At 50.3% G+C, this 241330-nt stretch overlaps 34 protein-coding genes, 2 long non-coding RNA genes and 3 other non-coding genes across 94 annotated transcripts; 18 read left to right on the forward strand and 21 right to left on the reverse strand.

Moving 5' to 3' along the window:
- Nucleotides 1–1815: 1815 nt before the first annotated feature.
- Nucleotides 1816–3999, forward strand: LOC147042058 (transforming growth factor beta-3 proprotein-like). The gene is made up of 7 exons (XM_085937430.1): nucleotides 1816–2298; nucleotides 2361–2524; nucleotides 2758–2887; nucleotides 2970–3077; nucleotides 3142–3304; nucleotides 3371–3524; nucleotides 3613–3999. Exons 1-7 carry the CDS (start codon nucleotides 1950–1952, stop codon nucleotides 3769–3771), a joined length of 1227 nt encoding a protein of 408 aa, XP_085793556.1. The 5' UTR covers nucleotides 1816–1949; the 3' UTR covers nucleotides 3772–3999.
- A 3133-nt stretch (nucleotides 4000–7132) lies between these two features.
- On the reverse strand, nucleotides 7133–13182 carry flvcr2b (FLVCR choline and putative heme transporter 2b). Of its 5 annotated transcripts, XR_015068861.1 has the most exons (11): nucleotides 12062–13179; nucleotides 11787–11928; nucleotides 11100–11240; nucleotides 10420–10487; nucleotides 9952–10055; nucleotides 9609–9719; nucleotides 9214–9319; nucleotides 9000–9111; nucleotides 8466–8521; nucleotides 7820–7957; nucleotides 7133–7383 (listed from the first exon to the last, which is right to left on the reverse strand). XR_015068861.1 is itself a non-coding variant. In XM_085937328.1 (10 exons), the coding sequence occupies exons 1-9, from the start codon at nucleotides 12644–12646 to the stop codon at nucleotides 7842–7844; spliced, it is 1485 nt and encodes a 494-aa protein (XP_085793454.1). In that variant the 5' UTR covers nucleotides 12647–13181; the 3' UTR covers nucleotides 7133–7383; nucleotides 7820–7841. The 5 variants fall into 5 exon arrangements, 4 of the variants coding, with proteins under 4 accessions (XP_085793454.1, XP_085793452.1, XP_085793455.1 ...); XM_085937328.1 differs by lacking the exon at nucleotides 8466–8521 and having other exon boundaries at nucleotides 12062–13181; XM_085937326.1 differs by lacking the exon at nucleotides 7820–7957 and having other exon boundaries at nucleotides 12062–13181.
- A 187-nt stretch (nucleotides 13183–13369) lies between these two features.
- Nucleotides 13370–17158, reverse strand: batf (basic leucine zipper transcription factor, ATF-like). The gene is made up of 5 exons (XM_085937332.1): nucleotides 17039–17158; nucleotides 16906–16971; nucleotides 15667–15946; nucleotides 15024–15128; nucleotides 13370–13924 (listed from the first exon to the last, which is right to left on the reverse strand). The coding sequence occupies exons 3-5, from the start codon at nucleotides 15727–15729 to the stop codon at nucleotides 13712–13714; spliced, it is 381 nt and encodes a 126-aa protein (XP_085793458.1). The 5' UTR covers nucleotides 15730–15946; nucleotides 16906–16971; nucleotides 17039–17158; the 3' UTR covers nucleotides 13370–13711.
- A 29-nt stretch (nucleotides 17159–17187) lies between these two features.
- Nucleotides 17188–21505, reverse strand: zc3h14 (zinc finger CCCH-type containing 14). Its single transcript, XM_085937325.1, has 17 exons — nucleotides 21355–21505; nucleotides 21051–21093; nucleotides 20554–20668; nucleotides 20422–20462; nucleotides 20199–20328; nucleotides 19818–20121; nucleotides 19590–19759; nucleotides 19418–19518; nucleotides 19189–19335; nucleotides 19055–19129; nucleotides 18855–18987; nucleotides 18568–18764; nucleotides 18349–18487; nucleotides 18131–18276; nucleotides 17972–18054; nucleotides 17804–17910; nucleotides 17188–17615 (listed from the first exon to the last, which is right to left on the reverse strand). The coding sequence occupies exons 1-17, from the start codon at nucleotides 21388–21390 to the stop codon at nucleotides 17612–17614; spliced, it is 1971 nt and encodes a 656-aa protein (XP_085793451.1). The 5' UTR covers nucleotides 21391–21505; the 3' UTR covers nucleotides 17188–17611.
- Nucleotides 21506–27375: 5870 nt separating this feature from the next.
- LOC147042062 (uncharacterized) lies at nucleotides 27376–50563 on the reverse strand. Of its 4 annotated transcripts, XM_085937062.1 has the most exons (6): nucleotides 50389–50563; nucleotides 49948–50061; nucleotides 49007–49087; nucleotides 31046–31246; nucleotides 30190–30404; nucleotides 27376–29350 (listed from the first exon to the last, which is right to left on the reverse strand). In XM_085937062.1, exons 3-6 carry the CDS (start codon nucleotides 49029–49031, stop codon nucleotides 29228–29230), a joined length of 564 nt encoding a protein of 187 aa, XP_085793188.1. In that variant the 5' UTR covers nucleotides 49032–49087; nucleotides 49948–50061; nucleotides 50389–50563; the 3' UTR covers nucleotides 27376–29227. The 4 variants fall into 4 exon arrangements, with proteins under 4 accessions (XP_085793188.1, XP_085793189.1, XP_085793187.1 ...); XM_085937063.1 differs by lacking the exon at nucleotides 50389–50563 and having other exon boundaries at nucleotides 27376–27623; nucleotides 49948–50103; XM_085937061.1 differs by lacking the exon at nucleotides 50389–50563 and having other exon boundaries at nucleotides 49948–50103.
- On the forward strand, nucleotides 44732–52632 carry ptk2bb (protein tyrosine kinase 2 beta, b). 3 transcript variants are annotated; one of them, XR_015068839.1, is made up of 31 exons: nucleotides 44732–44880; nucleotides 45671–45894; nucleotides 46164–46342; nucleotides 46403–46490; nucleotides 46573–46652; nucleotides 46719–46781; nucleotides 46854–46908; nucleotides 46974–47114; nucleotides 47194–47268; nucleotides 47342–47443; nucleotides 47518–47635; nucleotides 47721–47760; nucleotides 47823–47857; nucleotides 47934–47978; nucleotides 48056–48153; nucleotides 48221–48302; nucleotides 48366–48466; nucleotides 48532–48647; nucleotides 48729–48829; nucleotides 49212–49301; nucleotides 49375–49579; nucleotides 49654–49762; nucleotides 49827–49886; nucleotides 49962–50084; nucleotides 50875–51027; nucleotides 51220–51255; nucleotides 51330–51354; nucleotides 51432–51466; nucleotides 51543–51658; nucleotides 51754–51834; nucleotides 51902–52047. XR_015068839.1 is itself a non-coding variant. In XM_085937059.1 (31 exons), exons 2-31 carry the CDS (start codon nucleotides 45700–45702, stop codon nucleotides 52115–52117), a joined length of 2982 nt encoding a protein of 993 aa, XP_085793185.1. In that variant the 5' UTR covers nucleotides 44739–44880; nucleotides 45671–45699; the 3' UTR covers nucleotides 52118–52630. The 3 variants fall into 3 exon arrangements, 2 of the variants coding, with proteins under 2 accessions (XP_085793184.1, XP_085793185.1); XM_085937059.1 differs by having other exon boundaries at nucleotides 44739–44880; nucleotides 51543–51677; nucleotides 51902–52630; XM_085937058.1 differs by having other exon boundaries at nucleotides 44735–44880; nucleotides 50875–51255; nucleotides 51543–51677; nucleotides 51902–52632.
- On the reverse strand, nucleotides 52235–55327 carry chrna2b (cholinergic receptor, nicotinic, alpha 2b (neuronal)). Its single transcript, XM_085937060.1, has 6 exons — nucleotides 55252–55327; nucleotides 54510–54661; nucleotides 54390–54434; nucleotides 54203–54312; nucleotides 52755–53805; nucleotides 52235–52693 (listed from the first exon to the last, which is right to left on the reverse strand). The coding sequence occupies exons 1-6, from the start codon at nucleotides 55325–55327 to the stop codon at nucleotides 52568–52570; spliced, it is 1560 nt and encodes a 519-aa protein (XP_085793186.1). The 3' UTR covers nucleotides 52235–52567.
- trnal-uaa (transfer RNA leucine (anticodon UAA)) lies at nucleotides 54713–54795 on the forward strand. The gene has a single exon. It is a non-coding gene; the product is annotated as a tRNA-Leu (tRNA).
- Nucleotides 55328–55807: 480 nt separating the features above from the next.
- Nucleotides 55808–56951, reverse strand: LOC147042066 (uncharacterized). Its single transcript, XM_085938106.1, has 3 exons — nucleotides 56810–56951; nucleotides 56205–56644; nucleotides 55808–56104 (listed from the first exon to the last, which is right to left on the reverse strand). The coding sequence occupies exons 2-3, from the start codon at nucleotides 56636–56638 to the stop codon at nucleotides 55966–55968; spliced, it is 573 nt and encodes a 190-aa protein (XP_085794232.1). The 5' UTR covers nucleotides 56639–56644; nucleotides 56810–56951; the 3' UTR covers nucleotides 55808–55965.
- A 10252-nt stretch (nucleotides 56952–67203) lies between these two features.
- baalcb (BAALC binder of MAP3K1 and KLF4 b) lies at nucleotides 67204–68081 on the forward strand. Its single transcript, XM_085938312.1, has 3 exons — nucleotides 67204–67384; nucleotides 67618–67808; nucleotides 67872–68081. The coding sequence occupies exons 1-3, from the start codon at nucleotides 67204–67206 to the stop codon at nucleotides 68079–68081; spliced, it is 582 nt and encodes a 193-aa protein (XP_085794438.1).
- A 535-nt stretch (nucleotides 68082–68616) lies between these two features.
- nme6 (NME/NM23 nucleoside diphosphate kinase 6) lies at nucleotides 68617–70317 on the reverse strand. 2 transcript variants are annotated; one of them, XM_085937769.1, is made up of 6 exons: nucleotides 70050–70317; nucleotides 69825–69922; nucleotides 69642–69744; nucleotides 69536–69575; nucleotides 69274–69464; nucleotides 68617–68891 (listed from the first exon to the last, which is right to left on the reverse strand). In XM_085937769.1, exons 2-6 carry the CDS (start codon nucleotides 69915–69917, stop codon nucleotides 68734–68736), a joined length of 585 nt encoding a protein of 194 aa, XP_085793895.1. In that variant the 5' UTR covers nucleotides 69918–69922; nucleotides 70050–70317; the 3' UTR covers nucleotides 68617–68733. The 2 variants fall into 2 exon arrangements, with proteins under 2 accessions (XP_085793895.1, XP_085793896.1); XM_085937770.1 differs by having other exon boundaries at nucleotides 69274–69434; nucleotides 70050–70311.
- Nucleotides 70318–74325: 4008 nt separating this feature from the next.
- eif2b4 (eukaryotic translation initiation factor 2B, subunit 4 delta) lies at nucleotides 74326–77511 on the forward strand. Its single transcript, XM_085936964.1, has 13 exons — nucleotides 74326–74439; nucleotides 74816–74853; nucleotides 74942–75074; nucleotides 75146–75349; nucleotides 75426–75508; nucleotides 75813–75904; nucleotides 75972–76086; nucleotides 76162–76238; nucleotides 76304–76406; nucleotides 76481–76608; nucleotides 76679–76856; nucleotides 76955–77135; nucleotides 77223–77511. The coding sequence occupies exons 1-13, from the start codon at nucleotides 74418–74420 to the stop codon at nucleotides 77420–77422; spliced, it is 1554 nt and encodes a 517-aa protein (XP_085793090.1). The 5' UTR covers nucleotides 74326–74417; the 3' UTR covers nucleotides 77423–77511.
- On the reverse strand, nucleotides 76271–80807 carry atraid (all-trans retinoic acid-induced differentiation factor). Of its 2 annotated transcripts, none has more exons than XM_085936972.1 (8): nucleotides 79208–80807; nucleotides 78650–78780; nucleotides 78495–78563; nucleotides 78345–78416; nucleotides 78151–78272; nucleotides 77979–78079; nucleotides 76940–77891; nucleotides 76271–76840 (listed from the first exon to the last, which is right to left on the reverse strand). In XM_085936972.1, exons 1-7 carry the CDS (start codon nucleotides 79214–79216, stop codon nucleotides 77787–77789), a joined length of 609 nt encoding a protein of 202 aa, XP_085793098.1. In that variant the 5' UTR covers nucleotides 79217–80807; the 3' UTR covers nucleotides 76271–76840; nucleotides 76940–77786. The 2 variants fall into 2 exon arrangements, with proteins under 2 accessions (XP_085793098.1, XP_085793097.1); XM_085936971.1 differs by lacking the exon at nucleotides 79208–80807 and adding an exon at nucleotides 78954–79198.
- snx17 (sorting nexin 17) lies at nucleotides 79651–89665 on the forward strand. Its single transcript, XM_085936965.1, has 16 exons — nucleotides 79651–80193; nucleotides 80850–80924; nucleotides 81032–81149; nucleotides 81866–81930; nucleotides 82057–82167; nucleotides 82261–82351; nucleotides 82557–82644; nucleotides 82957–83026; nucleotides 83091–83183; nucleotides 83329–83532; nucleotides 83806–83934; nucleotides 84044–84121; nucleotides 84196–84270; nucleotides 84370–84411; nucleotides 84532–86189; nucleotides 89595–89665. The coding sequence occupies exons 1-15, from the start codon at nucleotides 80134–80136 to the stop codon at nucleotides 84649–84651; spliced, it is 1419 nt and encodes a 472-aa protein (XP_085793091.1). The 5' UTR covers nucleotides 79651–80133; the 3' UTR covers nucleotides 84652–86189; nucleotides 89595–89665.
- On the forward strand, nucleotides 86115–96748 carry LOC147042072 (E3 ubiquitin-protein ligase RNF19B). Of its 3 annotated transcripts, XM_085936962.1 has the most exons (15): nucleotides 86115–86189; nucleotides 89595–89665; nucleotides 89857–90004; nucleotides 90107–90172; nucleotides 91894–92176; nucleotides 93324–93466; nucleotides 93542–93721; nucleotides 94270–94754; nucleotides 94944–95176; nucleotides 95281–95428; nucleotides 95487–95649; nucleotides 95716–95830; nucleotides 95909–96028; nucleotides 96134–96317; nucleotides 96565–96748. In XM_085936962.1, exons 7-15 carry the CDS (start codon nucleotides 93563–93565, stop codon nucleotides 96734–96736), a joined length of 1779 nt encoding a protein of 592 aa, XP_085793088.1. In that variant the 5' UTR covers nucleotides 86115–86189; nucleotides 89595–89665; nucleotides 89857–90004; nucleotides 90107–90172; nucleotides 91894–92176; nucleotides 93324–93466; nucleotides 93542–93562; the 3' UTR covers nucleotides 96737–96748. The 3 variants fall into 3 exon arrangements, with proteins under 3 accessions (XP_085793088.1, XP_085793089.1, XP_085793087.1); XM_085936963.1 differs by lacking the exons at nucleotides 86115–86189; nucleotides 89595–89665 and adding an exon at nucleotides 96416–96466 and having other exon boundaries at nucleotides 89807–90004; nucleotides 96565–96711; XM_085936961.1 differs by lacking the exons at nucleotides 86115–86189; nucleotides 89595–89665 and having other exon boundaries at nucleotides 89807–90004.
- On the reverse strand, nucleotides 86303–91432 carry znf513a (zinc finger protein 513a). Its single transcript, XM_085936960.1, has 5 exons — nucleotides 90902–91432; nucleotides 90060–90193; nucleotides 89841–89975; nucleotides 88245–88979; nucleotides 86303–88105 (listed from the first exon to the last, which is right to left on the reverse strand). Exons 2-5 carry the CDS (start codon nucleotides 90097–90099, stop codon nucleotides 87177–87179), a joined length of 1839 nt encoding a protein of 612 aa, XP_085793086.1. The 5' UTR covers nucleotides 90100–90193; nucleotides 90902–91432; the 3' UTR covers nucleotides 86303–87176.
- Nucleotides 96749–98098: 1350 nt separating the features above from the next.
- On the forward strand, nucleotides 98099–106832 carry LOC147042074 (low density lipoprotein receptor adapter protein 1). Of its 6 annotated transcripts, XR_015068827.1 has the most exons (11): nucleotides 98099–98266; nucleotides 100323–100465; nucleotides 100772–100884; nucleotides 101727–101841; nucleotides 102010–102082; nucleotides 102154–102246; nucleotides 102305–102420; nucleotides 102505–102539; nucleotides 103420–103479; nucleotides 105158–105861; nucleotides 106386–106534. XR_015068827.1 is itself a non-coding variant. In XM_085936966.1 (10 exons), the coding sequence occupies exons 1-10, from the start codon at nucleotides 98182–98184 to the stop codon at nucleotides 106528–106530; spliced, it is 978 nt and encodes a 325-aa protein (XP_085793092.1). In that variant the 5' UTR covers nucleotides 98099–98181; the 3' UTR covers nucleotides 106531–106832. The 6 variants fall into 6 exon arrangements, 4 of the variants coding, with proteins under 4 accessions (XP_085793092.1, XP_085793093.1, XP_085793094.1 ...); XM_085936966.1 differs by lacking the exon at nucleotides 105158–105861 and having other exon boundaries at nucleotides 106386–106832; XM_085936967.1 differs by lacking the exon at nucleotides 106386–106534 and having other exon boundaries at nucleotides 105158–106339.
- A 313-nt stretch (nucleotides 106833–107145) lies between these two features.
- Nucleotides 107146–112156, forward strand: LOC147042075 (uncharacterized). Of its 3 annotated transcripts, none has more exons than XR_015068950.1 (6): nucleotides 107146–107642; nucleotides 109069–109272; nucleotides 109659–110085; nucleotides 110196–110378; nucleotides 110570–110809; nucleotides 111018–112156. It is a non-coding gene; the product is annotated as an uncharacterized LOC147042075 (long non-coding RNA). The 3 variants fall into 3 exon arrangements; XR_015068951.1 differs by having other exon boundaries at nucleotides 110304–110378; XR_015068952.1 differs by having other exon boundaries at nucleotides 109662–110085.
- Nucleotides 109037–111743, reverse strand: LOC147042076 (uncharacterized). 14 transcript variants are annotated; one of them, XR_015068944.1, is made up of 14 exons: nucleotides 111518–111743; nucleotides 111323–111461; nucleotides 111215–111240; nucleotides 110984–111124; nucleotides 110871–110923; nucleotides 110765–110797; nucleotides 110537–110577; nucleotides 110301–110365; nucleotides 110176–110217; nucleotides 109973–110051; nucleotides 109656–109866; nucleotides 109481–109568; nucleotides 109330–109407; nucleotides 109037–109253 (listed from the first exon to the last, which is right to left on the reverse strand). It is a non-coding gene; the product is annotated as an uncharacterized LOC147042076 (long non-coding RNA). The 14 variants fall into 14 exon arrangements; XR_015068943.1 differs by having other exon boundaries at nucleotides 110133–110217; XR_015068942.1 differs by having other exon boundaries at nucleotides 110133–110217; nucleotides 110301–110474.
- Nucleotides 112157–115782: 3626 nt separating the features above from the next.
- Nucleotides 115783–118288, reverse strand: blk (BLK proto-oncogene, Src family tyrosine kinase). 2 transcript variants are annotated; one of them, XM_085938037.1, is made up of 13 exons: nucleotides 118152–118288; nucleotides 117994–118075; nucleotides 117896–117926; nucleotides 117741–117834; nucleotides 117561–117659; nucleotides 117395–117498; nucleotides 117174–117323; nucleotides 116958–117110; nucleotides 116702–116881; nucleotides 116538–116614; nucleotides 116304–116454; nucleotides 116086–116217; nucleotides 115783–116019 (listed from the first exon to the last, which is right to left on the reverse strand). In XM_085938037.1, the coding sequence occupies exons 2-13, from the start codon at nucleotides 118072–118074 to the stop codon at nucleotides 115817–115819; spliced, it is 1455 nt and encodes a 484-aa protein (XP_085794163.1). In that variant the 5' UTR covers nucleotide 118075; nucleotides 118152–118288; the 3' UTR covers nucleotides 115783–115816. The 2 variants fall into 2 exon arrangements, with proteins under 2 accessions (XP_085794163.1, XP_085794161.1); XM_085938035.1 differs by having other exon boundaries at nucleotides 117395–117501.
- Nucleotides 118289–119292: 1004 nt separating this feature from the next.
- Nucleotides 119293–140330, reverse strand: rp1l1b (rp1 like 1b). Its single transcript, XM_085938032.1, has 7 exons — nucleotides 140216–140330; nucleotides 138684–139165; nucleotides 132404–132471; nucleotides 128536–128698; nucleotides 127447–127941; nucleotides 126248–126401; nucleotides 119293–126169 (listed from the first exon to the last, which is right to left on the reverse strand). Exons 5-7 carry the CDS (start codon nucleotides 127867–127869, stop codon nucleotides 119706–119708), a joined length of 7041 nt encoding a protein of 2346 aa, XP_085794158.1. The 5' UTR covers nucleotides 127870–127941; nucleotides 128536–128698; nucleotides 132404–132471; nucleotides 138684–139165; nucleotides 140216–140330; the 3' UTR covers nucleotides 119293–119705.
- On the reverse strand, nucleotides 133672–136938 carry sox7 (SRY-box transcription factor 7). Its single transcript, XM_085937464.1, has 2 exons — nucleotides 136579–136938; nucleotides 133672–135401 (listed from the first exon to the last, which is right to left on the reverse strand). Exons 1-2 carry the CDS (start codon nucleotides 136814–136816, stop codon nucleotides 134518–134520), a joined length of 1122 nt encoding a protein of 373 aa, XP_085793590.1. The 5' UTR covers nucleotides 136817–136938; the 3' UTR covers nucleotides 133672–134517.
- On the reverse strand, nucleotides 140003–151871 carry pinx1 (PIN2 (TERF1) interacting telomerase inhibitor 1). 2 transcript variants are annotated; one of them, XM_085938039.1, is made up of 8 exons: nucleotides 151800–151871; nucleotides 151218–151327; nucleotides 150958–151050; nucleotides 150741–150819; nucleotides 150397–150486; nucleotides 147307–147389; nucleotides 140700–141121; nucleotides 140003–140299 (listed from the first exon to the last, which is right to left on the reverse strand). In XM_085938039.1, the coding sequence occupies exons 1-8, from the start codon at nucleotides 151816–151818 to the stop codon at nucleotides 140218–140220; spliced, it is 978 nt and encodes a 325-aa protein (XP_085794165.1). In that variant the 5' UTR covers nucleotides 151819–151871; the 3' UTR covers nucleotides 140003–140217. The 2 variants fall into 2 exon arrangements, with proteins under 2 accessions (XP_085794165.1, XP_085794166.1); XM_085938040.1 differs by lacking the exons at nucleotides 140003–140299; nucleotides 140700–141121 and adding an exon at nucleotides 141148–142396.
- A 2080-nt stretch (nucleotides 151872–153951) lies between these two features.
- On the reverse strand, nucleotides 153952–156850 carry tdh (L-threonine dehydrogenase). Its single transcript, XM_085938038.1, has 9 exons — nucleotides 156571–156850; nucleotides 155916–156093; nucleotides 155696–155738; nucleotides 155562–155632; nucleotides 155333–155482; nucleotides 155084–155256; nucleotides 154915–155005; nucleotides 154579–154848; nucleotides 153952–154512 (listed from the first exon to the last, which is right to left on the reverse strand). Exons 1-9 carry the CDS (start codon nucleotides 156577–156579, stop codon nucleotides 154373–154375), a joined length of 1125 nt encoding a protein of 374 aa, XP_085794164.1. The 5' UTR covers nucleotides 156580–156850; the 3' UTR covers nucleotides 153952–154372.
- A 1347-nt stretch (nucleotides 156851–158197) lies between these two features.
- On the reverse strand, nucleotides 158198–162504 carry mtmr9 (myotubularin related protein 9). The gene is made up of 11 exons (XM_085938034.1): nucleotides 162422–162504; nucleotides 161913–162102; nucleotides 161736–161844; nucleotides 161548–161673; nucleotides 161236–161409; nucleotides 160952–161169; nucleotides 160643–160804; nucleotides 160437–160578; nucleotides 160145–160365; nucleotides 159922–160073; nucleotides 158198–159156 (listed from the first exon to the last, which is right to left on the reverse strand). Exons 2-11 carry the CDS (start codon nucleotides 162092–162094, stop codon nucleotides 158993–158995), a joined length of 1650 nt encoding a protein of 549 aa, XP_085794160.1. The 5' UTR covers nucleotides 162095–162102; nucleotides 162422–162504; the 3' UTR covers nucleotides 158198–158992.
- A 1307-nt stretch (nucleotides 162505–163811) lies between these two features.
- On the forward strand, nucleotides 163812–173430 carry xkr6b (XK related 6b). The gene is made up of 3 exons (XM_085938033.1): nucleotides 163812–164371; nucleotides 172171–172367; nucleotides 172460–173430. The coding sequence occupies exons 1-3, from the start codon at nucleotides 163812–163814 to the stop codon at nucleotides 173428–173430; spliced, it is 1728 nt and encodes a 575-aa protein (XP_085794159.1).
- A 2401-nt stretch (nucleotides 173431–175831) lies between these two features.
- ccm2 (CCM2 scaffold protein) lies at nucleotides 175832–179831 on the forward strand. 2 transcript variants are annotated; one of them, XM_085938270.1, is made up of 11 exons: nucleotides 175832–176227; nucleotides 177294–177470; nucleotides 177545–177628; nucleotides 177705–177888; nucleotides 177954–178090; nucleotides 178158–178293; nucleotides 178448–178505; nucleotides 178596–178731; nucleotides 178800–178938; nucleotides 179006–179345; nucleotides 179665–179831. In XM_085938270.1, the coding sequence occupies exons 1-10, from the start codon at nucleotides 176198–176200 to the stop codon at nucleotides 179302–179304; spliced, it is 1380 nt and encodes a 459-aa protein (XP_085794396.1). In that variant the 5' UTR covers nucleotides 175832–176197; the 3' UTR covers nucleotides 179305–179345; nucleotides 179665–179831. The 2 variants fall into 2 exon arrangements, with proteins under 2 accessions (XP_085794396.1, XP_085794395.1); XM_085938269.1 differs by having other exon boundaries at nucleotides 179006–179831.
- Nucleotides 179832–180362: 531 nt separating this feature from the next.
- Nucleotides 180363–181085, reverse strand: fam167ab (family with sequence similarity 167 member Ab). The gene is made up of 2 exons (XM_085938271.1): nucleotides 180698–181085; nucleotides 180363–180626 (listed from the first exon to the last, which is right to left on the reverse strand). The coding sequence occupies exons 1-2, from the start codon at nucleotides 180992–180994 to the stop codon at nucleotides 180363–180365; spliced, it is 561 nt and encodes a 186-aa protein (XP_085794397.1). The 5' UTR covers nucleotides 180995–181085.
- Nucleotides 181086–182124: 1039 nt separating this feature from the next.
- lca5 (lebercilin LCA5) lies at nucleotides 182125–185889 on the reverse strand. 3 transcript variants are annotated; one of them, XM_085938212.1, is made up of 8 exons: nucleotides 185545–185889; nucleotides 184536–184973; nucleotides 184248–184465; nucleotides 183875–184180; nucleotides 183683–183820; nucleotides 183363–183602; nucleotides 183141–183300; nucleotides 182125–183094 (listed from the first exon to the last, which is right to left on the reverse strand). In XM_085938212.1, exons 2-8 carry the CDS (start codon nucleotides 184882–184884, stop codon nucleotides 182421–182423), a joined length of 2085 nt encoding a protein of 694 aa, XP_085794338.1. In that variant the 5' UTR covers nucleotides 184885–184973; nucleotides 185545–185889; the 3' UTR covers nucleotides 182125–182420. The 3 variants fall into 3 exon arrangements, with proteins under 3 accessions (XP_085794338.1, XP_085794337.1, XP_085794339.1); XM_085938211.1 differs by having other exon boundaries at nucleotides 182126–183094; nucleotides 184536–184884; nucleotides 185545–185888; XM_085938213.1 differs by having other exon boundaries at nucleotides 182127–183079; nucleotides 184536–184884; nucleotides 185545–185886.
- On the forward strand, nucleotides 185273–188392 carry sh3bgrl2 (SH3 domain binding glutamate-rich protein like 2). 4 transcript variants are annotated; one of them, XM_085938217.1, is made up of 5 exons: nucleotides 185273–185524; nucleotides 185785–185895; nucleotides 187438–187623; nucleotides 187883–187963; nucleotides 188037–188392. In XM_085938217.1, the coding sequence occupies exons 2-5, from the start codon at nucleotides 185851–185853 to the stop codon at nucleotides 188046–188048; spliced, it is 324 nt and encodes a 107-aa protein (XP_085794343.1). In that variant the 5' UTR covers nucleotides 185273–185524; nucleotides 185785–185850; the 3' UTR covers nucleotides 188049–188392. The 4 variants fall into 4 exon arrangements, with proteins under 4 accessions (XP_085794343.1, XP_085794341.1, XP_085794340.1 ...); XM_085938215.1 differs by lacking the exon at nucleotides 185273–185524 and having other exon boundaries at nucleotides 185538–185895; nucleotides 188040–188392; XM_085938214.1 differs by lacking the exon at nucleotides 185273–185524 and having other exon boundaries at nucleotides 185542–185895.
- A 329-nt stretch (nucleotides 188393–188721) lies between these two features.
- On the forward strand, nucleotides 188722–194473 carry LOC147042088 (scavenger receptor cysteine-rich type 1 protein M130-like). Its single transcript, XM_085938096.1, has 17 exons — nucleotides 188722–188854; nucleotides 188926–189066; nucleotides 189183–189203; nucleotides 189282–189608; nucleotides 189671–189961; nucleotides 190021–190338; nucleotides 190400–190684; nucleotides 190752–191069; nucleotides 191145–191438; nucleotides 191508–191816; nucleotides 191870–192184; nucleotides 192264–192572; nucleotides 192732–193025; nucleotides 193102–193437; nucleotides 193494–193601; nucleotides 193666–193735; nucleotides 193806–194473. Exons 2-17 carry the CDS (start codon nucleotides 189024–189026, stop codon nucleotides 193966–193968), a joined length of 3801 nt encoding a protein of 1266 aa, XP_085794222.1. The 5' UTR covers nucleotides 188722–188854; nucleotides 188926–189023; the 3' UTR covers nucleotides 193969–194473.
- LOC147042089 (SH3 domain-binding glutamic acid-rich-like protein 3) lies at nucleotides 194332–194952 on the forward strand. Its single transcript, XM_085938097.1, has 3 exons — nucleotides 194332–194470; nucleotides 194535–194702; nucleotides 194778–194952. The coding sequence occupies exons 1-3, from the start codon at nucleotides 194426–194428 to the stop codon at nucleotides 194838–194840; spliced, it is 276 nt and encodes a 91-aa protein (XP_085794223.1). The 5' UTR covers nucleotides 194332–194425; the 3' UTR covers nucleotides 194841–194952.
- Nucleotides 194953–195332: 380 nt separating this feature from the next.
- On the forward strand, nucleotides 195333–197744 carry rps12 (ribosomal protein S12). Its single transcript, XM_085936893.1, has 6 exons — nucleotides 195333–195452; nucleotides 195579–195625; nucleotides 196153–196269; nucleotides 196371–196473; nucleotides 196747–196848; nucleotides 197658–197744. The coding sequence occupies exons 2-6, from the start codon at nucleotides 195612–195614 to the stop codon at nucleotides 197718–197720; spliced, it is 399 nt and encodes a 132-aa protein (XP_085793019.1). The 5' UTR covers nucleotides 195333–195452; nucleotides 195579–195611; the 3' UTR covers nucleotides 197721–197744.
- On the forward strand, nucleotides 196006–196077 carry LOC147042091 (small nucleolar RNA SNORD101). Its single transcript, XR_015069104.1, has one exon. It is a non-coding gene; the product is annotated as a small nucleolar RNA SNORD101 (small nucleolar RNA).
- Nucleotides 196580–196662, forward strand: LOC147042092 (small nucleolar RNA SNORD100). The gene has a single exon (XR_015069105.1). It is a non-coding gene; the product is annotated as a small nucleolar RNA SNORD100 (small nucleolar RNA).
- Nucleotides 197745–197899: 155 nt separating the features above from the next.
- On the forward strand, nucleotides 197900–235176 carry tbpl1 (TBP-like 1). Of its 12 annotated transcripts, XM_085936882.1 has the most exons (23): nucleotides 198414–198574; nucleotides 198911–199155; nucleotides 199229–199284; nucleotides 199456–199572; nucleotides 199931–200269; nucleotides 200334–200467; nucleotides 201789–201906; nucleotides 203771–203854; nucleotides 207446–207572; nucleotides 215033–215222; nucleotides 215422–215484; nucleotides 216100–216220; nucleotides 217244–217510; nucleotides 217718–217813; nucleotides 223035–223200; nucleotides 224088–224228; nucleotides 228064–228483; nucleotides 233227–233477; nucleotides 233664–233746; nucleotides 233838–233901; nucleotides 234108–234211; nucleotides 234394–234488; nucleotides 234556–235173. In XM_085936882.1, exons 18-23 carry the CDS (start codon nucleotides 233343–233345, stop codon nucleotides 234636–234638), a joined length of 564 nt encoding a protein of 187 aa, XP_085793008.1. In that variant the 5' UTR covers nucleotides 198414–198574; nucleotides 198911–199155; nucleotides 199229–199284; nucleotides 199456–199572; nucleotides 199931–200269; nucleotides 200334–200467; nucleotides 201789–201906; nucleotides 203771–203854; nucleotides 207446–207572; nucleotides 215033–215222; nucleotides 215422–215484; nucleotides 216100–216220; nucleotides 217244–217510; nucleotides 217718–217813; nucleotides 223035–223200; nucleotides 224088–224228; nucleotides 228064–228483; nucleotides 233227–233342; the 3' UTR covers nucleotides 234639–235173. The 12 variants fall into 12 exon arrangements, with proteins under 12 accessions (XP_085793011.1, XP_085793018.1, XP_085793008.1 ...); XM_085936885.1 differs by adding an exon at nucleotides 231768–231886 and having other exon boundaries at nucleotides 197900–198574; nucleotides 199229–200269; nucleotides 234556–235174; XM_085936884.1 differs by having other exon boundaries at nucleotides 199229–200269; nucleotides 228064–228160; nucleotides 228344–228483.
- On the reverse strand, nucleotides 198028–205952 carry eya4 (EYA transcriptional coactivator and phosphatase 4). 3 transcript variants are annotated; one of them, XM_085936875.1, is made up of 17 exons: nucleotides 205886–205952; nucleotides 205308–205432; nucleotides 204456–204539; nucleotides 203898–203975; nucleotides 203586–203652; nucleotides 203379–203518; nucleotides 203089–203315; nucleotides 202381–202564; nucleotides 201932–202068; nucleotides 201767–201850; nucleotides 200825–200914; nucleotides 200630–200688; nucleotides 200314–200474; nucleotides 200101–200215; nucleotides 199911–200032; nucleotides 199349–199449; nucleotides 198028–198518 (listed from the first exon to the last, which is right to left on the reverse strand). In XM_085936875.1, exons 2-17 carry the CDS (start codon nucleotides 205426–205428, stop codon nucleotides 198438–198440), a joined length of 1851 nt encoding a protein of 616 aa, XP_085793001.1. In that variant the 5' UTR covers nucleotides 205429–205432; nucleotides 205886–205952; the 3' UTR covers nucleotides 198028–198437. The 3 variants fall into 3 exon arrangements, 2 of the variants coding, with proteins under 2 accessions (XP_085793001.1, XP_085793000.1); XM_085936874.1 differs by lacking the exons at nucleotides 199349–199449; nucleotides 204456–204539 and adding an exon at nucleotides 199519–199619; XR_015068815.1 differs by lacking the exon at nucleotides 204456–204539 and having other exon boundaries at nucleotides 198413–198518; nucleotides 199349–199619.
- tcf21 (transcription factor 21) lies at nucleotides 224207–225507 on the reverse strand. Its single transcript, XM_085936878.1, has 2 exons — nucleotides 224996–225507; nucleotides 224207–224662 (listed from the first exon to the last, which is right to left on the reverse strand). Exons 1-2 carry the CDS (start codon nucleotides 225443–225445, stop codon nucleotides 224573–224575), a joined length of 540 nt encoding a protein of 179 aa, XP_085793004.1. The 5' UTR covers nucleotides 225446–225507; the 3' UTR covers nucleotides 224207–224572.
- slc2a12 (solute carrier family 2 member 12) lies at nucleotides 235155–238435 on the reverse strand. 2 transcript variants are annotated; one of them, XM_085936876.1, is made up of 6 exons: nucleotides 238289–238434; nucleotides 237733–237845; nucleotides 236123–237364; nucleotides 235908–236030; nucleotides 235527–235654; nucleotides 235155–235462 (listed from the first exon to the last, which is right to left on the reverse strand). In XM_085936876.1, exons 2-6 carry the CDS (start codon nucleotides 237821–237823, stop codon nucleotides 235271–235273), a joined length of 1776 nt encoding a protein of 591 aa, XP_085793002.1. In that variant the 5' UTR covers nucleotides 237824–237845; nucleotides 238289–238434; the 3' UTR covers nucleotides 235155–235270. The 2 variants fall into 2 exon arrangements, with proteins under 2 accessions (XP_085793002.1, XP_085793003.1); XM_085936877.1 differs by having other exon boundaries at nucleotides 235233–235462; nucleotides 235527–235659; nucleotides 238289–238435.
- Nucleotides 238436–241330: the final 2895 nt, after the last annotated feature.

The following is a 241330-nucleotide window of genomic DNA, read 5'->3' on the forward strand; positions in this document are numbered from 1 at the left end:
GGTGCAAACGAAAATCTCTCCTCCCTTAAAAGGACTGACACGATTGGACGGGATGGCGCCGCATAGGAAATGAACTCGACTTTTAGAATCAACTCCAAAGTCAGGTTTTCTCAACTGGGTGAAAGAGTGCTGACAAATTCAAAAGTGGGTGGCTTTACGGGGGGGGGGGGGGGGTCATGAATATTCATCTTTGTGAAGGTGCAGGCTATTGGCTGCAGGCCAGATACACACCTACACAAGCTTTGTTTATGCTAGACACACACACACAAAGCAGCCACACATGTTCGCTCAGGTCAAGCGGGGTCAACCCAGCACGCACGTCTTATTAGGCAGCTCCATCTGGGAGGGGTGAAAGGTGAGGGGCGGGGCCTCGCAGGTGAGCAGACGCCAGCGGTAGGGGCCGGCTACAATTTGGCCAAGCGCGACGGGACCTGGAAGGATAAAACTACAAAACAAACGAGTGTGTGTGTGTGTGTGTGTGTGTGTGTGTGGGCTTGTATTTATTGTCAAAACTCAATATGTGTGTTTTGTGCTGGATGAGAAAAACAAAAACTGAGAGGCTCTAAAATTTAGCAGTGCGAGTGTGTGTGTGTGTGTGTGTGTGTGTGTGTGTGTGTGTGTGTGTGTGTGTGTGTTAAGCAGCAAATCCCTAATCTGGCATAGACTTGCTTCCTGTCTAGACTCAACACGAGGACGCCAAGTCTAATCTGGCCAGCTGTACCGCGTGTGTTTGAGCGTGCAGACAATACATGTACTATATGTGTAATGTATGCAAGCACACACATCCATCAGATGGGCGCCGGATCAAAGGCCTCCGTGTTGCCGTCCAAATGGAGACAGCAGACACGTCCACCCGCCAGTGTCTGTTTCTAATTGGTCAACGTCCAATAAAGGTTTTTTTGTTTTTTTTGGGGGCCGTTTCAAAGTCGATTGTGGTTGCACATTTTACAGGAACACGTGAAATGAAGATGTCATTGTGATTCCCCAAAAACATTTGCCACTTGCAAAAGAGCTCCTATCGGCCGGGCCCAAACACGTATTGGGTAAAAGATCGATATTTTGCTCAGAAGACATTCCGCCATCCTCACCATGTCAATCATGAGCAAACGTTGCTATTGATTTTCCCGCAAACATGGCGGCCAATCCCCGTCACTCCATCCGAGTACAAAGCGGCGCCGGGGACAAATAAAGGGGCTTGCCATTCACGCGCGGGCCCAAGAACACGTCGTCCTCCAAAAGGACTGACCTCAGCAGAAAGTCTCCACGCGCAACCTGGGTGACGTCACACGCATGGCAGATCCATCACGTGACTGGCATCATCATCCTCACAGACGTGAGGGCTTCTCCTGTTTGCATTCCTACCCCCAAATGTGACTCATATTTCTTTTTGGTTTTGCTCATTGCATTTTGTGACTCACTCAGCAGCGAAGTCACCGGCGGGGGAAGTACTCGGGAGTAAACATGAACTTTCACCGTCTGGGATCACGTCTCGGGATCCCCAGACGCCGTCCGTCCACATGTTTCATTGGACACGTAAACTCAACTCAAAGCTGCCAATTTTTCCCTAGTCGGCCACAAGGTGGCGCCTGAGGCAGCTATTCCAGGGAAAAACATGCTAATAGTGCCTTAGGAATAACAAGAGAGTGACTAAAGGCCTCCAAATAGAAAAGCAAAAGCTTTTCTCACGTGTCTGAGTCACGTCGGTGGGGGCGGCGGTGCGGGGGTGGCCGGGCCCCTCCTCCACCGTCACGCCGCCGTTCGGACTGGCTGCAATAAAAAGCCCAAATCTCATCTCCCACCATGCAAACAGACTCCACTCCCAGCTCGTCAACGTTTGGAAAGTCGATGGGTCCAAAGAGACGCGGCTCGCTTTTTGGCCGAGGAGCTTTTTAGAGGGCTCGCCTCGGTAGGATCGGGGTCGGAACCTCGCCCCGGCCGGGCCGGGCAGGATGCACGCCTGCAGAGCGTTGCTGTGCGCCACCCTGCTGCTCCACTGCGCCTCGCTCAGTTCGCCGCTGTCCACCTGCGCGGCGGTGGACATGGACCACGTTAAGAGGAAACGGGTGGAGGCCATCCGCGGGCAGATCCTCAGCAAGCTGCGGCTGAGCTGCCCCCCGCGCGCACAGGGGCCCGCCAAGGTGCCCCAGCAGGTGCGGGCGCTCTACAACAGCACGCGCCAGCTGCTGGAGGAGCTGGGCCGCCACCGGCGCCACGTGTGCGGCGCCGACGGCACCGACGCCGAGTACTACGCCAAGGAGGTCTACAGGTTCAACGTGGTTCACGGGCCCACCGAGAGCAGTGAGTTGAAAATATAATAAAGGCCGCAAACAACTAACGTGGCCGCTCATCCTCTGTGGCAGACGACCTGTCCTACTGCCCCAAAGGCATCACGTCCAAGGTGTTCCGTTTCAACGTCTCGGCCATGGAAAGGAACGCCAGCGACCTCTTCAGGGCCGAGTTCCGAGCCTTGCGGGTTCCCAACGCCGGCGCCGGGCGCAACGAGCAGCGGATTGAGCTCTACCAGGTGCGTAAAGGTACTGTTAACCTCCGCCCACACGGCCGGCGAGTGCTCGCTTCTCATACTGGAAGTCCGCTTCTCGCGTGTCCCTGCCAAATATTTAAGATGCTAATCTAAGAAGTGCGCTCTGGTCTGCCGAGCGCATGTACGCAAGACGCTAACGACCGTGGCTAATAGCGACGGCATTTTGGCCGCCTTTGGCTTCTGAAACGGTGTGCCACGTTGTCTGGCTTTTGCAGATCGTGCGGCCAAACGAACACGTCAGGAAGCAGCGCTACATCGGCGCCAAAAACGTGCTGACCAAAGGCACGCCCGAATGGGTCTCCTTCGACGTGACCGACAGCGTGCGGGAGTGGCTGACGAGCAGCGGTCGGTCGGACGGTCGGGGTCACATTCACGTCGGGTCCGCTTTCTCGCCGAGACGCTGACCTTGACTTTAATTTGACGTCAGGGAGCAATCTGGGCTTGGAAATCAGCGTCCATTGCCCTTGCCACACCTTCGGCCCCAACGGCGACATCATGGACAACGACAACGAGGTTCTGGAGGTCAAGTTTAAAGGTACCCGCCCGAGCGCGCTCGTTCGGAACGCCGACGAGCCGCTGGACCTTTTTGTCCCACTAAGGAGTGGACGGCGAGGAGGAGCAGAGTCGCTTGGACCTCAGCCATCTGAAGAGGAGCAAGGAGCAGAACCTGCCTCACCTCATCCTCATGATGATCCCGCCTCACCGCCTGGACTCAAAGTCGCGCAGACGCAAGCGAGCGCTGGACACCGACTACTGCTTCTCGTAAGAACCGCTTTCGGATGCTGAGCGTTTGAACGGCCGCGTGCGTAAAGCTGGGTCGGCGCGCAGAAACGCCGAGGAGAGCTGCTGCGTCCGCCGGCTGCACATCGATTTCCGCCGCGACCTGGATTGGAAGTGGATCCACGAGCCCAGCGGTTACGACGCCAACTACTGCTCGGGGCCGTGCCCCTACCTGAGGAGCTCCGACACGGCGCACAGCTCGGTAAGAAAAAAGAAAACCCCGAGGAGATGCTTTCTGGACGTTTTAAGCCCACGTGTGCGTGCGCGTGCGTGTTTCTGCTGCTTCTAAGTTGCTGAGCTTGTACAACACTCTGAACCCGGAGGCGTCGGCTTCGCCGTGCTGCGTCCCCCAAGAACTGGAGCCCCTCACCATTCTCTACTACTCGGGACGGACCCCCAAAGTGGAGCAGCTCTCCAACATGATCGTCAAGTCTTGCAAATGTAGCTGAGGAGGCCCAAATGAGTCAAGTTCATCTCACATCTTCATTCTGACAAAGCTGTCGTGTCATGTCTTTCTTGTTTTCAAAAGTGCTGGCTTTGTTGATGATGAGAAAACAAGTCTTGTATTTTTGGATATTTTGGAAACCCAATAAATATGAAAGTAGTTCATTTTTTGTGATCCTAAAATTTTAGGTGAAGTCAAAAATGTAACAATTGAATGTCATTTTTGTTTCAACTTTGCCTTTTGTCTCCCCGGTATGCCCAACAATACAAATTGATTTACAAAATGAAAACATATTTGAGCCGGCGTACAATTGTCCTTCCCCGTCAGCGGCGATGAGAGATGAACTTTGACGCAGAGACAAAAGAGCCGAGTCAACAAGCGGCGCCTCAAACGCGGCGGCCCAGAGCAGCTTGGCCGCAACAAACGCCAAAGGAGTCAAAAGTGCCAAGTCAGCATTTACACTGGGAAATTTTAAAGGCAAAGAATTTGGAGCGACACCATTTGAGGGTCTGAAAGATGAGCAAGTTGAAATGTCATGTTTTCTGTCTTACAACAATGGCTAAGGTGCAGCTAACGCTAACTCAGCAAAAATCTCAAGCTGCTCTGCCTCTCCCGAATTGGACGGAAACAGTCCAGCCGACGCTTCTTTTGGCCGATTTGCTGTGAACTCTTTGACACCAAAGACGAACGGCACGACACGACACGTTAAGTTGCAAAACACCACGGGCGGCCCGGCCCGCTCGCTATTCCCTGAACGCAATAACAGATGCCCGAGCGAGGACTTTTGTAGCAATAAAATCATCAGGTCACATCGCAGCGGTTCTGTGGAAAGAGTACGATGGCAGGCGTGCTCGGCGCCTCCCGCGCGTTACGCACGCTTGCAATACATACAAATCCACTGGAATGGCGTTACTGGAAAAGGTGGGCTAACCCAAGGGGGAGCAAATATGTAAACGTATCACGACTGCAGTCGGCGGAGGAAGGAGCCAAGTTTGCATTGAGTTGGCAAGAAAAGAAAAGAGGACTAAGAGGACTGGGCCTGAAAAAAGATGGAAAATTGCAATTTTCAGAATAAAGTCCATGGGCTTTATGTTCAGTCGCAGCAGATGTGACAGCGCAGAGAATCTGGAGTGTGTTCAGGTATGTTGTCGGTTAGCTTCATACGCTAAAGCCATTAGCCATCGCGGCCACAAGTATATCAACAGATGTGCCTCGAGAACACATTTGGAAGAGCGCTTCCCCTCGAGCTGGAATGGCTTTCCGTCCTATTTATGGAAATAAGCGGCTCATAAAAATGTGATTCATGCGTCGTCTCGGGAGCGAACGAACGCACGGGAGGCCGTCCGCTTCCTCCCTGATGCGATGACTCAGATTACGATCAAAAAAGCAACAATCACCGCGAGCCACGATAGATATGAGAAAAATGTGATAACATCACAATCAGTACAGAAAAGGTGCCCGGGACTATGGTCAACATCTGGATCGTTTGGGAGAAACACCCTCGACTTTTTTTGTTTCGATTCAACTCTCAGAACTAAATTGTTGTGGGGAGGACAGAGGAGGAAAAAGCTAATTTGTTGGATTTGCGCAAAGCCGCCGGGCTCGGAATGCGCCGACGTGCCAAGCGCGGGAAGAAGACAAGCGTGCGAGGATTAGCAGTCAACACTTGCGGGAAGGGAAAGAGCACCATTTTGTGCATGACGGGAGACGCCGGCAATCACAACAACAACACACTCTGGACGGACGGCTAAAGACAACACGCAAAGCCCGGTTCCCCAAGATGACCCGCTTCAAACGAGTCGTCCACACACCGACCAGGCTGCCGAGCTCAGCACATTTGCGCTCCCGAGCCAACTTCAAACGACTGGTGGAAGAAAGCCGGGCCGGGCCGGGCAGCGATGACGACGACGCGTCACAGGAGAAGCCGTCGGAGCGTAAGAAGCCTTCATTTCCGCGCAAAGAGCGTTTGACAATATTAGCTTTAGCGTTTGACGTCACGGTGGCGCCGTGAAAAGGAAATCAAACGGATGAAAGGATTTGGAGGAGTTCATCTTGGAAGCGCGGCGGGCTTGCGGCGGCGAGCGCAAAAGGATCCGTTTCCCGCTTTTGGGAGATTGTAAAACGCCACTTGAATGATGAAGAGCCTGGGAGATGCGAAAGGAGGCTAACGGCGGTTAGCGTTTCCTCCCTCTTGCGATTGGAGCACCCACGCGTCCCGAGAGGCTCTTGAAAAATGTTTTGCGAGGCTACGGGAAAAAGCCCACAAAGGCCGTTTCAGCAAAAAGGGAAGCTCTTGCATCACTTTAAGAAACAAAAGGCTAATGGGCGTGCTCTTTCTCTTCCAGAACATGCTCAAGTCCAAAATGTCCGCCTAACACGTTGACAAGGGCCCGATCGACCGGATAAGTGCTATGGATTGGCAAACATTTGGGTCAATACTGCATCCCGGGCCACGTGAGCATCATCGCATTTGTGTCACCAACAAGTTCCATGAAACCTTTGAGGCGGTGCCAAAGCTGAGTGCTCAAGTGACTATTTGGAGGCCTGGCTGGAAATAGGAACGGCAAAGGTTCCCGCACATTTTCCAATCAAGAAATTCTCCAAAATTCATTTTCAAAACATCAGATTGATCTTTTTTTACATTTCCTTTTTCCTGCGTCTGCCATTCTGAACGTTTGGCGACATCCGGGCTGGCGTGGAATTTTACTGCAGTGGAACACAAAGTGCGGTTCACGCATCATCACGAAGCGCCGCGGGGGGTGGGGGTGCAAACACTACACCTCGGAAACGGCGGTGAAAGCGCCCAGTCACGCGGCGCTCCAATTAGCGCGACACGGCCACTGCTTACAGCGTGTCGGCGCAACACAAACACAGCAGGGGCCACTTTGGTTGGCTCATAAAGTGACCATTAAGGGCAGAAAAGAGTGCCAGGTCAACTCACAAATATATTTTCTTTCACCCCGCCATTCAAAAAATGTATTTCATGTCAAAGTCTTCATACAACAAGGAATTCATCAGAAAGGACAAATTGCCTGCGTCTTATTTATAACGACACTTTTTACAACAATGTACAATCGACGAATGGATTGAAAGGAACGCTCGTTGCATTGAAATGAGCATCTGAGCTTGCTGCAACAGCACCACATGATGGCGGAAAGGGAAACTACAATAAAATCATGTGGAGGGAGGGGGCTTGTTAAAAAGTAAACCTGAGTCTTGTGTAAATAGAGTAGAAATCTTCGGCAATCGTTTGCGTCGCATTCGTCTTGTTGACTAGCAAGAATGAAAGACATTTTCCATGAAGTCAGAAATAGTTACATTTTCAATACTGATAGCCAGCGGTAAATTTCTCAAGGTTCAAGTCATTGACGATTGTCAGAAGAATTTAATTTGTAGATATCAAAGCATGGAAATCAAGTTAGCTCAATCTGAATTCAACATGAATACTATATAAAAACAAAAGATTACAATTGTACATATCGCGCTGGTTTCTGATGTTAATTAATAATAATAAAAATTGTGCAGTTTTGTGCTTTCTTTCTTTCTTTTTTTAAAACTTTTCTTCTTGGAGGACAAGGTTTGTGGACATGCCTCCTCTCAGCCTGTCACATGGTCCCTGCAGGTAGAAACAGTACACATGCCAACTTAGAACCTAATGGCTAGTTTTTCATTTTCCTTCAAGGATTTAAGTGATGAGTTGTTTTTTTTCATCACGTTTGTAAATTAGTGCAAAACTAAGTTGTGCCAAAATTAGAGATATTAGATTAGAACATTTCAAATGCATTTTCCATCAAAGCAGCAGTGCGTCCATCAGTTTGATGAGAGAATCTCGTTCTCTGTCTCCCTCTTGTGGAGAAAAAGGGCAGTACAGGGGAAAACCGACAGTGAATGAACGACACTTGACTTGCAAATGACGTCATCACTTGAATGATGGTCAGGTCAGGTGAGGTGAGGTCAGCACTGCGACTTAAGAGGCAAAGCTGCCTTGCAGTTGAAAGCGAAAAAGAAGCGGCAACTGGGAAGCCGATGGATTGGCGTGGTGTGATCATTACCTTAGCGCGCCTGTGGGGGGCGCTATGATTTGATGAGATTTTTTTTGTTTACGGAACGCTTTATAGTGAAGGCGGCGTCTGCGCTGTGGAGATTTAGGGCGTGGCGCCGTAGTCCGGTCCCGACGTCATCGCCTCCGCCTAAAATCACAGCCGCCTGTCACTAGGCATTCGTTGGCCGCGCCGTATTTGTTTGATTGAAATTGCGACAAGTGAGACACATTGTTAAGATGGCGCGCCGAAGCTCTGTTAAATGAAATCAGTGGGGGGGATTTCACCTGACAGCAGCAGAAGACATCAAGCACACTGAATTAGATGCAAAGATTTGTTGTTGCTTCGAGAAATGTAAAATGAAGCCGACTGAGTATTGCAAGCACTTGAGTCAAAATGAGTATTGTTAATAAGTTGCCATCTGTTAGTACTCATGTCCCAAATAATTACTGGACCATTTCAAAGCGTCAAATTTCCAACACAAAACAGCTTTGAAATTTTAGAAGCAAGCCGACAGACAAAAGCCACATGCGAGGAGCAACGCTGACAAATGAGGAAAACAAGCACAATGCGTGACGCAATCATTTGAGGGAGGGAAGTACAAAAAAGCCAGACGTCGACAGGAAGACGATCCGATCCGTCTTTCTTTCGCACTTACTTCTGCTTTGGCCAACTCGTTGGCTTTTTGCCGCCGCAGATCCGACTTGATGAAGCCTGCCGGTCATTTGAGGCGACACAAAGGTGGACTTTAGTGGGAATGATGGAGACCCCCCCCGCCGACAACATGGCACTCTGAAGCAGCTGCAGCTGCTAGCTAGCTAGCTGGCAAAGTGCAAGATGCATTTGCAAACAATAGCCTCCTCCGAATGATTTCCAAACAGGAAGACATTTTCCAAGTCATTGACTTCAAAGGTTAAGTCAAGTCGATACAGTTCAATATGTCAAGAGCAATTTCAAGTATTTCCCAAGAAAACAACTATCATCGCATTGCAAAACTTGCAAAGTGCACAAATGATTAACCCCAATTTACACTCGGCAGCAAACGGAAACCTTTGAGACGTGACGGCGCACAGTCAAATGTTATTTTGCATCTTCTTAAAGTGATCAAATAAACATTTCTCAGTGGACAAGAAACTAAACAAACCCGGAGCACTCTTTCCGCGACGCAAGATGGAAGGAAAATCTTTCCTACCTGTCATGACGGTGCCCAGCAGGAGGAAGACGCACAGGAAGATGTTTCCCGGCAGCGTGCCAAATGTGTCGATGATTTTGCCCTGGCAGATGGTGAAGATGATGCCGAAAACCTGCGACGACACCTAAATCAAATGCTGACCAAAGACAAAAATGCCATTCTGGCTTCCGGCCGGCCCAGTTGCGATCCAACGAGAATCCAGAGAGTGTGCTACCTGCGCAGAGCAGTTGAGGAGCCCAGAGGAGGTTCCCTCCGATTCGGGATAGGTCAGCTCCACGGCGAACTCGAAGCCCAGCGGCAGGTAGCCGGTCATGAAGAAGCTGAAACGCATCATTTTACAAGCGTGTGAGAATAAAGTTCAATTCCTTCCAAGAATGTGCCGCGATAAGGTTATCGGGGGAAATTCCGCAAATTCCAGCTGGCGACCAAAACACAAGCACACGCTTGCCACCCCTCCCTCACCTACATTTTTTCTTTTGAAAAACACACGAGCGTCGGTCCGCCATTTTTCCTTTTCGGCGAGAGTGTAACAAAGGTCAGGGATGAGTGGCGGCTTTCGACGTTTACATTGTCGCTAACGGTCACAAATGATCACTTTGGAGACAGTACCCGAGAACTCCGGCAGTGATGAAGACCACCCAGAGGTGGCCCAGGCTGAGCGTGGCGGCGTACACGATCATCCCCACCAGAGACATCAAGTAAACGGCCAGGGTGGTCTGCCTGTAAAAGAGCACAAGACAGGCCTTTTTGGTGACCCCGGCGCCCGTCCAAAAAAAGCTCCGCTCCGCTCGGCGTCTTTCATCACACAATGGCAAGTGGAAATGTTTCCACATGTGCGGGACAATAGCCGGGAAAACAAACAACAACACGAGGGGTGCCGCTTTGGAGCCAACGGGGGAGCAACTTGAAAGCCACACCTGCATAAACAGAACCAAAGCCGCTGGCCACTCACTTGTAGGTCTTGGTGCGGTCCAACCACAGGCCGCAGATGAGGGAGCCCACCATGCCGGCGATGACGATGGTCAGGCCGATCCGGCCCGCGTTGACCTCTTCGCCCTGCGAGCAATGTGGCACACTTGACACAGCACACTGGAATGAGCTTTATTAAAAAAAATAATAATAATAATCGGATTGGACCGAGCTTCCGCTTCCTTCATTGACTGTGCAAATAGATGAAGATAAGGCCGCTTGCACGTGTTTGCCAGCAGGAAATGAGGAAGCCAGGCTCGGGTGGGATTTCACCTAACGCAAATTGAACGGCGTCTTCCAATATTTACTCGAGTTATCGTGCGATAGATTTTATGACCCGTATCACCTCCCAATGATGACACGTTCATTACAAATGGGGACGCAAATCCCATTCACTTTGGTTTACAGGCCAACCACTGGACTGGACTGGAGTGGAGTGGACTGGGCTCACCGGGTAGTGCTCGATGATCATGCGGTTCAGCAAGGTGCCGACGGCATAGAAGCAGCCCACGTTCAAGCCTGCAACGCAGAAAAGAAAGGGAAACGTTTCGGGGGCGGGGCTTATTGATCTTACACAGATGCTGAAAGTTTTATGGAACTAACAAACAAACAGGAATGTGAAGCTTTGAAAGCAGGCAGCCTTTGAAAGTTCTCCGCAGATGTTTTACTTGCACCCCCCCCTCTCAAAAGACGGAAAAACGAAAAAAAAAAAAAAACAGCTGTTCTATTTCAGGAATTGAACAATGGACTGCATTGATCTGATTTTACTCCAACAAAAGGAATCAAAAACGGCAGCCAGAGTGGACCTCGCTTGTTGGGCAGGAAAGTGTGTGCATGTGTGTGTGTTTGTGTGTGTGTGTGTGTGGGGGGGGGGGGGGTTAATAATAGTGACAGGAAAGGTGTCAAGTTCAAGCCCAGCGAAAGATTCTGCCGCGGCGGGGCGCCAACGCAGCCGCTCATGAAAGCGCTTTGCTTAATCATTGTCAGAATGTCAACAAACTTTGGACCCCTCCAATGCCAACATGCCCTTCATCCATCTGACAGATAAGTCCTTCTTTATGAGATTGGCAGATAAGATACAAAAGTTTCGGCCGGGGATGCCGTCAGAACGCAAATCCGGACCGTCGGTACCGTAGGTGATGATGAGGAGGATGAAGGGCTTGTTGCGCAGCAGCCGAAGAACGGAGGCGCTGTAGGAGTACTGCTCGGGCGGGATGCTTCGGGCCGTGGCCTGAGCCTGCGTCGGGGGCAGCTTGGGCTGTTCTTGGAACACTTGTTAGAGAGAAAGGAAAAGAAAATCAATACTGACATTAGGAAACAGAAAGAAACACACCAAAATAACACCACTGGATGGAATGAATCTTTTGGCTCTGTTAGTGATTAAAAAACAGCTAAAACATGACCAACATGACCGAAGGAAGCACAAAGCAAAAGCTGAGGAAGGAAGGAAGGAAGGAAGGAAGGAAGGAAGGAAGGAAGGAAGGAAGGAAGGAAGGAAGGAAGGAAGGAAGGAAGGAAGGAAAGGAAGGAAGAACCCAAACAAGACAAAAAGAGATGAATTTTCGCCAATGTCAACTTAGATTAAGGCCGCTTTCAAGGAAAGAGAGTTGAATCGGTGAGAATGAGGCAAGAATGGTGCCACTGTGGAGCAAAGGCCTCCGTCCCTCCCTCCCTCCCTCCCTCCCTCCGTGGCTTCCTCCCTCCACAAGGATCCGTTTGTGGCGCCGAATGCCAACGAGCATTGTGCCCACTTTGGCTGCACGTGACGTATTTCTTGCCATCCTCCGTATGTTCAACGAGGCCAAGTCGCACTCTTACCGACCACGACGAGGATGAAGAGGAAGGTGGCCACCCCGGCGGTGATGTAGAACATGATGCTGATGTGGTGGGTCAGCTCGTCCACGTTGTCCACATTGGGTACCAGGATGGGCGGCACCAGGAACCCGATGGCGATGCCCAGCTGAAATCGTTTTCAAAAAAACCTTTCTATTTAGTCTCCCCTACTCGGCACTCCTTTTACCTCTATAAACTCCTTTCGACATAGTTCCTAGGATGCCACAGAGCAAATAGGTGAGTCAAAGCAAACGGCTCACCTGGTTCCCAAAGACGCCGACGGAGCAGGCGGTGGACACCTCGTTGGATCCGAACCAGACGGACGCGATCCTGGACGGCATGCCTAGGATGAAGACCTGCGCCAGGGAGCAGCAGAACTGTCCCACGAAGGTGACGGCGAACAGGTGGGGCTGGACGCTGCCCACCTTGAACCACGTCCCGGCGCAGTTGAGCGCCGTGGCGGCCAGGGCCACCACCCGCAGACCTTTTTTGTCCAGCAGCCACGTCACCGGGAAGATGAAGGGGATGTAGGTCAGCATGTAGATCATGGACATCCAGTCGATGGTGAAGGCGTCCACATGGTAGAACTTCATGAAGATGTTGCTGATGATGCCGTACTGGATCCACTGGTACGAGTTGCACAGCGAGTAGGAGCTGAAGAGGAACACCATGATCCAGCGGCGCTTGTACAAGCGCGTCTCCCAAACTCTGTCCGCCGAGGTGGGCTGGTTGGAAGCGCTGAGGCGCACGAGAATTTCCGGGGATTCCGCCGACTCCTTGGCGTACTTGTTATCAGAGTCATGCCGCTCCTCGCCGGGCTTCTTCTCCTCTGGCTCCCCGCTCATGGCGAGCTCGTCGGCGTGTTCCTGAGTCGTTGTTGAATACGCGCAAAACAGCGCATAGGACGTTTCAATGGGGGGGAAAAAAATAAAGAAGAATTAGAAGCAACTTTTAATGAGGCAAGTCGACTCGAGTCTCGCGCCCAAGTTCCAAATGAATGGAGGACGTCGTCTTTGGATTCAGAGTCGGCTTGTAGCGCGTGCCAGTCGCCCAAAAAAAGGCGCCGGTTTCGATTCGAGACTCATTTAAGTGCTTGCTTGCGGCGGCGGCATTCAGTGTGACCCCCCCGCGCTGAAACACGACCGCCTCTTTCTTGGCTCTTCCTTCCCCGAGTGTCAACACGTGGAGCCAGCCTGACACCGTCCACGCGGCGCGCGAGAGAGAGAGAGACCCCACCGAGTCGGACCTGAAGCACTTTTGCGGGGCGTGTTCCTCCAACTAACCCGGGACAAGTCACGAGTGGTCCGCGTAACGAGAACCACGTGCGACATTGTACACTCCTTTTAAAGACATCCGGGCAATTTACGTTGACGCCTGCTGACCGGAAGTAAGAAAAAGTAAACGGTAACTCGCATCAAATAAAAAAGAAAAAAAAGAAAAAGAGTGGGTGCATTGAATACGTGAGGGCCCCCACCTAGAGGTTTCCCCGCGAACTGCACGTTTTTCAAAAAGTCACTGACACAAGGAAGGATAAAAGTAGGTCTTCTATTTTAGAAATAAAGCTAGAAAGAAGGACAGATGGATAGGTAGAACGTAGAAAGATTGGGAGGGACAGAATGCATTTCAACATTTAATAAATATCTCAGTTTGTCAAACTTTGGCTCGACTTTACATTCGCTTTGTCCAACAATCAAATTAGTCGGCAAAAAATAAATCTCCTGAGCTTTTGAGGTCTATCTACATCAAAACAAAAACAATGTAACAGACTTCATGACACCTCCTCCAAAAAAGAAAGCAATTTACAAATGAATCCACAGTGTCAACAAAAAGTGTTTGGCGGCGGGTCGGGTCTTACAATCAGAGCACACAAAATTCGGCACAAGAGTTCTGGAGACGTGATCCCATCCACGTCAGTGCTGGTAGTGGGGCACGGCGACGTGCTGGTGGTAGGCGGCGTGTTGCTGGTGGCGAGGCGGGTACGGGAGGCCCGGCGCGCTCGGGCTGAGGCCCGAGCACTGCGGCTCGTGGCTGCTCAGCACCGACGACAGGTACTTGGCCTCCTCCGTCAGCTCCTTCACTTCCTTCCTGAGCGCCGCGTTCTCTTTCTCCAGACTCTCGCTCTCCTGGGGGAAGGAACACAAAGCGCCAGGCCTCTTCACATACATTTGCCATAACCAGCACGTATTGAAGCTTCTCGTTCGGAGCCAACTGTCAATTTTTGTTCATTCTTTTCTTTCACGCGTGTCAAGTTGCGGGTAGAGCACGGACACACAGACGCTTCCTGTCGTCAGTGAAGAAGCGACACCTCTGACCACAATAACTGTCCTGATAAGAAAAGGAGCAAGTCTTTCATTGAGACACGCTATTTACAATCGTTTTACGACATGACATCACTTTTATTCTGCCTATTACTAAGTCACTAGCGGAATCAAAATGTCATTCGGCTGTGTGTGCCTTGTTTGTTTTTGAACCAGTCATCTGCGAGCAGGACCGAAAGGTTAAAAATGTCCCAACGTTGACACATTTCCCACAAGCCCATTTGCAAAACATCTCAGGTGACTTACTGATCAGCTTTGATCTCACGCAAGTAGAGCAAAAGTGCCCAAACCGGGTTGCAGAGTGGGAGAGAAATCTTCCGCCGAGGTGGGCGGCGGCTGAAAAGGTCGCCTTCACGCCAAAGACTTTTATCGCTCGTCGGCGCGAGCTGCGGGCAAACCCCTCCGGTGTCGTGCGTCACGCCACCCACCCCCGACGGTGGGCCGGCCGTCCGCCCGCCCGTCCGCCCGCCCGCGTGCGCCTTTACAAGAAGGGGCTGCCGTCTTCTTTCAAACAAAAACACCGCGGCTCTGACGGGAAATGACTACGCTGTCACTGAGAGGGAAAATACACCTTCCTGTTCATCAAGCCAGACCGCAGAGGGCAATATGTCACAAGTGAATTCGAGATGGAAACTGCATGTATCGTTGCTGTCCGCAAAAGAATAGTCGACTACCGTGCAATGGAGCGGAGACAACATGCTCAAGGACTGAGCAGAAGTCTTCTCACTCAGTTGCAGTTTGCAAGGGAGGTGCTGGATGCTGGTTAATGCCCACACGTGCTAATTTATTCGCACAAACACGGCGAGCGGCGTCCAAGCGTGCCGCGCGACAGAAGCCGTGACACATCGCCACATGGTCAGGTAGCGTTATGTAAAAAAAAAAAAAAAAAGTTGCCACTTCTCACCAGGTGGAGGCTGTCGGCCTTCTGCGTCTGCCTCATTCGGCTCTTCTGGGCCGCGATGCGGTTCTTCTCCCGCCGCATCACCTTCTTCACGTCGTCCGACGAGCTCTGCGCACAGACAAGGCATGCTAGCTAGCTCGTGGGGAAAGCTCATTTCAGCAAAGAGTTGCCCAGAGTGACTCAGAAAAATGAACCGTTGCGTTGCGGGGACGCGAAACTAGGTGTGACCCCGGCCGGGCCTAACTGAAAGCCCCGAGCGAGCGAGCGCCAGACCGACCCCACCCAAAGGCCTCCTCCCCCCCTTGCAAAGGTCCACTTTGTTGTAAATGAAACGCACCGCCCCTCGCCGTCCCTCTGGTTAGGATCCGTCCATCACTTGACCAATGAAAACATTTGGGAAACGACTTTGATTGAGTTTGTTGCAGTTCTCCATGTGATCCACAAGAAGCACGGAAAGGCCAAACTGGGTGACTCTGCGCCACTTTCACTCGCCACACAAAGTGTTCCCGACAACTCTCGTGTCATTCACACGTTTGCCTTTCATAAAGGTCAGTCGGACCGAGTCATCCTCACACGGGCAAAAATACTCATTTTAAAAAAGAAAAGGCGTTTCGGGATGGGGGGGGGCAAAGCAAAGGAAGCCTACCTGCCTGCCTCCAGGTGACGGCGACCTGTAGCTTGCGTCGTTGCTGTCCGAGCCCTGAGCCATGGCAGCAGCCTCACAAGGCCTCTCTCTCTCTCCCTCTCTCCTGGCTCCACTTCGCCTTCCGTGCTCGAGAGGGAGACAGAGTTTGCTGGCGTGCCCAACGCAATTTGCTTTGCCACTTAATGAGAGTCTTTCTTTTCTTGCCTGCTTTCTGTCACTCCTCCTCCTTTCACTCGCTCTCGCTCGCTCGCTCGCTCTCTCACCGGCTCTGATGTGGTTTCTGGTAAGGGGGGGGGGGGGTGAAGAGTTGGTGAAATGGTGAAAAGTACAGAAAAGCAACACACAAAGTTCCTCCTCCGCTCTGTGTGCTGTGAAAATCATCAGATTGGCGCGGCAGCTCCGAGATGCCCCTTCCTCTTTTTTTTTTTTTGCTTCTGGAAGAAACGGAACGGCCGAAAGCGTGCCGCAGCGACTGGTTTCGAGTTAAGGCCTCAAGGGGACCCAAACGGCATCCTACCACCGGTCTTGGATATCGTTTGGCGGTACTTTCCATCTCAAATCACTTTTCCCCGCCATTTTATGTCTACATTAACATTCTTTTTTTGGGGGGAAATACCTTCAACGACGGATCATGGCTGCTTGTTTTTCAAAGCGGCAACATGACATTGGTGTGACCAAAAGAAAATGAGGAGCAAAACAGCTTTGCTTGGCAGAGAGCGCAGCCCTCCTACACACAAACATGTCCGTCCCATTTTTTGAAGCACTTGGATGCACTGAGTGTTTTCCCAAGATAAGCAACAACAACAACAAAAAAGCAGAGTACCCAAACAGTGACGCAGTTAAAAAAAAAAAAAAGGATAAAGTAGACACTGTGCATCATAAAATCAAATAATAATCAAAGGCAACACAGAGCGGTTGAGAGTGTCACATCACACTGAAATTCAAGAGTGATCATTTTGAAAAGTCTCACAGGCGGGGAAAACCCCCTTGAAAAGGGGACCTTTAGAGAGAAACACACGTGTGGAACAAGTACGTCACAGAAAGCTGCTGAATAACAACCTCAAACATCATCAAGTCACTGCGTGAAAAGTCTCTCATCTATTTGGAAATCCGAATTTTGACATCGATAATGTAATGGTGACCTGAATATAATTTTGTCATTTGTTTTGGCGCCCTCTAGCGATATTATTATATTTATGAAACACAGCTCAGGATTTGACAAAACGATTTGGTTCTCACCCAACTAAGCATGACGTGGTCAAAAGTTCTCTCCTCGGCGAAGTGTCGCTTTGCTCGCCGACGTATCTGCAACAGAGCGAGAGACTGACTGGCAAGTCTTTGGCCTCCTTACTCGACAGGCGCTCGCGCTCACCTGTAAGCGTGTCGGCAGCGAGAAGAGCAGTCAGAGCATCCGTGGCCTGTCTTCGGCAAAATGTTTCAAGCCACATTTTTGCTTGTATTTCCACTGAAATGATGCGACGACAACTCGAACCATTCTTAAGGCAACATTTTTAATGATTTGAAAAAATACGAGCAGTTTGAACCATTTGTTTTTTCATCAGATGCTCGCCAAATGCGTAGAAACGACTCACTTGTTGTTCAAAAGCGGGAGCACACATCCAAAAATGAAACCAGGTGGCAGTATTCTTATTCCTACATGTGGAAATGGCATTAAAAAGAGGTCTTGAAGTTGAAATATACAAAATGCTCCTTTTTTCCACTCATTTATAAATCCAGGAACAAAGAAAATAACATAAGACAGCAGAGGTTGTGTTCATTGCCGTTCCCCCCACTTGAGATCAATAAAAAAAAAATAATAATTGCCTGGCAACCTAACAAAAAAGTATTTTGGAAAAAATGAATGCAACTACCAACGACAACAACGAAGGAATCCGACGGGTTGACGGGACATCGGTTGTCGGCTCAAAGTGGAGTCGAGACGTCATTAGCTGAGAGAAAGAAAAACACGAGTCACATTTAGTCAACGCTGTCGAGCGTCTCGGATGCACTTTCTTGCCGTCGGGCGGAATTTCCCCATGTGGCACAAAGGGGAAAAAAACGAAATCACGTTCAATTGTCAATTATCCAAATTGAGGTTTCCGCCCGACAGCCACGACGACATTGGACACGGAAGCACCTGCTCTGCGTCTTGGTCCACTTGAGGGCGTGTCTCGGAGGGACGGACGCGTCGGGGTGGAAGAAGGTGCAGCCGTCGCGGTTACACTGGCCGGCAAAGTGACACGGCTGCCGGGTGATAAAAACACTTTGTGAGGTGGCTGGCTGGCTAGCTCATAGCGGGCGTTACCTTGGGATGATAAAAAGGGCAGTCCATCTTCTTGCACTGCGGGAAGAAGCGGCACATGCTCACTGTTGGGGCTGGTGGCACCGCTGGGGGAGGAAAAAAAAAAAAAAGTTAGCGTGGGCAACACCACGTCAGGGGCGGCTCGCGGGGGTGGTAGAACACCTGGCCTGGCGGGCGGGGCGGCGGCGGCAGCCCCCCTGCGGCTCACGTGGGTGTAGGGGCAGTCGGCCTTGCTGCACCTGGCGTCGTATTTGCAGTTGGGATGGATGAAGAGGCATTTGTCGCCAAATTTGCACGAGGGGAACGTCCTGCGGGTGGGGGGGAATATAAATAAAGAGTGGCCACTCCACAGCATTGTGACGTTTGTGTTTCTGACTCACTTGCAAGTTCTGGTGGGGTGATGGTAGGGACACTCGTCTCCGCTCTTGCACACCGGCCAGAATTTGCAGCGCTCCGTCACTTTCGGCCTCTTTGAAGACGCCGAGTCGTCGTCAAACATCTCCACGTCCATCTCGTCTTCTGTCCGACGAGACGACGACGGGAGACAAAAAGGTGAATCGCCGCGGTCGCGGCGTCTCGCCGGGTCGTGCATGGCGTACCTAATGAAGTGTCCATTGACGGGCCCCCTTGCGGCCTTTGAAGGACGCAGACTTTAGACTTGGCGCCACGGGCGGATTTGGAAGGCGGCCTGACTTCGTCCAGCTCCATTTCGGACTCGACCAGGTCCCCCAGCGGGCTCGGGACGCCCTCCAGCGTCACGATGAACTTGGGGCTGGCGGAGTTTTCCTTCTCCTTGCTGGTGAACAAGTGGAAAGACTCACATCAAAGGTGTGACCCAATGGGAAGGCAAAAAAAAGAAGAGGCCATTGGATGATGGCGCACGCACCTGGCCTGCACGGTGCGCGGCAAAGCCGACTCGACCTTCTGCTTGCGCTCCGGCTGCCGACTCGCGCTGCCGTCCGCCGGCGGTCGACTCACGATGAAGGAGCGCGTGTCTGAGTGTTTGCCGTCGCCGCTGGCTGAGGAGAAAGCAGAAGCCAAATGAGGCGGTGTCAAACAAACTCTGGATGGAAAAGCAACACTCACCGTCGTCGGGTTTGTCTCCGTCGTTGCGCTGCGCCGCGTCCGCCGGAGCGTGCGAAGCCGCCGATCTAGCCGCGGCTGACGGCAAACCCGCGGTGAGCCATCGCACGTCACGCCGCACGAGTCGAGCGACATACCCAGAGTTCTGCCGGGCTGCTTTTCGGGCACGTACGACTGGCCCCCCCCGTGCAGGTGCTGCTGCGCCAGTTGGATCGCTGCCGTCATCTCCTCCTCTCTGGCCAGGCGGGCTCGAGGCGCCACGGGAACCGTCTGTCTCAGCGGCACTGCGGGGGGCGGCGCCACGGCAATGTAAACGTGAAGAAGAAGAAGAAGGGGGGGGGGGGGGGGGGGGTCGGGCGGACGTACGAGCTGGGAAGGATGTGGTCTTGTTGATGGAGTCCTGCGCCTCAGAGATGGCCTTCAGGATCAGATTCCTGTTGGCCTGCTTGGCCGGCGGGAGGGACGGCCTGAAAGCATACAACCAACGGGAAGAGACGTCAAGTGCCGAGAAAGGCAACCGAGAGGAAAGCAGACTGACTTGCGCTCCGGCTTGGACGGTAGCAACACCCGACTGGACGGGCCTCGGCCGCCGTAGCCGGCGTCTTCCTCCTCCTCGTCCGCGTCGTCGCTTTCCTCGTCCGAGTCGCGGTTGACTCGCACCACCGAGCTGACCACGGGCGCTTTGCGTTTCCGCGACGACGACTCTTCCTGAAGACGGCCGGGGGACACTTATTTCATTTCCTGAAATAGATTTGAATGGCCGTACCTTGCCGGAGTCGCCTCTGGAGGCTCTGCGGCCGCTCCTGCTTTCTTGATGCCTCCCGTGCGACGATCCTTCGGCGGAGCGAGCCGCGTTGCCGAGCTTGCTGTGGCCCGGCCTGTAGAGTTCCAAGGAAGGTCGAGCGGCGGCGCGAGATCCCCTGTGGGCGGCGGTCGCCTCCACGGGGTCCTCGCCGAAGTCGTCGTCCATCTCCGTCTTGATGTCGATGACCGCCTCGGACGGGAGGAGCTCCATGAGCGGCCTGACGGCCGACGTCAGGCGGGAGGAGCCCTTCTCCACGCTGCCCCTCCTGACGGGAAGTAAGAACGCCTCAAAATTGCTGTTCGAGGAGTCAGTTTAGGTACGTGCCTGTTTTTTTTTCCTCACCTGCTTTCGTGGGCGTAGCCGCGCGGTTCCGATCGATCGGAGCGGGAGTTGGACGAGCAATCGTCCGTCCTGGGCTCGGGGGCGCCGGCGACGAGCTGCTGCTGCTCCTCCTGTTCGACAAAGGCGGGCTCTGCAACGGGTGAAACCACATTGACCTCATTCAACTAATCGGGCTCGAGCAAACACGAAGCGGGGAAAGCAACCAAGAGTGAGTGCCACCTACCCACGGCGACGGTTCTTAACTTCTCCAGGACGCCGTGTAGCCTCAAATAAAGCAGGGGGGGGGGGGGGGGGGGGGCGTTAGTTCACCGCACAAGCCGCGCTGACAACCAAACAATCTCTGTCGTCATCATACCAGGCTGTGAACTTGATGGTGTTGTTTCCCAGGAAAAGCGACAGATCGTCCGCCATCTGCTGGGAGGTTTTCTTGTTGGCCACCATCACCATGATGTAGTCTGGAAGTTCCTCATCTGGAAAGGCGGAAGTCACCAAACGGCATCCCATGATCAACACAAATGCTTTTGTCATCTTAAGTCCTACTTTCTCTTCTTTTTTCCCCAAGTTTCCAATCCGTATTTAAACGATATGAATGCGCTCTTAAACATTGTGAGTGGTCTTGGAACGTCTTGGGGTTTGTGAGAGAGATCGTCACTCATCATGTGACGTAAAGAAAGACGCGCACTTACTCCGACGTCCAGGTTTTCAAAGGCTACCTTTTTTATCCTCCTCGAAAGGGATCGCAGCCCGACGACACTGACTCGTTTAAGCCTTGTCATGTCAATTTTGACCGCAATTACGACAAGGTTCGCCATAAGAACATCGTAAAGCGAGACTTTCCGCATTACGACTTACCTATGTATGCTCCGAGCTCTTGAAGCTTTCCTTTAATAGCAGCCTGCAAAGAGTAGCACAGCACAAGCATTAACAAAGCCAAGGCCAATTCTCCTTCTCCCATGAAACCACATTGGTGTTGGGAAAAAGCCTATAAACAAATAAGCCGAACGCCGTGTTGCCATTTTGCTGCTCGCTCGCTCGCTCGCTCGCTCGCCAGGCAACCAAAGCAATGCAACATGCTAACGGCATTTTAGCGAGCGCAATTATCTGCTTCTATTCGCAATTTTCACGTCAACTCATCTCGTGTGCTCATGCGACTCACTCTTATTTTCTTGCTGATTTCTGCCCCTATCTCCATAACTGAGCTTTCGACGGAAAGTGGACGTAGACGAGTTGAAAAGGGAGCAAAGTAGTAAGCAGCAAGCTACAACGGCTAAGCACCGGAATTGACGTCAAAAGAGAGTCACGTGATCAACGACGGAAGCCGGAACGAGCCAAACACTCGCACGAAGCAATGACGGGCTTACTTTGCTTTTAATCTTGAAATTGAAGGTAAAACATAGAAATGATCATTTTTAAGAATGATATATTTATTATTGTATTTTATGATGTGAAATGCACAGAAACTTGGAACGAGCATGTACTTCTCATACTAGCCACAAGATGGCAGAAAAAGCAAGGAAATACTCATTTGGGTTCATTCGATGGAATTGCTTGCTTCTGTAACTGATGATGATCTCATGCACCGTCTGGTAAACAATCAGCACGTTTGAGGAAGTAAATGCATCAGTCAAACGATCGGATGGATGTGTATTGAATGACACTGCATGTCAACTTCAAGAATAATTAGCTTCCCATGCTGTGTTAATACCCGTGCCGATGGGTTCCTGTTTTCTGTTTTGGAGCATTTCACTGGCAATGGAGGAAAGGATCTGGCTGGCTGGCTGGCTGGCTGGCTGTCTAGACAAACGTCTCACACCAACAAGTCTGCTTGTCTGTCTGTCTGTCTGTCTGTCTGTTTGCTTTGTTCACACACAGTTGGTGCTCCCCGAGGCGTCTCTTTGCTTTGGAATCGAGCGCCCGTGATGACGTCCTGCCCACCGCCATGGAAACGCCGATAACTTAAGAAAGCAGAAGTCAATTTCGCACTTTCACCTGTCTTGAGTAGGACTTGCCTGTCAGTGAACGTGCAGTAACATGTTTTTACCACTCAGCGGCAGTACAACTAACCGTGAACCACGAGTGACCTTTTGACCTGGTGGCCCTTAGAGGTCACATTATGGGAAACTGACAAACAGACAACATGTGCACAAAAGGCTGCAGGGCCCAATGTATTCAGTCACATGATCACATATACAAATCGTATCTACAAGCAGCACGTCCAAAAAAACGACTGAGTAGAATATTGTGCAGACGAGGTGGGCTTCATCGTGGCATTATGCAAATGGCTGTCAAATGAAGTGCAGATGAAAAGCTCTCCCTGAACGCATGGCAGGCAGGCAGGCACGCACACACACACTGGCTGTCAGAATTGTAAAGATCAGCTCAGAGTCTGCTGGTGTAAATCCTGCCCGACAGGACTGCTGAGATAGCTGCTGCGTCCACGGCAACGCTCGCCCGCCTCGCCTGCCCGCCCGCCCGCCCGCCCGCCTCTTTTCAGTCCACACGGCAACAAAGCTCAACGGCGTCCACCAATCAGCACGCTGCAAAGGTGACAGGCCGCGGCCAGGTCCTCCTTTGTCGCTATGGCGGCTGCCGCCTCTTATTTTTCCCCTTGTTTTGTATCTTCCATAATGAGGGAGACATCAAGCGGCCACTTTTGGTCTTGGATTGGCGACACGGTGGCTCCATCCAGACGTGTGCGTGAGACGGCGGTTTTATTGAATTTGCGCTTCGGGATTTGCATGAGTCTATTTGTCAGGCCGTCGGCACGCCAGCCGAGTAGACGACTTTGTGATGGTGACGTTTGTCAATAAAACATGTCTGCTTCCACACAAAGAACATATCGTACATAGTAACAGTAAGAACACCCTCAAATGCTAATGTTAGCTTAGGTATGGTCCACATTCTCCACTTGGCTGATTCTCTCCTCAAATTGCTCCCTTAGGTGGGGGGGGGGGGCTGACTTGATCACTACGGTGTCACACTTCAGGACCGATTGATCACGCGATGCTTGCCGTTGATAATAACGTGACTAAAGTCGACGTTTTTTGAGGCGAGACATGCCGTCACACTGGATTTATCGTGCGCGTGTCCTGGGGTGACCTCACTTGCCCGCCAGTGTGCGTGCGTGCTTGCGTGCGTGTTGCTAGCGAAGCTTGCCGGAGTCCATCTGGACCCTTCCACGCGTGCCAAAAAAACAATAGCCCCCGTCCTTTCTCTCGTCACCTCTCGTTAACAAAATTCTAATCATCACTCGAGCCCTCCGCTGCTCGTGGTCGCTTTTGTCTGACTCAAATTTGTCACCTCCACGCTGCCAAGAAGAACACGTTGACTCATGTTTTGGGACAAAGACAAGACAAAGGAAGGAGAGCATGCGTACTCAAATCACAGATAAACCTGCCATTTGTATTTTGACGCGCCATATTTTTCCGGCCTTGAATCGAAAATCAAAAAGCAGTAGGAAAGGAGTGAATCGTTCCAAAGGCGGCCGACACTCTGTGTTTACATTTCGATGCGAGTCAATGGGCAGTTATATGTTAAACAAACAGAAATGGGCGGGTTCAAAGGTCATTGTGCCGAAGCATTTGGCAGGTCCGGCGAGCGGTAAATTTAGCTGGCGAGACATCTCCTCACATGGCAGCGCAGCCGTTTTTCCCACGGCCGTCTGTCCTCGACAGTTGGCCGGACAGGTGTTTGTCTTTCGCCGCCCTCTCGCTTTCGCTCGTGACCTTGACCCCCCCTTAGCGCGTTAGCCGGTGCAACATTCAAGTGGCCGCTGTTTACATTGCTAACGGTGCTAGGAAGGAGGCCAGTGGCTTGTTTTTATTTCTCTTCCCTTTTGAGACTCGGCCGAACCGGCGGGAAAGGAGGTCAATGACAATTGGCCAACGGCATGACGCAAACGTGAAGTCAAATCGCTCGGAGGATTAGCAGACAAGTGCTCTGTAAGACAGCGTGCCTCCAAAGCTAAAGACAGATGGCATTTCAGCGCTCCCATCCCTGACGTGACCTTTCGCCTTGACCCCGAGGCACAAGTGCACCTTTTTTCCCAATGTGGCCTGGGTGGGAGCGCACGCCTGGAATCCGCGGAGCGTGGCTTTACTTGTGGCGTTAGGGCGTGCACACGGGCAGCTGCCGGTTATGACTTTACTTCTGGCATAGCGCCGGCCGCGCATAGTCCTACATGTGTGTGCGTTGATAAGCACGCACGGGATTCTTGCCAAGTAATGTGCTGCATGTGTGCGCGCGCGCGCCGCTTTTGTTGACACAGCTTGTGTAGCGCTTGTGCAACTTGTGGCCATCAGATTGGGTTTATCGCAACAAAGCAGCTAATCGCGCTAATGGCGAGCCGGAAAAGATACTGACCAAAAAAAAAAAATGCGATCCGTCATAAAATGATTGACACAGAGAACCGGTAGCGAGACTGCTATTGCTAACGATTGAAAAGCGACAACTCGATGGAGTTGTATTTTAAATCTCCCCATCTTTGCTGCTATCAAATAATGTGGCAAGCCAAGTGGGCGTCTCGGTCCGTTATTGCCCAATGCAGGCAAGCTATGGCTCCGCTAGCAACAAGAGATGCGATAAGAGCGCAGATAACCTCGCTTGGCACGCCGCTAAGCTATTTTGGGACGTGTGGGCTCGGGGAAAAACAGGATATCTACCCTTGTTTTTGACAAAGGCATAAAAAAAAACCCATTGTTTTCAATGCGGCAGCAACAAGTCGTCGTTTCGCAGCGAGAAGCGCCGAAGCGGCGTATCGTTATCTGCTTTTGTTACTTGAAAACAACTCTGAACAGTCATGCTAGCATTGATGCTAACGCTCGTGCTCTGCAACCACGACCGTGACCTCAGAAAGGCCTTTGTCACGTACGGAGAGGCAAAAGTGCGTCAGTAGCGTGTCGCCGGGGTAACAAAGGCCTTCGTGACGGAACGCTCGTTCCACTACCGGTCTGTCCGGTTCTGTTTTCTGCCGAACGCAAAAACAAGCTTATTTTTGGCGCAACGTCACGGGGGGGGAAATCACATGTCTTTAATTGCTCACCTGACAACGTACGCTTGAGTCACAATTTTGTTGGGACGGACGGGTGGAAAAATAGGATGGCCATAACATTACCAATAATAATAACATTATTCAACCGCTCTTTTTTGTCAGCGCAGCCCTCCAAAAAGTTTCCTCATCCTACTGCACTTGTTTGCGGACATCTGCTGCCATGTCCAAATATTGTTTTTGGCCGGCTGCTGGTCCAGAACAGAGCGCAGGGGCTATTTTTAGCACAACGGCTGCATTAACACGTAAAACAATGCGAGGGGGGGGGGGGGCGGCAAATGGCTGAGCGCACGACGGGTCAACGGGGGCGACAATAGTCATCGTGTAGGCTAAAGGGTCAACTCCAAAAGCTAGCTTGGAGGCTCATTCGCAGCTGCGGTCAGAGGTGGCCAAGATCATTCATGACTCGCTGAAATTGATTAGTAATACAAGGTACCGCCGTCCTGCTCTCATTTCTCACGTGGCCGTAAATGATACGTGCCGTCGCGTCCGGTCGGGTTAGGCGGGTTACTTATTTACGAGCCCGCGTCTCGTGACGATGACGACGAACCCGGTTCTACAGGCCGGGTCACGCGCGAAGCGGTGACATCAGTGTTTGGTGACGCAACACGGCGTGAGATTGAAATTAGGCTAATTGGCGCATGGCAGCGGTGAATGATGAGCTTTGTAAATCAAATGAAAGCAATCATGCATGTCAGTGCACATTCATTAGACAAATGCTAACAAGCAATCTGAATGTTCATTTGGGAAGATGCTAGCATGCGAACAGCTAGCATGTCTGTATTTGGTGGGGCGGCAAAAAGCTTTCGCCTCACTTCCTGCCAGGATGCACCTCCAGCATTATGTGCACAAAAGTGACGCTTGTCCTCCAAGAAATCGATTTTGGCCAAATGGAAAATCGACATAATAATGGCATCACTTGCCACGTCCCGCACGCCTGTCGGGTTGCACGCGACACAACGCCGAGCGCCAGCTACGTTGGACGACAAACACAAAAACAAAAAGTGGAGGAGTGGAGAAGATAGAGAGCGGGCGGCCTATCACGAGGGCGTCGCCCCCACGAGTGGAGGAGAACACACACGCCTTTGTTGAGGCGCTGTGTGAAAAAGCGCTGAGCCAAGCACAAGCTCGCTACTCCCCACCAGTTTTTTTTTTTTTTTCTTTTTCTCCCTCGGGACACACACACACACACACAAATGCATACTTGTGTGCATTTAGCAGTGATCTCAGGGGACAAGGCTTTCTCTTGTGCTCCAGGCAGACACTCACAGCGGCTCCATTGTGTGCGGGGCCCAATCGGACTTTGTGGATATGTTAGCGTTACGGGCCGTGACACCGTTTAAGTGAAAAGAAATATGGCTTGGAAATTGAACACGCAAGAGACCCTGGCAAATTTCAATGATGTGGCTGGACCCTGCTCGAAAAAAAATTCAGCGTGCGATGACAACTGTCAATCAAATACAAGCGACGCATCTTCCGTTTGAGCTACGACCGGGTCACAATCTTGTCCTATTTACGCAAGAGAAACAAAGGAGGCTCCAATCTGAGTTGTCCATAAAGTTTTAATGAGAAAAAAAAAACAGCAAAAAGTACCCACGGAACAAGAGAAGAAATGATGAGATTGTAAGATTTGGCAGAGCCAAGCTCTTATGTACAGCATATTGCACTAGAAAACAAAGAGCCCAGCGACCTCGCCCGCTTCGTCCCAAAGACAACAAACTGCTACATCTGGACCGGGCCTCGCAAAATGTCCGACAGTGCGAAATCATTGAGACCGCTTTGGAACGTCCCCCCCTCCCTCCCTCTTTTCCAAAAATGAAAAAAAAGAACACACTCGCACACAAACAAGCCAGAAAAATAAAAAAGAGGCTCCACTGTTCAGTTCATGTACGGACAGAGATCACATGGTCCCCCCCCCCTCCCCTTCAGTAAATTACATTCAAAAAAACCTTTTATGATACAGATTGTTTTTTCTTTCTTCTTCTTCTTCTCATCAGGAATGTCGCACATGCATTTTTTTTGTTTTCTCCATTTACATCAATTGAAAAAAAGCCCTTGAACTGAGTGACACAGTAGACTTATCCAAAATGTTTTCATATATTCAAAAAAACAAAAACATTGTAGAAAAAAAAAAAAAAAAAATCAGCATCAGATTGGCTTGGTTGGTTCTATTCAGGTTAGAAAAATTGAAAAAGCCTCAATAGAAATGGTGTCAAATTTGTATCCAACTTGTATAAAAGGAGGAGAAAAATAAAAACAAATCAGCACTCGACGACGGTTTGGATGCCGTCGGAATATGAAAAGAAGACACCCAAGGCTCCATTCAAAGATAAATAATACTGGGCACCGATGGTGACTCCTTCCTCCTCCTCCAGCGTCTTACAAAATCAGAGTAGGAAGTTCAGCACGGCAGTAGAAAAAAAAAAAAAAGATTACAACAACAGTTTGTTTGTCTGTCTGTCTGTCTGTACAGTGCGTGTTGACAGCAAAGAGTCCAAAAGTGTGGCGGGGGGGAAAAACAAAAAACGTGGCGCCGCGCCTCGTGGGTGGGGCGAGCCCGCACGCCAGGCTCGCAGTTGTGTTCCTCACAAGGCACGTTTTCGTACATTTTGATTGTCCGTTGAGTTGCCCTCGCTCGGCGCGCGCCAGGCACATGGCTTTCGTTCGAGGCGAGGGATCAAATTATTAGGAGATCATTACAAGTTGGACACAATAGTAGGAAAATGAGGTCATATTGCCACAACAAAAATGACAATTCAAGTTTTGATATCAGAAGAACAAAATGGTCAATTTGTACAGCCCTGTGAGGAATTTCTGAAAAGGGATGGGATGCCCGCTCGCCTCCCTCCCTCCACGACTGTACAACACGCCGAGCTAGCGCCTGTACGCTAGCAAGTGTACACCGGAAATAAATAAGGAAATAAATAAACAAAATAAATCGCGGGAGGTCGAGGAGAGAAAGCCCACACCGTGTTAAGCTAGGCTAACGGGAAAGATGGCGTCGAAAACAAATCGGCTCAGCGTTCGGTGTTTGCAGGAAACAAACGGCGAGGATCTCTGAGAACCAAACGCGGAGGTCTCAGAAATAAAAAAAATCTGAAGCATCAGACTGTCAAGTACTCCGTTGAAAAATGACAACAATCAACATAAATCATCAGTGTCAGCAAATTGTGGTGGGGCCAAAGCGGACTACACGTCTACCGATGCCATCGTTTTGCCCGATTGTCAGACGTTTCCGGAAGATCCACCAGAGCGCCGCCCGCAGGTCGGGCTCGGTACTGCCGTTTTGAACATCAGCCATCGGTTCGAGAGAATATTGCTCGACGCCTCGCTCGCTCGCTCGCTCCAAAGATTGTCCCGAGAAGTTTGGGAGGCGAAAGCTTCCCGGCGGTCGTGATTGTTGACCGCAGGCTCGCAAAACGTCCGCCGTCCTTCGTCACGTAACTTCAAGTAGGATGATGACACCATCAAATGAGCCGGCGGGCGCTCGGTTGTGGAAGAGTCCAAAAAAGGGAAGCCGAGGGCTTGGATGCCAGGAAGAAAGCCCAAAAACAAAAGCAACAAGTTTTCTTTCTTTCTCCTGGATGCGGCGGGGGAGGGACAATCGTAAGGCATTCCCGGCCGGGGCCGACCGTCCCAGTTCACGTCCGAGAACAAAATCGAAAGCTGTACAAAATAGGTCATCTGGCGAGTCGTATTTCCAAAATATCTCTTCAAACTCAATGGCTTCTTCTTGAACAAGAAAAACGGGGGCAATAGGAGGGGAGACACCCCCCACCCCCAGGAAAAAAAAAAATGCCATCAGCCTCCGTCCAGCGGTGACCAGAGTTTTTTTTTCTTCTCTATCGCTTCTTCATCAAACCAAAAAAAGCAAAAATCAGAAACCCGTGTTCCACCTTCCAGTGCCATCTCTAACAAGTCCGCTGCCTTGACAGTGGGGGGGAGAAAGATGCGGCGGCCGGGCCCGGGGGGGGCGGGGCCTTCATCTGTGCTCTCGGGGCACGAGACGCGGCGCCGCCGGCGGCCTGGGGAAGAAAAGGAAGCCAAACACGGCCATGGTGAGCCGCATCCAGGCGGGCAGGTTTTGCCTCTGTTGCCGCAGGAACTGCCAGGAAAAAACAAACAAACATTTTGGTCGCTCCTCAAGCTTTGGCTGTGAAAAAACAAATGAGGACGTGGCGCGTTTGCGTGCGTGCGTGCGTGCGTGCGGGAGGGAACCAGTCGCTCCGGTTTGTTGACGTGAGACGTGTAGACGTGAGTCTATGGCGCCGTTTCAAAGTAAAGGCGCTGAAACCGTTAGCATATTGCCAGGCTTTCTTCAGGCATTTCTTATTTTGGTTTTCGCTATTTGTAGCGGAGCAAAAAATCTTCGGGCGTCCCACTTAGGCTGCTCTCTCTCACTCATCTCCAAATGTTGCGCCCCGTTGCGTAAGCCAGCCAGCCGGCCGGCCGGCTGCTAATGTTGGCTTGCTAACATGAAGGGGCCGAGCTGCCGCCAGCCCGCCAAAAGCTAGTTGATGTCCAAGTGGCGCTGCCGATCGGAACACTAATTGACCTTAATTGAACTTTGCTGAGTTGATTTCAACAATCGTCTCCAAAATACCCGTTCTGGGCTAAATGGGGGGGATGTCCAAAGTTGGGCCCGGGAACCAATTGTGCCAAGTGATTAGCGCTACAGCGGGCGGGCGGGGCGGGACCACGGCCGGCACAAGCGAGCTATTGTCGTCAAGTTGTTGACGATGAGCGGGAAGTTATTTTTAGATGAGCGCAGAGAAACAATCGCGATTTGCTCTCTCTCAATCTTTGTCTTTCTTCCAACAAGCCCCCCCCCCACCACCACCTTTTGCGTAAGCACACCTTGTTGTCAAGTGGCTGAGCACAAAAGACGCTGGAGTCCTCCTCCAGACGCTGACTTTCTGAGTGTGTATCTGTAAAGTGGCTTACCACATCAATGTGATCCTGCTGGAACTTGTCTCCCATCTCCCGGAGTTTCTGTCCGATTTGCCTCTCCACGCTCAGCGCCTCTTGCTGGCCGGGCCTCTCTGCCATCCGGTCATCCTCCTCCCGCCGCCGCCGCCTCTCGTGTTCGGCGGCGGCGGCCGGCCTCGCTCCTCGGTCCTCCGGTTGCACGGCAAAGCGCCAGCGCAAGGCGGCGTCACCTAGCAGGAAAAGCATCGGGCCAAATGTTAAGGCGGAAAAGTCAAAGCGAGTTGTGCAAATGGTCGCTCATGGAACGGATTGAAGTCAATTGTTGTGTCTGCTTTTTAGAACAGGTTTGCGCAATGGAAGCATTTGACCTCACATAAGAAAAGAGCAGCAGGAAAAACAGCTCATTATACTCGCTTTCTTTCCCCGGGCGATGTCGCGGAGTTTACCCGTTGCCTCCAGCGTGTCTTTCTTGGTTGGGTCATGCCTCTCAGGGGGAATTTGGACTTTTTAGGGTTGTTGTTTTTTTTCCCCCCTTGCCATGTGCTGAATGCCTCACAAATGAGTGTGAAATTGGGACGCGGCCAAGGGTCCGGGTTTCGCCGACGGCCAGACGAGCCCAAACAATGGCGCTGGCGGCGTTACGCTGAGTCAACAAACAACACGCGCCGCCGCCGCCGCGGCTTGCCCGCCGGCGACTCAATTCTCGTCACGCTGATTTGATTAGGATGTCGTGAAACAAGAAGTTCAACTGGCGGAGTTATCGCCGGCCACGCCGAGCACGGCGCAAATTCTTAACTGCCGCACGGAAACAAAAAGAAAGCCAGACGAGGGGGAGTGAGCAGGCGAGTGAGTGCATAGGCCCCCTCCTTACCGTGCAAGCCGCACGCCAGCGCGCCGTTGTTGTTGTCGTGGGCGCCCGGCGCGAGCGGTAGGGCGAGCGAGACGGTGCTCTGGCCAGATTCCATCGGCGCGGCGTACTTGAGGTCCCTGAAGTGCGTTCCCCGAAGCTGCGAGGTGGGCCGCGGCGTGTCCTCCTCCTCATCGTCCATGGGACGCCTCAGCAGAAAAAGCCCTGCGGACAAAGCGGCAGGGGCAACTTTAATGGAATGCGCCACGGCCGTGTTCTTGGAAAGCCAGGCTACCGGTGGAATTTGTTTGGAAGAGAAACAAAAAAAGGAAACGAAAACGACCAGGCGCGTTATCAGTGGAAACATGGCCCTCTGGCAGTTGGAAAATGATCTCAGTGTGTCAACAATGAATGGAAATCAATCATGAGTCATCGTAAAGTCCCCCCGCTAAGAGGCTTATGTAAGCTAACGTTAACGCACAAACAAATGCGCATTCATATGTTGCTCCGCGTGGAGGAATCTATGGAAAGACCCGGCCGGCGTGGGCGGACGGCCACAAACGTTTCGTCGAGCCGTCGGCGCCGATTTTAGCGCTAGCCGAAGCATCCGCGCGAGCTAGCTCGGGCCGGCTGTTTTGCGCTCACGCGCCGGATACATTTGGATTTTCCTTTCGATATCGGAACGAGAATCGGTTTCCGATTGCTAAGTCGGATCAATAAAAGTGAAAGTCTTTAGGGGATGTCGCTTGATGAGGAAACAAGAAGTTAACTTCACACGTCATGAGTGGTAAAAGTGACTCCAGCATGCTTGGAAAAAAAAAAAAATAAATCGATGATTTCTGCACATACTGTATGACACAGCATCTCTTGCGACGCGCCCCAGAGCACAAGAGTGCACACCGACCGCAGATGCACAAGAAGAAGAAGAACAAGCCCCTTCCGCCTCGCGGTCGCTCGCTGGCAAGCGCACAAAAGACGACGGCGGGTGAAACCAAAAGGTGCAGCTCCAACGTGATTCATCACTCCATAAATGTTCAAGTGCTCTTTTCAATCTTGTTCAATTTGTCTTGATTTGCTACCGTTTGTTGCGTAAGTGCAGACAAATGGGGCTGGGTTGGGCTGGGCCGAGGCTGCTGAAAGCGGATACGCCGGGATTGGAAGTGCGACCGGGCGGGTGTGGGTGTCCTTTGACCTTATCCAGCCAAAAGAAGAATCAACAGCACCCAGAGATGAATGGTGATGCGTGCTCCTTCCACTTGAACACGCACATTGTGAGCATCCTCACAATTCACAAGCTTGGCCACCCCCAAGGGCATGAGGGCAGGCCTGCCTGCGAGCCTGCCTGCCTGCCGCCTGCGTGGCTGCCTGCCTGCCTGCCGCCTGCGTGGCTGCCTGCCCGCCCGCTTGCATGGCTGCCAGCCACCACAAAAGTGGAGCGGCGGCGAGTGTCTCCCTCTGCCGCTCCATCTGTGCGCTGGGCTCTTCTCCACGCGCGTTGCGGCAAAGAGCAACTTGCATGCATACAAACAACAACAACAACAACAACAACAACAACAACAACGCCGCCATGGATAACAGAACCGATTGGAGTCGGAAATGTGCGCAGCTGACCTGACCATGAATTCGCGTACCCGACCCAGGTCCCCCGGAAAGCCAGGATTGATTGGCGAGTCAACGCAAACGCTTACATTTTCCTGCTCTGATGAGTTTTATTGACAAACATATCTACGAAATGAATCATGCACGCTGAAACAATGAACGACTTCAATGCATGAAAAGAAGACAAATGTGTTCGACTACAGTGGTCAAGTTTGCGTCAAGTTTGCGTCAAGTGTCCTGACGTGACTTGAAGGCAACCAACGAACGGGCGAGCGAGCGAGCGCACTTGATAACTTTGAATGAGAAAAACAACAAGTTCACAGAACCGGATGACGTTTGGTGAGCATAACCTGAAGAAAATAACTCGAGTCTGTTATGGTCCATAAGAGCACATGCACGCGGTTCTTTGAAAAGCTCCAGTCAAGCCCTCACTGACAGTCCGGACCCCGCATTCTTTGCCCGGGCATGCCCAGCAACCAGCAAAATCAAGTGAAAAAAAAAAAAGGAATCCAACTCACCGCCAGTCAAAGCGATTCCCGTTATAATGGGTGGTAGGTATCTTGACAACGAGGCTCGTTGCTTTTGAGTTTTCTGAACAGACGCGCGTTAGTTGCCCTGCTCGCGTCCGGGCGGGCGGCTCGCTCGCTCGCTCGCTCGTGATGTGTTTGCTGAGAGGCGGCGCGCGGCTTGTGTTTTGCCTGAGTTTCCTGGAGACTCCGCCCGCCTCGCTTGGATAGCACACGCCTTCCACTTCAAGTGTGCGTGCGTGCGTGCGTGCGCGCGCGCTCCAGGCAATGTTTTCGAAAAACACATCATTACACGATCAGCACCATCACACTGCGTTGGTTTCCTGCCTTCTATTTTGAGCACCAAAAAGTCACTTTTGCAAAACGACGTATATTTTCATCGTTTTCAACTGTGTGACTGTTGCTGGAAAATGTAGGATTACCCAAATCACGCTCCTAATTCCCCTTAGCCCGCAGCATGAAGCATTAGTGGACGTTCATGATGTTTTTATCCATCAATTAATTGTTTGCATATTCAACGAAAATAGGTTCATTCATTTTGGTCAATTTAGGAAAAGTGTCAAAGCGGGCCAAGTTTGTATGCGTGTGCTGAAAAGAGAATAAAGGTTGGAAACGTAAGTTTGGAAGTACGGCCGGCGGTCGGTCGGTCAGTCGGTCGGTCAATCGGGTTTGCATGAGGTTGAAATCAAAACAAAGTGCGTGTCCCTTTAAGAGCCCTGTTCCTCCTTTAGCCGCCAAAAGCTGGTGACAGGGCTCGGACCAATTAGGTGCTTTGTTTTGGTCCCGCCCCCTGCTTGGTCCAACCCGACACGTGGAGGGGTTGAAAAACACACACAACCCCCCCCCCCCCCCCCCCCCCCCCCCCATCAGGCATGGGACTCACTCGCTCGCCCGCCGCTCAGCTGATTGCAAGCCGCTCGGTGATGGAGCGACGGCACGCGATGACTCTCCGCCTAACGCAATCAATCAAACAATCAATCAGACTAGCTAGCTAGCAAGCACACGATTCATAATATCAATAAAGAGTCATGTGCCCGCAGTGCGCCGGCGACTCTACGCGTCGTGACAGAGGAAGAAAGGTGAAAATGAAGCAAATGAAAATGTGTAAAGCCAACAGCAATAGCCCCCCCCCCCCCCCCATCTACTGTACCCTCCACCAAACTAGTGATAGACCACGCCCAAGTGATGTTTTCTGTCGCTTTCAATAGAGTTTGGTGCCGCCCGGGAAAAAAACTGACAACATTGTGTCAGCGATTGTGCATAATCCGCCATTAAATATGAATACAGGGCCCTCCCTCCCTCCCTCGCCGGCTCATTACGTTTGTTATTGTTACTTGGAAAGCAGCAGGCATGCAAATGAGCTCCAGCAACGCCTTTTCCCGCTATTGTTACATTTGCTAAACGAAGGAGTTCGTTTGGAGGATAATTACAGTATTTCTGCAAATAGAGCCGAAGCCATGTTTATTTACTCAAGTGCAGATGGGAGGGAGCGCTCCAATAAAACAGACACGCAGAGCCTCCGTTGCTGCCGTTTTGGTTTGCAACTGTATTCCAACGGGTTCCGCCGCCGTCCACTCTTTGCCTGCATGCCAATGAATCAACGCTTCCAGAGGCTGAGATGGTTTGAGAAAGGCGACCGAAAACAAAGCGGCGCCTTTATCTGGAGTTTGATGTTGTAATTGTGCACTCGGAAGCCCCTTTTCAATAGGTGGGGTCATTTGAAAAAGTCATTAGCGCCCGGCGCGCTTGTTTTGCCTCTCCGAGTTGCACTGGCGCTTATCAATAACTCATTAGCTCGGGCAATTTCAATTGTAGTTCATTACGGCATCCGCCAAGGACTCATCACTTAGAGGGAGGCGAGTTGCGGCAGGCCGTTAAGTTAAGCAAGGGCATTTGCAACGCAAATCACCTTCTTGTTTTTCTTGTCAAAGCTCCCCAATTTGCACTCTGGCGTTTGGGCCAAATCTGCTGTTTACCACTTTGCCATTTTGCTTTGTTTGTGGCGAGGGCGTTGTCAAAGCTCCAATTTGCACCTGCGTGGCAAATTTGGGATGGTTTGAGCCACGCTAAAAGCGCCAACGACGTGACCGTATTGAAAAGCTCCGTCTGTCAGCACCTCCTGATTTGAAGGCTCACTCAGGGTTCATCCAAAGGTAACACGTTTCAAGCCCGGAACACCACGCACACACATCTCTTGCAGTGTCGTGACACCACTTTTAACGCCCCGTGAAATAAATGAAATCCTATACGGAGAAGAAAGTTGTAAACAGAACACGTGTCGCGCTGACAGCTTGTCATAACGCCGACACCTGCGATCCGTCCGTCCGAGTCGGCCATTTGCACTTTTGTGTCTTTGTTGACCATGCGGGCCTTTGCCATTGTTTCATATTTTGACACCTAATTTGTCACGACGGTATTTAGCCTTCAATCTTCGCCCGGCCGGCTTTGTTTAATTATGCTACCGACACGCGTGTCGAAATACACACGCTCAGCACAAGCGAAACGGTTCCGAGGCTATTTTACGCTTTGGCCCAAAAGCGGCAAGACAGACGAGTTGCTTTTGGAGCGGGCGGACCAAACGTGCGTTTGGATGCTTTATGGCCAGCGTTCCCGTCCGCCGGAGGGTGGGGCGCTTGCTTCTTCCACCCAAGCGGGCCTTCCGGAAGACACAATGAGATTTCGGGCGTGTCGGATGCGATGACTCGCTTGCTTTGGCTTGAGACGGGAGCTTGAAATCGGGAGGAAAATGCTCTTGTTTTTGAGCACGGCGGGGGGGGAGCGGATGTTCTCGCCACGCAAACTGTCAAGTGTTCTCCAAAGTTGCTCGGCGTGCGCGCCGCGCCACGCCGTCTTTGCTTTTATACGCTCGCGCTTTAAAGCGCTGGCTTCTTTCCCGACGCCTCATTGGCCGCTCGCGTCGGCAGGTCGGTTGCCGTGTCGTTGAAAAAGAAGACGGAAGCGGCGGATGGAAATAGAGTCAGAGTTGCTCTTGTTTCTACGGTAACTGTGGACGGGGAGGTACCGGGAATAAAAGCACAGGCAAAACAAACCTCCCCTCCCTTCTCCGGTGGCAACAGCGCAGCAATTGGTTCTCGTTTCCTGCGAGGACAGGAAGGAAGGAAGGAAGGAAGGAAGGAAGGAAGGAAGGAAGGAAGGAAGGAAGGGTAGGCGAGGATAAATCGAAAAAAAAGAGAAAAAAAAAAAAAAACACGCGCCCGCATACACACACACACACACACACACACACACACACACACACACACACACACACACACACACACACAAGGTCCCCGAGTAGCCCGGGAGAGGTTGCATCAGAAAAGCAAGAGACAAACATGCACACTCGACTTGCATGTGCACAGAAACACACACACACAGCCCATCACATGCTCCACTTCACTTCTCCACCCCTTTACTTGTTGGCCTTCATCCTCACCCTCCTCCTCCTCCTCCTCAATCTCCCGCCAAAACATCTACAGAAGCAGAAGCTGCCTAGAAACCGGCAGGGGGAACCTCAGGCCCCGCCGCCATTGGCTGAGCTCCCTAGCAACGGCGTAGGCTCGCGCAGCCAGTCAGGCGCGTCGCGCGAGGCACACTGACCCAATGAGACAGATTATTCCGAGGCAGCGGGCAGGCACGGTGACCTGGTAACAGGCGCCGAGGAGGCGGGCGGGCACTAGAGGCAGACCGGCGCTCCCCCATTGGTCGGCGCTACCGCTAGCCGGCCCCCATTGGTCGCCGGCCGGCCGGTCGACTCCTCATTCATACATTTCCCCCCCCAACCCGCGTTTGGCGAGCCCCTTTAGATCCTTTGCCGCGGCCGCCCTGGCCTCAAGGAAAAGGCGGCTGCCCAAGGTCAGGGCGCAGGCGGCCGCCACGGGATTGGCTGAGGCGGGCGGGCGGGCGGGAGCGCCCTAGTAACAAGTCGGCGTCAACACGGGATTAAAGGCGGCCCGTCGACAGCTTGTTTGACAACACCGGCAAGCCAGTCCCATGAGCTTCTTATGCTCGCTCGCCTTCTTAATTCCGGGGGTCTTTGACTTTTGGGCCAGCGGGAGGATATTTCGGGGATCGCTAAGTTTGAGAGTTTTTCAAAATAGGATGGCGGTGACCCCACCCCACCCCGCCGGTGACCTCACGTCACAAAGAGCAGCGCTTCAACAAACAAATAGCTCAAAAGCACTCCCAGTTTCAATTTGCCATCAAAGGAAAGCAACGTGCACGAGAATCTCACTGTGCATTTTTACAAACGGTACGTTTGTTTAGGAACACGCCGACGTTCCAAATTGCTGGCTGCGGCAGGGTAGGGAATTCATGTCAATATCCCGCAGGATCGCCACAGATACTTAATGAGTTCAGCAGAAGAAATTCCAAGAGTTTAGCATACCGCCAAACGCTTGGTGGCCGCGGGGCGGCAAGAATATAGAGCCAGCCATTAGAAAAAAAAACAGGAGGGAGGGGAGGCACATTGAAAGTCAACAACCAGGCACATGCGTGCGCCAACCGCTGCGCAATGAAAAGCATTTCTGAAACCGAGCTAGTTGAATGTTTGGAATATGCAAGTTATTCTCTGCAAAATGACCCGTTCAACTTTTTGCTTTGGATCATCCGCGAAGCCGCTGCGCGTTTCATTGAGCCCGCGGGGATGAAACCAGGAAATAAAACATGAAGGCATTGTCTCCAGGAAAAAAAAAAAAAAAAAAAAAAAACGGCATGCATTTGGCATGTTGGGGCGCATCACGAGGACCGGCCGGCAGTGGGAGCAGAAATCATGAAAGATTTATGAATAGCCAGCAAAAATCTTTTCTTTTCTTTTCTTCCTTCGCTCGCAGGAGCGCATGCACACTTCCAGTTTGATTTCACGCCGTCTTTTATTCTCATGCAAATGAAGGAAGGTGCTGGCCAACAAAGAGATTAACAGACACTAAAAGTCCCTGAATGAACTCGAGAAATAAATCGGAAATGGTTTTGCTTTGGAAGCTGTGTTGTGGAAGATGCTAACTTAAGTAGCTCATTTGCCAACAAGCGGCCTAATGGAGCAGCTATCTCCAACTCCAACCATGATGCTGCTTACTGTTACCATCTGCTCGAGGGCTCTCTATCGGAAGCAAAAAGAGGACATGCCTGCTTTCCTTTGAAGCTTGCCGTCGTCGGCCTCCGACGGGGTGACGTTTTCTTGGACGGAGGGACGGGGCCACCTCTGAAGATCGGACCAGGACGGCCCAGAATCGCCATCCGAGCCACGGCGGCGGATTCCCGGGAAGAGAAAAGCGCCGATGTCAGCGGCACGTTGTAATTGATGCAGCTCGGTCACGTTGCCAATTGAACGCCCACCCCAAACCTTTTGGAACGTCATTTTGGGACCCTCGCGGCAGTGAATGTGTTCATTTGGGTGATCCTATTTTGTGCTTGCTTTAACACTAAGGTGCATGACTGAGCCGCAAATTCAATTTATCGTCTTTGCGTTGGCTACCTTCCCATCTTCCGACGGGGCTTTTTTTTTTCCGAGTCGCTCGTGCGCCGCGCCGCCGCGTGGCTAGCAGATGTTGGGGCGAGAGCAGGCGTACGCTACGTGTTAGCAGAGGTGGCTAATGGACATCCAGAGAATTTCAGGCTTGCGACCGGTGCGCCTTTGTTTTAGGCAGACGGCTTAGCGGGCACACTCGTGGCACCTGACGCCACATTCACATTCCTGCTGCTCTGTCAAGTGGACTGACTCCAGCAAGGCCGGCCGTGAATCATCCTGCCGCTCATTAGCATAAAGCAGAGCGAGTGATGACTTCACGGGCGCTGACGTCTTTTTGTTCTCCGAGACCAACCATCAAATATTTATGAAGAGGATTCCGAGACAGTTTTTTTTCTCTCTCGCTCTCTCTCATTGTAAAACGTCTGCCGCACCTAGTTAGGAATCCAATTAAGTGTCCAGGGGCCTCACAAGCCGGGTTGGCTGATGAAACGGTCTGCCGCCACTCATCAAACGGCGTGTGAAGCCAGAAGGCGGATGTGTGGTAAAAGTTACAAGCGCGTGGCCAGAGCCGAGCGGGAGTCCTCGTGGCGCTTAGAAGGGGAAATGGAAGATGAGCCACAGCAGCCGGCGCATCAGCCCCTGAATTGACTGGACCTTTGATTGCTTGTTAATAACGTTCTGCTTTACGATGTCATCGATAAATCTTTTTACGATGCCGACGTGATTGTTTTGGGTTGCGTGAGCGCATCAGAACTGCAAAAGCAGATTTTTTTTGGGACGACGCCCCGTTAGCGCGAGGTGAGCGGCATGCTAATTTGGGCCTTTAATTGCCAGTTGCGCTACGATCGCCCGGAGCCTATTAAAGTCATCGTTTGGCCGTCCCGTGCGCCCGCTTAAGTGGAACACAATTAGCCAAAGTACCCGGCCCAGTGTAACCAAAGCCGCCATGACATCATCATATCTTTCGGGGCGCTCACACGGGGATGAGCTCATTGCCTGCGTGGCCGATTTGAATTCAACTGCGTATGGCTTCCATTGGGACGCTAAATGTATGCAGCGCTTACATCAAAAGATACTTTTTAATTCACATTTCACAATTAAAAAGTAGTTCCTCTGAAGTTTTGCAAATCTAAAGGCAACTTGATGTGCGAGAATTCCGATATTATATATATATGTCTATATGTGATGCTCCACCACTTGTGTCCAAATATGTCAAATTAGGAAAAGCTTCCAAAACGGTGGCCATTGCTGCAAATTGGCAACCCGGCTTTAACCTTCACGCTTGGTTTTGCAGATCAAGGCCTGAATGAGAGCCCCTCACTCCTCATTGTTTGCGCAGACGGGCCCGCCCCTCCCCAAGACGTCATGTCAACAAGGCGTGAAAAGGGGTTACGTTACGCACGCCACCGCCGCTTAATTAGAACGCCGCGTTGGCTAAGTGGAGTCGTTGCCATCGCGCAAAGTGGGCGGGGCGAATTCGCTGGCATGGTGAACAAATAGACTTTGTGGGCCGTTTTATTCACTTCACCAGCTCTTTGTACGCGTGAGGGCAGGTGTCCATCCCCCATGCATAAAACATGACAATAGATGACATCATCCCTCGCTCCAACCAGGGATTACGGAGGAGGTCACATGCTTGGCACCACCTTTGACCTTCTTTGTCTGACTCTCCTGCACTTTGGTTTACAAAAAAAAAAACACCACTTTTTCAAATAAGAGCGGAAAAAGTGAGTCAAGTGTCAAGTTCTGATTTCGGGGTGTGAAAGGCTCCATTGATGGCATCAAAGAACATAGGCAAGTAGTCCCCCCTCTGAATGAATGACTGATTCTATTTTTAGGGTCCAGACTAGAGGTTAAGCCCACCACCGCCCATCCGGCCCAAAGGGGCTTTCTCCTCTTTCTGAAGAGGTTCTGCAGGTGTCCGGAAGGGGATTTTGGGCCGGGCTGGCTTGGCTGGTTGGCTGGCATGCTTTGAAGCCTCACTCCGCTTCAAGGGTCAATATTTGTGAGGAGAGGAATGCAGACTGGACAGAAATAGACACACAAAAGTCCCGCTTTCAGGTGCCACCGCCAAAAACATGACATGACAATGTGCACTCGGACACACTCACAAACACACGGCAACAACGAGATAAAGGGCCTCACGCTCCAGGGCCCGCCGCATTCCTGACGCACCGCGTCACAGGCCCCCGGAGGGGAACTCCGACCAAACCAGTCGGCCGATTTGGAGTGGAAAGGTTGCGCCGTGGCAACGCGACGCCACGGCAACGCTACGAGGAAGTAAGGCGGCGACAAATGATGGAGGGGAAGAGTGGGTCTGAAGGGGTCTGACTCAACGGCAATTTGCAAGCAACTGCTGCGCAGTTAATAAAAGAAACAATCGTGAGGTCGGCAACTGGAAGGTCACAGGCGCCGGCTGGCTGGCTCACCACAGCTCAATGGAAATGCCATCAATCAAAATAGATTCAAATGAATTCAGTAAAAATGAGAAGGATAACGATGCCACGTTAGCACTGAATATTTGGATTGTGTAGGAACTTTGGGGTTTCATTGTTTTTCTTTCTTTCTGCCCAGCCACAAGTGGCCACCTCAAACCTCTGCCACGCCACCTGACTTGCAGCCAATATGGCGCCTTCAATTAGGAACGCTCCAGGCCGAGCCGAGGGCAGAGTTGAGTCGATAGACATCATCGTCGCTTTCCCCGCCTCACCTGATGTGAGGAAGCCTCCGCTCGACGCCATCAATTATTCACGCGACTTTCGAGGTACTCCCGCTCCATCCGGAGGCAAGACCGTCAAGGTTGACAAATGCAGACAGTCAGGAAATGAAACAATAACTCAAACTACATTTCTTCCATTTCACTGAGATCCATAAAAAGTTGGAGGTGCGTGGAATAAATAGCTACAAAATGTCTGCCATTCGCTACCCCTAGCTCGTATCACATTGGATTGACTTGCGTGAGCGTTCTTCAAATCCAGGTCGAGCAAAACGACAAGGAAGGAAGGAAGGAAGGAAGGAAGAGCAAGTGTGGTTGATTTAGCAACTCTTTGAACAGCGTTTGCGCTCTTAAGCTGCCCTTAAATCCCCGACACGGATCCGTCAAACGTGAACGCTTTGTTCCGAAGACGCGCCTCTTAGCCCGACATTTTTCCCGCTGTTAGCTTAAAAAGCGGCCTAGCCGACGTTTTGTCCAATGCTGCTTAAAAAAAAAAAAAAAAAAGGCTTCTGGGTCAATTTCTTTGAATGGCTTCCAGTTTTTGAAAGTCAAGAGTCACAATGAATTGACTTAGTTCTGAAAAGATGAAAATTGGAAGGATCTATGTGGGCATGAGTTGGGAAGCATTCCAAACACAGCTGATTTGCCGTTTGTCATCCTTTCCACGACAAGGCAGACGTTTCGCTCTTTTTGCCCAGATACAGCCCGAGTACGAGTATGCGCCGTGCCTGCGCTCGTGTGGCGCGGCGGGTGGGGTGTGTGTGTGTGTGTGTGGGGGGGGGCAACTTGTTTACAGCTCTCGTTCGCACGGCGCCCTCTCGACGGCGAGAGAAAGACAGCGGCGGCGCAACTCCACGGGGCCAAAGTGCATCGGCGGATGGGATAAAAATACCGCCGGTGAGCGGCTTCAACGAGCATGGCGGGCTTTCCGCTGCCATCGGCCCGCTCTGCTTCTAAGTAGGTTAAACCCAATCTCCATAATATCAGAAGATATTACACCCAAAAAAAAAAAAAAAGGGTGGGGGGGGGGGGGGGGAGTCGTCTTACGTGACGAGCTCCGCAGGGTGACAAACTCATCCAGGGACTGGCGCCGCATCCCTGATTGGTCCCAGTGGGCCAAAGATTGCAGTGTGCATTGACATGCATTATGAAACACATGAACCGTGGCGGGAAAAGGCTCTTTTCAAACGGCCAACGAGGCCAGGCCAGCGGAGCGGAGCGAGCGCCCACACGTTGGAGCACCCACAACCGAGCACACGACACCCACATGACACCCACGCGTGCACGTTGAAAGAGGCTGGCAGCGTTGAGCACTGTTGTGAGCTGGGGAGGGGGGGGAGCTAAAAGAAAGAGAGAGAGAGAGGAGGCGGGGCAAGCGTACAAGAATGACATCATCTTCCCTGAAATGTCACCATTAGCTGACTACAGGGGTGACATCATCGCTCCTGCAATCCCCCCCCCCCTTGTTTCATCCGAGGTGGTCCGAATGCATGTTTGCGTGCTCGTCTTCTTTCTTACCTTGATGCCACAAATTTAGTTCTTACTCCCTTGAAAAGAAATTTGTAATGATGTTTTGCATTTGGGTGCAATGAAGCGCGTGCATGCTGGTTGTCATGTCTTGTCATCCAACAGGAGTGTCCACAAAAGCCCATACATGGCCCGCGCTACTTTCACGGGCCATACATGGCCGTTTCCAATGTCAACACACACCTAGTGTGAGTAAACGGTGAGTCACGCGTGTGCAAACACATTGTTGAAATCCAAAGCGCACTTTGTCAAGTGGAAGCGTATCATTCAAGTTGTTAAGCTTGACTGAGGTATTTTCCTGCTTCCTGATTTGTTGGAACATTACGGTGTTTAAATAAATGCAACGTTGAATTTTCTCGCTTGTCACTTTGACGGCGTGGCTACAATTTATGTTTGGAATGATTCACTCTCACTTGCGCGTGGGCCAGCAGCTGACAGTGGTAAAAAAGCAGCCAAGCGCGGCGGCCGTGTCATCAACGCTCGTTAATACGTGTCCAAACAACCCCCAGGGGGGAAGGCCTCTCTATCTGTGGACTATCTGACCTCTGACCACTCCATGCCACTTGAGGGTCAGACAAATGTTTGAACAGGGATCGACCTTCATTTTAAACTCGATTTGAGGAGCCGCTAAAAGTCCTAAATGGCCACGGCCCGCGCTGAAGCCGGCCGGCTTCTCTCAACTCCTCGTGTGATTTGAGGACACGCAAGGTGGAACGGCGAGGGGGGGGGGGGGGGGCTGACCGCTGAGGGGAAGGGAGGATGCGCAAGATGAAAGCATTCCAGGTCAACTATTTGCACTGGGAGCCTCAGGGCGGGGTCGGCGGTCATTTAGGTGGGCCGGCCGGAGCGAGCGTGGCTTTTCAAACACTTCATTCCCCCCCCCCCCCAAAAATAGTCGAGATATGTCCCACCCAAAATGTCTTGTGGCAATAGTTACACAGTCAGCAAAAATGGAGTCATACTGGGCTGGGGGAAGAAAGCTTCACACGAGTGACAATAACAAAGTGCCACTGCTTGACTTAGTCAGCGTAGGGGTCCCTCTTGTGGATGGAGAGTGAACTGCAACGCTACAGATCAGCCAATTTGCGTCAATATGATTCCCCCTTCCAAGTGGCTTTAAAAGACTTTCAAAAAAAAAAAAGAGGTAGCAGTGGCTATGTTTGCTCGCTGCTTGCGTCAGAAAGCAGCTAGCAAAGCAAAGCACAGCAGCCACCTGCTGTGGATTCCTGGCCTTCTTGGCCTGCGGAACCGCCGTGTTCTTCTACTGCTGCTGCTGCTCCTGCTGCTGTTGTTGTTGTTTTTGTTGTGCCCCAGACATGAACCCCTCACAGCTGTCGGCATTGCACCAGGCTCAGCCAAAAAGGACCCTCCCTCCCCTGGCATGAGGCTGCCCAAGGACAATTCAACATACGTGTGGAAAAACATCCCAACAAACTATGTATAGATGATAAAAGTAAATGTATAGGGGTGTAAAAAAATGCACTTTTTTACTCCAGGCTTTAATTTATAAATAGTTAAATGAGATGAAAAGATAACATGCAGCAAACGACATTTTTAGAGCGGACTTGTCCCAAACTACAATGCATTTCTGGCGTTGTGGCGCCCTCTGGCGTTCATAATAAATAATACACCCAAAACATTGCAATAATATAAAAACATCAAAACGAGAAGATTTTTCAATCGAAATAATAAACATCAAATCAGCAAAAAAAAAAAAGCAAGGTTTAATAGAGTTTTATGAGATGGGGGGGATAAAAATGATGTTTTGTTTCTACTTGTACACCTCTGAGACTCATCCACAACATTTGGGTTTTGGTTAAGCCATGTTAGAAATCATTTTGACACTACATAGCACATGTACTCTGCCGTTGTGCCGCAATAAGGAAGTAGTCCCACCTTCCTTTCCAAACACGCACGCACACGCACGCACACACACGAGACGAGACGGGACGGGACGCGAGCGAAAGACTCTCTCAAGGGAATGCTTGCTGTTACTTCTGGCGGCTTTAACATACACTGGCAGGTAAGACTCCACGTTTCTTCCTTTGCGTTTGCAACAACGCGCCTGGCTTATGTAAACACGCAGGTAGAGGAACCACAACAAGGAGGCCAAGATTTCCCTGGAAACTTGACCTTTGTGGTCACTCGTGAGCATGTTGCTCATTTGACACCCGTGGAAAGTGTCGCTGCCTGTGTACAAATGATTTACAAGTTGTAAAAAGCACTACGCTGGCTTGTCGTGAGCGAGAGAACTTTGCTCGGGAGCGCTGCAAGTCTGAGCAGGTGAGCACACGAGCCGCCGCATTCCAGCGCCGCCTCACTTGGCTTTTTAATGGCGGCTAAATCGACACAAGAGGCAGCGGCCTCGCTCGCTCGCATCGCAGGTAGTCGACAAATCCTTGTCAGAATCTTCTGATCCAAATCAGAATAAGGAGCTCAGGAAAGAGCTTGTTCCTCTCCAGCTGTGGAATTTCATTCATCCCAATGTGACACTGACAACCACTCCTGGAAAGGTTCAACAATTGCTTCTGCTCACTCAGTTTCGGGTGCTTTGTCTCCAACATCAACTGTGGTCGATCCATCCGTCCGGGCGATTGCGCAACACACCGCACCCTCTCGTTCCCTCGTCACGAGAACACGCACGCACGCACGCAAACACACCCCCGCGGCCCAGCTCGGGAATGCGTGGCCTCGGGCTAAGCAAACACAAGGCCGCGTGCGCTACGAGCCGGAGAGCAAAGAAAAGCAAAGCAAAGGCACGGCGCCAAGCCTTTCGGAATTTCTAAGCCACATTTGTATATCATCCGCTTCAGCGTGCTATGAGGCCCGCCCGACCGTGACCATGTACGAGGTGATGTCCGGCGACACTCTGTCCTGGAAGGCGCCCAGCCCGAGACAGAGCCAGGCCGACCAGCCCGCCAACTCGCCGCCGCCCGCCGGCGGGCTGGTCAAGATCCTCAAGGTGTGCTTCTGCACCCACAATACCCTGGGCAAGAACTTCAAGCTGGTCAAATGTGACAGCTCCTGGCAAATCAGGGTGAGTGGAGAGGAGGAGTGCAAGTTGATCTTGGCTCGCTAACCCCGTTCCAATGTTTCTTTGTGATGATTGTGAAATGCGTGAAAATCCATCAAGTGCACGGAGACGGAAAGGCGCACGTTAGCACAGCTTAGCAGCGCGGCTAACCAAGAAAGGGGAAACCCCCAGCGGCGTTAATGAATGACTAAATGTTGCCCTTTGACAAGAATTAATACGCCACCGCTGGCTGGCTTTGCGCAAAAAGAGGCTCAAAAGTGGATTTCTCGCAGGCGATTATCCGCTCCATCCTCATCAGCGGGCGTCTGGGTCCAAACGTGGAGCACGGCGCCTGCTACGGCCTTTTGCTCAAGCACCTGAAATCCGAGGAGCTCCACTGGCTGCATCCCGAGCTGACCGTGAGCCAGGTGGAGCAGCGCTACGAGAGCCACCACCTGGAGGCCGAGTGGAGGTGAGCCCCCGACCCGCCGGGAGGACCTTCTTCTTCATCTTCTGCCGATTTCCCGAGCAGGTATGACCTTCGCATCCGATACATCCCCGTCAACTTCCTGGAAAAGTTCAAAGATGACCGCTCGACGCTGGTGTACTTCTACCAGCAGGTCCTTGAAAAGCCCCAAATATTGGCTCCTTTTTTTTTTCTTTCTTTGGCCAATGTGAGCTATTTTGGTGGTTTGCGGGCAGGTCCGAAGCGATTACATGCAGTACCACGCCAGCAAGGTCAACGACAACATGGCGTTGCAGCTGGGCTGCTTGGAGATCAGGTGAGGGAGCCGCGCCGCGGTCAAAGTCACCTCGACGTCTCGTGAACCATTTGCCTTTGCTTTCAGGAGGTTTTATAAGGACATGAACGCAAAAGGACTGGAGAAGAAGTCCAACTTTGAGCTGCTCGAGTAAGTTGACCGACACGCCGCGCCGTCCATCGCGCCGGTGCTTTTAATTCTTTGCGTTTTGCCCACGTGAAGAAAAGAGGTGGGCTTGGACCTTTTCTTCCCTCCGACGCTGATTAACAGCATGAAGGTGAGCTCCCTTTGGGTTTCTCAACTTTGAGCCCAAGCTGAACGAAGCTTTGGAATTTTTCCCAGTCCAAGCAACTGCGCAAGCTGATCCAGCAGACGTTCCAGCAGTTCGCCACGCTCAAGGAGGACGACTGCATGGTCAAGTTCTTCGAGACGCTCAAGGAGTTTGCCAGTTACGACGAGGAGGTCTTCCCCTGCGAGCTGGTGGTGAGTGCTGCCGCGCCATTTCACGCGCAGTGACGGGCGGGGCGGGGCAGGGCTTCACACGGACGCCGTGCGTCCACAGCAAGGTTGGAGCCTGGCGGTGGAACTGGTCATCGGTGGGCGGGGCATCCGCCAACGCACGCAGAAGAACGCGGCGGTGAGCGCCACACACACTTTGAGCTTCACGTTGCGCCCGACCGATGTCTGACCTCTCCCAATGTCTCGGTCAGCCCGTCTTTCTGGCCGACTTCAAGCAGATCAAGAAGGTGCAATGTCTGCCTCAGAGCAACGGCAAGGCTCTCATCAATCTGGACGTGGAAGGCGCCAGACAAGTACGCCCCGGCCGCCGCCGTCTTCCCCCAAAATCACATTGTCTCCATCGTACGCTTCTGGTCGGCCCGCGCAGCACTTGACCATCAACGTGGCCAGCGTGCCCGTCGCCGAGAACATGATGGATCTCATCGACGGTTACTGGCGCTTGGAGAACGACTCGGAGGACTCCATCATTGACAGACAAAATCACGGTACGTCGTGTGCTCTGGCGCCACCCGGTGGCGTGTTGAGGTAAAAGTTCGGCTCAGCTGACGCGTTTTGTCTCCCGTTTGTCAGATTCCAGCACGAGGAGCTCCCTCCCCGAGATTCCAACTGGGTGAGTTCACTCGTGTCCACGGAAACTTGTAGCCAGCTTCAATTCTTTTGTTTTCTCTCCAGAAAAATGGACAGCGCCCCCACGCGGCACAGTATGGGTACGCTGACCTGCCGCTTCTCACCGTCTCACGTCTACAAAAAGTCATTTGCTCAATAATCACATTGCGCTTTCAGGCTCGGACATCTATTGCGAGATTCTGGACGAGCGGCCCAGATCAGGTGGCTTGCGTTGGTTATTTTGCGACGGCAGCCGTTTTGGAAAAAAAAAATAACAACGTCTTCCGTGATTTGTTAAGCCGTCAAGTACGGCATCGACCGCGACGACATCTCCCTCGGGCGACTCCTGGGCGAGGGCTTTTTCGGCGAAGTCTACGACGGCGTTTACGCGGCGGCGGTAAGGCTGTCGTCTACAACTTGATTTTCCTCACGCGCCGACTTAGCGGTTCTTGTATCCGTCTCAGAACGGCAAGCAGGTCAAAGTGGCCGTCAAGACGTGTAAAGACTGCTCGGCCGACGTCATGGAGAAGTTCATGAGCGAAGCGGGTAGGTCTCACCGACACCCATGAGTTGGGAAAAAAAAAAAGGAGACTTTTGCGGCTTTGGCAGTGATCATGAAGAACCTGGACCACCCTAACATCGTCAAGCTCATCGGCATCATCGAGGAGAACCCCGTGTGGATCGTCATGGAGCTTTACGAATACGGAGAGGTCGGTGGCGCTCAGCAGGCGGAAAGTCGAAATATTGCGGGCTGACGCGATCGACATGTCTCCAGCTCGGCAACTACCTGACGCAGAACCAGAAGCAGCTGAGCAACACCACCCTGGTGCTGTTCAGTCTGCAAATCTGCAAAGCGCTGGTCTACCTGGAAGGCGTCAACATGGTGCACAGGTCAGACGACGAGACGGCGTCCGAGCGACCCCCCCCCCCCCCCCCCCGGTTCGGCATTCACGAGTGAATTTTTTTTTCCAGAGACATCGCCGTTCGAAACGTGTTAGTCGCCAGTCCCGACTGCGTCAAGCTGGGAGATTTTGGACTCTCGCGCTACATCGAGGACGAAGAGTACTACAAAGGTTGGCTGTGCGCCGTTACGAAGTGAAAATAGTACCTTGGATAGATTTTGTGCAGAAGAAACTACGCAGTTCACATTTTCTGCCTGTTAAACTTTCATTCATTGCATCATTTTTGAAATGGGGCCATCAGACATATCCAAAAACAAAATACTGTGTAGAAAATAAAAACGGACTTACAATCATGTGGTCCGGGAGCAGACATCAGGAAAACGGTAGCGGAGGCCGACTTCCAGGGGGAAGCTTGTCATTCAAACAGCCCTTCAGAAAAAGGAATTGATATCATGAAAAAAAAATCATCATAAAATTGCTTCATTAAATCCAAAACGTAGCAGCGATTGCACAAAAACGCCGAGTGTCCAAAAACAACACGATGAAATTGCAGCATCGGTGACGCGATTGCCCATCAAGTGGATGGCGCCGGAATCCATCAACTTCCGACGCTTCACCTCAGCCAGCGACGTCTGGATGTTCGGTCAGTGGCGCCTCGACGCGTTCCTTTGAATTGAGGCCAGCTCGCATTCCGACGCCTCCCTCGCTTCGTCCAGCCGTGTGCATGTGGGAGATCCTGAGCCGAGGCCAGCAGCCTTTCTTCTGGCTGGAGAACCGAAACGTCATCAACCAGCTGGAGCAGGGCATCAGGCTGCCCAAGCCCGACGACTGCCCGCCGGCGCTCTACTCGCTCATGACGCGTTGCTGGTCCTACGACCCCAGAGAGAGGCCCAATTTCACCGAGCTGGTGATCAAGATCAGGTACGGACGGCTGGCTGGCTGGCTGGCTGGCTATCTTTTCCACCTTTATTTTTCAACTTGAATGTCTCTGGCAGGGACGTGCACAAGATGGAGAAGGAGCAGGAAGTGGAACGCAAGCGGGACCGAGCGCGCTCCACCAAATACTTTGACGCCAAGATCAACTTCAGCGAGCCACCTCCCAAGGTAGACGCTTCTGCGCGCTGGGAACCTCCAGAGACGGCGTGCGAGCTCATTCTTCTCATTGCAGCCGTCAAGAAAGAAATCGGGGCGTTTTGGGAACACGCTCAGCATCGGTTTGCACATTCAGGTGCTTATGGATGCGGCCGTTGAGTGGACTTAAAGAGCTGGAAGCAAATGTGCGTGCTTACGTGTGTGTCCGCAGTTGAACGAAGCTCTGTGCGCCAGCTCGCCAGACCTGGCCGGGCCGTGTGACTATCAGTCACCGGTGGACTCCATGAACACTCTGCCAATGCCCATCAGGTCTCCTCGACGTCGCAGCATGGGGGTAAAAAAAAAAATGACGTTAAAATCCAAACTGCGTGAAGTTGCCCCCCCCCCCCCCTTTAAAAAAAAAAGCACTCAACATCCAGTCAAAGTGTAACATTAAATTCAACCCCAACAACAAAGATGAACACAATCATGACATTTTGTACCAGCTATGATGACAAACAAATCATTACGTTTAAGTACGACAACGTCAATGTCGTCATTGGAAGTCGCAACAAACACTTTTTGGACTTTGTTCTGGTTTATTTCATTGCCTTGCCTTCAAATCTCGCCAAACATAATCACTTGACAGCTGCGCTTACCATTTTGTTGTTTATTTTGCATGCTGTCAATGGTCGTCTTCCACGAAGCAGCATTAGACAATTGTTCGTTCTTGTTTTGTGGTGGAAAATGTATTCACGGAACATTTATGTCGTTCCGAGTTAGCAACATCACACATTTCGTTTATCTTCGCGGGCAGTTTCTTCTTCGTCGGTGTCCCGGTCGCGACTTTTCTTCATTCAGGCACCACACCGCCCCAACAGGCCAATACGTAATAGTACAGTATACGAATGGCTTCAGTGTAAGTTTTTTAATCCTTGATGAGGTCAAATAACATTTAATAACATAAAATACAATTATCTTGACTTGATCGTAATACTCACACTCATTCTGGTGCAAAATAAGGAGGTCAAGTGACCTTTTTGGTCCTGCACGAGGTTATTATAGGAAACGGAATAAATATTCCATGGCATCGCTTTTGTGAATAAAAATAAAAAAAAATGGTGTAACTTCTCCGATTGTTGCAGGAGAACGACTTTCCCCTCGTGGAGCCCAACAGTCGTGAGGACGCCCAGCACCTTTGGCAGATGGAGCGCCAGCAAATGCGCCACACCTTACAGCGCCAGAAAGCGCAGATGGAGGCAGACAAAATGTGGCTGGAGAAAGAGGAGCGACTCCTGGTGGGGAACACAGCCTCGCTCGCGTTTGTCAACTCCCTCACCGTGTCCACCTGTCCGCCGCCAGACGGCGGGGTCCCCCTCGAGCGCCGAGGGCGCCCCGTTAGTCTTAAGATCCATGTGCCCCTCTTGAGCGTCCCAAAGAGAGGCTCCGTGTCGGTTTGCTATAAAATGAACCTGCCTGTTCTTTTACAGGACCCCGTGGGACCAGAAGAAGCCCCAGCACAAATGGTAGGCCTTGTCTTCATTTGAGATGGTTTTGATGTTGTCCTCATGAAGTGTATGTCCTTTTTTGTCCTTTGTAGCCAGATGAAGCACATGCTGAAAATGGTGAGTCAAGGAAAAAAGGATCACAACAAAGTATATTTGAATGAAATAGTAAATGAAAAGCATCTCGTGTTTTCCAGGCCCCCCGTCAAAGCCTCCTCGGCTCACGGCGCAGGTTATGACCATTTTTGGATGATCACGCCGAGCGCCGGCTTGACTTTCATTTTCTGATGATCTGTTTTCCAAATCAGCCGGCGCCCACCGCCGAGCTGGACCGCTCCGATGACAAGGTTTACCCGTGCGTGATGAACGTGGTGAAAGTCGTGGTGCAACTCAAGAACGACGTTGTCGACATGCAGCCTGAGCAGTACGTCACGCTTGTGCAGGTGACGCAAAGCGACGTCCCGTTTCAATTGGACGAACGGTGACGACTCACTTCCCCGTTGTGGTTGCTGCGTGCAGTCGGTGGGGATGGCCTTGAGAGAGCTGATCAGTAGCGTGGACGAGATCCTGCCCACTCTGCATGAGTCTGTGCGCACCGAGGTAGGTACCTCTCTCCTTTCCCTTCTCTCGAGCCGGTCGGATCTAACTTTACGTCGTCCCCGCCCAGATCGAGGGCACCCAGAAGCTGCTCAACAACGACATGGCCGAGCTGATCAGCAAAATGCGTCTGGCGCAGCAGAACGCCATCACCTCGCTGCGGGACGAGTGCCGCAAGCAGATGCTGGCGGCGGCCCACAACCTGGCAATGGACAGCAAGAACATGCTGGACGCCGTGGACCAGGCCCGGGTGCGGGCCAACCTGGCCAAGCCCGTCCAGCCCTGACTCAGCGCCGCAACCTTTAAATTATCTCATGTGTACATATGTCCCTTGTACATCCTGGCGTGCGTGTGCGTGTGCTCGTGTGTGTGTGTGTTGTCGTTCGACAAAACGGAGGCCTCTCCTCAGCAAATACATTTTCGGATTTTTAATAACAAGAGCCTCCTCAACGGTTCGATTTTAGATATAGTGTATAACATTACTTGGACGCCACCTAGGACACAACTGGAACGTTATCGATAAAATAGTCCAAGTAAAAAAAAAAAAAAAAAAAGCGGTGTCCCGACTAACTCTCACCTCTCGCTGTGACGGCAATAATAAATATATGAAACGTACTTGGAATGAGCCAATTTGACATTTGTTATAATAGGAAGAAAACATTCACCATAGCATCTAATATTGTACATGCTAGCGATGCTAATGTGTACGCTTGGGGAGTGGAAAAGAAGTCCAAGTCTAAATCATGCCCGCGAGCCAAGGAGGCAGGAAGAGGCCGACCGTGCCCAGCAGGCACACGATGATGAACATCCACAGGAAGATGCGGTCGATCACCATGGCGACGTATTTCCAGTCTTCTTTCACCTGGATACAAACAATGGTCGGAAGTGGACTTAAAGATCTGGAGCGCCGACGTTCTACTCACGCTGAAGTCGGCGTCCTCGGCCCTCAGGTGGTCGGCGACGTAGTGCACGCCTTCCAGGGCGTGGATGAGGCTGGGCGAGAGCGGGAAGTCGAGCGCGGGGGCTTCCTCTCGCCGCTTAACCGTGGCGGTCCGACCCGCCGGCGGCGGCCGCCTGGCGCTGGGCGTCTCGGGCCGCTGCGGCGACGGCGGGCGGAAGGAGACGTAGGACGCCAGAGTGCCCAACTCCAGATCCTCCAGCGAGCGCGAGGAAGCCTCTTTGCCCCACGTGGCCGAGGTGCTGACGCCGGGCCCGGGAGCCGGCCGGCCCCGGCGCCTCTCCATCAGCAGCCTGCGGCGCCTGGCGTTGGGCGCCGGCCTCCTCATGAACAGCCACCTGGGCACCAGGTCCAGAAAAACGGCGTGCACCCAGCGCGGCATCTTGTGCGTGTTGGGCGAGCGGTGGTGCACGTTGAGCACAAAGACGGTGATGACGATGGAGAGCGTGACGAAGATCATGGTGAAGAGCAGGTACTCGCCGATGAGCGGGATGACCAGCGAGGTGGACGGGATGATCTCGGTGATGAGCAGCAGGAAGACGGTGAGCGAGAGCAGCACCGAGATGCACAGCGTGATCTTCTCGCCGCAGTCGGACGGCAGGTAGAAGACCAGCACGGTCAGGCAGGAGATGAGCAGGCAGGGGATGATCAGGTTGATGGTGTAGAAGAGCGGCAGGCGGCGGATGATGAAGAAGTAGGTGATGTCCGGATAGATCTCGTGGCAGCAGTCGTACTTCTTGGTGTTGTAGGTGCCCACCGCGTTGACGATGGCCCACTCGCCGCTCTCCCAGTAGTTGTTGAGATCCACCGAGGTCTCCAGGCGCTCCAGGTCGATCTTGGCCTTGTCGTAGGTCCACGAGCCGAACTTCATCTTGCAGTTCTGCTGGTCGAACGGGAAGAAGGTGACGTCGATGCTGCACGAGCTCTTGTAGATGGCCGGGGGCACCCAGCGCACGGCCCCCGTGTGGAACAGGTGCGCCTTGGTCATGTGGGTCACCGCAAACTCGCCGTCGGCGCTGCCCACAAAAATGACGGCAAGCACACGTGAAACGGGAGCAATTGCAAATGTCGGAGAACACCGAGCGCTTTCATTCATTCATTCTACGTGCAGGAACATTCTTTTCATTTCCATCATCCTCTCTGAAATGAATGTCATATCTTAAAAGCGTCTCATTCATGAGCAGCGCTCTCGTGCCGTCTCGTTCGATCCTTTTTCAGAACTGCTCTTATCGGAGCTTGTAATGGGGATTTGTGGAGCTCCATTACGTATGACCGCTAGATGGCGTCAGAGTCAAGGCAGTTATTTTCAAGCATGCTCCACCGACGGTTACTCATGTTCATAATAACAATACTTACGACTACTTCGTCTAACTTCACCTTTTTTTTACAATCGAGTTATGTTTCTGTACTCACTTGTTATAGAGGACGATATCCGGGACCCATATGAGCTGTGACGGCACTCGGATGGAGGTCACGTTGTCATAATCTGACGGCTGCCAGCGAAGTTTGTAGTCATTCCACTCCTAGGGATGAAAAACAAAATTGAACTTGACATTTCTTTTGATGGTGATGACAAAGTGATGAAAATTTGCACCCCCACCTGCTTGAGCCAAACATTGGTCGTCATCATTTGGTTCTTCTCGTCCTGACAAAAAGGAAGTAAGGCTTCAGTAGAATTGCAGATACTTTTGTGAAGAAAAAAAAAAAAATGATGACTGACCACGTCGATGAGCTGAGCGATGGACAGTCCAAACTTGACGATGACCACGTCGGAGATGTTGGGAACGGGTCTGGACCACTTGTTGTAGCCGGCAAAGAGCCTCTTGAAGAGCTCGTCCTCGGCGTGGGAGTGCGTCTTGTCGTGGCACGCCACTGCCAGAAGAGAACTTTTTTTTTTGAAGGATGCATTTTCTTAAAACGTGTACCAGGATGGCCGAGTGGTTAAGGCGTTGGACTTAAGATCCAATGGACATTAGTCCTCGTGGGTTCGAACTCCACTCCTGGTAGTTGAGTTCCACAAAGAATGGTGTAGAAGACAGAGCATGCAGGACTTGCTTTCCCCTCATTAACTTTTAACACCACAGACATTTTGACAACCGAAATAAGAATAAAGAAAAGCTACAAACAAGACCACATATTGCACCCGAGTAGTCACGGCCGCGCTCTGACCTGAGCACGGATGCGTGCCCGGGGGGGCTTCCTGCAAATGTGCAAACGTGATTTCTCGCCCATGCTAATGGCCTGGCCGCGGGGCATTTAGCGGGTGGGCGGACAGGTGCGCTGGCAAACAAGCCATGATGTGAATTCCTAAGCGGCTGGCCCGCTTCCTCACCTCTCAAAGTTGATTTTATTGATTTGCTGAAAAGCGCCACAGCGTTTTGGGAAGGTGCCAGCATGGAGGAATTCTTTGGATTCTTTCCCTTCATCTCATTTGAAGCAAAGTCAAATGAAAAATGACGTACCTGCCTGACAGAAGAGCAGCGAGCAGAGCCAGTTGGCGGCGGCGAGGGCCGCGCACAGGCGCTTGCTTCGCTCCATGGCGGGCGGGCCAGCGATGTCACGGCGCTATCTCCGAGCCCGGCGTGGGTCATCTTGGCCGCCGCCAGACATCTCAGGCAACTTTGTCAAACGCAAGTGGTGCTCCTGCGCGCTTGCTTCATGAGTTCCAAGCACCCCTGAAAAAAAAGAGGGCTGAGCGGAGCGGACCGCACCGCCTGCACTTTTGGAGGAACGCATTCACACTGGGCTTGAATATCTGCTGCCTTCGTGGCCACACCCCCTCCCCTCCCCTCCTCTCTCTGTCTCTCTCTCTCTTTCCCGCACACTCCGTCCATCACATGATTCAGAGTTTGTTCTCAACATGTGGCGTGTATTTGGAAAGCAACCTTCAAATTGACTTTACAAGGGTTGAGCGCGCACAGCTATTGGAAAGTAAAAGTCGTTCCTGACGGACTCTTTCATCACACGGCAACACGAAGCGCCAGATGGCCGAGCGAGCTTCACCTGGCTCCGGAGGAGACTAACAGACCTGACACAGGAGATGGCTTTCATATGTTTTCTCTCCTAATCGCCGCAATAACGTATGGATGGAAAATACGCTTGCGCGCTTCGTCAGAATGGCGGTGGGGGAAAAAAAAAAAAAGTCTGTCTGTGGAACGACGGGGCAAGGGTGAGTCTTAAACGTGGCCTGGGGTGGTGTCCCTCAGCTGTTTGGCCAAGGAGGCGTGAAGGCCTCGCGACGAGCTCTCCAGTCTCCCGGCGATGTCCGTGGCCGCCCGCAGCATTTCCTGGAAGGCCTCAGACTCTTCTCGGATTCTGACCGGGAAATGCCAATGAAGAGTTAGCGGAGGAAGAATAAAAAAATGTGAAACTCGTTCACTCGGTCTGTGCTTTTTATTTATTTTTGCGTGCTTACTTCTGCATCCCCGCCAGGGTGTCCAGGAGCTCCCCTTGAAGCTGCTTGTCCAGGTCTTCCTCAGCCTTCTCCAGCACCTCACGGCAGCTCCGGTGGTCCTCCTGGGCGCCGGCGACGTCGGCCCGAATCACGTCCTCGTAGCTCTCGGCCCCCAGCTCCGCCCCGACGTACTGGACCAGGTTCTCCATCACCGCCCGGTTGGCGCGCTGGACGGCCTGCAGGAAGGCTACCTCCTCCCGGCGAGCCTTCAGGAGGCGGGCCGAAGCGCCCCGGGTGCCGAAGCGGACCGAGCACGTCTCCTCCGAGATGGGCTCGTCGGCGGCCGTCACGTACGCGTGGGAGCCCGAGCCGTGATGGCCGTCCCCGCTTTGGCAGGTTGACGGCGTTGCCATGGAAATCAAGGCCAGCAGAACGCCCGTCCACCAACGCCGCATGTTAAGCTAAAAAAAAGCAGATGTTAGCGGCTCAATAAAAACAGAAGGACACAAGTGAAGGACATCAATCATTTCCTCAGCCTGCTGTGTTTTTTATGAGCTGGCCTCGCGCAACGTGGCACCAAAAAATAAAAATTCTAATCAGTTCTCAACTCGTGTTTGAAAACTTACCAAATTGTGATCTGGCTTGTTGTCCTTTGGTTTTGGCGATTGGGGCCGAGAATGAAGGAGGTCCACGAGGAGCTTTTTCCTTCCGTTTGGCTCAAAGCAATGCGAGCTCACGCGCTGCCACGGAGGAGACCGGTGGGACTGAAGCATTTCCTTCTCTCCACTCGGCTGAAAGAAAAAGGGGAGGAAGAAAAGCAGGAAAAGCAGAGGAAAGGGGGGACTAATGGACTTCACATGTGTCTGCTGGGGGAAAAAGTTTTTGTGTGACTTTGTCCTTCTTTGAAGACATGACCAAGCGCAGCCACGGCATGGGTTCGAAATGGCGCCGTCTGGTTTGGACACGCGTGTGGGTGAAGGCGCCATCTGTGATTCATTTGTCACTGTCAGCGCTCGGCGAGCGCTTGAATGAATATTCTGTGGCAGAAATTGCGAATCACATCAATTGCATCCATTTTTTGTGACCTTCTCAAAATCAATAACTTTGGCTCATGTGTGCTCATGTCCTTGGCGGTAGCTTCCCAATCCTTTTGCTCTTTTTCAATCAAGCGGCTTTTGCCCTCAAACGGGCTTCGTCACTTGTTGCTTCTTCTGCAGACAAAGCAAGTTTCTTTTTTCAGTGCCTATTTGCCGCGCACTTAATGATTTGGTGACCTCGCCAAGACTTGCAAATGACACCTTAATGTCCTTTTTTAATCTCTTTTTTGCGATGGCCGTATTTTCATACGGAAATGACACACGAGCCGCTCGGGGCCACCTTTTGATCAATTGCAATTTGGACTAGTTTGTCTTTGTTCAAATTTGCCCGGGCGGCATTATTTTCATCTGGCGTCCGCATTCGTACAAATGAAAAGGCAATAAACGAAGGCGCTCGCATCTCGCCGACGCCACGGCCGTATATTGACGTCGGTGTAAAAAAGGAGGCAATATAAATAATGCATTTGAGCTGAAATGAAATGAGATGAGATTCCGGGGCCAAGGAAACAATCGGGGCTTGCTGGGAGAGCAAGGCGCCATCTGATTAGCGCGGCTCAGCGCGGTAAAGTGCATTTTAATGAAGCCCTTTTTGTCTTGACTGTACATTGGTACGCAATTCAATTAGGCATGTGCAAAAAATGAAAAATCCCACAGCCCGCCAATTGGCCGCACGTGGCTCTCGGCCACGCTGGCTTTGGAGACAATAAATCTTTACTGCTTTTGCTACGCTGCACGCTTGCAGCTGGGCTTCTCACATACACACACGGGGAGCATCTTCACGAACCGTTTGGCTTCAGGGAAAATAAAATGGCGTCGAGGGAATGCGCATCAAGAAACATGGCATGGACAGGAAGATGCAGCCGCATCAAAATGACTTGACAGCAAATTGCTACTCTAGTTGGGGGCCATTGCATAAAAAAAAAAAAATGCCTGGAGCCTTGGGTAAAGCTTAAAAAAGAGAAATGAGACGAGAAAAAAAAAACAAATCAGCTGCCTGCTTTCGTTCCCATGTCGGCTTTTTCGTTGCGCTACGAATAATTGTCGGCTCTTTTGCGCATTTGGGAGCTTTTTGCGACGACATTGACGGGACAAAGTAGGTCAGCCAAGGCAACTTTTGGACAAGCGCTGTCAAAAGAGAGACCCTCGACACACCTCCGCCCGGCCCGCGTATGCAATGTACTCTTTAAATATAGACGCTGAGGCGAGGCGGCGTGTCACCCTGACCTCAGCTCGTTTTGTAACACGAGAAGAACGTGTCGTCCCACTGTCACCGGCGGATGAGCTCCCAAACACATTTCAAAGAAACAACACGGACATTTGCAATTGTTCTCTCAGCAAAGCCCGAAGCCACGGCTGACAAAAGGAGCCACCTAATATCTATGCTGATTCGTCCCTCATTGAGATGCGGGGGTCGGATCTCGGAGGGAATTTTTCGGGCGGGAGCGTGACACAATAGGTTGGCTGCGTTGCTTCCTGGTGGCGGCCATTTCAATTTTGGACCAGCTTTTTCCCAGAGATATTATCCTGGCGTATTAGCTCCCACTGTCGTGTGAGGAAATCCCATTAGCCAGGCCGAGCGGCGAGAGAACTTGGAAGACGTTTGGCAGCGGCCGGCAGAAAAGGGGATGATTTAGCCTCCGCTTGTGCACGTTTTTTTGATTTCAACTTGTGTTTTTATTTGAATCCCGGGTGTCAACGGTTCCTCTGGACGCGGCCGTACGACCTCTCGCTAGGCTTCAATTTGCTGCCGGCTCTGCGCTGACCTCGTTGATCTTGCGCCATCTGATATTGAGCGCGGCGTTCCGCTCGGGTAAGGACGCAGCTGAGGCCCCCCCACCCCCCCGCGCCACATTTCCATTCCAACCCATCCGGGCTGGAACGGCTTGACTGGAAAATGCGTTTTTTTCTTTCCCCTCCCTTGATTGGATTTGAAACGTTGATACGAAGGCGGCCGCCGATGTATTGACACATTGAATTTTACGGGCAAACAATTTCCGAGAAGGATGGAGTCAAGCGACAACATCTCTTCGGGAGTCATCGACGGGCTAATTGCGTTTGGCTGATTGCTGTCACGCTCGCCATGATTATGATGATGGATTGAGTCCAAATACTTTTGTACTTCCTCTAAGTCGCTTTGAGTATTTTGTGCCATTTGGCCTTTAATGTGGAGTCTGCTGCTGCCAAAGTGAGCGATGGGTGATGGCCATGTCCTCGGGCTGGCTCATTTCCTGCCGCTCGCCTTACGTAATGAGCTCTGGGTTTTCTTTCACTCAGGTCCAGACGTCCAGAGTGGAGCCAAGAGCCTTGTCTGCTCTACAAGAATGCCCCCGGGCTTTCTTTTTTTTTTTCCGAACAAGACGGACAGCTCGGCAAAGTGTTTATCGGCCAGGCGTTTATCGGCGAGCCTCCTCGGGACTAGCGAGAACACGGAGCCGGGGCCCGAGGTGAAGGGCCTGGCGTCAATCGAGCGGCTTATCTGCGGGAAGGCACGTTGCCGTGGCCTTAAAAACACAGCGGAAGACTCGAGTCGATTGAATGGATACGCTATATTTTGTAAGAGATTTGTCGAGTATATTGCATCTGGCGCCGGCAGAGACAGAAAATCCCCAAATGAACTTTACAGACAGGAAGCAGGTCTGACGCAAAAGCTCCCCGGAGCTCGCTCGGCGCGTCCAATCAAGTAGCAACGTGGCTAATTTGGGACAAATTAACTTTTGGCTGCTTCCTGTTGCAAGCGCTGTATTTTCCAGACTCCTTTTGAAAGATAGTCAATACAATACAATGTACTTGTTTAGCCCCGCCCCCTTTTGTACGTATGTGGGTGATTTAGTGCCTCGTGAATTGGCTAACATAAAACGAGAAGGACAAGGTGCTAACTCACGTACGACAGACACGCCAGTCTTATTAGAGCCCAGCCCCTGCGGCGGGCGGGCGGGCGGCGGGCGGGCGACCCGCCGTAAACACCCGCCGCAGACCGACGTGCATATTTCAAAAGGTGACGGATGTGCGGCGCTGCCCTGCTTATCACCTCGGGTCGGGATTACGACTGCTGGAAATAATTCATCCCCGAGCCGCCTGTCCTCACGTCCGCGGGGGCATATTGAAGAGTTAAGCCAGCGGCGATGCACTATTTGTGTCGAAACGAAGTGCTATCATTCTGCTTTTTAATGATCAATTGATCGATTCCCATCCCAAGTTTTGACATGTCCAAATGTGCCGCACGAGCAGTTTGCCCACGGTTTCTTTGAAAACGCTGACCGCGGTTAGACTCGTCATAAAAAGCCACATTGCCATTTAAGCGCTTCTCTTAAAGGTTCAAAAGTGGCCCGAGTAAACGTTCATTTGGCCCAGACGTGAATCTCCGGCGAAGCAGCTGCTCGCCGCCATCGATCAGCGCGGGGGGACCCAACGTGACTTACGCTAGGGTAAGATCAAATGTGCTGATGATGGCATCGATTAGGCCCCGATCCATCAATCGGCCGGCGCAGGGGTAAAAATGCTCTCGTCGGCATATTTTCAAGCGGGTGGCCCTGTCATGATTTGCTTGCGCCTTCGTGGTTGGCCTGCGGACGTCTGTGATTCTTTTTTGGAAATCCATTTCCGACGCTCATCCCAAATACAAAGGCGCTCGTCTAGTCAGCCAGCCCAGATAAATGAAGAACCTTGACAAGCTGACAGCGGCCGCTCATCACGCGTGAGCGTGCAAAAGCTCATCTCGTTGCACGTCACATCAATTACGACGCCGTTGTTATTGCCATTATTAGCATTCGCTGAAAACGGACGTGAGTAAATCATCCCTCAGCCTTCGCTGTTGTATTGAAAGGGACTTGACTACATTTGTATTTGTAAATATCAAGCTAGAAAGGTTTTTTCAACTTGTGTGATTTGCGGAGCGTGTGGCGCCCGGCCTGCCCGGCCTGCCCGCCTGCCACGGCCGCTTTCCTCACCTGCAAGTGTGACAATCAATTTGAAGCAGCTGTCTTCATGTTGCGGCGCACTTGACGAATCGGAATAAATGAACGCAGTCCGAGGCGTCCCGCTCCCTCCCTCCCGACCGACCGGTCCCTGACCTGAAACGAGACAGACGCGTCTGATTGGATGACAGATGGAACCAAATCCGTTTTCTCAATGTTTGCTTTTTCACCACCCCAAAAAAATAAAATGAAAAAAATCTCCATGACATTATGGCATAAATGGAAGGCAACATGTAAAAAATATATGAGGAGGCGCGACTCGATGACAAGCACAGATGCGAAAGCAACAGTTTGGCCAAACGACATGGGGTCCTCCGGACGGCCGCCGGTGCGCCGTAGAGCACTTTACGACGGCGGCAGATGTTCCTTTGAAAGCACTACCGAGTTCCATCGGCCGAGAACCAGCGCTGAGCGCCATCTGCTTGGCGACAATCCATATGCTACAAAACACACATAGGAGTTCAATTCAAGAGATTACAAAGAAAACATTGAAATTCAATACAACATACTCAGCATAGATGGCATTTTTTTCAATCTATCGGTTTTGCTAGTCTGGAAATGTTTTTTCTCGACCAACCAATAAAGTGACAGAAAAATGCTGACATGATTGAATTTCAAATCTGCACTTCCATCAGCCACATCGACACGGAAGAGGCTGAAAAGAATAAAAAATCTGAATACAATTCTTGAGAAGAATGAAAAAATGAATTGAATGAGAAAATGTGTTTTTGTTGGATTCCATTCCAAACGCGGCGACTCCACAGCTTCAGTCTGAAAGTTTTGTGAACGAAATGCAGTTTTACATCAGGTCTCGGGCCATTGCGCGGCCACTGCAGACTTTCCACGCCATTTGCTTCATCTGTGCAAGAATGCAAATTGCACATTTTTCACATCTAGCGGCCCAGCACACCAAATTTTCAAAATTCCCAAATTTGTGCATCATTAGCCGATGCAATCGGGTCGTTATATTACGGCCTTTAGCGGCTAAGCAAGCATTTGTGACTCATTTGAAGCCAAACGCTCTGACAGCTCAACTGACTGCGTCGACATTCTCCCCAATGAGCGCACAATTATCTCACTTAAGCACTTGGGCTTCTCCTAAAACAAAAAAATGGGCTGTTGGCAGGCAGCGCCTTTGATGTTTGGCCCGCTGACGTCCACCGGGAGAGGCCCACTTTGCCAAAGTGACGGACGGCTGCCAAGTTTCAGCGAGCCCTCTCGGGACGGGAGCGCTTTGTAGTTTGGAGACGTCGAGTCAATCCGGAAGAAATGCCAGCGCAATGGCGGCGACCAGCCCCGACAGCTCGATGATTGTTTGATCACTTTGTCATACAATGTGTGATTTCATCTGCTGTTTTCAATCAGAAAAGCCAGACGAAGCCACAATGCGGCAAATCCGGCAGTCACACCCAAAAGAGCGAGCGAGCGAGCGAGCGAGGGATCTGGCAAACAAAGCCCAGCGTGTTTATCGGCCGGGCGCCTCGTCGGGATCGTTGGCCTTTTCAAAGCGGCTTTAGAAAGCGTCCGCCCGGGATTAGCGCCAGATCAAGTGGCAATAAGTCACGTTGCCCACGCGGGCGGAGGCGGACGTCGCTCGCTCGGAGACGTTGACATTTATCAAGATGATGCAGACGGCCTTCTGCTAAAGCTCAACTTGGCCAGCCAGCTCGCTTCAAACCGCTTATGATTGGAAAACCGAAACAAAAGCCAAAGAAACGTTGGACACTCCGGCGCTGCCTTGTGATAAGAGCGAGGAGTCGCTCGCTGGCTCGCTCAAGTTTTTGGAGTGTTGCTGGCAGGGCAGGGCAGGGCAGGGACTCACCTCACCACAAGCTCCAAAAAGAGGCCTCCAGTTGTTTAAGCCACGCCCACTTCAGCTTCACTGTCAAAAACAAAAAGAGTTGTGCATCTGAAACAGTTTTTTTCCCTCTCTTGCTTTAGGTGGACATGCATTCAATTAGCAGCGGATGCCCCCCCCCCCTTCTTCCGCTTTTTAATGGTACTTTTGCAAGCAGCGTGATTACTTTGATTGATGTCACGAAAGGAGGGTCAAACCATACGGCTGATTAACCAGCCAAGAAGAACAAAAAAATATATATATTATTATTATTCCTGCTCCATTAACGGCACTCTGAACTTTCACAGTGAGATGATGAGTCAGAAAGATAATGATGTTAGTGTCTGGCTTTTGCTTTCACAATTCACATGGAGACTTTCAGCACGTCAGCTTGCGAGAATGATTTTTTTGGTCATTGTCCAATTCATAATGGTCTTTCTGGTGTCGGTGTGATTTTCATCCTAAAGAATGACAATCATCTTACTGTCTGAAATGCTTCTTTTCAATTGCAGGCAGCCAAGCCGTGTTATAAATCGCAGGCAGGACACCAATCCGTCGTCATCCCTTGTAAATCTTCACAAGTGGAATTGGCCGCTTGTGGATGCGGCAACCTGTAGATCAAAAAGAAAGTTGTCATGTGTGGCAAATGTCAAGAAAAAAAAAAAAAAGATTCTTTGCACGCTTACAACCGACCAGCTTCAATCCCTCCATTTTCCTTTGATTGCATCACGCTCATTTTACCCACTCGTCTAATTGGAGCCCGAATCCTTCGTCCGTCGCTTTATAAAAAAAAGATACGATACAGCGGTAAAAACTTTGTGACATATCAGATAAGTGCATGGTGTGTCCTCTGTGGTTAACTGCCACACAATTACAAAGTTCTACAAAAAAAATAGATCAAATAAAATCGAGTCCATCACCATCTGAGGCATTTACGTGCGCCTGCCTATATTGCGCCGCCATTAACCTGACCTGCAAAATGAAGTGCCCCCCCCCCCCTCCCACAGCAAGAATTAATTGAACTTTTCCAGTCTCGTGGCCGCGGCTAATGACGATATTTCATCTTGCCTCACGCGAGTGCAGCGGGCGCTCTGCAATTTGACTCCATAAAAGCGTGCTGTTGGCAGAATGCCTTTAAATTTGCATTTAAGTGGCTTAATCGCTTTAGCAGGTTTACCTCACCGCACGTGACGTCACAACCCTGCACGCTGCACTGAAGCTGGCTTCTCATTAAGGCGCCGGCCGCATTGGGAGTTTGCGGCATGAATAATTCAAAGTCGACGTTCATTAGCCGCGCTGATCAAATGTTATCAAACAGATGATCTGATAGTGGAGTGTAAATATTGTGGCATCGCATTTGGAAGTTGTTATCGATGAATCATGTGCCTCTCCTCCTCTCAAAGTTTCTTTAGCGCTACTAAAGTCATGCTTTTAGGCTAAATGATCGATCTATTATCTAGCACGCACGTCTCCGCCCCCGATGATTGACGCAGTTACGTCAAAGTGCTTCCTTCCATTGTTTCAATTGTCTGAATGATGTTGCTTGTGCCTCTGCCTGCCACTGTGGAGCACTTTGCGCTAATGAAAAACGCTCATCATGTTGGCTTGGGTGGGATGTGATGGATAGACAGGGCAGGCAGGCAGGGCAGACAGGGCAGGGCGCGACCTCTGTTCTGGCATGCTTCGAAACAACAACAGTAAAATGGAATTTCCACCGTCATGCCCAAGCGTTAACTCTTAGCTGATGCAATGTGCAAAACTTACTTTGGAATCGTACACTCGCAGTGTGCAGCATATCACTATTTGCCATCTGCTTGAATATTTCACACGGCATGAACTGAGATCAAAATCTCGTCATACGATAACATCGACTTTTTTTTTTGGGTGCAAACATATGCTGATTATCTTTCCAGCGCATAATTAAGTCTTGCGCTGGTTTTCCTTTTCAGTGAAAATAAATTGGAAGCATTCTTTTGCTTTCTGGCACTTTCGCAAGAGGTTCTTACCTTCATTTTTGAAAACACCCTTTTATGGCCCAATCAAGTCAAAGACTGAAGACCAAAGTAACAAAAAAAAAAAAAAACACTGGCATGTTGGAGACTATTTTCATTTTGGAGTTGCAGAGTCACACTTTGGCAGGAGAGCGAGTGCATGACTCATGAGTTTAACTTGACAACGTGGACGTTCACGTCAAAAATCAATCACCAGAAAGAAATGGAAATAAATAAGAATTCAAATTGTAGCTCACGGCAACTTTTACAATCAGTGCTGTCAAAATATGAAGTCCAAGGGTGCAGGATAAGTTGTTGGCTCCATTCCGGTGCTTGTTTATTTCTTTTCTATATTCGACAAAAAGATGTGACTGCCCTCTTGTGGACAAACATTGAGGTACACATCACAATTGTTTTAAAAACAGGATACTACTGACTATACAGTATTTATTTCTGAGCAAGGGTCGATTCAGTTATTCACTGGTAGTTGAGTCACTATGAATCTGTATTGATTTCGGGTTCCTTTTTTTCTGGACCATTCAGCAGCGAGGTTTCAAAGGAGCCTTTCAGGTTTCAAAGAGTGCACTCGGCAGCTTTTAGGGATGCTTCGGCTCCCCCCAAATAGGTCGAATGATGCCTGGGATCACCATGGGTTACAACCCGACAACACGTGTGGGTGGGTTAAGGGGAGGGGGGCTGGGGGTTGGGAGACAAGGGGTAGCGGAGGAGGAGGAGGCAGCGAGACCACAGACAGTCTCCTTCCTCCATCAAGCGGTAAGCCTCCGTCACCTTAGCTCACCGCCATGGTCTTCATCTTCCATCCCGATGAATGAGCCTCTCGCCGGCCGACATCATCAAGCAATCATCGTGGTTCATTTCAATCGCCGCTGTCTCTTTGCTTCTTTGGTCCCAGCTGGCCTGCACACAATACGTACGCGTATTTAGCGCGTGCATGGATTTGGACCCGGTGGACGGCGTGCAACGTACGTAGTAGCAACTACAAGTATGTGTGCATGTATGTGTGTTTTGCAGGAGGATTTTTTTTAAGCATATAGTGTGCTTGCTTGCAATAGTGTGCCACTGCACTGCATCGTCCTGAGAGCTATGCCTAATATTCTGACACACTTATGGAGTCATACAGACAACCAACATAATACAATAAATATCATTAATATAGTTATTTAGACTGATAACACACACACCTTTATATGAATATTTGGAGTAGTTAGAATTGATCATTTTTTTGACGCAGAAGTCAGGGATAACTTGATTATTTCAAACACATCACCTAAAACGTTCATGCAATGTATATGAGCAATTCGTAATTACGCTTAGCATAGCGCTAATGGCCAATTCGCACCCTCTTCTACTCTTTTATCACAGTAAAATATGAAGAAAACAAAACAGTGTTCAACCCTTCTATGATTGGTTTTAACCAAATTCTTTACCAAAACTAACTTAAGCTAAAGCAGACACGTTAGCATTCGCATGAAGGTCAACACATGAGCATGAAGGTCGCGCCATTTAGGCCTTGATTACCGGAGGTCAACGTGAGGCTTCTTCCATGGGGAACAAGCTCCTTACGTCAAACATAACGCGTACACTTTGTGGTCCTAACAAGCAAGCGACCCGTTATATATTGATATGAGTGAGTTCATCAATGTTTGATACGAATTTGACAGGAGATTGCTTGCTCACCAGATGCGAGATATGGGCAACCTTGTGGCCGACGGAGGTATTACCTCCACGGGTTTTGTGGGTTCGTCTTGTGAAAGGAAAATCGATTCTAATTGATGATTCGATTTGTTCCTGTTTGAACAAGTGGCCCTACTCGGGAATAATTGGAGCTTCTAATTGGCCTCCAAGACAGAAAGAAAGAAAGAATTCCGTTTATTCCTGCTTGGCTAAGGAACATTTGTCAGATGAAGAAAAGATTGTCTGGGAGTATTCTCATCTGCCTTCATGCTGTGATCGGAGCGCTCGGGTGTGTGGACCGCACGTGAACAGATTGCAGCGTGCCGAATGAAGCGCTCTCGTTGCCACAGACTCAGGGGAGCGCGACTCTCATTAGCGTGTCCGCCAGACCGCCACGGTGATGGGAGGCCAGCTGGCGTGAGCGTCATGGGCTGCGGCGGGAGCAGGACGGACGCGCTGGAGCCTCGCTACCTGGAGAGCTGGACCAAAGAGACCGAGTCCACGTGGCTGACCGCCACAGACACCGACATCCCGCTCTCGTCCATCCACAGCATCCCGTCCGACGGCTCCGAGGCCTGCTTCGCTTCGGAAAAAAACGCCAGTCCCGGTAAGCCACAAAATAGCCCTCCAAAGTACAAGAAGGAGAAGAAGAAGGGTGTGGGGCTTTCTTTTGTGCCATGTGCAGTGGAAAGCGGCTTTTCTGTTGCGCTTTGAGGCCCGGAGGAGATGAATGGACACTCGGGGACAAAAGAGGAGATGAAAAGACGCCACTCGGCTCTCATCTCGACACGCCTGCAGCTCACGTCTTACGTAACACGGCATTTGTCGATTGCATTTCAGTTCCCGATATCTTCGAGGACGGCCTCCCGCCTCCCGCTCAAGCGTACCTCAAAGTGCGCTCGACGGCGTCCGAAGCCAGCCTCGGCGACGTCAAGCCGAGCGGCAGCGGCGTTCCGGACACGCGGGAGGGAGCCCCCGTGTCCTCGGCCACCACGGTGCAGCGCACCAGCGTCCTGCACACCGAGGAGATTGTGAGTGACCTCGATACCGTTTGCGTTTTTGGGCTGTCGATGACTCCGATTTGTCCACAATAGACAAAGTGGCAGGACAACCGTATGTCCACCAAGCAGGTGACCATCACGGTGACACAGAGCATCCATCAGGTGGACAAGAACGGCAAGGTGAAGAAGTCGCTGACCACCTACGAGGTGCTGACGCCCTCCGAGGCTGTGGTCAAAACGCCCGGCGGCGGCGCCGCTACCACGCAAGGCGACAACGTTCCATCGCATCCTTTTTCTCAGTAGCTCATCGCCGTACTTGTTTCCAAATCCGACAACATGTATTGAAAAGCATTGTTGTGCAGTTACTTTCTGGGAAATGATTTGACAAGTCACTTTTCTTATATCGGAGCTTTCTGTACTGCTTTGCAGGGAGAAAAGGGCCCAATCGTTGTGGATGTATTTTGGGGCTCATGTTTCGTGTTGCGCTCGTTCGTGGAAGGGCTCGAATAACGTGGCACAATCAAGTATCTTTTTAAGGAGCAAGGGTCTCGAGCTAAGCGGGGGTGTCCAAACTCGGTCCTCGAGGGCTTGATAAGGATCCCGAAAAGAGGCAGGACGCCGGCCCTCGAGGACGAGAGCTCCGCACGCCTGATTTCTAATGAGTGCGAAGATGACATTTCTACTTTAGCTCCATACGCTGACATTGAAGATTGCACTTTTAGACTGGGCTGAATGTTTTTCCAGGTGTTATTTGTACTAGCGTGTGTCTTGATTACTGTCTTGATTGGTGTTTTGTAAAAAAAAAAAAAACAATAAAACATGCTCTCAGTGACACCAATACAATACATTTCATCTTTATTTATACGGCAATATGCAGAGCATCATATTAAATAACAACAGAGCACGTCACAATAATAGAATCACATCCTTGAAAAAAGGGGGAAGTCAGCACATTTCAGCTTTGGCGCCGAGTCGAGAGCGTGTGGACGTGTTGCCGAGGATCGTAGCGTATCCTTCCCGACCGGAAAGATGGCTCCTCCCTCTCCATCCACTCGTCGGGCCGGAAGCCCGGGAAGAAGAAAGCGATTTCTCTGCGGGCTGACTCGGCGGAATCTGGAGGAAAGGACAGCGACATTTGAACCTTTTTTGACAAGAATGTATGAAAGTGAGGAAATGTATGTAAGTATAAACACTTATCGATCTTGTGCAATACAAACATAATTAAAAAAAAATACAAATCACCTTTGTCATTCATGTGTTAATATTAAAAGTAGTTGACAAAAATAAAATTATAGCTCAAGATAAGGTTAGCTACCGATACTAATCACAATGCCTAGCTACAGTACACCAATATAGTTTTTGCCCATATTAGTTAAGACTCCAATAAAATCGCAAGTGAGCGCGTATGATTCATTCAATAAGTTTATATTTGCCAGCAACTGATTTCAACACAAGACTACAAGATGGCCACGTGTGTCATCACAGGTTAACACACCTGAGCCGTGAGTGGTGTTGCGCGTGTCCGTGAGGCCAAACTGAGCTCGCAGGGAGGTCGGGGAGGTGTATCTGGCTCGGAACACTTTGGTGGGACCCATCAGTCGCCTCCAGTGGCAGATGGCGTCCTCACGGGCTAAAATGTAGGCCCGCATCGGGCCGCTGTGCCGGACCCAACAAGCAAAACCCCGACTACTCTCCAAGTTATATGTTCAATGTGAAAAGTCCAATATGTTTTCAAAACCTGACAGGATCCTGCTTACCTTGACATGAACTCAACAAGCCTTTGGTAGAAGAATCGCCCTGAAGATCAATCAACATTAAGTTAATGGAACGCTCAGTGGCGTGCTGGCAGGTTGTGTCCCGCACCTGAATGCTCAGAATAAAACCTCTCAGAGTCTTGTCGTTTCCACACCAGATCTTTACATCGAACGATTACAAAGTGGTTATCCAGGATACTTTGGTGAAGCGCCTGCAAAACAAGATTTTGTTTTTTTTATATTTGTAAGTTTGAGGGTATTTTTAATTGTGTTATTTTTAAGGTGGTACGACCTCCAGCATGAGAGGATGAGCCACTGCATCTGGTTTGATGACCGCCAGGGTGAGCTGCAGCGCTTTGGACAGGCGACACGCCGTCACCCACATTGGCTCTGTTTTTTTTTTTAAAGGGCAAAATATTGATTGTAAATCAGGTCCAACAACCAATAACTTTTTAAAAGAAGCTAAGTGCTAGCGTGTCGAGCGAAATCAACCGTTTTCTGCTCGACACCAGCTTACCGGAAGTCTTATTTGAGGGCTCCAAAATGCTCGTAAACTTTCAGAGAACATCGAGAAGTGCTGCCACCGTGTTTGGGTTATTAAATGTTTTAGTCATTTCTATTGTTGTGTCATTTATAACTGTCGTCGAAAAATTATAGGGTATAGATGGATATCCATTGGTTCGTCAGTCAAATGTGCCACCGGAAATGGTCCATTTCTTCTTCGTTGTCGTCGTCTTCTTCGACGTCTTTTTCTTCTTCGTTGTCGTCGTCTTCTTCAACGTCTTCTTCTTCGTTGTCGTCGTCGTCTTCTTCGATGTCTTCTTCTACTTCCGTTTTTTTATTTATTTAATCGAACATTTAAAATATTAAAAGCACTAGACACACTCAATAGATGATAATAGATTTTGCAGCAACATGTAGATTTCTCTCTTTTGCTGTATTTAATATCGCAAGATGCAAAGACATAAAGACATAAAGGATAAAATTATGAAAGCTTGAAAGTCTTGTGCATCAGTCCAGGATCCCTATTGGCAAAAATAAAGCCTACCACAAGTGATGCATAAGATACTTTGCCTTCTGTGCTGCAAAATTGTTGAATGTTCCCTGCAAGTGGCTGACAACCAGTGCGGGGTGTAGCCCTCCTCTGGCCCCAAAGTCAGCTGGAAGAGACTTCATCTCCGTGGCAGCCCTAATGAGGTCACATAGTGCAGAAAATGCATCTGGGGTATGTCACCTATGTGGCACAGATGAGAACTGAAATATGTCAAACGCATGCCAACTGTGCCAAAAGGGAGGGCCACACCCCACATGCCAGAGAACAAGATGGAGGAATGGGACTGGGTGAAAGTACCAACCGCCGAGACTGTTCCCTCGCCCACCTGTCCTGGTCATGTGATCCAGCAGTGCCACAGCTGTCAGGAGGGTTAGCTTACTTTTAGATTTAGGCTTTGGAAAAAAAAGCATTTGATTTTATTTCATTGTAACGTGGATCCCCATTCACTTCCCATCACAAGGAGGACGGGATGATTCCTTTAATGCCCTCAATTATTGTAAGAGGGAAAGAATTCCTGTGAGTCTTTCCTGTGACACGTCGGCACCTCATTAGAACGCCACACGAAAGACGAGGAACTCCAAAGCAGCGTTGACGCCTCTAGGAACATATAGCAATACATTGGGGGTCAACTCAAATCTATTAACCTCGAAGGATCCGCACCAAATCCTCACCTGTTCTCTCTTTGAGCCTAAATGCCGGCGACCTTTGAACTTTCTCCCCGCGACAGCTGCGTCAACCTCGGTGCAACTGACGTGCCCGGGAAGGACAGAGGGTGGCATTAATCCCATATCAGCAGCTAAGGAGTCTGCAACATGATCCACGTGGACTGGACACGTCCGTGGGATCCCTGTACTGACATTTCGGGTTCTTATTGACTTTCAAGCATCTGAAGTGCAATTGTTGACTTCGACAGACTTTCCTCAGAATGTGCGTCGAGCAAGTGCCGGCGATGGGCTGCCTCGCGCGGAGCAACAGCGAGATGACGACTTGTGCCTGGGCCATTGTGTCTGCACGCAAAAGTCACCCGTGACTCCACGGGGGAGCGCACACAGCAGCTGACACGAGTGGAAATGTTGCATTTGAGGTCAGCCCGCAACCTTGGCCGACGGCCACGGGAAATATCGAAGCGCTGTCCAATTTGGATGACTTCCTGACAGAGACCTCCCCAAAAATTGAAAATAAACCTTACTATTTCTGGAGGGCGAGTGCCTCGGAAATAGCGAGAGCGTCGGGTTTCAATAGAAGCACGCGGCCGGAGCTTTCTGTGAACGAGGGCCTCGGGTTCCGATCGCACCCCGACCCCGGATGCTGATTTTAGAACACAGGTGTTGACCTTGGCGCGATGCCTCGTGCTTGCGGCAGAAGAAAATGAACCCGAGGCCCGCTGACGGCCATATGTCCCCCCCCCCCCCCCCCCCCGGATTCCTTCCAGCGGTCAAAAATGGCCTGGCAGTAATTACGCCGTACGGAGGACGTATCGACGGCGAGCCTGAAGAAGGCAAGACGTGATTGTGAATTTTGAACAAAGTCTTCTTTTTTCTGTCTGTGACATGCGATAAGTCTAGCATGAAAAAAAAATAAAAATGGAAGACTTCATAAATTCCGCACTTGATTTCAAAACTAACAACATTGGACCTGATTGAACCATATGTAAGAATTTGGAGAATGGTTTTGCTCACTAAGCGATAATCGGGCCGACAACTTTGAACGTCCTTGGCCGAGGTAAGGTTTTAGTCCCAGATATGAAGGCGTCAGCTGTGACCGCTGCGCAACGCCACCACACATGTCTAACACACATGGCATTGTTCTGCCCGTTTGTGCAAAAGAGAAGCCTTTGACATTTGCTGTAAAATGGAGGCAGGGTGGCCATGGAGGTGTTGGGTGTCTGGAGGCCAGTGTGAACAGCTGAGAGGTGTGATTTCACAGGCGGGCTCCCCACTGTCAAGGGCCCTGATTGGGCCGGACAGCAGGCGCAAAGGAGAGGCCCCCGCCGCCGCTAAAGGACACCAACAGGTGGGAGGCCGCTTCGGAGTTGGGGTGGGGGCGGCTCGCCTCGCCGGGCTGGGATAGAAAAGGCCGAGCGGCCGGGCCGCGGCGGCGCGCTCGGACGGACACGAGGGCGGACGGGAGCGCGGACGCTCCTGCTTGTCAGGAAGTCCTTGGCCAGAGATACTCCATCGAACGTCGGCAGACTGAAAGTGAGACTTTTGATTTTTGTTTGCTTGTTTTTCTTCTTCTCCTCGAGTGGGGAGCCAGAGAAAGAGCAGCTACTGGTACGAGTGGGAAGGGGGCCAGAGAAAGAGCAGCTACTGGTACTTGGGCTTCCAAGTCATTCATCCAAAGGTCAGTCATTTTATTTTGATGACAATGTTGAATGTACGTGATCAAATGTTGCTTCCTTACTTTCAAAAATGGACACCCCTGATTTCTGTCTGGGCCCTAAAAGACACTTTGAGTGTCACACAATGGGTTTTTCTTTCCTGTTTTTGACACTCTCTTTGACTTTTGGAAAGTTCTTATTCAGATTGTGTTTCCACGCGGGATCCAGTTGTCGTAGCCCCTTGGGAGGACATGCTTCCTTATATCCCCATATTCATACAACCACTTATGGAATGTAAGGAAGTGTGTGGTGCCAAGGGGACTCCATCTCCAGACAAGGGGGCGCTTTTCACCCACATAGTGTGCAGTCCAATAAAAAAAATGCTTGCTTGTGTTAAGCCTTTGTCTCCATGGGACAGTGTGTGTGCAGGGGGGGCGGGGGGGGGGGGGCTTGGTCAGAGCGTGTCAGGACAACAGGTGAAAGAAGGCCGCCAGTTTTAGCTTGCCTCAACGCTCAGAGGATTGACAGGGTACAGCTGTACTGCGGGTGTTCACAAAGGGGGCCGCTTGGGCCCAGGGAGGCTCAAAAGGGGGGGGGGGGGGGGGCTGTCAATGATGGCCGCATTTGGACAGGGAGACCTAAAAATAGGAATTTTCTGCTCTGTACCGCTTTATTTTCAGATAGTCCCTCATGTTTGATGAGTAATATCGTATCTGTGTGTGTGTTTGTTTAGGTAAGAGTGAAGAGGACGAACAGAGCTTCTCTCAATCTTTTTCTTCATCTTCTACTTCTCTCTTTTTGCTCAGCTGAAGCAACACCTTGCTGTGGCTGGTCAAACGGAACCAAGTCAGGTGTTTCTGTGAGGTTTGGTCCCCTTCAACCAGCTACTGCGTCGTGCATTCAGTCAGCGGACGCCCGGCCACATGCATGGTTGTCATAGTAACGATGAGAGATGGATAGTTGATGTGCAGCGTCGCCGCGTTAGTCATGTGTGGATGTGCGTGTGAAAAGTCAATAAATCAATAAAGTAACCAAAGGACTGGTTTGTCAACTGCACAATGACATACATTCTACAAATTGCACAATATACATTCTACAAGAGGTGCACTTGTCACAGCGGTACTAGGAAAGGTGATTATTATTATCATACAAATATGATCACGAATACAAAGACAACTATCAAGTGTCAAATGGTCATAAAATAAACACCGTGTGTTTGCAATCAAGTTATTCTCAACATACATACAATACATATACAACAGGCTAGAACATATATATGTCTCCTCTGTGGTTTCGTTTTTATTTTTTGACGAATATTACAATAAATACTGCACATAAAACAGATGTATACAACAATGTATCCTGCTGTTGATGCGACAAAAAGCTTCCGAGTTGTACTGCGCAGCTTCTTCAGCAGAGGGCGATACACGTTTTGTGCCCCTCCTTCGCTGAAGCGGAAGTGAGACGCATCCCTTCTGCGCCGAAGCGGAAGTAAGGCGCAATCCGCAAAGATGGCAGACAACGTAGCGGCAGGTGAGCGGCGAGAATGTGTAAACACGGCTTTCAATGACGCTTTTCTCGTGTCGATGATGTTTTGTGGCGAGGGACGCAATAAAAACAACAACCCGGTCTTACACAGCCTGCCGGCGTTTCAATGTTTGAGCTTGAACTCGCAGCGAAGGTCATTTGCAGGAATCCCACGCACGGTTCGGGGCGAATTTGTGAGGAAACGTAATGTTGTGCTCACGAGTAGTCATTCTACCAAGGCGCTTGTCTTAGCATAAGGACAAAGCAGCGTCATACACCTTAAGAAATAGCTTGAATCAATGCTCCACTAGCTTTCCGTCTCACCGTGCTGTTTGTAATTGAAGTCAAAAGGGATATTTTCAAACTGTATCTCAACCTGCAGATGAAACGGACAAGAAAGCAGACATTCAGCGCGCAAAGGTGAGCGAGGAGCTTTCTGTCTTTTGGTTTGTAAAATGTACGCTACAATCAGTTCATCATCCGCCACGTCTTCGGTCGGACAACACAGAGCGAAGGCAAAGAGCTGAGCAAAGAGGAGAAGCAGCGGCTGAGGAAGGAGAAGAAGCAGCAGAAGAAAAACAAAGAAAAAAAAGATGACGCCACAAAGCCTGACGCTTCTGCCGCGCTGCCTTCGCAGAACGGTAGACGTCCTTTTCCTCCCTGCTGTTTTTGCCATTTCAGCTGATTTGACTTTTCTTTGCCCACTTCTCAGCTCCATCCTCAGTGCCTGCCGCCGACGCCCCCGTGACCTCGGACAAGCCGGCCAAGAGCAAAGTGGAAGTGAAAGCGGAGAGGAGACCTCGACACGACTCCGACAAGTCCTCCAAACAGGGCAAAAAGCGCGACGGCGCCCAGCAGCAGGCCGCCCTGGCGTCCACCGCCAAATCCAAAGTGCCACCCGGTGAACTGCAGCCCGGTAATAGCAGATTGGGGGAAAGACCTTCACGTACTCTGGAGATACTCACCGCGCTCCGTGTACGTGGTGTCCGTAGTGGTGAAGAGGCTGCCTGAACACATCCAAGTCGACGACCCCGATGTTGTCAAGAAACTGGCCAAGAAGCTGGAAAGACAACAGGTACTTCCTTCAATCAAAGTGCAGGTTACACACGTTGCGGGGTGTTACTCTTCGCACCTGCTCAGTATATGTGAAAATTCAGTCATTTCTTTCAGACGCAAATACAGGATACCGCAGAGAAGGTACTAAGCAATATTTTCCACAGGGCGCCGTTTGCCGTGCTGCTTCGGGAGCAAATCGTCCGCAATGGAGGCAAATCTGCCCCTCAATGTGCTTGGCTTTGCTGTGCGTTTCGTTGACTTTGGAATGAGATTTTGTTTTTATCGTCAAATGCGAACGGCGCCGTTCTTTGCTGGCCTTTCAGATCCCGCTGCGCTCGGACTACGGCTACAAGGTCAGCCTCTTTTCACACCTGCACCAGTACAGTCGCAAAGCTCCTCTCACGCAGCAAGTCGGGTAAGCTCACCCGTGTACGGAACGTCTCGTCGGGGCCTCGCTTACCCGTCGGTCCGTGCCTTTGCAGCATCCCCTCGTCGGTCATCCATCCCGCTATCGTTCGACTGGGCCTCCAGTATTCCCAGGGCATTGTGGTGGGATCCAACGCTCGCTCGGTGGCGCTGCTGCACGCCTTCAAGCAGGTACGACGTCACCCAGCTGCGTACGAGCCAAAGTCGCGGCACGAGCGAAAGCACACATTGTGTCCTCCCTCTCAGGTCATAAGGGACTACACCACTCCGCCAAATGAAGAGCTAGCCAGAGACTTAGTCAACAAATTAAAACCTTACATAAGGTAAAAACCATTTTCTTTTCATTGATATTGTAATAAAGGTCAAAATAATAGGACTTTTTCTGCAGCTTCTTGAACCAGTGTCGCCCTCTGTCGGCCAGCATGGGAAATGCAATCAAATACATCAAGAAGGAGATTTCTAACATTCCAAATCACTGCAAGGAAGATGAGGTTGCTAAACATATCTTTTGGACTCACGACATTAATTCAAGACTTGGTGCAAACATTGTTGCTATTCCTCACAGGCAAAGAGCAAGCTGCTGAACTGCATCGACTGTTACATCGACGAAAAGATCGTGCTGGCGGCCAAAGCCGTGGCGGAGATCGCCATCGGAAAGATCAGCAACGACGACGTCATCCTGGTCTACGGCTGGTAAGCTCAAATTGGGAGCGCACGCGGCTGACCTCGTCTGACTTGCATTTGGGCGCCCGGGCGGACGCAGCTCGTCGCTGGTCAACCACATCCTCAACGAAGCCTTCAAAATGGGGAGGAAGTTCCGCGTGATCGTGGTGGACAGCAGGCCGCGGCTGGAGGGGCGCGAGACTCTCAGGCGCTTGGTCCAGCGGGGCATCAGCTGCACCTACGTCCTCATCTCCGTCGTCTCCTACATCCTCCCGGAGGTACCGGCTGCTCTTTAGTGCTACTCGTAATTCAAATGTTGTTGTTTTTCTTTTAAATCCCCAAGATTGGCGCACAAACTGACCTTTTGTCCACGTAGGTGTCAAAAGTCCTCCTGGGCGCCCACGCGCTGCTCGCCAACGGCTACATGATGTCTCGCGTGGGCACGTCCCAAGTTGCTCTGGTGGCCAAAGCCTTCAACGTGCCTGTGCTGGTGTGCTGCGAGACATACAAGTTTTGCGAGAGGGTGCAAACCGACTCCTTTGTATCAAACGAGCTCGGTGAGTCAAAGGATAGCTCGGACACCGAGACAAAATATCCTTTCTCCCCAAAAGATGCTGCGTGATGACCAATTTTTTGTTCCCTAGACGATCCCGACAACCTGATCGTGACGCGGAAAGGCAAGACGCAGCTGGCGCACTGGCAGGAGGTGTGCTCGCTGGGTCTTCTAAACTTGGTATATGACGTGACGCCGCCCGACTTTGTGGACGCCGTCATCACCGAGCTGGGCATGATCCCATGCACGTCGGTGCCCGTGGTGCTGCGCGTTAAAAGCGTCGACCAATGAGCCCCATCACATGTGACCTTACGTGCTTTGAGCGTGGAATAAATAAGTGACTATAATAAATATATATACCCGCATGAGTGACTTTCAAACAGCGTTCACCTGTGGTTTTGATTTGGGCCTTAAATGACTGCCATAAATAACTTTGCCTTGTTCGGTAAATCAAAATCATTTATCAGGTCATTCAATATGCTTAAAAAATAAATACAGCGAATAGAAAGTACCTTACATTTCAAGGAGAGATGCACTTTTCAAATACTGAGGTAATAGTGAAATTAAAATCCAGCTAAGAATCCGTAAAATAACAGGATATGCACTTGCCTTTCAACTTACTCACTAGATGAATGCACATTCAAACACAAATATTCTATAGAGACTTGGCCTTTCGTCTCTGGGTGAGCCACAGCAGGAGGGAAAGTGCAAGCGTGGAAGCTCCCAGAGGTCCAAACACCTGCAGGCTTGGGAACTCACCCTGTTGATGACATTGTGGACAAATGCCTGATTTAAAAAAAAGAAACATCTTCAGATATGAGATGCAAACTCTGAGAACGAAACAGACCTCTCGCAGACACTTGTATCCGTGGTAGTTGTCGGCGCAGCTGCACTCGAAGAAACCGGGCCCGTACGGACCGCACTGGGAGTACTCTGGACAGTTAACGGCTGCCAATGGAGATCAGTAGCGTGAATCCTACCCGATTGACTAAATATAACATTGGATTGTGTAAACTTACACATCTTCCCTGTCTGAATGCACATGTTCCTCTGGCCTTTGCAAAGGCGCGTTCCATTTTCTATCGCCACCTCATTCCAGGAGGAATTCCCACCTGGACAGGCAACGTCCGTTGGTAAAATCCTGATAAAGTACAATTTGTTTTAGCTGAATAAAAATATACAATTTAATAAAAAAATGGAGTTGTGTACTTACAGCTGACTCAACTGTCTAAATCCTTTAAATGCTGTGTCACTGATGTTGACGATGGAGTTTGATGACAGATCACTGCGAAAATTGATATTATTATTTTATGTAAACATTTAGAAAAAAAAATGAATTCAAAGAGTCTGCACTTGTGCATACATCATTAATGTGGTTGATGCTTCCTGAAGATTGCCCACGTGAGTTAAGGAACAATTGGACAAATCCAGCCTAAAACAAAACACAAACGTGGTTGAAAGACAGCAAATATAAAGCCGTCATTAGCATCTTGTTTACATTCTATTGAAACGCCCTACCCAATGATGCGTTCATGGTAGCTCGTTTCATTTCCGAGGCAACAACGTCCGGTGATCCGACCGTTGGACGAGAAGCAAAATCTACCCACCGCGGAACCATTCAGCGACGTTCCGCGACATTGTTTACATAGCTGTGAACCAATAAAATATGAAAATGTAGTCATAGTTTGTTTCTACTTGATGTACAGCAAAACACCAGGTTGTCAGTCAAGCATACATCGAATGCGCGTACTCTTGCTTTGTAGTCGCTATGACTCCCTTTTTATGTGTAATAATGATTTTTTAAAAAGATTCAGGCTGATACCTGCGGCTCGATCTGTTGCTGGCTGAGGTAAATACACAAACAAATGATAAAAACAAACAAAGGAGGCTGCAGTTGGTCATGCCCAGTTTTCATGTTTACCAATCCAAGTCATGTGACCATACTGTACCGGACACGTGACCAGAAGCGCACCTCAAACCATTTTCTTATACACTTTCCCCACACATTTAATACCTGAGTAATATTCCATCTTTAAAGTAATAACACTAGGATATTTTTGAAATTATTTTTTTTACCGTACACATCGTGCCTTTTTCTCTTGCTGTCACTTTGGATCGCACCAAATGAGGGTCGATTTGAAAACATGTAATGCACTTACTTTAAATTAACTAAATGCGTCTAAAAGACATTCATCAAGATATATATTTAACAAACAGCTGTATAAGAAGAAAACACGCCGTTTCCTCTATGTTATTTTAACCACTGTTAGTCCACCCACCCCCAAGTGGAAAGAAAATGATCAGTACCAGGACTGTTCCAATCCAATTGACCAATGCAAGATGTTTAAAATGTCAATTTCAGTCATATTTTGTTTTTATACTACTTTAGGAGAGTAAATGGGTATTTGTGTGTCTTCATTTGTCGATTATAGGAGTAAAATTGAACATTTTGAACCAAAAGAGTGAATCACTGCCCCCCTTTTGTTTCGCGAATAGCCTCTACCATCTAATCTGAAGAAACCAGCTGCATCTCCAATCCAGTTAGCTACATCTGTTTAGCGGAAGTGAATGTTGCGCGCTTTTAGCATTTTAATCTCGTCAAACCAAAAACACTCAGGGAAAAAAGTTGTTAAAAAGACAATTTAATGTTACTCCAGGTCGGAGTAGAATTACTCTACACTCGCAACATGTCCGCTTTGGCAGTTTGAAAAGTTTACGGCTGACGTGGGGGAAGTTTTTCTCTTCTTTTTTTTCATTCTTTTTTTTTCGTGACGAAGCTAGCTGGTGCGGAGGTGGATGCTAACTCGCCTCCGCCTCAGCCTGACACGGCACCACTGGACCGAGCTGAACCTGTGTGTATGCCTCCCTCGCCCCTAAAGTCACCAGCGACTCTCACTCCAGTGGAATTGTCTGTTTTATTGGATTCAAATTCTGGACAATTGTGGCGTCTTGAGCATCGCTAGCCGAAGTGGCGTTCAGGTACCGCTGGCTGGGAACTAAACATGCATTTTTCCATCCCCGAAACGGAGGTTCGTTTGGGAGAAAATGGATCTACCTTTGTGGTGAGCATGTACATACCTGTATTGTAATTAGAACTTTAACTGTGTTAACTTGAAGATAACGCAAGCGCGAGCTCATTGCCTAATAAATGTGGCTGATAAAATGGAAAACAGTTTGTGATACGTTCAATGGTAAAATGTAGAAGATATATTTCAGCTTAGAGCATTTTGTTGTTGTACTATCTATCCATCGATTATGAAAAAGACTGCATCATTGCAGACTTGAGCTTTACAGATGCCATGTATGTACGCTGCCATGTGCTGTGCTATTATTGATCTCACTGAGATTTGGGCCCTGCAACTTTTATTTGGCAGTCGTATTCCATAAACGGATGCACTCCTGTGGATAATTCTAGCCCTCAGCTGGAATTTATCTGTTTGCTGCCACTGGCGTTCATATTGGTCTCAGAGAAGAGCAAGAGCCGTCGTCTGTTGCACAACATGGAGCACATGTTTGGCTGGAAAATGTGTGGCAGACTCCATTTCCCCTCTTTACCGATCTAATTTTGTGGTTCCGCTTCATTAAAACGGGATACTATTAGAGGTCAAACGTTCCTCGTGTCTTTTTGTTGTCAAATAAGAAAGCTAATCATGTGTTGTGCGTTTAAAACAATTATTCATTAATGTTAACGTCTTTGCTCACTTGCGTTCCCCCGCAGGCTTACAACATCCACGTCAACGGTGTTCTGCACTGTCGGGTGCGCTACAGTCAGCTCCTCAGCCTCCACGAGCAGGTGAGGCACCACCCACTTGACCTCGTTTTTTCTCACACTCTCACGGTCATTGTAGTTTATACCCTCAAATGAATTTGATAATTGATGAATGATTTTTGGGCCCACAGATAAAGAAGGAGTATGGCAGCAACGTGGTGCCTTCCTTCCCCCCAAAGAAGATCTTTACGCTGACCCTCGCTGAAGTGGAGCAGAGGCGGGAGCAGCTGGAAAAATACATGCAGGCAGGTGAGGCCTTCAACCCACAAAGAAGCCTCAAAGGCGTGTGTAGGCCTGAAAGAGCCTTAGAAAAGCCATCTCTGAAGAGACAGGAAAGCTACTATGACCTCACCACAGGAAATCAGGTCATTTGGGTAGATTGCAGCAGCTCTAAAAAAATAAAAATGGAGATTTTGACTGGCACCATATTCACTTCCAGACAGATGAGCGACATACATTGCAAAAAAAAAAAAAGTGGCGGTTCGTTCCTGTGCTTACATGTGCTTTCAGCTTTAATTCCATTTCGGTCTCAAGTAAACACACCTTGTCCGTGTTCCACGTCACGCTCCGGCTCCCAAACGTGGACTTTCATTTGCGGGTTTTAAGCACATTACCCCTAAGCTGAACCTTGTGCGTACACAAACAAGTTTGCAGAGCGGGCCACCACGCCAAAGCGGGTCTGTCTTAATCCTCTCAGCGCTGGCCGCCAGCGCGGAACAAGGAGGCGTTGTTGCAGCCCCTATTTGCTCGGAGGCTGCCTGGTTTACATCATGGCTCGCAGGTAGAAAGGTGAACGCAGTGCCCAAGCTTGGCATCGTTTGAATAATAAAAAGAAAAACCTCAGTCTTCAGATCGACACACTCTCACGCAGTCGCTCATCATTCTTAGTTGTCCAGAAACACGGCTCACTTGCCATGTGCTCCTCTTCTTTTGGACTGATTTGTGGCATTTCCTCTTTCCGTCAGTACGCCAGGACCCGCTGCTCGGAGCCAGCGAGTTGTTCAACGGCTTCCTAAGAAAAGCACAGCAGGTCGGTGGCTCCTCTATCGATCCAAACCCGCACCTGCCGGTCATCGTTTCTGCCACGGATGAAAGGTCATTTGTTATCTTCCACGCTCGTCGCTAACCTGCCGCCGTCTTTTTGTGGCTCTCGCAGGAGACTCAGCAGATTCCAACAGAGGAAGTTGCTCTGGACATTTGCCTGTCTAACGGTCAGAAAGTAACAGTCAACATCCTGAGCTCTGATCAGACAGAAGATGTGCTGGATGTAAGCACTTTTTTTTTTTTTTTGCTTTCTTGTATGTTCAGCACCTTCTCTGAACTAATTAAAGTAGAGTTGTTGTTTTTGTTGTGCCTGAAGGTCGTCGCAATCAAACTGGATCTCCCCGAAGAACTTGTGGCCTACTTCAGTCTTTTCCTTGTCCGTGAAGGAGAAGACGGAGGCCTTACGTGTGCGTTACGCAACACCAACAACACCCAATTACACAATCAGCGCTATGCTCATTCCCTTTTTTGTTTTTTTTTGTTTTGCATCATTGCACGTTGCTTATCAAACCAAATGGAATGTTCGGTACACTCTGTTCTTGGATGCCGCCCCCCCTAAAAAAAAAAATCATCTGGGTGTCTTGAGCTTGTTCTCTGCTATTTTTCTTGTAGTTGTGCGGAAACTTCAGGAGTTTGAGCTGCCCTATGTGTCCATCACCAGCCTACACAGCTCAGAATTTCACATCCTATTACGGAAAAGGTAGCGTCCATGTTTGAAATTGTGCCTCTTTGGAGGAGCTCCGGATATCGACTGGCCGGCTTTGCGCCTCAAGGGAGCTCTTATGAGTCTCTCTGACCTACTTTTGCCGCGTATGTGAGACAGCGGGGGGAGATGGAATGTCAAAGCCACAAAAAGTTGGAAGGTGGATGACTTAACAGACCCCCCCCACTGTGCAAGACCCAGCGAGCACAAAATCAGCAAGGCTTCAGCCTCGTTGCGCATGCTGAAAGTCAAAGTAACGAGATTGTCGGACAAACGTGTATTTTTAAGGTTCTGCGTCTTTCTCCATAGTTATTGGGACATGATGTACGACGCCGACGTCATGGACAACAGAGTTGGCCTGAACTTGCTTTATGCTCAGGTAAGAAACCTTTTTTGTTTGTGAAAATGTTGAGAAATGTCGATTGAGGTTTGTGTCCGTGCAGACGGTGTCGGACATCGAGCGAGGCTGGATACTCGTCAACAAAGACCAGCACAGGCAGCTCAAGTCCCTGCAGGAGAAAGGCTCCAAGAAAGAAGTAAGATCAACACACAGCTTGTGTGTAGTAAGCCTTGCCAAAAGTGCTCGAGGCTCCAAATGGCGCGTCGCTTCTTTGGCTAATATTTGATTTAGTAATGCGAGAGACGCAAAGTGAACTCTGTGGTCCCTCCCTCCCTGTTCAGTTCATCCACCTGGGCCAGACGCTGAAATATTACGGCTACATCAAGTTCGATCCTTGCGCCACCGACTTCCCCGAGAAAGGCTGCCAAGTCATCGTGGGCGCCGGCAACAACGAGCTCAACTTTCACGTCAAGCTGCCCAACGAGCAGATGAAGGAGGGCAGCTTCAAGGTCACGCGCATGCGCTGCTGGAGAGTCACCTCCTCCGTAAGTCTACGCATGCGTTTACATGTTTGCCCCTCCCGACGGCCGAGTCCATTTAGCAGCGTGTCTCATGACACACCCCCACGGCTGGCTGCCAGCGGCCCGCCGTTCACGCTCTCTTATGGGGTGATGAGTCCCTCGGCTCATTAGTCCCCTCCGCCAAAATGGTTTCTACGGGTTGCTCATTTGGTGCCGCTCTGATGCATGGCGGCAGCTCATCAAATTGCTTCTGCGGGGATTTGTCTCCACCTTAAGTGCGAGCTTACTATTTTGCAGCAATTCCCCGTCGCAAACGGCACCGGCAACCCGTGCACGTCGGCCAAGTGCGACGTGAAATTGGAGCTGGCCTTCGAGTATCTGATGAGCAAGGACCGCCTGCGCTGGGTCACCATCACCAGCCAGCAGGTCGCCACCATTTTGTTTTGCCATCAACAATATAAAAGTGCTCTTTTCTATCTCGAGGTCATGCCACTTCAGCCCACTGTGAAATTCACAGAATCCTCTATGCTTTCAGGCCATCATGATGAGCATCTGCCTCCAGTCTATGGTGGACGAGTTAATGGTCAAGAAGTCTGGCGGCAGCATCAAGAAGGTCACAGCAGTGTTAGACTAGATAGCAGTATTTCGAATACATGACTCATTTTTTGGGTTCTGTTTCTTCCTTAGATGTTAAGGAAACGACACAGCGGCTCCATGCAGCAGCCCGACTGTCAGCAAGCTGTAAAATCACCCCCGCTGCTGGTGAGGAATGGAACGTGCTACCACAATAACACATTTCCACTCCGCCCTCACATCATTTATTGATTTCTTTTTTTTTCCTCCCCTGCTGTTTCCATGCAGGACTCTCCAGATCAGAGCCGCGAGCAGATCATCAAACTATCGGTGAGGACAATAAACATAACTGCACATTTTTATGAGCTCTTGCTGAACCGACACACCAGAGAAATGGCAAAGCAAAAAGCGTATGAATAACAAATAAGTTTCCCGCCACGGGCTCCCCAGACTAAGCTGAGCTCGGTGTCCTTGCGAGGGATCAGCGCCTCCAACTCGGCCAACGACATCAGCGGCGGCGATTTCCACGGCAACTACGCTTTCGAGGGCATCGGCGATGACGACCTGTAACGTCTGCCGGCTCGCCCTCCCCTTCCTCCTCATCCTCATTACGCGCCCCCCGCCAAGGTTACGAGCTTCGGTCCGATGCTAACGCGCGTGTCCCGTTGTGCCTCTGCAGGGTTTGTAGCATCCAGGCCCAGAAGTGGCTTCTTTGTTTGTTTGTTTGTTTGTCGGTCTCGAGCTATTGCCATCTGTTGCCATTTTGATTTCTTTACAATTACAGTGCTAGGAAGTCAATGGGTTCACGTGCGAAGAGCCGAGCGACCCGTGGCCACTGAGAGCGCAATTTTCTGCCAAATTGAATGTGCCGCCATGTACGTACGTGCCAAAACGACTCACAGCTGGACGCAACATTAGGTCCATCCAGTGAGATGTGACAATTATTTACTGCTAGACGCATGTAGTGAGCCCAGTTTGTTGTATATAGGGGGGAGGGGAAATAGCGATCATATTAAAAAAGTTATTTTACTACACATATAGTTTTAGCAGTCACATTTGAAACTTTTTTTTTTTTTTTTTTTAATTAGTGCTGCCTTGAGATGGTAATGTCATTGTCCAAATTCCAGGCACGGCCATTAGGTTCCAGCGGGTATATAGGTGAATGAATGCGGCTGTGGGGCGGTGTACCTAATGAGCTGTCCCGTGTCCGTCGGTCTCGATGCCTTACCTTTTTGTGGTTGCCCGACGATCATTTCTTCCAGTTTCATGAAGTTGCCTGCTTTGGCCCAGCTGCTTGCACTTTGCACTCTAGAAAAAGTCAACTCGTGACCATTGGGGGAGGGATGGAAAAACCTCTTTGAGCATTTAGCCTTTCGCTTTGTCGGAATTATTTGTCGTTGCTAGTTGCCAACTATGTACTACAAGTGAAAACTAGAAAATCCTCGTGTTACTAAATGCTCAAAGGGCTTTCACGGAAGGGGTGGGGGTAAAATGTTGGAAATTCATGTTTTTTTTTTTTTAAAGTTTTTATTTTACTCATAAATGCCAAATTGTAGTTTACTAAAGCATTTTGCACAAGATTAAACATTATCGACGTCACTTTTTCATACGCTCCACTTGCGATTGAGTATTCCAAACTTTTCCTACTAACGTTTTTTTTCCATATAGAAATGAACTAACATGTTGTTTTTGGTTGACAGATTTCCACTTGATTTTTTTTCGTGTTGTTTCGATGTGCTCGTGCCAATCATCTCAGAGGAGCGTTTGAATAATACGGTGCACAACATCAACTTGGTTCATGCATTGCTGGCAACAAATTGAACGCGGTGAAGAATTCCTCCATTAGTAAGTGCTTCTTTCTTTGTAGAAAAGGTTTGGTTTCATGATTTTTTTTTTAACAGACAATAAAACCTCATGAAGCATCGCGCTAACTGCAAACATCTCAATTGTAAGCAATACAAACAATAATAAATGCTCTCATCTGTTCAGGTCTGTCATTGTTTCAGATGAATCATTTTTTTCGTGCGCTTGTGGTTGTCCCGTCTGCCCTGCAGTCTGGTCGACGCTTGCAAAATTCTCAACGGTGGAAACTTTCCAAGGCAATTCAGGTGATTTTATGGAATTACAACAAATTAAAGGTTGGTTCTTAATAGGGGAAAAGTTTCATTTTGGAAAAGACTGAAAAAAGACAGTAGAAAAAAAATATTCACATCTGACCACATTGAGGAAATAATGTATATTTTATTGTATGGGAACAAGCCATCAGATATTTGTGTTGAATTATTTGCATGTCTGTGTAAAGTGTTGCTCTTTAAGGCATTGATGAGACAAACTCTCCATAAAAGGACACAGGTGATGACAAAAATTTGGACAGGCGTTGAGGAACCGACAGTTTGGAAGTGCAGTTTCAAATTTCTTCCTGTTGCATTCAAAAAGCAAAAAAAAAATGCACTCCTAAACATTTTCTCAGGGGGAAACTACACAGACAACCATCCTATTCCTTACACTTGTATATATTAATGTACGTACTTCTAGTCGAGTGATAGCATTAGAAAAATAAAAATGGACACATGCCGACGTACTAATAATGCCATCTTTTTGTTTCCATGTAAATCACGGGCAATTTTCACAGTGAGAAAATGAACAAGACAACACACGCACAAATACACGTTAACACACGTGACAAAAAACATTAGATGGGGCCCCCCCCCCCATGTCCCTCTTGCAAACTTCATTCTCCTTTGAGAGTGCTTGTTTTTCAATTCTTAGCAATTAAGAAGCACTTTGCTTGGCGTTTGTCACTTTCAAGGCACTCGCCCATGCAAATTGCTTGGAGTTGTTTTTATGATTAGTTTTACGGCCCCGCCCTCTCACATGTCACTTTTGCGGAGCGTTGAGTCAACACTGTCTGCATGTAAGGGGGGGGGGGGGTTGTCGCTCTCGTAAGCTGACCTGCCATTTTGTCTTTATTGTTATAAACGTTTGCTGGCCAGGAAGGGCTTTTTTTGTTCCTCCCTAGTCTAATGACATCCAGTGTGTCGACGTGCTCGGCGCTGGCACGACCTCATTCGAGCCTCTCGTTGCCATTGTGACATTTAGACCATTTCAAGTTTCCAGTTGGGGTGCTGTAAAGTCTGAGCGCCCTCCCTGGCCATGTAGGCCGCCACGTCGGGCGCGGCCCCTCCGCCGGCCGCCTCTTTCCTGTGGCCGCCGCGGGGCCCGCCTTTGTCGTCCTGGTTCCTGGCCAGTTGGGCGGGGGACATCTTGACCCAGCCGTCGGTGGCGTGTCCGTGCTTCTTCTGGTGTCGCTTGTAGTTGTCCCAGTGGCCCGTGGTGTAACCGCACTCCTGGCACTTGTAGGGCTTCTCGCCCGTGTGCCGCAGCATGTGACGCTTGAGGTTCATGCTCTGGTTGCAGCTGTAGTTGCAGACGGCGCAGACGAAGGGCTTGGCGCCAGAGTGCACGCGCTGGTGCCGCTTGAGGTTGGCCAGGTTGCCGCAGGCGTAGTCGCACAGGTGGCACTTGTAGGGCTTCTCGCCCGTGTGCACGCGGTGGTGCCGCTTGAGGTTGTCGAAGTGCGCCGAGGCGTAGTCGCACTGCGGGCACTTGTAGGGCTTCTCGCCGCTGTGCGTCTTCATGTGGCGCGCCAGGTGGTTGGGGTAATGCGTGAGGAAGGGGCAGGCGGCGCAGGTGTAGACCTTGTCGCCGCGCTCGCCGGGGCTGCCGGGCGACGCCGACGAGTCCTTGGTGAGCATCTCCAGCGTGCACTTGGCGCAGATCTGCGCCGACGAGCCGTCCTCGTCTTCCAGTACCACGCCGCAGAGGCGACACGTGAAGGGGAACAGGGAGGAGGAGGGTGCCGGGGCCGCCGCCGGCCTGCTGGCTCTGCCGCCCGGGCCGTTGCCGGACGGGTGGTCGGGGATCGGTGTGGACTGCGGCGACGCCCCCTTAAGACTCTCAAACGCAGAGAGGTAGTCGGCGTTCTGAGCCGACAGAGTCAGGTGGGCCGAGGCGGCGGCCACCTCTGAAATGGAAAGAAAATTGTGCATTTGTCAAATGTGTCATGATTTTCAGTTTCCGTGGTGTTAGGATTACGCTAGGAGCAGCCTCAAAGCGTAACAAGTCGTGTGGTTGGTTTCCCTGCACAGTGGAATCAAACGTACCCTTGGCAGCTTCGTCTTCTTCGCTGGCTCGGGGGCCACCCGCCATGTTTCTCTTGAGGCCTCCGGCGGGTCTGAGCGCGGCGTGCTGCTGCTGCTGCGAGCCGCCGTGCGTCTCTGCCGCGGCGCCGGCGGGCATGTGCATGCGCTGGTGGCGCTTGAGGTTGCCCAGCGAGCTGCAGGCGAAGGCGCAGCTCTCGCATTTGTAGGGCTTCTCTCCCGTGTGGATGCGCAGGTGGCGCTGCAGGTTGACCAGCTGCGCTGAGGCGTAGGCGCACACGGGGCAGTTGAAGGGCTTCTCGCCGTTGTGCGTCTTCATGTGCCGCTTGACGTGGTTGGCGTAGCGCGAGGAGAAGCCGCACAGGTGGCACGAGTGCAGCTTGTTCTTGTCGTCGCCCGCCATGCCGTCCAGCGGCGAGTGTAGCCCGGCCAGGCTCCCGAAAGCAAAATCGCCGCTTTTGGGCTCGCGCGAGACCTTGCAGCAGCGCAGGCAGTAAGGACCCGGCAGGTCTACCGAGGCGCCCAGGTGGTCGTCGCGCAGCAGGCCGCAGCCCCGGCACGGCAGGTAGGGCGGGAAGGGGGCTTCGGAGCGGCCCGCTCTGCCCTCGTCTTCCAGGCCGTGGTCGGGGGTGCTGCTGTGGGAGGTTTCCGTTTCGCTGTCCATGCTGCTGCCGCTGCAGTCGGAGCTTTCCTCATCACACAGGGGATACACAGAGAAACCGATCTCAGCAGCTACCTCTGTGGAGGGGACGAGAAGCGGGCGCCATTAATACTGCCGAGTACTTAGTGGCGTCACTCGTCTCTCAAGAGAAACTCCACGCTTGGCACACCCAAAATCCTGCCGAAAAAATGTCCCCAGTCTCGTAGAAGGTCGGTGGCCGGCCGCGATGAAAAACAACATTGACGCGTATCATCATCATCATCATCAAAGTCCACGCGCCTTGCGACTCAAACGCTTTGATAGATCCATTCACCGGCCGCAACAAAATGCTCGCCGAGGAAAAGGCGTCCTTCCCTCACAAGACGTCGAGAGAATGTGAGCAAAGACAGAGTTTGGAGCGGCCTCTTTTTGGTCTCAACCCCCCCCCCGAACCCCTCCCCCTTTCTAGTGGATGATTACAGAGGTTGATGATGATGATGATGACTGTGCCTGCGAGGGCTGCTGATGGTAATGATGATGATGATGATGGGGTAATGATAATGGCAGCAGCGGCCGAGGAAACAGCACATGATGATGATGATGATGATGATGATGATGAATGTGCTGCCCTTTCGTGATGGTGTCCTTGATGATAATGGTCATAGTATTTTGTTTATATACTCCATCTAATGGCGTCGCATTTCCTTTTGTAGGTTTTGCAACCTCCCCGCTTGTATTTTGTCATGCGACAGGAAAGAGAGCCGTTTGTATGTGCTTGCTAAAGGTAAGGTGTTTACTTGTGCTAAAGGGAATTGCACCATCACTTGTTTCTCTTCATACGTGTTCTGGCCCTAGTTTATTCCCTATGGTTATAGCGCCACCCGTCGCTCTGGCATGTTTTCTTTTGTATGTGCTGTGTGAGCAGAAGCAACAATGTCAAAACAAATACGATAACCAACCTGAGAATTTTTCCAGACCAAGAATCTTGCCGTTGCAATAAGGATCACCAAACTGAAGGTCGTGTTCCAGAAGGAAGTCTGTGTCGAAGGCGAGGTTTCCTCCACTTGTGGCGGCTACAACAGCTTTTGAATCCACTGTCAAAAAAAAAAGATGAAGAATTAAGGTGCCACTGATAATTTGACTCAAGTATACACTATATATGTGTTTGGAGTACTTACATTTGACTGGCTGTGGATGCTGCTGTTTTTTCCTTGGCATCTTCCAGTCAGCCTCTCCTTTGCTGCCAACGTCTTCCTGCAGGCTTCCACAACCATCGGCTCATTGTACATCTGTGAGTGATTTCTTGAGAATTCTGGCAAAAAAAAAAAAAGTGTTGGAATGTTATTTGGAAAATGACACTTTTAATGACAGGCATTTAAAAAAAAAGGCAATTTAGAGCATACCGACTCACAGATGACATAAACAGAAACTACCAAATGATGGTCAATTGAAAGCAATACAATGCGGACGGACATTCATTTGTATGAGTTTCGTCAAATCATGTCATCCTAAAGTCATGTGACATTTGAATGCTTTGCTCAATATTTATTACGGAAGGGCCACTCGCTGACGTAGTAATGATGCGACAAAGATGACTAATGCACGACGCGCCTTAATGTTTGCAAACAATTCTTCTGTTGCATGATGAGTATATTAAGTGACTAATTCATCTTATAATACACATATCCAGGCGATGTGTTGAAGCAAGCGGAGGCGTGTATGCAAGTGGAGAGAGAGGGGCGACTTAATGACAACATGTCCACGAAAGAGCATGCATGCGGCTCGCAGCATCCAAGAGACGAAGCGGCATAAAACGCACAATTTCACATTTTGAGCCACCGAATAACACTCGGGCAACCCCGCGAATTGCACACAATAGACGAGCCCCGTCCTAAAATGCAATGAGCGGGCGGCGATCACGTCGAAGCCATCCCCCCATCTAAATAATAATAATAATAATAAATAGACACGGTGCAAGCTAACGTCAACTTGTCCAAGTGAGCTTGTCATGCTAACTTACCTAAACGGAGAAAGTAGTCCACATCGCCGCCGCAGCGCACCCTGTTAGAGACGACGTGTGGCTCCGCGAGCGCGCCACACATACACGTCCGCCATTTCTTCGCAGGCCACGGCGACAAAGAAAGGCAATTAATGGTATTTTTCATAACTTAATTGATTTTCTGATTCGCCTGTGTGAGCTCCCTGCAAGAAACAACAAGGGCACTTCCGGCGCAGGGGAAGGCGGTGCTTTCTAGTTAAAGGGTGCATCACCTTGCGGTAGCTTACGCCATTCTTTCAAACGTTCATCATTACAACGTCAACATTACAGCTTTACGTCGTTTTGTGACGTCGTCAACGCGAAATGTATGATAAAACTCTTGGTTTGTTTTGATCGTTAGTCGGTATTATTCTTAAATCCCACAATTCGACGTTTGACTGGTTTCTTACGATTTCTTTCGTAATTTGTCAAAACCCTGAGCTTTATTTTGAAATGTATCGAAGTCACTTCCGGATAATACGTCACCAGCGAGGGGAGGAGTCATTCTTCCATTTAACTGTCAAACCGTCCTTTGCAGATATTATCTTAAAATATATATCTTGTTTCGTGATGAAGAAACGTAAGATAATACTGTGCACGTTTTCATTAATAAATTTATACATGCATATTTCAGAAAAACAAGATTTTGATGGTCTTGACGCCTAATTACGACTAATTCTGAAGACAGATTAAATTGACAACGCAGAGGCTGAAATCTGATTGGACAAGAAAATTTGTGTCACATTTGCTGTGGGGAGTCAATAAAACTATAGAGCAAATATTCGGATTTAGAAAGTAAATGATGGCTGATCTGTGGTCGCTAGTTTATTGACCTAATTATGCTGCATGGTGGAATCCCACTTGTTTTCGATAAATGTGTATATCTAAATATGTGGAGTAATAATGTGCGAGTTGTTGACGAATGGTACTTGGATGAGCGCAGCCTACTTGGTCTTTGTATTTTTTATGAATAGGAGAATCCTCGGTTTCCTGCGTCATCCCATTGGTCCGAGTCACCGCAGTGTGCCACCCCTCCGGCCCCGTCGTCAGCAAGTGCACGCCGGGCCAAGGCTCTCCATCGCCTCGCCTCGTCGCGCCTTGTCGCGCAACGCCACCGCCCGGCCGCCGACGCCCTCTCTTACCTCGCTACACCTGCCGGCGTCACGGCGGGTCCAGCCGGTGAGAGAGCACGAGGACGCCGTGTGGGGATTTTCTACAGGGGAGGAGCCATTTGTGTAATGCGACGCGCACAGCGAGGTAGGAAGCCGTTTACGTAATGCATCTTCGACTCTTACCCATGTTTTGATGGCCTCTTGTTGCGTCGAAACGCTCTTTTTCGAAGCACCACTCCCTGACCGCGCGATGCCGCGCTCGCTCGCTCGCTCGTCAAGTCAGCCAAGCGCTGCTGCAAGAGCGCATCACTGCGGGCTGTTAAATAATACGCGGCAATGAAATGCTTATGAAATTCAACAATAGGCAAATTGTGCTCAGTGACTTTTGATTTCAATCCATCAATTTGATATCAGTCAAGCCTGGCTGTGGCAAGAAAGCTGCAGGTGCCTTGCCTTGACATCTGCCCACCATCACTTCACATTGGTTCCGCTGCAGTGGAAGGACAATATCAGCTGGTGGCGCTAATGCACAATGAAGCTGCTTTATCAGCCGCCCAATAAATCCCAGAAAAGAAGTACATAGTTGAGTTTTGGGTGAGGTGTAACAGATTAATTGCATTTCCATTCATTTCAACGGGGGGGTAAGTCTGGGGCAGAAAAAGAAAACAATTGGAAAAGCATTCAACTATATGCTGAGAAATTAATCAAGCAGCATCGAAAATCCATTTTTACAAGCAATTACACGGGAGGGACGCTTTTTTTTTGTTCCCACGCTCAGGAGCCATTTGTTGTTGTTTCAATAAAACACATTTAATCACTATGGCGTTATCAAGTATCAGTACACTACTCAAATCTATTTGGCCTGCTATTGGTGCGTCCCTCGTAGAGATGATATCAGGCACGATACAGATGTTGACGTGAGAGGATTCCGCCGGAGTGAGTGCGCGTGCGCGGGCAGGCTGAGGTCATCCTCGTGAAAAGCCGCATTGCTGCTGCGGGACAGCGTCCGGTGAGGGTTGCACAGGGAGGGCGCGCGGCACCGGCACCATCCTCAGGTTTCCCAGACACAAACGAGACGGCCGGAGCTTCTCAGCAGCTTGCGCAAAGACACCCGGCTAACAAGTGCCATGATGTCCAGCGCATGATGTCATTGATGTGTTCCTGATTTCAATGTCATTTGTAAATTGGAAATGCTGATAACAAAAGAGCGAGGTTATCAGCTCCATTGACCCCGTCGTGTGTCTATGACTATCGCTACAATATTAGCAATAAATGACTTTTTTTGCATCCAGGGGGCTGGCTGTAGATCTGAAAAGGAGGCCTACAAGTTCTCCAGTACAATCAGGAGGAAGAAGAATCTCGGTGAAGCCGTATTAGTGATGTTCCCCTCGTGACGGGGGTCACCTCTCGGTCATCCGTCGCTCCCTCTCTTTGTGTGAGAACGCACGCACACACGCACGCTGCGCCGGCCGGCCGGCGCTAATGGTCACGGAGCCGCGCTTGTCCTCAGTCGCCGCTCCAGCCGCCCACCATGAAGAGGCCCAAGCAGCAGACGGGGGGCCCGCTCAGCTTCCTCAACTTCTTCAGCCGGAAGCCCAAATCGGAAGGGCGGCCCGAAAAGCCCGTCGAGGCTCGGCCTAAAGAGGAGGTGGTCATCGCGCTCACCCTCAGCGAACATCCGCCGCAACCGGTAAGGGCAACTTCCACCTTTGGCTCTCCAATGTTGGCCATATTTTGCATGCTGTGCAACTGTTCAAGCTTGTCATCATTTTCCAAAACTCTTTATGAGTCTCGAGCACCGCACGAACGCGTCATGCTCATTTGTTTCCACAACACCTTGCGAAATGTTACAAACAAGACATGAGAGATAAAAATGTCCCGGAGCATTAGGAGCGAGCGAACGAGCGACGCCGTAGATGATTAACTTTGGATGGCTCAGCCGCTGCCTGTGCCCGTTACAGCCCAAATCCATTAGAGTGTTGACTTAATGAAATGCTAATTTGCCTAAATGAGGTTGCCTAGCAACCGGAGTCGGCGCAGCATAACCAGCGTCCACCTGCAGTCGCTACTTAACCTCAGACGGGTGTTGCTTTGGTCATATGGTTGATTAAAAAAAAAAAAAAGACAGTGTTTGGGTTTCAAAATAAGATTTCAAGTCAAAGTTTCAAACTATCGGCCTGACAAACAAGGCTTGTATTGTGTACAATCATTTAAGAACATGTGTTTTTGTCTGCGTAGGAAGAGACTGCCGAAGAGTCTGGTCAAGGGAGACTTTGCGGAGCGGAAAGCACCGACAGCGCCGCCGCGCCTGCAGAGGATGCCGTTGAGGCGGCGGCATCTAGCCCGCCCGCCGCTACGGGCGCCACCGCCGGCTCCACTGACGTCCTGTCGCTGTCCTGGTCCGGCCAGGACCCGCCGGCGGCGGACGAGCACCTGGAGGAGTGCCCGCTGTGCCTGCTTAGCCAGCCGCCGCAGCGCTTCCCCAGACTGCTCACCTGCCCGCACCGCACCTGCGGCGACTGCCTGCGCCAATATCTGCGCATGGAGATCTCCGAGAGCCGGGTGGCCATCGCGTGCCCGCAGTGTCCCGAGGCCCTGACGCCGCTGGATGTGCGCACCATCCTGGATGACCCGGTACTGCTGGAGAGATTCGAGGAGTACCACCTGCGCCGCTTCCTGGCCGCCGACCCGGACACGCGCTGGTGTCCCGCACCGGACTGCAGGTCTGGCCTCCTTCAAACTTCAGTTAAGACAGAAAGGAACAAGTCACCAATCAAATGTGAAGGAAAAACAACCATAATTGAGCAATTTTCAGAATAAATCCAGAACAGTTGTGAGATCTTCATGAAGATGCAAAATGTATTGAAGCCCCAGAATTGTGCCCAGCAACAAATAGTGAATCTCATCCACAGCTACGCGGTGATCGCATACGGCTGCGCCGAGTGTCCCAAGCTGAGGTGCGGGCGCGACGGCTGCGACACCGACTTCTGCTACCACTGTCGCCAGCTGTGGCACCCTAACCAGACCTGTGACCAGGCGCGGCGCCAGCGTGCGCGCCACGCCTTGGGCGGCAATGACGCCACGGCCGCCGCCACGGCCGCCGCCGCCGCCTCGCTCTACATCTTCAATGAAGAACCCGGAGGAGGTGCGCCCGCCCCATCGCGCAAGACCGAATAGGGCTTTCACGGCAGGGTGGGGCACCGGCGTGACTACCGCGCTAACGTGACTCGTACTTTTTCCCTAACGCAGATGCGGAGGAGATCAAGCCGTGTCCCCGCTGCGGCGCTTACATCATGAAGACCAACGACGGCAGCTGCAACCGCATGAACTGTACCGTGTGCGCTTGCCAGTTCTGCTGGCTGTGCATGCAGGAGATCACCGACGTCCACTACCTCAGGTAGACCGCGGCGCCGTCTATCTTATCTATCATAAGCTGACCCGCCTTTGTGCTCCAGTCCCTCAGGATGTACCTTCTGGGGCAAGAAGCCATGGTCTCAGACCCGCAAAGTTCTGTGGCAGGTGGGCATGTTGCTCGGCGCCCCCGTGATCATCTCGCTCATCGCCGGCCTCGCCATCCCCGTCATCATCGTGGGCATACCCATCTACATGGGCCGAAAGGTACCCTTATGGAATCCAGATGATGGGAAATCTCCAAGCGGGTCTGGAGCATTTTCCCATTTGCAGGTCCACGGTCGTTGCAAGAAAAACAATATCTCAGGAAGTAAGCACTACTTGACGGTGGCGAGCGGCGTGATGATGTCGGTGTTTGTCTCGCCCGTCATCGCGGCTGTCACAGTGGGTACGAAAAGAACGGCCTCCGCGTGCGTCCGTTTGTCGTGATCCGCCGTGGCCAAACAAATGTCGCAAATGTGCGCAGGCGTGGGCGTCCCGCTCATGTTGACGTACGTGTACGGGGTGGTGCCCATGTCGCTGTGCAGGAACGGTTGGTGTCGACAGCCCGCCGACGCTCCCGACGCGCTGGAGGACCTCGCCAGCTGTGAGTGACATTTGACATTTACGCTATTAACGCTACCAGTGCATCGCATCTGGCGGGATTGAGATTCCGTGACCAAGCTTGTAACTCAAAGCGCTACGCTCGTAGATCTTCTGTTCTCTCACATGGTGAGCGACCACTGGCGGGCTCAAAGCAGCCCCACGCTGGCCGACACCAGCGTGCAGGAGGTCAGCGTGCAGGAAGCGCTCGCCCCCCACCCGGTGCCCCTCCCACTCCCCGGCGCCGCGGCGGAGGAGTCCCCCGGAGAGTCAGAGTGTGACGGTGCTTCCAGGTAAAATGCACCTTTTGTATTTAAAACAAACAAATTGATCTCAGCAACCCCAAGACTCACAGGAATATATCACAAAACAAAACATAACTTTATCACAGTCGATGAGAACAGCGACGCTGACCGTATTGTACTGCCCTCCGGTGGCTAAAGTGAGCATTCCTAAGAAAATATCTTTGTCAAGACCTCTGCAATGGATTGAGTTCATTCCAGTATTTTGGTTTTGTTTTGTTTTGCTTTGCGGCCGCAGGGACGGAACCAACATCGAAGTGCGCGTGGAGATCGAGAGGCAGCCCCGAGGCGCTCGCCAGTCCAGCCTCAGCAGCATCCTGTCCAGCCGCAGTTTGTCCGCCGAGTCCCTGGGACGCTTGGCGAGGGGAGACGGTAACGCTTTCCCCGTCTTTGAATCGGAAGACGTATGACTCGCCCTTAAAACGGGGACATTGATGGACCCTTATGGCCGACTTCTGCTTCCCTCCCACCAGATGCCTTTAAGTGTAAGGAAGACGCTCATGAATACTATGTCGATGTGTGTGTGCGTGCTGGATTAGCATGAGTGTCATTTTAAGACAGGGGTGGGCAAAAAGTGGCCTGCTGTGTTCTGGAAATGACTCGTACCATCCAACACAATCCAAGGTGGCGCTTGGCTGCAAAAGTTTGCCCACCCCTGTTTGGAGAGCGTCCATTTTGTGATGAAAGCTCACAGTAACATTTTAGCATGTTGGGCGGGCCACTTCACCCGTTTAGCACCCCTTTAACAATAAAACGGGCCCCTTGCAAGCATGTGTTCTGGGCTGGGAATCATGTATTTTATACCAACGTACAATGTATAATAGATATCTGGATAGAAAGAACGCTGAGTCGGCACGGGGAGGCCGGGCCGGGGTCGCTCGAGCGTGAAACTGCAGGCGAAGGTGGGACAGATGGCAAGTATCTTCCACCTCGACACACTACACTGTGTGTAGAGTGTGCGTATATGTGACAGACGGGCAGGATTGAGAGGCGCTGAAATGAACACAAGACGCCAGCCAGCCACCAATGTAGCAGCAGCAGCAGCAGCAGCAGCATGATGCCGATGCCACCACCTTGGCCAACCCTCCACTATAATAAAGAGCAGAATAATGGCTAAGGTGACTATTCATACACTTATTTGCTTCGTGGGTGTGCAAAATGATGATGGGTTAATAAATATCACACCATGACAGACGATATTACAGCGCATCTTTGTGCATCTGTTGATTTGAGGGAAAACAATGCAATGACGCGATAAATTCGCTAGAGGGCGCCAACTTACATGCTAAATATTACGTTCAAAATTGTAATTGTTTACGGTTCTATTTTGTATTGGATTTTTTTCAAAGTCGTTACAGTGTGTGAAGAAAAAAAAAGAAAAATATTTATATTTTCCTGCCGTATGATAAGTCAATTGAAATAAACCTATTGAATGTTAAATTTTACATTCGTCACTATAAAACATGTAACAGTTGCCATGCTATGACCTAACATACACATCATTTCAGATAAGTCAAAAAAGAAAAGAAAAGTGGGTAAGTTTGGGCCAGCCGCCTATAGAGCCTGGAGGGGCACGCCCTCTCTCGATCCGCACCGGAGACACGCCCGCCCGCCCACCGGCCGGCCATGCAGGCGGGCGGGGTGTCGCTCTGCTCGGCGTTAGTTGCTCACCGGTGGGCACCAGCAGGGAGCGAGCGAGCGAGCGAGCGAGTGAGCGAGCGGGACACCGACAGTGGCAAGCTGGACGGCGAGGAGGACGTCTGCCTGCCTGCCTGCCTGCCTGCCTGCCTGTCGAGCGATCGAGGAGAGGAGCGAGCGAGCGAGCGAGCGTCCAGTTGCACATCGGCCGGCGGCCATGGACGCGCTGAAAAACGCCGGGAGAGCGATCATCAAGAGCCCTGGCGTCCCGCGGCACACGTGGGGAACTTCCAAGCACGAAAGTAAGTCAGGCTGCCTGCTCACTCCATCATACATTGGAAAAAGATGATCATTGCACAGCTTGTGGCTTCTCTTGCCTTCACTATTGTCTTCATGATGGGAAATGAATGTTCACATTTCAGGTTTTCATCCCCCCAAGGTACTTTGTCAAGGCCTTCACAATACAATTGCTGCTCTTTTCTTGCCTCCCTCCACTTTTGTCCTCAATGTGTGAACTTGAAATGACCATTCATTGAACAGCTGCTTGTTTGTGGCTTATGCTGCCCAAAGGTTCTTCAAAATGCCTTCTTCCCAAGTTCAGCATCCCCAACCTTCATGTTTGCAAAGTGACATTTTAGCATCTGCCGAGGTCAAAGCGGATGCCCAGCGTGTGCCTTCCAGTGCAAGCTGTCCCTTTGTCCCGCAAGTATCACCAAGTATCAAGGGCAACGCTTATTGTTGTCGACTATCTCGGAGGAAGCTCTCACGCTGGATCTCTCACTGCCTCATTAGACGGCGGAATCGCCAGACAACTCTGCCAGCATAAATAAGCAGCAGTGCTTGCAATTACAATGGCGGCTGGTGCCATATTAGTCACGTTTATTGTGAGGAATATCTCCTGCAGCAGATTGACAGCTAAAACAAGGATAAACATGATCACCAGAATTGAACAGCAAGTCAGCCACGTTGGTTAGAAGTAGCCAAGCTTGAATCGGGACAAAATTTGCCTTGGATCGGAAGCAGCTCTCCTCAACAGATGGAAAAGTTGTTAAGTGCCTCGAGGCCCGGTTGAGGTGAAGTGAATTATGCAACAGCGGGAAATGGTGAGAAGCTATCTTTGGAGGCTTGCTTGAGTGCTATGGCGCTCGCACACTCACACGGACAGACCGCCGTGTGTGTGTGTGTTTGTGTATCTGTCAGCGGTCCTCCAAGTGAAAGCGTGGAAGTAAACGTTGCCGACGTGCCTAAAAATAACTTTGGAATGAATAATGATGAGCTTGTGCTGCATAGAAACTCAAAGCAAGCACGGCTTTGAAAAGCAAATTTGATCATTTTTAATAGATTGACCTTGTTCGGAATGATGCAAATGGTAGCTGAAGAACTGCAGTACTGCCACACTTCAAATGATTCATATGCTGCTATCATTAGTCATGAAAAGTATTCATGAAAGTATTTTTGGGGTGAAACGATTTTGTTGAACGCACTCAAGTGGCTGGTGTGATGCTCTGCCAAGTGTTCAGCGATGTGGTTTGTAAGCTCCGCCTTCCTCCGGGGTTGTTGGGGATGCGGTTGCCTGGCAACGGCAGCCCTTTGCTCCCCCTCCTTGTTATTGTTGTCAATATTTGAGGAGCAGCTGCTAGGTTACCTCTCAGAGGCCCCATTTAATACCCTAATGGCTTTTTAATGGGGGGTCGGGGGATTTGCTTTTTCTTGCTTTTGCAACGTAATGCTTTTGCAAATGCATGCACGAGCGAGCGAGCCGCCGCCGTCCTCCCCAAACGTGCGGCCTATTTCCCCCCCCCCCCCCCCATCAAGGTGGTGTCCCAGATTCAAAATAGCCTCTGATGAAGAATAACAATGTCAATGCAAAGAGAATGCATATGATCAGATTTGCGGAAAAACGAGTTGGACAATTTTCACAGCCCCATTTCATATCATTTGGGATTGTATCATTTTTCAAACCGTCGGGGTTGAGCAGGACTCGGGCTAACATCAAACGCACCCGAGCGGCTCACCAGGCGCGATTGAAGACGACTTAATAATTCAGAGTTATTGGAAGGCGTTAGTGCGAGCGAGTGGGGAAGCTGCGCGTGCGTGCGTGCGTGCGTGCGTGCGTGTGTGCCGCTGGCAGATGGCTCAGCCTGGCTGGACTGGATCACGTTCAATGTCCAGATTGGATATGTGGGATCAATATCTTCTAATCTGGGCTAAACCTTTGTTTGCTGCCTTACTTGCTTCCACATCTAGAGGTGATTTTTCTTGGCTCTCCAGCACAAACATCCCAAAAGTGAAGCAAAGTTGATTCTCCCTATGTATTTAATGCCTGCTGTGTTTTGTGTGGCGTTCTCCTCAATGCAGAGCTTCCCGAGAACTGGACGGACACCAAAGAGACTCTGCTGGAGGGCATGGCGTTCAACCTCAAGTACCTGGGAATGACCTTAGTGGGCCAGCCTAAAGGGGAGGACATGGCTGCCGCCGCCATCCGCAGGATCGTTACCACGGTGAGTGACAAAAACCAAGAAATGCGTCTCGGTATCCTCACGGCTGGATGTTTCCCGTTTGTTTCCTTCGTATTCATTTGGAATTGATTTCTAGCGGCATGTGTGCGCTCGTCTCCGTCCGTTCCCTTGGAAACGGCTGATTTTATTTTCTTTCTGATGCGATAAGACCGTCTTATTGTTCCTTTTTTCCCCGCCGTCGTTAGCGCTCGCACGCACGATTGTGCTTATTGAAGTGGCGCCTTTGCACTTTCAAGAGGCAATTTGAAAACACGCCATCAGAATTGATTTGTTTTTTGAACTCCTCAGGCCAGAGCCGGCGCTAAGAAGTTCCGCAAAGTCACGCTGACCATCTCCCCGAAAGGCATCGTCATCACCGACACGGACACGGCGGACCTGGTCGAAAACGTCTCCATCTACAGGTGACTCGTGTTTGGAAAGGAACCCTCGACTGCTCCAAATAACCAAATGATTGAAAGTGCCCCTTCTTTTTTTTTTTCTCAAGGCCAAATCTTATCCAAAATAATTCCGTAGTGGAGGTAACGAGGCAGTACGTGTGTGTGTGTCCTCTGATCCACCTTATCTGCCACAACAGACCTCCAGGCGTTTGATCTGGCGCCGTGGTCTAATCTTGAAGTCCCCCGATCCGCTACCTCCACACGCACTAATTGGGCACCTTCAAAGCTGCGCTGTCAGCCATCGCTGACGTATTGTCACAAGCAAGGTCGATATCTAGTGCCGGCTGCCTACCTAAATGAGCCCTGAAATTGGTTGGAAATATTTCCATCGAAATGCTCAAACGGCTTTTCGCTCTCGGTTTAGCGAAGTGCGTTTTCATCTTGTGAGCGTTTGCAGGTGCGTCTTTTGTTCGGTGCAGCTATCAAGAGTGGTGCTATGAAATTGATATTCCTCGCTCATCACAGTCGAGGGGGGGGGGGATCAAACGTTTGGTGTGTGCGTGCACCCAACCTTCTCAAGCCTGCTGTCAATCATGATTTCTTTTGCTTTTACAAGCTCCTCAAAATGACGTGTGGTGCTGAATCCAAAGGCAGCTTTCCCAGCAGAGAACGATAGATTCATACCAAAAAAAAATTCTAATACAAAACACTGATCACGCTTGTGACATATTTCATACACGACAATGGGGTCAAATCTAAAATGTCATTATCGGAATAATAAATGGAAAAATGTGTTTTGTATTTCGTCTTGAATACCGATTGAGATATTAACATAAAGTGCCATTTTTTTCGCCTATATTTTGCAGAATCTCGTACTGCACAGCAGACAAAAGCCAGGACAAGGTGTTTGCCTACGTGTCTCAGAGCGCCTTCAATGAGACGCTGGAGTGTCACGCCTTCCTCTGCCAGAAGAAGAAGATTGTAGGTTTTTTTTTTACCCCCACATTGACAAAACAAAAAAACGTTTAGAAACATTCACACTTGTGGCAGTTTGGCGCCATCTTGTGGTAGCACCGCACAGCCACACAATTAGGTACACCTGCACACGATGAAATATTTTGTGGACGAATGTGTTTTTCTTGTCCGCAGGCTCAGGCTGTGACGCTGACCGTGGCACAGGCCTTCAAAGTGGCCCTGGATCTTTGGGAGCTTGCTCAACAAGGTCATTTGAACGGCCTTCAAACTTCACAATCATCTCTTCCCATCCACGTATGTATGCTCTTGTCTTTGTAGATAAAAGCAGGAAGGCAAGAAGCGCGTGTAGCCCCTGCGCAGCCGCCACCAACGGCCACGGGGTGGCAACAGACACTCGCTGCCTTCTCGCAGGTAAGAAGATCCAAAAAACTCAATTTCTGCTAAGTCAAGCTAGCGACATTCTCTTCAGACGCGTCTGGCAGCGCGGACAAGATGTCGCGTCGGCCGTTCCTGTCCACCTCCATCAGCTCGCCGTCGCCTCGCAGCAACCCCAGTCGGAGGCGACCCGTCAAACACGACTCCTGGGTAAAATGTTTGGATGGTGTACTTCATGAGCAGATGGCACCCCAATCACGCCTTTCCTTTGATTTTTGTTTTCTATCTGTGCAGGACGTGGACGACGGCCTGGACGACCTCCTGTCAAGGTAACCTTCAAGCGGGACGCAATGTCTTTTCATCAGAATGGAAATTGAAATGAGTTGAGGAAAAAAAAAGGCGCCTTTGTCTTGTTTACGTGACATGCAGCAGCATGGACGTAGAGGACGCAGGCAGCGGTAAGTAAGTCTCCGTGATGGACGCTCCACCATGTTGTGTGTGGCTCTGTAGCAGGCCTCCCTTTCCATTCCTCCCTTTTATTTGGCTTGATCTTCATCCGCCTCCTCATGATCATCTCGGATCTTAGACATCGGTTCGATTAGATTGAAAACAACAATGTCCGTCCCCCTGTCTTTCCATCAGAATGGTCAAGCCCGGCTCCTGACCCGTCTTTGCCCATGCAGCTTTGAATCTTGAGGAAGTCGTTGTCGGCCGGCCGGTCGGACTGCAAGAGATGGCTCGAGCGCAGCGTTGCCTCAATGAGGACAACCGAGCGCTCTGTTGTGTCCATTAAAAGCACCACCGCGCCGCGAGGACAAGCACCGCGAGCGATCCTCTTCTTGCCACAATAAAGCCGCTGTCATTCTTGAGACACAAGCGCACAGCTGCTACAAGAAACCCCGAAGAACCTTTCCTGGAAGACGGCCGCAGCCGTGTCTCGTTTCCTCCTTTCTTTTCTTTGCGCTTTTCAAACTAATTTGTTGAGGCACCTCGCTTCTCCGTTTTGTATCCATGTCGCCACGGTAACGGGCTGTCAAGAATATCTCGCGCTGAAACGTCTCCACATATCGTGCGCAATTTAATTTGAGGTCCGAGTAAGTGAGGAGAATTTGAAATGGAAAAGTTTTATTTGGCACAAGTGAGAAATGTCCACAAATGAACTCTGACACATTTGTCTTTTTTTTGGGGGGGATCTGGTGTTCAATTTAGCAAGACGCATTTCTACCGGCAGATGGCTTGCATGCAGGTCAGCAGAGTCCATCCAGCACGGTATGTGGAACATTTGTCAAAATCAGATTTTGCTATTGCAACGGAATGTGTTTTCTAGGATGTTGTAGTATGATAACGAATGCCAAAAATGCGAATAAAAAGACAAGATTATTGCGTAGCCTCGACTAGTCATGATAGCGTTGCTAATATCAAAAAATGCAAATTTACACTGCGCTCCCCGAGGTGGTGTGTTGCATTTGTGTTCTCTTTTGATGGGCGTCACACTTCGATGATGTTGATGGACGGCACGGATGGGTGAAACTGGAACACAAAGAGCAAAAGCAAACATTGAATTGGCACTTGAGATCAAAAAGTGGCCAATTGGCGAGAAAAGAAAAGCGGCCGCCTCGCTCTGCCGCTCTTGACTTTTCCATCAAGCCATTCCTTGAGGCAAGTGGAAAAGCGTGGATGCCAATTTGTATGTAAGCGGCTTCATTCGCCGAGGTTGAAACCAAGACGTCGATTCTCACTATTGAACTCAATACAAAAGTGTCAAAGTCCGACGGGCCGCTCGGCACGAAAGCCTTGCCTTGCCGACGCGGTGCTCCGGCGTGCTCCTCTCCGACGTGGGCTTGACCTTCTCCTTGTTGTTGCTGGAGTCGTTGTCCTTGATGATGTCATACTGGCGGCAGAACAGGGCGATGACGGCTGCACGCAGAGGAGGGAGGACGCACGCCGGCCGGCCGGCCGGCCAGCCAGCCAGGGTCGTTCTTAAAAGTGTTCTCCAAATGAAAGTCGAGTTGAGCAAACCTACCTGCCCACATGAGCAAAACCACCACTATGATGATGAGCTCTCCTGTCTGCAGATGTCGTGACCTCTCCAGGCCCTGCACTGTTGGGTCATCTAGGGGAGGGAGGGTGTGGGGCGAGGGGTCGCACACCAAGTTGACCTTTTACTAAGTGCTCTGCTAATACAGCGGCCGCGTTTGTGCTACCACTCGGCCTCCTAAGTGAGTGTCGGCTCGCACTCAGCGGGCTCTTAACCCGACGGAGTAGATGGAAATCTTCCAGCGCTCCACTTAGCCTAAGCATCCCAGAAAATAGGCCCATTCAAAGTGAGATTCGAGTTTGCTCAAGTGATATTTGCAGTGTCGGCGTCCCCGGAGACTCGTGATGTTCGCAAAAAGCCCCTTCAAAGTGGAGCGAGAGAGAAAGCGGGCGCCCCGATTGTGATAAATGCTGCAGTTAGCCGACTCAGCACCTTTTGCCCACTCAGCACTTTGCACTTGGTTAGCTTTCATAGGCCGCGCCCTTTTAACTTCACATAAGAAGTGCTAATAAGTTGCGCATGATTAACTAGAAAGCCAAAGGAACAAAGAGTGACGCCGACGGAGCTTTTTAGTTTATGGCAGGACTTTCAAACTTGCACCCGTGGACGTTTTTATCCCAATCATTTGTTGGTGTCAGATCATCAAATACAGAGGACATTGTGGGAGAATGACCGCTTCAGGTTGTCCTTGGTCACATTTTGCCGGTCCAGAATTGCCTTCAACTTTGTTTCAACTAGCAAGGCGTGTTTGTGCGCTCTTTGCCGAAGCAACCCACCTTGGTTGGAACTGTTGGAGGCAAAGTGCTCGGATTTCTTGAGCGTGCGAAAGTGGACCTTCTTGCTGCCTTGGCTTTCGCCGTAGAGGCCGATGGACTGCACCTGGATCACGTAGTCCGTGTCCTCATGCAGGTCCCACAGGACGCAAGCCCGGCTGCTGGTGTTGACCTCCCGGATGAAGCGCTGCGTGTGCCGGTCCTGCCTCTGAAGGAGAAGCGTGAAGACCTCCATGGACCTCCAGTACCTTGATATTTCTTCACATTTGCGCACTTACCTGCTGCGAGACTGAGAAGCCGATGATGACGTCTCCCTCGGGGACCTCCCAGGAGACGGTCGCCGAGTCGGAGCTGAGGTGAACGACGGCCACGTTGACGGGAGCCGGCGGCTGATCTGACCGAGGAGGACGAAAACGGACCCGTGGATCTCGAATTTGGTCAAGCGGCTCGGCTCACCGCCTCGCAGTGCCCGGGAGATAAACCTGTGGCGCTTTCCATCACTGTCACGCTTGAGACTAACGAGGGCCCTCCTTTCATTCATGGAAGACAAACTGCTTTGGCTACAATGCAGCCACCCCCCCCACCCCCCTTTATTCCTGCTTGCGCTTGACAAATTGGGCTATTTAAAGCCACCACGTAGGATTTCTTTTTTTCTTTTTATTGGCTTCTTTTCAAATCCGCCTCTGTGGATGTTCCCTTACTGTGTCAGCGGGTGAGCATCTATCACCTTTTCGAGGACAGCTGATTACAAAAGCGGAACAGTAATCGAGGTCCTCTGCACGTTTGATGGAGAATCTGGAAATCACCTGGGACTCGCTTGCCTTCCTTCCCCCATCGCAGGTTTGCGTCCACTCCCAAGTTCTAAATTGGTTTCCTTTACATTCACTGCGCGGAGATGATTCTTTGACAAAGTTGCTCTCTGGAGATGCGAGAAACATCCCCCAAACCTTTTTGCCTTGATGTCGCCAAGCGCTGATTGCACCGTGCACGTTTTGGGGGAGGTGGGAGGAAACCTGAGGCGAGACTGGCTATTTTCAAATATGAATCCAGTTTAAACATGACACCTCAGTCACCTGTTTTTCAATGCGATGTGTACAGTTTTATGTTTTGTTTCTAGCGATTTTGAACCCTCAAAGATGCATTTACCCTTTGGAATTCTCTTATTTATGGCTGATTGAAAGAAATATGGCTAGAAGACAAAAATCAGAGTTACTCTACTACTTAAGCGGATATTGTGAAATGAAAATATTGTCACAAATGACCGATATAACTGTCAGTCCAGATGGAGCATTTTCTTTTCTTGTATGCGGATGACATTATCGACTGTGAAAGAGACGCTGACATGCTCTCGCTCTCATTTTTAGGATTGACCGAATGTGGCTCAATGGCGTCTGTGAAGTCACTTACTTGCCCCCACCAGGAAGAGCAACAGGACCGCAGAGTGGATCACAACCAGCGGACGGGCCATGGCTCCCCTCTTGCCCGCAGGTGAAGGAAGCAAAACCGTAAGAAAGAAAAAAGAGAAAAAAACCTTCTCAAGTCCGGCCACTGCGGTCCATGCTCGGACTGGAGGATGCAACAGAGGATACGGCGGCGGCGGCGGCGGCTGCAGCAGCGGCAGCGGCGGCTGCAGGTGCTCAACCGGGCTCGGCGCGCGACTCTACGGTATCAAAAAAGGACGGTGCCGTTGCGGAACATGTTGTGAGTCAGCGACGCGAGCTCTCATTCCACAAGTGAGCGAGCGAGTGAGCGAGCAGCTTGCCTTTCAATGCTGGCGTACATTAGCGGAGCAAGATAGTCGCGTGGAGACCATTGAAAGCTTTGACAGGTGAGCAAGTTCTAACCCCCCCCCCCTCCGTTGAACGCATGTGTAAAAGCTCATTTGAAATAAATAAAGCTTTATTACAAGAATACTTCAACTCTCGACTCTTCATTTACATTACAACATTAAAAAATCAACACCAAAAAACCCCCACATTTTTGGAATACTGCTTCATGATTGGCTGAGGGTTTCAAAACTGGGTGGAGCAATGGGGACTAAAATATGCAAATAAGGTGCTCTGTGATTGGTCGGATTTTGAGTAAGTGTGTTTCCCCGTGTTGTTTTTTTTGACAAGGCTGGGATTTTTGGCTGGTTTTTGAGCATCTTTATGCGTGTTTACTTCATGATCCCAACTTGTGTTGTATGCATGATGTGGGAGTGAGTGTCTTTTGTGCACGTTGCCAACGAGGCGCTTGCTTTTTTTTTACTTGAATTGAGCTTTCTCGGCTACCGTACACTTCCGCTTCAGTGAGCAGCTAGCTCTACAGGTTGTTACCATTTGGGCTTTCGAGTGAATCATGTCAACTTTTTCCAAGCTCTCGATTTGCTGTATGTAAATGCGTTCATGTAAACAATGACATGAAAGGAGAAGATTTGTTAGTCGTTAGGTCAGTGGAAACTCGCTGGCTCTCGTCAAACAAGAGGTGGAGCGTTAGCTAGCACGCCTACCCACCGACAAGTAGCACTCACTCGGCTGCCAATCAATGGATAATGAACCAAAGCGTTTGACTTGAACGTTGTTTTTCCATATCCAAACTTGAAGACTGGAGGCTCCACGTCGGCTGCTGGTCGTCGAAAGGTAGGTTACCTCCCCATTTTGTTTGCCTCCTAATCTTAGATGTAGAAGGTCGTGACTTCAAATATTCCAAAATGTTGTCAAAGGACATTTGAATTGGTCATTTTCCAGATGAATAATGTCCTGATGATTATTTGGGCCACAGTGAAAAGAAACAAAAGAATTGCTCTACAATGGTTAAAGTGACATGTCAATGTAAGAAGTATACTTTTGAAAAATGCATTTGAACTTCCAAAGTATAGTTTTGATCATAGTTGGCACACATGAAAAGTGAAAGTGGACCACTGTGTTCTTCTAAAATTATGACTTGAATCTAAAGAAAAAAAATGGTGTTAGTTGGTAGTGTTATGTGCTTGAGGAGCTGATGTCATCTTGTCATGGCACACCAGGGAGAAGGTGAGCACATGCAAGCAGCTGACATCTCTCACAAAACCCAAGTGCTGGTGCTGGTGGTACTGTGGAGTACCTGGCACTTGGCTTTTGTCCCAGTGAGAGATGTTTGCACTGTTTGCATGTGCTCACCTTCCCCTGCCTAGTGCCTGCCACGAGAAGTAAGTGAGCGAGCTCCTCAAGCACTTCTTCTGCTTGCTTACAGGCAGGCAAGGCCTTTTTAAACTGCTTTTCTATTCAATCAATTGTTCAAGTGTCTTTGTGATTTCTGAGCAAATGTGCTCATTTGATGTCTTTCATGCTTGCTGGTCACTGCAAAGTACTGTTTGAAAACCTAAGTGTCTGTCCACTACTATGTTTTCAGCAGCCTTGAGGTGAGCATCACTGCAGCAGAGCCAAGTGTTTGACTGCTTCTCGCTCTCTTTCTCTCTGTGTGTGTCTCCACATGAGTCAAAGTGATGCAATTGCAGTCACTTTGAGTCATGTGAAGACAGTGAGAAGCAGTCAAAGACTTGGCTCTGTTCAGTGGCTGAAGGCAAACACTCAACTCAAAGCTGCAAAGAGCCTTCCAAAACCTAAGTGCCACTTCCCCCGCCTCCTAGCTCTGCCCAAATTCAGCCTGGCCAATCACGGCCCGGCGCTAAATTTGCATAGCCACGCCCACTTTGTGTCAGCCAATCAGAATGCAGCATTCGCACATCTGACCAATCAGATTGCTCCATTTTAATGAGACCACGCCCACTAACAACCTGACCAATCGCTGACCACCTCATTTGCATATCCACGCCCACTTTTAAACCAATCACGGCGTTTCATTCGCATTGCCCCGCCCAGATTTTGAACTCTCGGCCAATCAAGCAGCAGTATTCCAGGTTTGACCCGCCCCCTTTCTCAAAAAAATTCACCCCAAAAAAAAAATAATCCCGAATTATTTTTTGGGCGGAAATATTTTTGGGGTTGGTTTTTTTTTGTTGTGATGTTTGAAAATGAAGAGTTGAAAGTTTGCGTTATTTGTAATAAAGCTTTATTTCTTTTGCAGAGTAAACATTCAATCACAAAGTAACAAGTTGGATGGCAGTCTGCTTGTTGGCCAGTGGGACCAGTGGTGAAGCAGTCGGCCAGTGGGACGAGTGGTCAAGCGGCCGGCCAGTGGGACGAGTGGTCAAACGGCCGGCCAGAGGGACGAGTGGTCAAGCGGCCGGACAGAGGGACAAGTGCCCAGACCTAAGACAAAAACAGATTGGTAAGTAAAGTGTCAAGTCAACAATTTGTCCAGAAAATTGTTTGGCATGTAACATACCAGTGCGTAAGTAGAGTCATTCATTACACCACGTATTGTGAGCTGCAGGATCAGGGAGCAGCTTTGCGTCCTTGCTGCCTGTCAGAAAATAGGGGGGGGAAAAAATTAGTAGTATAAAAAGATTGTGCAATGAGCATTTAAAGTCCCTTACTTCTTAGGTTGCCTTAGTAACAAGGAAACTGAAGTACAGCTAGTTTGGAGCTTTGCTCTGGTGCTCAGCTTCCTTCACGGAGTAGGTACTAGATGGGGTTACACATTGGTCAAATGAAAACAAAAATTCAAATTTTGAAACTTGTGCTAAAATGTCACTACTTTGCTTCTCTTACCAGCAGAGGGCTCTTCAGGCAGCACAGACCCAGGTGAACAAACTCACAGGAGGTTGCAGACAAATTGTGGACCAGGATTTGTCACCTCTACCTGGAAAGAAAACACAAACACTCAATTTAAGTCGATTGCTTTTCTTTTTGACTGGAAGCAGCTGGTCAGTCACTGGTGCACAGTTCCTGAAATGTTGTCAAGACTCTCCAGGGTGGACACCTGCACACAACACAAACGAGGGAGGGAGGGAGAGAGAGATCCATGCTACCATTCAGTACATCTCATTTGTGCATCTACTCTGAAGATGGAGGCGGCCTTGAGGAACCTCGGCATGGTTTTGGAGGGCTAGTTCCTCTGTCCAGCAGGTGGCAGATTCCTCAACTTCATCCTTACTGGAAACTGGTCTGCACGAATAGGGAAGCATAAAGCAAAAAGCTGGTAAGTGCTTTTAAACAAAGCAGAGTTTGTAGTAAATTACCACTTGCCAGCACGTCGGACAAGACATTGAACATGCCACAGGTTCAAAACCTTGTTTATCTGTGCTGCAGAAACAATGTCCTTTGGCACCACCTGGTGGACAGAATGAGGAAGAACAAGCTGAAATGTTTGACACGTGTCAAACAAACATTTAGACTCGTGCGTGCGTGTTTCACCAGTGAGGAATGGAGGGCAGCTCCGGACTGATGGCTGGACGTCTCTCCAAGCACAGCTTGCTGCTCTGAGAAAACACGGTAAGGTTACAACCATTCTGCAGCCTTACAAGCAAATTGGGTTGAGCAAGAGTCTCATGAAGCCATGCGAGGACTGCAAGGCGGCCATCTTGGACTCTGCAGAAAAGAAAAAGCACAAATGTTTGCTTTAGTCAATTTGCTAATAAAACTACTTTTACCATTTTGCAGTCAATCTGCTCCCTCTGTTCCAGATGCAGGCCTGTGGACAGAAAGGAGAAGGCAATTAGAAGCAGTCCATTGACTTGAAAACTCACAGAAAGTCCGTCGGCCATGCTTGGGTCGTTTTAACGAGTGGCACCTGCAGACAAAGCAGAAAATTAACACCAAAAATATTGGAGTCGTTCATTCTCTGGTTGATTTATGCAAACGCTGCTTTGTCTACTTACCTTCCGGCGCATCTCCAACCACAGCTTGCAGGTCTGAAAGACACGGTAAGGTTACAACCACTCTGCAGCCTTACAAGTAAATTGGGTTGAGCAAGAGTAGACCTACCTGCAAGTGTCTCATGAAGCCATGCGAGGACTGCAAGGCGGCCATCTTAGACTCTGCAGAAAAGAAAAAGCACAAATGTTTGCTTCAGTCAATTTGCTATTAAATACTTTTACCAATTTTGCAGTCAATCTGCTCCCTTTGTTTCAGATGCAGGCCTGTGAACAGAAAGGAGAAGGCAATTAGAAGCAGTCCATTGACTTGAAAACTCACAGAAAGTCCGTCGGCCATGCCGAGGTCGTCTTAACGAGTGGCACCTGCAGACAGAAAGCAGAAAATTAGCGCCAAAAATATTGGAGTCATTCATTCTCTGGTGGATTTATGCAAACGCTGCTTTGTCTACTTACCTTCCGGCGCTGTCGTCCAGACGTTGCTAAATGTTTGGGCAAAAAAATAGTGTTAGTGCTTTTTCCACACAGTGCGTGCTTGAGTTTGCAAAATGTAGCTGTACTTACCCACCGTCTATTGTTTGGTTGCACGCCAAATGAACGCGTTTTGGTGGTCGTTGAAGACGCTAACTGCTAACGCTAGCTTCGGCAAACTTTTTAGTTTGCAGATGGAAGCACGCACACACGCCCAAAGTGCAAGTTGACGCTGAAAGAGAGCATAAGCAGTTAGTTTGAAAAGGTTAACAAACGTTGAACACTTACCTTGAGACTTTCAACGCTGTCGTGCAGCAGGTGAACAGAGCAGCGTGGCGCCCGCTCGCCGTCAGAGGAGTGAAAGAATGGGCGCCGTCGCGTTCGTGACGCATTTTATAGTCTTTTTGTGATGACGTCATCAGAAGGGGAAAAAAAACTAAAAGAAATTCAACATGCTTGGCGGTTCCTGGTCTCGAACCAGCGCTGCACGCTTCAGAGTCAGTGACGTTATCCCCTCGACCATTGTCGGTTGTTCAATAACTAAAGAATTATTTGTATTATCCTAAATTATGACGCGATCTTCAGGAAAGGTTCAGAGTAACCTTCAATTGCAAACACTTAAGCCTTGCTATCTAAGATCTCGAATAGTCGAATGGTTATAGCTTTACCCTTGAGTTTGGGAGAGGCGGGTTCGAATCTTGTAAGTCCTATTTAATTTGCAAAAGCTGCAAAGAGCAAGTCTCGAACCCGAGGCTGCTGGACACCAACCCAAGACCTTAACCACTCAGTCATTTTGACGTTAACATTTTCTGATTTTTTTATGTATTGATAGTATATGTTTCACGAAATCAAGGTCAAATCACTAAATTACAACCGTTTTTCCAGAACACTCAATACTGTAGTGGTTAAAGCTTTTGTCTTATGTTCGGGAGAACCGAGTTCGAGTCTCACACTGTTGCAAACTTTAGTTCAAAGTCTGCTTGTGTGGGTCTCGAACCATGGTCTCCCGATCACCGGTCCAAGTTAAAAACCACTTTGCCATTTTGCCAGCGAGTCTCACCGATTTTTATTGGGTAGTGTACTTTAGAATGTCAACCTGCTTATGCCAAATCTTGACAGAACATTCAATGGTGTAGTGCTCAAAGCTTTTACCTTATGCGCGGGAGAACTCGAGTCTCACACTATTCAAACTTTAGCTCAAAGTCTGCTTCACGTGGGGCTCGAACCATGTTCTCCCGAACACCGGGCAAAGTTAAAAACCACTTTTCCATTTCGCCAGCGAAGCTCGGCCTTTTAATTGGGTAGTGAACGTTAAATGTCAACTTGTTGCTGAGAGATCATCAGTGCAAGGGTGACCAATACGTCAATCGTGATCGACCGGTCAATCGCCAAGCCACTACTGGTCGATCGCGGGATATTAATTATTATTATTATTATTATTTTTGCACTTGATGCGTGTGCATACAACGGCGCTAATGTGGTGAATTGTCTTCGTGGCTTCGCTGGTCTTCTCAAAACACTTGATGAAAAAGGAAATGCTTCAGGGACACACGGCTGGTTGGAAAAAGATTTGATTCAGCCGATGTCAGAAGATGTTCTCTCACGCCCCACAGACACGATGTTCAAAAAGCAACGCCTTTCTTCTACCTGGCGAGACTCATGATCATAACTACTCTTTGAGATCCTCGTGCATGCTGGCTCTCTGCCCATACAAGGTCCTCAACTTAGACACCTGTCAACCTTCTTGAAAGCAAGCACAATTGCTCAACGCAAACAATCCTGGTCCTCCTCACCAAGTCGGCTCAGATGTCCTTGGGCCTCACGCAGAGACATATGTCGGCAAAAATACACCACACTAACAACACAACACCAACACGCTAGCTCGCGAGTTCCCTCCAATTGTCTAAACAGCTCGAGTAGGGCATTTTAACCAAACCAAGCCACTACCGGTCGATCGCGGGATTTTTTTTTTTTTTGCACTTGATGCGTGTGCAAACAACAGCGCCAACAACACAAACACCAAGCTCGCGAGTTCCCTCCAATTGACAAAACAGCTCGAGTAGGGCGATGTACGATTCATGGTCGGCGTTGTGAACGCACCGCAGCTTTTGGAAAGTCAGGGGGAGTTTACGTACCGCCAAATAAATTCGACATTTGAGTGTCTGGATAGGTCCAACTGGCTGGAATACTAGTTCAAGGTGGCCAATATGTCGATTGCGATCGACCGGTTGATCCCCAAGCCACTACTGATCAATCGCGGGATATTAAAATGTTTTTTTGTTTTTTTTGTCCACACTTGATGCTCGAGTATGGCGATGTACGAGCAATAGTCGGCGTTTTGAACGCACCGCAGCTTTTGGACAGTTACAGTTAGTTTATAAACCGCAAAATAATCGCTGCGGTGCGTTCAAAACGCCGACCATGCTCGTACATCTCCATACTCGAGCATCAAGTGCGAAATAAAGAAGATAAAACATTTTAACCAAACCAAGCCACTACTAGTCGATCGCGGGATATTAAAATTGTATTGTGCATCGAGGACGTCTGGTCGGAAAAAAGAACATGTTCATTTTATGCTGGGTTACATAGGAGTGAATGGGGGCACTGCCATCTTGCGGTAGCTTGGCATCATTACATGAACTGCTTCATTGAACTGCTTGTTCATTTTACGCTGGGTACAGACAAGTGAATGATTTTTCTGATTGGCTGTTGGATCTGTGACGTCACTTGGACACTCCATTAGGTACACTGCCATTTTCAGGTGTACCTAATCACAGGCCACTTCATTAGGAAAAAATCATGGTCAAAATTTAAATGAAAGTGAAAAGTGCCACACCCAAACAACCCCCCACTTTCTGATTGGCTGTTGGATCTGTGACGTCACAAGGACACTCCATTAGGTACACCGCCATTTTCAGGTGTACCTAATCACAGGCCACTTCATTAGGGAAAAATCACGGTCAAAGCTTAACGGAAAGTGAAAAGTGCCACACCCAAACAACCCCCCACTTTCTGATTGGCTGGTTGATCTGTGACGTCACATGGACACTCCATTAGGTACACCGCCATTTTCAGGTGTACCTAATCACAGGCCACTTCATTAGGGAAAAATCACGGTCAAAATTTAAATGAAAGTGAAAAGTGCCACACCCAAACAACCCCCCACTTTCTGATTGGCTGGTTGATCTGTGACGTCACATGGACACTCCATTAGGTACACCGCCATTTTCAGGTGTACCTAATCACAGGCCACTTCATTAGGGAAAAATCACGGTCAAAATTTAAATGAAAGTGAAAAGTGCCACACCCAAACAACCCCCCACTTTCTGATTGGCTGGTTGATCTGTGACGTCACAAGGACACTCCATTAGGTACACCGCCATTTTCAGGTGTACCTAATCACAGGCCACTTCATTAGGGAAAAATCACGGTCAAAATTTAAATGAAAGTGAAAAGTGCCACACCCAAACAACCCCCCACTTTCTGATTGGCTGGTTGATCTGTGACGTCACACGGACACTCCATTAGGTACACCGCCATTTTCAGGTGTACTTAATCACAGGCCACTTCATTAGGGAAAAATCATGGTCAAAATCTAAATGAAAGTGAAAAGTGCCACACCCAAACAACCCCCCACTTTCTGATTGGCTGTTGGATCTGTGACGTCACAAGGACACTCCATTAGGTACACCGCCATTTTCAGGTGTACCTAATCACAGGCCACTTCATTAGGGAAAAATCATGGTCAAAATTTAAATGAAAGTGAAAAGTGCCACACCCGCCCTCACCCCCACTTTCTGATTGACTATTGGATCTGTGACGTCACTCGGACACCCCATTAGGTACACCGCCATTTTCCTAATCACAGACCACTTTATTATGGAAAAATCGTTCAAGCCAACACTCGTGAGCACATGCAAACAGTGATATCGCTGTCTTAAGGCATGTATTTGTATTTTGAGTTTGTTGTCAAATGTTCATTGATGATAAAAAGTATCACTTTGAGACTTGTCCAACTACAAGCACACACACCTGTCCATGTTAATGAGCTGGAATGGTTTCGTGTTCCTGGGAAAGGCGCCGTCTGGCGGTCACACTGTATATCGTCGTTTTTCATCCTGCTTGTTCTGTTTTGTATCTGACACATCTTTGAGTTTCAAACTTGATCTGTTGTTTCATATCAACATTTAAATTCATTTGGCCATTGTTCTCACTTCTTGTGACTGACTGATGAAGCACTGAATGTGTTTTTGCATGTCGACGTTGCCGTTTGGGACATACTATTTGTGTCGGGTGGTCTTACTTTGTGGCATTTATGGAATGCTGACAAGCATTTCCTGTTTCCTGTCCGTCCAGGAAACGGTGGACTGCAGCGGGCGGGCTGGGCCATCCCTGCCCGACGTTATCTTCCAGATGCACTTCTCGCAGAGAAGTCCAAAAAGTCTCAGTGATGTCACAGGCGTCCTCTGCTCGGTCGCTCAGAGCAAAATTTGTCGCAGATCAGGAAAGTGCAAATGTACGGCGATCGGCACAAATGGTAATCGATGGGCAGCTGCGGTGAACATAGCGTATTTTATTGTCGCGACTTCACGTCTGCATCTCGTATTGGCCCTCGGTGGCGACAAAGAAATCCTCGAGGACGTTTTGCAGGAACTCAAAAGTGGGCCTCTCCTCGGGCCTCTCCTTCCAGCAGGCCATCATGATGTGGTAGAGCTCCTGCGGGCAGCCTTCTGGGCGGGGCATCCTGAAGGAGAACTCCAGCTTGCGGACCACCTCCGGGTTGGTCATCCCTGGAGAGCGAGAGAGTCGTTATCGGCTTCCTAGCGCCGGCTGGCTTTTGTGCAAAGGTCGCTGACCTGGATACGGTATTCTTCCGTAGGTGACCATTTCGGTCAGGAGGATGCCAAAGGACCACACGTCCGACTTGATGCTGAAGGTGCCGTAATTGATGGCCTCGGGAGCCGTCCACTTGATGGGAAACTTGGCACCTGCTCGTCACAAAGAGAGCGGGCGGGCGGGAGGGCGGGCGTGGTGGCAAAGGCAAAAGGTTACGGAGGCCCGGCATTTTGATTACCTTCCTGCGCCGTGTACACGGACTCCACCAGCCTGGCCAGGCCAAAGTCGGCTATCTTGCAGTGCAAGGTCTCGTTGACCAGGATGTTGGCCGCCCGCAGGTCCCGATGGATGGAGTTCTTGCTCTCGATGTAGGCCATGCCCTCGGCTATCTGTCTTGAATGGACGTCGGACACGGGCAGAACGCAATGAGGATGCGCGTGAGCGACGGACGGGGCTCTGCGACATTTCCCACCTGTGCTGACATGTCAATCAGCTTGTTGACCCTGAGCCTTTTTCCTTCATCCGTCTTCAAAAAGTCCAGCAGACATCCTGCGAGAGCACAAAAAACACAAGTGTGACACCACCTACAGGCAGGCAGGCAGGCAGCGAGCTCACGCTAACCACGGGCGGGCCCACCGTTGCTCATGAACTCGGTGATGATGAGGATGGGCTCCCGCGTGACCACGGCGTGGAGCCGCACCAGCCTCTCGTGCTGCAGCTGCTTCATCAGGTTGGCTTCCTGCAGGAAGGCGCCGGGCTCCATGGTGCCCTCCTTCAAGGTCTTGACGGCCACCTTCAGGGTGTCCTTGTAGTAACCTGCCGCCCCCGTCCCAAATGCAAGTCTTTGATGGTGCCTTGTGGGAATTCACAGCACATTTGAATTTGGACTCACCCATCCACACTTCTCCAAATTGTCCAGCGCCGAGTTTCTTGACCAGTTTTAGCGTCTGGCGAGGAATCTCCCATTGGTCGGGCGCCCACGGGCGCTGGGGCGGCTTCTTCTTGCAGGGGGCGTACAGACGCTGGCACAAACCGTCGGCGGAAGCTGACGGGAAAGGCCGGCCGTGTCACTCTGGAGCACGGTTGCATCTGGAGCGGCTTGGCTCACATGTGTAGTACTTGACCAGCTCCTGCAGGGACGGGAAGCTGCTGGACGGGGAGATGTAGTAGCCTCCCCGGTCCAGAGAGCGGATCTTGTAGTGTTTCACCACGTCGGCGCTTTCCGGTGTGAAATCTCTGACGGACAGCGAGAAGGAACCTGACGCCGGAGGAAACGAGCGAGCGATGAGACGGGCCCGGCGGGACGCTCTGATCTCGGACGCCACTCACCCGGGCAAGTCTCGCTCTCCCGGATGAGGAAGGCTCCGGGTTTGTTCCCGGGCGCCAGGAGCAAGCGCTCCGTCTCTCTCCGGCTCAGATCCTTGAAGAACCACCTGCTGGGTACGTGACGGTCTGAGCGGCTCTTCGCCGGGATGGACGAGACTTACTAACTTACTTCTCCACCTGGAGGGTGTCCGCCCGGGCGACGTAGTTGGAGGGGATGAAGCCTTGGCGTCCCGTCGCCAGCGAGCGCGCCAGCCACCACTCGCCGTTTCTTGGAAAGCGCACGGAAAGCACGTCCGTCAGCGTGCGAGCGCTGCGGTCCGGGCCGAGCGAGCGGGCGAGCGGCACTTACTCTCCCAGAACCTTGAATCGATCTCCCTTCCCGAAAGAGAGCTCGCTGGCGTTGCTGGCTTTGAAGTCATGCTGAGCCACAAAGACGAGGTCATCTAAAGCCACAAAGTACATTTGACGGCTCCGTTTCACGGCAGAATCGTGCGCGGAGATTACCGTTATCGCAGGAAGTGCTTCCATCCCAAATCTAGAAGGCGGAAAATATTTGGATTGGAGTTCTTTGGCAACTTTGAAAATGGGTAACATTTACTTACGGTGTGATTTGAGGCCAGGGAGCTTCTGTTTGCGGGCTCCAAGTTGTCGTCGGCCGCTTGGTCACTGCTGGCGCAGCCCATCCTGAATGACAATGATCTGGTCTTTCATTTGGCCAAATTGGGATTCCCACCATGGGACGCGGCAGCTCGCTACTCACTTGACCGGCGTCTTTTCTGCTCTGTCCAAAGTTCCCTTTTGGCTCTTGTTGCCGCTATCATGATGAAGACCTCCGTCCGCCTGCCTCCCTTGGGCGCCCTCATTAACTCGCTTCACAAGACTGAAAGTCTACACACCCCTGGCACAGTTTTGGAAACCATTTCGAAGCAAACATCTACAACTCGAGAATTTTGTGCAAAGGCTGATTGCATCTAACGTGCTAAATGTGCACTGCTTCTGAATTAACTGGCCGCTAGAGGGCGTAACAGGCAAGCGACGAACTCCTCCGAGAGCCCGGGACTCTTGTTTTTGATCCCTACAAAAAAAAAAGTGGACATGGCGAGCGTGAGCGTGTCGTGCTTTGCAACGATGATGTCATTCAGTAAGTGGAGGGAACAATCAATCTTACAACAGCGGAGGAAATGTTTGCTTCCTATCTGCTTGTGCTGAGGGGGGTCGAACCCTCATGGGGGGGACATTGCTCCACCGGGCCACACTTCACAGATTTTTGTCGGGACCACCTGCAAATGTGTGTGTGATTCATACACTCTTACACAGTGCAGGTGCACGACAAGTGTTATCAAGTCCGGCCCGATTTACTAACTCCTTTTCCTCATTGCTACTTTTTCAGGGAGCTTGTTTTGTTCGCTCGGGGGTCCCCCAGCCTTGGCATCCTCCCAAGTGGCCCCACAGGATAACCTCAACAACGGTGGGAAAGAAAGCCAGCCGGGACGGGCTTAGGGCCTTTGTAGAGCGCCTCGTTGTCCGCCGTGAGTGCCCGAAAGATGACAAGAAAAGTCCAATGTTGCTTTATGACATTGTCTGAGCGCAGCTGCGCCGAAAGTACCTTTCTCCCCTCCGAGTGGCGTCCGCCCACAAATGTATACGTCCACTTCCTGGTTGAGCTTCCTGCCAGCCAGCCAGCCAGCCAGCCAGGCAGCGTGGGAACCTTTCGTGGCCTGTGTCACACACGGAAGTGATGAGAAGCTCCCGAGGAGACAAAGCGCTTGTCAGTGGGGAACAATGAGGAGAACATTGAGCGGGCTGTCACTCACCTCGGACAGTGGAGACCTTGGAGAAAGTGCGGGTGTTGCTGGGCAGCTGTTGGTGAGGGCCCCCCCCCCTCCCCGGCCCCCCGGCCCCCTTTCACGATTGCGTGATTGTGCTGCCGGATGACGCCGCTGACTCTTCCAGCGTTTGTTGTTCAAGTGCAGGTGCTTCCTCAGCAACTTAGTGTTTTCCTTTCTTGGTGATTTCTTCCACTTTTTTTTTTTTTTTTTTCTTTTGAAATGACCATTGCAAAATGAACGAGTGTTAAAGTGCATTTTATTTGACATGCAGCTGCCGCTTTTTGACGTTGGGTACATACTAGGTTAAGTGGCCGGCCGTCACGTTCTTCCGCTCAACTAATTGCGATCTTCGTGTTAACCGTTTTAAGTTAACTAGAAAATCTAGGGTTTTATCTTCTGGAGGAGTTTAAAGGGGGTGAAAATGTGGACGGGTTTCACAGAGCTGAAAAAAATAAAACAGGTCTAGGCTGCGATAGGAGATAAAGTTACGCGTCGGAATCTTCGGCGTCTGCGTCGACGCCGTCCTCAGACTCGCCGCCGACGTGATTCAAAGCGGTATTTACCCTCAGCGTTGTCGGTTCTTCATCGGGTTCTTGACGGGCCGCCTGGCCCGGGCTGATGTCCCGCTCCTGGCTTTTCTCCTCGCGCTCCTCGCCGTCGTCGGACTCCGCCTCGTCGTCGGCTCCTCGCTCTTCGTTTTCGGACGCCTCCAAGGTTTGTCTGCTCGTTTCCTCTTCCTCACCGTGGTCTTCTCCCTTTGGTGGGTCTCGGTCACACGCTTCCTTTTCAGTTCCCGGCCGGACCGACTCGTCCGGATCATCGCGGTCGGTCGCCTCGGGTTCTTGGTTCTCTTTTTCTGATGTTCCCTCGTCGTCCTGATTTTCTGCTCCCTGGTCTATCCCATCTTCCAGATCTTTGTCAACGTTTTCATCCTCATCTTGATGCTCTTCTCCCGTTTGGTGTTGTTGCTGGCTTTCTGCCCCACTCAGGTCAGTGTTTGTCACCTCAGACTCCTCCTCACTCTGGTGATCTTTGAAGGCTTCATCGTCCCGGGACACACTTTCCGCTCCGTCGCTGCCATCCACGTCTTCTTCTCCAGCAGCCTCTGTGGAATCTCCATCTGTTGCTGTTTTTTCTCCACAATCCTCTGGTTCCGCTTCTGGCTCTTCAAACTCTTCCGTATGTGCATCTTGGTCTTCAGCGATGTTCTCCGATTCGTTTTCAGACAAGGCGTTCTCCTGATTGGCGTCTTCTTCATCGGCATCCTCACCTTCTTCGCCACTGTCATCCACACTTCCGTCTTCTTGCTGTTCACTGTTGACATCTTCACAAGTGGCTTCATCCGATGTGGCGTTGTCGTCCGGCTCTTCCTCTGCATCTTCTCCGTTGTCACTTGTTAGCGCAGGATCTTCTTCTGCTGACTTGTCTTCTTCAACTCCTGTGGTCTCCTCTGCCCTTTCGTCTTCACTTGCGGAGGCATCAAGATCTTCTTCCTCTTCTTCAGTTTGCACGTTTGTTAGGTCATGGAGCGTGTCTGCATCGTCGCCATCATGTTCATCTCCACTGGTGGCAGGCGTCTCCTCTTCTTTCAGATCTTTGTCCTCCTGGGATTCCGATCCAGCCGTGGCTGCCTCTTCATCATCTTGATCGGTGGTGGTGGCATCTTTTGCAGCGGCCTGATCCTCAGCAGCTGCATCCTCATTTTCATCTCCACTTGTTTGGGCATCTCCTTCCTCTTCGGGTTCCTGACCGCTACCATCTTCGACTGCTGTGGCTTCATCGCCATTTTCATTTTCTGCAGCTTCCTCATCGCTTTCATCTCCACGTGCGGGAGGAGTCTCTTCTTCTTCACCTTCCTCGGAGGCTGCACCTTCATCCTTGATGGTTTGGGAAATCTCGTCACTCGGGAGCTCTTCTTCTGCGGCATCCTCATTTTCATTCTCGGCGCCGCTCGTGGCAGGAGTCTCCTCTTGACTCTCATCTTGATGTTCACTCGTGGCCCTCACAGCAGCTTCTTGTGTGACCTCTTCATCTTGGGCGGCTTCAGGAAGCTCCTCACTCGCCATCATCTCATTTCCAGCATCATCATTATTTTCATGTGACTCCTCCTCCTCTTCATGTTCACTTGCGGTGACCACAAGCACTGCGTCTTCATCTTCTTCGCTAGCAAGCTCATCATCTGTGTTTGCTTCCTCGTCTGAGTTCTTCACGGTGGCTGCATCGTCATCGTTGTCATCCAAAGCTGCCATGGCGGCGTCGTCCTCGACCGGGACTCGCTCCTCCTCCTCGGACTCTTCATTCTCATGGCTACCTGCAGCAGGAGCTTCCTCTTCACCGTCAACTCCTCCTTCTTCATCTTCCTCAGACTCTTGCTGACTTGTGAGTTCTGCCGCGGCGGCCTCTTGTGCCGCACCTTCATCATCTGCAGGAGCCTCCTCCTCACCATCAACTCCTCCTTCGTCATCTTCCTCAGACTCCTGCTGACTTGCGAGTTCTGCCGCGACTGCACCTTCATCTTCTGCAAGATCCTCCTCCTCACCATCAACTCCTCCTCCTTCATCTTCCTCGGACTCCTGCTGACTTGCGAGTTCTGCCGCGGCGGACTCTTGTGCCGCACCTTCATCTTCTGCAGGAGCCTCCTCACCATCAACTCCTCCTTCTTCATCTTCCTCGGACTCCTGCTGACTTGCGAGTTCAGCCGCGGCGGCCTCTTGTGCTGCACTTTCCTCTTCTGGAGGAGCTTCCTCCTCACCATCAACTCCTCCTTCTTCATCTTCCTCGGACTCCTGTTGACTTGCGAGTTCTGCCGCGGCCGCACCTTCATCTTCCGCAGGAGCCTCCTCCTCGCCATCAACTCCTCCTCCTTCATCTTCCTCGGACTCCAGCTGACTTGCGAGTTCAGCCGCGGCCGCACCTTCATCTTCTGCAGGAGCTTCCTCTACATTTTCATCAGTGACCTCATCATGGGGATTTGAGCCCTTAAAGGTGGAAGCGCCGTCGCTTTGTTCTTCTTCTTCCTTTGCTTCCTCTTCAGCGGCGTTGCTTTCAGCGCCTCCGAGCGAAAGCGCACACTCGTCATTTTCTTTGTCTTCCGCTGCTTCTCGAAGAGCGTGCTGCAGGATCTGTCCGACCAGTATGGCCGCTGCTGCCGCTTTGGTCTCACTGTTGGCCAGACGATCGTTCTCCTTGTCGCACGATTTGCACGGGCAGTCGTCATCGTCTTCACCGCGCTGGTCGCTGACGACGCTGCTGCTGCTGGCCGCCGAATCGTCGCTTATCTGCGAGCGTTTGTTTTTCATCCTCAGCCTTCGTCTCCTCTCGTTGGTGGAAGGTCTGGACTTTGGTTCTTGGGGAGGTCTGGGCAGAGCCGCCCCACCTTTCATCTTGTCCAATTCTTTGCTAATGCTGCTTTGGATGCGCCGGCGGATCTCGTCCTTGAGCTCGCCGATCATCCCGTCCAGCTGCTGGTCGTCGCCGTGGGCCTTCCAGCGCTCTTTGAACTGGCTCATGGCGTCCACGTAATGAGTCAAAAACTGCTTTTCGATTTTGGTGAGTAAACCGAGGACCCACGCGGGGTCGGGGTCGTGAGGTCGCTGTTTGCCGGAGCGGAGCGGACTCCGAGACGTCCGGTCGGCTTCGGAGCTCTCGCTCGAGGCCGGAGGGCTGTCGCACGGTTCTCTCGGCGTGTCGTGACCCGGAATGGTCTCGTTGGGGTTGGGCTCCTCTTTGTGGCCGGCTGTTTGTCCTTCTTCTCGGTGGGCTTTCCTGCCGTCGCTGCTCTTCCCAGAACCCGTGGAGCCGCTGTTGACGTCGATGCCGGACGACGAGCCCTGATGGAAATCCTTGTCGGAGTGCCGGTCGGGCTCGTTGGGCGCCGGTTCGCAAAGCCACAGAGAGCCGAGAATCTCCAGCAGCGCTTTGTAGCGTTCGGATTTTTCGTCGGCGTTTTTGGGATCGCCGTCGAGCTTGGCCAGGCAGTCGAAAAGACCCGCGGCCGAAGTGCTGAGTTTGCGTCCGTACACGGGCGAGACCTCCGGCAAACTGTTGCATCTGTCCAGCCTGGGGTTGAGAAGAACTTTCATCACTTGAACCGAAGAGTGAAACAGCTTAGGGTCGGTTTCTCCGCGCCGATCCGACGCTTTTGTTTCCTCGGCCGTTTTGGGAGCGTCGGAATCGGCGCTCTCCTCGTTCAGCCCGTTGATGTTCTTCTCAGGCGCCGCGTGGTCGGGTTCTTCCGCCACGTTGTCGGAGAACTCGTCCATATCGAAGAGTTCGCCGTCGGGCGGGATTTTATTCAGCCATTCGCTGACGACTTGGGTCGGGGAAGCGTTTGGCAGGCTGGACGGGACCAGGGCGTCGCCGTCTGTCGTCTGCGGGTCGCCGACGTGGGCGGCGTCTTCGGGAGCCTGCTCAGAGTTCAAGTCGCCGTTGGCTGAAGTCTCGCAAAGGTGAGGGATGACTTTTGCTTCTTCATCAGCTCGATCGACTTTAGCTGACGCGTTGCTTTTTTTCCCCAGGATGTCAGATGTCGCTTCGAGTTCAGATTCCTCGACGGCCACCACGGGAAGGTCCGAGACATTTGACGCCGCGCTTTTGGTTCTTTTTTTGCTTCTCGAAGAGCGATCGGACTTGACGGACAGCGCGGCTTTGGTTTGGTGAATTCCTCCGAGCCTGCTCTTGTCGGAGATAATCGACGTCCTTGAAGACGCGGCTGACTTGCGTGCTCTCGCTTCACTTTCTTCACTTTGAGGGCGTCGAGACGATCTGGACGACGACGAGACGAGAGACGTGTTATCGGTGTTGGAGACGTCTTCGAACTTCTTTGCTGAGGACCTTCCGGACTTGCTGCTCAGTGCTCTCTCCAAACTCTCATCGTTGTCGTTTTCGTGAACGGCGATGGAGGATTTTGACTTCGCCGATGTCATCGATCGAGCAGATCTGGACGAGACGGCGCTCGGCGGCCTCTGAGTCGTTTCCGTTTGGTTTTCTGAATGTTCTTCTGCAGGAACCTCGCACGTCGCTACAGATACGCTCGTCAGGGTGGACTTAGCCGAAGCTTTGCTCGCCGGTCTCTCGGATTTTGTTTGGCTGGCTTTGGACGATGGAGCGCGCGCCGACGTTTTGGATTTTGTAGAAGTGACGGAGATGGCTGACTTTGTGGACAAGGAGCTGGCGGTTCTTTTGGCCGTCACGCAAGGTTCTAACGCATCTTCTACCGACCTTTCTTCAGGTTCCTCGTCGTTCTCGGTGCGTTCTGAGGTTTCTTCGGCCGCTCTATCGAGTTCCGACTCTTTGGTTCTGGAAGACAGCGACTGGCCGCAACTAACTTCTTCGTTCTCAATTTCGACGCTGTGTTCACTGATCACCTCGGAAAGCTCTCTCGACGTGATTGACAAGTTGCTGGGAGGTCTTTCGGCAGCGTTTTCCTCAGCTGAGATTTTGGATGGCCCCGACTTTCCAGATTTGGCAGACGGTTGACTTTGGCTTCTGCTCGGGACTTCTTCGGTGACCACCTCAGACACGTTCGATGTTTCTGAAGCGGGCGACTTTGGCCGACGACCTTCGGACGTGCGTTGGGACTTAGCGGACGGAGCTGATTTACTGGAGTGAACGGACAAGGAACTTATCGATACGCTCTCGCTGTGCGGGAAAGCTTTCGATGCCGTCGATCTGGCAGAAAGCTCCGACTTTGCAGATTTTTCCGACGCCGCGCTGGGCGATCTTTCTGCTGAAACCAGCGACTGGATTGACTTGGCAGATGCGCAGCTTGACGCCCGTCCTCCCGTTGGCTCCTTTTCTTCATCCTCGTCTTCTGCGGGAACATCGGCGGGACATTTGGACTTACTTGAGCTGGCGCTCGTGGCTCTCTCGTTCAGAGGACTCTCGGGATGGTTTGACGTCACGTTGGTCGACGGCTCTGACGTCACACTGGGTTCCTTCTCGTCTTCCACAGATTGGATCGCACTTGCCGGTCTTTCTTCAGATTCTCCGCCGGCATCGATTTCGGAGGTTTTGGATTGTGTCGATCTGGCGCCGGAAGCTCTCTCCACCGGCGCCTCCTCGGCGTCGCCGTCGGCATTAGAAGAGGCCGTGTCATCGACTTCAGATGTGGGTGTTCTCTGTCCAGTTGCGGTCTGACTTTGCTCCTCTTTGGCGTGCTGGTCTGGTCCGGACGTGGTTGAGGCATTTGACATGGCACTTTTGGATAGCTCCTCCTCTTCTCCACCTTCAGGTTCCGCATTCTGACTGACATTTGCGTCACTCTCCCGTCTTCCCACGTGGCCCGTCTCCTCCGAGTCCGCTTCCTTCTCACCCGTTGAAGTTCCGCAGTGACACTTTTTGGATTTCTTCATCTTGGCGGTAGTGGACGCTGACGATGATTTCCCGGACATATCTCGCGTGTCTTGGTCCCGGCGGACGGTGCAGTACTCCACGGTTTCCGACGCCTCCACGCACGTTTCTCGTTCCAGCACGTTTTCTTCGCTGGATCTTTGAGCTACGGTCTTTCTGGAGACCACCGTGTAGGAGGACGCGCTGGAGCTGGACGTCCGGACGCCGCAACTGTCTCCTTGCGTGCCTTCTGCGTTGGTCCAGATGTTATAGCAGTGAGAATGGCGAGAGCAATGAGCGCGCCGTCGCCGGTGCCTGGCGACGTACGCCTCCACCGGCTCGCTGGTGGAAAAGTTCTCAGAACCCGAGCAGCTTCTGTCGCTCCCCAATTCTTGAGGCCGCTCGCCGCCCCTGATGGAGGATTTTCTCACTTCGGTGGACCAAAGTAAGGTTTCGTCGTTGTCCAGCCGAAAGCGCACTTTCATCTTCATGGACAAGCTGCCGTCTTTGTTGACGCAAACTTGTTTTTCCACATCGTCGTCGGTGGCGGCGGGGGGAACGTCGTCTGGAGATTCCGTTCCGTCTGGAAGCGACTTCTCAGAAGATAGGTTTGCTTGAGCTAGGTTTGGTGGTAAAAGAGAAAGAATGAGTCAAATCACCAGACCTCGTAGTACTTTTGCAGAAGCTTGTCTCCTACCTTCGCGGTTGCTTAAGGGCGCTTTGGCGCTCAGCTTCGGCAGCTTGTCTTGGGCGCTTTTACGAAATCGCTCCAGAATGGAAGGATGGGAAGGCTCCCGTCCCACGCAGACCAGAACATTGGGACAGTGGATGATGCTCGGGACATTTTCCACCTGCAACCAAACCCAAAGAAGATGAGGTCCTGCAAATGGTCGGCGGGTTTATAAGGTCCTGGCCGACTGCAATGACGTGACTTATAAAGAAAAAGAACAGTTGATGCTTTGGCTCCTCGTGCCGCTGAGTCCTTCTCATCCCTGCCAAAGATAAATGTCTTAATCCCGGATAATCCGAGGAACCCTCACGGATGACGGCGCAGTCTTGCGAGCGAGGTTTAGTCAGCACAAGCGCAAGCTTTTGCGGCTGCTGTCCAGACCAGAGATGCACACGTGCGTTTGAAGTGAGACGAGATGAGTCTTTTTAGGGCTGTACCAAATCTCAACATGTCATAAGAACTCACAGGGACAACCTTGAGTTTTTATTATTTGATTGATTGTTTTTTTTTCCAAGGAGAAAATCACATTTCCAAATTGGGGGGTGTTTTTTGGCTCCTTTGTATGGAAATGGTGCAGTACACAATTTTGACCACTAGAGGTCTCTGTTTCACTACATCCTTGACGTCTGCATTGATAATGCTGCACTGAAAGTCAATCAGTATTAAAAACTACCAGTGTTGAATTAACACTCCTTTGCCGATGTCACTCGATGGATGATAATGATTACTACTTTCATTTCAGACATATTTTACATGGGCGGCTTTAAGTCCACAACACAACAATGCCACAGTTGTACTAAGTTCATTCTGTTTCCTTTTTTCAATCACTTTTTGGTTCTTTTATCACAAACAGGGTATTTTGGTTACATTACCTGACATGTTTCGGCATGAACTTCTACTCGAACAAATATGAAAATATTTGTTATATTTATTTATAAGTCACAGTAGTCTAAAACGTCTTGGGAGTGTCAGGGAGTTTCTAGAACTAGTGTCCGAGTGACACTCTGATGAAGGCGGAAGTTCATGCCGAAACATGTCAGGTAATGTAACCAAAATACCCTGTTTGTGATAAAAGAACCAAAAAGTGACAACAATGCCACGTTCCAAGAATCAGGAAATGGGGGGAAAAAAAACAATGATGTCGGCGGTCCATCTGGCGACCTTACCTTGTGTCCATCCAGGGTGTAGAGCCTCTTGACGTGGTACTGCAGGAGCTCCGAGACCTCCTCCAGGAAGAGCCCGAAGCTCCTCGGGCCTTTGCTTCTGAGCACAACGGTCTTCCTGATGGACGGCTCGCTGTTCTTGATCAGGACCAGCCTCTTGGTGCGAGGCGGGAGCTCGTCGGACCTGCTGGACCGATGGTGCCGGTGGTAGGGACACAGAGGCAAGACTTGCGAGTGGAGCGCCTCCAGGGCTCGGGCGTGTCTCCACTGGGAGCACAGGTAGCAAGCGGCGACCTCGGCCGCGTCAGGGTGGGGGATGCGGGGCAGCCTGCAGGTGGCGTACTTGTGGGAAGCGGGGACGGCGCTGAAGCACTGGAAGCTGCGTTTGTGGGAGGACATGGCTGCGGCTCGGCCTTCCTCGCGCATCAGTAGACGCTATACGGCTGTGCCGCCAACGCGGAGCCTCCGCATGTTCCTGCGCCCAGGCCTCGCCCTCGCCTGAAAGACAAAATTGCGCTCAGATTAGGGGAGTCATCAATTAACGGCTAGGAAAAAATCTCAGCCATTGTTGGGGAAAAAAAAGCAGGCGAGCGTGTGTCTTCCAAAATAGCGCAAGTGTAAATGAAGACAACGATAACGAAACGCAAATCCTCAGCGTTCCTTTAAATAACGAGCTTACATGTTGGCCAAAACCGTCGGCCGTTAGCCCGTGCCGCTCGCCCGCAATCCGTCGGGATTAGCGCTACGAGGCGGAAATATCGGTAAATAAAAATAAGCGAGACAAAAGCAGGAGCAAACAAACAAAAAAGCAGCGGATCCTGTGGAAATATAAAATAGGCCAAGCTTGACTGACATTTTTAAAGAAAGGCTTTAGCTCTTGTTCTTGTATTAGCGTCTTGACAATCTATTCCATACTTGAAATACTTGTTCCTTATTGTGTCTTGACGCAAACACAAGGATTCCCAACATGGCTGATGATGATTCATGCTGCTAAATTCCTCATGACTGCTTATTTTCATCCATCATCTTCATGTATTCTGCTCATGAGATTTTTAAAAAGAAATTCATTGTGCCAAGAGTGCAGGTACTTACTTTCACTCTACGTTCATAATCCAAATTGCGGAAGATGAGGCGGAAAGTTGGATAAAGAACATCCAAGCGTCTATTTGAGCCCAGGTTGCAGTTTGCGGCCGTCAGCCGGCCGGCCGTCCAGCCTCATCATCAGCGGCAGCAGCAGCAGCAGCAGCCCTCACTGCTAATCACATGCACGAGGAGGCTAAGGATAGCCTGGAAAGCTTTAAGGATAATCACTGCCAAGATTGGACTGAAATCTGATGGACACGACTTACTTGGACCGCTTGCGTTGCGTAAAGACCTGGACATTTTTAGCTAACGGCTTAATGTTGATCATTTTGTTTCGGCAATGTTTGGCTAACATTAGATTCCGTCTTCATATCTACCAATTCGAGACATCTTCACAAGGAATTCTGAATGTTACATGCCGGTTTGTTATAGCAAATACATTTGAAACATAAGATGCACATAAATACTAATAAGTGGTATTCCTCAAGGCTCAATCCTAGGGCCACTTTACATCTTCTTTCAGCTGCTCCCGTTTATCTTTTTTTTTTTATATAAGAGCGCCATCAAAAAGGGCATGAACAATGATTTGCAATATAGCCAGGGTGGGGTTCACTGTATGTGTCACTGTTATGTCAGGACATGTGACCCGGAATATCTGTCTGCTAACTCGCCTAGCTCCAATCTTTTAAGCTTTGCAGCGTCATACGTGCGTCCAATCTTCCGACCGGTGTGTTTATTTGGGGGAAGGTGGAGGGGCGGCTCGGTCTCCTCAAGGACAAAAGGGAGCCCCGCCCACCAGAGGTCAGACCTTATCAGAGGCCTCCAGACCAGCGGCGTGCCCTCCGCGAAACGCTCAATCATCGGGGCCGCCGTCGACAAGCCTGCGCAAACACGCACGCACCATCTGTCGACAGCTTTAAGGAGCTTGATGGGTCGCCACCGGGGTGGGTGGGCGGGGTCTGTTCTAGGTGGGCAGATTTATGATGTCCTGACTCACTAAGGGGAGAAAATAGCAACTCAACTTCTGCTGAGTCACGTGAGGGCCAGCTTTTGATGACGCCGTGCGCGAGGGTCGCAAAGACCTCCTCCAAGAACGAATGTTAGTATAACGTCGACAGGACTCCACCATTTCCATCAGGTGGGGGACACATGGCAAAAAGTGGTCCAGAACTGGGGCATGCGCAGCGCGGCTTAGCTGCCCTCAATTCAACCATCACAAGTAGTTAACGTCTCAGTGACTAAACTTAGCACCTGACTTTGGGCCATTTCAGCTTTAGCAAAATTGATATCAAAGTGCCCTGGGTAGGAATATTGGGCAGAATATTTGTGTTTAGACTTGTGGAAATGTGCACAACATGCTCTTGTAATGAACATTTCAAATATCGATCGGAATAGATGGATATGGTTAAAAATCCACTTTATCCGAATGTTTGCATGTTTTGATGGAAAGCATTTTTTTCCAGCCCATACAGTATATCCGAGAGAACCTGCAGCGCTAATCCCTCAGTAATGAGATTGGCACGGCAGCAGATAATGAAAGCAGTCCAAAACTGCTGCTGCTGCTGCTGCTTGGAGGTTAGCCAGCGAGGAAGATTCTTGCACTTTCTCACTTTCACGCCACTATTCAAGTTCACTCTCAAGACAAGACACAGATTACTTTACTTGGTCCATTTATAAGACGCACATGTAAGGTGTCTTTAAATAGTGGTACTACAAATGAAGTGGGCCTAGGATTGACCCTTGGGGGACACGGCAGCTAATATTGTTGACAAAGACGTTCCATACGTGCGCTACGTACACGCACGCATATGTGAGCGTCCTTGCTGTTTTTGCTTATCGGCGGCGGCAGACCCGTCTGCCCTTAAGTGCTCGGCCATCTGCAATAAACACACGCACGCACGGCTACGCCAGCTCGTATCCTGTTTTCAAGCTGTCCGCGGCGCACTTTAGCGGCAGCAGAAACAGCAGCCCACGCTGTCTCAACTCTTAGGAGGGACGGCAGCATGAGTCACTTCCGTACGTTACCCTTTGAGGGCGTCCGGCAGGAAGGGATTCCTTCGAGCTCGTGAGCGACGCATGGCGGCCATAACGCAATGGAAAGGATGACGGCGAGCCGGTGGCGAGGTCAGCCGGGAGCGGGGCCCGTACGTTGAAAGCGGGCACATCAAGGCAACGGACGTGCCGTGTGTCGGCGTTGACGTACGGACTCGCAGCCGCGCTTGAAGTTCCTCCGGGGAACAACGTGCACTCAACACACACCGACTCACTTCCACTCGGCAAAGGTATGGCAGATGCATCAATAATTTGGAAATAATTGTGAATGTAACAATGGACTAGATTTAGATCCATTTTGATACATTCACAGAAGTAAATCATCTCGAATCAAAAAGTTTTCTCAATGTCGCAAATGTTACGGTGAAGGATAAATGGACAATTTCAGCCTCATCCTTCCTGCACTGGCAGCCATGCGCTGGCCCGCCTCCCCCCGTATCTGCCGAAAACAGGTGCAGCGTTCACGGCGCAGGTACGGACGTCTGGGAGGCCCTTGGCTGCTTGTACGGTCCCCCAAGTTTTACAAAGGGGTCCCCATCTGCGACAACCACACGTACACACACATATCATGTGCCACATGGCAGCCGTCCCTCGACAAGTCTGCTCCATTCTTCCAACACGCCTGCCTGCCACGCCGCCCGTTGTCGAGCCACAATGAGATGAATAGCACCCATAATCCCTTGCTGCGAGATATGTGTGTGTTTCCATGTCTTTTGCTCCTTTTTGGCCTCATTTAGGTCCAAGTACAAATTGTAAACAGGTTCTTAGGTTGCCGTAACACACTCCACTCCAGCAACGTTTGCTTAGCAATGGGATATGTCCATCAGACACACTTAAGGAATTAAATCATCAAATAAATCAAATGCATATTTTCTTTCTGACTGCATTTTGTCTGATTTTTTGGGGGCCTAATCAGCAGCCTTCGCCCGATTGAAATAATACAAATTAAATACGACGACAGTAAGACTAAAACAAAGGTACAATGATTTACAGAACGTGACAATGCCAAGCTCTTCCACTAGATGGCGGCAATTCCAATTAACCTGTGTTTCCATATAGTAAATATGTTTTGGTTCAATAAAGGTTGAATCACGTAATAGGAATCCGCCCTTTGCTCTCAAGTCTCCAATTAGCACGTGGAGAATGCGACCTCTGCAAAGTGACGCGATCGGACGACGAGGAGCAGCGCCATCGCCAGACAGTCGGCCTCCTGCGTGCCTCCGGAGGGCTCGGACGGCTTTCAAGTGACTTTAAAGGCGGCGGATGGATAATACTTTGCGCAGCTGTTCGGTGGCGTTTTACCTTGACGGCCTGCTTGTTGTTTGTTTGGCCAGGGAAGCGACATGACGGCACGGGAGGAAAGAGGAAACATAAGAGACTACCTGACAGCCTCATTCCACCGGCCCGACCCCGGCCCGGCTGGAACGCGGCCAGCCGGCAATCAGGCAGCGAAAAAAAAACAACCAGAGGAGGGTCTCTTTGTTTGTTCAGCCCGTGTTGGTGTACACGAGCAAATATTGTGCATCTTGCAAGTTGGCCAGAGGTTTGATTGCGACATTGTACTTTCTGACCTCTTAATGAGAAATGCATAGTTTCCGTTATTTATGACACGACAGTAGTAGCTTGACTTGGAAGGTGAATTCCGAGCTCCGGTCTCTAGATTAATTCATGTTTTAATGAATGCTCATCTACTGAATTGCGGCGTCCCGTCCCCCAAGGCTCAATTTTAGGACCACGAGATTATTACTCTTTACAATACTGTTGTCTCTCCTGACCACAAATGCCATATTTTGTTCTGTGTTTAAAAAATGAGCACTGAACCTACCAAAAGCGTCGACTCTCTTCTTTCACCCCAAACAACGGCAGCAGACTGTTCACCAAAAAGACCAGCTTCTGACCAAAAAAGAGAAAAAATGAACAATGTCAAGTAGGCACAGAGACAGGACAATTTTTTTTATTTTTTTACACATTAACAAGTCACAAAAGTGCACAATAAGAAAATATAAATATTAAATAATGGTCATTATGTTGTACCATGAAAAATAGCATCAGTGCACTGAACTTCCCGAGAAAAGCTCTGATCTGGTGTCAGCGTGCAAATGGCATTGTTTGTCCTTGAGTGGATGGATGGGACATGCTAAGGTGTCTTTACCAAGGGAGTCTGGCTGCCGCACCCTCAAACACCCCAGAGTTGACCCCGACGAGCCAGAGGAGCGCCACTTTCTCAGCCGGGGCGCCCAGGGCAACGCCAGCGCCGGCCCTCCGCCGAGGCTACTAATAATAATGTCGTCACCCCGAAGGAATGCGCCGCAGACATGATGAATGTTGTCACTCTTCACATTTTAAGCGACACACATACCTATGGATGCTATCTCGATCAACCATCGTGATAATCGGACGTTTACAGTTTATTTCCCTCCATTTCCTAAATTGATTTTTATTCAAAGATACATTGTTTTTGAAAGGATAAATTCTTCAAATAATCATCATCGTAATCTTAACCCCAGCCCAACACCATAAAGATCATTTACAAATCTTGTAAGATCTGCCAAGAACAAAATTTACAGTGAGAACTCAACGTTTTGAGATTGGACTCTGCGGTGTCGTTTCAGCTCGCCGGGTCCAACTTCCCATCTCAGTGCAATGTCGGGACGAGCCGGGCCCAAACATCCTGACACGGAGCGCCCCCACCCCTCCTCGCACCTCCACAACCACCTTATCAGGCAGGAAACACCGCTCCTCCGCCACATCCTCTTTACAAGAAGCACGACTCAAGCTTTCCCAAAAAACCCAGGAAGAGCAGCCAGACTCCAGGATTTGTCAAAGACCTCCCCACACACACACACTAAACAGCCCCCACCCCAAATTCCTTTTATCGGAAAATATGGAGCGAGTTTGCAAATCAAAACGACGTGTTTATTTAGCTATTTTCTGTACGGACAAGATAGAAGGGTGTGAAAGAAACTGGGAAAACAAAGGGTAAGGGGGACGGAGGCGGGCACGCGTGGCTTTGTTGTCGTGGCTAATCCTCAAGAGGGGATAACGATGACGGCGGCAGTGGGCGGCAAGCAAAAAAAAAAAAGCAAAACACCATTCCAGTATGCACCACCGTCGGCTTTTATTGACAAGTTTGCTTTGTACAGGAAAAGACAATCCATCACTTTTAAATTACACTCTAAATCAGCATACATTTATCCTAGTTGTGATTATATAGATATTTATATTATTAAGCATTTGATGGGGGGGCGCACCGGGGGCTAAGATGTCATCGGGGTGACAAGCGGCGACTCGGCGAGAGCCAGGATTACAAAAAACGTCCATCTGTGGTTTTGCATTTACAAGTTGTGTCTGAAATGCACACAAGTAGAAGGGCCCCGCTAGCCTTCCCTGAGGTGCCCCGTTTTAGCGTCGCTCCTTCCAAGGTCGGTCCGTGGCGTCGTTACGGCCGTTCGAGACTATAAACTGCTTGTACGATGGTTGTTTGTCCAAATGTGCGCTGTTATTGACTGGCCACTTCTCTTGCCAAACGTTTTCAGTTACCCGAAGTGTCATAAAATAATGGCTGGTTGTTTTTGATAAGTGCCTTTTGATCTGTGACCCCACTTCTCTTGCCAAACAGTCTGGAAACTGCTGGGACAAGCGGTCAAGAAGACGGATGGATGGATGGATGGATGGATGGATGGAAATGCGCACCATGTTGGGTGTACCCTACCCTCACCAAAAGTCATCTCAGGTAACCCCCCCCAATTCCTGACAATCGTAATAAGAACCATGGATGGATGGTTGTCGTCTATACAGTATGTGTGCTGCGATTAACTGGTGGCCAATGCTTCTCTCGCCCGGGATGACCTCCATCTACCCGTGACCTTGAAGAGGAACAGTGCTAGAAAACGGACGGTCACATTTTGTAAGCGTCTTTGATTGCGGTCGTCCCTGAATTCACGAGATGCCGTAATTGTTGTAGTAAGCGGCGGTGGCGTCGGCCAGAACCGAAATCAGACTGGTTTCTGTGGCGGTACTGGCGGCGGACACCTGAATGTGACCCGTGACGGTGACGCCTTGCTCGGGATGGAAGCCGCCCCCTCCGGAGTTGAGGTACTGGTCAAACTCATTGCGGTCCACCTCACCCAGGAGCTCGGCCTGGCTAAGCTGATCCAGAGTCTCCAGGTGGGCTTGCGTCTCCGGCGGCGGAGACAGCTGCCCCACGTGGCCGTGATGGAGGCCGTGGTGAGTCAGGGGGAACGGCGGGGCGCCGTAGTACGAGCCGTGGATCAGGCCGCCGTTATTACCGGGGGTCATGTGGGACATGTGCGCGCCCCCGCAGTGGATTTGCGTCTGAGTGTAGTCCAGGTGGTACGGCGGAGGGCTACCCATATGGCTCTGGTGGTGCTCGGCGGGGGACGGGCAGGAGATGGCGGGGTAGTACGACGGAGGCGCGTGCTCTTGATCCACAGCGTCCAAGGGGGACATCTCGGGAGGGGTGGGAAGGCCGTAGGGGTACGTGTCGAACCCGCCCGACGCCGGGTCCCGGAAGCTTCGCACGCCAGGAAGGGTCGGGCCGGGACTAGAAAAAGAGTTGTTCCCGTCATCCTTGTCCAGCGGCCGGCACAGGGCCCGCTGCTCGGGCAGGGCGTTTTGGTCGGGGGCCATGCCGCCCAGGAGGAATGCAGGGTCCACGCGCTTGCAAATGCGCTTGAGTTGCTTCTTGCGGCGGGGCCGGTATTTGTAGTTGGGGTAGTCCTGCATGTGCTGCACACGCAGGCGCTCGGCTTCCTCCACGTACGGCCTCTTCTGGGGGGGTGTCAGGGCTTTCCACGACTTCCCTGAAGGAAAACGACCACATGCGTGATTTGACTGTCATCGAACGCCCACATTGTAAAAATTGAAGAAACGTATTTGGGCAGGAAAATGACAACTTGACACTGAACTAACTATTTTGAGCATATTAAAGTCAAGACGGGACTTTGAAATATTTGCTCATATTTATCAAAGTCATCAACATCCACATTCATTTGAATCAATTTGCTGCTGTGGAATGTGGTTTTGGATCATTTCCAATTTTAAGATGACAGGTAGCATTTGATAATTAATTCAAAACAAATTGTAATCTGTATTTATAGAAGGCTTGAGTAAACTTTGCATGCTTTGAAGGGAATGTTTTCAAATTCAAGATTTCTAATGTGAACACATAACATGAAGGAATCTTTCAATCAGGAAGTTTTGAAGATTTTTTGAGCCTTGACTTAATTTGTCCACTGATTAAATATAAAACAAAGTATGTTGAGATTTCTATATTAACTAGATAAAATGTGGTTATTGAAAACATTTCAATATATATCAAAATAATATTTATATAATTCAAGGTTTTTATTCCTGGGTAAATTTAATTGTTCATGCTTTGAATTGAATGAGTTTCCACTTAAAACACATTAATGGGCCCAAGATCATTTTTACATTGAGTAAAAGATTTATTCATTGACCTCTTAAAACCAGGAAATTAATTTATGATAAAATGTCACATAATAGAATTTTTTTTAGGATCTAAAATTTCCTATTGAAAGGGCCCATGATAAAAATCCGGTTTCCATCTAGAATGAGACTTGTTAAAGTCACAGCATAGGAGGGAGTTGATTCAAATAGTTCAAAATAATGAATGACAAGAGGTTTCTTTCTGTGCGAGTGAGACTCTTAAAATTATAAATTAGATTTTTTTTTTAGCCATTAAAGTGCACAAATGTCCAAGATCATTTTGTCAGTTTTGGCTTTTCATCTTATTTTATTTTTAAACTGGTTTTGTATCAATTTGTTTAAACTGTGTTTGATTTACAAATGTTGTCTAAGCGAGATGCACATTAAATTATTTGAGTCAATTTTAAATGCATTCATCATGAGAAATCTTGAAGGAATAATTACTAGAAAGATTATTTTTCGTCTTCAAAATAAAGTTACTGCACTTCTGCATTATTATCATAATAATAATAGTAATGGTGCTAGACTTACCAAGCATCTTGCTGAGCTCGGCGTTGTGCAGGTCTGGGTTCTGCACAGCCAGCCGCTTGCGTTCGTCCTTGGCCCAAACCATGAAAGCGTTCATGGGCCGTCGGATGCGGGGCTCCGGCGCCTTGTCCCCGACGCCCCTGTGGGCGTCGGCGGCAACGGCCGAGGTCGCATCGCCGTCCGCCGGGGGACACTCGAACGACTCGGGCCACGACGAGTAGGCGCTGATAAGGGCGGCCATGTGCGCGCCGCCTGCACGCCAAAGTTGCAGAGTTGCACTCTTTCGCTTCCAATCAACCACCGCGTGCGTAATTGGGATTGAAAATGCAGACGGGTTTGGATTTGGTGCGAAAAGACGAGTGGTTTGGCAATCCAAAGGACTACGGGAAGGTGTGCGCGCGCTCCTCCTCGGCGAGGTGTGATCCAGGTTCTCCTATGGCGTCGCGAAGGGGGTTTATATTTGAGGAGGGGGGCTCGAACCTCGGCTCCTCCTCGGCGAGTCCCGAGCAAAAAACGTGACGCACGCACCAAATATGCTCACTGCGCTCACTTCGCTGAGTCGCTCGAGTCCGTTTTAAAACAGGATGGAAACTAGTTTTTTTTTTTTTTGTCTTAGGTTGACATTCCTCTTTGGTGTTGATGTATTTGGTGGCGCAAGCCGTGACGCGCCCAAAAACTTATCAGACCTGTTGTTGTGGTGCGTTCAGGTGCGCGTAAATAGCGCATCAGGTGGCGTCGGCAATTGGATTCTTTGCATCTCCAAAAGCACGATACCCCCCCCCCCCCCCCCCCCGTAATATATGTCTAGTTTTTAGTATTTTCCCTAAATTCCCGCCATTTAGAATTATTTGGGTCACGATGAATGGATTTCCTATCAATTTCATGAAATGACATGTCCATAATTTACTGCACAATTACCTCCCCAAAACAGGACTAGTTATTATATTTAGAAATAAAACAAATCCCCCCAATTGTGTCCCTTACAGCCAACCTTTCATTCTTTAAAAACATGCATAAGTCCAAGGCCAACTTTCCATCCTCTAAAGTTGCACCCAACTTTAACTTGGCCTATCCGATACAATGAAGGATTTGGGGTAGTTAACTTATTTTTACACTTGGGAGATAAAAAGCTGAACATACACTTGCAACACTAATCAGCTTCCTTCTGTGGCTACAAGCGAGCGTGTATCAAATCTGGCAGTTCCTGTTGACAGGATTCTCATGGCTTGTTGTAGCCAGAGGAGCTCTCTCTCACACACACACATACACACACATACACACATATACACACATACACACACATACACACACACACACACACACACACACACACACACACACACACACACACACACACACACACACACACACACACACGAAGCTACTGAGTGGGTCAGAGGCTATTGGCTGACAGATTTAAATCAGGAAGATGACTGCACCAGACCATGCTCTCCTAACAAATCCATAATACGGCATAAAAATCCCATTTTTGCCAGTCCCAAAGTTATTTTATACAGCCAAGCTTCTTCATGCTGAGATTAAATGGTGGCGTCCCGCAAGGCTCAATTTTAGGTCGACTACTTTTATCTCTCCATTCTCCCAGTCATAAATTAAAAGTTGACAGCTTCACCTTTGGGTGACATGGGACGAGTCACCAATGACAACAGACCAAACCGGTAAGATTGATTTGAACATTTTCTAAAGCGCTTCAATTTCTTACATTTATTACATTTGATTCTTTTTTACTATCTTACTTACTTTCTATTGAAATAAATCCATTTAGTTTATTACCAACTGTATCATTTTCGTAGTTTATCTGTTCAGTTTTGAAACTTTGCTCAAAGCTATTTTTACAAAGTCATTACTGGCAATTATGACATTATTTTTAACTGCTTTTATCGATGTGCTTTTATGCAGTATGGCATTTCCTCACTGCCAATCAAAGCGCTTCGGTGGCTTTTTGTACAGTGCTCGTGAGAAAATGCGACTGCGTGTGTGGCAACGACTTTTTCTCACATTGATCGTGCGACATCTGAAAAATGTGACGCGGCAAATCAGGGCCCCCCACAGAGGAACACAAGTACAGCTGTGCCAAGTGCATGTCTTACCTTGAAGGTGCTGCCCCTGTTGACCTTTGACCCATACCACAGACTGCCTGCATCGTTTTATCTGGCCGGGTCTGCCTTTATTTGGGTTTGTTTTAGAAGCAGATGGTCAATTTTGGTGTGGATTTGACCGACTATGTGGAGCAACACGTAGCTTTATCTATAACCTGCAAAGCAAAAACACAAATAGGCCTCTACAAATATGGCACCAATGAGCAGAAAGCTCAACACATTTCTTTCTAGCAAAAGTTTCAAAATACCACATTTGTTTTTTGTTCTTAGTTGGGTGCTTCGGTCTGGGGGGGGGGGGGGGCATCGTTCCCACACAGAGGAAGAGGATACGCCACCTGACACCCCAGATTGTGCCTCCCGCAGACACATGGGTGATGTATAGCCTTGCATTTCCCCTCAAAACACTGATTTGCAGCGAAAGTCAGCACGTTGGGCACATGATGCAAGTCGACCGTCGTAACGCCCCGACATAACTGCAAAAACAATAACATCGCTTCATCAAAGGGGCTAAGAAAAAAAAACAAAAAAAACAATGCAAACATGAGTCAAATTCAGCCCCAAATTACATTGAAGGGGGGCAGCGCATTTACTGGCATTGTTTTGCTCTGCCTGCCAAAACAAAAACTACTTGAGCAGGTTGAATGGAGCAAATGAAGCACCAGACCAAAAGGTGGAAGTCATAACAATCATCTCATGAGAAATGAGTTGAAAAGTCCACAAAAATTCATACGCAACATTTTTCTGTCTCGGGAAATTGCCAGAAAATCAGACACAAAGTCTACCTCTGTATTTTTATATTTATACGTGTACATCATTGTGAGTAGAAATAAGACCAACAATTCTGTTTGTTTGTTTTGTCAGAGAAATTCGAATGACAGCACTTTATTTTTGTTTTGTCATCAAATTGAGATCAAAAGTTGAGATCATACTTACCTAAATAATAGTTTGGATTTCTGAAAAGTGACTGCTAAATGAGGTTCAAAGTTTCAATCCTTATGCTCTCTCGTGTTCTCAAATTTAGCCCTAAATTTTGAGTTCATCATGAAGAATTAGTGAGAAAATGACCATATTCTTGATAACACACAATAAGGCTTACATTGTTTTTTGTCACAACATTGAAACTTTTGTTGCAGAGGAGAAAACAAGAGCCACAAACACGGCCTATTTTCTCCTAAAGTTGAGTTGGATCTTTTTTTTTGTAGAAAGTGTCCTTAAAAATGAGACCTAGATTTTATTTTGAGAAACAAGTGGAAAATACACAATATTCCGTTGCCCGTCGTTCGCCCCCCCCCGTTGACTGTGTACAGCGCTTCCCCTCCCCCCCAAGTTCATTCATGGTGTTTTGCATCTCCAGATAAATCAGAAAGGAATGACGAATTTCTAAGGCGTTCTACTACAAATGTCACCTTTGCTCTTTCCTGGTCTGAGTCATCTCGGCCGTGACGGCGGCCGCCGACAAACAACAAACACGTTAGTTGTGTGTCGTGCTCAGGAAAAAAAAAAAAAAAGGATTTCCTTGTTACCGTCAAGTTGGTCCATCACGATGCGCGAGGTCGTGACGGGCGGGCGGAGTCTGTCGACAAGCACTTGCGTCAACCGCAACTTTCCTGAAAGGGAAACAATGACATATATGTGCTTCCCGTGATGTGTTAGCAATAGCATGAAGCGAGCAGAGAACGTGCTCAACCGTATTTTAGACGGGATGTTTGTGGTCACATCATAAAATGAGTCCATCCAATTGAATTAATGCTAATGTCACTTGGGGTGAAATTGTGGTTAAGATGCTGCAGCGGCTCATTATTCCAATGAATTCATTATTTCAATGAAGACTGTAATGGCTTGGGTTGGGCGGCAACAATGCGAGGGGTTGAAGGCGCGCCATGGATGATGGCTCATTTCCAGAATGTTTTGCGGTACGTCTGATGTGGCTTAACCTGTCATTGACACCCATCATTGGTGCCAACCGTGCAAAAAAAATTAAACAATTTCATTTCCTCAATTGCTCACATATCTTGCTGCTTCTTCTTTTTGTGCTTTTTGGATTTCTTTTGGACCGTCTCCTCTCGACCCTCGCCAGATGTTTCATGTTCAAGCGCCGTCGTTTCACTCGGCGTGTCCTTTTTCTGTTTCTTTGACTTCTTCTTCTTCTTGGAAGCTTTCTGCTCCTCACAGGCCTCCTCAGCTGAGTTTTCATTCGCAGCATCCTCAAGTTGTCTTTTCGTCTCTTTTGAGGACTCTGAAGCTTCCCTCACACCATTTGCTGTTTCCATCTCTTCTATGGCCTTCTTTTTCTTCTTTTTGGGCTTTTCCGACTCCTCCGCAGCGGCATCACTCTGACCGCGAGCCCTTTTCATCTGGGCCATCCTCTGCGCAAAGTAGTCGCGCGTGGTGAGGGTGCTGGTCAACTCCCCGGTGGTGGAGTCAGTCCCCTGAAGAAGAGAAGATGAGGCTGGTGACTACATTGTGAAGTGCATTCAATGGGTTGATTTGTGTGTCACAAGATCAAATAAAAATGTTATATCTTTTCAAATAAAATGTCCAAACCTTAACAATAGTGTACATTTGACAGAGAAGGTTTAGTTGGAACGAGCTAGCGTGAATAAAGCCGCCTTGCCTAACATCTAAACCTGCACTACTCGTTTTTCCATGAACAATCGTTCTGATTGAATAAATAAACAAATGGCTAGGTGACAACTCTAGCACGTTGGAACAACAAGGTCCAAAACGATAATCAGTAAGTGAAGTTTGACGTCTGTTCAACTTCTTCCATTTTCTATTTGGCCACATTTCCCTGTCCTTGAATGTAAACGGTGGGGCCAGAGCAGGACCGCAAAATGGTCTCCTGCCCCTTAAATCTGGCCGACTTCAGGAAGGCCGAGCGGGTCTATTTGTCACCTGGCGCTGGTGAGCCATTTGTCTCCATTTTCCTAATGGCCTACTCAATGCATAATGATTTGCGCGGAAGAATACGCCACTTCCTCCTGAGGATCGCGCCAAACAATGCGCACTTACCTCGGGCGGCCTTTTAGAGGCAAATTGAAAAGCGTCCCGTTGTGTGGCGTCACCTCGCTGTTTGGCCTTTCAGCTTTTGTCTTTCTTTACGCGACGAATGTTGACTCTCAAGGCTGATTATCATTCAAGCTATCAATCTTAAACACACCTGCTCGTCAATACATTTGCAGACGATTGTGCGACGTGTAGATATCATTGATTAAGGCAGCAATGTGACATAAAAATAAACGATGGAACAATTGAGGTATCGAACTGCAAAAAAAAAAAACATTTAATGGTGTTGACGATTGCGAGAGAGTTCCTCGAGTTGAACAACAAAGTTTTCAGCCTGACCAGAGAAAACCTTCGGACTTGCCGGGCCATTAAAGGAAAAACTTTTGCAAGTTGTGAGAAAAATCCATACTCGCACAATGGCCGCGGAAAGCGGCGACGGGGCTTTGGAGCGAGCTGACGACGCCAAACATCGTGTTAGCGGGGATTTGGGGCAAGATGGCTGCGGGCCACTTTACAAGTGCCTGTGAAATTACTCGCTCTCCAGAGGAAGCCGGGAGGGAGGCGGGTAGCGGAGAAACATCTCCATCAGGTGAAAAGTGGCTCAAAACTTGGTATGTGGTCCTCGCCGCCGCCGCCGCCGCTGCGGGGACCCCATTACGACGATGCGCTGTGCATTTGCGGTCAGCGCTATTGGCAGCCTGACAGATTGTGGATGGCAACAAGTTACTAGGGAACATTTAAGGATTTGCTTTCCTCCTTTGACCAGGTCATCTGGTTTCCTGTAACATGTAATTAGCGCTTTTGCTAGCAACAAAAGAAAAACAATACATGTGAAATGTGAGCGCTGGACATTTGATTGGTTGCCACGCAACACTTTGAAACGCGTTTTAATAACTTTAGAATGTGACGGGGGGGATTTCCGCCTGAGAATGTTGTGCTCTCTCAATCTTGCTCATTTTCAACTCTTGCAAACCCAACTTAGTCCACATTTGGGGTGAGAATTGGAAAGGTTGGAGAAAGCACCTATGTCAAAGCACCATCCTTCTTCTCCTCCTCCTCCTTCCCGGCCGGCCCTGAACCCCAGGAAGAGGATGCGTTCAGCGCACCGCGTGCAACCCCGAGATAAGGCTCCTTCGGCAGAGGAGCGGCCTGGCTCGCTATCGGCCTTTCCTGTGCCGCGCTCGCCCCAGGTGGGGGCCGTGGAATGGGGGGGTGGGGGGGAGTAACACACGGAGGGCCCGTGGAGGCTCCATGAGAAAAGAAGAGCGGGCGGGAAGGCATTCAACAGGCCGCCTCTGACAAGAGCGTGCAGTTTTTATCTCTCGCAGCTAATGAAGCCGCCGCGGGCGAAGCCAGGAGCCGCCGCGTGTGCCAAGAGCATTCAAGGAGGCGGGTGGGCGGGCGGGCGGCGAGCAGGACGGCCAGCCGAGGGGACGCCTTGGCTGACGCTGGATAACGTTTGCGACACATCCAGTCAAACCTTGCCCGGCAACATGCACAATAGTGCAAAAATATGTGACAATGAGTGAATGCGTTAGCGTTAACTCATTCACTGCCGGGAAGTCGCCGTTATTGGAGTGGGAGGAAAAATGCTTTTTATGCAATATACTTGCTGTTTTTTTTCCTTTCCGATAATTTGCAGCCAATATTGCTTGGCTTGGTAATTGCGGCGGATGCCCTCATTGTCCTGCCACAATAATAAATTTGGCGATACTCGGGGTCTATGGATCAGGCCCTGATTAGCCAGCTGTCGCTCCCTGATGAGCGCCAGGGTCCAGCAGCACCATCCTTCATGGCCTTGATGTGGGCGGACGGGGAAAGGAGAGGAGAGAGAAAAAAAAACAACAAAAAAAAACAGGTCCCTGGTAAATAAGACAACCGACTGTCGCCATCAATAACTTTGCCGCAACGTCACTCAGCACAAACGCTGGAATTTCCGCCCATTACGTGGAACGACCGGACGGTGTCGTTTCCCAAGAAAATAAATGACTTTTGAATAAGAGAGCGTTTATCATAAGCTAAACAAATGAAGGTGGAATTATGCATGCGGCGTGAGCGCCTCATTTTTGCTTGGCGAAAAACGCCCGCCCACCCCGCGCCCGCAGAGGGACGGCGGCGAGGCCACGGCGCCTGGCTGTGATTTATTCAAGTCGGTGATTAAAGCGGGGAATCTTTGGCCGGTTAGCTTCGGCGGACACTAATTAGCCTGGCCCCGTCGTAACGAAGACGCAGAAACCTTCTTGCTGTTTTTTTTCCCGCCTCCTTCCAGCGCTAATCTGTAAGTGTCAGCGAGCTGGCCGACGGCGCTAAACGTACAACTGGCGGTGGGGAGCGTCGTTTAGCGGAGTGTTGATATTTTGTGGCGCGACGGGTGATGGGGGTAGCGGACAAAAGGTTAAGCCTTCAATTAGGTGTTATCTGAGTGGCTCACTTTAAGCATGACGCCCTGCGAGAGAGAGCAGCCGACCGTGAAACTGCCACGCCAAACTTCAGCACGGCAACGACATACTTGCACCGATACGAGCAAAATATTGTCATGACAACCCAGACACGATTTAGGATGGAATTGAGATGTTGAAATAATTGTAGTTGAGTAGCAAATTGCTTCGTTTGCACGGATTACGGCACGAATCCAAATATTTATAAAAAAATGAACATTTCAATGCTTGGTTTTAGGGGGATGAATTAAAAATTCTTTTGTGGTTCCCGGTATTTGCTAATTTTGATGATTTTTGTCTATTCAAGGGTAGCATCTAAAAAAATGGATTTTTTGGTTTAATGCAATATCAGCAAATGATCACAAAGTGCCCCCCCCCCTTCCCTCCACCTAAACGCGGCATCATATTCATGAAGGAGGTAACCCCCGCCGCCATGCGATATTTCATGCGGACGAGGTGTGGGCGGCCAAGCCTCGCAACAGGTGCCCCCCGACGGGGCTCAGCTCAGCTCGCAGCAGGCGTGGGAGAGGCCGTAGGGTGGGGGCCGGGTGGCTGGGGGTCACGCTGACCCCGAGAAGGCCGGTCGGGCGGCGTGCCGAGCGTCTGACTCCAAAACAAGGCCTGTGCCAACTCATCTTTAAAGCACTTGAAAAAGGGGACTTTGCAACCATCTGGTTACTCTGTCCAATTTGGGGTTGCTTGCTTGGTAAACTCGCAAAAATCTACTTCAGAATTTTGAAGCTATGACAGACAGAAAATTCAATGTGAGATTTTTGCATCCCTATTTTCTGTGTATTGACTGTAAAAATTGACTAGACTAGAAATTATTTTCTTTCAAGTGGCCACAAAAAAAAAAAAAAAAAGCCCTTACGATTCAGAAATGTGTCACCACAGACAGCTCGGAATGTGCACTTGGGCAAATAAAAGCGTGCCTCGTTTCCACCTTTCAACTGAGCCGGCGCTTTTAAAAAATGACTAACTTTTGCTGATGTATGAATCGGCGGGGAGTCTATTTATCAGCAGGCCCCCTGCGCTGGCCCGCCCGGGTCCCTCAAGTCGCCAGCCGCCGTGCTCCCCTTTGACTGATTAATTAGCCAATCAGAGGACATTTTTCACCGGGCGGCAGAGTGGTTTATTTCGGCTAATGCCGGGCTTTCCGGCCGGGGGCCCGCCGAAGCCTCGTCTGCTTTTTCAGCCGGCTCGAGCGGACCGGGCAAGAGGTGCCGGGGAGATAAATCAAGCCGGACCGCAGCCTCCGAGCGGCTCCTCTAACGAAACCCCCCGAGGAGGTCGGGGTGGGCCGGCGGAGGGCCGCGGGACTGCCGGGGGCGCTGCTCGCCCGCCGATAAGCGCGGGGGGAGACTGCCAGAGCGCCTTCATTTAAAAAGCGGGCGCCTCGTTTTTTGATACCTCGCCGGCCTGTCGTTTGTCACGCCGTTGAGTAATTGTGTTGGGGGGCAACTAGAGGAGGCGGGAGGGGAGGGGGGGTGGAGTGCGTGGGACGGGTGATGGATAGCGCGGCTGTGCAGATGGACGGACGCTTCACCGCTGGCCCAAATGATGTCATACATTTGCTACATGGAGGCAAGTGGAAGCTTTGCAATGACACTCCTTTCCTTTTTCAACTTTGTCTACTTTACTGACAAAGTTATGGAGTGCAACTAATTGCTTGATGCATTTTCTTTCTTTCTTTTTTTTTTTTTTTTTTTTTTTTAATGGTCTCTCCGATTTTCACCAATCGAGGAACCGGAAGGTAACCGCCGTGTTCTGAAGGCTTCGCCGGAATCAAAAGTCAGCCTCGTTGTTATCGTAAGGCAGATCTGGGCATGATCTCAGGTGGACCTGATGTAGCCGGACCCATCTGGCTTTGCTTTGATGAACACGTGCGCGTCGGGGGGAGCGTTGCGAGCAGCGATAAGAGGTGAGCAGGAAGCGCGTCACCGCAGAGGAAGGAAAAGCGCCCAGCGGTGGGCGAGCGGACGGGAGCCTGGAACGGGACACAGCAGCGGCGGCGAGCGGGCTGAAGCGCTTGAAGATTCATGACGGGGTGTCCGCGGGTGCCGAGGGGCGAGAAGTCGACCCAGATCGGGTGGCGTCTCCTGGATGCAGATGAGCGACAACGCTCGCGGACGGCGAAAGCAAAAGTATTTTCAATGTTGTAAATAGCCGAGCGGGTCGTGAATCACCCGCGCAGCTCGGAGGCTGCCGGGCTCGGATACGAGGCCTCGCGGGACGCCATTGTAATTGTCTTGAATTTTTTTTCCAATACAGTCGCTCAATGGCGTCCCCCTTGGCTGAAAAATAACAAGCCATAACCGAGCGATTAGGGAGCGAACTGCGTTGCGCCTTTCCAATGCTAATCGGCCGGGGAGCGGCGGCCATTGTGATGCGCCGGCTCGACACCTGCGAGGGGGTTTGTTTGGGGGATTCGTCCGTGCCAATTTCTTCAAGACAAATGTTGGAGATAACAAATAAAGCCAAGGAAGGAGGGAAAAAAAAATGTGTGTCACATTACTGAGGAGCCTTCTCTGCAGTGGCCCAGCATGCAGCTGAATTGCACCATTTTGTCTTTTTCAAGTCACATTTTAGTAAAAGCGACTGCAAACCTCCAAAAATTAGAAGGCAATAAAGAGCTGCAATTTTGAAAAACTGCCAAGAGCAGATATGGAAACTTTTTTTTTCTCCCTTCCACAGACCTCAGCAGTTTTTATCAGACTTCAATACCGCGGTGTGCACCTGAGGAGAGGCCCGGGAGACACGCGTGTGATGGTGGAAGGTGGACGTGGTGTCGGCGGTTCAGAGTGCAAATCCTTTAAGTGGATTTGGGCGCTCTCGCCACCCATCAGTGGCCGCTGGCGGCGACGTTAAAAGCCGCACGCTTGGATCAGGCTAATCCCGGGCCACGGGCCGCCTCATGAGGAGGGACAGTGCAATAAACTCGGGCCTGCATCAGCACCGGTAATTTTGGGTCACCGTTGCACTTTAGCTCAGCTTGGGCCAGGTGGGAAAAGCGACGCCATTTTGAGTTTGTTTTCACGTACGGTTGGACCTTGACTTGAGAGGGCCGCAACAATGGACTTTCTTTTCAGGCAATTTGAAGGAAAATTGCTCCTTAGGTCTAAACTGAGTAGCATCGGACGTCCCTAATTAAAAGTACTTGTGCGACATACCTGCTTGTGACGTTTGTTTGCCCCGGCTCTCTTTCCAAAGATACAATTGAGGTCCGTTGCACTTCGGGAGGAGAGGTCTTTACCTGCAATGACAAAAGACGTTTCAAAAAAGTGAAATAAAAAAAATACATTTTGAACTAACAAAGGGATTTTTTTTTTTCAAACACAATGGTAAAACAAAACCAAATACATCGGTGCAGAACAAAGCTGCTGATTTTATTTTGTGGGGCGGCGGGGAGACTCAAGCGATTATTAAGCGCCACATCTCCCACTTACGAGCAGTGCGGAAGGACGTCGCCAAGCGCGACGTCTGTCGCCAATGCGGAATTATAAAAATGCAGACATCTTAAGTGTATGTACGCAAACTTGAAGAAAGGGCGGCTTTGCTTGTGTCTGCCGGGATAAAACGGCAAAGAAAAATAAACTCGGGGCCCCGCCTCCAGACTCCCAGAACTCTCGGGGCCGCGGCCGGCCTCAAAGAGCGCACACTCGTCCGTCTCGGGCCCGGGTCCTGTTCGTACAGCTGCATCCTCTTCCTTCAGCGCGCCTCTGATAACATTTGGTTATTTATTGCTCTACCAGCTCTATCTCCCCGCACACCCTTTGGCTTTTGGAAGTCGCCGTGCGCATGCGAGGCTCTGAGAAGCTCAACCAAGAAAGCCAGTTAAATAAATAAATAGGCTTGCCGGGAGGAGAGCGCGGGGGGGACGCGCTGTTCAAAAGGGGTCCAGGGTGACCCGTCGGGAGAGGAAGAGGCTGTCAAAAAAAAAAAAAAATTGGCCGGCTGGCAGGTGAAAGTGCAAATGATGTGGTGATAAAAAGCCCACGTTTCCTTTTTCGCGTCCAAAAGGTGGCAGAGGGCCGAGCGTGTTGTTCGATATATCGGGTTGCCGGGGCTTCGCTGAAGCGGTCCGACCGGACGGTCTTACCAACGTTATTTCCAAAAATAAAATCTAAGCGGTGATTACACAATGGTGGATGATACGCACGGCGCAGGAAGAATGTAAGGAGCAGGCTGCGGGCGTGACAGCTGATGGATGGAGGTGGCAATTAAAAGTGGGTTACCGCTTTATGCCGCGGGCCTGCCACTAAGCAGCAGAGATTTCACTCACCCCCCCTCGCAAACACAAAACCGCCGCTAACAAACGCCATCAATCCTAGAAGAAAGAGAGCGCCAACGTCAACAAGAAGTCGATAAAAAAAAAAAAAAGATGGGAGGGAACCATCCAGATAACTTTTGCCATTTTCACCTCATCGCCAGTAAATATTTGCTAATTAAGCGTTCGCCGAGTGTAGCATCACATTAGCATTGAAGAAATTCGGTGTCATTAGGTTAAGTCGCTTTTTGGCCTCATCTCAAAACAAAACCTCTTTGGCAGAGGTAATTATGACTTCTGCCTAGCAACGCACAGGAGGCACGGCAAGCGGCGCTCGACTCGGCCGACCACACCGTAACTATCTTGGCAACCCCAAATTTGTTGTGTATGGATTCAGATTTCCAAAATGCCCCTGGCGAAAAAACGGGAATCTTGTGAACGCACGCGAGCTCAATTTCCCATGATGAGCCTTCCGCTCTAGAGACAAAACTGTTTGACAGATGCCATCGAGTCAGGTGTTTCCTTTTTTCTCGACGGTGGCGGCGACGCAAAGGGGTCTCCTCCAATGGATGACTTGTCAAAGTCCCGGGGGGCAGTCACACCGATGACAGCTCGGGGGGTGCGAGTACGTCCCGGGGCAAAGACAATGAAAGAAATCAACACAAAGTGGACGTAGACATTTATCACCGCTGAAAACTCACCAGAAAGCTATTGTTAGAGCCACTTGTCACACGGGCTATTTTTAGAGGGGGGCAAAGATGGAGGTCCGCTGCTGGGGTTCATGATTTTTTCCAGAAAAATATATCATCATCATCATCATCATCACCCTTGCGCAGGTAGCTGACATCCAGCGGACACAATTTGCCTTTTAATCAGGCGGGGTCATCTGCTGCGTCCACATAGATGGACGCGCCAGATGCCCCAAACAGGAAAGAGGAAGCGGCCGCCGAATGACGTGGGGATGTTCCACATCCAGATGTTTACCGGCTACCGCAAAAATGAACGACTTTAACAAATGGCAACTCGTTCGCCCCCCAAAAAAATATCCCAAAACATTTCTCAATGGTGAAATTCAGCTTGCGGGAGAAAAGCCAAGAGAGTTTATGTAGGTACGTGTCGAAATCATGACAAAAAGATGAATGACAAATAGCCTGAAAAATGCAGCTGATGTTCAACTCGGTGAGTCAGCGTAGCTCAAGACGCGCATTTCCTAGTTAGGCCAAAAAGCGACAGAAGCCCTTTGTCTTGTTTTGGTTGCGTTATACTTTGAGCTGAGCTTTCTTGCAACGCATTCCAGGACTGACCTTAGATGTTTCGACTGTCAATGAAAGCTATTGGCGCAGGCTAAATGTCATTTGCATCATTAATGCGAGGCGTTTTCACATCTTTTTTTCTTGAATCAAAGTGAACCCCAGTCAGCCCTTCATCTGCCAACTGTGTGCAAACGTTAAGTGGCTTTGTAATGAAATATGACCTGGCGCTTACTCATTTTGCTCTCCAGTCATCCCTAACGACGAGTTCCTCCTTGTGCCTATCACTGTGTCGGCCTTGTCTGGCAAAACTTCCTGACATGCAAGAGAAAAAAAAATAAAAAAGAAGAAAAACCTCCCCTGGCAGTGACCGGGCCGAGTGACCTCGCACGGGCCGACGGAGTCCTGATGAGCGTCTGAGCCGTGAGCCAAGCGAGGGGGTGCGTCTCAACGAATGGCATCAAAGTTTAACATTAATAATAAAGAAAAATAAGGGAATTGGTGTGATGTTCAGCCAAACGCTTGGCTGTATTTTAGAGAACTTGTTTTAAATCCAATTACGGCGCAAGAGAGAGAAAACTATCTCGCTTGTACAAAATGGCAGATGTTTCAGTTGAACATTATTATAATGCGTTTAAGACAATAAGTTTAAAATAGGTGGGAAATGAAATAAAGACTACTGTTCCTAAATGTAACATATGAGCAGCTTTAGGTTCCAACTCCAGTTTTAAAAGGGCACGCACCTTTAGCAAATTTCATGTAATGGACTCGCTTTTTGGATGTCTTGGATTTCTCTTCCAGGCTGAAGCCTTTCTGCTCCTCTGGCTGAGTTACTGTAGGGCACACGAGGGGAAAAAAATATTACAGAAATCCAAATGAATCCTGTGCTACTTCATTTTCCCACACGTCTCGTTTGTTGCACTGCATCACCCTCTAGTGTCCCTAAAAAGTACAACAATGTAGGCTTCACTCAAAATATGTCAAGAAATCAACATAACGGTTTCTTAATTACTTCTCTGGGGGTGTGTAGCTTGCTAACTCGAGTTTTGGTTCCTAAAGTAAGTCAGAAAAACGTGTCTTTTATTACCAGAGTTGTTTTGGCCATGACAGTTGTTGAGCTGAGCAAGGAGGTCATTAAAATCGTCCTGGTGTGCGATCCAGTTGTCCTGGAAAGAAAAAGCACAGGCCAGAAAGGCATAGTTAAAGTGAATCGGTAGAGACATCCAACAACACTTGCACTCGCTCGGCATATTTTGTTTGCAGGAAGCAAAAACAAACAAAGGTTAAGTGAAAGACAAGCTCACCTCCTGGCTGACAACAACTCCGAGGCCAAGGGTGTTGTTTTTCACTTTGACTTTGACATGCTCGGCGTCACCTTGCTCATGTTTGCCCAGGCCCTATGTGCGACAGAGTCCAACTCGAGTCAAAATCATTTATAATTTGTTAATATCCATTGATATTAAATTGAATATACATTCATTGCATGTGGTAAATGTTGTGAATGGTATTTTTATTTCTAAAGTTGTCATTGAAGGCTTCCAAAGAGGGTAGCTGGGACACGCACCTTGCCCTTGGCCCAGCCCATACTTTCCATCAGCTTTTTCCCAAACCTAGAATCGTCATTGCTCCAAGTACTGTTCCGCGGGTCCACCGACCACTTTTGCTTTCTACGGGCTGAAAAACAGAGCAGCATTTACACAAGAGGAATTACTTTCAGAAAATTCATGAACACTTCCAAAGTCAATGTAAGTGATGGGGGGGGAGTGTTCGGTTTTGTATGCAGGCAGGTTTTCAGTCTTAACTGTAGCCTCCTCTATACGTCTTTTTCATCAGCCAGTATTAATGAAGCAAAGCTGAGTAACAAATAAGCTAAAAATCACACTACGTTACATTATAGAAAGAAGAATAAGGTGTTATAAGACATTTATTACGAGAACACGCTAGCTTTAAACGATGACACACGTGCCCATAGAGAGATGCTAATGTTAGCTTTCGGCACTTTTTACGGCTATTTTGACAGACAGGCACTGTTGTTAAGATTCATTTAAAGGTTTATCACTTAATACTCGAACAGACACATTTCTGGAAAAAAGAAAATCGTCAATTATCAATAAAAACAGCAAATTAAACAAATAAATTTCCTTACTTTCGGCGAGCATGGACATCTTGAGGGTCCTCAACCGGCTTCATGTGTAGAAGTCTCACAAGATGCCTGACGAGAATAACACGGCGTCTTATCAGTTGCCGGTTTAAAATAATTTTTCCAAAATTTATCTATCCATTTTCAATATTGTAGTGTATATCACAGGGAGCACATAGTGATGTCATTTTTTTATTTATTTGTTCTTGGATACGTTTTTAAATACAGGAACGTTTTGCTGTTTTACAAACAAAACAGCAGAGGGCGCCACATCCATAGAAAAGAGACGTTTATAGCCATTCAAGTTCAATGAACCCGAAAGCCCTCCGCTGCCATTTTTAGGGGGGGTCACATGCATTGAGGAAAAAAATAAAACTGGACACTTCACCAAACGTGATACAATTTTGCAGCAGTTTCGAATTCATGACTTGGACACTGAAAGCTGCACTTGAATATGGGCTCTTGTTGTAACTCCCCCCCCAAAACCAGCCAACTGCAGTCCTTTGGCTCAGTTGGTTTCCTGGGCAATATTCTTGTCCCCCTTTTTATGTAACTGGCTATTTGCAAGGCGACATTTTGGCTTTAATGCTTATGATTTAAAAGTATGATTCACAAGGCGAGTCCAAGGCGTATCCGTGGGAGCTCACTCGGACATATAATTTTGGGTTGTTTTGCGGCCTTAATTGTCAAAATAATGTCTTGGAGCGGATGAAAACAAACTGCGCCCTAGAGTTTCTTGTGATATGAAACAAAAATGAATGCCTCTGGATCACGAAGCAGGGGCCAATAACAGTGTTGACAGTTGACTTCCTGGATAGTGTCTGGCGAGATTCTGCAGGAATGCTGGATGGAAGCGTTCTTGGACAGCTGACCCAAAAGAGGTGTAGAGACAACTAAGCCAGTGGAGTAAAAACACTTTGCATTTTCACTCTTATCTAATTAGGTAAACTTGCAGCGTTACTAGGTCCCGACCCACTTTGAACTGCAACAAGAAGTTATTCTTGTTATTTCTTTAGGATTGTCAAATGAATGTGTCAAAAACTCCTTGAAAGCAACAAAAAACGGTCAGTTGTATTTGTGTCTTCTCCCTAACACGCAGTCTGCTTTTACATGCCGACCCCACGGGGTGGTGACGGTTGTGTGGGCCTCCGTCGCCACGGCAACAGGTCTACCGCACTCCATTGTTATGGATCTCTCGCACCCCCCTGTCGTCTGCTCCCATGTAAGCCTGGGCACACGGTGGGAATCTTCTTACAGCCGCCGGAGCACTGGGAGCGTTCCCATTGGCTGACGGGAGCCAAGCCTGCGGCTTACATAAGTGCCTTGAAAAGGAAGGTCTCCCCCCAGTTCAACTACCCCGATGACCTTTGTTGCTGCGTGAGAAACAAGCCCACCGCAACCGACTTTTCTTGGAAAGCAATATTGAAACCTCGGAATGTCCAAGCAACATTTTGGGCTCAACTCACAGTTTGGGCTTTGCAGAACAAAAAAAAATACATGGAAAAAAAAGTTGTTATATGTATGCAAGCCCACTGTTTACAATTTTATTCTTTCTTAATACTATCAAATGGTCTAATAACTTTTTTTTTCCGTCTGAACCTGTTTTGAAGGCCACTGAAGAGTCTCCAGCGTGACTGCACATGGCATTAATTTCAAAGTCAACTATTATCGTCGTGGCACGCGTGATGCTTCTCATCTGCGGTGTGCGTTCGTCTTTGCTTCACATGCACACACACGCGGAAAGACTCCAGGGATTACATAAACTCCTGCGGCAAGATCAAAATAGCGCCACATACTAACCTCAGGTCAACTAGTTCCCGCCTGTAATGGAAAATGCTTATCAGACTTACAAAACAAGAAATCAAAGTCAGGCTGGAAAAGGAACATTCCAGAGTTGGCCGAGAAGACGACGACCTAGCAAAACGAATCATGAAACTGCTTGTTGTGAGCTGTGGAAATCCCAAATTTTCAAAGAGGAAAAACCTGAACAGGTGTGCAAAGCCACAGGGCAAGTACAGAAATGTCAAGAATGTTCCCAGTGCACCGAGTGCACGACTAATTAAATGCCAATTTTGCATATCTGCTCTTTAAAGTAGTTCAATTCTAAACCATCCATGTTTTGTAAATCAGCCAGATAAAAATAGAAATGGGGCCAAAATATGCCCAAAAAGTGGTTTATTGTCCACAAAAATATTCTAACAGCAGAAAAGAAACAAATAAAGCAGTTTTTTTTCCCTGAAAATAACATTTACAGAAACCATTTACACATCTCAGACTAAAAAAAAAAAAAAAAAAAATCAATTGGAAATATTCAAGCGCTTTCACTGGACACCAATAGAAAGAATAAATTATATTGCGGAATAAACAAAAGAATTCTGAAAAAGTATTTCTCAGCACACCTCCTTGCACAGGATTGCTTTTTCTAAAGGGCACCGCTAGCGAGCGAGCGAGAGAGAGAGAGCGAGAGAGAGAGAGAGAAAAAGAGAGAGAGAACAACTATGTACACAGGCCACCTCTTTGGTCATTCTATACACTATGTACAAAAAAAGCTACGTTAGCTGAGCTCAGGCGCTGCGCGGCTAGTTGGCGTGGGCCATGCGCGTGTCGCCGCTGAGGAAGTTGAGCATGGTCTGCACCAGCTCGGGCAGGTCGTAGTCGTGCTTCCAGGCCCAGTCGCGCTTGGCGTTGGAGTCGTCAAAATCCATCGGCCAGGAGTCGGCTGCGGAGAAGGAACCCACCGGGGTTAAGGCGCATTTTTCGCTCGCCCTCGCGCGCTCCAATTTACCGATGGCCTGCCGGACGGGATCCACGTTGTACGAGACCTCCAGCTCGGGCACGTGCTTGCGCAGCTCCCGCACCAGCTCTTCGGGCGAGAAGCTCATGGCGTTGATGTTGTACGTGCGCATGCTGAGCGTGTCGGCCGGCGCCTCCAGCACCTCCAGGGTGGCGCGCAAGCAGTCGTCGATGTACATCATGGGAAGCCGCGTGTCGGGCCGCAGGAAGCACTCGAACTTGCCCGTCTTCAGAGCGTCGTGGAAGATCTGCACGGCGTAATCTGGAAAAGGGTCAATCCATGTCAACGCTGGGAATAGAAAGTCATATGCCAGAAATAATCCCTCACCTGTCGTGCCCCCGCCGGGCATAGAGTCGGCAGAAATGATTCCAGGGTAGCGGAGACAGCGGAAGTCCAGGCTGTAGCGATGGTGGTAGTACTGAAGGGGGGGGGGGGAGTAGAGTACAAGATAAGCCTTCAATCCTTGACCACCAGTTGAATGCATCCTCCATCTTACTTCGCCCATGAGCTCCGCGTGGACTTTGGAGACACCGTAAATGGTGCGGGGCCTCTGCACGCACAAGTCGGGCGTGGGGTTGCGAGGCGACGTAGGTCCGAAAGCGCCGATGGTGCTGGGGACGAACAGACGCAGGCCGTGTTCGGCGGCGATGTCCAGGATGTTGTGGAGGCCTGACCGTCGACGAGAGGAGCGAGCGGTTAACCAAACTCCAAAAAAAAAAAAAAAAGACACTTGCGAGAGACTCACCGGTGATGTTGACGGATCTGGCCAGGGCCACGTTGGCCTCGCCCACGGCGCTGAGAAGAGCGCTGTAGTGGACCAGCCAAGTGATGCGGTTGTTCACCACAATCTCCCGCAGGTTCTTGTAGTCCAAAATGTCAGAGTAGATAAACGGGCCTGATGGCAAAACATGGGCTCACTCACAAAATCGACACCTTGCCCGCCGATTGCTGATTTTCAACTTTAGCTGACGTACCGCTGTGGAAAACGTTGCTCGACGGCTTCCTGATATCGGAGAGGATGACGTTGTTCTTTCCAAAGCGCTTCCTGGAGAGCGAGGCGTGTTACACAAGCACCACACGCGCACAGTGGCCCAAAAAGGATTCTTACCGTAAGAGTTTAGCCAGCCCCACGCCGAGCTGCCCCAGGCCACCTGCAATGGACAGTTGACAGTTTAGCTCCACAAATAACTCCAAAAAAACCAGGATGAAGCTGAGGGTCTTTTGTTCCGAGCTGGCGCACGACTCGGGTTGCCTTGCCAGCCACGGCAACCCACTGACCTCCTTACTTAATTCAACAAATACAGTCCAGTCAATTTCCACTCACTCACCCGTGATGAGCACCTTCGGGTGGTCTGTCTCGGAAAAGGACACCGAGTGGAAGCTGGCGTCGGACGTGACCTGGCGCGGCGAGAAGCTGATGGAGCGCACCGCCACGGCCAAGGGCCGGCAACCGCACGCCTGCTTGGCCACCTTGCTGAGGGTTCTGATGACGGCCATACTTGCAACCTGTGAGGGCGGATTTATATTTCATCACACCGACCGGGTGGAAAATCCGTTTGACTGCCACCCTTTGTGCGTCTTTGAAAGGCCCTGTTGTGACCATGTTTTCGCCACACGGGATCTTTTCCATGTCTCGAGTCACGTCCCAAGAATGCAAATATTGACCAAACTCATGTAGAAGCGGCGGTGGACGACGAATGAGTGAAGACATGCGAGCTGTATTTTAATAGGAACAAAATGGACTCCCAAACTGACAGAGGTTAAGATTCTAAAAATGTAAAACTCGCTCAACTACCTTCAAGGACAAATGAACATTTCACGGAATTTCCATTCTATCGATTAAATTTTCACTTTGTTTCTTTTGCTTGACCATTTTCGCCACTATTTTGATGGAACATTTATTCAGCTCACCACTAAGCATTTCCATTCATCTATTTCCATCCAGTTCACGCGATTTTTGTTTTGGTGGGACCAAGTACTCACTGTGTGCATTATGCAGCTCCCGCAGAAGGAAAGAGGAAGAAAAAAGAAGTAGTTTTTATACAAGGCTGTGCCCTGCCTTCGACGGCGCCCAATCAGCAAGGGAGGGCGTTTATTGGAACTGTGACCACCCAAAACATTACGCAGCAGCAGCAGCAGCAGCAGCAGCAGCTCCTTTGTGTTGGCCTTTGAATGGGACACAAGCCGATTGGGTGGCAGCGTTTACACAAAACCCCCCCACGCACATGACGCATAAAAGAGGCTGACGTGGTGCAAAGGAGCCCACCAGCAGCAGCACCACCCGCCCCCACCACGCCATGTGCGCCGCAGTGTTGAGAAATGTCGGACGTGGCTCAAAATCATGCGAAAATGGACATTTCAATCAATCTTTGGCCTAATATCATTTCTTGGCGATCGCAGTGGGTGTTAAAAACAAAGGAAAGGCGCACGTTCCATTACGGAAGATTGGAAAAAAAAAGTGTTCTTGTAGAATTTGTGCGTACTCACCAGTGATCGACGCAGTCCGATTGGCTTTGGAGTTGCTCTAAAACGAGTTGGGCGTGTGTCGTGATGCTCTTGGTGTTGTTATGTGAAGCCAGTGTTGCATCAGCTGCTCTTTATCACAGGCCATCTGCGTTCGAGGAGAAGCCGGTCTCGTCGCTGATTGGTCGACGCCCGGAGGTGCGCCGCAGGCTGGGGCGCTGGCCGCGCCCATGTGACGTCACGGCGGACTGGGCCGGCCATGGACTTGTTTACTCCCTCCTCGTTGAGAAGACTTGAGAAGACCACTTCTTCCACCTCACATTTGGATGATTTACACAAAAGCCATTTGCAATGATTGACTTACTCACTATTGTTCTGCAACTTTGGAGCAAGTTTAAAAGAGCCACAGTGCTGTGCGACATTGTATTGCCTCACAAATGCTTTCATTCGCTGTACAGATGATTTTTTGCTTCGTTACAGTAGTCATTTGCTTGTTTTATTGACGGCATCATTTATAAGACCTTTGAAGAGTTTGCCTTTGTGAAATTTTGTGTGCTTGGCGTGTCCACGCCTTTCAATCAATGGCAGTGTAGCATAATAAAGTCACTTTTTTGGAATGAGTTCAATTAGCCATTGAACGTGATTTTGGGGAGGTGGCGTAAATAAGTTTTGGATTTTCTCAACAGTGATCATTTTGGAAATGCCAAGATTCCTTCAGACGGCGACCATTTTCTGGAGGTAAACTTCTCTTTTTTTTTTATAATCTCTCTATCCCCTCAAAGCATGAATTTCCTTTTTTACAACAGACAAGTGCCCGTCGTCCAAGAAAAAAACAAACATTTGACTTTGCTGGTGTGTTTGCCCTTGATAGAGGACAGCCAAAGAAGCGTGACGATGTTTAGGCCGGTGGTGTGAAATCAAAGGGGGCGGGACTACGGCGAGCGGACAAACCAGCACACCCGTTTCCCGTCAAAGCAGGATGAGGAACGATCCAGTCGCAAAACTCCCCCCACGAGTTAATCAGTAAGCTGACACACTTTTTCCAAAAACAAAGTTGTGTGTCGCAACCTTCACGCAGTCGTCGAAGGTACGCGGAGGACGGATGTTAACGGCAGCGGTCACGCGTGATGCGGGACTATTTATTTTGCCGTCACGGCAAAATAGTTGGGGTGGAGGGGACTTATGCAGCTGAGCCCGATGATGACGGAAATGCTCCTCCGCCGGTTTCATCACTTGATACTTTTAATAAGTGCGGCAAAGTTAAGAGTACATGAGGCGTCATTCTGTCACGTAAACAAAAAGTAGTACAATAACTTCTGTTTGCGCAAACACCCAAAAAAAAAAAAACAACATTTGCATAATTGTGCGTGTGGGAACTGGAAACATACAATTTGAATTTTAAGCACATAGTGTCTTACAGGAATATAAACGGAATGTCATGCCACCATATTTGAGGATTGAAGTGTTTTGGAGCATTGCAATTCAAATCAACTTTAAGCTGCACAATAAAACAGAGCAAAAATCAAATAGCTGGAAAATAATCACATTTTCTTCTTCTTCGTAAAGCACAATGTGACGAGGATACCCAACGTGAAGTAGCGGCTGCCATTAACTTTGGACAATCAAGATGAAGCGTAAAAGCGCCCACTGGCTGACCTCGCCTACGCTAGCTACGCTTAGTAGAAGTCATCTTCTGCCTTATGGCAGGCCCTGGTTGCTATGGCGACCAGTGGAGCGCCCCCGCAGCAACTACTTTACGTTCTGTTCTGTAGGACAGGTTATGTGGCTCCGTGTGGCTTCTGTGTGAGGAATGTTTGGCGCTAGCGATGCCAAGGGCGGCCGTGTGATGTAAACATAAAACAATCGCATTGATTCGAAAGTAGATGAGGCGCGTCTGGTTTTCTACCTGCCGACCGCCCGGCGGGCGGGCGGGCGGGCGCTTCTAGGGCGTTTGCAGGAGCGGATCTTGCGTTTCTAGCTGGGCCAGCTGCCGACGCAGGAGATTGACCCGCTTCTGGAGTTCCCTGTTGTACTCGATGATGTGCACCATTTCCTCGTGGGCCTCGTCCAGGCACTTGGACGAGCGGTTCCAGCGCAGGAACACTCCTGGAAGCAAACGCAAAAATGCTTAGCTAACAATGAAGTCATCCCTTTTCCTGGATGAAAATCAAATTGAGCAATTGAAGCGCCACAAAGTTTTATTGACGCAGTCAGTAGCTGCACCTGTAAGTCGTAAATGTCCCTTATGACTGGCGAGCTATTTATTTATTTTTTTTACGAGGCGGCCATTAATACCGTCCGGAAATGTCAACACGTGCCTTTATCGACTTTATCGCAGGCACACAATGGTCCTTGTGTTTTTCCAAATGTGTCAGGTGGTAATCTGCGTGGAACAAAAACAAATACACGCGGATACAAAAATAAACATGTGGCGCACGTCTGCAAATGTATGCCCCCCCGACTGTTCTCAGGTGTCGGCCGGCGGGTGAGCGAGCAAGTTCAAGCAACGTGAACAATCCGGAACATGCGAAAAGCGCCAAAAGCCAACACGTGAGCGCGCCACGGAGCGTCAAGTTTCGCCACATACTTTGTTTTTATTCATGCGGTCTCCAATCCAAAATCTTATCTCTGCTCTGACGATGTGGACCACAGCTTGGTGATTTGGCCCGACACGTTGTTTTCACAAAAACATATGTGTGTCTGTCTCACCAAGCAGTTTTGTAGTGGAAAAAAAAAATGATGGCGTGATGCCTCAACACATGGAATCAAGCTGACTTGAGAAGCCCCAAACATGGTGCATATGCTCCTCAAGACAACAGCGACCCCTTGTGGAACGCACGTTTATTTTCTGGATATGTTCTAGCGTCTTACCCTCCCACAGCAGCAGGCTCTGCGGGGCCACCGAGGGCCAGATGACCAGACCGTTGGCCTCGTAGAGCGGGTTGCACAGACGCTCCAGCTCCTGCGGCCGATTCACCCACGACCACAGCGACACCGTCTTGTCAGACACGGACACTTTGGCCCTGTGGCGGGGAGGGAGGCCTGAGTGAGGAGGACCGAGGCGAGGCGAGGCGAGACCACTGGCTGGCTTTACCTCTCTGCCGCGCTGTTGCCCAGAAAAGTGCCAAACTGGGAGGCGTACGAGTGCTCAAAAAGCAGCACCAGGAAGGACTCGCCAAACTCAAAGGAACACGGAAACTGCCGGAGGATCTGCCACACGCAGTCCAGGAAGAGCAGGAAGACGGGAGCCTCCTGGCGAGGTTTGCCGCTGGAATAGGCCGACTGGGCGCACCGCTGCTGGAAGGGGTGACCCGCCTGGAGAGAAAACAAGTTGTGAACTTCTTTGTGTGCTTCCAAAGGGCCAGTCTGAAGAGACCGGAGCTCGCCTGGAGCCACTCCCGCTCCACCAGGCCCTGGAAGCCTCGGATGGTCCTGCAGCCCGGATCCAGGATGATCTGAGCCAAGGAGGTGATTTGGAGGGTGGAGTCGGTGCCTTCTGTGCCGTGGACGAGGACGGACGCTCCCTCCCTGAGACGCGGCGGCGTACATAGCGTCATTAAATGAGCACACGCCAAATCAAAACGGAGTCAACCTGTCGATGCACTGGGCTGCCAGGCAGGCGGCGGTCAGGATCTCCTTGACGTGGCCCAGCCAGTTGGACGCCTCCAGCTTGCTGAGCCAGCGGTCCATGTTGTGCGACTGGTCGTTGCACGCCTCGACCAGCTTGATCAGACTTTCCTGCAGAACACCGAACCTGAAAACAATCAAACGAGGAGTCCCACTCTGACCCATTGTTGTCGTACGGTGTTCCACAAGGTTCAATTTGGGGGGGCCCCTGCTGTCTTCATTCCTGAAGAAATTGTTTGAACTGCCTGATGTTTTGTACGTCTGCAGCCAGCACCTTTCGATGGCCTTGTGGATCCTCCTCCACTGCGGGTAGTTGGCCTCGGACTCGAAGCCTCCTCCTTTGGCTTTGGCCTGCTGGGCCACGTTGATGGCCCGCGTGTCGATGACGTAGCCGCGCTTGCCCGGCCTCAAGGTGGCGTTGATGAGCTTCTCGTCTTCCTTGCACCGCCGCCCGTTGGTGCCGGTGAGAGGCTGAGCCGCTCGCATCATCACCTGCGGCGCACATCAAACACTCGAGTTGGCACTCGCCACAAAGTAAACACGCTTTTGTTTGCTCACCATGCCGTTTTTCTTGTGGTAGTAGCTGAGCACGGGAAAGCGGCCGCCGTGACGGAACGACGCCGCCACTCTCAGCGAGTCGTCCTCGATGCCCTTGGGCACCGCCAGCAGGGGAGGATAGGATGGGCACACGCTGAAGTCCTTGTTGACTTCACTCAGCCGCCACTCGTCTGTCTGACAGAAGGAAATCAGAAGAGAAATAAATACATCTTTTTCAATCTATGACAATAAGTTTGAAATAGTTGTATTGTTCAAGGTGATTCAGGTTGGGCCAAGCTCAAGCACCCGCCATTGCTGTACTGCATTTCCTACCATGGACTCAAGGTCTTTAAAAGCATCTTGAGGACGGAAACAATTCCATCCGTCATGGAGAACCTCAAACATGGGCCGGTAGAAGAAAGGGTACATCAGGGAGACGGAATCAAGTGTCGAGAGGGCCTGGAGAGCAATGAAGATGAGCAAAGGATGGCTTCCTTCGAGCTTCTTTCATTTCTTTTTACCTCAGTAGAGCTAACAATGTTGATACACTCCTCCATCCCAGGAATATCCAACTGGATCACTCTCAGGTCTTTACATTTGACTATGATCCTACCGACAGAACCCACAAACCTGCAAGAGAGTCAATATTCCATGTCATGAGATGTCACACCAAACAAAATGATCAATCGGGGAAAAACCTCTTTTCTATGGAGTCAATGTTGGAGTGAAGCAGCCACAGCTCCTCTGTGTTGTCCTGCCTGGAGGAGAGGATGAGGTGGTGGCCCGTCAGGCACAAGGTTCCCTCCACGGTGGGCATAAAGGGCCGATGGAGGACCACCCCGTCCACCCGGGGCGTCTTGATCAACTCTGCAAACTCCATTATTACGCCTGGCCACCCGGCAGGTGCAGCAGGTAAAAGGAAAGAAAGGTCTTATGATGCATGGGCTACAATATTCCCTTTTATCCAACGTTCTTGCGTGTTGCTGCCAAGTGACAATGAAAATATATATTGAAAAAAACAACAACAAAAACAGCGCTTGCTGCAAGCAAGGAGCGAGATGGCTAATGCTAACTAGCTAGTTAGTAGTGACAAATAGGGGAAGCGTGAGGCACAAATTGTTTGAACGTAAGGCTAAAACTATGCGTGTCGCAGAAGGAAAGGATGCACATGTGTACTGGATGCTGAATACATTAGATGTCAAATTACCTGATCGCTTATTTTGCTTGTTTGCAGAAAGGAGTGACGCACGTCCGTCAACAATAACACACCGACTGGAAACAAGTCACGCGCCGAACACTGGTTGGACTTGCTACTTAAAATTCACTTTAAACGTTCATCGATGATTGTCATTTTTGATTTTTGTATCCATTGATAGTCAGTCGCTGCGATTACTTTTTTAAAGGTATTTTTATGAGCAATTTCGCTTAACTGGCGATACCAATTATGGCCACGAGGGGGTAGCAATGGATAACTTTTCTTATTATGCGCGCTGCAATAGTGATTTATTTGAAATCAAGTTTATTCCATGAAGGCAAATCTAGACAAAGTGGAAAATAAGATTTTGACGATCCAGTGAGTTCTACTCAGTTATTTGGCCTTTCAACCCCCGTCGTCCCGGTACTCCTGCTTCCTCCCACTTTCCAAAGATTTTGTTGTTTGGTTAATTTGGCTTTCAACAGTTCATCTTGCCCTTAATCAGCCGAGGCAGACTCCATGTCATCCAACAAGCGCTATTTGAATGAGAAATGACCAGAATGGAGCAAAAAATGACGATTGAATCTCCTGTGGGGCTGTCTTGAAATGCACCATTGGGTTTAATGTGTGGCAACATATTGCAGCTTGTCTGGGCTCACCATTGCGAATCGATTCGTCATCGCACTGCTTACACTTTGCGCACAACGCTTCTCCGGTGCATGAGTCATGTCTGTCTGTCTATTTCGGCATGTTGGTCATTTTCAAAGGCATCCACATGCATGCATGCATGCATGCATGCAGTGACAAGACATTGCACCCCGTGTCTCACCAGTACTCTTTAGTGGTCATGCGTGCGTGCTCTAATGGGGACTTGAAACGAGACACTAGATGGCAACCACGTTGAAAGGGAGAATCACGAGAGGGGATGGGAGGGGGCAGAGGTAGGGGATGAATTACGTCGGCGAGGGCCAGTGGAGGGACGCGGTGGTACTAGGCTTGCAGCTGGAGGAGGGATGCGGGGAGGGCTGAAGCAGCAGCCTCAGCCTCAGCAGCAGCAGCAGCAGCAGCAGCAGCAGCAGCAGCAGCAGCAGCAGCAGCAGCAGCGGGAGGAGGAGGAGGAGGAGGGGGTTGATGAGATGGACATTTAAAAATTGTTCGATCACGCTCGGCCGGATTAAAAGAGCTCGAACCCGCAGAGGGGGCAGGCTGACGTGAGGAGGGAGGGGGCGAGGATGCGCTGCGTCCGCGGGGCTTGCGGCGGCGGCGTGCGCGCGCCTTCCCAGCCCGGAGCCTGGGTGAGCTGCGGCGGCTCGTAGATGGCTCCGGGGCTCCGGGTGCAAAACAGGTGTCCGGGAAGTGTCGTCGGGAGGAGGAAGAGGGGGCAGCGAGCGGGGACGGCAAGATGGCTGCGAAGTCCGACGGCCGCGGGGTCGTCACCGGCTTCGCCCAGCTGCGCAACCTGGACGAGGTGGTGGGCGCCGGGGAGGAGGGGCCCGACAACAGCAGCTCCTTCCACATCTGCCACTGCTGCAACACCTCGTCGTGCTACTGGGGCTGCCGGAGCGCCTGCTTGCACTACCTGCGGGCCAGGCGCAGGGAGGCGGCGCGGCCACCGCACGAGGAGCAGCGACTGTGGCTGGACTGCCTGTGGATCGTCCTGGCCCTGCTCGTCTTCTTCTGGGACGTGGGCAGTGACGTGTGGCTCGCTGCGCACTACTACCGCAGCCGGGACTTCCTGTGGTCGGCCGTGACCCTCTTCTTCGTTCTGGTGCCCTCGGTGCTGGTGCAGATCCTCAGCTTCAGGTGGTTCGTGCAGGATTACACGGAGGGCGCACTGGGCTCGGTGCAGGGGCTGAGTAGCCGCCGAGCCGTCGCCAGCCTGCAGCGGGACCGATGCTGCCGACTGTCCGTGTGGCTCTGGCAGAGCGCGCTGCACGTTTTTCAAATGGGACAGGTGTGGAGGTAAGGGTCACGTCGGCTTTTGCGTGCTGCGAGCGCGCGCGTGGGCGCCTGTCACTTGTCCTGGAATAACCTGCACCGTCCGGGGTGGGTGAATCTGTGGCAATGAATAGAAGAGAGAGCCGTCTTTGTGCACACGTTGTGTGGTGCAGAAGCAAGGAAACCGGACATGGGAACTGGATAGACTTGCATTTGTGTTCATACACCACACTCACCACAGTGCGCCATTGCGCTTGTGTGGGGAGTAAAAGCGGGCGCGCGCCCCGCGTGTGTATACGTGTGAGTGTGGTGTCTTCGGTCGCACTGCCCCCCTTTCCTCCCCAAGATGCATTAAAGACTCCGATTGGATATTTGTAACCCAAGAGCATCTGTTCTCATGCAGTCTAACATACTGCTGCCCCCCCCCATACGCAGACATGATGTCATTGTGTCTTGTGCAACGTCCCCCCCCCCATTCCCACGTTGAAATTTGCCCACACACAATTGAGTGCAGATAGAAAATGAGCAACTGAGAAAGAACACAGACCTGACCCGCATGTATGTGTGTGTATGTGTGTATAATCCCTCCCTCCTTCCTAATACCATATCCTTGGCCGCCCGGTGTCACGGTGGTCTCACGGCCGGCCAATCATCTCCATATCGGCTCGTTAGCCTTTTGCTGACCTCTCGCTAAACTAATCTGACACAAGCAGCTTTTGACCCCGCAGTGGGCAGCCGGGCGGATCAGACGCGGCCTTGGCAATCATCCGCTGCGAGCGACCCCCTGGGCTGGCCGCAAGCTACACATACATGCTGCCACATCATGCCTAGCCAATTGAACATGTACTCCATATCCTTGAGCTCAATTATGCTGCCCAAAGATTGTCAAATAACCCTGTAAATAAATCTGTAGGCGCCATCTGGTGGTTTAGAGTGGAATTGCACCCAAAACAAATAAAAAGCCGAAGGAAATAGGTCTACCTGATATTCCGTCGCGTCGGCAGGCTTCCTAATGGTCTCGTTTTCACCGCCCGCATTCGTCGCTTCCATCTCGGGTATCGGCATCACTTAGCGTGAAAGTTGTGACTTCATCACGCTCGAGAGCTGACAGGAGTCATGTCTCATTACTCACTTTTATCTTACCTCCACAATCAATTAGCCGCCTTCCCGGCGTGCATCGCGGCTGGCTTCCCACTGTGATTTTTTTCCTTTTCTTTGATGAGCGAGGATTCCGCCGGCGTCTTTTAATCCTGCTATGTTGCACAGCGACACGCGCAAATCTCCCGGCGGCGCGATGGATGGCTTAATCTCACCCAAATGAGTGTGGGACTGCGGCGAGAAGTTGAGAGAGGCGGGGGGGGGGGGGAGGGAATCCCCAGTAGATCGGGCCCACAATGGGACTCGTTTTTCCTTCCCTCCCAATTTGTCACAATTGGCCAGAAATGCGGAATAATTGGCAATTATACCAATTTGTCCACGAGAGGCTGAGTCAGCGAAGGAGTGGAGCACGTCTCGTCTGTAAACACAGCAGGCTGTAATTTCACACCAAATAAACAAGCGTGCGCAGAAAGCCCGGCCCATTGCTTTTAAAAAGTCGCTTAAACACTTCAAGCGCGCAAAATGGTGTCGGCAATTAGATGGCTCGCCTGTTTAGCTGATTGTAGACGCCGCACTCTGGAGCCGAGGTTAGCGGACAGACTAGCTAGCTAGCGGGAATGTTGAGCACAGGTGGGCCTAGCGGCATTAGCATGCGGGTCATGCGGTGCACCTAACCGTGTGATGGCTGCACACTGGCAACACACTGGCGCTTTGCTTGCGTTTCACACTCGCTGCGCAAAATGGACAATGAAGCAAGTCAATATTATGGCCTGGCTGCAAAAGGACAACTGGCTATTTCTTACACTGTTGGACACATTTGGCTTGTTTCAACATAGAAGCTGAAAATAGCACCGGTGTTTTTTTTTTTTTTTTGGGCTGACACATCAATTGGCTCGTGTTTACAGCGGCGCTCTGCTCTGACTGCATTTGTAGCATGCACGCACGCTTTGTGAAACTTGGCGCTTGATGAGGCTTTATTGACTTTTGGATTGTGCGTGCGTGCGTGCGTGCGTGTGTGCGCCCGGTTGGCAGCTGTAGCGACTGCATGGCTTCCATCCTCCGTCATCAGCGAAGCTTTTTGGGGGATTCTATTTCCTCTCTGGGCTCAAATGTCAATCTGGAAGTCTGATGATGTTTTCTACATTAGCTATCACAACTGGGCAAATTGAGTCAAAGGTCAATTCAAGTTCCCGTCCCGTAGCCGAGGAGCACCGCTGGCCGGGTCTTTTGACGTTCGGGCCGTTTTTCATCCCACAAACGATTATGCGACCCGGAGGACAGCTGCTGAGCGCAGAGTCTATTTTCACGGGACTTCTACTGTACTCCCATTATCCATCCCATAATATGCTGTCTTGTGTGTTGAATGAGGTGCCGCTTGCACTCCCAGGTGTGCTCTTTCTTTCCCAGCATGGCGTCGTCTCTCGCTTTCCATCCATTAGCACGCTTAAGCGCACTAGCGCTACGCAGGCTATGGCGATAGCGACCTAGCCCATTTTATAAATCAATGAATAGTTTCCATCGGTTGTCGTGCTTCCCGACCGTCTCCCCTTTTCATGTCGTTAGCGGTGACGCTACAAAGAAGGTGGAAGTTAAGAAAGAGCCTTTGGACTTTGGCTCTCCGGGTGCGGGTCGGCCCAGTTTCTTCATATGTAGGCCAGCGCACAGTGTGGCCCATCTTTCACTCTTTCTTGATGTCCAGGAACAAGACTCGTCTCAAGGTCGCGCATCATCCTGCGACCCACTTTTAGCTAGCATTGGCGCTGGCGCTCAAAAGCAGAAGTGCATTTGGGCCCTTGTGAGTCTAGATTAGCGGGGGATGTCTCATCTTTTGAAAGGAGCTTCATTTATCCCTGGCCTTCTCTGGAGAACGGGATCATCCGCAGTAGCGTTGTCAAAGGGTTTTAGCGTACGGCGCCACGCGCCAGCCGCGACCTCGCGCGTAAACAAACCAGTGACATTTTGCCAATTGACTCTTTGGTTGTCGCCGGCTCGACTCCACTCCGCTCCACTCGTTTTTTTGGAAGGCTGATAAAGACGCGGCGGCCATTTATAAAGGTTTGAAAAAAAGAGGAGCAAAGTTTTCCTCCCGAAGCACCACTAATGTACTCCAGCACGTTGTCGCCAATGTTACTTGTCACTCTCAAGTGGTCGCCATAGCAACCTTTTTTCAGCTCCAAGGCTTCCCGCCGAGGTCCAAGCACGGAGGCTTCTGAAGCTCGTCTCGTCATTGTGAGACGGCGCCCAGCGGGCCGCCGCCGCTAACCCGACAGCCGAGCCCACATTCTTTTGTTCTTCTTGGTCTTGCTGTGTTTTTGGGGCAATAGATCTGCAATGTACGCTTCCTTTATTTTTTCTTTGCCGCTGACAAATTAGTGTGTCGGCGACCTCCATCCTCCCAAGGTGAGCGCGGACAAGCCGAGCCTCGGGCTAATGACTTATTGAGTCGTCGCTAGCGAGCACGCTCTGTCCGCCAAAAGCTTTGGCGTGGGCGGTCGGTACCGGTGTGGTCTAGTCCGAGTGGTTCTGGTTCTAATGCAGTGTGTTAAAAAAAAGTTTTCTTCTTGCCTCGGGATCCCTTTTGAAGCCCAAAATAGGCTTCTTGATTTATTTTGATGAAGCCCATTTGCTTGGCTTTCTGAGCGGCCTTCCATTTTCCGTCTGCGGCGCTGGAAGGCCTACTTTTGTGAAGTAAGTGGACCTTTCAGAGGCAATTTCTCTCCCGCTCGCTCTCGCTCACGCGCCGCCTTTGATCAAAGTGTGTCAGGCGCTGCTCAGCAATTTGATGCAGCCCCAAACATTCGGGAGGGGGCGCTTGAAATTCCTCATTATCCTCTCGCCAGTGCTTAGGTGAGCAAATATGCGGGTGGGGAAGAAAAAAAAAAAAAAAGTTGTTCTTTCGGACGATTCTGTCGAGGACGTGGAAATTCACAGCTTGAATAATGGAGTCATGTGCAAACGTTGTCAACATGTTTGCTTGACCAATCGGCGATGCGTAGGCGGGTACGTGGGAACAGATGGCCAATGTTGACTGGCGGAGCTAGTCTGGCGCTCGCCGCAAACGTTGAATTTGGATTTTTCCATTTGAATGTGATTTATTGACAATTCTTTTGCCGTTAGTTGTCATTGTGCATGTCAGACCAAAGCAAAGCTTGGCACTTTTGACTGATTTGTGTTGTATTTAGCGGCGACAGATTCTTCACATGCGTCCGTTTTACGGGGTGTCTCGGCGCCCATCCGCACGCCGACTCGTGCACACGGCAGCTGTCAAAAAGAGAAGCGCCTCATTTTCCCCGCAGCCTCGCGACTCGCACGTAATCAGCATCAAAATGGAGCCGCCGCTGCTCACGAGTCGAAGGCCCGAGTAGCAAATGGACGCAATTCACGACCCCCCTTCCGGTAAGGTGAAGCCGAGCATTAGTAAGGTCCCGACCGCTGCTCCCAAGAGGACAGCGGAGTAAAAGCAGATGCTAGCGTCTCCCTTCCGAGACCGGGCGGCTCTCTCTGTCCTACTTTTGAGGAAATAATCCAGCGGCCTCAGATCACCCGTGCGAATTTCTTTCCCGCTAATCCGCACTTGATTATTTGTAGCCGTATCGGGTGAATGAAATGGCCGCCTTGGCTCGGCGCCGACGACATGACATGCTTCCAATTCATCCCGTTTCCCAGACTGCAACACAGCGGAGTCCGATTACCACCACTTAGCAACCCGGCCCGGGGAGACGCACCGGCGTGTCCTCCGGTCCCGCTTCACAACCATCCCTTTTTGACCCTGGCGCGGTTACCTTGGCAACCCCTGCATCATTTTTGAGTAGCCCACTGCGGCGTGAACTGCGCGTGACCTCAGCCAACCCCGTTTGGTCTCCAGACTCGCGAGATATTTAGCTGAGGTTCAGCCTGGAGGTTCTATGTGTCCGTCCCCCTCGGGTCAGCGCCGGCCTCTGGCGTCGCCGTGTGATGATGCGTGTGTGAGCATGTGATCACGAGACAGAGAGGGAGGAAGGAGGAAACGTGAGAGTCAGTTGAACGCTTGAATTGCGAGGTGACACGGGTGTCAATGATGATGGATGGGCTGACAGTGTGTGGAGGAGGGGGGGGGGGTCCCGTCTCCCTAATGCTGTTTGACAATAACGTCGCAGGTCTCACCACCCTTGATTAGCGGCAGTGTTGCTAGCATCATTAGCAATGTGAGGCTGGCTCCTTCTTCTGCCTTTGCCACGTTTTGCGTCCCGTTGAAAATGTCTGCCTTTCTTGTGGCGAGCAAATTTCATGGCTGTGTGAAAAACGTCTGTGAGTGGCCGTTTACTGCTGTCGTCGCATCCGACGTGCGTGCGTGCGTGTCGCGCACGCACGCATTAGCGAGCGGGAGCGAGGGCTGCCTCCTCAATTTGCATTTGTGGCGCGAGCATCTATCATCATCACCAAGGCGCTGCAAAATGGTGAGACAGGCTCTCGCTCTCAAACGCTGCGCCACGGAAAGACGTTTGAGCTCCTCCACGATATTTCCACGTGTCCGCGCGCTCTCTGTTCTCATTAATACGCTAATTGAGGGCGTACAGGAATGCAAATGAAGAAGTATGGACTCACTCCATTTTGCTTAGCCGGACGATTCCTCATCAATTCTTTTGATCGATTCTCATTGGGTGAGGGTATAAAATGGTGCAAATGATGTTATTGATGGTTGTTTTGGTGACCCGTCGAGCAACTGTTTGACTCGGGATCGAACCGTTGACGACGTGAAGCGCCGGGTCCTTCCTTCCGGCGTGCGAATCACCTCGGCGGCTTCGTCCACTTGGTTCTGGAAAAAAAAAAAGAAAGAGAGGCGAAATGGTACGGCCTGATAGATGGAGCGGGGTGAGCCGGCGTCTGTGAGCGGAATAGCAAGAAGACGACGGCGAGGCCCCCAAGACGTGAGGCGGCGTGGTGGGAGGAAGGCGAGTGCGAGGCACACAGCCAGAAAATTGCATTGCGTGCTCAGTGATTAGTTTACCTACTCCCCCTCGCCTCCCCGCTTTCTCGTCCTCCCCAGGCCTCTTTTGGTGAGCATCGTCTCCTCCTCGCTTGCACTGTCACTACATCACAGTGTCACTTGTGCGGAGTCGCACCCTTGCCGCTTATCTCTGCCGCCGCCTCGCCTCGCCTCCCCACGGCGTGCTGACTTGGCTCCACTCCGGTTTTATCGCCAGGCCGCGGGAAAAAAAACTGCAAGCACACAAAAGTACGAAGATAACTACGCATTGTGTGTTTCAAACAACCGATGCGGCTAGCTTCACATGCTAAAGGTTAGCATGGGTGTGAATACGAGAAGAAATTTGATATGGCGTGCAGTCTAAAAGGCACTTTTCTCTTTCTTTTTTGGGAGGCGCTCTCTTTGAAAAGCAACTGGGTCAAAGCCTTTTGTGTCTAATCCGCCACCTAATCTGCTCCTTTCTTGTGTGGCGGAAAAGCAGCCTTCCAAAGCCAAGCATGAAGGAAACCATTTCACTGCTGGCGACCCGCTTTCGCACTTTTATGCTGCAATCACACCATTTGAAGAATTAGCGCTGCGGCTAACAAAACGGCCTCGCTAATAGAGTGGACTTTGGCGGCGATCGGAGCTTTTTCATCCGGGATCCGTCATTTCATTAAGCCCCTTTGTTGTTCATTTAATTAGCGCTGTGGATATTGGACAGCGCTGACCCCCTGGCCTCTAATTGATCGTAATGGCCGGCAGAAATGATCAATATCTCCTTTTTGTTCTCTCATTTCTTGACAACTTTGCTGCAGAGTAGCTATCAAGCTAACATTTTGCTGTGGACACGCAAAATCGCAGCTCACTTCTCCCTCGCCTTTCCTTCCTCCCTCCCTCCCTCCCTCCATTTTATCGCTCCATCCCAGCGACGGGGCCCGAGGCGCCGGTCGTGTTGGATTTGGAGCCGGGCTGAGCCAGTGTAGCGGCTCGGCTCTAATCGCTGCCATAGGGAGGATGAAGACGTATCAGATCGAGGAACAGCGCCACTATTAAAACGGACACACGCTGAGCCGCAAAGGCCGGATTGACACGGAAGGTCTTAACCCCCCTCCGTTAGGATTTAGTGCCCGGGTAGCCCTGAGGGTTAGCGCTGGCGTGCTATTAGACGGTAACGCTCAAGTTCACGCAAAGTAGATGTCTGCAGAGGTGTCGCCGCCACGATGCCCATGACGGCCGCCGATGACGGCCGCCGCCGGCGTCGCCACGGCTGAGCCGGAGCGCCGAGTTGTTACCGCACACGGCGATTTAACGAGCCGTGAGCAAAGTGCTACGATCGCGCCACAAATAATTCACGAGGTGCCAACGGGAGGGGGCCAACGCAGCCGCGGAAATCCCCTTTTTGCCAAAAGCTGACTAGAGAGCGTCCAAATATTTGTTTTGCAAAAAGGCGCAGCGAGAGGGAGGGAGGGAGGGAGGGAGGGAGGGAGCGCCAACGTGACGCCGTGGTGCGTGTTTGCGCCAGTGTGAGAGTGACGACTCTTGTCAACACTCCTTCAGGGCCTAGCGGAAGCTAATGGCGGCGGGCCGACGTGTCGTTTGAGACAAAGATCGGCGAGACGGTGGCCCGTCCACTGATTCCATCTGACATTTACCGCTCCCGATGAAAATGTCACACAATCGCAGCCTCGACCTCGGCATTCGGCGCCTTTCCCAGCCCGCGGCTCGAGATCGTCCAAAGACGAGGCCGGATAAAAGGCTATTGCGTCCGTCTCGGCAGGTACATCCGCACCATGTACCTGGGGGTCCAAAGCTACCGGCAGAAGGAGAACCAGCGACGCTTCTACTGGGCCATGATGTACGAGTACGCCGACGTCAACATGCTGCGACTGCTGGAGACCTTCCTGGAGAGCGCCCCCCAGCTGGTGCTGCAGCTCTGCATCATGATCCAAAGCAACAAGGCCGAGTGGCAGCAGTGTAAGAGCGGGGCGGGTGTCCGACACGAGGCTACCGGGCAAACGGCAGCTAGCAAGCGTCTGGGCTTTTTTTTTTTTCCTTCTGTTTGTCAGGTTCTTCGGTGTTGTCGTCCCTCCTGTCCCTGGCCTGGGTGCTGGCGTCGTACCACAAACTCCTGCGCGACTCGCGCGACGACCAGAAGAGCATGAGCTACCGCGGCGCTGTGGTGCACCTCTTCTGGCGCCTCTTCACCATTTCCTCCCGGGTGCTGTCCTTTGCCCTGTTTGCCTCGGTTTTCCACATCTACTTTGGCATTTTCGTGGTGCTCCACTGGTGCGCCATGGCCTTCTGGGTCATCCACGGCGGCACCGACTTCTGCATGTCCAAGTGGGAGGAGGTGCTGTTCAACATGGTGGTGGGGGTGGTCTACGTTTTCTGCTGGTTCAACGTGCAGGAAGGGCGGACGCGTTTCCGGATGGTGGTCTATTACACCGTGGTATTGTTAGAGAACGCCGTTCTGAGCGGGCTCTGGTACGCATACCGCGACCCGGCCACCACCGACGCCTTTGCCTCTTATGCCCTCTGCAGCGTCTTCCTGTGCTTTGCCTCAGGTGTGGCCTGCATGGTGCTCTACTACGGGGTCCTGCACCCCATGGGCCCCCGGCTGAGGGTCCTGGCAAGCTCCTGTTGCGCAGAACTGCTCTGGGGGCTGCCGTTGCCCCCCGAGGCCGAGCCTATGGCGCCCACGCCGGGCCCGCGCGGCTCGCAGGCCACGCCCACGCGGGGCCCGGCGGGGGAGCAAGCGGAGTCGGACGAAAGCATCGCCGACTCCTGCCTTCCGGTTTTCCAGGTGCGCTCGGCCGAGCCGGTGGACTCTTCGGGCCGGCCCGTCCGCCCCGAAGGCCCCCTCATCAAAATAGACATGCCTCGGAAACGCTACCCGGCCTGGGATGCGCACTTTGTGGATCGCCGCCTGCGCAGGACCATCAACGTGCTCCAGTACGTGAGTCCCAACGCGGTGGGCATCAGGTACAGGGACGGCCCCCTCCTCTACGAACTCCTGCAGTACGAATCGTCGTTCTGAAGGGCGCGCTCTCGTCGGCGGCGCTCGCTCCGCCTTTGCCAGACCTTTGGCTCTTTTATTTTGGGAGAAATGAGCAAACAAAAACACATCGCAGAGAGGATGTCGATCCCGTCGGGCCTGTGGACGAGTGTATAGATAACACGTGAATGTTTCATTCTGAAATTGCTCTCATGCATTATTCCGTAGAGCGACTCGCGTGAAGGGCAAGGCGGGCAAGCCGGACGCTTCGCCGTCCGACGCGGGGAATGTTGGAGGAGCGCGTCAGAGGGTGACGCTCTTTTGCACATCCGACTTTCACTGCCATTCTCTATGTAAATAAGGCCAACATCGATCGTGTTTACTGAGACCCCGGGTGGGGGGGGGGTGGATGTGGAGCGCCGCTATCCCGGCTGTTGCTATTTCTGCTCCAAAATCCTCAATCGTAATCACATCATGTATGGTGAGAGAGGCAAAGAGAAGCACACTGACCTTCAATCAGTTCCACCCTTTCATGAAATCTTTTCATTGCACATCGCCCTCTGATGGAGGAAAGGCACAATTGAAAAGGGCCATCAATGTAGCTGAAGGGATTTTCCGAGTGAGGCATTTTAAAGACCTCGCAGGTTGCGTCATCGGGCAAAGACGGCCGTCCGCCAAGCCTCCGTCATTCCCTTCAGATTTTTCTTTCATTCTTGACAAAATACTGTTTGCAATGTTGACAAACCGTTTTCCATACCTGTGGACAACGCACAGCAAGAGCGCTTCTGCAAGAAGCTCCTTCTCCTCAGTCCTTGTTGTGCCTTCTAACGTTCGGGGTGCTTCGGTGCGGTCCGGTCCGCAAACTGCGAGGCCTCCTCCTTTACATAACCCGTGTTCCTGGATCCCAGCTGCTTTTCTCGCTGCGTTTGCTTCGGACCAGATGACGTGCCGTCAACTTGTCGTCATTCCTCGGTTTTTCGTTGGAGGCTCGTTTGCAGATGAAGAATAAAAAACCAACATGTTCAATGCAAATAATTACCAATCCACAGCCAAACTGTTTATGAACTTTATTGTTTTAAAAAAAACAAAAGAAACTTCATGCGGTCTGGTGACGTGCAAACGCTGAGGTCATGGAAGGCCGCCCCTGTGAGAATAAATTGGAAATCTAATGGGTTAAAAATTGCTCAACGCTCCGGTCAATGATTGTTGACCATTTTTTTATGCATTTGCCAGTTTTCTTCCGCTTACGAAAAAAAAACAATCTGGCTGTCAGCATAAAACAAGAAAGTGCTGTGCATCATTTGTGCTCTGATGTCTCCGTCAAAGCACAGGAAAAAGAACGAATGCATTTACAAGCTGGTGCTGAACCAACTCATCCAGTGGTGCTAATGCCAAGTTCACTTTTGGGGCTTTCTCAAGAGCATAAAAAAAAAAAAGTGAGACAGCCCAGAAACAACTAGCCGTGATGCTCTCAAGCGCCAGCACCTCAATCTACACACAGAATCTACCGCAAAACTCTCTATGGTGCCATTTTTATTTGCCACAGCTCGTCTTCACGTGGTCTTATGATGTTCGCGGCATACAGTTGTTTTGTGTTTGTTTTTATCTGCGACAATGAGAAGACAAACTACAGATGGAAATTAAAAAAAAAAAAAAGTCTATATACCTAGAACGTGATTGCTGTGTTGTAACTTCCTGTCATCTATATGTCCTTTTATCTGTGTGTATCTAATTTTGATTTTTTAATAATCGTAGACTTGGCTGTGACATTTTATCGGAACATGGATTTGATGTTGCAACCGAGCAACTATGGGTGTCATGTCAATTGCTGCTAATTTACAAATGGTTATGAAAAAAAAAATGTTGCTTTTCTTGATATTTCCTCAATTTCCAGGTTGTGTTAGCTTGTGGGTGTGTTTTTAAATAATCTCTGGGTTATATGATTTTCATGGATGCCATATATATGTACATATATATATATATATGACACAGTGTGAGGATATTTTGTGCTGGTTAAATATAAGTATGATTAAATAATTCATGGGGATGGGGAGAGAAAAAAAAAATAAGCAAGGCTGATGTCCAGTATTGTACCTTTTTGCCCTGTTGTAGGGAATAATATGAATATAATTAATAACATATGGTGCTAACGTTCATTTTGTATGTTTTTCTTTTGTTATAGAAGAAATGACAACTATTATGCTAAAAATATAATGTCAAGCCTTACTGTAGATTCATGAGACTGTTCATCCCAGAAGAGAAAAAATAAATATGGTATTTGAAAGTGCAATACGGCCACAGTGTGTGTTCATAATTTTGTGTCCCATTGTAAGTGAAATAAAAATCGAACTTCAATTCTAAATGTATATAACACGTAGATTTATTTGAACTATAAATGACGTCATACTCTTGAACGTCATATTCCTGGAGCAAAGGGGGCGCTGCTGTGCCTGCTTGGATGCATTTGACGCCCAAAATGGCGGCACGGTTAAAAAGTTTGGATTGTTTTCTTCGACTTTGTTTCCTGAGCCTTCGGGGAGCCGTGTAGCTAAATAACCCCGTTTGGATACAGGTTGGAAGGCTTGCATGGCGCCTGGCTGCCTAAGGACTTCTGGACGTGTCCAAAATTGAGAATGGCGCATGGCCTTCACCCCAAATTTGGACTGACTTCACCCATGCTAGGCTACTAGGCTAAGCTAACGTCGGAAGGTATTCCCCAAAAGCTTCGTTTTGGTTATGTCGTATCTAGCTTGGAAGGTGGAGGAGGAGGCGACAAGCAGAACATGAAGAAAAGGACCTCGTCGTAGACATGGAGGAAGATGTGAAAAAAGTCAAAAAGGCAAGTCGACACTTTTTGGGGGGAGGTTTTTTCAATTACCATTGGCGGGCTAGCATGCTAACCCGCTTGAGTTCTTTGACCCAGTCGAGTTTCACGCCAAAATCAAGCCCGTCTCGTTAAACCATCAGTTTAGGTATCACCATATATTGCGCGTGCCAAATAATGCTGATTTTTTTCTTCTTATATTGGAGTGTACATGATCAAATAAGACTTGGGTCGTGTACTGCAATGCTGAGATTTAGCTTGACTTAGCTCGAGTAAGAGCATGCTGATTCAGCTCGATACAACTCTTATGTAAAAAGCTTCGATCTAGATTGTAGGAAAAATTCACATTTCCACTCAATGTGTTTGATGTATTGTTTCTAGTCATTAAAGTGATGTCACTGCTCCTGCACTTCTCGTTTGAGCCACGCGAGGGCGATAGTGCGCTGTGTGATTTAGAAAAATAACCCGTCAGCCTTTCTGCATATTTAAAAGATTCACATTATAATGACGTATTGTTTTATGCTGAGTGTATTTTGCATTTCCCCGCATTTATACGTAATCTATTCAGACTGACATTGTATTTATCGCAAAGATCATAGATAAAAATAATAATAATAATACATTGGCCCAAAAGTAGCACTAACAAGATGTGATTTTTCTGTTTTCAAAATGTTAAAATAGAACAGCAGTGAGCTCCAGCAAACAATCAATAATGCACCTGTCGCGTGAAGCCAAATACTGTTCAATAATTCAGTGGTCAACTCCAGAGTTGTTCCGCAAAGTCTGCAGTCAAGTTTGAACGCCGTCGTCCTCACAGGATGCTGCGGCGGCGCGCTTCCTCTTTTGACTCTTTCCTTTTCGTTTATTGTGTCTCGCCGTGAGAAAGTATCATTTTGAGTTAGCATAGCATGAGGCCACAGGTGATGAATGTAAACAAGCAAACGCTCGCGCAAATCTGCTAGCATCGGGTTGCATGGACTATGAGGTAGGCTCTTTCAATTCGAACTGATATCCTCCCGTGCTTTAATGGTGAACATTTTGAAATAGTAGTTGTTGTTTTTTTTCTGAACTTCCCCTTCAGCCTGGCATCGTGTCACCCTTCAAGCGGGTCTTCCTGAAGGGTGAAAAAGGACGGGACAAGAAAGCGCTGGAGAAATCGGCGGAGCGCCGGGCACTCCACACGGTCTCTCTCTCGCAACCCGACCACCGCATCGACCCCGACGTATTGCTCAACGACTACATCGAGAAGGAAGTCAAAGTGAGACTTCTCTCGCGTACTGGACTTTAGTGACACTGTTTGAAGTAACGCCTCGGTTCTCGTGTCCTTTCAAGTATTTGGGCCAGCTGACGTCGGTGCCGGGATACTTGAACCCGTCAAGCAGGACAGAAGTCCTCCAGCTCATTGACAATGCAAGAGTAAGTCACGTGACCGTTTCAGAAAGCGGACGGCTGCAAGGTAGCGCTTAAGGACGCCCGCGGCTCGTGTCCGCAGAAGTCGCATCAGTTGGCGGGCCAGCTGACCTCCGAGCAGGACGCCGTGGTGAGCTTGTCGGCGTACAACGTCAAGCTGGTGTGGCGCGACGGCGAGGACATCATCCTGAGGGTGCCCATCCACGACATCGCCGCCGTCTCTTACATCCGCGACGACTCCCAGCACCTCGTCGTCATCAAGACGGGTACGCGGTGGTGGAAAAGCCGCCGTCAACGTAGATCGAGCGGTGACTGAACTTATGCGGCTCAGCCCAGGAATCCGGAGGCTCCCCCTGTCCCAGCTCCTGTCCCGATCTCAACAAATCTCAGACGCTCAGCTCCTTGTCGGAGAGCGGCGCCGTGCTGGTGGAAGTGTGCTGTCTGCTCGTCCTCGCCGTCGACAATAAAGTATGTCGCTGACCCAAATCAAATAGTGGCTGGCCACACGTGCCGTTCATTGATATTTTCACGTCAGGCGGCTGCAGAGGAGCTGTGCCTTCTGCTCAGCCAAGTCTTCCAGATTGTCTACACCGAGTCCACCATTGACTTCTTGGACAGAGCCATCTTTGACGGAGCCACCACCCCCACAAGACATCTTTCCCTCTACAGCGGTAAGCAACCAAAACCAAATGTTTAAATATTAGTATTACGAATTCAAATGGAGGGCCTCATCGTCTGCTCGAAGTAGGCACAATCTTTTCTTTCTTTTTTTATCACTCCTGGTCTGAAGCGCTCATTTTGTTATCAAACGCGCCGCTTCCTCAGATGACTCGTCAAGCAAAGTGGACATGAAAGAAGACTTCGAAGGCGAAGCCGGCCCTTTGTAAGAGCTCACCTTCTCGTTTTCCCTCACCTACTCCGGTGGATGTTTGTTTCAAATGTTTTTTTTCCCCTTTCCTCCTTCCCCTCCAAGTCCATTCCAGGCATCGGCGGAAGCAGACGGCGGCTCCCCGTCGGCTTCCGGCCCCGCCTCTCCTCAGGTCACAACGGCGAGCGAAGGGGAGCTCAGCACCACGGCCGCCGAGCTGCTCCAGGATTACATGACCACGGTACGCCCTCTCCGACACCCGAGAGTTTCCTAACTTGACGCTTGTGTGGCGTCCGTCCGTCCGTCCAGCTGCGCACAAAGCTGTCCTCCCAGGAAATCCAGCAGTTTGCCGGGCTGCTGCACGAGTACCGCAACGGCTCCTCCATCCACGAGTTCTGCATCAACTTGCGGCAGCTCTACGGAGACAGCAGGAAGTTCCTCCTGCTCGGTAGGACTTCTTCTCTTTTCGTACGTCTCATCAAGCCGTCTTTCATTTCATTCTGTGACTATCCTAGGCCTGCGTCCCTTCATCCCCGAGAAGGACAGCCAGCACTTTGAGAACTTCTTGGAGACCATCGGCGTGAAGGACGGCCGCGGCATCATCACCGACAGCTTCGGCCGCTACCGGCGGGCGGCCGACTCCGACGGCAACCTCGCGGCGGCCTGCGGCGGAGACGGCGCCGCCTCCGACGAGGGCCCGGAGGAGTCCGGGGAGACCTCGGAGGGCGACGAGTGGGACCGAATGATCAGCGACATCAGCAATGACATCGAGGCGCTCGGCTGTAGCATGGACGGCGAAGGCGCCGCGCTGTAACTGGTCAGACTGGACCCGTTGATGGCACGATCACACTGAAGGTTAGTCGTCGTATGACGTCAATCAAATGCACTTAGGCTGACGTGCGGTCCAGCCCCGGTTCCGTTTGTTCCTCACTTATGGGCAGTATCTGCCAGCGCCCTCAGCCAGGTAGCCACACCACGAGTGGATGCAGTCACCACATCACTTTGCATAATCGCTGCCTTATTTGTTGTTTTCCCGCAATTTGCCCGTTTTGTGCCTCAGTCTGGGGTACAGAGAATCCAAAATGGCCACCTCATCATTTCTTGTAAACTGTGTGTGTGCGTGGTCAGCAGTTGCTGTGCATCTTATGGCGAGTTTTGTTTTTAATCAATGAAGGGGGAGGCTACCCATTTTTTTCTGGAAGAATCTGGGGAACCCCGAGATGAAGTGTCGGGTCCTTTCGCTGCCGTTGACCCCCAATTGTGCCTTTCGAAAGTGTTGCACGGTCAGTCGCCCCTCACGGTTGTGCAGATGTTGATTAAAAAGAAGAACATTTTGCAACACTTTTGGAACGCTGTCGTCCTTTACGTCGACTCTGACGCCGATGGCTTTTGAGCGAGCGCGTGCTCGGACGAGCCTGAAATCGCAGCGACGTTTCCTAATGCCATCAAAGTTGGGAAAGTTGTCCGCTTGACTGGAGCGAGAGCGCATTCCGTCCCGTCATTCGCTAATCTCCAAAAGGTACAAAAGCGGGCTGCTGCGAGCGGGCCGTGTCTCCTTGCCCAGAATTTTCACATCAGCACGCGTCTTAATTGGATGCCGAGCGAGCCAAAGGAATTATCAACGGCGCGGCGTCGAAGGCATCCTAATTGGCCTCCCGTAACGTTAATCCTTAATCCCATTTGTCTGCGCCCACGGGATTTTTCTGGCACATTCGTGTTGCCGCGACTTTATGAGAGCGACCGGTCAGCTTGAAATGTTCAATAACGATACGACGGAACATTCCGATCTGCCGCTTCCAACCGTGCTGTGTTTTTATTTGCTCTCAAAGACAGCCTTGCGTTAGCTTCTCTTGGCTCCAGCATAATCTGGGGCTAGCACAGCGAGAAGCGACGCGAGTTGATGTTCATCTTGGTGACGCCGATGAGCCGCAGGGGCGCCGAGAGGCCCAGGCCGGGCGTGACGGGGCACTCGTAGGGCAGGTCGGACAGCTGGTCGCGCTCCTCCAGCCCGTAGGTGGCGTCGTTGAGCATGCGACGGTGAAGCTGGCACGCCTGCTGGATCCGCAGCTCGCTGATGTCGCCGCGCAGACCGACCAGCTGCCTGGCCAGATGCTGGTCCTGCTGGCGCATGTCGCTCTGAAAGCAAAACCTTCCTCAGTCTTACCGATTCCGAATGAGAACATTTCGTTTCTCGGAAAGCATCTCACCAGTTCTCTCCTGAGCCAGCCGAGAGCCTCGTCTACGGTCTCGAAGGTCTTCGGCAGCCCCGACGGCAACTGGCAACGGACGGGGGCCGAGTCCCCTGCTCTGCGTCCCGCTTCCCCGCTACCCGAGGCGCCGAAACCTTCCGCCTCCGCCTTGGCTTTCCACTCCAGGTAAGAAGGTCTCCTGGTCTGCAGTCTCAGTTTCTCCGTCAAGGCCTTCAGGGTGAGAAGATGATCACCCGAAGGCGAAAGGTCGTCTCCCCGTCGTCTCGCCGCCTCCTCGCGAGCGATGGCTTCCATTTTTGGAGAGCTTCTTCACCACACTAGAACATTTGAAAGCCCTCCTAAAGTTCTTTGGAACTCCGCACGAGAAAAAATGCCGCAGGAAAGTGAAAATAATAATGACGGTAGTGAGCGGAAGCCAGCTGACTTGTCGCGTATCAAATGACGGCAGCTCAGCAGTCTATGTTGCCGTAGCAACCGCACGGGCACTTTACATGACTCAGCCGTTTTAATGAATTCATGCGTTTGGGTTCCCAATGAGAAAATAAAAAAAAGGATTTTTGTTGTGTCACCAAATGTAATGTTTTGCTTCACTTGATAACAGGCATGCAAGCGCCAACAATCAGTCAAAGCGGTCCCGGGCCATTTGCGCTCCCTTTATCCCATAATAAGCCATCACTGGTTGCATCTAATGATAGGCTTGCATTAAGAGTGGCGGGGGGATTATTATGGCTTGCCAAAAGCTAACTGCTCCCACCAATGACTTTTCGGAAAGTTTGGCTCATTGCATTTTTTGAACTTCTTCAGCATATAAAAGCTATTTATTTACAGGCATCCCATCACTTTCTGTATTGCTTATCCTTGTTGGGGGTGATCATAATTTCTTCATTTTAATGATCAATGTAAAAAGAATAAAAACAATAAAAAGTAATGATATAGAATAAAAAGATAATGATATTGAATATTTGTAAACTCTGAAGCAAGCGGTCCTTACCACGTGACTCTTTTTGGTGAAGCGCTTCTCAGCATCCGACGCACTTCCTCGTTCAAATGTCTTCTCAGTTTCGTAGCCCTGACTTGTCTGAAAACAGCTAAACAAGTGAAGACCACCCCACGGAGCCCCTCTTGAGGAGAAAAAAATATATATAATTTAATTCCCTCCCACTGGTCCGGGATGCGTCGCCGCCTCAAGTGGGTTGGTCCGTTGCTTGGGTACGTCGGCGCGTCCGCCATATTGGGTGGGTCAAGTCGATAGTAAAAGCGCGTTGCTAGGATACCGTGGCGTTTCTGCCAAATCAGTTTCACGCCGTAATGCAGCGTTTCAAAAGTTCCACCAATGTTTACAATGCCTTTGAATAACCTACAATTATAAAATGTTTGTGTTATCTAAATGATATTGAGGGGGACTTTTAAATGTATCGTTATGGCCCTCAGAAAACAAACACAATTTTTGACAGCATGTATATTTAATTGGGGACTAGAAAGACTAAATGTCACATTAAATAGCAAAACACACTGAAAAACCACTTGGTCCTTGTTTAGTGTGACAAGTGCAATGAATGATTAAAGTGCTACTAGCACAAATGAGACAATTGATGTTTGGAAATAATTGAAATATCAATCATCGTATCGTTGTTCATGGATGTCTGCTTATGACAAAACCAAATGTCAAGTGCAACTACCTCTAAAAACAAACCAAAACAAGCTAACGTTGAATGTCAAGCTACAAGGTGAGCTCCTCGATGTCGTCGTCAAAGGAGGGGATGACGCGGACGGCGGGCCGGCTGTCCACCACGTGCCGGGCGCTCAGGGAGGCGGGCGCCGCCCCGAAGCCGAGTCGCCCCGTCGCTCGCGAACCTCCCCGAGGCCCGCCGCCGTCCGTCATGTCATCCAGCAGCTCCGCCGAGCGGGCGTCGCCCGACGGCGCCGCCAGCGAGCCGAACAGCTGCTGCATGAGCGCCGACTTCTTGCTCTTCTCCTCCGTCCCCTTGAGGCTGAAGATGCCGATGGCTTCCAGAGCGTGGTCTCCGTTGTCCCTGGCCGCATTTTGACGGGAGTTCCCCCCCAACGAGCTTCCGAAGACCAGGTCCTCGTTGGATCGGATCGAGCGAAGGCTTCGCCGCCGGCCCGACGACGGCGTCGACGACGGCGTCTCCGCGTTGGACTCGGACGAGTCGACGCGGACGGGCTTCTGCTTCTCCTTGTTCTGGAGGTCAATTTCTCGCATCTTGGCCAGCAGCTGGTCTTTCCTACGACGCGCCTCGCCGGCGTCCACCTGGTGGTGGTTCCCCCACAGCTCCGCCTCCTCCTGGACATGGACGCTCTTGCGTGGATTCCTCAAGAAGCTGCTCACCTGGTCATCCTCCTTCTCTTTGACCCAGTCTGTGGAAATCACATCTACTTGCAAGTTTTTCAAGGTACTGAGCCGCCGGACTCTTCTTACCATCCGTGAACATGTTGGCCTTCACCTCACGGACATCCCGAGGGCTCTGTTGATGTTCCTCCTCCGTCTCCTTCTCTTCCCTTGAGGTTCTTCTGTCTTGGCTGGTCTTCCTCTGCTGCTCCTGCTTTGCTTTGGGTCCACCGTCCACCGGCTCCACTTGCTGGCAAAGCAGAGAGTGGTTTCCAACATCCTGAATGGCTCCATATTTGGGCGAGGACTTACCTTGAGTGACAGGTATCCGTCGGGGGCTGGATCGCTGTACTCGGCCAAGGCGGGCGGCGGCGAGGGAAATTCGGGGCTGCTGCTGCTGCGCGTCTGCACCGCCTTGCAGTGTCTGTGCGCCTTGTGGAATGATGACGCCTCAGCTTTGAGCTTTGACTCTCCGTCGGCGGCCTTTCTCGGGGAGACTTTCCCGATGCGGTGAGCGTAAATGTTGCGGATCTCTAATTCTCGTTCTTTTTCCTGGAAAAGGTGACGACGGTGTCACTAAGCGGCTTGTGGTGGTGGCGGCTGAATGTATTTGCGTGTTTCTCTGGAGGCACCCTGAGTCGATTGGCCAGTTGCTCCAGCTCCTTTTGCAGATTCTTGATCTCTTCCTGCGCGCAGAGCGTCTTCTTCCTCTCGGCAGCCAGCTGCCTCTGGTGGCTGCCGTTGCTCAGCTCCATGTTCCTCTCCAGCTCCTACCGACAGACCGTCGCGTGAAGGAAGGAAGGCAGGTGAGGCGGCAACGCTACCTTGATTTTCAGCTCGGCCTCGTGCGTGCGCGCCCTCTCCTGCTCCAGTTTGCCGCTGAGCTCCTCGCGGGCGCCCAGCTCGCGCTGCTCCACCAGCTTCTTCATGCGTCCCACGGTGGCGTGGCTCCTCAGCAGCTGCTCCTCCTTCTCCTTCAGCCGGCGCTCGGCGGCGCGCTCCCGCTCCCGCGTGCGCCGCAGCCGCTCGCGCAGCACGTGCGTCTCGCTGGCGTGGCACGACAGCATCTGGGAGATTTTGCTCTCGGCGTCCGTGTAGTTCTGCAGCGCCTTCTCCTGGCGGGTATGAAGCTGCCGCCAGAGAGTCCCACCGGGTCAGGCGAGCTTCAGTGCCGTGTCGGCCTCGAGCCGAGTCTACCTGCTTAAGGATCCGATTCTCCTTCTGCAACTCGGCGATGCGCAGCTGCAGCTCGCCGTGCACGTTGCGCAACTCGTTGATTTTCAGCAGACGGCCCGACAGCATTTGCCTGGTCAGGGGGTCCAAGTCTCTAGGAGGGAGGGACTCTTTGCTGAGGGAACGCGACGCCCGGCTCCGGCCCGGACGCGGCGGGCGGGCCCGGACTCGCCTCTCCATACCTGTTGCGGACGTGTTGAATGGAAAAACATTCAAAGGTGGATCCGCTTCCGTCCCACGTACGTGTCAAACCTGTGTTGTAGGGCGAGCTGCTGGAAATGAGATTGGCGCGGGTTGGCGGAAGCGGCGGCGCCGGCGTCTGATCCCGCTCGTACGGCGAGAGCGAGCGCTCCGACTCGTATTCGTCCGAGTAAGACGTGGCCTTGCTGCGGCGCCCCTCGCCGTCCGAGGCTCGGTCAGGATCGGAGGGGTACAGTTCGGCTTTGGAAGTTGCTTTTTCATCCTGGGTCCGCTCCCGGAAGTTCTTGTAGTGCTTGAGCTTTTTGCCGGAGGGGACTCGACTCTTCCGGCTCCTGAAGGATCCTCGGCTCCGATTGTCATCCCAGTCGTCTTCCAACGCGGCGTCGCTCTTGGACTCCATCTTGTTTGGGAAGCAAATGTAAACGTGTTTTTCTTTCGGTTGAAACAAGCAAGCGAGGCCAGCCGCCGACAGGTTGCTCGGAGCACTTCCTGCTGGCACAACATGCTCACTTAGCAACCGCAGCGCGTGAAGTAAAGTTACCATGTGTTTTGCATTCCAAGCAGGCATTAGCATGATACTAACAGAGGTTTATTGACCCTTTGCATGTTTGAATGAATGTACAGTGTGTTTTGTTTTATGTCAATTCTGCCCTGAACTTCAATATGGACTAACTTGAAGCAAAAACGGAGCAGCTTGATGGGCGTGTTTCTATGGCAACGCTAGCCCACAAAGCCAAAATCCAGATCAGCGAGACGAGCCACGCACCGAGCGAGCGACTAGGTCCAAATATTCCTTCCTAGGGTCATTTGTTGTCGTGAAGCTTTGGGAAATGGCATCACCTTTTGGCAGGATTAGGCTAAAACCCTGACCGCCGTCTGTTCTTGTCGGGTGTCACACAAAAGTGGGCCAATGGGTGCACGATCCATCGATCGATCGATCGATCATAAATGTCTAGTTTGGCCCCACAAAAAGTATTGCAAGTGTATCGGAGGAGCTAACGGAGAGCCAAGCGGGCGAGAAGAACAAAATAGTGCAACAGGTGAGGCAGGCGTGTCTTACCGTTAGATGTCGGTCATGGGTCGCTCAGAACCGCTCGTGGTTTTTACACTAAATGGCTAAGATCGCTTTCATCGCCGCAAAAAACAAAACAAAAACAAACAAAAAAGGCTAAAACTATTGGCTAAGCTAACATGGCTAACGCGATATACGAAGGCGAATTGGTAGCCTCCTCGTCTTGTTTACTTGTCCAAATGGCAAAGTAGCGTCTGGTGAGTGTGCCTAGCATGAATGGCTCTGCAGAGTTTGCAGATCGAGACCGAGAGAGGACGGAGAACCGGAACGACGGCCATCGCTGCCTGCTGTTGCATGGAAACCGCTTCTGTGACGTCACCAGCTCGTCTTGCATTCCCGGTACATTACGTGAAAACGCTCAATAACTTCTATCGTTTTATTTTCATTCATTGTTTATCATTGAAGGGTCAATGACTGTTGTTTTACCTGTCATGACATTATTTTACAATAAAGCCCAACATAAAAGTGTGAGAAAATGTTTCATCTTTAAAAATAAACAGGCATGTTCAAAACAAAATAACTTTTCAATTGATCATAAATCAGTTTATAGTACCCTCTAACATTTTGAAAATCAAAAAGTCCCGTGTTGTGTCGAATTTCATTGGGTTGTAGTGTAAATTTAACACAATTCCTTAGTACTTAAGAGATGATACTTGTGATTTTGGAGATGGACAAAAAGAGGTGAAGAGAAGAACTCGTTTTCCTTTTGTTTTGAAAAGAAACACCGGAGGCTTGATGTTCAGTGTCGCTGGCTTGTCGGCGTCTGCGCTTGTCGGTTGAAATGAAGCGCTTCTTTTGCTGCTTCTGAACAACATCGTCGTTTCAACTTCGTAATGCTGAATTAAAATGGTCATTGTCAAGGTTTACGTCGCTTCGTCAAGTGGATCTCTGGCAGTAAGTCATTGGGGATTTTATGGGGTTTTTTTTTGTGGTAACGTTTCAACTATTTGTGCATTATTGATTCATCCAATAATTGTATTTTTCAAAAATGTGGTTCATTTTATCATCGACAACTGTCGTTCAATGCTCTTTATATAAACCGATGCATTGAACCGTAAGAGAAAATACAGTCCATCCATTGTACGCCTGAGTAAATGGACCATTTGGGTCAGTGATGCCAGAGCGAAGCTTGTGAATGCAATAATTGGCTTTTGCATCCCTTTGAATTGAGTTAGCAGTGATTGGATACAGCGGAAGAAAAGGATGCTGGCTACAATTGGAAATGAAAGGAGGGAAACAAACAGTCCAAAGTGTCCAAAAGTCTGGCTGCTTTAGAGGGCCTCGTTGTTGCTCGAGTGCATGCGTGCCGTGCAGAGAAATGCAGGGGGGGGGGATTATTATTGGATGCAGTTTCTTTTTTAATTGACTGGCCAACCAGTGCGTGGGCGTGGCTGGCGTGCCCATTTTAGAGTGAGTGTCCGTGACTTTTAGTATCGCAAAAGCCAACCATTGTTTTCCTTACATGGTCCGTTTGTCCTCAGGAGTCCTGTTTTGTTCCCCTACGTCATGTAATGAAAGGATTAATCCAAGTTAATCCCTTCATTCAGGGTGCAAACAATATACTCTTGCATAGAGGCATTTCCATGGACTCTTTTTTCTAATTCGCCCACAAGTGTTGAATCTGCCACCCTAAAATGATGACACGCGCTCTCAGAGCGTTGAGTCTCACGTTCTCACACTGAATTGTTGTCACTTGGCCAAATTGCTATCGAGTGTGCGCTGTCGGGTCACATTTGGGTTGTTTGGGTTGGCGAGCGTACCAATGGAGGCCAGACGCGCAAACAATAGTGCCATTGTGGCCATAATTTGGGTCAAGGACGGGAAAGAAATTGAAAAAGCAAAGTTCGGCTCGTAACGAGGCGGTGCTTTGGCCCACGTCAGGTGAAAAAGCAACAGCAGGCGGTGGTGGGTTTCCTGGAGGCCAACGGAATCGAGTTCCAGCAAGTGGACATCGCCATGCTGGAGGAGCAGCGGCTGTGGATGTACCGCCACATCCCTTGCGACAAGCGGCCGTGCGGAGGCAACCCGCTTCCTCCGCAGATCTTCAGAGGCGATCGCTACTGTGGGGTAAGATGCAGGTCACACACAGGCAGGCAGCCTGCTTTATTGTGAGTTTCGGATCAATCATCCATCCATCCATCCATCCATCCATCCATCCATCCATCCATCCAACCTCTGTAATCCCACCATAATCCCGGCGAGGATTACGCGATGTCACTCTTGCCTGCGGGGGTAATCCATGGCGACGTGCTCGTCCAATTGCTGCCGCGGGATGCTGGAAGGGCTCGGTCCAGCCAGCGCCGACTCACCTTTTCCATCCCGGCAGGACTATGAGGACTTTTTCCGCTCGAAAGAAAATAACAACGTGTTTGCCTTCCTGGGCGTGGCCGCTCAAGATTCTGACCAGGTAAGCGATTTAGGACTAGCCCAAATCACTGAAGCCATAAAACGGATGAGACTCAGGTTTTGTTTTTGTACAGCAGGAGTCTTAGAAGGTGAAAACTCCTCCCGGCAGTGTGGATGCCAAACGTGCACGGGACTCCTTCAAAAAGTACTTGTACATGTTGATCAAGACTTTTCCCCCCACCCCAAGAAAAGGGAGCGACGACAATCGTGTGATTTTATTTTTTTTATCGTGACCCTGCGTGCTCAGCAGCCATGCACACTGTAGCCGTTTCGATCAGGTGTACCTAATGATGTGGCCACTAGCGTGCGTTTGAATCGTCCATTTTCGATATTTTCCATGTGTTAAATGTACATTTTTGTGATTTTTTTATGATATTTGTCGACAGTGATGTCAAATTGTCACATTGCAAAATAAAGTGGATGAATTCTCTGCAGTTGACTGAACGTAGATTTCAATTGTCGGGCCACGCGTCGAAGCGCAAGCAAATTTCCCTGCTGATTTTTCCATGTCACGCCTTATGGAAAATGGATCGATGTTTGTCACGGTCAATTCCGTTGACTTTTTTGAAAAACAACATCAATTGGCATCATTTCAAAGGAAAATCAGCACGACAACGCGCTTGCGCTTTGACGCGTGCGTGCGTGCGCGCGCGCGGCGCCCTCTTGTACCGCGCGCATCATTTCCCATCAAAACGGCCCTCTGCAATGATTTACCCGCAAATCAATAGCGGAGTAAATATTCATATATTACATTTGAAACGCTGAGGGGGGAGTTTGATGTGAATTTTTGAAGTTTGAAAAAAAGAAGATGAGTCATTGAATGAGTTGGAAATTGCCCCGTAACTTTGTAAGAAAAAAAAAAAAGAATTGTATACCTGGAAAAACTACAAAGGTGGGTTCCGGTTTCCCGGTGCAGATTTTGGGTCACGGTCTGCCTTCAATGATTGATCCAAATGTCAACAGGCATTTTGCGCTCCGAGTCCATGAACACTCTGATTTGGAAGTTTTTGAGGGGTGGCCTGACAATTTCTGCAGGCGATCTACGACATTGAATTCACATTATGAGGTCCATTTGTGACAAACTACGTCTTTGTCTGCCAATTGGTAAGTTTCTACTTTTTTACAGCCGTTTGATGAAAACATTTCATTTGATAAGAATCAAATCAGCTCAAGGTGAGGAAATATTGGATGGCCCTGACGTCGTTTTCTTTCTACCTCAGGTATTTTGTTCATCTGTACAGGTGAGTATTGGCCTGAGACACAAAAGTTGATCATATCTTCGAAAAAATCTTCCAATGAATCAAATCTTCCAATTTCAGTATGCGCCCGGGGCACGGTGAGGCTGGCGGGTCTGAGCTCGACCAGTTGCTCGGGCCGCGTGGAGGTCTTCCACAGCGGCGCCTGGGGCACGGTGTGCGCCGACTTCTGGAACCTCACCAACGCCCAGGTGGTGTGCCGTGAGCTGGGATGCGGCTCGGCGCTTTCCGTCAGGAAAGCCGAAATCAACTTTGGCCACGGCAGCGGGCCGATCTGGCTGGACGACGTGCAGTGCACCGGGAAGGAGCTGTCCCTCCTCAAGTGTCCGCACAGGCCCTTCGGCGAGAACGACTGCTTTCACGGAGGAGACGTGGCGGTGGTGTGCTCGGGTAGGAGCCGTCTTCCTCGCCTGGGCCAAACGTGCGGCGAGCTGAACCGGCGCCTTTTGCAGAGCACGTGCGGGTGAGCGACGGCAGCAACCACTGCAACGGCAGAGTGGAGGTCTTTTTGGACGGCCGCTGGAGCAAAGTTTGCGCTGAGCTGGGCCTGCCCGAAGCCAAGGTGCTCTGCCAGGAGATCAACTGCGGGGCGCCCCGGACGTCGGCCCAAAAGCCGCATTTCGGCCAATCTCGGGAAACCTCGGCGGTGAATAGCACCTGCTCGGGCAACGAGACCTCCCTCTCGCAGTGCTCGCACAAAGCCGTCGACCGACAGTGCCCGGACGCCGGCGTGACCTGCGACTGTAAGTGGGCCGTCCCTTTTTTCAGCCCTGGGAATTCTAGATTGGTTTGCGCCCGCTAGATGTGGAACATCAGCTTCGTCTGGTCAACGGGAGCCACCGCTGCGCGGGCCGAGTGGAGCTCTTCCACCTGGGCCGCTGGGGCTCGGTGTGCGACGACAAATGGGACGTGCAGGAGGCCAGCGTGACGTGCCGCCAGATGGACTGCGGGGTCCCGCTGGCGGTCAAGGACAAAGCCTTCTTCGGTACCAGCGACGGCGAGATCTGGCTGGACGACTTGGAGTGCACGGGCCGGGAGAAGTCGCTGTCCGAGTGCCCGCACCCGGGATTGGGCTATCACGACTGCGGCCCCGACGAGGGCGCCGGCGTCATATGTTCAGGTTGCTACGCTCGGCCAAAAGTACGGCAAAGCGGACGCTAGAGGATTTTTGTTTTTTGCAGAAACGCTGCGACTGAGCAACAGCAGCGGGCCGTGCTCGGGCCGCCTAGAGGTCTTCCACGACGGCGAGTGGGGCAAGTTGTGCCAGCACGACTTGGGCGCCAGGGAGGTCGCCATGCTGTGCCAGGAGCTCAACTGCGGAGGGCCGTCCAAATCCCCAGAGTACTTTGGCGAAAGCCCGCTCAGGAGCTACCGGGGCTCCTGTCCCAAAGACGCCACCTCCTTCTCCCAGTGCAGCGTCCGGGAGAGCGCCCAGGCGTGCCGAGGCTTTTCGCTTTCGTGCGCAGGTAGGTCAGAGGCCAAGAACGACCTCGTAGCCGTCAATGGGAAATCAAAGTGCCGTCCCGTCCCCAGATCCTCCGACGCTCCGGTTCGTCAACGGCACGGACCGATGCTCGGGCCGAGTGGAAGTCTACCACAACACCGCTTGGGGGACGGTGTGCGACGACCATTGGGACATTCGAGCCGCTCAAGTGGCGTGCCGGGTCATGGGCTGCGGCACGGCCATCACCGCCAAATCGGGCGCCTATTTCGGAAAAGGCTCGGGCAGCATCTGGATGGACGACGTGGCGTGCGCCGGCAACGAGTCGTCCTTGACGGACTGTGAGATGACTAGGCCCTTGGGCATCAACAACTGCAATCACGGCGAAGACGCCGGCGTGGTGTGTTCGGGTGAGCGACGTGCCCCGGCGTGATGGTCTTCATGGTTCGGAGATCTCCTAAGCTCTCACCACTCGGTCTTTGCAGCCACCGTCCGACTGATAAACGGAAGCGACCAGTGTTCCGGTCGGGTGGAGGTCCACCACCAAGGCCACTGGTGGCCCGTCTTCGACGTCCACTGGGGCTTGCACGAAGCGGCCGTGGTGTGCCGGCAGATGAATTGCGGCGATCCCGTCGAGTCGCCCGGATCTTTCGGCCAAAGCGGGGACCAAAGCGGCTACGCCGTCAGCTGCAGCGGCAGGGAGACGTCGCTCGAGCAGTGCTCCTTGCGCGAGTCCGTCCGAAACGCCCAAATCCAGGAGGCGTCGGTCCGATGCTCAGGTGGGTGGCGGAAGCGCGTGTGTTCTGGAAGAGGGCGAGTATCGCTAGCGTCGGCGTCTCTCCCCGCAGGCAACGTGCGCTTGGCCGGCGGCGTCAACCGCTGCGCCGGGAGGGTGGAGTTCTACGACCAAGGCCGCTGGGGGGACGTGTGCGGGGAAACCTGGGACAGGAGCGACGCCCAAGTGGCGTGCAAGCAGCTGGACTGCGGCAAAGCCCGCAACATCACCGCGGCGACCGAGTACGGTCACGGCTCGGGACACGTCTGGATGATGCAGATTGAGTGCAGCGGCGTGGAGTCCACTTTGTCGCAGTGCCCGCAAAGCTCCTTGCTGGACAGATCGTGCAACACCACGTCTCTCGCCGGCGTCATCTGCTCAGGTTAGAGAATTTGCAACGTTTGGAGACATCTCCGCTCATTTTGCTTCCCGCAGAGAGCTTGGAGGTGCGCTTGGTGAACAGCGAGACGGAGTGCACGGGGAGAGTGGAGGTCCAGCACGCCGGCGCCTGGTACTCGCTGTGCGACACCCACTGGGACCTGGCCAAGGCGGGCTTGGTGTGCGATCGTCTGGAGTGCGGCGGCGTCGTCGGCGTCCACGGCGGCGCCCACTACGGCCAAGGCAGCGGACCGGTGATGGAGGCCAGCGACGACTGTTTCGCCAATACCACCTCGCTGCAGCAGTGCTCGCTCAAGGGTTTCCCCCGCTCCGCGTGCCAGCACGATCGTGACGTCGGCGTCTCCTGTGGAGGTGAAGTCCTCGCTTTCCGACCCCCCCCCCCCCCCCCCTCCCCTCCCCTCCTTCAAGTTTTCCATATTTGCGGCCACAGAAAAAGTGCAGCTGGTCGGCGGCTGGAGCGGCTGTTCGGGCCGCCTGGAGGTGTTCCACGACGGCCAGTGGGGGACGGTGTGCGACGACGATTGGGAACTGAGCGCCGCCGACGTGGTGTGCCGACAAATAGGCTGCGGCCACGCCGTGTCGGCGCCCACTAATGCGCATTTTGGCCGAGGCAGCGGCCCCATCTGGCTGGACGACGTGGTGTGCGAAGGCCAGGAGCTCGCCATCACGCACTGCAATCACCTAGGCTTCGGCGAGAACAACTGCGGCCACTCCGAGGACGCCGGAGTCATCTGTTTGGGTAAGAAACCGGGAAAATGACTATATTGCTTGCATCCATCTTGTCATAGTTGAGTGGCGTTCCGCAAAGCTCCCTACTCAGTCCACAGATGTTTTTTTTTTAATGGCGAACCAGCGGTGCACGCCCTTTGACCTCGGTTGCCTCTCCCTCTCGTCCAAGGTGCTCTGGCGAAGCCTCGCATCGCCGTGAGGCCTTCCAGCCGAGTTCGCTGGGGTGAAAACGTGGAGTTCACCTGCACTATCCTGACGGAGCACGAAGGCGGCACCTTCTTGCTGAAAAGGTTACAGGACTCCTTCAAACTCCTAAAGTATAGCGAGAACGAGGCGGCCACCTTCAGCCTGTCCAGAGTCAACTTCAGTCACCGGGGCTCCTACTTCTGCGAGTATCAGAAGAAAGTGATTACTAACATCATCTACTTCCCTCAAGGAGATCCCGTGGAGCTCGACGTCAAAGGTGCCGGCGTCGACCCGTTCATCTGGCCGACGCCGGCTACTTTGACGCCGCCGTCCGTCTCTGGGTTACTTTCCAGTGGAGCTGGAGAAGCCGCAAATCTCCATGACCACCTTCCAGGTGATGGTGGTCTACAGCCCCCGGGAGGTGTCGGTCACACGGGGCAGCAGCTTCTCCGTCACGTGCTCGGTGAATTCTCTGTACTCCAGAGGCACGTTCTACCTGAAGAACACCGACACCAACGTCACCAGCGCCAAGGCGGCTTTCGGACACACCCTTTTCTACGTGGCCGTGTTTGAATTCCCCGACATTGAGGACAAGGACCGAGGAGCTTACGTCTGCCTCTACGCCGTCAACTTCTCCTCCAATGCTTTTTGGGCCACTCCCTCCACCTCGCTTTATATCAACGTCGTGGGTAAGCCCCTCCGAACGCTTTTCTCCCGGCCCGGCTCAGACTTGTGTCGCCCGCAGCGGCTTCGTCGTCATCGGTGGTGCCGGGAATCGTCAGCGGATTGCTTTTGCTGCTGCTAGTTGTCACTGTGGGTTATCTGCTCTGGAGAAGAAGGAGGCAGCACGGCGGTAAGCACGGCCGCGCTCCTAAAATCGTCAATTTGAGCCGATTTGGCTCTTTTGATCCCGTCAGGCCCCTCCGTTCGATTCGGAGCCATGAAATCCAACTCGGAAGACACGAGCCATGGAGGATTCCAGGGCAGGTAGGGCAAAAGCAAACAATGCGTTGTCCACCGCAAATGGCCGACGTGTCAACGTGTTTGACCTCGTCAGGCATCGCAGCACGGCCAGCGGCGAGGTGAGCACGCAGGGCCCGCCGCCGCCGCCGCCGGCAGACAAGACCGCCGAGGTGGACTCGGACAGCTCCCGGCAGAGGGTGGCCGAGGACCTGCCTGGCCGAATGTGTTACGAGCTGGACCCGCTCGTTTCCTCGTGATTGCATGCCTCTTTCATTTTGTCACAGGAAACGCCCTAAAAAAAAAAAGAAGAAAACCTTTATTTGACTCTTATTTAGCAGTTTGGCCCCTGTGCTTTTGCATGTCATTTGGACTTTTTTTTCAAGACTTAATCTTTTTGTATATATTGTGTTTCTTCCCCCTATTTGCTGATGGAAGGGAGAAAGACCTCACCTTAAATCTTTCCCCCATTTTATAATGCTGGGATTTTTGTGAGCAGTGTTTGTAAATTGCCCAAAACAATAAAAGTATTTCCTACAGTCAAAGGCGTCTTGGTTTTGGTCAACTGGAAAGGTAAGTCACAGGCAACGTGGGCGCGGCTACACACCTCGGTTAATCATGTCCAAACCTGCTTACCTTGTCTATTTTCTCACACACACATTCCGCCACTGCATCTGCGTCTGCACTTGAGTTATTTTTCTCGTTCAACTTGCAGCCATGTCTGTCAAAGTGTTTTACGCCAGTGTGAGCAGCAACCTTGAGGTACTATCTTAATTTATTTCCCACACTTTTTCTGTACATTTATTTCAATGTTGTTTTCCTCCAGATAAAGAAAGCCCAACAGAGAATATTCATGGTCCTCGATGGGAGGAAGATCCTCTATGAGCTGGTGGACATTACGGCGAGTAACGAAGCCAAAGCATCAATGAGGTCAATCGCCGGGAACCCGACTGCACTGCCCCCGCAAATAAGCAACGGGGACGCGTACTGCGGGGTAAGTTTCTCTTTTGCTTTTCTCTTGCACTCCTGTGTGGGAACGTGAAGATCTTTTCCCACTTTTGCCATTCAGGACTTCCAGGCATTCGAAGCGGCAGTTGAGTGTGAAGCACTGGAAGCTTTTCTCAAACTCTGAGAGGAGGAGACTCCACCATGATGTGTTGAATGATATACTTCTGTCTTTGTTGTGTCAGATGTTTAATTTGGCTCCTTCGTGACACAAATCAATAAAGAAAAATGAAAAGCAATCATTGCTGTTTGCTTCATCCATCTTTTGATTTACAGGCAGTCCCCACTTGTTTGTTTCGAATATAATACTAGTGTCCTGTTTATATTAAAGTGAAGACATTCCTCCTATATAAAACAAACATTTTTTATTTTTCATTGGAATATTTGAGCAGCACTTAAGTCATATTTAATTTTGTGAGCTTTTAAGCTGCATGGCCTTTTTGGTGATGTAAACAGTTTGATTATTCTAAATTCCAGCTCATCTGCATAACTCCAAACAATCTTCAAAGTTGTTTTTTTTGGGAATGCAGGTCATTATAAATTGTTTCAGGCTGTATGTGTTTATGTGTGTATAGATGTCCAGAATAGATCAACATTTACTGTCCAAATAATCCAAGTTTGAATGAATATAAACAGGCAGTCCTCGGACGCCGTAATCAGAGGGGCCCTTCCAGCGGTATCAAAAGCGCGTCGCGGACCTATGACGTCCTCTTCACCCGCTACCCCAGAGTAGGAAACGGTGCGTTTTACTCACCATCGGAGCACAATCCGTTCAATTAATTGAACATCCTTCTTTGGAATATCCTCAAAACAATGAATCAGCGATGAAAAATAACTAGGCTGTATTGTCTGTGCTTTATTGCAGAAATTTACGTTCGTCATCCATCCCTTTTCAACAATGGCCGAGGAAGGGTGAGTTTAGCTTCGCGCTCATGTGGAACGTACCAACTCATACAGTCCAATTGCTATGTGTATTTCTATATTCATCGTACTCATTTGACTCAATATTTCATTAAAGTTTCAACGTGTTCCTACTCGTGTAATATTTTCTAATTTTAAGGTTGCTCGCGAGTGTCGCCGCGCCACAAACGTAATTCGAAACTTCTAGGTTCAAAGAGGGGGGCTCATGGTTCAATTACCACTTAATGACTTTTTTTTTACTGGGTTATGGATGCAAACATAATTGCAACCAGTGTAAACCCCCGTTGTACTCTATACTTTCCACATGTAAACATTAGAAACAAATTAAAGACATCTGTATGAGATATTCCTCTTGATGTGTGCTTCCACAAGCTTGAATGATGATTTAGTTGTATCGGATTTCCCTTCACTCGCCAATGAGTGACATGCCTCTTCTGACAAGCTGGAAGCGCATTGCAGAATTTCCCATTGGGTGTTTTTCCCGCTTTTCTTGACATTGTGCCTCTCATCCATGACAGCGTTGCCGCCGGAGGTGTGATGGATGTCAACACAGCTCTCCCCGAAGTGCTCAAGACCGCACTCATCAATGACGGCCTTGCCCGCGGTATCCGTGAGGCGGCCAAAGCCCTGGACAAGTATGTGCGCCGTCACAAATGGAATTGAGGAGAACATTTGCAAAGTCAGCTGTTGACACTTTTCCTTTCACGGCTTTAACGTTTGCACTCTTGCGTTTCAGGCGCCAGGCCCATCTGTGCGTCCTGGCCGCCAACTGCGACGAGCCCATGTACGTCAAGCTGGTGGAGGCCCTCTGCGCCGAGCATCAGATCAACCTGATAAAGGTGACCTCGCTTTTCTCGCGCTGATGTATTAGTGGACATCAACTCATTGGTGGGGTTGATTTAAAAATAAAAATATATGTGTAGTGATTCTTTTGGACACCTTGGCTGCATCGCTGATGATAATTTGGCTCCCTCTACTGAAAGCCGTGACGATATTGCCTCTGTTACCCAATTTGTGACTGAGATCCAGCCAAGTTGCTCCGCTTCTCCCCCATTTTTGCTGGCTTTGGTGGGACCGCACGCGGCTTACAATGTGCGCACTTTCTCGCTCAGGTCGACGACAACAAGAAGCTCGGCGAGTGGGTCGGTCTGTGCAAGATTGACCGGGAGGGCAAACCCCGCAAGGTGGTGGGCTGCAGCTGTGTGGTTGTCAAGGTAACGACCCTCCATTTTTATAACCTTTAAAACTTTAGTTTAAAACGGGCGTGGGGGCTCTTAGAACCTGATTTTTTATTCAATGTATCCAAAGTAGCTTTAAAAAAAAAATTGACCAAGTATGCATTTAATTCCCAAACAAACCTGTTGCTATTCTCTCATAAAACGTAATTTGGCGCGGCAAAAGTGATTTGCTTGCCTTTTTTTAAGACACCGCGTTTTTCTTTTACCTGACTAGTCAGGCCGTGCTCTGTCGCCTTCCTCAGAGAACGCCCAAACTAGTAAGGCAACTGAAAAATGTTGTCTGAAAAGAGGAGAACAAAGACTTTTGTAACGCCCTCGAGACAAAACTCCGATTCTGTCGTCTGAACGGCAACGAGTGGATGGATCGAACCTTCTGCCATCCGGCCGAAGAGCGAGGAATTTTCTGCGCTAGTTCACAACTCGCGTCAAGTCTTCGTTGCGTCGAACTTTGCCTGCCAAGCAAGTCCAGGTGCTGTGGCCCATCTAGCCACACAGCTGTTATTCAAATTGGCCAAAGGAACGCCAAGTTACGAGCCCCGTCACCTCGCCCGTGGTGACGGCGGTCCCTAAAAATGGCGACATTCGGTCAGAAACTGCGTGAACTAAGGCATCGATTTAGCTGTCCGTCCATCCTTCCATCCATCGCTCAGCCGGCGGACTACATTAAAGAGCCCTGCAACACTCTTGGATCAAGATTTATTTGTTATTTTGCTGGTACTTCTGAATTCCTGTTGTTTTTTTTACTTTAAAATATTTTTATTTTTGATGTTACTTTCCTGCAACAGGACTATGGCAAGGAGTCACAAGCCAAGGATGTCATTGAGGAATACTTCAATGCCAAGAAATGAGAGACAATAAAATGTTGGAACTGATGACGCTTGTCTCGTGTATTGTTTCAGACTGCTCGGCTACTGCATTAGCTAGTATACAAAAAAGCTACAACAGTGCCACCACCTAATGCTTTTGAAGATTTGGTTTGTGAATGTGACCTTTATGACCTTGAAACTGCTTTTAAAATGGTGCAAATGTCATTTTGCTTCTCAATGTGTCTCAATCTTTAGCAAATTTTTTGTCAAAAATCTTTTCCAAATGACTTAAACATGACAATTCTGCACAGCAACAAAACCAAAAATACCCGGCCTATGTTTTGTCCTGGTTTAATATTTACATTTTTGAAAAGAACAGACATTGAAACACAATAAGGCACAACACATGATGCACATACTCAACACCCCCATTCACCGCACTAAAACACCCCCCCAGAATTTTTTGTTTTCTAAACACCACGCACACCTCGCCCTTTCACTTTTATTGCAAATAATTTACACCGACTGCATCGGACAGACCAGAAAGGAACAATGATCAAAATGAGCCGGCATGGCTTCGTGCTGCCTGTCCAGTCCGTTTTTGTTTTCTGTGGCTCAGTCCTCCGTTTCTGCTTTTAAGACCATTCAGTTTGTAAATCCAAGTGTTTGGAAACAACAAAAAATGCAGTGTTTATATACTTTTTTTTTTTCTTAAATAGTTTTACAAAAAGGTATGAGCATGTCCATTGTGCTGAAGCGTTACAGGTACTCGAACTCCAGTGCTTGATGTAACGCCAGCAGGTCGGAGTGGCTGGATATCCTCCAGAAGGGCATGTTGTGCTGCCGAGTGGGGGGAAAAAAAAAATAAAAAAAGAGTTGCTGGCCAACTCCTACAGGTAAGACAAAACACCACAAACCAAATCCATGCAAAAGAAGCGCTCGGGGGGGAAATCAAATTTGCTTTCTTGTCAAGTCTGACTGTTATGAAGATTGAAATGTATTTTGCCTGAAAATGAATCTCTGAAAGCTTCTGTCTTGGCAATTCAATGATTTAGTGAATTTTGTAAAATTTGGAATGCCCAATCTGAATTGATGCTGAAAATGTCATTGTGGCAAGAAAGCAAGGCAGCAATTTCTTCCAAACATTTCCTCCCATCACCCAGCAACTAATTCAGATCTAACCTTGAAATCAATCTATTGAAGAACATGACAAATCTTTTTATCTACTCTAGCTACAAGTCAAGAAGAACCCGCAAAGCTTTTGGCTAGCAGGCATTGTTCAAACGGTGGAACCTCCCAAGTCTCCCTCAATTTTTTTTTCCTGTCAGCAGTCCCCACAATTGTTTGACTTTGGCTTTTTCAAACTTGAGAAAGATACCCGTCTGTCCAACATCATATCGCTAGGTGGCGCCATTGCTTTGCAAAGATTGGCTTCACCTCTCCAGGCTGCAGTAAAAGTGAATCGGTTTCCATTCAGGTAAGTTGCTCTGAAATAAGAACAACTTGTCGGACTTTGGAGGTTTCACTAATCTCTCGCTATTCTTGTGCAGAAACCATCCACAGCAAAGGAGCACCAGTTCAAAACCTCCAGAGCAAAGACAGGCAGGTAGGTAGGCAGGCGTCAGACTGCGCCGAGTGGGTGGGGGCCACAGGCTGCGAGCTCCATTTACCTTTTTGGCCGCCTGCTCCTCTTCCGCACCGTCCCCCACTACAACATACACTACTTTCCTGCCAAACCTTTGCATTATGCGCTCAAAGCAACTCTCTTTTCCTGCAGGAGAAACAAAGGAGGAAGAAGGGGGGGGGGTGTGAAAACAAAAGGAGTCCAAAAGTCATTTACCTGACCGGCTGCATGCTCCTCATCCTTGCCATCGCCAATCACAACATATGTAATGTTAGTGCCAAAGCGGGACACTATACGCTCAAAACAGCTCTCTTTGCCTGGAGACACAAAATGGCTTTCACAGCAAACATGACTGGCTTTATTAGCAATATAATGTGACGACGTACTGTAGTTGTTACCATAGCGACCGTGGGTTCCATCCTGTATCCTGTTAAGTGTCTGTCCGAGTCTTAAGCGGCGCCACTACTTTTGCTAGCTCGCTCGCTCGCTCTTGTTTATTTTCAAACGATTCTGGTAAAGCGCTAAGAAGTTTGACCTATCTTTTTCTCCACGTTGTTACCGTAGCGACCGTGCTGCTGCTTCATCCTCGTCCCATCCAGGCGTCTTACCTATTTTTGTCGCGCTGTAGATGTTCTCGATGGGGAACACGGAGCCCAGACTGTACAGGAGGATCTTGGCCAGCGCCGGGATGAGCTGCGTGGTGGTCACCAGCACGTTGACGCAGTTACTCCTGCGCGGCGGGCAGCACAACTGAGTACGCTAACGTTTCGGCGAGCGACGTCGGGCGGGAGCCGCTACCTGGAGCTGATGATGGAAAGCGACTTGAGGGCGTGGGTGAGCCACGAGTCGGTCAGCGCCTCCACCTCGGCGCGCAGCTGCAGCCAAGCGTCTCTCTTGGCGGGACCCAGCAGACCTGCGACACGGCCGGCGCGCACGCGTTAACCACCTCGGCCAGTCAAGCGCGCGGGTAAGGTCGGCGATGGAATCCATATTGCTCCAAGGTGGCCTTACCCCCCACATTGTTTTTGTAGGTGCTATACAACTCTTTGACGCGTCGATAGCGGAAGGCCAGCTTCCTCATCCAGTCGACGCCGCCGCGGACGCCCGTAGCCAGGCACAGGTTGGCGCTGGTGGCCGCTGCGTGGAAGCCATCGGTTGCAAAACTGTAAGTACTGCAACCACCACATGTTTGATTTCAATGAAAGATCAAAAAGAGAAATGTTGAATTATTGTACAGCAACCTTGACTGACCATCGGAAACAATCTATGTGCAACTTTCCCCAACAAATATTATTTATGAGGCAAAAGATGCTATTTAAATTCTCACCTTAAGTCCTGCCCGTTGTCATCGGATGATACATCATCAATATGTACCTGATCACATTCCTGCGCACACACACACAGACACGACATGACACTTAAATCTTGTATCGAGTTCATACTTTCTCCCAAAAGGCAAAACAATACCAGGATAGTCGTGCCGCATTTTGCGTCAACCAAAACCATCACCTCACTTCCTTACCTCCAAGTCGTTAAAGAATAAGTGCGAGTCGGCCAAGTTGAAGATCATCTCCTCCATCCTCAGGCCCAGCGTGACCGCCATGGGCGGGTCCTGAGCGAGGACAAAATAGCAGCGTCTTCAAGATTTTGGGCACAAAAAGTGATTTAGGGACACACAAGCGCTCATCGCCGTGCACGGCAGATGACAGACAGCCTGCACTTGTTCCGTCCCATCAACATTCCCGCTGGCTTGCTATGTGTGTGTGAGGCTCAGCTGCAAAAACCATCACGCGCGATAGGCCGGGCGGGGCGGGGTGGGGTGGGGGGTCTGTCTGTCTGTCTGTCACAACACCAGAATAGAAGCAAGCCAACTGACGGACAAGAGTGAAAGTAGGCGAGAGAGGATGGGCATTCCCAAGTGTGAGAAAGTAACCTCAAACAAGATGGAAAAAGCCTTCTCCCGTCACTGCATCCCCTAACCACAATGGCGGGCCAGAATTGTTTTTCAACTTCCCACAATTACAAATGGGGATTATGACACAGTGCGAGAATGCCGCTCCTCTTTATTCTTCCATTAAAGCAGGCAACGCCGTGCCAATGCGGCCCTGCGGTTGCTATGCCAACAGCGTAAACACTATTTTGGGAGAGGTGTGAACAGACACAGCTGCCGCTATCTCTCATGCGAGCGAGGCCTCGGGGCGGGGGGGAGGCCCGCTCTTATTTTAAGGCGTACATTCAGGCGCATCGGTGCAAATGGTCGCAAGCGGGAGACGCTAAGTCCATTTGATCAGACGGACGTGCTGTCGTGATGACATCATGCGACCCCTTCCATTTGTTTACAACCCAGGCCGGAGGCCCCGGGGCTCTCCGAGACTCAACCCCGTCGCCTTTGGCATTTCTCGAAAAAGAAACACTGAGCCGAGCGCCACCATCTGAATTTGAATATTTGTTTCCAGCGTCTCACCTTGCCGTATTTCTGCGCGTAGGAGCCCGTGAGCAGTGAATGGAAAACGATGATGGTCTCGTCCAGATCCCACACGAAAACCCTCTGCCGGAACAAAAAGCAAAACGGGCCGTGGGCGAGACGACATCGAGAGGAAGGAGGTAAGCGCTCTTTCGAGGAAGTTACCTCCAGGTCGCTGTCGGGCGGAGGCGATGGGTTGTTCTTGCGACTCCTGCCCCGCGACTTGGACGTGCCGCTGCGGCACGCTCGCTCGTCCAGGTCCTTGATGGGCGTGGAGGGCCTCTGCACCGTCTCAAAGTCTCCTGACAACATAATTTCTTTTTTTTTTGTTTTGTTTTCATTTACTGTCCAAATTCACAATGGGTTTGCATGCATGCATGCGCACACATGCAGCAAAGGCCACACGCTTCCCACCGCACTGCGGTAACCCGAACTCAAGCCAGCTTGGCCTCTCGTATTGTTATGTCTCAATCTGAACGGGGGGGAAGTGAAAGGGGGCGGGGGGGAGTTGAAGGGGGGCCAAGATAAACTACAGTGAAAGCAGGCCAAAAAAAAGCCAGAGAGGCAAAAGTATTGGGACACCTCAAATGTATCAAAATGTAACACATTCCCACCTGGGTGAAGTTCTGCCGCCTGGACCGTCATGGCCGGCGTGGGGTCCTGCAGTTGGTAGGCGGCCACGGTGGCGCCGCCGCCGCCGCCATCCACGCCGCTGGCGGTCATGTACGTCCCGTACGTGGAGGCGGAATAATACTGGGCGTACTGGTTTTGGCCAAAGCTGGTGTACGAGGGATATTCCTGCACGACAAGAGTTGTTCTGTGACTTTTTTTTGAACAAGATAGTGTTCCTCTCCATGTTATCTCAAGTTCCGTTTGCAAAAGGTCGCTTTTGATGGTTTTTACGGAGCCGCGGCGGGACAAGGCGCTTTTACGAGTCCGCCCGCAAAATCTGCGAGGCTTTGTAAACCAGAGCGTGCCGCACAAACACGCACGTTTGAAGACTGCCAAAGAGACAATCCATCCAGCAGACACGGCCAAATATTCCCAATAAAGTCTCTATTGTCAAATCGTCGTATTATTTGATTTGCGCGTCTGTAAAAATACTTTTTCTTTTTCGAGTTAACTGCTATTGCAAATGTGCCTTTGAGGGAAAAACAAAGCTTGAGCTGGTCCGATGACGTCGCTTGGAGCCGCCGGTGTAACATCTGCTCCCACGCTGACAAAACGCCAAGAAAAGTTGCGTGGGAAAGTTCATATTGAACAACGGCTTTGCGTCGGTTTTGTTTTTTGCGAGATGTGCTGAGGAAGCCACAAGCTGCTACCTGCTGAGTTGCAGTGTAGTTGGCGGGGCTGGACACCGAATTGTTGCTGGCGTAGAGGCCCGACGACGGCGTGAAACTTGAACCTGGCATCTGGTAGGGCGAGTAGGCCGTCTGTCCGGGTTGGGGCGTGGTAAAGCCCGGGCTGTAGCTCAGGCCCGTCTGGAGAGGCGACTGACTCTGGGCCAGGCCGCTCTCCGTCTTGATGCCCGGCAGCATCACCCCCAGGTCTAAACGGCCAAACGCCGATCAGAGACAATTTGACAACGCTGTCGCCGCGGCGTCTCTCTCACCGTAGCCGGACAGTCCGTAGGCTTGGCCCGTTTGCGAGTACGTGTAGACGGCGGGCTGCTGCATGCCGCCGAACTGCGGCTGGCCCGCGTACGCCGGCATGGACGGGGCGGGCGGGGTGGACAGGATGTGTGGGTACGGCCTGAAGCGGACATACACAACAAAAGTTGCCAAGTAAATCCTGGGGGAGGGATGAACGGGCCACTCACTTTGAAGGGTACAAGGGAGGAGAGTACTGGTGCGCCGAGCGGGGACTGTAGCCGCTGCTGGTAATTACTGCACACAAATAAAAACAAATATTAGCACGGTGACCAAAATGATCCACTGCAAATGTTAAGCACCCTTCTATTCTGTGCGTCCAAATAAAAAAAATGTATGCGCCCTCTCTCGGCAGCGCTGCGCTGACGTCATCCGAGCCGAGGCGAGGCGTTGGGGGATTCAAGTTTTCAGCGAGGACGCCGCTCGGCTCAAATTGACGGTGAGTTCCTCCACCCTTGCTTGCAAATGTGCACGCGTGTTACCTGAGCCGGCGTACGAGTCCAATACTGCGTCGCCTGTCGTGGTCACTGCATCGCTGTTGTTCATGGGCTCCGTTTTCACTTTGAAATCAAGTCGAGTAAGGAATTGAAGTCAGAGGTGCACAAACAAACAAACAAACGCGCACAAACTCGACACCGTTCACGACCAGCCGCATTTCCACCCAGCAAGGCCGTGCAGTTTAACCTCGTCTAGGGCGCCATTTTAAATTCTACTCCGATTGTGGTGAACTGAACCGGACCACTTGGTGGAAATGACAAAGAACAATTTTGAAACGATTAGATCAGTGGTGGGGAAACCTCCTCAATAATTAGAAGTTTTTTTAAAGCTTAATTTTATAACATGGCAGGCCGCTATTTCCCCACCGCTGTCCTAAACGCTTGACAACTGTGGCGACGTGTCAAAACATGCACACACTATTACAGAGGGCAAACTCAAAAGCAATCGGAGCCCATTCAGCCCCAAAAAAAAAAAAAAGCCTTAAAAGTACGCGTAGGTGTCGGAAGGGCCGCTTGTCAGTCCACACACATGCACCTCTGTACCATAGTCCTTGGAGGTTGGCGCCGGGGGCGGGCTGCTGCAGCCCAGCAGCCAATCGGCCGTGTTTAGAACGGTCATGTTTTCACCTACAAAACGCAAGGCGAGCACTGTCAGCTCACAACGTACTGCAAATAAAGAAATAAAAAGACTCCAATGCTGCCCCATAAAAGGAAAGATTTCAATATTGTCAATATCGACGTTACGGGCTCCCGTCCCCCCCGCCACTTCCCACCCAGCGGGGCCGGCTGACATCAGGTGAGGGGAATGCGAGCGATGTGGTTTGTTTTGGCCGCCGGCGCGCCGTCCCGCCTCGAGTCGGCTTCGGGCCTCGCTAACTGTGAGCTCATGGCCAAATGATTAAAACGTGTCGTAGTAGGATGCGGAGGTCAGCGCCGAGCAGGGTGGGGGGGGGCTGGGAGAGGAGGAATACGGTGGTCTGAAAGAGCCCAGGCGATGACGGACGTGAGGCTTTAATGCTCTTGTCGGGGGAAATAGTTTCCAGTGGGATTTTGGAGCCTTTGGTCTGCGCCGGCTGCCAAGCGGTTAGCGGCAAAAGTGCCTCAGCGTGTGTTTACACTCGAGCGCTCGTGCCAGCGAACGGCAAAAATGCTCTCCGACTGATGACTTTGCAATGGAAGCCATCGACTTCTATTGTTTCAATCATATGCTGATGTCTTCAGGCAGATGCTTGGAAACAAACTGCATCAAAAGTCAAAGTTGGGCCCGAAAAGAAGATGGTGCCGATTTGGAAAATAGATTTTACGGAGCAGTGTTGTAATTGTCAGGGAGCGGCGTTCCACAAGGCCAGTTACTCGGTCCACACTTTTTTTTTTTTGATGACCAACAATTCTCACCTCCCGTTCCATTGGCGCTGATTGCCGAGGGGCTGCCGAGGTTGCTCTTGTCTAGCTTGGAGCCGCTCGAATCGGCGCCACCCACGCGATTACGAGGACTGGCTAGGTCCTGCATTTCCATAGGCCTGCAAGGGTCCAAAGTGAATTAAAAAAAAAAAAAAGACACAGTTAAGAGGTGCACTTAGAGATGTGCGTGTGTCAGTAAAGCCTTTTCGTCCTTTTGTTTATTTAGATTGAACGTAACCACGGCAACAGCTCCCGCGGGATGTAAATAAACCTCAAAAGAAGAAGGAGAAGGAACATTGCGTTGTACGCCGCCGCAAAAGCCGCAAGCAGACGCGTGCCAAGTCGGCATGTTGACTCAAGTGTGCGTCGCCGCCCGAGTGTGTCGTGACGGGCTGCTCAGACTTTTCAAAGGCAGAAGACGGGAGGGAGAATCCAAACAAACGCGCACGCGGTTCTGGAAGGCGGCTCCCGCCTTGCCCTGCCCTGCCCTGCCCTGCCCGTCCGCCTGCTCTGGGTTCGGCCCGGCTAACAAACCCGCAAGTCAGACTGACGGCGTTAAACATTTCACTCACGCCGGGAGCAGACTTGGCTCCACTTGAGAAAGTTAAACATTCCAACTCAGCTTTCAGTCACTAAATCCAAGTTTTTTTTGTACATCTTAGAGCTAATCAGAGTTAAGGACAAACTCCTCCTCCTTTTTTTTTTTTTTTGCTCTTTGAATAGAAGGAAATGACTCTTTGCCATACTTGGCCTTCTTTTTGATGATGGCAGCGTGGTCGGTGTTTCATAAACTCTTCTCCTCTGCTTTTCCTATTAAGAGCGAGCGTATGGAGACGCATTACTTGATATTGCCGGGCGCAGATGTGGAAAATGGCGCGCAAGGATTCGTGCGAAAAGGCCGCGCTCCCATCCCGCCGTGCACTTGATGCTCAAATGTTCACGCCGGCCGGCTTAATGCGCTCTCACAATGCAAAAGAGATTCGATTTGAATTTTAAAATGAGGGGAATAATTCAGCTCATATTACAAGGTCCCACCCTATATTTTTTTATTGTGGCGTAAATGTTCCTTTACCTGCTGTCGGAAGGGTCTGGAACATGAGAGTCACTGTTTGTATTCTTCACCTGCAGAGCAGAAAGATTCCATGAGTCAACAAAAAAATTATTTCCACTTTGCATGATATTAACTGACTTGACTTTTCTGCCTTCCTTCCTTCCAAAAATTGTACATTGTTCAATGTAAATAACAGAGGCGTTAAGTTTTGACTTTCTCTTGTTCACCATTGACCCTGAACCGGGGCCACTTGGAGCCCCCTTACTCTCCTCTTAAAAGGGTTGAAAGGTCACGGCGGGGTCACTGTAGGTCGCGGGGAGCTTTCACCTCTCTTTGGCGGTCGACACTATAATACCATGTGACATATGCTCACGTCAGTCGCCGCACGCACGAGTTTGTACGCTTTATGGATGTAACAAAAAAAGAAACTTGAAAGTGCTGTGTGTGTGTGTGTGTGTGTGTGCGCCACAGCCGCAGCGGGTCTCTATTAAAATTCCTTCGTCTTATTTGGAACAGGAACTAATTAGGACAGTAAATGGAGGGAGGAGCCTCAGGCAATGTGTACCAGCTGCCCCCTAATCACTGTGTCAACACGCCGCCGAGGTGTAGCCCACGCGTGCCGGACACACACACACACACACACGGCGAGACTTTTGCAAATGAGCACAATCATAGTCGGTGGCAACAAAGCGCCGAGCCAAGCAGCTATCTGGAAAGAAAAATTCCGCCATGATCAATGATCATCCACATTTTCCCCCCAGTATTTGTTTCAAGAATCCAAAATGGTATTAAAATTCCACCCGCGTTTCAGTTCAGCACAAGAATTGTGTTTAGGTGCCATGTTTCTGATTAGAGGTTCCACGCAATAAGAAGCCCCCGCCATGGATCACTTTACAAGCACTTTCATGTCGCGTTTCATGCTTTGCTGAAATTTAACAAGGCTGTCAGTCACGGCGGCGGCCAAAGCACGCACGCACGCACAATCGGGCCACTTTGATAATCCCAGACCAAGCTTAGCGTTCTTCATCGTCATTCTTCAATCATTAAATGATCGAAATCCTCTTTTTGCATCGTCTCGTAGGGACGGGCGGCCGGCCCGAAGGCTCGACCTTTGAACCCGGCGCACGGGTGAGCGCCCGTGAACACAGCCCGCCTGATGCCGCTTGGAGTCCCTCAGGGAAAAGAAGGACCGCAAGATCTACCTCCAGGTAATTAGTGCTAAATTAATAACTGGCAGTTATGTAGAATGAATGATTGTGTGTGTGTGCGCGCGCAGGGCGGAAACTTCTTTGCTTCTTCTTAAATTTGCATGCACATGACGTGTTGAGTTGAAGAATTTGAAAACAGCATTTTCGCTTTTTTGAAATATTACTATTTTGACAGTTGATACGACACACACACACAAAAGCCTGATAAGCGTAAATCCCCATTTTATATTTCTACATCAACCAATAATGAGCAAAAAAAAATAAGACGGGGAAAAAACGATGAACGCTTACCTGAAGAGCGCCGTCAGATCACTTTAAGGTTGCGCACTTGTGCGCATTACACAGCCGAGTCATGCAGTGAGTGCTCAGACGACACAAGGGCTCGCTCGCTCGCTCCAAGTGTGTTAACGGTCCCGCAGGTGGCACGGCGCTCTGCGTCTGGCTATGCGTGGCAAATTAATTCCCTCCGTTCATGTCGAAAGCGGCAGCTTTTCTTCAAACGTCCTCCAAAGTTTGGAAGTTGTCATTAAATAGGTAAAGAGGAGCGTTTGGAGTCCACGTCCTGGCGGGCGCTCCATCCACGCACAGCTGCCGTCTTGCTCAAGTCCAGCCTTTCTCTGGCGCTTCCTATCCCCTCCTCCTCGGTCGGCCTCCTCTCTTCCCTCCCTCGCTCGCTCGCTCGCTCGCTCGCTCCTCCTCACACTCGCTCCCCCACCTGTCACTCAATTCACATTTGCAGTCGGTCAACTTTCGTGTCATTCGGTGAAAGAACAAGTTGCAAAGTCAAAGATGAATTTCGTCACAATTTGGATGATTCGAGAAATAATAACCATCATTTTACATCTTGACAAATCCAGTCAAAATGAACGCGGACAAATGTTTGAGTGATTCGAAACAATTGTCAGAACGCGCTTAAACTCGATTGACTGCCATTACAATTTCGCACTGTGCAGTAAAAAAGTGGAGGGCAAACCATAAAATTGTCACCATGCCACACACACACACTTTTATGAGCACCTGAGGGACCCACACAGCAGTCGGTGTTAAATGCAGCCACCTGGGAAGCACGTGTGTGTGTGTGTGTGTGTGTGTGTGTGTGTGTGTGTGTGTGTGTGTGCGCTACAATCCAACACAATGTTTTGTTGTTTATGGCTAAAAAAAAATTTGCAGCATGATACGCAAACGTAAATACGCTAACGCGTCGAGTGAATTTCTAAGCCAAGTCAATAGCAAATAAAAGTAAGGCCATGGCGCCATGCTCCACCGTGGGCCGACCCCAATAAAAACATTGATTGATAGCGTGTGCGAGGGCCCGTGTGCGTGCACACACGCTTTGGCCAGGCCGACGTGTCGGAAGAGATTAAAGGTGTCGGCCCAAGCGCCGGACAACTCGAGCACTGCGAGGAGGGAGGGAGGGAGGGAGGTGGGGTGAGGGGCCGCTCGCCTCCCCCCCAAAATCGTCCCTGACGAAATATTTTCACAGCAAGTGGAGAAGGCAAGTCAGGGAGGCTTGAAAAGGGGAAAAAACAGTAGCGCGGCGGGGGCGTATCACAGGCGAGAAAACAAAACGACTCGTAAATGACAAGCGGACTCCTTTTCTCACAACAACATCAAGACGGACAGACGGACAGACGGCCGTTTGTCTCCCAGCAGACCGAAACGCGCCACTTAACAGCGCTACTAAATCTCCGGCTACAAAATTAGAGATCGAGTTGAACCTTCGTTTTCCTGATTTATCCCTAAAACCAAAGCAATCTTTCCCATTGGAAATACATTCAATCCAATTGATCCCTTCCAGACGGCAACATTTACACATTTCCCTTTTCCCTTCATTTCCATTTGTCCTACATGCCGTCTTCCTTCATTGTGTCTCTGGCACACACGTTTACCTGTCTGCCCCCCCCCCAACCCTCCCTGACCCTCCCTCGCTCAAAGCACTCGTCTCTCTCTCTCTCCATTTGTGTGAGTGCTTATCACGGGCGTAACCCAATCCCCTTCCTTTCATGTAAAATACATTGTGCCTCGCCCGCCCCGCCCGGCCGGCCCTCAGCAGTTGTGCCCCAGCCCGGGGAGGTGTAAAACTATCCCTCGTCTTTATGTCTCCAAAAATGACCCTTTCTTTTTTTCTTCAGGTGCACTAGGACAAGAGAGCAAAAAAAAAAAAAAACAGGCCACCGCCTCCCTCCCTCCCTCTTCTCGTTTTGCCCACTGACATTCACACGAATGTGCCACCTTAGGAATGTCACGGGAAAAGAAAAGAAATTTCACCCCGGGGGAATCAAATCTTTTTTTTTTTTGCAAATTGCCCCAACCCGATAGATGACAAAAGAGCTCAAACTGTCGTCCAAATGACCCATTGTGACGTAAAGTCGAGACCACAATTATTGATATATTGAATTGCGAATGGCTCTCCACTGCCCCCGGTGGTCTTGGGAGGCGCCGCGTGATTGAATGCCGCTTTACACAAATGAAAAGTAACTGATGGATGCGTGTGCGGTTCTGGGCGGTTAATTGTCAAGCGTTTGGCCCGGGCTGGCCCCGCCGGGCTAATCTGATGAGAGTGATTAAAAAAAAAACACACTCACACGAGGAGAAACCCACACCGGCCGGCCTACGGATGGCTAGACACGCACACGCACACACACATATGGCAGCAAAGTCAGACAGTGGGAGAAACGTTTGCAGATTGAACAGATTGTCTGTCTAAATTTCACAGGACACCAATGATGAATGACTTGGTTGTTTGCCGCCATTTTGTCTGGCCGCTGCTCTCACTTTTTAAAACGCGACGACACTTAGCTTAAGTGACTCTGAAACTTGGGTTGGTCGGCCCAGGAAAATCCATCCGCTTAATATCGTACCTCGGGGGTCATCGGGGAGCTTTTCCAGAGGGCGCTACATTTCGGATGTCCAATTAAAACTCGAAAAAAGAAGCAACCGTGCGAGATGATGACTTAGTAGTGTGGAACGCTAAGAGATGCCGCTGCTATTTGGAAGCTGGGGAAACACAATCCCACTCTTTTTGCACCCCCCCCCCCCTTTTTCCCTGACCTGACCACAGCCACTGCACAAGTTCCACCCCCACGCACTTACACCAGGACCCCCCCCCAAACCACATCCTCCCACCCCACACTCCCCTCAAAAATCTAACAAACCGCCCCGTGAGCGCCACAACATCTCGACCTGCGAACTTCTGAACGCCAGTCAAACACGCAACCAACATGCACGAAATGATGATCTTAAAATCGATGTTCAAAATCGCGATGAGCAAAACATTTTAGTCTCTTAATGTTACTCAAAAGGTGAGGAACAAAATAATAGGACCACCTAGTATGATGCAGTGCAATTTGAAACGGCCGTAAATAATAAACAACGTGACAGTCGCTGGCAATCCTGATTTTGTCTTTTATTTTGAATACACTCCATGCGCATGCAACGTTGCGGCCGATGGAGTCAGCCAGTGGCTTCTTCTTAGTCCGAGCTATGTCATCAAATGTGTCATGAAGGCCTTCTGTGGGCCTTTGTGTGCCTGTGGCCAAGTGGGATGCTTCTTTTGTGAAGATAGCAATCCGATACACAGGCAGCCCGCCAGCCGGGGTTGGGGGGGGGGGGGTAAATGACGAAGAGGATGGAGGGCGTTATTCTCATGGGCAAGTCCCTGCTGTCTGGGACCCCCCTGAGGGGCCCCCTCATTCATACCTGGTTGTCTGCTCTACCTGTTGTCCCAATTTTGGACTTTCCATGCTTCCTTCTTCTCCCCTTTCACACTGGCGTACTTCCTCCCCCTTTACCCCTCGACCCCGTTTTAACTCGCACGGTATTTTAAGTGATTTTATGAGGAAGACGATATGAAGTGTTTTTTTTTTTAACAGCTGGCTGTTAGCTTCTATATTGAATCTTTGCTGAGAGCAGATGGTGCGTGCGCATTAGCGTGCAGCGTCGCCGCCATCTATCTCCTGTCTGTCGAGGCCGAGCCTTGAAAAGAGGTTTTTGAAGGATATCTACCTTATGCCGTGATGTCATCAGCAGCATTATTTAACAGGCAGCTGGGAGGCCGTTCATCATTTAATTAAAAGGCGTCTGAAAAGGAGCTCGGGCCTAATGACATTAGCTTTAATTATTGATGACGATGCTGCTGCTACTGCTGCTGCTGCACACGTGCACAGAGGGCAGAGACTTTGTTCGCAATCATTTTGGACTGTACCTCCCGAAATTAAAAAGTCTTCTAATTTTGAGACAACTGCAAGACCAAATTTATGACTGTACTTGAGTCACTTAAAATGTATATCATGCATTTTTAAATCAACTGACCAGATCTTAAATTTTCTAGGTGTGAAATATTTGTTGTGTTAGTGCTGATGTAGGGGCGAAAAAAAAATGGCAACATTTGCCACATTGTTGTTTTAATGCTGATGTAGCAACAAAAAAAAAAGTGCCAACATTTGCCACATTGTCTGCATGGAGAGTCAGGTCAAAGGCAAAGCGGCCTCGACATCCGCTCCCGATACCGCTGCGGTTCCGTGCCGCACAGACAGAAATCCAATCCCTCGGCAGCCGAGCAGCAGAGGAAGTTCTCACCGCGGGCGACTCGGTCTGGTTCCTCGGTAACCAACGCGCCATTGTAGCAATCCGATTTCCTGTCCGGCCGGCGCAGAAAGGAAAATGGCCGTGGCCACAATAAAATGGTCATCTCAGGCTTGTAAAGTCTTAGAGTAATCAATAAAGACGGGAATCTGTGAGACAAAGTCTCCACTCAAATGACCTCAGTATTCGTAAAGCGGAGAGCCAAACACCTTGACGCACTCAACAGACACTCGAGTGCAAATATGGTGCGGTTTCCTGTCTGCTGCCTTTCTCTCGAAAAGAAAGCCCACGCTGCTTTTTTCTCCGCCGCTCTCGATGGATTCTCCAGTCCGTTTGGCGCGTCCTCCGCGCTTGACGCTGACCCGCTGACCTCGCGTCTCCGTGACGCTCTAGCGCCTTTGAAAGCTCGCTAGCGCCAAGCTAATTATCATGTTACAAAAAAAAGAAAAAAAAACCTAAGCAAAAGCTGACAAGCGCACGCACACACAAATTCCCCACTGGGGGGGAAAATAGTTCACCTTTGAACACAACCTGGCTAACCTTTGCCCGTCTCGGCTAACACGGCAGGGGAAGGATCGAGGAACTGGCAAAGCAAAACCTCATTTTTTTTTGTTAGATGCAACAATGGCGCCATTAATGGATTGATTGGCTGTCGAGCAAACTCATAAGAATCAAATCATGACGTGAAACCGTCATGTTAAAAAACAATTGCACGACCTTTATGGATGAAGCCGTAAAACACGGCACCACCGTATACGGTCAACATTTTAAACGTAGCCTCAGATTAAAAAAAGATCCCTCAGATTAAGGTGGGCCGACTCTCAGCTGTCAGCGAGGCATCAATCTTTCGGGAATCACAAGCGATTATTGGCACAGCAGAGCAAACGGCCTGCACTCCTGTCGTTAGGCAGATAAAAAAAAAAAAAAAAAAAAAAATGGCGGCCTCGCTCGTGTTTGGCCGCCGCTCCGTGTATGTTTGCGCGACGGCGAGCGTATGGGAGCGACCGTCGGGGTGCAACCCGAGCCCCCTTTGCCCCTTCTAACTTGGTCCATGCACGCTCGCACACAAACCGGGACAGCTGCTCGTCTCTCCCAGCGCGGCGCAACTAAAAGAACCCAAAAACAAAAATCCAGGAGGAAAAACATTTTCAGTCGCCGGCAAAGTCGAGATGCTTCCGCATGGAGTAATTTGGCGCCGGTGTCCATGCTAAATCAAACTCATAGTTGACACAAAGACGTCATCGTCGTCACACGGTGGGGGGGCGAGGAATTGTTAACACCGTTTCCTCACAGCTAAACAAGTACGTGACAACAGGTGGAGCGGGACAGTTAAACAGGCTAAAAGTAGCATTAGCGAGCACTTTTGGCCGCGACCCAGACTCCTTCCAGACCCCCCTCGGGACCCCAGACGGCAGGTTGGCCCTCAGACCGCGACCCAGATGACGTGAGCTGGTGGGAAGCGGAGGGACTTTAAAGGCGAGCAGGGAGGACAAGGGTGGGGCGGGGGGTGGCTCTGGAAGTCGGTACTATCGAGTATCAACAGACAACTCCCCGAAACTCGTTTTTCTCGGTCACCCGAGACGCGCCTTTTTCGATACGCAAATTGCTTACTTTCACATTGAATGTTGAAAATGTGCACTTGGCGCTTACTCCATGTTCTCCTTCGGTGATCCTCATTAGTTGAAATAAAAATAAGAAGCGGGACATTGGCCAAGTAACTAGTCAAAATGTCATGGCGGAAACATTTCGACGTGTTTCCCGAAAGGCGATCTTGTAATACGATGAGCGTACATTGTTCATTTGGCAAACGTTTCCTCTGGCTTTGGTTAACCTTTTCCACAATGCAGAGGATGTTTTTTTGTTGTTGTCGTTGTCACCCTTCCTTCAGGCAACCTGCATAAAAATCCCAATCCTGTTCCTGGGTCAGCCTTTCGATGACATTTGCGGCAACAATTGAAATCTGTGCGCCGATATCTCATTTCCAGCAATGAATCAATGTGGCCGACGCAAAGCTCAAATTCGCCTTATAAGTGATGTCAGCGGCCTATTTAAAGCAGGTGAAGTAACTGAGGAATATAATGGCGTTAATATTTAATCACGTGGCGCTGCAAGACAAGACCTATTTCTTTGTCCCTGCTCACACACGCACACACACGGCGACTGTACATTTGAGTGACGGCGCTCCGCCGGGGTCGGCCTGTAATCCACACGGCTGCTTTCTCGCCGGGCGACATCAAAAGTGCGGCAAAACAACATAGTTGATGTGTTGTGGCCCACTTTGCGCTACCACGGTCAGGGCAGGGAGGGGCTCGGGGTTGGGGGGGTGCGGTCCGAGGCTCGCCCGAGGAGATGAAATTACACCTGCGCTGCTAGCTGACTAACGACTTTGAAATACGAGCACACCTTGTTCGCCGCCAAAATCATTTTCCCCAACAATATGCGGCCAATCTTTAAATAAGCAAAATGGGAACGCAAGCGCTGACGTTGGCCGAGGGGCCGAGTTCCAATTTCATTCCTTTACGTGACATTCGTAAAAGACGCAGTCGCCAGAACTTGCCATTTGCTCGCCGAGGTCCTGCGAGGCCTCCATGGCTCGTGCGCGGCCTTCAAACCTCGCACGCGTCAACTGCAACGACAAAAAAAAAAGGAACAAAACGTAAATCAGTGGACATCAAATCGCCAAATTCATCCACTTTGAAAAATTCCGCTTACTTGCGTCTTTGATAAAAAAAAATGTATTAAAGTTTGTTGACAATTGTTAGTAGAGATTGACCGAAATAAATAATAACATCCAAACACGTATCTTCTGTGCACGTGTGTGTGTGTGCGTGCGTGTGTTGATGTGTCAGTCCGCTCTGTTTATGTGTGAGCAACAGGAGACGGACGGGAGACGGTCCGCCGGCGTATCGTCTTCAGCCGAGGACCAAGCGGAGAGATAATTGCACCAGTAAATATCAACAATGAAAAGGGAGACGCGTAAATGATCTGCTGCGCTTGGCCCACAGACACACTCCGGAACAAGAACGCTGACCGGGCGACGCCATTGTCGTACCGTTGTCCGACAAGGTGAGACAGAGAAGATAAAATACGGCAACCGGCTAAATATTTTTCCCATCTGTGACAAAATGCCCACGATGAGAAGGTCGCCAGAATGTAGCTAACACGTGATAGGAAACGCGGAACACAAACGCTGTAGCAAAACGTATAGACCGGCAATATAGAATCACCAGTAAAAGCATCCATGTCTGCGTTATACTGCCCCCAGGTGGCCAACAGGTGACCCAGAAGGAGCAGCACATTGGCCATTGATGTGAAGCAAAGAAAAGTGGTAAAAACATCCATTTTCTTTCTTTTGAGTATTTAATTGACATTTATATTCTTAGAATGACTGTATTGTAATTTATCAAATAAATCTTTTGGGGATTTCACATCCATACATAAATGCGATTGGAGTGACATTTTCCCGCTGGCATCCTTTTAATTTTTCATAGCTGCCCCCGGCCTGAAATCCAAGACAATAATGCATCTGGAGCCAATTGATTAGCAGATAGCTAGCGCCAGCCAGCCAGCGCACAGCCTCACCTTTTTTTGCCGAGGCCACTCAATCTCCTCTAATGAAATTCCTATGAAGTGAACGTTCTCCCGTGAAAAGTTGCAATGAATCATACTTGCATTAGTTTCTGGCTTTGGGGATTGGAGGGCACCTGACACTGCGCAAAATCAATGCTGCCTGCCATTTCCTCCGCAGACCCACAGGAGAGAATTCAATTTCTCACTGTAAGCTAGGCTGATTGGGGAGGGGGGGGCGGAGAATTAAAAGCTGCCCTACAGTGTGATCATATATGTTGAACAAACCGCAAGCTGAGGTTGCGGTGAAAAGACCAGCGTGGATATGATTGCACCTAAAGTCATTCGTATGATATGCATTTCTTCATTGTCGCAGACCAGCTCGCCCGGAATGAGTCGGAGGGACAAAGACGCCATTCTAGCCACGGAGGTGGAAGGACGTACGATCCCGGGCTAAGCGACGACCAGAGATGAAATGACATTAGCCTTCGGGAAAGGTTCAAAAATTCTCTTCTGTACTTGAACGGTCAAAAAAAACAAAAACAACAATCCACCTAACACCACGCACATTAAAGGTCACTTAGTATTCCAAATATCCCGGCGATTATAAATCATATAATTTATTTCCAGAGCCGAGGAATGACATCTGCACAAGTCATCCCGGTTATGCGTCTATAGCCCTTGAATTTATGTCCGCTCTGTACGCATGTGAAATCGAATCCCCCGCAGCATGCGCATTAGGATCGGTACAAGCCGTTTAGGGCAGGCCGAGGCGTTCTCCTTTCCCACATTTTGGGTCGGAACGCAAATGCCGCGTGAGTCGACAAATCACCCGCTTTGATTTCATTTATACGCCGGTGATACGGCCCACACACAGACCGGAGAGGACATATGGCAAAAAAAATGGACTTTCAAGGGAATTCCATAAAATAATGCAAACATAAATGAACAATTGGAATATTTATAAGTCCAAATACAACTCTGCCATTGTTTGCCTATTTAAGGGTTTTAAGATTGACCTGACCATTTGAAACAAATCTGTTTAGAAAAAAAAAATTTGAAAGAAGTGTCACCTCTGTCCAGTCCAGAAATTAAGGGGAAAGAGGCCATTTCAATTTTGATCATTTTATTTCATTTTTGTCCTATTTAAGTTGCCATTTTGTAAAACGAACTGTGTCATTTGTCATTATAAATATGAGTTGTAAATATCACGCGTCCAAAAATGTGAATCGACTCCATCAATTACTTTCAAGACAACAATCTTTATGCGGTCAATTCAATATCCTTAAAAAAATAGGTAAATCTCGATATGACAACATTCGAATAATTGTGAAACTTTTTGTGTAACACGCACAATGGTTTGCTGTTAATTATTATTATTGAAGTATCCATTGTTAGTAGCAGTAGATAATTCAATAAATGTAGCTTATACCCGTGTCGTGCCAGCAAGTAGTCTGGTCCCAGGTCCGGTTTACTCGCTGGCGCCTGTCATCATCCTGATCCGCTCGCTCTCCCCGCAGGCTGTCACTGACCTGTTTACCACATCGCCACTCCGAGCGGAGTCCCCAAAGAAACTCTGAACAACTGCGAGCTCCCAAAATGGAACTTTCAGAAAGAAGCCAGCAGACAGCGGCGGGAGCGCGGCGCAACTTTGCTACCAGTCTACGAGTCCGAGTCGGACGAGGCGAGAGAAGCGGCCGGGCTGCGGGAGAGCCATTAGAGCCCAACTTCATTATTGACGCAGCGACGAGCCCCACTGCGCATGCGCGCCGCCGACCCGCGGCCAAGTGAGTGATGGGCTCAAAATGGAGGCGGCTGGCTGGAAAGGGAAGCAGTCCACCAACAACGTGATAAAAATAACACTGCTTGTGTGTGCTTCCAATTGTTGTGGCCACTTGACTTTATTTGATTCCAAATTGACTCAAAAAAAATAACTCTTCTGTGATATAAATAGTGTTTTTGGCAGTGACTGTCCTCTTCATATTCATTTGTAGCCTGTCGCTGAGGTTGGGAAGATTCATTTGCCAGCTGAGGCCAAGAGCAGCACCAGAATGTCAAGTTGATAAAATTCGGCAGATGCACAGCAACAGGTAAAAAAAAAAAAACATTACAACTACTCTTTTAAAAAAGTCGGGGTGGGGCATGTGTCTGTTAAAATTAATTTCTGCCAGTCTGTCGTGATATGCCAAGTCGCGGCCAAATAAATGAGTAGTACAAGCCGTGACGGAGCCCGAAATAGCAAGAAGCTGCAGCGGGGGGCGACTCGCCGCCTCCGGCGCTGCGCGTCCAGGTGTTTTTCCAGGCGGCAGCAGATGCGCCCCTCTATTTGTCAGGCCACTTGTTGTTCGCAAGGGTGGCGAGCTATTTCAAAAAAAAAAATACCGCAAAGCCCGTCACGGCACTCCCTTTTCTCGCCGGGCCAAAAAGAAAATGGCCGCCGGCTCGCCCTCCGGTATTTATAGATACGCGCGGAACTGGCGCTCGCGCCGGCCCGAGGTGCTGACGAGGTAAAAGGAGAGGTTGCTTCCAGAAAGTCCGGAGTGTCAGGGTGCAAAGATAAAAATACCCGCTGAAAGATGGGCCGGGCCATTAGTGGCGCAGCCCGGCATGCCACATGGCAGCGCTTGGCAGCTGATTTATGATTATTACTACCGCCGGCCCAAATGAGCCTTATTTCAGTCACCCACCACATTTTTGGGTTTCGCCGCAGGATCGCCCTTTGACCCTCGACATCGGCCGCGCCGACCCGCGTGATTTAAAAGCAGTCGAAAACAGCTGGCAGGAAAAATATTTTGCTTTCATTTTTGCGTAACGTGTCACACTCTCCACTTTGTTTCCCATCCCGACAGCCGCTCGGGGTTTCGCCGCCATGCTCTCGGGGGAGCTTTGGAGGGAGTTAGCGCGCTCCGTTCCAGAACGCTTGGCTTAATGCGAAGGGAGGGAATGTTTTATAGGCACAGACATCGTATTTAAGTACGTGAGCAGAGTCCGCCCGCCCACGCACGGGCGAGCGGCTGGCTTGCACACAAAATATGCTCTTTGATTTATTCTTTAGACAGTCAAAAAAAAAAAACACATTGACTGAAATTCTGCTTTTATTCATATGTTGGGGGCAAGTGCAGCGGTGCCCCACTATAGTTTGCTGCTTGTGCCGTGGGAGCGATTGGATGCAAATTCTTGACCTTGCAAGCTACCTGCACTTCACATAAAAAAAAAAAAAATGGCAGGAGAAATGAAATAAGGGGGTGGACATTTTTGATCAAGTACAAAACAACATTACTGTAGTTTGCCATGTTATGAGTTATCATCGTGAGCCCGTTTTAAATCTACTCTACTTCTCTCTCTTGCTCTCTGTGGCCACCACCACAAACGGCGAGGGTATTACAGCTGGAATGCCCGCTATGTTGTTCCAACTCATGAAAGAATAAAGCAAAACAAACAGAGAGGGAGGGAGGGAGAAAATTAAGTGACAATAAGGAGAGAGGGAAGAAAAGGTGGCGAGGAGGAAATGAATGGAGATGGGCATGGGCCCCACTCCATTCTTATTCACTTCCTCCATTGCCAACAGTCATTTCAACATGATGTGTATGATTTTTCGCAGCAGTTTCGAAGAATTAAAGCGTCCCGCCTTCGCATCAATCCTAATCACCGACACACAGGCATGAAAAGAAATGGTCAAGCGCTTAGATGAAGTGCCGTCTGCTCTTCTTTCACTCTCAATCCTCCCGAGAGTGGATCGATACTCACTCAGCATCGGGTTACTGTTAATGTCTTTATCTTTTTTAACCAGGCACTGAATGTGCCGCGCGTGCCGATGAAATGTCCGAGTTGGCCCTGACTCACAGCGCCCCCTAGGGAGACTGGCCGGGAAGCGTTGAGTGAAACGCACGCAAGAACAATTCATTAAGTTGAGCAGGGACGAGGCTTTTTTTTTAAATTTATTTATTGTCCAGAGCACCTTTCTGCATCATGCGCTCGCAGCCCAGCTCCGGTTCCACGTGTATCGTTCTGATTTATCACTTTAATCAAACACGCACCGCTGAGCCCAATGAAGGATTGCGCGTAAACTTGAATGGACGCTGACACGGGAGGAAGATTTAGGCCGCCTCGCTCACGGTTGCCACGTTGGCGTCCGGTTTTTGTCATTTTGTGACTTCATATGTGAAGATTTTATTCATATTGTAAAAGCCCAAAAAGGAAAACACGGTGATCAGTCTCCTCCTTTCAGCACTCCTCATCCCTCCATCCCAATCAACTCCCCCATCACTAATGCACTCTTTCATGTGCTCTCTTGTTTCTCTCCCCCTCCCATCCAGCAGCCTTGTCTCCGTCACCCTCCTGTCTCATTGCTCTTTTGTAGGCCTTATGCATTTTTGGGGAGTAACGTGATTCCCCTCGCTCCCCGTTTTCTCCCCAGGGTGGTCCCACAAGCCCCCCCTTCCCCTTCCAATCCGAAAAGGCACGGCGGGATTGGAGCTAGGTCGAGACGAGACAAGCGGGGAAGATGACGGGCATCGAAATGAGCTCTTCAAACTTGAACACAGTGTTAAAAATAGAATGAAGAGACATTTTGGCTCATTTGTCATGATCAGTGCAAATGTGTTTTTTTTTTCTTCTTTTCCCCCTCGCAGCTCGCAGCTAAACTGGAGCTGAACCGAAATGTTCCGGCCAATGATAACAAATTGAAAGTCACATTCTCAGTCGGCGGTTAGTTCAAGTGCACGGAGGGAACGCTGCGGTCGCACCTGGGAATACTCTGGGCCAACCTGCCCCGCGTTTTCCCGTTGATTTTCCTCTCTTGTGGAAAATGACATTGCCTTGACTTTTGTTTGCATCTGTCTTTCCGAGACGGACGGACAAAGCGATGGACTTCCGGCGAATCGTACTCTTTATCCGGCCCTCGTGGTGCCGATTTGAATTTTGATTCGGCTGGGATTAAAGCGGCTTTTCAAGTGGCCGTTAGTGGCCGGCCTTCCAGAGCGACTCTAATCCTCATTTAATGAAGGCCTCGGTGGGCCGGCCCGGCCGCCTTGGACGGGAGCCCGTCATAACTCAAGTGGACATTTAGGCAAACACTCCGTGGCAAGCGGAGGATGTGTGTGCGTGCGTGCGCGAGCAGTAAGCACACATGTATGACTTGCAAAAACAAGCGTGGATGGCGAGTTTTTTTTTTTGAATGCAGGTGATCTTATCAAGGGGCTCATTCTTGCCTCTGTTTGCGTTGCTGTGTGTGCGTGCGTGCTCACACTCGCTATCATCCCTATGTAACAGGAGCCACCCGCTCCAGCCTCCACCCAGCCCCGTCAAAAATAAAAATCATTTGTCCGCTGCATGAGTGTGGCCATTAAAAATGCATGGCCTTCAGGCGGGAGGAGAGGAGAGGGAGGGAGGGGGGGAGGGAGGGGGGGTGATCCTTTGGGGACGAAAGCTGACACTCGGCCCTCCGGAAGGGCATCAGTAGTACCGAGGTGGACAAATGGCATCCAGAGAGAGAAAAAAATGGACAGAAAGGTGAATCAATATTTCCCCCCTCCCAAAAAAACAACAACATTGCGGTGTCCCTCACCTAGCTCCAGGATGCGTCCCAAAAAGTGGAGCGCCATCCATAGATCCGATTGCTTTTACGCCCTTCTATCAATCAGCCATGAGATAAAAACAGTAATGTAATGCCAGCGAGGAAAGGAGAGACGCTCAAAAAGTCACTCCTGCCAAAGCTGCTGTCGGCCACAGCTCACGCTCACGCAGACTGTTTTGCAAAGGCGCTGCAATTGCAGCGGTTGCATTTTGGTGACCTTCCCTCGTATCGGCGCTAATTTGTGTCGCCGCCCGCGCTCTGTTCTCCGTTGTGGAAATGACTGTTTTCTTTCTGTGCTTCTCTCCATCTGCTTCCTATAAGCCATTTGGCCATTGATTCACACACAAGCAAGCAATATCCCCTCCCGGTGTTTTTTCAATCGGGTGGTCAAATCTGGACCCAATTAAACGGGGACCCCCTCCGCCCCCGCCGCCCCTCCCCTTTTATATTTCCTTCGCACCCAGTGCGAGGAAGACCCCAGATTAGAGGAATATTTTCCTTATTGCCGACCACTTTTGCGGAATTCCACGGGATCGTAATTGAATCCACGTGTGGACCGTATTCAGAGGTGTTAACGTTTTTGCGAGCGAGTGGTCGAGAACAGCAACTGGCCGATCATCACCTATTCTTCCAGCAACTTTTCTCCTGGTTTTAGTCTCCACTGAAGGCCCAAAAACCTTTGGGTGTGTTTTTACTTTTGCTGCTCTGCTGCTGAGATTTTCTGAATCGACTTTTAATTCCACTTAATTGAGATCAAATAAGCAAACGTCACCCGTGAGTGATTTTGGCTACATAAGCACTCATGCTAACACACGTACAGTGGGATTAGCGTCCTCATAGAAGTCAACAGTGAGAGCTTGTTCTGCGCTCCTCCATACGCGCTGACCCCGTCGCGCTTTGGCTTCCTGCAAATGTCGTGCTGGAATGAATGGCCACTTGTTGGGACACTTGCGCGGAATCCCGCTTGTCTGCGCCCGATCATTTGAAGTGGCGTTAATAAGAAGGAAAGTATCAGGAAATCCAGTCATCTGGTGTCACGAGTGGCTTGCGGCGGGCGGCTAGAAAAACACACGGCAGGTGATTGTGATTCATGTCCCCTAATTGTAATGGACTTGAATCCTGTAAAAACAACACACGTGGTAATTGTTGCCCACGCAGGAGGTAATTGTGCCCACCTGGTCAAACATCATTTAGCGCGGCGACTAACACCGCTCTTACGGCGTGGATGTGACCTCCTTTACCCTCGGCCCGCGCTGTGATCGGCGTAATTGGATCGGGCCGTCCCGAAAAATCAAAGGCCCGACGTCGTGACGGAGAAAATTTAAGAAGCTTTGAGGTTCCACTACGTTGGCCGGATTTGTCCAAAAAAAAAAAAAGGCTTTGAATGTCAAACTAAACATCATGTGTATTTTGAACAACCGGTCTGCTATATTTCATGTGTGGGCTAACAGTTAGTATAATGCTTTCAAGAAAATAACAACATATATTCTTCATTCTCTGCAAAAAAAAAACTCTCCTGCAGCTTTCTGAATCCCTTGCAGTCGTCGTGAAACTCATCTTGTGGTTTTGTCTAGTCTTGATGGGCCGGCCGACTTGATGGCGGAGACAAATTGAGTCTGTTAAACCCCAACGAAGAGCCAACGAGCAAATGTGCAAGCCGCCACTGTGAATGATGAGCCCAGATCTCATTGTTGACACGTTATTCCATCTGGACTGAGCATCCTCTTCTCTTCCAGTGAGGCGCCACCTTCCCAAGCGTGATGCTGCCATCTTGTGGTCAGAAGGAAAACATCAGCCGAGACACAAGAAGGAGCATCATCCCACAAAATAAGGAGCAGACACTGGAGGGAAGGCTGCAAGTTTGACAGCGAGCCAAGTCTCTGTGGATTCATTGACTGCGAGGTATGAGCAGCACACATTTCATCTTGTACAACATAAAAGGTCAACTTTTAGTTACTGCTAGATGGCAGCCTCACAATGTACAGTATGCACACGCAAACGTTCGGGCTTGCTCTCCATCCATCCATTCGCTCTTCTGCATTTCTGTTTGTTTTTTTTATCCTTTGAAAAGAAAAACACTAAACTAGATGAGTGATGCAGTCGTTTTACAAGAGTTGAGCTTTTTTGTAGGCTTTCCTCCTAAATTGTGAGTAGAACAAATAACAAAATGTGTCCCGCTTTTTCCATTTGGGCTGAGCTCCAATAAAACTATTAGCAAGTATGGGAATCCCTCTTCCTCAAGCTGGAGGGCAGACGGCCAGCCAAGTTTATTTTCTCCCAGGTGGTCCCTCAAAGGGTTCTGTTGAGATGGCTGGAGGGTGTGCTGCTGATGTATTAGGTGAGGGCCCTTCAAGTGACACGGCCGTTTCTTGTGGTGGCGAGCCGAGCGCAAACGTAGCGACGGCCAAACACTTTTATAGGATTGTCTTGGTACGTTTGCTTTTCCTGTAAGATTTAAAGTGCGTGTGTTTGCCAACAAAATTGGGACGAAGGGGGGGGGGGGGATGCTATCAGCGAGAGAGAAAGAGGGAGAGAGCGAGCGGCCTTTTGTCAGAATGCATAAATAACTGTCTGCGGGATGTAAACATGGCCGGTCATAACCCAGCAGAATTAAAACAAGCGCTCTGTGCAGGATTAACGCACATTTTTTCCCTTTTTCTTTTCCTTTCATTCCCACCATTAATTTCTCATTAAAGAAAAAAAAAAGCCTTTAACTCATGGTTAGCTTCTTTTTTTTTTTTTTTTTTTCAATCTATCCAAGCCTTGACTTTTTTTTTTTTTCCTTCCAGCGTAATCTGTGGCTGTCCAGCGTTTATTTTCGCAAAGGCAACCACATCCAGTGTTATCTTTGAGCAACAACACCGCCCGCCCGCCCTCCCGTTGCGTATCTGCTCGGCTTGGCCTATTATTCCCAAAGGGGGAAAACCGAGGTGAGGTCACAAAACACACACAAAGTGTCAAGTGATACAAATAGAGATTGTATATTTAGAGCATCTGTACAATTTCAGAGACGTAAAAAAAAAAAAAAAAATGTTGATGCAGAGTACATATGACAAAGAGAATGCCATTTTGTCTTTGGGCCAGCAAAGACAATAAAGAGTGACGTAAAAAAACAACAAATGCATTTAAATAGTTTCTTGTTACGGGAACGAAAGGAGGAGGAGGGCACGCTTGCCTTCCCTCCAAGCAGCCCTCCGTTATTCCCACTCGAAAAGTCTGCGGAGATGAGACGTGCGCATGAGGGGGGGGGCGAGGTATCCAAAGTGTGTTTCGGTCAGGATGCGGTGGGGCCGCATAAGCGCGCCGAGCTCAGCATTTCCTTCAATTCGTTTTCAGGCTTGCCGGCAACCATGAAGGGCCACGTCTGTGGAGGCAAAAAGCTTTTTCAAATATCATCTGCCCGAAATTCACATTCAGTCATTTTCAAAGCGCAGATAAGATCAGGACAATGTTGGCTTAATAAATAAATGAAATAAATCATGATAATCATAAATAAAAGAGCATACTGAAGAAGAAATGTTAGAATAATGAAAATAATTTGAATGGTGACACAAAATGGAAGATTACTTTAGCAGTATATAAATAACAGCGACACTTGGAACCTGGATTGCCACCAGAACTCCGTTTTGTTAGGAATATAGAAAGACACTTGCGCAATTGCAAGTCTGATTTTCAATTTTTCCAAGCTAGCACTCACCAGATTGACGGGATGGACGTATCCGCTCTCGTACTTGTCGTTGGCCAGCACCTGCCGCAGGTGCGCGATGTAGCTGGAGGCCAGCCGCAAAGTGTCCAATTTGGACAGTTTGGTGTCGGCCGGCACCCACGGCAGGGACGTCTTGAGCCGCGAGAAGGCCTTGGACAGCACGCGCATCCGCGCCCTCTCGCGCGCGTTGGCCGCGTTCCTCTGCACCTGTTTGCCCTCCCGTTGGTCGCCGCCGCCGCCTTCCTCTCCCGGGCAGGACTCGCGCGACGCGGCCTTGCGCGACGCAGTCCTGCGCCGCTTGGCGGGCGGCGCGCGCGAGGCTTTGTCAACGGCCCGGCCCTCGCCGTTGGAGCTGTCCTCGGCGCTGTCGGCCGAGGTCAACTTGAGCAGGCCGTCCAGTAGCAGCTCGTCGTCCACGTCGCTTAGGGAGCCCGTGGACATGGCGGGACGGACGGGTGGCGCTGGTATGCGGAGAAGGCCGGCTTCACGACGTCAGCTCCCGGGGGCTGCCTGGCTGCGCACATGAGTGGCGGACAGCGTCGCCGCTCACTTTGTTTTATCTCCGTGAGCAGCGCGAGGGCGGCGGCCTGCACGGATGGGAGGAGAGACCAAAAAAAAAAAAAATCCCTGCACGGACCTCCCAAACGCTTCACTTTTTATTGGACGCTCACAAAAATGCGCTGGCCCGGATATCCGACGATGTTTGGTGCTCATATTTCACCATGGGAAAAAAAAAATCACCAAAGGGAAATCATCCAAGACTCTTAGATGAGATTCTAGGGGGGGGGGGGGGGGGGGGCTTCTCTTTTAGTAACTTGCACAGTGCTTGTATTGAGAAAATGATTCAAATCATCAGACAAAGTTGATTTTGTGTTTTTTAACAGAACGTGCACGTAAGCTGCAACTTATGCCATGGCCAGTCCACTCACGCATAACTTTCAGCACTTTGTGCCAGTTCGCAGGGTGGAGTGCAAGGACAAGTAGGGAGGAGGAGGGGCCGGGTCACGTCTCAAATGGCAAAGCGGCGCCTGGGTCCCCTCGGATGTAATAGATACGACGAGGTGGCCCGCAAGCCCCCGTTTGGCCTTCCATAACCATGTGCCAGGCACCTCGCAAAATAACGCATGTGAAGATGAGCAAATGGGGAAGCAAGCGGCCGGCCGAGTCCCTCCTGGGTGGGCTCGGATTCAAATCGCCAAAGTAATAATAGAGTCGGCCAGATTGATGATGCTCCTCTGAGCCGCGTGTGTCCACCAGAGAGAAAAAGGACGCAAATAGCTCGTGAAAAAAAAAAAAAAAAACCGCCACGTCCTCCTTTGTTTTCTGAAAAAACACACTTTTACGAGCGTTACTTATTTACACGCGGCGCAAAAGCTCTCTTGAGGCCAAAGAAATTGGCGTGATTGCACGCTGCTAAATTTTTCATCTCGTGACATGTCCAATCAGAACAGAGGCTAAAAAAAAGAGATAACTTTTGCTTTTGAAGGATATGATGAAGCTTTTTAAGATCAAATATGCCGTTGAAACAAAGGCCAAAGTATTCCCCGTGACACGAGGCAACAGGTGGAAGTCGGGAGGAGGTTCGAAGAAAGACGAAAACGGGCGAGCTGGCCCCTTACGGAAGGACGTGCTGCTAATTAGCCGCTTAGGTGTCAAAGGTCACCACCGTGGTCCCGTGTCACCGTCAAGGGACGGCTTCCAGATGTTGCTCAAATGAGTCAATGCTTACTCGCTAGCTCCACATTTGCTTTCTATGGATCAATAATTTACACGTAAGGCGAAAATGCGCGGGGTAGCGTCACCTTGGTCCGTTTTGCTAGCTGCGCGGCGGCGAGCCCAACAAGAAGCCAAATATTGTTTTATTCACCAGCGGGAAAACATCCCACGTGTTTTTGTCACACGGAGAATGAAATCGTAAATATCAAACCGAAAAAGGAAAAAAACTCCAATTGGAGCGGGCCGTGCGAGAAATAACAACTGTAATCTGTGAGTGAGAAAAACATCATCCATCTTTGTCCCAACACTTGGGCTCTCTGTCCATTATCACCAGCGACCCCCACACACTCCCTGCAACCCCAACACACACAAACAGGTTTCTTCTCAGTTCAAGTCCGTCTTGAGGACCAAAATTCCCAAATAAAAAATAAAAAAAACGGAGGTTGCCGAGAGTGCAACCAGCTAACGGGGAGTGACGAGGACAGGAAGTGGCGGACAATCACCGAGAATTATGAACATGTTTATTGCGTTGGGAATATGCGGCTGATGATTATATTTCAAAAAGACAACAAGGTCCTTTGATATTTGCTGAGGAAGTCTTTTTGCTTACAGTGGGGAGGGAGGCGGAGCCTATTGTTTGGAATGCGCATTTATCTGCGAGGTGGGTGTCACATATGCACCAATTTTTTTGATTGAATATTGTTTGAATACTTTGCACGTTTGCTATGGACTGGGCACTTTTTTTTTTTTGGAGAGTCCTGCTCTGTGTCACCGCCCCGGGAGTGAGCCTCCATTTTATAAACACAGCAGAGGGACACTGCTAACTTTTCCGTCTCCCATTCAAGCCTTTGGCTGTGTTTATGTGTGTGAGACTTCTCCACTCTCCTAAATCCTTCACGGCAAACTGCCCCCCCGAACCTCTTCGCCGCCAAACTCGATCCCAGCCGCAACACGCAGAGTCAAAACAGTTCAGCGCAAACAAACATTTGCGACCCAAACGCAAACAACACACGAGCACTTTAGACATTGCAAGTGTGTTGGCCCGCCACAAAAATAAATAAAGGCAAGCAGAGTAATCTGGTGTACCTCATATTATGACTTTTTTTCTTTTGCTCTTGACAATAATGATGTCACTGCATCATATCTCGCGGTTGCGCTTACTGATACGGCAAATGATCTCATTATCCGTAGGAGTGGTCCCCGAACGCAGCGGCGCGAGATGCGCCTCGGTCTGCCGCCTATCAGCCGATAACTCCGAAGCCCGAACGGCCGATAGGGCCGACGTGTTGACTGGGCCAGAGACGTTACCCGCATGAGCCGTCTCCCTCCCTTCCTCCTTGCAGGTCCCGCGGGGAGATGAGCCCACGATGGAGAGCCGTCCGTCCCGGGCTACCAACTACGACTACCGCCCTCCTCCTCCTCCTTCTTCTACACAGGAAGGTAACTTATACAAATATTTGTACTCGCTGTATGTATGCCTAAGTGTTGCATATAGTCGCACAAATGTGTGGCCTGATGTCCATTAGTGGACAGCAAAGAACCAATTTTAAAACTAGGGCCGTTAAGGTCATCACGCTCGCCAAGACCTAATCTGTGTTTTCACGGGTTCGGCGCTCCCGTGAGACGGCGACATAATGCCACCGGAGGCCAACAGGAGATGACTAAGATGTGATAGAAAGACGCCCGGCGCGCACATGCAAATCTCCGGGGAGCCCCGCAATCCTCGGAACCCCGAGCCAGTCCCACAGGCAGGAAGCAGACAAGTGCGTGTCCGTCCGTGTGTGTGTGTGTGTGTGTGCGTGTGCGTGTGCTCATTAGTGTGCGCACGTGTTTGTTTGTATGCACGAGTGCGACCTGAGCTGCGGTCCACTTAGTCGCGGAGGACAGATGCCAAAGCATCTCGCCTTTGTGGTAGAATTGCAAACAGATGTGCTAATGACTGAATTGCCTTTAAAAATCCCTGTAAAGTGAAAATAGGTCGTATATATATATTTTTTTAAATATAAAATAGATATAAATATATAAAATTAACGATCAAAAGTATAGTATATAATATATATCATGTATATAGTCGTATATATTGTATGTATTTTTAGGCAGTGATAATGATAATCCAAATAATATGAATTGCAATTGTTGGAGGTCAAAAAGATCCAAAGCCAGAGGAAAACTGATGACACTCTTCTTCCTGCTCTTTTCACAAGACTTTGTCTATATTAGGGCGGCGGGGGGGGGGGGGGGCAGGTTGGCCGGGGCATCGCATCCATCAGCTAAATGGCGGCGGGCCTTATCTATCTTTTCCACCTCGGATGCTAATTAAAGATAATAAACGGTGCGGATCATTTCTCTGCCGCGCCAAACGGAACGTCACGTCTGTCCGCTGGACCTCGCACCCGCGCACATGTGCTCGCCCCGGGCGACGCACACAACGGCTCTCGGCGCAGGTGCTCGGCGCGCGGCGAAAGTTCACGCCGCGATACGTGTTTACACGAGCCGTGAATGATAACGCTTCAACGGGGACACCGAAACACCTCCGTTCATTTGTCTAGCTTATCTTTCGGAGTTTTGTTTTTTTTTTTTTTTTGGGCTTCGTCGTGGGAAATGATGTCAAGTGACTTTGTGTGTTTCCATCGAAGCCTTTTGTAAATGTTAAGAGCAGCCCGTTTTATTGAGCGGCGAGATAAAAGCCCAAGCTCCCCTCCGCTCGGCGTCCATTAGTGCTAAAACGGCACGAGAGCTGAAATGGAATCAACCCTTGCGCTTATCTTCTCTTCTGTGTCGGCGCTCGGTGGCGCTCTGTATTTACGCTCCGGCATAACTCCCGGGACAGATAATGGTTGTAAAAACAAGCCTTTGTTTGGATCCACTAAGCTTCTTCCCCATCCCACCAAAATATGGTTGATGGCGAGACCGGAATGGAGAACTGCTCTTATGTCATATTACAATTTTCTTCATCCTAAAAGCGGAAACATTGTTGGTGAAAAGGCAAGGACTCAGTAGAAAGAAACTTGCGGGCCCATAAATGTCAGCGCGATAAGACTCGGGGATCTACATGGCGGCCCGGGACGTGCGCAATATATCTAATAGGCTTTTCTTGGCTGGCTCTCCAATGACTTCCTGCTTTGGAGTCGGACTAAAGGAGACGCTTGAGAACGATTTTGTTCTCTACGGCTTCTTCTCGTCTAATCTTTTTGTTGTAGGCCTGAGTGACTGCCGCGAGTTTGACATGGTTAGTGTATTTCGTTAGCGTAATCGCTTAACCCCCCCCCGCCGCCCACGCCTCACTCTCGATGGACAGCTAAGATGTGGTTAGCAATGAGCAAATGTTTTGATGATGAAGCCGTTTTCCGAGAATCTTTTTTCCCAAACGCCCGTGGCCCTTGGATGACTCCCCGAGGAGACCATTAATTTATATATCACTGTGTGAGTGTGTGTGTGTGCGCGTGCGTGTTGAAAAGCACAAATCTTCCATGCAAACAACACACACACACACACACACACACACACACACCCTTCCGACCATCACTCTTCACCCTCTCCAGCTTGCCCGACAAACACTGCACACAGGCACACACAGGCACCCCAAAACATCCTTCCTTCTATTTCATCACCTCCCCGCACCCAGTACACTCACACACATATACATTACACACACTAACGATTAAATCGAGAATCTAATTTAAACATATTGACATATATATTTGTATAATTTGTGTTATTTTTAATTTTCATTTTTTAAGAAAGTAAATTCTTTTTTAATTTTAGTTTGCTTTTGTATTTATTTTGTATAGCTACTTTTATATTCATGTCCCTTGTTTTGTTTGACTAAAAGAAAAACACCAGTTTAAGTGTAGAGTTGAAGAGAGAGCAGCCCCCCCCCCCTCCCCTCCAGAAAAGCGCAAAAGTTAGATCAAATCACTTTTTGATATGTATTACTACCTTCCCCCCCCCCCGCTGAATCAAAAGATCAAATGATAGAATATTTCTCGCCACAAATCAAAGGCACGTAAAACTGTCGGCGATAAATTCCATCGGGAGGGCGTGGCGGAAATGAGCGTGACTCATCTTTGAAATAAACGATGGCTTTTAGATTTAGTCATCGCTGTGATGGATGCTGAGCAGGTGGGCTTGCAACACCAGCGCCGTGACGCAACTCGCTCCTCGCAAGATGGCCGTCAAACCGTGCAGGACTGACGCCGCCGGCGCATGCGCGCCGCTCGCTGATGGATGAGGTGCCGGCCCGTTATTTCTTTTTAATCGTTATTTTGTGCGCTGCGGGGCCATCGCTCAATGGCGTTTGCAAAGCGAGTCTAAACACGGCGAGACGCTCCTCCGTGTCGGTGCAGGTGTGTTAACGTTAGCGCATTAAATCTGCCTTAGTCACCATTGAAGCATTTTCAGTAGGTGTAGGCAGGTAGGTAGATATGAATGCCATAAGAAAGGGGCGGCCGTGCGTGCCGTGTGGTCTTGTGGTCCCGCTAAGAATGGAGATGATGTAAACAGGCCGGGTCGTTCCCACGTCTCTGTTTACGCTCGGCAGATCCCAGAGCTGCACCGGCACGCTGCTGGATTAACTCACACGCCGTCCGTCTTTGTCTCTCTCACACACACACACACACACACAATCTTCGATACGACTAGTCGTGCATATTCATTCGTTAACCTCGGCTCCGGGCATCCGTCCCGCTAGAGATTGGTGAAAATCCGCAGGATCAAGAGACTCTGCGATATCAATGAGCCCATTGATGGATCGATTGTTTATTCTCAAACATATCTCCGAGCGAGGCTGCGTCAGGGCGCACAGCTGCGTGTTTACTTTCTACGGCGTATGACCTAAGGAAAAAGATCAGCGTCCTTCCCCCTCGTAAACCTTCATAATAAACATCTCGGGACATCTTAACAACGTTCTTGTGCGGATTGAATGCGAATTATGAAGATGGAGGTCTCCTCTCGGCATTCATTCATGAGGGCCAATTCTCTCAATGATAAGACAAACATTCCCACTGGCTTGTAAACAGTGTCCTCACTCTCTTCTTTGGTTTTGTAGCCTCTCCAGAACCTTTCCAGAGCAGATGTTCCTCTCTCCCCTCCCACCCCTTTGGAGATGGAGTTAAATCAGCTCAAGCCCAGAGTAAACACGTAGCGGACGGAACGCGCCACCTTGTTGTATGTCCACGCCGTCGTCAATGCGAGTGATGCTGGAATTTGAGATACATTTGGAAACATAATTCTTTCTCACTTGCTCTTTATTTTATTCGGATGAACAGCACTTTTTCAGACATATTTTGTTCACGCTCAAAACATTTAGATTTCTCCTCATGCCTGGCATTGACATACCTGGCACGTAAAGTGTTTTAAGATTAATTTATGGTTTGTATTTATTGTATTTGTCAACTGCTTCTCCTTTAAATCGAGAAAGTTTAATGCTATTATTTTGAAGGCTAAACCCGGAAGCCGGTGTACCTAGCTTTTATTTTTTAAACTACCGCCGGAAAATGTTTTGCTAAGTGGCGTAGTCCAATTTGTATTATCTTTCCGCAACCTGCGCGGAGGTAAGGGAATCAACAAACCGGTTGACGGACTCGTGCAACTCTGGGGGCTCCGCATTGACAAGCGGATGAGGTATCCAAAACAATTCAAAAGCAGTATTTCACGTGAAAACAAACATTGTTACGGAATTTAAACAAACAAACCAAAAAAAGCCTCAGCGAGATGTGCAGGCGGCTACGTTGCTAGCTCCAGATGCTAACAAGTTTTCATTCATACTTCTCACCGCTCTGCTGATTTGACGCTCTCGTTTCTGTCCGTTTTAAGTCACAACGCTGCGATAGTTCGTGTCCGAAGTGTGGTGTCGCCGTGGGTTTCCCCACAGATAGCGATCACAAGATAAATAATAGCGCATCACACACACCCCTCCGAGAAAAGCCATTTTAGCTTAGCCTAGCCTAGCCTCCCAGTTAGCCGAAGCATCAAGTACGAGTTGACGTCAGGGTGCACGTTAACGTGCGACATTTCGTCCCAACTCGATTATGACTGCGTTGAACCATCAAAGCGTCCGTCGTGATTCATTGGGCAGGAGGCTCGCGATAGCGGCCCGTGAGAGAGAGACACTCTTCCCCACAAAGCTCAACAGCCAAGTGTGACACAGTCTTTGTTTTGGGGAGCTGAGGAGACGAAACGCTTTGGCCAAATCAAGCCGTGATGTGCACGTTCGCCGCTTTAATTCGCTCGCTTTGCGTTGAGGCTTTTGTACTAAAGCGGCGACGATGCGCGCTTGTTGCCGGCCGGCCGGGCTAGCCTAGAGAGCGACTGAGCACTAAACTAGGAGCCAGCCGCATTGTTGATAAACACATCTGCATGTCAAGGTAGGTTTAGGTTGATGGTCATGTTAGTACATTGTCACAAGTCATTTTAAACTTTGCCTCTAAAAAAAAAAAAAGTCTTCCTATTTGATTTCTTCCTCAATGAGATTGGCTAAAGAAATAATGGACCTCTTTTTTTTCCAGTGTTGAACCCGCACGACGGGCGCTTTACGTCATGATGATGGCGGACGAGTGAGGAGTGAGCCCCGTGAGGTCCTCTCTGTGCAACACGCATACACACGCGCACACACACTTCCTCCATGGATTCCAGCAATGATGACACTCTGGATATCATCGTCACCAATGTGGTGGCAACGTTCAGGACCAGGTGCCACCTCAACCTGCGCACCATCGCCCTGGAGGGAACCAACGTCATCTACAAGCCGGAGGTGGGGGTAAGGCTTTTTGGGATTTAAAAGGGGTCTTCCTCTGCCACGTGATATAAGATAATTATGGGCTTGCGTTTTCTTCTTTGGCCGAGTTTTTATTGACAAAACCAAAAGTGAGTAAAGGCATGTGTGCGATAGATTTTATTTTATTTTTTTTATGGCAAATAAAAACCAAAACCTTGTGTGATTCAGAAAGTCCTCATGAAGCTTCGTAAGCCCAAGATAACCGCTTCCATCTGGTCCTCAGGGAAAATTATCTGCACTGGAGCAACAAGGTAAGGAATGATAACGGGCGGCCATTTTGTTGCACAGCTTGGACCTTTGTGGCACACAATGTAATAATCCCGCCCTTTCCGCGTCTTTCAGCGAGGACGAGGCCAAGCAAGGCGCTCGCCGCTTGGCACGATGTCTGCAAAAAATTGGCTTCAAGGTGGGGAAGAAACGTCACTTTAACCGCAACTTCAAATTGAAAATAAAGAGAGCGAGGTGGTTGACGAGTGTTGAACTCTTTCCAATGTGTCTCGCTAAAATGTCAGCACACTAAAAGGTTCCTCGGAAACATCCGAGCAATCGCCGGACCGCGCTAGGTGAAGCGTGAGAGTTGCGGATGTGACGTTTGCTACGTGTTGTGTTCAGGTGAGGTTCTCGGCCTTTAAGGTGGTGAACGTGCTGGCCGTCTGCTCCATGCCCTTTGCCATCCACCTGGTGGACTTCACCAAGAAAAACCGGCCCATTGCCAGGTGAGTGGCCAGATTGTCAGCTCCAAACCATCTCAATATGTCTTGACCAAGTGCGCCCTCTAGTGGCCAGGTCTGAGCAGTAGAATAGCGCACGCATTTATCGACGACTGGACAGTTTTGCCTCGCTAGTATCACGTTGTTATTCCACGTGAGCTATTTTTATTTCATTTTGTTTGCGTCAGTTATGAGCCCGAGCTCCACCCCGCCGCCACCTACAGGATCAAAACCATCAAGGCCACCATCCAGGTGTTCTCCACGGGCAGCCTCACCGTCACAGGTACCTCAGCCAAGTTGCGCAATCCTCGTCCCCGGAGGAATTCCTAAGCTTTGTTGCTCTTTGCCAGGACCAAACGTGCAGAACGTGGCCACGGCGGTGGAGCAGGTGTACCCGCTCCTCTTTGAGTGCAAGAAGCCGCTCTGCAAGTAAGGCGGGGCGGGGCGCGGCGGAGCCTTCGCTCGCTCGCTCGGGCCTCTCGCCACCGAGTGCGCTTCTTGTGGTTTTAGAAGTAACAAACAAACGCTTGCGCTCCAAAACTGTTGCAAGTCAACCATTTTCTCCGTCCACGGAAAACGACAAAACTCTCCAAAATCCGGCTTACTCGACTCATGTACATTTTGACACTCGCTGTAAATTGTAAATATGATTTTGTAATATTGTTATTCCAGGATTGAGCCTGTGTGTGTATAGGATCACTCTGGAGGATGTTTTAGTGCAGGTTGAGCGTAAACGTAAGCTCCGTTTCCGAGACCAGCTTTTAATGTTTGTGCTCATGCGCATCCCTTAAACCGACTGGACTTTTACCCGCATGACTCTTAATTGCGGTCGACGTCATCCGATCCGTTTAGAAGCGGACCTCCCGCCGGCCGTCTCCCCCCCCCCCCAGCTTCAAGACTATTTTGTATTTTATACAAAAATAAAGAAGTGAGAAATAAAGCAGCCTGTGTTTGAGAAGTTACAAGAAAACGTCATCGCCACGAGGGCGTCAGTTTATAATCAAAAGTTGTGATCTCGCATGCCTGTCTTTAAAATACATATTCATCCCAAATTTAAAAATTAAATTACATAAACCTCTGCAAAGCCTGAGCATTAACACTGTCTACATAAAATGAAAAGTAGTACCAAAAAAATATTATCGCGTGGAGTGAGTCGAATGTTGAACTTGTCCAGTGGTCGGTCACAGGATGTTGGGGGGCCTCTCCCTGTGTTTGGCATTTGGGACCTTCTTGCACAGGTTGATTTCGAAATGCTTCCTGGATAAATGGAGGAGAAAAACACAAGTGACCGGTGGCGCTCGGGAACCCGTCCGCAACTCACTTTTTTGCCAGTTCTTTGGAGATTTCCTCCAACGTGCGTCCTCGCGTGTCGGGCACGCAGAGGATGACAAAGACCAACAGGACGAAGCTCATTGTCGCGTACAGGAACATCATGTTTGGGACGCCCATCTTCTCTGAAGAAAAGTCAGTATAAAAAATGGACTTGATTGGATCAGCTGCACAAGCAACAGCAGAGTGCAACCTTTGGCATTTCACCAAGATAGTAACGCTTGACTCTCAACAAATCTGGTGAACTTTGATATTAGTCCGGTTATCGCATCTTTTCACAATTGATTATTTCATCAATTACTCAAGTCAGCAATGAGTCAACAGAAATGCTTCCAGATCTCTGAAATTCAGGCAGGAGAGAAGGTCAACGTACCGGTCATGGTGAGGAAGGTGGCCGAGATGAGCAGGTTGGCGGCCCAGTTGACTGCCGACACCACCGACACGGCGCGCCCCCGGACGCCCGTGGGGAAGATCTCGCTGAGGACCACGTACACCACTGGCAAGTCAAAGAACACATGCGGCGGCTTGTCAAGTTGTTCAGAGCCAGACTGGAATTTGTCAACGGAGGCCAGATTCGGAGCGACTCACTCGGCCCCAGGCTGGCCGAGTAGGCGGCCACAAACACCAGCAAGCTGATGAGCGAGGCCCACTTGAGCGAAGGCGATTCCTCGTCGGCCGTTTGCAACGAGCCCTCGTCTTCCGTCCGCCAGGCGGGGGCGCTGGTGAGAAACTCCTGGGTGCGGTTGTCCCACCAGACGGCGGTGCGGTTGAGCGACGGCGGGTGGCTGACGCACAGGCTGGAGAGTTGCGTGCGACCGTGCAGTGTGAGCGCGCCCAGCGTGACCAGCGACATCCCCATGGTGGCCGCGCCCACGCACAGGAAGCTCTTGGGCCCCACGCGGTCCACCAGCAGCACGGCCGGGATGGCGCCCGCCACCTTGACGGCGCCCAAGCCGGTGGAGGCCAGGGTGGCGGCGGCGTCGCTGCGGAAGCCCACGCCGCGCAGCAGGGGCGAGGCGTAGGACAGGATGTTGGGCTGCCCCGTGGCCTGCTGGAGGAAGACCAGCGCCACGCCCGTCAGGAGCCGCGATCGCAAGTTGGACTTGGCGCCGAAGAGCTCGGCGAAGCTGTGCTCCGACTCCTCCTTCAGCCCCATTTGGATCTCCCGGAGTTCTCCTTCCACCTGTTCCCGGGTGCCGCGCCGCATGCGCGCCAGGACCTCTCTGGCTCGCTCCGGCTGGCCCCGGGCCAACAGGAACCTGGGGCTGGGCGGGAGGAAGGCCAGGGCCCCCATCTGCAGCAGCGCCGGCGGGATGACCAGCCCGAAGGTGTAGACCCAGCCGCGAGGCGTGGCGGCAAAAGCGTAGCTGCAGCCGAAGCCCAGCAGGACGCCCAGCACCAGCATCAGCTCGTACAGCGTCACCAGCAGGCCGCGGCGCTCCCGCGGCGAGATCTCGGCGATGTACAGGCACGCCGCCGTGCCCGACAGCGCCGTGCCCATGCCCACCACCGCCCGGCCCGAGGCCAAGGCCGCCAGCGAGGAGGCGGCCATGAGCGGCGCCGTGCCGCCCACCACCAGGGCGGCGCTCAGCAGCAGCGAGCGGCGCCGGCCGTAGCGGTCCAGGACTGGGCCGCCGGCCAGGCAGATGAGCAGAGCGCCCAGCAGATGCGAGCTGACCAGCAGCTCCTGCTGGCGGCACGACAGCGACAGGACGCCGCGCAGCTGCAGCAGCACGCCCGACGTCAGGCCCATCTCGTAGCCCAGCATCAAGCCGCTCAGCGAGGCCGCCACGGCCGCCGCCACCGCCAGCCAGCTGCAGCCTGCCCGAGCTGCAGAAGAGAAAGGAAAAGAAAAGCTCAGGAAATCAAGCCACCATGAGCAGGCGCTTCACTTATTCCATGTGCTCGTTTGATTTGTAGTGCTTAAAGGGCGCAGGCGTCCGTGCATGTCTGAATTTGTCCTTTTGGGCGCGTAGAAAGCCAGTGAGCCAATGTAAATGCAATGTTTACTGTGGCTACAACTGTACTGGAATGCATTGCTTAGATAAGTTTAGTTGTTTTTTTAAAATTCATCTGTCAAGATTTGTCTGCTTTGTTCGCGCAAGCCGGGCAGCAAAGCTACTTTTTGGAACTACCTTAGATTGAAGACTGGAAAACTGGAAAGCAGTTTCCCAAAAGCTTCAAGCTGAGCATATTACCCTGAGCGCCGGCGGCGGCTCTGCCGTCACGGCGGGACGGCTTCCCCGGGTGCTGACGGGGCATCATCTCGCTGTGGCTGTCGGAGTCCATCTGTGGGCGGCGAGCAGCGGCTCTGCGACAAAAAAGAGGACATTCATTCAAAGCGCGGCGTCTCGGGTGCCATCCGCTTTGGGGCAAATCTTGCCAGACCCACAAAATGGGACAATATTAGAAGTGTTTCACAGTCATTGACCTTATTTCCCCTTTTGACCATGTTATAGTAAAAATGGTGCATCTTAGTATTGACGACCATCAACTTAATTGTACTCTTGAATGAGTGTTGATCACTTATTTTGGATCACTATTTATAAATTCGGAGGGGGTGCTCAAATGTGGAGGTATAATGGACAGGAACCATGTTTCTTTGAATGAGCCCAAAAATACCTCTACACAAACCATAAAAAAAGTCGACTGCTGACGTCACTTCGTGACGTATTGGGTCGTTGCGGCCTAACTTCCAAAAATGACGATGAAAGTAGACAGTAAGTTTATTAAAGCGTCGTAATTTTCACCTACCTGCTTGTTGGCTCTTTTAAAGTCGCGTTTGTCGCTCCATTGACTTGCTTGCACTGCTTTATCTCGGTTTACTCCTGCACTAGCGCTCTTGGACCTTCTTGTTTTGGACAAGCGAACTCGATGGCCGCGCCCATGTTGCTTTTGTGGACCAATCAAAAGCGCGGATCCATCCGAGCACCGCCTATGCTGCCTCGCTATTGGTCCAAATCTATTGATCGCTCATCTCGACTCTGCCTTCTCATAAATTCAGAGGAATGCAAATGTGTAGAAAGTAGTCTGACTTTTGGAAACCATTAACGTTGTAAATGATCGTTTTTTTAATGTTGTTATATGATCATTCCGACGATTATATAATGGTGCATCTGTTGCTCCAAATACAAACAAGGGGCCGCATTTGCCTGGCTGGTCTGGCCTGCACTTGTTGGGGTCATGTTTTCCCAAGCCAGCCATTTGATTCCCACTGCGAGCGTATTATGCAACACACACGCGCACAAAACAGGACTTCCTAATTTATCAGCCATAAATTCATCATGTCATATATCTGCCTCATTTCTTATCTAACATTCTTATTGCTGGAAGCTAAGCACAGTCCAAAGGTCACGGCTACTTTTCTTACGCAAACAAGAGTGTTTTTTTTTTTTTTTTGGGGGGGGGGGGGTACCCGCCACCCTCCTCCACCTCCTTGATTGTCCTCCGACTTGTTTAGTTGGACATGGAAGGTTAGCAGCTGGTGTTTGTATATGGAGGTAGATTGAGGTCAAATGTTTTGTACTTGAAAAAAACAAAACTCATACTTGAACAAATAAAACTTTTTTTTTTTGAATGCTTCTTTTTTGATCAAAGCAATACGTTTTCTTGGAGACTCAGACATTGGAAAAGACACCTGCGTTTTAAACGTCGTTGCCCAGGACTTACCGTAAAGCACAATAACAATACATGATCGAAAGTAATTACAATTAAACAAATCAATAACTAAAACACAGAAACAGTGCCACCTAGTGACCAAAATACATCACTGTTTCAAATCAAATCCATCATTAAATGTGAAAAATATGACTAAAGCGAAGAAAAACTATTTACAACTCGAAAAAACTTTTCATACAAGTATTTTTATTTTTTCAAGTACGAGTTTCGTGGGGGTTTTTTTTGTTTGTTTTTTTAAGTACAAAACTTTTGACCGCAGTCTACCTCCACACATGTCCTTCACGATTTGATGATGTAAAGTTGATCGCAAATGTTCTCTTTGTAAAAAGTGAAGCTGAAAGTGTGACTTTTGGACGTTCATTATTTCATCAGTCAGTACCACCAATGTCCGCTAAGGGGCGTTGTTCACCGCCACTTGCGTTGAATCTCCTAAAGATACCCTTTTATCTGCAGGTAGTTTGAACCTTGACCTCCAGCTGTTACGTAAAACCGGCGCCAGCCACACCTCGATGCGCTCTTTGTTCGTGCGTGTGCGTGTTTGGCGCGAGGGATTAGCGCATGGAAAGATGTTATGTAATGCGTAAATATCCAAACACGTTAACGAAGGAGACCCGCCCACCGCTAATCCGTGGGAGTCTGGAGAAGGTGTGGTCGTTGGCGCATGCGCGCGCCCGTGCTCATGAGTAAGCATTATTCATGCATCCGTCAGCTGTCACAGGACAGACAGCTTTGTGTGAGGACTTGTTGCCACTTCCTTGCCTTGACGTCACTTTTGGCCAACGTGTGCAACAATTTCATGGATCCCATTTCATGAAGTGTCCACAAAATACAATTCCTGAAATCAAAAAGAATCAACATTGCGAGCTTGTTTGAGGCCAGTGACACGTCTGACTGGCGTGACTCAAACATCTGGCGGCGCTGCCATGCTTCAGCTAAGGAAGGACCTTGGAGATAGGCAAGTCGTAAAATGCCCACTAGCCGGTGATTTGCGAGACATCTCCAGCGCGCCGGCGGCGAGGAGTCATCTTGAGCAAGCGCGCCATTCACCTTCCTTCCCTCGAATGGAAAGCAGATATGCAAATGAGCAGCTCGCCGTCACCATGGCGCTGGTTGCCACGGCGTCGCCGCCAACGAGGTCATGCGCCGATGAGCCTCCCGGAGGCCGAGGCAGACGCTAATCCAGTCAGAGCTGGCCGAAGCGCACCCGCCACCTCGCGCTGCGAGGAAAATGACAAGGTTCTCGCCACAGAAGCTCATTGGACCACAACGTGACAAACACACGCTCTGCAGTTCCAAAGTGTGGTTTTCAGATGCTGACTTGGGAAAAGAAGCTGTGACGAGAAATTTGACTTGCAAGTGACCTTTATCCTTCAGTTCCCCCCCAAAAATAACGTAGGATCGAAGATTGCACAATGCCCTCGCGTTGGGGCGAGGAGCTGCTGCGGGCCACAGCTCGCAAGCAAACACTCACACCCTAAAAGCCGCGCATCCAACACAAACAATGTAGAATAATTACACAAGAACTGGTTTCCTGGTTGTGATATTTGATGACGTTTTATTTGCTCAGCATTGTGCCATCCGGATGCTTTTGTTGCTCGTCTCGGAATGCGTCCGTGGTTCTTCCTCCGTCCCGAGAAATGCGGCGGCTTTTCACCCCGCATACCAGACGGCATATTTTTAGAAGACCCCACTCCGGGGAGCACCCCCCTCCTCCCTTCTCCTCCCCACTAGCTCATCTTTGGAAATCCCCTGACCTGAATATTTGACCTACTGTCCATCTCGACATTACATTTGGACTCATGATGACAAGGGTGGATCACGTTGGTGGAACCATTTTGTATGTAGGACACATGACTTTGACCTGGCTGCCCAAATTTAACTGGAGCAATACACAGAATTAAAATGATCTTTCAGGTAACACATTGTGTTTGTTGCTAGGTGATGTTCGAGCAAGCCACGCCCACTTGGATGAGGCAACTGGGGAGATGGTCCGAATTGTCATGGTCCAACCTCCAAATGCATTCATCATGTCTTTTGATTGAGATTTTTAGCTGCCTCATTTGAGTAATTTTTCCGGATTTGAAAAATGCACAATGCGACTCGAACGTTGGTTTTACA

This window comes from Syngnathus leptorhynchus, chromosome 18, assembly GCF_054491065.1.
Source record: "Syngnathus leptorhynchus isolate UIUO chromosome 18, UIUO_Slep, whole genome shotgun sequence".
Lineage (NCBI taxonomy): Eukaryota > Metazoa > Chordata > Actinopteri > Syngnathiformes > Syngnathidae > Syngnathus > Syngnathus leptorhynchus.

What these genes read in the sequence shown, in the direction of transcription:
- LOC147042058 (XM_085937430.1), top strand. Translation starts at nt 1,950, where the DNA reads ATGCACGCCTGCAGAGCGTTGCTGTGCGCCACCCTGCTGCTCCACTGC. An exon ending in TCTGGAGGTCAAGTTTAAAG is followed by an intron (nt 3,078 to 3,141) that starts GTACCCGCCCGA and finishes TGTCCCACTAAG; the next exon opens with GAGTGGACGGCGAGGAGGAG. An exon ending in GACACCGACTACTGCTTCTC is followed by an intron (nt 3,305 to 3,370) that starts GTAAGAACCGCT and finishes GTCGGCGCGCAG; the next exon opens with AAACGCCGAGGAGAGCTGCT.
- flvcr2b (XM_085937326.1), bottom strand. Translation starts at nt 12,646, where the DNA reads ATGAGCGGGGAGCCAGAGGAGAAGAAGCCCGGCGAGGAGCGGCATGAC. An exon ending in TGATCATCGAGCACTACCCG is followed by an intron (nt 10,056 to 10,419) that starts GTGAGCCCAGTC and finishes CATTGCTCGCAG; the next exon opens with GGCGAAGAGGTCAACGCGGG. An exon ending in ACGAGTTGGCCAAAGCAGAA is followed by an intron (nt 7,384 to 8,465) that starts GTAAGTGCGAAA and finishes TTCTACCTGCAG; the next exon opens with GGACCATGTGACAGGCTGAG.
- batf (XM_085937332.1), bottom strand. Translation starts at nt 15,729, where the DNA reads ATGGCTCAGGGCTCGGACAGCAACGACGCAAGCTACAGGTCGCCGTCA. An exon ending in CGTCACCTGGAGGCAGGCAG is followed by an intron (nt 15,129 to 15,666) that starts GTAGGCTTCCTT and finishes GTCTGTGCGCAG; the next exon opens with AGCTCGTCGGACGACGTGAA. An exon ending in AGGCCGACAGCCTCCACCTG is followed by an intron (nt 13,925 to 15,023) that starts GTGAGAAGTGGC and finishes TCCTTCCCCCAG; the next exon opens with GAGAGCGAGAGTCTGGAGAA.
- zc3h14 (XM_085937325.1), bottom strand. Translation starts at nt 21,390, where the DNA reads ATGGAGATAGGGGCAGAAATCAGCAAGAAAATAAGA. An exon ending in CCGCGCACCGTGCAGGCCAG is followed by an intron (nt 18,765 to 18,854) that starts GTGCGTGCGCCA and finishes CTTGTTCACCAG; the next exon opens with CAAGGAGAAGGAAAACTCCG. An exon ending in CACCCCACCAGAACTTGCAA is followed by an intron (nt 18,277 to 18,348) that starts GTGAGTCAGAAA and finishes CCCCACCCGCAG; the next exon opens with GACGTTCCCCTCGTGCAAAT.
- ptk2bb (XM_085937058.1), top strand. Translation starts at nt 45,700, where the DNA reads ATGTACGAGGTGATGTCCGGCGACACTCTGTCCTGGAAGGCGCCCAGC. An exon ending in CATTGACAGACAAAATCACG is followed by an intron (nt 47,636 to 47,720) that starts GTACGTCGTGTG and finishes CCCGTTTGTCAG; the next exon opens with ATTCCAGCACGAGGAGCTCC. An exon ending in GAGCTGGTGATCAAGATCAG is followed by an intron (nt 49,580 to 49,653) that starts GTACGGACGGCT and finishes TGTCTCTGGCAG; the next exon opens with GGACGTGCACAAGATGGAGA.
- LOC147042062 (XM_085937062.1), bottom strand. Translation starts at nt 49,031, where the DNA reads ATGTCTGCTCCCGGACCACATGATT. An exon ending in GCTGGCGTGCGGCTTGCACG is followed by an intron (nt 30,405 to 31,045) that starts GTAAGGAGGGGG and finishes TTTTCCTGCTAG; the next exon opens with GTGACGCCGCCTTGCGCTGG. An exon ending in AGCAGGATCACATTGATGTG is followed by an intron (nt 29,351 to 30,189) that starts GTAAGCCACTTT and finishes TTTTCCTGGCAG; the next exon opens with TTCCTGCGGCAACAGAGGCA.
- chrna2b (XM_085937060.1), bottom strand. Translation starts at nt 55,327, where the DNA reads ATGGAGCGAAGCAAGCGCCTGTGCGCGGCCCTCGCCGCCGCCAACTGG. An exon ending in TCGCTCAGCTCATCGACGTG is followed by an intron (nt 54,435 to 54,509) that starts GTCAGTCATCAT and finishes CCTTTTTGTCAG; the next exon opens with GACGAGAAGAACCAAATGAT. An exon ending in CCGAGGACGCCGACTTCAGC is followed by an intron (nt 52,694 to 52,754) that starts GTGAGTAGAACG and finishes GTTTGTATCCAG; the next exon opens with GTGAAAGAAGACTGGAAATA.
- LOC147042066 (XM_085938106.1), bottom strand. Translation starts at nt 56,638, where the DNA reads ATGCGGCGTTGGTGGACGGGCGTTCTGCTGGCCTTGATTTCCATGGCA. An exon ending in ACCCTGGCGGGGATGCAGAA is followed by an intron (nt 56,105 to 56,204) that starts GTAAGCACGCAA and finishes TTTCCCGGTCAG; the next exon opens with AATCCGAGAAGAGTCTGAGG.
- baalcb (XM_085938312.1), top strand. Translation starts at nt 67,204, where the DNA reads ATGGGCTGCGGCGGGAGCAGGACGGACGCGCTGGAGCCTCGCTACCTG. An exon ending in GGAAAAAAACGCCAGTCCCG is followed by an intron (nt 67,385 to 67,617) that starts GTAAGCCACAAA and finishes ATTGCATTTCAG; the next exon opens with TTCCCGATATCTTCGAGGAC. An exon ending in TCCTGCACACCGAGGAGATT is followed by an intron (nt 67,809 to 67,871) that starts GTGAGTGACCTC and finishes TGTCCACAATAG; the next exon opens with ACAAAGTGGCAGGACAACCG.
- nme6 (XM_085937769.1), bottom strand. Translation starts at nt 69,917, where the DNA reads ATGTGGGTGACGGCGTGTCGCCTGTCCAAAGCGCTGCAGCTCACCCTG. An exon ending in CTCATCCTCTCATGCTGGAG is followed by an intron (nt 69,745 to 69,824) that starts GTCGTACCACCT and finishes CTTGTTTTGCAG; the next exon opens with GCGCTTCACCAAAGTATCCT. An exon ending in CAACACCACTCACGGCTCAG is followed by an intron (nt 68,892 to 69,273) that starts GTGTGTTAACCT and finishes CCTTTCCTCCAG; the next exon opens with ATTCCGCCGAGTCAGCCCGC.
- eif2b4 (XM_085936964.1), top strand. Translation starts at nt 74,418, where the DNA reads ATGGCAGACAACGTAGCGGCAG. An exon ending in CAGACATTCAGCGCGCAAAG is followed by an intron (nt 74,854 to 74,941) that starts GTGAGCGAGGAG and finishes CGGACAACACAG; the next exon opens with AGCGAAGGCAAAGAGCTGAG. An exon ending in ACCCGGTGAACTGCAGCCCG is followed by an intron (nt 75,350 to 75,425) that starts GTAATAGCAGAT and finishes TGGTGTCCGTAG; the next exon opens with TGGTGAAGAGGCTGCCTGAA.
- atraid (XM_085936971.1), bottom strand. Translation starts at nt 79,046, where the DNA reads ATGAAAACTGGGCATGACCAACTGCAGCCTCCTTTGTTTGTTTTTATC. An exon ending in CATTCAGACAGGGAAGATGT is followed by an intron (nt 78,080 to 78,150) that starts GTAAGTTTACAC and finishes CTCCATTGGCAG; the next exon opens with CCGTTAACTGTCCAGAGTAC. An exon ending in GATACAAGTGTCTGCGAGAG is followed by an intron (nt 77,892 to 77,978) that starts GTCTGTTTCGTT and finishes TGTCATCAACAG; the next exon opens with GGTGAGTTCCCAAGCCTGCA.
- snx17 (XM_085936965.1), top strand. Translation starts at nt 80,134, where the DNA reads ATGCATTTTTCCATCCCCGAAACGGAGGTTCGTTTGGGAGAAAATGGA. An exon ending in GGAAAAATACATGCAGGCAG is followed by an intron (nt 81,150 to 81,865) that starts GTGAGGCCTTCA and finishes TCTTTCCGTCAG; the next exon opens with TACGCCAGGACCCGCTGCTC. An exon ending in AGAAGACGGAGGCCTTACGT is followed by an intron (nt 82,352 to 82,556) that starts GTGCGTTACGCA and finishes TTTTTCTTGTAG; the next exon opens with TTGTGCGGAAACTTCAGGAG.
- znf513a (XM_085936960.1), bottom strand. Translation starts at nt 90,099, where the DNA reads ATGCCAAGGAAAAAACAGCAGCATCCACAGCCAGTCAAAT. An exon ending in TGGTCTGGAAAAATTCTCAG is followed by an intron (nt 88,980 to 89,840) that starts GTTGGTTATCGT and finishes TCCCCTCCACAG; the next exon opens with AGGTAGCTGCTGAGATCGGT. An exon ending in AGAAGACGAAGCTGCCAAGG is followed by an intron (nt 88,106 to 88,244) that starts GTACGTTTGATT and finishes TTTCCATTTCAG; the next exon opens with AGGTGGCCGCCGCCTCGGCC.
- LOC147042072 (XM_085936962.1), top strand. Translation starts at nt 93,563, where the DNA reads ATGAAGAGGCCCAAGCAGCAGACGGGGGGCCCGCTCAGCTTCCTCAAC. An exon ending in GCGAACATCCGCCGCAACCG is followed by an intron (nt 93,722 to 94,269) that starts GTAAGGGCAACT and finishes TTGTCTGCGTAG; the next exon opens with GAAGAGACTGCCGAAGAGTC. An exon ending in GCTGGAGGACCTCGCCAGCT is followed by an intron (nt 96,029 to 96,133) that starts GTGAGTGACATT and finishes CTACGCTCGTAG; the next exon opens with ATCTTCTGTTCTCTCACATG.
- LOC147042074 (XM_085936966.1), top strand. Translation starts at nt 98,182, where the DNA reads ATGGACGCGCTGAAAAACGCCGGGAGAGCGATCATCAAGAGCCCTGGC. An exon ending in CCGTCAAACACGACTCCTGG is followed by an intron (nt 102,421 to 102,504) that starts GTAAAATGTTTG and finishes CTATCTGTGCAG; the next exon opens with GACGTGGACGACGGCCTGGA. An exon ending in CTGGACGACCTCCTGTCAAG is followed by an intron (nt 102,540 to 103,419) that starts GTAACCTTCAAG and finishes TGTTCAATTTAG; the next exon opens with CAAGACGCATTTCTACCGGC.
- blk (XM_085938035.1), bottom strand. Translation starts at nt 118,074, where the DNA reads ATGGGCTGCGCCAGCAGTGACCAAGCGGCCGACGACAACTTGGAGCCC. An exon ending in AAGCACTTCCTGCGATAACG is followed by an intron (nt 117,835 to 117,895) that starts GTAATCTCCGCG and finishes TTGTGGCTTTAG; the next exon opens with ATGACCTCGTCTTTGTGGCT. An exon ending in GACACCCTCCAGGTGGAGAA is followed by an intron (nt 117,502 to 117,560) that starts GTAAGTTAGTAA and finishes TCACGTACCCAG; the next exon opens with CAGGTGGTTCTTCAAGGATC.
- rp1l1b (XM_085938032.1), bottom strand. Translation starts at nt 127,869, where the DNA reads ATGCGCGAGGAAGGCCGAGCCGCAGCCATGTCCTCCCACAAACGCAGC. An exon ending in ACACCCTGGATGGACACAAG is followed by an intron (nt 126,402 to 127,446) that starts GTAAGGTCGCCA and finishes GTTTGGTTGCAG; the next exon opens with GTGGAAAATGTCCCGAGCAT. An exon ending in GCCCTTAAGCAACCGCGAAG is followed by an intron (nt 126,170 to 126,247) that starts GTAGGAGACAAG and finishes CACCAAACCTAG; the next exon opens with CTCAAGCAAACCTATCTTCT.
- sox7 (XM_085937464.1), bottom strand. Translation starts at nt 136,816, where the DNA reads ATGGCCGCCCTTATCAGCGCCTACTCGTCGTGGCCCGAGTCGTTCGAG. An exon ending in CGAGCTCAGCAAGATGCTTG is followed by an intron (nt 135,402 to 136,578) that starts GTAAGTCTAGCA and finishes GTTTTCCTTCAG; the next exon opens with GGAAGTCGTGGAAAGCCCTG.
- pinx1 (XM_085938039.1), bottom strand. An exon ending in TGGGCTGGGCCAAGGGCAAG is followed by an intron (nt 151,051 to 151,217) that starts GTGCGTGTCCCA and finishes TGTCGCACATAG; the next exon opens with GGCCTGGGCAAACATGAGCA. An exon ending in TCATGGCCAAAACAACTCTG is followed by an intron (nt 150,487 to 150,740) that starts GTAATAAAAGAC and finishes TGTGCCCTACAG; the next exon opens with TAACTCAGCCAGAGGAGCAG.
- tdh (XM_085938038.1), bottom strand. An exon ending in GCCCGGCGGGGGCACGACAG is followed by an intron (nt 154,849 to 154,914) that starts GTGAGGGATTAT and finishes ACCCTTTTCCAG; the next exon opens with ATTACGCCGTGCAGATCTTC. An exon ending in TCCCGTCCGGCAGGCCATCG is followed by an intron (nt 154,513 to 154,578) that starts GTAAATTGGAGC and finishes CCTTCTCCGCAG; the next exon opens with CCGACTCCTGGCCGATGGAT.
- mtmr9 (XM_085938034.1), bottom strand. Translation starts at nt 162,094, where the DNA reads ATGGAGTTTGCAGAGTTGATCAAGACGCCCCGGGTGGACGGGGTGGTC. An exon ending in ATTGACTCCATAGAAAAGAG is followed by an intron (nt 161,845 to 161,912) that starts GTTTTTCCCCGA and finishes ACTCTCTTGCAG; the next exon opens with GTTTGTGGGTTCTGTCGGTA. An exon ending in GAGCCTGCTGCTGTGGGAGG is followed by an intron (nt 159,157 to 159,921) that starts GTAAGACGCTAG and finishes GTTTGCTTCCAG; the next exon opens with GAGTGTTCCTGCGCTGGAAC.
- xkr6b (XM_085938033.1), top strand. Translation starts at nt 163,812, where the DNA reads ATGGCTGCGAAGTCCGACGGCCGCGGGGTCGTCACCGGCTTCGCCCAG. An exon ending in CAAATGGGACAGGTGTGGAG is followed by an intron (nt 164,372 to 172,170) that starts GTAAGGGTCACG and finishes CCGTCTCGGCAG; the next exon opens with GTACATCCGCACCATGTACC. An exon ending in CAAGGCCGAGTGGCAGCAGT is followed by an intron (nt 172,368 to 172,459) that starts GTAAGAGCGGGG and finishes TCTGTTTGTCAG; the next exon opens with GTTCTTCGGTGTTGTCGTCC.
- ccm2 (XM_085938269.1), top strand. Translation starts at nt 176,198, where the DNA reads ATGGAGGAAGATGTGAAAAAAGTCAAAAAG. An exon ending in ACATCGAGAAGGAAGTCAAA is followed by an intron (nt 177,471 to 177,544) that starts GTGAGACTTCTC and finishes TGTCCTTTCAAG; the next exon opens with TATTTGGGCCAGCTGACGTC. An exon ending in TCCTCGCCGTCGACAATAAA is followed by an intron (nt 178,091 to 178,157) that starts GTATGTCGCTGA and finishes TTTTCACGTCAG; the next exon opens with GCGGCTGCAGAGGAGCTGTG.
- fam167ab (XM_085938271.1), bottom strand. Translation starts at nt 180,994, where the DNA reads ATGGAAGCCATCGCTCGCGAGGAGGCGGCGAGACGACGGGGAGACGAC. An exon ending in GCTGGCTCAGGAGAGAACTG is followed by an intron (nt 180,627 to 180,697) that starts GTGAGATGCTTT and finishes TTTTGCTTTCAG; the next exon opens with AGCGACATGCGCCAGCAGGA.
- lca5 (XM_085938212.1), bottom strand. Translation starts at nt 184,884, where the DNA reads ATGGAGTCCAAGAGCGACGCCGCGTTGGAAGACGACTGGGATGACAAT. An exon ending in AGGCCGAGCTGAAAATCAAG is followed by an intron (nt 183,821 to 183,874) that starts GTAGCGTTGCCG and finishes GTCTGTCGGTAG; the next exon opens with GAGCTGGAGAGGAACATGGA. An exon ending in GGCCAACATGTTCACGGATG is followed by an intron (nt 183,095 to 183,140) that starts GTAAGAAGAGTC and finishes ACTTGCAAGTAG; the next exon opens with ATGTGATTTCCACAGACTGG.
- sh3bgrl2 (XM_085938214.1), top strand. Translation starts at nt 185,773, where the DNA reads ATGGCTCTGCAGAGTTTGCAGATCGAGACCGAGAGAGGACGGAGAACC. An exon ending in CAGCTCGTCTTGCATTCCCG is followed by an intron (nt 185,896 to 187,437) that starts GTACATTACGTG and finishes GGCCCACGTCAG; the next exon opens with GTGAAAAAGCAACAGCAGGC. An exon ending in GAGGCGATCGCTACTGTGGG is followed by an intron (nt 187,624 to 187,882) that starts GTAAGATGCAGG and finishes CCATCCCGGCAG; the next exon opens with GACTATGAGGACTTTTTCCG.
- LOC147042088 (XM_085938096.1), top strand. Translation starts at nt 189,024, where the DNA reads ATGAGGTCCATTTGTGACAAACTACGTCTTTGTCTGCCAATTG. An exon ending in CGCCGGCGTCATCTGCTCAG is followed by an intron (nt 191,817 to 191,869) that starts GTTAGAGAATTT and finishes TGCTTCCCGCAG; the next exon opens with AGAGCTTGGAGGTGCGCTTG. An exon ending in CATGGAGGATTCCAGGGCAG is followed by an intron (nt 193,736 to 193,805) that starts GTAGGGCAAAAG and finishes TGACCTCGTCAG; the next exon opens with GCATCGCAGCACGGCCAGCG.
- LOC147042089 (XM_085938097.1), top strand. Translation starts at nt 194,426, where the DNA reads ATGTCTGTCAAAGTGTTTTACGCCAGTGTGAGCAGCAACCTTGAG. An exon ending in GTGTGAGCAGCAACCTTGAG is followed by an intron (nt 194,471 to 194,534) that starts GTACTATCTTAA and finishes GTTTTCCTCCAG; the next exon opens with ATAAAGAAAGCCCAACAGAG. An exon ending in ACGGGGACGCGTACTGCGGG is followed by an intron (nt 194,703 to 194,777) that starts GTAAGTTTCTCT and finishes TTTGCCATTCAG; the next exon opens with GACTTCCAGGCATTCGAAGC.
- rps12 (XM_085936893.1), top strand. An exon ending in GCGGCCAAAGCCCTGGACAA is followed by an intron (nt 196,270 to 196,370) that starts GTATGTGCGCCG and finishes CTTGCGTTTCAG; the next exon opens with GCGCCAGGCCCATCTGTGCG. An exon ending in ATCAGATCAACCTGATAAAG is followed by an intron (nt 196,474 to 196,746) that starts GTGACCTCGCTT and finishes TTTCTCGCTCAG; the next exon opens with GTCGACGACAACAAGAAGCT.
- eya4 (XM_085936875.1), bottom strand. Translation starts at nt 205,428, where the DNA reads ATGGAAATGCAGGACCTAGCCAGTCCTCGTAATCGCGTGGGTGGCGCC. An exon ending in ACGCGCAGAAATACGGCAAG is followed by an intron (nt 200,915 to 201,766) that starts GTGAGACGCTGG and finishes GTCCTCGCTCAG; the next exon opens with GACCCGCCCATGGCGGTCAC. An exon ending in TATTCTTTAACGACTTGGAG is followed by an intron (nt 200,689 to 200,824) that starts GTAAGGAAGTGA and finishes GTGTGTGCGCAG; the next exon opens with GAATGTGATCAGGTACATAT.
- tcf21 (XM_085936878.1), bottom strand. Translation starts at nt 225,445, where the DNA reads ATGTCCACGGGCTCCCTAAGCGACGTGGACGACGAGCTGCTACTGGAC. An exon ending in ACGTCCATCCCGTCAATCTG is followed by an intron (nt 224,663 to 224,995) that starts GTGAGTGCTAGC and finishes TTGCCTCCACAG; the next exon opens with ACGTGGCCCTTCATGGTTGC.
- tbpl1 (XM_085936885.1), top strand. Translation starts at nt 233,343, where the DNA reads ATGGATTCCAGCAATGATGACACTCTGGATATCATCGTCACCAATGTG. An exon ending in TGCAAAAAATTGGCTTCAAG is followed by an intron (nt 233,902 to 234,107) that starts GTGGGGAAGAAA and finishes TGTTGTGTTCAG; the next exon opens with GTGAGGTTCTCGGCCTTTAA. An exon ending in GGGCAGCCTCACCGTCACAG is followed by an intron (nt 234,489 to 234,555) that starts GTACCTCAGCCA and finishes GCTCTTTGCCAG; the next exon opens with GACCAAACGTGCAGAACGTG.
- slc2a12 (XM_085936876.1), bottom strand. Translation starts at nt 237,823, where the DNA reads ATGGACTCCGACAGCCACAGCGAGATGATGCCCCGTCAGCACCCGGGG. An exon ending in AGCCGCCGCCGGCGCTCAGG is followed by an intron (nt 237,365 to 237,732) that starts GTAATATGCTCA and finishes TCTCTTCTGCAG; the next exon opens with CTCGGGCAGGCTGCAGCTGG. An exon ending in TCCAAAGAACTGGCAAAAAA is followed by an intron (nt 235,463 to 235,526) that starts GTGAGTTGCGGA and finishes CCATTTATCCAG; the next exon opens with GAAGCATTTCGAAATCAACC.